General features: G+C 39.7%; 16 protein-coding genes and 1 long non-coding RNA gene across 32 annotated transcripts; 9 read left to right on the top strand and 8 right to left on the bottom strand.

The window, feature by feature from the left end:
• The first annotated feature begins 15,477 nt into the window (after positions 1-15,477).
• LOC139625930 (prostaglandin E2 receptor EP4 subtype-like) lies at positions 15,478-20,048 on the top strand. The gene is made up of 2 exons (XM_071486014.1): positions 15,478-16,735; positions 17,771-20,048. The coding sequence occupies exons 1-2, from the start codon at positions 15,605-15,607 to the stop codon at positions 18,101-18,103; spliced, it is 1,464 nt and encodes a 487-aa protein (XP_071342115.1). The 5' UTR covers positions 15,478-15,604; the 3' UTR covers positions 18,104-20,048.
• Positions 20,049-20,318: 270 nt separating this feature from the next.
• Positions 20,319-32,766, bottom strand: slc35e1 (solute carrier family 35 member E1). Its single transcript, XM_071486015.1, has 6 exons — positions 32,414-32,766; positions 31,092-31,162; positions 27,856-27,993; positions 26,623-26,748; positions 25,712-25,957; positions 20,319-24,844 (listed from the first exon to the last, which is right to left on the bottom strand). Exons 1-6 carry the CDS (start codon positions 32,739-32,741, stop codon positions 24,614-24,616), a joined length of 1,140 nt encoding a protein of 379 aa, XP_071342116.1. The 5' UTR covers positions 32,742-32,766; the 3' UTR covers positions 20,319-24,613.
• Positions 32,767-33,730: 964 nt separating this feature from the next.
• LOC139625928 (mediator of RNA polymerase II transcription subunit 26-like) lies at positions 33,731-38,843 on the bottom strand. 2 transcript variants are annotated; one of them, XM_071486013.1, is made up of 3 exons: positions 38,504-38,843; positions 36,835-36,909; positions 33,731-36,720 (listed from the first exon to the last, which is right to left on the bottom strand). In XM_071486013.1, the coding sequence occupies exons 1-3, from the start codon at positions 38,573-38,575 to the stop codon at positions 35,131-35,133; spliced, it is 1,737 nt and encodes a 578-aa protein (XP_071342114.1). In that variant the 5' UTR covers positions 38,576-38,843; the 3' UTR covers positions 33,731-35,130. The 2 variants fall into 2 exon arrangements, with proteins under 2 accessions (XP_071342114.1, XP_071342113.1); XM_071486012.1 differs by having other exon boundaries at positions 34,984-36,720; positions 36,835-36,912; positions 38,504-38,726.
• Positions 38,844-39,876: 1,033 nt separating this feature from the next.
• On the bottom strand, positions 39,877-42,656 carry smim7 (small integral membrane protein 7). The gene is made up of 5 exons (XM_071486016.1): positions 42,519-42,656; positions 42,257-42,298; positions 41,210-41,262; positions 41,015-41,105; positions 39,877-40,659 (listed from the first exon to the last, which is right to left on the bottom strand). The coding sequence occupies exons 1-5, from the start codon at positions 42,542-42,544 to the stop codon at positions 40,644-40,646; spliced, it is 228 nt and encodes a 75-aa protein (XP_071342117.1). The 5' UTR covers positions 42,545-42,656; the 3' UTR covers positions 39,877-40,643.
• Positions 42,657-44,630: 1,974 nt separating this feature from the next.
• tmem38a (transmembrane protein 38A) lies at positions 44,631-54,259 on the top strand. Its single transcript, XM_071486011.1, has 6 exons — positions 44,631-45,083; positions 49,497-49,653; positions 50,530-50,714; positions 51,977-52,064; positions 52,622-52,739; positions 53,523-54,259. Exons 1-6 carry the CDS (start codon positions 44,960-44,962, stop codon positions 53,724-53,726), a joined length of 876 nt encoding a protein of 291 aa, XP_071342112.1. The 5' UTR covers positions 44,631-44,959; the 3' UTR covers positions 53,727-54,259.
• A 3,210-nt stretch (positions 54,260-57,469) lies between these two features.
• Positions 57,470-69,427, top strand: comp (cartilage oligomeric matrix protein). Its single transcript, XM_071486010.1, has 19 exons — positions 57,470-57,643; positions 60,289-60,362; positions 60,764-60,815; positions 61,256-61,404; positions 61,717-61,854; positions 62,653-62,730; positions 63,105-63,257; positions 63,606-63,710; positions 64,168-64,275; positions 64,401-64,560; positions 64,826-64,944; positions 65,634-65,686; positions 65,792-65,985; positions 66,092-66,270; positions 66,376-66,424; positions 66,871-67,067; positions 67,904-68,076; positions 68,335-68,474; positions 68,975-69,427. Exons 1-19 carry the CDS (start codon positions 57,577-57,579, stop codon positions 69,031-69,033), a joined length of 2,247 nt encoding a protein of 748 aa, XP_071342111.1. The 5' UTR covers positions 57,470-57,576; the 3' UTR covers positions 69,034-69,427.
• Positions 69,428-75,146: 5,719 nt separating this feature from the next.
• Positions 75,147-88,558, bottom strand: crtc1b (CREB regulated transcription coactivator 1b). Of its 4 annotated transcripts, none has more exons than XM_071486003.1 (14): positions 88,374-88,558; positions 86,038-86,154; positions 85,373-85,498; positions 84,488-84,549; positions 84,142-84,236; positions 83,534-83,619; positions 83,396-83,439; positions 82,346-82,569; positions 80,924-81,075; positions 80,475-80,720; positions 79,807-79,893; positions 77,360-77,446; positions 77,083-77,257; positions 75,482-76,162 (listed from the first exon to the last, which is right to left on the bottom strand). In XM_071486003.1, the coding sequence occupies exons 1-14, from the start codon at positions 88,497-88,499 to the stop codon at positions 75,951-75,953; spliced, it is 1,839 nt and encodes a 612-aa protein (XP_071342104.1). In that variant the 5' UTR covers positions 88,500-88,558; the 3' UTR covers positions 75,482-75,950. The 4 variants fall into 4 exon arrangements, with proteins under 4 accessions (XP_071342106.1, XP_071342104.1, XP_071342107.1 ...); XM_071486004.1 differs by having other exon boundaries at positions 75,803-76,162; positions 83,534-83,604; XM_071486005.1 differs by lacking the exon at positions 79,807-79,893 and having other exon boundaries at positions 75,147-76,162; positions 88,374-88,556.
• A 3,435-nt stretch (positions 88,559-91,993) lies between these two features.
• On the bottom strand, positions 91,994-97,053 carry klhl26 (kelch-like family member 26). Of its 3 annotated transcripts, none has more exons than XM_071486007.1 (3): positions 96,794-97,053; positions 95,460-95,642; positions 91,994-94,916 (listed from the first exon to the last, which is right to left on the bottom strand). In XM_071486007.1, exons 1-3 carry the CDS (start codon positions 96,841-96,843, stop codon positions 93,335-93,337), a joined length of 1,815 nt encoding a protein of 604 aa, XP_071342108.1. In that variant the 5' UTR covers positions 96,844-97,053; the 3' UTR covers positions 91,994-93,334. The 3 variants fall into 3 exon arrangements, with proteins under 3 accessions (XP_071342108.1, XP_071342109.1, XP_071342110.1); XM_071486008.1 differs by lacking the exon at positions 96,794-97,053 and adding an exon at positions 96,513-96,649; XM_071486009.1 differs by lacking the exon at positions 95,460-95,642 and having other exon boundaries at positions 96,794-96,983.
• A 3,046-nt stretch (positions 97,054-100,099) lies between these two features.
• Positions 100,100-111,144, bottom strand: il12rb1 (interleukin 12 receptor subunit beta 1). 5 transcript variants are annotated; one of them, XM_071486002.1, is made up of 16 exons: positions 111,047-111,144; positions 109,227-109,350; positions 107,521-107,672; positions 107,219-107,364; positions 107,098-107,119; positions 106,759-106,821; positions 106,045-106,167; positions 105,408-105,484; positions 103,535-103,769; positions 103,290-103,433; positions 102,848-102,946; positions 102,117-102,272; positions 101,731-101,886; positions 101,524-101,593; positions 101,295-101,370; positions 100,100-100,609 (listed from the first exon to the last, which is right to left on the bottom strand). In XM_071486002.1, the coding sequence occupies exons 2-16, from the start codon at positions 109,268-109,270 to the stop codon at positions 100,289-100,291; spliced, it is 1,884 nt and encodes a 627-aa protein (XP_071342103.1). In that variant the 5' UTR covers positions 109,271-109,350; positions 111,047-111,144; the 3' UTR covers positions 100,100-100,288. The 5 variants fall into 5 exon arrangements, with proteins under 5 accessions (XP_071342103.1, XP_071342101.1, XP_071342099.1 ...); XM_071486000.1 differs by lacking the exon at positions 111,047-111,144 and adding an exon at positions 109,999-110,211 and having other exon boundaries at positions 103,326-103,433; XM_071485998.1 differs by lacking the exon at positions 111,047-111,144 and adding an exon at positions 109,999-110,210.
• Positions 111,145-111,362: 218 nt separating this feature from the next.
• On the top strand, positions 111,363-113,213 carry LOC139625922 (uncharacterized). The gene is made up of 3 exons (XR_011692044.1): positions 111,363-111,901; positions 112,154-112,224; positions 113,094-113,213. It is a non-coding gene; the product is annotated as an uncharacterized lncRNA (long non-coding RNA).
• A 9,654-nt stretch (positions 113,214-122,867) lies between these two features.
• On the bottom strand, positions 122,868-134,040 carry LOC139625919 (uncharacterized). Of its 3 annotated transcripts, XR_011692042.1 has the most exons (6): positions 133,610-134,040; positions 132,409-132,729; positions 130,840-130,926; positions 130,192-130,344; positions 128,729-128,775; positions 122,868-128,640 (listed from the first exon to the last, which is right to left on the bottom strand). XR_011692042.1 is itself a non-coding variant. In XM_071485997.1 (5 exons), the coding sequence occupies exons 1-5, from the start codon at positions 133,698-133,700 to the stop codon at positions 128,491-128,493; spliced, it is 663 nt and encodes a 220-aa protein (XP_071342098.1). In that variant the 5' UTR covers positions 133,701-134,024; the 3' UTR covers positions 122,869-128,490. The 3 variants fall into 3 exon arrangements, 2 of the variants coding, with proteins under 2 accessions (XP_071342098.1, XP_071342097.1); XM_071485997.1 differs by lacking the exon at positions 130,840-130,926 and having other exon boundaries at positions 122,869-128,640; positions 130,192-130,245; positions 133,610-134,024; XM_071485996.1 differs by lacking the exon at positions 130,840-130,926 and having other exon boundaries at positions 122,870-128,640; positions 133,610-134,016.
• Positions 134,041-139,676: 5,636 nt separating this feature from the next.
• mast3b (microtubule associated serine/threonine kinase 3b) lies at positions 139,677-175,487 on the top strand. Of its 2 annotated transcripts, XM_071485990.1 has the most exons (27): positions 139,677-140,003; positions 142,675-142,764; positions 150,871-150,959; positions 153,166-153,238; positions 155,738-155,816; positions 157,888-158,045; positions 159,663-159,738; positions 160,057-160,266; positions 162,020-162,121; positions 162,859-162,991; positions 163,923-163,990; positions 164,319-164,410; positions 164,637-164,845; positions 165,166-165,304; positions 165,602-165,734; positions 165,871-166,036; positions 166,322-166,423; positions 166,784-166,906; positions 167,281-167,393; positions 167,742-167,908; positions 168,207-168,328; positions 168,940-169,140; positions 169,425-169,651; positions 169,839-169,961; positions 170,063-170,199; positions 170,812-170,996; positions 171,174-175,487. In XM_071485990.1, the coding sequence occupies exons 1-27, from the start codon at positions 139,957-139,959 to the stop codon at positions 172,268-172,270; spliced, it is 4,461 nt and encodes a 1,486-aa protein (XP_071342091.1). In that variant the 5' UTR covers positions 139,677-139,956; the 3' UTR covers positions 172,271-175,487. The 2 variants fall into 2 exon arrangements, with proteins under 2 accessions (XP_071342091.1, XP_071342092.1); XM_071485991.1 differs by lacking the exons at positions 139,677-140,003; positions 142,675-142,764 and adding an exon at positions 146,703-147,598.
• Positions 175,488-175,978: 491 nt separating this feature from the next.
• Positions 175,979-178,091, top strand: ndufa7 (NADH:ubiquinone oxidoreductase subunit A7). The gene is made up of 4 exons (XM_071485995.1): positions 175,979-176,092; positions 176,329-176,378; positions 177,231-177,368; positions 177,871-178,091. The coding sequence occupies exons 1-4, from the start codon at positions 176,042-176,044 to the stop codon at positions 177,956-177,958; spliced, it is 327 nt and encodes a 108-aa protein (XP_071342096.1). The 5' UTR covers positions 175,979-176,041; the 3' UTR covers positions 177,959-178,091.
• Positions 178,092-179,316: 1,225 nt separating this feature from the next.
• On the top strand, positions 179,317-200,762 carry LOC139625917 (low-density lipoprotein receptor-like). 3 transcript variants are annotated; one of them, XM_071485994.1, is made up of 14 exons: positions 179,317-179,669; positions 180,028-180,103; positions 181,170-181,304; positions 183,553-183,930; positions 187,323-187,442; positions 187,688-187,813; positions 189,512-189,683; positions 190,552-190,767; positions 191,362-191,480; positions 191,725-191,864; positions 192,837-192,978; positions 193,139-193,336; positions 194,370-194,530; positions 199,750-200,762. In XM_071485994.1, exons 2-14 carry the CDS (start codon positions 180,088-180,090, stop codon positions 199,783-199,785), a joined length of 1,959 nt encoding a protein of 652 aa, XP_071342095.1. In that variant the 5' UTR covers positions 179,317-179,669; positions 180,028-180,087; the 3' UTR covers positions 199,786-200,762. The 3 variants fall into 3 exon arrangements, with proteins under 3 accessions (XP_071342095.1, XP_071342093.1, XP_071342094.1); XM_071485992.1 differs by having other exon boundaries at positions 180,028-180,148; XM_071485993.1 differs by lacking the exon at positions 179,317-179,669 and adding an exon at positions 179,752-179,923 and having other exon boundaries at positions 180,028-180,148.
• Positions 200,763-205,059: 4,297 nt separating this feature from the next.
• On the top strand, positions 205,060-208,739 carry LOC139625915 (potassium voltage-gated channel subfamily V member 2-like). Its single transcript, XM_071485989.1, has 2 exons — positions 205,060-206,699; positions 207,702-208,739. Exons 1-2 carry the CDS (start codon positions 205,437-205,439, stop codon positions 207,990-207,992), a joined length of 1,554 nt encoding a protein of 517 aa, XP_071342090.1. The 5' UTR covers positions 205,060-205,436; the 3' UTR covers positions 207,993-208,739.
• Positions 208,740-215,441: 6,702 nt separating this feature from the next.
• Positions 215,442-224,760, top strand: LOC139625912 (N-acetyllactosaminide beta-1,3-N-acetylglucosaminyltransferase 3-like). The gene is made up of 2 exons (XM_071485987.1): positions 215,442-215,747; positions 222,565-224,760. The coding sequence occupies exons 1-2, from the start codon at positions 215,578-215,580 to the stop codon at positions 223,694-223,696; spliced, it is 1,302 nt and encodes a 433-aa protein (XP_071342088.1). The 5' UTR covers positions 215,442-215,577; the 3' UTR covers positions 223,697-224,760.
• Positions 224,761-227,831: 3,071 nt separating this feature from the next.
• Positions 227,832-244,984, bottom strand: jak3 (Janus kinase 3 (a protein tyrosine kinase, leukocyte)). Its single transcript, XM_071485986.1, has 24 exons — positions 244,885-244,984; positions 242,845-243,069; positions 242,476-242,593; positions 241,595-241,712; positions 240,878-241,023; positions 240,396-240,699; positions 239,637-239,759; positions 239,342-239,499; positions 239,144-239,255; positions 238,597-238,777; positions 237,884-238,008; positions 237,537-237,668; positions 237,330-237,417; positions 236,775-236,899; positions 236,425-236,563; positions 235,918-236,069; positions 234,872-235,022; positions 233,927-234,051; positions 233,398-233,587; positions 232,376-232,500; positions 231,717-231,889; positions 230,967-231,084; positions 230,750-230,863; positions 227,832-229,454 (listed from the first exon to the last, which is right to left on the bottom strand). The coding sequence occupies exons 2-24, from the start codon at positions 243,041-243,043 to the stop codon at positions 229,335-229,337; spliced, it is 3,336 nt and encodes a 1,111-aa protein (XP_071342087.1). The 5' UTR covers positions 243,044-243,069; positions 244,885-244,984; the 3' UTR covers positions 227,832-229,334.
• Between the last annotated feature and the right edge of the window lie 4,204 nt (positions 244,985-249,188).

The raw sequence follows: 249,188 nt of genomic DNA, 5'->3' as shown, positions 1-249,188 counted from the left end.
AAAACCACGTACGTGAACCTCATGATGGCACAAGAGGAAAAGTCACCAAACACACAACATATCAATATTGTACTAAATAGTCATCAGTAAATGGAGATTTCGTACATTTTGGATGGTTAAAGTATTTTGGAAGTTAAATAGGAGACAGTAAATGTAGAAACACTATGTAGTGAATAGGAGTGGTTTCAGACACAACCCATATCTGGAGCTGGAGGGTGAGATAATCTTGGACATCACTATGACTTCATCAGGGTTGTTTTCCCAGACTTGAGACTAAGAGTCACACAAGACATTATGCAATTGTGTTCACAATCCAAGTAGTACTCCTTGTGATGACTAAACTAAACATGATGTGCAAAAATGTTTAGATTGACCCTTTAAAAACATGACCCCTGACTGTTCATGAATGACGATATATGTGTCATTTTAATGAATCACTTTAGTGAACCTGTAGGAAAGTAATCTAATCTGCTCACGTTGAAGGAAAATAATTACTTTTCTTTAAGCTATAATTCTTTTTTAATATGTGTGGGGACAAAGTTATTAGTCATTTCCAACAAAATGAACCACAGTTTATGTTCTTTTATTCAGGAATTTATAACCTCAGTTGTTTGAGCCTTTGAGTCCACTGAGTTGAGTTTGGTGAAGGAGCTGCCTTTCAGTTTATACTGTGGTCACCATATTCCTGGAAATTAAAGTAAAAGTATTTGTAAGATACTTCTTTGGTCTGTATCTTTGTCCCTGATGTTGAGGCACTCCACTGAGAATAGAATATACTGTATATAATACACTGGATCAAGTGCAATATCAGGAACATGCATCAAAAACATGTGGCAAAGAGAAAAAACATATTCAGATCAATATTTGGTGTGACCACCCTTTGCCCTTCTCCTAAATACAGTTTTTCAAGGTACTTGGCAGGTAGGTTCTTCCAAGCATTTTTTGTTCTTCTTTTTTCAACAGATTACTCATCTGTGAAGCACTTTGAACTGCATCAACCTGGATGAAAAGTGTCATACAAATAGTTTGATTGATCTTGCAGAACTTTCCACAGTTATTTTGTGGAGTCAGGCTGTCTCAGTTTCGTCTGTCTCTTCACCAGACTGACCGCATGATGTTGAGATCAGGCCTCTCTGGGGACCAGACCGTCTATTGCAGGACTCCTTGTTCTTCTTGTCCCTGAAGATAGTTCTGTATGACTCAGGCTGTACATTTGGGATGTTGTCATGCTGCACAATGAATAAGTTACAGATCACACGCTCCCTGATGACATTGTGTGATGGATAAAAAAGCACAAAGGACTGTATATAATAATTGTAGAAGGCAGCAAGTCCTCCAACCTTAAACACCCATATAGGTTTTTGTCTCTGCCTTCTGATACAGTGGCAGGTAAACTGAAAAAAATAAGAAATTTAAAGAAAAATTAAAAAAGAAAAAAAAAAAAAGGAAAAAAATCATGGTTTGAGTCACAATAAGTAGCCTACTTATCTGAGGTTAGAGGACCTTTGTTGTCATGGTTACAATGATAACTGATTAATAGATAAATAGATCATATTGTCATATATGTCATCATATTGAAGGTTAAAGAAACAAAGACTGTTGGTTTGAAACAGGAAACTAACAGTGGTGAAGTCCAGTGTTTTGTCAATCTGTTCACTTCAGCTTCCTGCTGATGTGAACCTTGTTGCTACATACGTCTGTTGACTTCCTTCTTTGCTCCCGTGTGCTTTGCCACTTTAATGTAAACATGACATTTTGTGGCATTTGCAAAGACTCAACCCTATAGGCTGTCTCACACGACCTCTTGTGGTCGTGTGAGACAGCCTATAGGGTCATTTTTCTAATGGGAGTACAGTCTCCTAACACAAGTACTTATACATTTACTTTTGGTACTTATGGTAGGCCACATTTTGCTAATAATTATTGTACTTCAGTAAAATTTTAAATGCAGAACATTTGCTTGTAAGAGCATAAAAGTCCTTGTGGTTTTGTTTTGTTAGGTTACTTTTACTTTTACTTTAGATATCCAGTCAGAAATGTTTCTGAGAAAGCTGAAAACTGTTTGAGATGACGCAGAGGAAGTCGCACTCTCTCTAACCGCCAGGACCCCTCTTGGTATACAGGTTCAAAATGCGAGCGATGCACTTTCTCAAATAAATATTTTCAAGCAGACCACTTTTGACATGATATTTAAGTTAGCAAAGAGGCTTTTTGTCAGCAGAAACATTTTCTCAGGATGCAAAAGCTAATTTGTTGAAAAACCCCCAGAAACAGGAAGAGTTTTATGTCAGATTAAGCACGGCTTTCCCAAAATCTCCTCTAAATGAGGGGGATTCTTTTAAAATCAAAATAATATGCAAACCCTGAATATTTAGGTCACAACAGCAAATTTGGCAGAATGGTACAGACTTTGGTAACCTGGGGCACATGAAGTACCAGATTTATTGCACTTTTCCAGTGAATCTGCAGGAAACACTAAAGACAGGAAAAGGTCATGTAGGTCACTGTCATCACGACACTGAGGAAGTTTCATGTTTCCTTTTTAATAAGAACTACAAGTTTGGGATAACAGTTACAGTAGCCTATCATTTCCTGACAGTGACAGTGAAGATAAAAGATATATGCACACACACACACACACACACACACACACACACACACACACACACGCACACACACACACACACAAGCTCTGGGAGGATCCAATGCCCTAATGGTTTGTTAAACTGTGTGTGTTGGCTGCTTCATCATCAGTCATGGGGTCTTCACAGTCACATGATCATATATGCACATACACATTCACGCCTGTTCAAAATACTTTTAACTTATTTAAACCTAATGGAGTTTTTCCATATTTTATCTATTCAGGTTCAGTTGTACTTTGTGCTAATTTTTTCCCAACATGAAAGTCTAAATGCAGTTTCAAAGCTTTTGTAATGCAACCAAAAATAACATTCTGGACGACAAACACTGAACTCTTCATATATTATTATTATTTATTATTACTATTATTATTATTTTGTATATCTAAAAAGTAGTAACATTAAAGATACAGTGAATTAAAAAATATACTGGCTTAGTTTATAACATACCCAGGATGCTAAAATCTATATTAAGAGAACAGAACTCATGCCAGGTCTGTGATGAACCAGAATAGTCAGACACTGGTCCAAAATGAACCTGAGTGCTGCTAACTGGAGCTGATTCTCAGCCTAAATTGGACTATGTACCAAAGTCCACAACCACAAAACCTAGAGCTGACTCCAGCAGCCATATATGGACCAAACTGGTGGACTTTCTACATTTCATTCTCTGGCACTGGCCCACAGCCAAGTGCATCATTTATTTGTTTTGAACACATTCCCTGACTTTTCAGACGTGTTTCCTTGGTTATGTTGCTTTTAATTGTAATTGTTATCTGACTCTTGGATGTCAGCTGAATGTCATTAATGTGACCTGTAATATTATGTGATGATTATCATTATAATAGTAAATGCAGTAACATTACTTCCCAGCTCACGAGATATGAATGATAACATCAAATGCATCAGCAGCTCTCTAATATGTTGATCTGAGCAAGTCTCAGTCAGATTACTCAAACTAATGCGGTCAAGTGTTTCCCACATTCACTTCATATAATGTGGGGCAGCAAATCTGCTGGTGTTGCGTGTTTCATTTTTAAACTTAAACTGAAGGATTTTATGTTCCACTGTGTGTTGTGGAAACTATGTGACCTCTTGAGCAGATCAGAGAGATTTCGAACCTCACTGGATAAACCAAAAAATATTTTGTACTTAAGCTAAACATCAGGCTGCTCCTGTGAGCTTCTGCAAAGTCAAAGTTTTGATGATTTAGGTTTAATCTAAAAAAAAAAACAAACAAAAAAAAAATTGTAGATGCTTGTCAGTTTGCTGGTGTTTAGATGTATGAATATCATTACAGTTACTTAATGAACAGACCAGAGGACAGCTGTTGCATTTATCTACGTGTGTGTTGGCTTTGAATGAACCCACATTAACTGTTCTTGATATGTCCCAGTACTAATTCCAGAGAGACACCTTGGTTTGCATTCATTGTCCTAGGTGACACTCAATATGATTTAAAGGGATTTAAAAAAAAAATTATTTCTGCTGATGTCTGCATGTATATGACATGTACAAACAGCTGACTGGCTTTCACTCATGTAAAAATACCTCAGAGAAGAAAGGTGGCTAGTAACAGGCTGAATGCCAAACTCCTGTGTGTCTTTACAACTGTAAACAGAGCCGTATATGGGGAGTGTCATGGTTCTCAGAAAAGGGACCTATGAGCACGACTCAAGAGGAAGACGTAAAAGTAAAGAGTCTTTACTTAGAGACAAAACTAAAAAAAATGAGGGAACAAAAATCCAAAGTAGGCAAACATAGTGCAAAGGGTCAGGCTGATGCAAAAAAAAAAAAAAAAAAAAAAAAAAAATTCCAAAACACAGGCAAGGTCCAAACATGATAAGGATCAAAACAGGCAGGCAAAGAACAGAATGCCTGAAAGCTAAGTAACATGGCACAAAGACAATCTCTTATGATGAAATGGGGATCAGGTGATCAGGTGAGCGGGGAGGGGGAGCAGTTCAGGTGATCCTACAGGTGGGAAAGGCAAACGACAGCAGGATTGGAGCATGTCTGCACAAACAACTGGATTGAACGAACAAATGAAAGGATGTATGCAATACTGAAAATCCCAGGAGATCAGCAGTTTCGGAAATACTCAAACCAGTCCAAATGGTAGGCTACCAACAATTATAGCTGCATAAATAAACAAGTGTTTCTAATAAAGTGCTCAGTGAGTGTAGACACAACTACATGATATAAAGTAATGTGAAAGTAAAATTTCAGTTGTTTAAGTTTAAAAATGGAGTAATGGGATGCATCATTCTCCTAAGATTTACAGTGGCAACAATACTCACATAGACAGACAAATATAATATCAATATTTTAGGGTCACAGCACTGACATGTTACAGTTTTTCAAAACTTTTTAAACACATTTTCTGAATCATGAATGAACAGTTGGAAGATTTCAGTCAAGGATAACAAAATTTCCTGGTTTATGTTTTTAAAAAAAATAGTATCCGGGTTTTCCTCTGAGGGAAGGGAGGGTGTGTTGTTGTCTGTGAATTATGACTGTTGCCTCTGAATGGAAATGATCTAATGTTGCCATTGTTCATCATTTGATTGAGTCATGTTGTCCAAAACTTTCTACATCTTTACTATGAATTGTGATATGTGGCTAATTTATTCATATTTATTGACATAATGTGCCCTCAGTATACTTAATTAGGTATATTTATTCCATATTTACTTTTTGTGGAACATTTATCTATTGTGAAATGAATCTTTTTGTAACTACCTACATGCTGGATCTGCTTCAAATGTCTCTGAAGGCCACAAGGAAAATGTTACAGTTTTGATTGTTGCCCCCAGTGGCCAAAGAAATGCAATGCATACACACCTGTTTTGGATCGCAGCTATAAATGACCTGTTTCCCCACACACGATGAAGGCTGTGAGCCCGTACAAATAAAAGGCTTTTTAACTTTTTGCCTGTATCTAGAATGGAGTATTTACTCTTCCAAGAGTACCAGTGGTTTCAGGGACACCAGCAGCGCTGCAGTTCACTTTTCCTTTTGCCACATTTCCTGAATCTGTGGTTTTTTTCATTTTCTCAAAACACGGAACTCTAGCAAAAGCAAACACTGCATTCAAAACAGTTTTCTCTTTCCAAAATGTTTTCTGCATCAAATTGACACACATGACATCACATGAACTCTTTCTACCAACCAATAACACACAAATGTGCTCAACACAAAACATTACTTCTGCCACTACTATCTTATGTAGGCAGGTGTGTTTTTCCAAATCATGTCCAGTCAACTGAATTTACGTCAGGCGGGAACCAATCAGGGAGCAGAAACTTTGCAACTATGATCAAGAGAAATTGGAGGCACCTGATCTAAATTTCAAGCGTCACAGGATCTGAATACTTAGGTCAGTGTGACGTTTCATTTTTTCCTTTTTATAAAATCGGCAAAAATTTCGAAAATTCCGTTTTCACTTTGACATTATGTGAAACTGAGTGTAGTTCGATGAAGGAAAAAAATTCATTTGTGTCTTCCACCATGGCCGTATCTCAGTTCTGCAGAAGATCCAGAAATATAATATGCATTTATTACAGTAAGCTAATATATATTCAAATATGAAATTAGATTTCTGTAACACTGGCCAGCACTCACTTAGTAACATGATGTAGATAGTAGGTAAATTACTGGTTCTCATTTCTGAATCTACGGATGACAAATGCAACAGTGTGGCTGCTCCGGTTTGGCTGAACTCTCTGCCCAGAATCCATCATACTCAAATTAGCCTCCCTCCCACTCAATCCATGGTTGAGCAAATGGTCAACAAATGTGGCCCTGCTGTCATCTGAGACAACTGCCCTTCCTCATCCTCATCATCCTCTCTACCTCTCACTCCCTGACCTCTAGGTCTTGCGTCAGCATTGACCTCCATTTTCCTGCATAACAGAAGAGCTCATCTGTGGCCTTGTTATATTATACACCTTTGTTGCCAGTTGGTAAATGAAGCTTGACATCATGATTAGCATTATTTTCCAAAGGAACACAAGAGATTTGAATTTTGAGTGTTGTGTCTGAAGTAGAGAACAGTGCGTAGGCTGATTTCAAATTGAAAACTGAGTGTCAAGCAAAAATTGTGCTTGCAATTTTGCAGCCTTGGTTTTCGGGATTTGGTACATGAGTTTCAAATTTCCATGATTGTGTTTGTTCTAATTTTAGAATGTAAGCAATTGTGAAAGACTCATTCATGATCGATCAGCAGTTTCTTGTTGACTATGACACAGAAAACGGACTACCAAGGCTTCAGGTTAAGTCCTGGTATCACTAAACTCCTACCTACTCACTGTGAATGATAACATAATCTAAACAACAGTTACAAAGGTTTATTTAACTTTAACGTTTATATTCACACTAAACCTAACTGGAGCCAGTAGGATAACTACTATAATATTATTTCTGCCTCCTCAGATGTTCACATAATAAACAGTAATGGCCTCCAAACACAGTAGATAGAGCAGATTATTCTCTGTGGATAAAAAAAACCCAGAAAAATATCAGCAGCTCCAGCATCTGTTCTCCAGATGGATCTGTATTGAAGTAAGTGAGCAAGTGTATGAGTATGTGTATTGCTCAAAAAGAGTAGCAAAGGGCTGGCGTGTTTCAAAATACTGAAGATTTACATGAAAATGATAACATGGGCTGAGATTTACCAGATAAACACAAATTTTGTGTAACTTTTATTCAAACAAGTACGTGGCTCTGCGGATGGCAACGATCTGTTCCACCACTTTTGTAGCTAATGGATGGGCACAAAATGTCGTACAAACCTCTGTTGGAATGAAATAAGGCTGTGTGGAAGAAGGTCAGGGGTGGGGCACCTGTGCAGCGTGAGTCAGAAAATAAGGGATTATTGGGAAGTGCAGAGAAATAACTAAGCAGAAACATGAGTCACACAAGTTTCCGAATGGTTCTTCAAATATGACTCCCTCCGGCTAAACATTTTTAAAATCAAGGTAATATTCCCTGGAGGTAGATGGATTACCAGAAGGCAATCAGGTCTGCTCTAATATGTTTTTACCGTGAACTACAACGCTTCTCTGCTTGTAAGTGCAGGAATCAGATCGACACGTATCCTCATTTCATCCTCCACGTTCAAAAATATTTCTTAACTCTCAGTCATGCTCTGGTTGCAACCAGCCAACAAAGATAAAGGAAGAAGGGTTATGTTACAGGTCCTCCTTTTTATCAAGTGAAATATCATATAGAGCCTACAAGGATTCAGAAGATGAAAGAAGCTGCTTTGAAGTTAGACAGGAGTTATCTTTCTGCAGCAGATCTCAGAAGAGGAGGAGTGACTGCATTTCTCAAAAGTTTAATGCTTCAGGATTTGGAAAAAGATGAGGAGATATTCCAATGAAACGATCACTGGCTTCCTGCGTTTTAACATTTTTCCATTTCAAGAAAGCATTTATTTACAGCATTTATTTGTTTTGGCACTCAATGAATATACAAGTTAATTTGAGTCTGATATGATAACAACACAGCTCCCTATTTGTGATCATAACAACACTGAGGTTCACATTGTTAGTGGTACAAGCAACCATTAAATTAAAATGAGCTTTTAAACCGCAAATAATTAACGATTCAAATCAAGCCTAAATGGTTTTGTTTACGATGGAATCAATGGACTAACGGTTAATAATATCACTGTTATAAAAAGAGAGCAGAAAATGTTTCAACCAGGAGTGACTCATTGCGAACAGGAGTAATAAAACTTTGACACATGGACCCCGACAGGAAGTTGATCGACATGGGAGGCAGTTCATAGGAATAAGATGCTTCCAATAAGGCCCTAAACAGCTGTGATGGTGTTGAAGACTGGAACTCGAGGAAGCATGATCTTCAGGAGAGGGTTTGATTGGAGATTCATATGAGAAGAACTGGGAAGATCAGTTAGAGACACATGGGAGGAGTTTTGTTTTTACTGATGTAATGATGTACTCTATTCCCCTCAGGGTCATAAAACTGTCAAGTACTGACAGTAAAATGTAACAATAGTCAATGGGAATCCTTTCCTCTGAACTAACTAAACTGATAACGCAACAATTTAAATCTACCCACATTAAATGTTGGACCACTGGCGTCTATGTGAAAGCACAACAACTAATTCTTCACTGAAAGCAGATGCACAGAAATCCATTCAGTTTTTATTTATTTTATTTTTTTAATTAGTGAAGTAATCAAAGAGTTGTTCAGTTTCTTATTTCTCCAACTGTATGAAATTGCTTAAAAGAGTCAAATCTGCAGGAAGTCTGGAGTTATCTTTCATGTAGATAAACACACTATAGGTTTTATATGTTTCAAATGTATCAATATTATTGACATCCCAGTTTTGCAAGTTGCAATTTTACTGTTATTATTCCACTGTCTTACTTATGACAACTATTGATCTTCATGAGGTTACTTCCTTTATTTCCTGCACTGCAGTTTTTTTTGGGGGGGTGGAGTTTTTCCACATTTGAAAATAGGGTCAAAGGACAGAGGGCTGTACAGATAGTAAGGCCTTTGAGGCAAATTACGTTTGACTTTGTGCAATAGAAATTAAATAGACAGAGGCAGGCATTCAGTTGGGTAAGAGTGAGTTAGCTAATTTACGTCTCATCGAAAGTGTTAACACGTTAAGTATCAATATCACTGATACTGAGGATCCATGATAGCATCAATAGGATTAATGTCAAGAAATAGACTGGGGACATTAACACTTTTTAATCTTTGCTTCTGTTCACACATCAAACATTTTTATAAAGTTAAAAATTGTCTTGTGTTTTAAGATGCGTCTTATGCCTGATTAACGGAGAGTCATAAAAATAAATAAATAAATAAAATAATAACATACCCTGATACTTTTGTGACTTTCCACATAAACTACGTTAATTAACAAAATTTCCTCATTATGTTAGGAAAAAACATAATCTGTTTGGCATTATGCTTCTTTGATGTTGAAAATGGTTTGTTTGCAAATGTGATTTCTAGGACACAGGGCCGGTCTGTGTTGGGCCACTTCCTGATATTGTTCCTCTTGGGAAGAGGCCGCCTGCACTCCATTTAAATGTGTAACAACACCGTACAGTGATGCACTGACACACTTGGTCACTGGCAATACACCACTGCAGTAAGGTTAGACAAACGACATTTTCAGCAGGCGTCTCTGTAATGTCGCTCAGGTGACTCACATAGCCTGTTTACCGACCGTGGTTCCCTGGATGAACACTCGAGGGCAGCTCCCTCATCACTGGTGTTTTTTAACTTATCTTTTTGTTTTTTTTGGCTCTGCACTGAGGGTTTGAGACTCTTGAGATGTTTAATTAGTTTTTAAATTGGTGACTCATCAACTCTAATCTGTTTTTCATCTGCTGATGATTGTAATTCCACTTAACTGATTCCTATGTGCTTTTTGAGGACCTAGGGGGTTTATTTCATCTCATTCCAGGGAAGGACTGAGTTCTGTTTCCCACCTACTTCAAAACGCCTAAAATCCTTTTCTACCACATGTTTACATCTGTGTGACAGCACAAAAATATTAGTAATTTTTCTGTTCACCAAGCAGCCTGACCACAGCTGCTCACATGTGGATTTATATTCTGTCTCAAGAGTGTCCCAAATGACCACCTGTGATTAGATTTCAATCCCCCTCTCAAAGCTGAAGGTTGCTGCACAGAACAGTAACACAAGAGGACTGCAATCCTGTTTTGGATATTAAACAAAGTCAAATGATCAACAGCTTTGATGTGTTATATAAACACTGCAGTGTTTAATAGCTGGTCCTTTAACGTGGGAGGAAAGTTTGTGCTCATGCTGCAGTGGTCACACATCATGCTCTCTCCCCATATTTTTGACATACCTGGGGGAATATGATAAAATCAGAATAATCACTTATTAATTCTCTCTCTTGTGATTCACTTAGGTTATACACGGTCAGATTAACACTCCGTTTTTCCACTTTGCTTGGCACTTTCATTGTTTTCTCAGACATAAGGAGAAACCAACCAGATCCAGTCAACTGATTATCTCAACTGAAGCTGAGATGCTCAGTTGATCAATAAGTTGCTTGTTTTTGCTGCTAATCTGCAGCACTTGTGAAAGTGTTTGGTTTCTTTATAGTTAATACTCAAGACAGAGATGTTGACATATCTGGTCCCTGTTTTTGAGTGCTCTGTCTGCTGGTATTTAAAGTATAGTTCAACATTTTGGGGAAATACGCTCACTCATTTTCTCACCAAGAGTTAGATGAGAGGCTTGACACCATTCTCAGATCTGTCTGTTAAATGTGTAGCTGTAGGCAGCAGCCAGTTATCTTAGCTTAGCATAAAGAGTGAAAACAGGGAGCAGTAAGCAAAAAAAAACTGTTATGGTCAGTGAGTGGCTTTTTATCTATTCAGCTTCAACTTACCCCCTGCTCAGGTAAGCACAGGGTGAGCTAACCAAATACAAACCATTGACCAATAAAATAATAAAGCATTCATTTGAGATGTCTCAGCCACCGCTAACATCACACACCCATGAGTGCACCAACTTAAGCAGAATCTCATCCATTGAAGAAAAACATTTCACCCATTCTTACACAACTTTGCTTGAGCTGCTCTAATAACTTCACAGCTGTTTTCACTTTGAGCAGTTGATTTTCACCAAGGCAGAAAAACAATACAATTATTCATAACATAATAGTAGGTTTGACCCATTTAACACGTCATACCTGTCAAAATTTAACAAAATAAATTAAATAAACCTGTGTTCTACATATTGTTTAAATAACACAACTGAAAAATTTGCAGATTAACTGAAACAACAATAACACAAAAAACACTTAATATTGAAAAAAAAGGAAGATAAAGCAGCCTTTTCAGTGTCACAACAACAACAACAACAACAACAACAACAACAACAACAACAACAACAACAACAACAGCTGAAAGGAGTGGTTGATAAAAGAGAAAGTAAAATTATTGATAATGTAGTTAAACCGTTTAAAGTGGCTATAATTGATTGTTACGACCCTCTTAAGAGAGTGTCCAAGGAAAGCAACATAATAAATAAATAAATAAATAAATAAATAAATAAATAAATGATGAACAAGTTCACACTGACAAACTACAACCAAGAGCATAGCAAGTTGAGTTAGTATTTGTTGCCCAAGCAACACAGGTAACAAAAACAACAACAACAACAACAACAACAAGACCAACACGGAGTTAGGGGAAGCAACAGAAGCATCAGGGTCTCCAAGCCGCCCCCCCCCCCACATGCTAGAAAATAAAGCTCAGGTGACTTACACAGGCAAACAAAAAACAAACTGACTGCCCACAAAACATGGGAAAAAATTAGTTAAAGGAAAAGGCAGAGAACCCCTACAAAAACTTCCACTACATCATTAACTTAACTTGCCAGAAATATACCAGGACATGGACAGAGCCCAGTTTACAGGAGCCAAAAGAGGGAAAAAAAAAAAACCCCACCACAACAGCAACAGGATAGCAAACAGCTTGGTGGCCAAAAGGGAAAAAAGAAGGGAAGAGCAGCCGTTCTGGCAGGCTGATAAGGACGTCCACTGATGAGGAAGCGACGAACAGCTGGCTGATCTGGCACAAGCTCCAGGTGAGCTGGTTCAGGCGGCAGACGAGGAACAGAGGAGGAGGACAGGACAAACCTGCAACACACTTGAAGACAATTGGAGAAACACATACACACTCACACACACTTTATGACATCAGTGGACGTAACATTGATATTTTTGTAAAAAAAAAAAAAATGTGTCAAATGACAATGTGACTATGTGAAAGGGGAGCAGTTCAGCTGAGCTTCACAAGGATTTAGAACCAGTTAGCTGTCCAGTCCATAAATTTACTGTTTTCATAGCATTGGTTTTCAGTAGCAACAGGCAGCTGTTTACAGTTAAAAACCTCTAAAAAGCCACTGTATGCTACCTGCTTACCACCAAACAGTGAACAAACACATCGTAGCATTTCGCAGCTAAAGAGCCAGAAACTTCCCCCAGGAGCTGGTGGAGACCAAATACTGAGCAGAGAGTGAATATTAGAGTCATCAGGTCAACAGAAACATGACCCAAATTAATGATGATGTTGCTTTGCAATGGTGGGTGTTTAAATTAGCAACTTTCGCTAACAAGTTCACCATATCATGTAAAATGTGATTACAAGATGATGTGTTCACCACTGTTTCTACCCCCGATGAGCTAAAAAACAGTTTTACGTAAATTTTACGGAGTAATGTGTGTTTAGAGTTTAACAGTAGAAAGCTGTTTTTAAATTCATCTGCTGAAAGTGGAAAGTTTGTCTGTGCTCACCTGAAATCTGAGTTTAAGGGGTGAACCAGCAGGCCTGATTTTTGATGTCACAACTAGTCTGGAAGCCAGTCATGGTTTAACTGGCAACTCACACAACCTGGGGAGTGTTGGGGTTGGGTCAGTGGGGGTCTGAACCTGATGGTGTCTGGCCAGTGAGCCCAGTCATGCACATCGCACACCGTCATGTGCACCCTGAATGACAGGCACACAGAGAGGGCCCATAAAGAGACTGACAAGGGTCCACCGAAGAAGATTTGTGCCGCAATGTCCAGTGACCAGCCCAACACTGCGTTCATGATGTCATTGTTGACCAAAACAAGCCAAACGCTGCTAAACTCCGACAGTGGCCTTTAAATAGCTTTAGGTTTTGAACTTTTGGTTGGCCAAAACGAGTAGTTTGAAGATGCCAGTTTGGGCTCTGGGAAATTATGATGGACATTCTTGACTATCTTTTGACATTAAGGAGACTAAATGATTCATCAATGATGAAAATAGTCCTTGGTTTTCTTGAGCAATGGATCACAGTCCACACCTCAATGGACATTTGGTTGGATTAACACATGTATTCAGAGCTGCACTGACGTCACACAACTGGGAACAGGGCTCAAGTAACCACTTAAAATATAGTGTTTTATGGGAAGTAAATGTTGTTATTGTTATAAAAATCTGATAAAAACAAAAAAATGTTGTAAATATTTTAAGCATTTATTATTTTGAAAATAGTTGGTGGAAAGGTCTTTTTCATCTGATTGTGACTTTAAGTGCTGATTCATGTGTTAAGATGAGGGTAGAGATAAGTTTATAGACAGAAAAATACCTTTTTATAATGGCCTTTTAAGGGTAAAGCGTAGTGTGTTCCGTTTTGCAGCTTAGTCATAAAGTACCTATGTACACTTTTATGGCCGCTGCCCACTGCAGAAACCACAGACATAGATAATACATTTTAAGTGCATTTGCAATAAATGAATTACCTTTATGACATTCAAGAAGCTATAAACCAATACAGGGACGTCTTGTACATTCCATGATTCACTTTAATGACATGTAGGAGTTTCCGAGCTTTGGCATCACGTAAGTGGTTTGTTTTTTTTAGACTCTGCCAGCTCTCCTTTGTCTGCAGCAGGGATGAGCAGCAGTGGTTTACCTCTCAGAGAGGTGTTGTGTTTTGTCTTTTAAGGTTGGCTGCAGACAGAGACCCCTCTCCGCTGCTCCTCACTGTAAACATAAGTCACGCTGTAATGAATGTGTGATGGCTGGAGAGTCGGAGCAGACTAAGTGCACTGACGTCCCCTGTGTTCCTGCTGTCCATCAGCCCTCTGTTGTTCCTCACAACCATTTACAGTCATCTCTGTTTGGGACAAAGCTGTGTGCTGCACTGGGGAAAATACCAACCACAGCAGCATGCTGGAACCCATCACAGACTCTTGTTTCATCCAACTGTACATTCACGTATTCAATTAGATATTCTGCAACTTCATTGAGATTTCAGTCTTAGAATCAAAACCAAACCAGAAGTAAACCAAAAGGATGAAGAGTGATGCAGTTCTGGAACTCATTTGTTGCCATGTTGTTTATTTGTTGCAGTCATCCCTGGTTTTATTACAGTACGTGAGACATGGGCCAACATTTCTGGCACAATCCTAACTTCTGCCCCCACAGACAAAGGAATGAATTAAACCATATGAAATACAGTGCGAGCCGAAAATTTGGTGGCGACAGAAATCCCTTTGCTTCAGATGCTGTGACGAGTTTTCAAAAAAACATATGAGAAACTTGCACAATAAAGGGGAAACATAATCGAATTTAACATTGATCTAAGTTTTCAGTTCAAGTGCACAAGCTCAATTTGATGGATGTGTGTTTGACAATGAGCTTGTCACAGGTCTGTTATAGATTAACATGACAATCCTGTTGATTCAGTGCTGCTGGTTTGTGTTATTATTGATGTTACACAGGGGGTGAAACCAATCATTCAATTATTTTTCAGAGAACTTTTGTGCATCATTGCAAGTTAAAGCTGATTGCAATCTTTAAAAATGACACAGCAGCAGTGAGAAGTGGAGGTGTACATATGTGCATGTAAACAACTCAAGCACTTCAGAGGAAGAGTTCTGGCTTAATGAAAACCGGACATGCTGCACAATTCACAAACATTAGGAGGAGACACATAAACAAGATCAACAGCTGCACAGCATTAAAGAGAGTTTAAAAGTTTAAAGCTAAGACTGTTGTTGAATGAAGGACGTTTATCCTCAAAACTAATCTTGTTTTTACTCTGATTTCATGTATAATTCTCTTTATTTATTGCGATTTGATTTTCATTCTTTATAAAGGGCTGATGATAGCTTTATTAATTGTTAAGAAACTATTACTTTTCCCACCTCTGCAGTGACCACGTCAGAGCTTTCTGAATGCAAACTGAGCGCGCTGAGCAGGACCAACTGCTGCATTTGCCACAAACCTCCACTTGCCTCTCAGCGCTCACATATGACTCATGCGTAACTGGGTGAGAAGAGTCTGCTGAAGTCTCCTCTGCATCTCTCTTTACTCACCAGCCCCTCAAGCTGACCTCCTTAAGGGCTGCCACAAACATTATGCAAAGACGCGATGACGCCAACTCAACTCAAGATGAGACATGAAGCGGAAATTGAAAGAAAGACTAGTCTATTTTCCCTTTCGTCTGTCGCTTTCGTCCCATCCATCCTGTCAGGCCGCCGGGTGTTTCCGTATATTTAGAGACATCCCACCACTCGTCTCACGGCTGCGCGCAACATCCTTCGTGGTTAACTGGCATCTGGTTTACTGGAAAGCTGAGGGGATGGGGCTACCAGAGAAAATACCCCTGCTGACTCCTTATCTTACATTGCAGGGGATTAAAGAGGAAATGGGCTCCCAAGTCCACAACATACCAAAGGAAATATCGCTAAGAAACGCCAGCCTGTGGGTGCATGTGGCGATGGAGAGCCCGAACTTTACGCACGGATCCGTCCCCGTTAATGGAACCATAGCTCTGCCTTCTCAAGCGGCCAGCGCCCAGACAGTCACTTTACCTATTCTTATGTTTGCTGGTGGCGCCATTGGGAATTTAATTGCAATAATCGTCCTTTCAGTATCAAGACAGGAGAGGAAATCTTCAGCTTTCTACACGCTGGTGTGCGGTCTGGCGGTGACGGACCTGCTGGGCACCTGCCTGGCCAGCCCGATCACCATAGCCAGCTACCTGGACCAGAAGGTGCTGAAAGACGAACATGTCTGCGAGTTTCAGTCCTTTTTGTTGCTGTTCTTCGGTTTAACAGGGCTGAGCATTATATGCGCCATGGCAGCAGAGCGGTACCTGGCAATATGCTGCCCCTACACCTACCAGCGGTGGGGGGTGGACAGACGCTTTGCGCAAAAGTTCCTCTTCTTCATCTACATCAGTCACATCTTCTTCTGCTGCCTCCCGATGATGGGCATGGCGAGGAGCCTGTTGCAGTCGTCCGGCACCTGGTGCTTCATCGACTGGAAGACACACGACCCGGTGGGCGCCGCTTACTCCGTCCTGTACGGCGTCGTCAGCCTGCTGCTCATCCTGGGCACCATCGTGCTGAACTTGGCGGTGTGCGGAGCGCTGCTGCTGATGCGGCAGAGGACGGTGCAGCGGCCCGTCACCAGAGCCAGCGTCCGGGAGAGGTGGCGGGCTCTGTCCTCGGCCGCAGAGACGCAGATGATGGCGGTGCTGGTGATGACCTCCGCGGTGGTTCTGGCCTGTTCAGCCCCGCTGGTGGTGAGTTAAGCAGGAATTTATGAAGCAGTGGCTGTTTGCATTAGCTGTTGCACATCTCATTGATAAAATGAAAAAAAATGAGAAAGCGCAGCAGCAGCAGCTAATAATGAAACACTAGGAACCGCCTGTTTGTAAATGTAAAGTAATAATAGGTAGGCCTAATATGTAATGCTATAAAATAGCAATAAAAAGCAAAACTCAAGTAAAGTACAACTATTGTGAATAAATACTTGAGTAAATGTATGCCTTCTCTCCACAACTGATGATTAGAAATCATTTTCTGTGGACTCACCTGCAGCCAACAAGGCATATTATCATCAGTAGGCATGTATTATTTATCATTAGTAGCCAACTGTATATCATTAACAGAAAAAAAGATTGGGATTACTTGCTTCATTACACCAATTTTACCTCCAGTCCATCAGAAAAATGTCCCACAAACTGTTTCCAAATAGAAAACATGAAACTAATGTAAAACCTATAACTATAAATAACTGATAAAATCTGTCCGAGCAGATTTATGACATTTTGTCTACACTGTGTGTCTGTGTGTGCCAACCTGAGTTGAAAGTTTTGACCTAGCTGTATTTTATAATATGCTCTCCATATGGTTGTGATACAGGGATTTAGTTTGCAGTCATTTTATTAAGTCCATTGGTTCCAAACTTGTAGGTCAGGGCCCCCCAAAGGGGCCTTGAAACAAATCTGAGGGGTCACAAGATGTTTAAAAGTATAGGAGAGAATTAAAAACACATTTCTTCAATTTTTCTGACTTTTGTCCCTTTTACCCCTTTTTCCTGATTAAAAAGGGACAAACAATTAACCAATTAATCAAGAAAATTGTTTGTAGATTAATTGACAGTGAAAACAAAGCCCTAATATAGTTCTTATGATAACCTTTATGTAATTTGGAAAACTTTTACATTGATGAATAAAAGGACACATTCCTGTATATATCTGATACATTACAGTAATTTAAGACTCTTATTTTCAGTCTGAAGATCTGAACTGCAGTAACATGTTTTTCTCCTTCAGGTTCGTGTGTTTGCCAACCGCTTCATGTTGAAAAATGACCCCAGAGCCGACCTAGCTGCCATCAGGATAGCGTCTGTTAACCCCATCCTCGACCCCTGGATCTACATCCTCCTCAGGAGGTCTCTCTTCCGACGGTTACTCAGTTTATCCAGACGAAGCAGCAGCACTCGCAGTAGTTCCTCCTCTACACCACAAAGGAATCTGTTTTATCCTGATATCATGAGGGACAGCCATGTGTTCACCCAGCTGATGTGCAGCGCAAACATCATTACTCAGCTTCCTGCTACTGTCAAATTCACTCCATGTGACACAGAGGGCTTCCACCAGACTTAAAACACTGCAGACTGACGACATGTTTGATGAGTGTTTGCTGCTTGATGCAGCCCCACAGACTCTGTTTTCGGAGCTGTCACCTATGAGATGGAAAGACAGTGACGAGTCTGTGGCTCACAGCTTGTCCGAGCTCTCGGAGGATTATTTACGGAATAAAAGAGGAGGCCTGCTCTGATTTCATGAATGTAGACACCTCCTGCAGCAACAAAGGACTGATTTGACTTGGGTGTTATAACAGAAGTGCAACAAAGACATGACTGAGCCTGTATTTTGTAACTTCGTCATCCACCCTCTCCTTGTCTAGTCAGTGCTCTGGCCTCCTCCTTACCACCACATCAATATAGTGCTCTTTTCCTCATTCTTTCTCCCCTCACTTCCAGCTCCTCTGTCCACCTCATCAGTTCGTCCACCGGTTTATGTGAATGAATCAGATGGATGCCAAAGGAATATCATACAGCTCCTGTAGGTCAATTGATATCTCATTTCATCTGGGGGCAGTTTTCAATTGACCTGCGAGTCGTGGGAGGTCCAGTGTTAAAAGTCAGGTCTTCATATGTAGCAGCGCGCAGACATCGCAAGAGAAACTGGGTGAGACCCATCATAGCTGTTTTTATGAGACATGGCTTTGGGAAACTCCTGGGGAGGTATTTTATCATTGGGTCAGAAATCTGAAACACTGAGCTAGATAAAGCACTATATGCTGCTGATGTCTGTTTGTATTAAAGATTATTGTTTGCAGTAAATCTCAGCCTGAGTTTGTTTTTAATTTCTATTACTTGGCAACCAAGTGAGCTGCTCTTGACCCTCTTTGGACCTGATAATAACTCTGGCTTTACTAAATAGTGTTTTTAAGATGCATCAACATCAACATCATAAGAAAATGTTTATTTCTTAATAATTTCTTGAAAGTTCCTAGGAAAGAACGATATATTTTGGTAATAATTACAAAGTCCTGAGAGTGTTTTTTAGTTAGATCTTAAAATCTTAACTCTTCATTTATTTGGAAATAAACTGGAATTCAGACCTGTAACACAGCGTAACAGAGCGTGGTCATGATCAAACTAATAAGGATCTCTACCGTCTACTGTCCAGTTTCTCTGTTTCGTCAGTGCCATTCAGTACCTGGCAGCTCTACGACAGATTTAACTCTGCTGTAGCTGTAGTTCTGCCCCCGGTTCAGGTTCCCACTGCATATTAAAAATAAAAAGTAATCACTCCATCTTTAGGAAGAAAGTTAAATAGGGGCTTATGGGAGTATGTTTATGATTACGGGATTTCATTTTCATATGTACGAGATTATATTTATTGAATGGATTTGATGGTAGCATAATGTGTATAAAAAAAAATCACTGGAAAACATTGGAGTGCCAGTGGTTCAGGAGGTGACAGCTGTGCAGGGGGAAAACATACGAGTAACCGAGACTGACATCTTTCCATCTGCAGGATTTCTTTTCCTGGATGTTTTCAGAATCCAGACTTTCTGCAGACCTGATTCTTTCCCCGAAAGATTCAACAACAGATGCACCACACTGAAAGCTACTGTTGATGAAAAGACCAGAACGAGAGGGTGATAAATTACTTGTAAACACAGCCTGTAAAACAAACATGATCAAGTGTGCATGAATTTTTTGACAACTCCAAAAAACATACTGGCTTTTACCACTCTGAGCTCTCCTGAAAAACAGCTGAAATTATGCTGCTTTAATCCATACTTGGCCATTAGGAGGCAGAAAACTCCCAAACTAACTCTTTACACATCCAGCAGACACAAATGTAGCATTTCATCATCCCTCTGCAATCCTGTCTCTGACAACCTGACGAATCTCAGTCCATTACTCACAGGACTTTAAACTTTCTTTTTTTCCTTCTTCACCCCCTGAGAAAAATATCTGGGCTTGTGCTTTTACGGTGTAAATTAATAAAAGCTGACACTCAGGCATCTCCATTTGTCCTTAAATCATTTGACAAGTTGTTTTTGTGATATTCAAATGTTTAAACTGAAACTTAGGGCTGGTACTAGCGAGAAAAGAAGAAAGCAACTTAAGTCTACAGGCTTCACATTTAAGACCCGTTGATACAGACTATGATACTAGTACAATATGAGATTTTAATTTTCCATTAGAAAAATAAGCAGTGAAGAGTAACCCAAAATAAAAATCTGTCACCACTGCCTACAGTATGGACACTCAAGTTGAGAGAAAAGACATTTAATATGTTGAGGATTCCATAATGCGTTTATTCCCCCCCCAAACATTTAAAAAATAGCCTTTACTAAACATAAACAGACAAGACTGTGCATAGCTGCACTTCTGTACAACAATTTTATACCTTGACACCATAAATAAAAATCTATAAACATCGGTTAAGTAAAAATTCTGTCTTGAGATCCATTAAAGACACACAAAAATAATAATTATACAATTACTCTTTCTCCACTCGTTAACATTTACATCCCAGTGAAAAGCTTTACAGCAAAGAGCCGACATCAAAATCAAGGGTTCTCTAAATTCAGAGTTAGCCCACTGTACAGAAACAATCAGCGTGACACTGAAAAACTTAATCAGGAGGAAATGTATAAATCACAACACGTGTCCTACGTGCTGTCATTTATAAATTTAACATCCTGTTGACCAGCAAACAAGGCCTCAATCCTGTAGAGCATCAGCTTCCAAAAGGTTACACTCCCGCTTTTGGCAACATGAGGAAGGATATGAACAGAAGAAGAAGAAACTCAAAATGTGTGATTAACCACTAAAGGTTCAAATGTAGTTTGTACTATTATTCCTTTCTCCCAATAGACTCTGGCAAAAAATGCATCCAAATATTTATAATAGCCCATTAGCTTTACTTATCTGCTACATCCAAAACTCTAAAATCAACATTTTGGGAAATGAGTGCAAGCTCTGATATGCAGATTACATATGAATATTAATTCCTAAACAGCAAAATTATAGTTTTATTTTGATTGAATTTTATTTGTCAATGCACAACTGCTATTTAATGTCTGATTTTAGTTGAATTAACTCACAGCTACACATTCTCCTGACATGAAAAGTTGAACCAAGTCACATTTCACCTGGTTTCATATGCAGATAGTAACAATATGAATCCGAGTTCAAATGTCTTAATTATAAGTCAATATAATCTTGACTTTAACTGTGTGTGTATTTCTAAAAGTAACAGACAATTTTGTCTCTGATCTTCATATGATAGTGGTAGAAACAAGAAACATGTTAAACAATAAATACTGGTATGTCTCTGGCCACCTGGCAAATGATTTCCATTTTTCTCTTATCAACTCTTCAGCTGCTCAATGCTCCACTGTTCTTCAGCCACTCAGTAAATTTGTCTGCTGTTTGGGTTTATCACAGCTAGACTCAACTATACAGTCAAACGTGATGATGAATGAGCTCAAGGAGACGGAAGCTCCGTTGAGCTGAAAAGTTGGGTGGTAATTCTCCGATAATGTAATGAATAGTATAAAAAAAACTGCACGGAAAACAAAAACACTGCAGAAGATAAATGCTGCATTTTGAAAATGTATTGTTTTAATTGATGCTGGTATCTTCTCAGATGCTTTGATTCAACTCCTTTCACATTTCTGAGGCTGTAATATGTGTACGTTGTATTGAACTGCATTATATTTCCAGGATATTTTTGCTTACATGTTTCAATTTAACACGGTCCAACAACCTCAAAGTGCACAACTGTCACCACATAAACAACTACAGCAGCAGTCTTAACAAAAAAAAAAAAAAAAAAAAAAAAAAAAATAGACATTTGAGTTAGGTAGTAATTGGTAATGGTCAATCAGTGTAATGACAGCCACATTTACATATTTTTTAAAAACAGGACTTCAAATTTGGTGACCTACCAAAGCACTTGTGGTTTCCATCCCAGCTGGAGAAAATCAGAGAAGCTTTGAGGTCCCAAGATCCTAGAAATGATATCAGCTACAAATTATTTCAGCAGAAAGAGCTCATTTTCTCCATGAATTCAAACAGGAGTAAACAATTAAAATAATGACTGATACTGATTTGTCTCAGGGAAGCCCAGAGCTCACTGATCCCACAGAGATCCATGCAGGATTATTTTGGGATTTTTCCCCAGACCAAATACTGTGACAGTGTTTTAAAATGATTAGAGAAAAGGCAAACACAGTACACTAAAAAAAAAAAGCCATAGCAATAGAATATAACTGCACAATTCCCTCACCCATGTCTTCCAGGAACTACAGCTGAAAAAACAAGCTCACAGGCTACAAATGGCACTTTTACAAAAATTAAATTAATGTTGTTTTGTCCCCCAAAAATATACAACAACAACAAAAACTTTATATTGCTGCAGTGAGATGCTCAGTGTGCATCAGAGATAACAGAAGCAGTCATGCTAGGAGAAAAACAAGTGATCGATGTTTCTGAAATGTAATAGTTCCTCAAGCAGTAAAAAAAAGGTTTTTCAGAAATAAACGATAATCAATATCAACATTGTATTCAATAATGATAATCAAGCCTCAGGTCCAACTGAAATTACAGCTGAATCTTTAATTGGACAACCAAAAGTCTGATTTCATGCATGTCTCCTTTTAAATCAAGTCTGTCCAGTGACTGTGACACCGATGTGACAAATATGCTTTAAATTAAACAGCAGGACAATAAAGTCACTTGACAGACAGTCACAATCTGCATAACACATTTAGTTGTTTCATGATGTTTCATGAACTCAACACAGGCCTCTGTTTAAAAAAAAAACAAACATGATAGAGCAGCTTTGGTTCAGGCTGAAAAATCGCCTGACAGGAGAGAAAATCTCACTCTGCCTGAAAAGCTTTGCAGATCAATAAATACAAATTATCAATTAAAAAAATAACCATCCTTTGTTTCAAATTGATTCTTCTGACCTCAAGCTATGACATCAAAATAATCTCTATAACATTTGACATGGTTAGACTCCCTACGGAAGATGAAACACAAGCATCCTTACAGTATACAGCTGTTGTGGGATGCCTTGTTTTGGTAAATCTAATTCTAAGCTAACTTTTTACATTAGTGCTCCACGATAACAAATGATAACTTCTTTGTTACCTTGGGGAACAGGACAGATCTGAGGGAGGTCATTGACTCTGAGTGACAGACCCAGTCTCGCTCTTGGTTTTCAGGAAAATTTGTCTCAATATTGAGACATGACCGCTTTGTGTGCGTCTTGTGAAGCCATCTTAGAAAAGCAAGTTTTCAACAGTGGCAGTTCAACACACTTCCTGACAACAAGCCTGAAAATGTACTTTTATCTATGTACAAGCGTTTATGTTTACAAGCATCAGCTTAGTACAGATACAACAAACTGGGTTTTTTTTTTTTCCATATTGAAATTTGGGCATTTTTCTTTGTCATGCACTTGCACTTTTGAGCCACCTTGTAAAGCCACTGCAGAATTGCAAATTAGCAAATATTGACATTTGCTAATCAGAATGAAACAAAGAGCTGAGGCTGATCGCAATGTCATTAGTTTTGCAGGATTTCAGACACAGAGAAAAGTATTGAAATTTTGAACTGATGGTTGCTACATGAAAAGTCAGTAGAGAATCAAAGTCAGCGGGATTCACCCTCTGAGGATCATAATGTCTGTACAAAATTTCACTGAAACTTATCCAATAGTTATTGAGATATTTCAGCCTGGACCAAAGTGCCAAACTGACTGACATTGCTCCATGAAGTATTCAAGGCTCAGAACGGCTCTGAAAGTCTGATCTAGTTATCGTACCATCAGACAAAATCTACAAAACCCCAAATTTCCCACCATTTTTTAAAGTGACTTGCCTGAAATCCTGTTCTGTCCACAAACAAATCCCCGCTGCCTCAAGCTTCTGAATAAGGGAAGATGATTTATTCACTGAGGACAATTTGAACAATTTCTCAGGAAGTGCCTCGGGAAGAAAAATAACAATCCTAAACATAAACTGTCTAAAACCAAAAATGTTCAGGACTTCCATTGTGTTTGTTACAAAATGTAACATGACAGACTCTTGTTTAGGTGCATGTTCCAAGTAAATAATTACAACTTTCTTCTGAGAGTGAACAAAATACAGAATAACGATGTATGGCTGGCTGTGAAAACAAAACCCAAACATTTCCAAACAGTGAGGTTTAAATCACTGTTCAACTACTGTTCACTTTCTCTCCCTGGATAACATGGCTTAATCCTTCACCAAAGTGTCTGAAAATGCCTGATATGAGTTTTGTTTTCTCTCAGACCATCCCAAACAGTTCGTACCCAAGTAATAAATAAGTAATGACATACAGCGAAGCTGTCAGAAAGTGAAGTTTAGACCGGGAGGAGTGTGGGAGAGGTCACGTCACCGGCCCATCATGACCACATTCTTCCTATCAGACCATACAGCACTTGCCTTCAGTCTCAAGTGTGAAGCGGGGCAGAGAAGACCCGCTATTGGGGGGAGCAGCTACACACAGTAATGTCTATGACAGCGACCAAGAGCGAGGACTGACTCCTCTTCTACACCACATACTGGTGGTTGCTGCTGTAGTTTGTCGTGTAGGCCTGCCGGCTGTACTGGAAGTGGTCGGTCAGCACGTTGTTCCAGCTGTTCTGCTTCTGCTCTGAACCGTGGGAGAAAGGCACTGACCCGTTGGCCTGGATCTTCTCCAGCGCTGGGTTGTCAAAGGACATCAGGTCCTGCTTGGAGATCGGTAGCAGCTTCTTCTGCTTGTTAGCGTCATACTTGGCCTGTTAGCAGAGGGGAAGGGCAAAAGGATTTGAAATGACTGGTTGTCTTAGGAGTTGGTCACTTGGCACTGCACTGCAGTGCCCACTGATCCTAAATAGCTTGGGTGGGTCAATGCAGAGGATGAATTTCCCCAAGAGGATAAATAATAATCTTCACTATTTGCTTTTAAGTCAAAGGTGAACAGCGACAAGTTGGAGAGGGTGTGACTGATATGGAAAGATACTTTTAGGCAGAGAGCCAGGCCGTAAATAGTTTAGGATATACAACAAGTGCACAGCAAAGTGCTGGTAAAGAAGCTGATCACAGTCATACAGACTCAGTAGGTTCCACAAATGTTTGTTAAATATCCAATTATACAGAACCACAATGACAATAACAAATATTAACATCTAGTCCTACATGACAGATCAGACATAGTGCTTTTATCCTTGACTGTTTTATTTTCTGTCAGGACTGGGTGACTGCAGTCCTGTAATTCCCTTTTTGTTGTCATATAAAGCTATATATCTATCTAATGATAGCTAGCTACTAGAGAAAATGCCTTATTGCAGCAACATCACTGCAGTAACACCTGTAGAAAAATCCTGAGTTGAAAACAGAGCCATAAGTTAGTCCGATATGATCAGCTGATATTATCTTGTCACATTCATATCGGTGCCACTGCAAAGTATACGTTGGCCCATATGCAGTCTGAAGAGTTTTCATCGAAGAGAACAACAGGTGATTACTTCCTTTCTCCTTCACCTTGTCCCCAACACTTCCCTGTGATACTCTCCCTCCATCTAAAGTCATGTTCTCCATCTCATCTGGACCTCTTCCTCCATCCCTGCCTGACCTCCTAACGGCCAATGGCTGGAAGGACTCACCTTGTTATAGAGGAAGACCCCAACTATGGCCGTCATCATACCCAAGACATTGGTGAGGGTGACTGGGTTGCGCAGCATTAGCAGTGAGATGCTGATGACCATGATCCTCTTGGTGGCATTGGCGACGGCGTAGCTGAGTGGGCTGACGAGGTTGAGCACACTGAAGGCGATGACGTTCTGGGCAAAGTTGCAGAAGCCACTGATGAGCAGGAGGATGAAGGTACCTGTCCACTCTGACATGTCTGACTGGGAAAAGAAAAAATAAAGCAAGGTCATGTGTTTTCTCAGGTAACGTTCATTGTTTTAAACTAAGCCAAATGCTGCTGAATTCTGACCCCGGTCTTTGAAAAAATCATTTGAGTATTGTTTGCTCGTCAGACGAAATGAATTTATTAAAGACACTGAGTTCTGGGAAATTTCGATGGACATTTTTCAGCTTTTTTGACATTTGCACTGTAAATGATTAACCTGAAAAAAAATTAACAGTTTAATTGTTTCAGCACAAACACAAACTATTAAGATCAACATTTGGTTCATTTAAAAAAAAAAAAACAATCCCAATAATTGTTGCAAGTCCTACAGTTTGATCCCTGTCCCTGTATTCTGTCAAATAACTGTAGCACAAAACTCTGAAGCTTTGAATAAGTAATGACTGTCTGAATCTGTCCGGTCACTACTGGAGCGCGACTGAAAATTACTATAGTTCGTCATGGAGTTTATTGTGTGAAGCACAAAGGAGTCACTTAAACTTTCAATTACATGTAATCAATAATGATGTTGTGTAAGTAAGTATGTAAGTAAGTAATTATTATTGCTGCTAAATTCTAAAGTGCATAATAAAACGTAATTTCTTGTCAAGAAACACACTTCTAAATGTCAGACTCCATTCAAGAGCTGTTACTGCAACTCACCAGGTCTCCATTCACGAGAAACACAGACAGATCCACCAGAACCCAGGTGGGCACCATGAAGATCACAGCATTAAAGCCCAGGATGTTGAGGAGCCTTAGGTGGTGGATCCGTGTGTCACGCAACACCTTTCAATTAAAAAAATGGATTAAAATAAGATAAGAGTCACAACTGCACTAGCACAGAAGATGTAAAGATGATGTACAGTCTTGGGTGTCTCCCTATTTTGAAACTTTCTGTTGTCCACGACACATTTAGCTTTAACAGCTCCACCTGCCCACAGACACAATCCAACTAAAAAGTCAGTTTAGCACCAGTAAAGTTATATTAAATCTGGACCTTTGACCTTGATGGTTGCGTTAAAATTTTGATCACATTGTTATAAAGTTGCAATGGCTGCAAAAAACCGGGATTGTCACTTTGATGCTCTCAGGAGAACATGATCATTGAACAACTTGGAGTTTTATCCGTTGGACGGAAGGATGGAAAAAAAACCCCAAAAAAACTCAATGAAATGCAGCCACCATCTTGTGGCAGAATAGAGTACAGCAGCAACCACCTGATTTCAGCATTTAGAGGTGAGATTCTCCCTCCAGCCCCCCTCAAGCATTATTCTTAAAATTCAAAAACAGTTTATCGGTATCTAAAATTGGTTGCTAATTGACCTTATTAACACCCAAGTCCCATTACTCAATTACCCACTGCCTGAAACACTGTGAGAGTAAGCATCCTGGCAGGCATGTCACTTATCTTATATGCCACATATAAGCCATGAAGATGTCTTAAAAATCTTGGGTCAGTCTTTAAGAATGGAAATGCCAATCAAATAAATGCAATACAAGTAAAAATGAGATCATTGATATTGGTGATTCTTGTGGATTGTGGAATTGAACAACAGAAAGTGACAAAAAGTATTGTTGAAGCAGCAAATAAACTTGATCTAAACCGACAGTTTCAAAATGCACATCAGAGGACATTTATTTACACTGAACAACACAATAAACAATCATGACAGGAACAACCTGGTACACAAGGTCAAAGGTGAAGAGAAAAAAAAAGCAATTATCCTTTGAAGCCCACTTTAGAGATTGCAGTAGACACACACACACCAGGATGTCAGTTCCAGGTGTTTCACATCAAACCGCCTCGAAAACATTTTTTTCCAATTATACTGTTCCCTCCACTCTCCCCAGTGCAGGGATAAAGTGGCACATACCAGCATGAGGATGATTTACCTTTTTGGAGAAGATGTTCTGCAGGGAGAAGCAGAGTGTAGCAGCCAGAGCGCTGATTAATCCGGAAACATCAAAGGACAGCTCAGTCACTGTGGCCAGCAGCACTCCACCAATGATGGGGATGAGCGATATGTACACCTACAACAGAGACCACACAGAGACAGAAGACAGTCAAGAGAGAAAATACAAACACTTCAGTAGTTTATATCTAGTGCAGTGGAGAATGAAAATATAATTTCCTGCTGTTTCCCATTGGTCAGTCGAGGACACAAAGTCGTTATACTAAATGCAACAATTGACTGAAAAAATAATTGGCAACTGTCTTGATGAGTATTTTTGTTTACATCATTTTTAAGCAGAAAACTGAAACATTCCCTGGTTATAGCTTCTTGTTATATAAGATTTGTTGCTTTTCTCTGTTTTATGTGACAGTAAACTGAACATCTTTGGACTTTGGAGAAACTAAGACAAAATACTTCAATCATCATTTTACACATGAAACAATTAAGAAAATAATGTGAGAAAAACACATGCAAATAAATCATTAATAAGCCTCAATATACTGAGTTTTTTGTCATATGTAATAAATAAGGCATGCAACCATTATATCTGAGAAGCTGGAACCAGTGAATGTTTGGTGATTTTGCTTGAGAAATTACTCAATTATAAAAATCAGTTGCTGATTATATTTCTATCAAATGATTAATTGTTGCAGCTATAATCAATACTGACAATATGTATTATATACTACTTTAGAGGCTGCAGGTGGAGCAACACCTCGGGGGATGGAACTATCGTAACATCTACAGCAACATGTATTTGCATATTGAAAATGTTGGACCATGAGAACCGACAGACATGCAGTTGTTGTGAAACCCACGTGTGCACCCACACACTCACCCTCTCAATCCCTCCATCAACCACTCAGAGAAACTGAGAAAAAAAACTGCACTGAACATCTACTGGCTACTATTTACACCAATGTACTGTCATCAGATGATCAAACTGCCCACAGACAAAAACAAAGATCTCAGTGGTAAAATAACAGTTGCTAGAACAAGCTGTAAAAGAGCAGGAACAACCAGGACCACAAATTATTTCTAATGAAAAAAAAAAAAAAAAAAAAATTTAGCCAATTCATTCAATTTATTATTTTTGTAGACAATCATGTGGACTTTACTGGCTCAAAGACAGAACTGTAGACGCCCCTTTAAAACAGCTGTCTTTTCTTGGTTGATGATTACACAGTCAAGTTGCACTACTAGGAAGCAGAGCAGGTAACAAGGTAATAAGTATTTGAACAAGACTCAGGCTGAAAAGTTAACAATATTATCATCTGTACACACACCAAACTGCAAGTGCCAATATAAATGTGCTTTTAACACTTCTACACTACTGGTAAGTGCTGGTTCTTTTTTGTAACTTCAACATCAAGAGGCATTGTCTATTTTGGCAGAGGCCTAGATTTATGTCCCATTTCAGGTGTCCTGAATTATTTTGAAAATCCATCCTGAAGTCAATTTGCACTCAATTCTTGTAAGACATACATCCAGTGTCCGTATTATCGCCCATACCTGTACATTCAAATGCAATGCCAGACAACTGGTCTGCCATAAAGGTGACTTTTATCATACCTGTAATGTTCAGTTATTGTTGACACTGTCATAGAGGTGTTAACTGAATTATGTTTTAGCACTTAAGTTGATTCAGCGCTAGTTGTGCTAACAGTAGCAGTAAAACGTCACCAACACCTACTTTCCCGGTCTGTGGACTCAGGCTGTCTGAACACTGAACTGTTGTTTGGAAAGTAAACATGACAAGCTGATGTTAGACTCAGCTAACCCTCATTCACATTTGGCCAACCCTGTCTGTGAAAGGTTTCACAGTTAGTTTGGAGAATGAGGCTGCATCCTAGGGATGTCAAAAACGCAACTTCAAGTAGAGGCAAGTAAGAGGCAGATAGTGGATCCTGATCTTAATATAGATAATAGAGCTTCACAAAAAATTCACCGAAGGTAAAACTACATTATCGCTAGTAGAGGCCAACACAGTTTAAGAGTTTGACAGTAGCTGTGCATGAAGAAAATACAGTCATACTTCCCCTTTAATGATATTTTGTACAGTGTTCTGTGGTGTTTTCTATAACATCTATGTCACATATCTTTGTCACATTCAGTTTTACGTTTTTAGTTAAGCAACAACGGACACTGATACCACACCCTGAGCCCAAGAAAATTCACTGACGACTGTGATAGTTGATCATTTGTTTAAGTTGTTTTCTAAATATTAATTTCTTCCATCCTCTTCATTATGAATATTTGTTTGTTTTCTTAGCCTCGATTGTATCCTGATACTTTTGGAGTGATGGTCTGACTAGACATGAAATCTGAAGACATTGCCCTCTGGAAAATTGTGATGCACATTTATCACAACAAAACAATCAATTAACTGAGAAAATGATCAGCAGATTAATTTATATTGACAATAAGTTTTACTTGGAGCTCTAGATAATTCATTGAGATAATTTTACTACTGTACTTTTGAGAAAATGTGTATATAATGGTATTATTGTGACACCATTTGACAAACTTTTGTCATCTCAAGCGTGACTGAAACAAAACTAAAGGGTTTTTTCATGGAGACGTTCTGCCTAATGCACTTCTAACATAGCCTCGCAGTGGCATACACTCCAAGATATACTTAATTACTTTGATTCAAGTTGATCTACCAGTCCATCGAGTGTAAATTCCTCCCACAGTTTTTCATAACACTCATGGGCTTATATCAAATTATATCAGGTGATTTGTCCTCCAAAATCATTACACAGCTGAGCAAAGACACGGAGATTACACTTCCTCTAGTTCCCATTAACTCTGCCCTCTGGTCTGGAAGTGTTAAACCACCTGCATGCTGCATACTATCATACTATGCATGAATGAAAACAGACATGCATAAAAACAGACCAAGTTGGCTCCTAATATAAAAAGCAAGTGAGTGAATTTGGGAATTTACCAGGTGAATGTGGCAGGCTTGTGGAAATAAAAGTCAGTTTCCCTCCCTGACCTCCACACTCCCACTGAGCGCCTCATCGGGTTCAGGGACAAAAGCCCCTGCAGATGGCCGTAATATGAGACGCAGTGCTGTGCCACATCACCAATGCTGAGTCTTGAACACATGAGAAACGGGCTGAAACAGAGCAGGCCTTGTGCCTTGTTTGCCGTGTCGAACCTACTCACCTTCGTGGTTTGCTTTTCTCTCATGATAATTCTTGACAACAGCACAACCCATATTGGCATTGTGGCTTTGACTGTGAAAGAAACAGATAAAAAAAATTGGATAATGTCAGTTTGTTTTCTTTTATTCTTGACAAACATTCAACAGCAACTAGAGCTCCAGACTGAAGTTTGGAGTGCAAAATGCTCATACGTCAGAGCCGGGCCCACACCTCTGTCAAACTTGTCTCACTCTGATCGTCACACGTCTCTGTTGCGTTGTGCCATTTATTCGCTGACATACTATTACACTGAGTTTACTCTGGTGTGTCATTAACAGTGACAGAGTCCTACTCAACAACACCCTGGTTATGTATTGAAATGGCAGACACACATTTTAAGACTTAAACTCTTAGAAGTTTAACTCTTTGCAAGTAGTAATGTTCAGTAATGTTGAAATTGCCATCCACAAGGACCCTTACAACCTTCAAGAAGTTAGGATCTATTGCAGGGCTCTTGTATTAGACTGGTAATTGCTTTCCAGCTTCAAAACCTGTTCAGGTTCTCCTGGAAACTGTCATCTTCAATGACAGAAGAGCAGTAATAGCTCTTAAATTGGGTTCAAAGACTACCACTGCTCCTTAAACTGGTCTAACTGGGGTCTAAACATGAGAGTGATATTTACTTCAAGTTTACTGACATGAACTGAAGTTAACTATTTTTCCAGGTTTCTCCAAGCTCTCAGTTACCAGTTTATTAGGTACACATAGTAACACGGTCTACCCTAATAGCCCTTAATTAAAATCCTACCGGTTGCTAAACCACCTTTGAAGTAGTTCAGAGGAGGTTGAGTCGGACTTAAATTTATCAGATGATTGAATTCCGCAGCAGGTAACCTAATATTTTTTCACGTGTTTTTTTTTAAAGGAGAAAAATCAATTAACATCAGGAGCTGATATTTTTCTCTGGTAGCCTGAGACGAAAGTTAGAGGGGCACCCTGCAACAACACAAACCAGGTTCAGTACCAGACCCTCCCCCCTCACGTACTATATTAGCGTTAATTACCTCGGCTAGCTAGCTCACAGCAGCCGGTCTGTTTAAAACGGACCGATTTGTAGCTAGCTAGGGGGGCAAGCGGTGAGATAATTAGTCTCCCTGCTCGCAGCTCATACGGTGTGAAAATAACCCGGAGCCCAAAAGCGAGTTAACTGTCGGAGCCGCCGAGCTGTGCGGCGTTAGCCACGAAGCTAACACCAGCTGACAGTGGACACATCACCGGGTTACCGCGGCGGACACGGTCCCGGTGGCCTCACTCAGGAAGCTAACACAAATCCGTTGTACTCACCCGTGTGCGCATATGAAACCGGAACTTTCCATATGCTGAAGTGAGCCGACACAGATGCAAAGTATTTTCCGAAAGCTAAAGGCAAGATGTACCAGCGGTAGTACCTGCCCGGCAGTTCTGTTTTGGGGACTCCCCATGCCCGTAACAGCGGCGGGAGGAAGACGACGATAGAGATAATGTGAAACAGAGACACGGTGACCGGGTACGGGAATCCGTTCAGGATGATTTTGTTGACGATGTTTCCCCCCGAGCTGACCGTGTACCAGCACACACACAGTGAAACTATCCGGATCCCTTCCCTGACCGGGGTCCGCTCCACCGCAGCCATCTTCCAGCGCGGAGTGACGAGTCACCGGTGTTGTATGTGTCAAGCCACCGTCAAGCTGTCGACGGTGAGGAAACGCTCCGCTTCCGGTCACTGGCTTTCAAAATAAAGGACACACCGGATATGCGTTTATAAAATGGAACTGTCTTAAAATGGTTGACTTTGGAATTTGAATTTCAAACCATCCCATAAAAATGCTCATCATATGACTAGATAGATCAAATAAGCTATTTAACAATGAAACTGTGAACCTAATACAACTCTAAGGTAATTATAGAGATACATATTGTATATAGAGTTTATGTCAGGTTTATTGCATACATTTTTATTATTATAATTATATTTTCTAATGGTGATATCTAATTTCATGACATGTTTTTGTCTGTCAGTGAGGACAAATGGGACAGAGGCAGCTGTGTGATTGGCTGCAGCTTCTGTCTGAAAGCTAAAATGGTGATTGAAAACTTTGGATTGTCACTTGTGCCCGGACCTTAGTACAGAATTTATGAACATTTCATACTTAAGGTAAGAAAACCCTTTAAGAATGCATTTAGGGCTTTAAATTACTTTTTATTTAAGTGAATTGTTTTGCATCTAAAATGCTCACAACAATTTCCTCAGTGTCATTTAAATTGCCCATTTTGTCAAATAAACAGTCCAAAACCTAAAAGGTATTCTGTTCATCACATAAGACAAAACAACAAACAAAACAGAAAACCTCATAACAGAAATTCTGACTGGGACATTTTTATCATTTTTCAAGGACAAATATTAACCTATTATTTTTCTATTGAACAAACTGATCAAATCAACACCAATTGCATCAAAAATTATGGGTATCCTTGGAATTAATTAAAATTCAGCTGAGTGTCATACATGCAGAGCACTGCGGGAATGGATTGGTCAGTTAGATTCATGAAAAGTGTAAAGAACCAGTAAGAAAATCTGTAGGAATTCCTTCCAAATGCCTAAAGAAAAGACAAACAATCACAGTTCCTTAATTTTTTTATTAACACATATCAACATGTCCACTTAAAGGACTAAGTAGCAAATATGTTATCTTCTGCATTCAACTGAACACAAAAGGCTAATTTCTGTACATTCACTAAGGCTCCGTCTTTAGGGAAAACACAGGTTTCCATAAGGCAAACAATATCTAAAGGAATGATATTAAGTACTTTATCCAGCATGTCAATTTATATTTCAGTTCTTCCTGACAGTACAAAGATGCAAGCTAGTAGCGTAATCTGCTTTGCCGTTTCAATTTATATTTTACAACCTAAATACACAGTAAAGGGAAAAGGCAAGTATAAAATAAGATTAGTTCACGTTATCAAAATGTTTCATTTTAGAGTGTTTTCCTGTGTAAGATAGGTTGGTGCATCAGCAGGGAGAAGTCTGGGCTAGCCCCGCTCTGTCACTGAACCAATTCTGAATAAAGAAAAAAAATGATTCAGTGTATTGTGAACATGTATATAAATCTTAAAATGAATATGTAAATAAATATCATACATGACAGCCACATTTCTTTATCAGCTTGTATTGTTCTAGCCCATTACAAGCCTCTCTTTTCTGCACAGTCACATCTGGCAGTTTTGTGTCACTTTATTTAACAACAACATTCAAACAACAACAACAAAAGAAAAAAAAAACTGAAATGATTTTAAACTGATTTGTCGATTATTCTTTCTACTAAAAGTCACCGCATAAGACAGTCGTGCTATGTGGGAACAGCGGTTCTAAAAAAGGTGCAATGAGAAATATTTTTCACAGCAACAACAGTTAATACCTATGGTAATGAGGATATCTATTTGAAGATAGCATTTATTTCAGCTTTAACAGCTAAAAAGCCTTGTTCAAGACGCATGAGCAAATGCCAACAAAAATGTAACTGGTAGATTTACCTCTTAAATGTATGTTCCAATCATGTATCTCACTAAGTCGCAGATTTTTTTTTTTTTTTTTAAACATAAAATTTAACTAAAATTAAAATGAAGAAATACTGCACTGTGAACTAAATGTGATAAGAGGGAAAAATTCTGTCACATTCCACAAGGTGTGTCAATAATATAAGATGAATAAAATTCAGCTGTGCAGTTTAATGTGATGTTCTTCTACAGTACAAAGAATGGCAGGTATTGGAATCTCAATCATTACAGTTACTGAACACCAACAACTAAATGGGCAGATAATGCATAGCCTTTTCCCCTCATGCTGTCCTGACACAATGTTCACAAACTTATAAAATCACTGATTAAACACCCTGTGCCCCATCACACACCCGAGCAGGCAGCATATTTATTCCATTTTCACCGATGGTGCAAAACAGCAGCTTACACTCTCAGACACATGTACGATGAAGGCAGCTCACACCTTCCAGTTCACCTCTGTTTCAGTCCAGACAGACATATGGCAGTATGTTCAACCTGCTCTCATCTCCGTGCGGGTCTAAGGAGATGCACTCCGTCCAGTCATACCAGTTACCCTTTGTGTCATAGCAGCCGTTGACCCCGGACCAGTGTTGTGCATGTAATCTGCTGAGGTCTTCGTTGTTGACCTCTCTGCTAACCCCAGGTAAATCCTTGGCTGGTTGTTCTGGTGCCAACACGTGTGTTTTCTTGGTGTCTTTACCTCGGTGTTCCTCTTTCTTCAAGAACTCTGTCATGAAAAAATGTGCACCGGGAGTGTGGGTGCCTGATGATGTCAGCACGTTGCTTTGCTGGCTAAGGTACGACTGGATGATTTCGCTCCTCGACAGCTCTTTCCAGTCTGTCTGCTGGAAGGGACTGGGAGGAACTGGTGGATTCTGCTTCGGCTGTTCTGACCTCTGAGGTTCAGGTCTGTGTCCCAGTCTGACCTCCCCCTCCTGGCAAGACTCCTTATGGAAGGAGGGTTTGATCTGCCCTGTTACGGGGTCAAATGTTAGTCTCCTATCTTTTAACCTGACTGGTTTAGTGCCGTCATCTACAGTCTGTCCATCTATATTTACCACATAGTCTTTAGGCCTGTATTTCTGTCTTTTCCTTTTCCCTGTATTGCTAATAGCACCATCATCTTCCAAACTGACCCCGTCACTACAGGACGAGGCAGATGAATTGTGAAGAGATGTATTGACTGGCCTGCTTTGAGAGTCTAAATCGGCAGACCACAAACCATCAGTCTGCAAACCCTGAACACAGACATTTAAAGCCTGAGGAGAAGGCCCCAGCCCAGAGGTGTCCACAGACCCAGGCCTCAGAGTGGGGCTAGAAAGACGAGGCTCACTCTGTGCTTGCGCTGCGGTTTGTTTGACAACAGCTTCCTGCTTTGGAGTTTGAGGACTGTGCAAGGAACAGCGGGGGCTTCTGGGTCGATACTGCCCCCCAGAGGCAGCTAGCTCCTGCCTGGCTTGCTGCTGCAGAACTGACGCTTTTAGCAAAGAAGAAGTGCTAAGAGGCTTGCTGTATCCTGGGGCACTTGGATGAGGTTTCACAGCATTGACAGGGATTTTATTGAGCCTGTCATTGTCCAAAGGCTCAGAAATCTCCCTGTCTGAAGGCTGATGTGCACGAGAATCTGTAAAAATTTCAGAGCTACTGCCAATTCCATTGGTTGGCAGCTGTTTTGAGTTTTGTATTTTATCATTGAGAGCTGTTTTGGATATCTTGGCTGGTAAGAGCTGTCCTTCCCTCTGGTCAGTCTTACGTTTCCTGTTGCCTGGTTTTTCCAACCTTGGGGAGTAGCAGTTGTTGAAGTCATTTCTGTTCTTCAACTCTGGACCTGTTTTACCTGATGGTGTGGTGGCAGCTGAAGTGGAGATGCAGGGATGAGCACCACCATTGGAAGACCATGATGCACCAGTGTGTCCTTTGGACAACACATCACCGTTCCCTGGCTCAATTAGCTTCTGCCAGTTTCGCAGAAGCTTCTTGGCTCTTTTTGCAAGGTCCTCATTCTTGGTTTTCTTCCGGACATCGTTGATGAGCTTGCCGAGACGGGTTTCCTTTAAGGAGACAAGGTTGGTGTTAAACAGTGGCCAAGACTTGATTTCTGAAAAGCTGAATTCGGCTGCATTTTATTTTTGAATGCACATATCGTATGTATGCGTGTAACCTACCTCCAGTGCCTCTTTGGTGATGGGATATTTCTCCAAAAAAGAGATAACCTCCAGAACTACCACCATGTTGCATATCTGCTGAAAAGACACATGCGTTTATACATCACAATCTGGTAACATTATAGTGTTGTCAGCGTTTACAACAATAGCGTCCAAGTACAACTATTTGTATGTTGATGTTACAGTTTGTGTTTCAGAGTCCTATAGGCCAAATATGCACATTTTACAGAAAAAGAAAGAGGGGCTATAAAAAGCCCGGGTCATAATTTGAATATACTTTCAAACTTGCACCTGTATGTCAAGAGATGAGGCACTCGTACTGGTTTCAGGCTCAGTATGACAAACTGAGACTGTATGCAAATGCAACCATTTAACCCACAAGAAGACCATGTCAGATCTGCAAGCAAGATAGAAGAAACGTACTATCCATGTTTGTCTGTTCACTTTAATCGGGGCAGGAAACCAACTATGCGCCAACTATGGTTTGGTAATACGACAATATATACACCATGAAATGATATAAATTTGCCCACCATTACAGATTTTGCCAGACCATTTACACTGTGGTAGCAACCCAATCAATATCTGTAGTTGCAATGGACCATTATAAGCAATGATGCACATCAAGAGAGGAACTTCCTAATGGCAGATTTAAAAAAAGAAAAGAAAAGAAAAAGGATAAATGTGCTGAACTACCTTGATTTATCAGATATTTAATTTAAGCCATTCTTGTGTAAATACTTCATCTGTTCAAAAAATAAATAAATAAATACAAATAAAATACACAATACTGTGAGATTGGCCTTACATTATAGTTTGGACTGTTGTTTGGACAAAATAAAAGCATTTGATGATGTTAGATTATGGTGTAGGATATTAGGCTTTTAGCAAATAATATAGAGAAAATGATTACTCAAGAATATAATTGTCAGATTAAGCAATAATGAAATTAATTAGGTTATACAGAAGACACCTAAAGGTGATGTGTTTAAAACACTATATATTGTACAGCAGCACAATATATATTGCATAGTTCATACTGTACAACTCCCCAAATTGGAAAAACTATCTCTAACTTGAGTCAATAATGCTGGTGAGACCACCATGGTGTTCTCACTGTACAAAAGAAATGGATTTATAAAATTCAGCTGTGCCATCCAGTTTTACAGGTTAATGTCATAGTGATGACAGGGTGTTGTCCAGTTTAACTGCACCAAGGATCTGGTCAATCTTTGAGAACATACTATGGCAATGTCATCAGCTGTGTAGGGTAAAGGTTGAGATGTTATTTCACTACAAAAAGCCTTGAGCTTACTGAAACCCACTAATCATCACCTCTGTTACTATCAGGACACTTACCTACAGATTTACACTTCCTCCCTGGTAGCTTACTTAAAGTTATAGCCCTGAAGCTCTGTGAATTTCAGTATAGACAAATGAGCCAACTTGTCTTCATCAACATTAGCCAGCAGTGGTGTATTAGCAAGGGTCCTGAATGCTGGTATTAATTACTGTCGCTAACAAGAGATGTTAGCCACCTAATTAGCAAGCAAATAACAACTCGCCCTACACCTCCACCGCATCTCCCCTCTGCAGCGTCCTGAAGTCGGGTTATTGTCCGCCCCTCTTCGCTCACTTCGTCCCCTGGAAACCAGGGGGACATACTCACATTGCTCTGGCCGTCGATGGCCTGTAGCAGCCGGTCTCTCATCACCTGCGGAGTGGCTGTAGCCGCTGTCATCGCCTGGCGGTGTCGTGGGTCGGTCAGGACGGACTCAAGACACCAGGATCCCCCGAGGAGGCGAGGCGGCGGTGGGAGACCTGCCGACACTCACAGGCCCGACGGAAGATCTTCTGTGGGAGTGGCCTTCATGTCTTATCATGCTTTAAGTTTTCATTTTGTTCGCCGTCCTCACGTATTCGATAATTCAGACAACGACGGCTGAAAATCCTCTCCGGGAATCGGCTACCCCCCCTTCGGCTGGTAGCCTCCTCCTCCTCGGCCTTCTCATCGGGGTTTTTTTTTTTTTTTTTTTTTGTGAAGAGCCCGCGAAAAGCACGACGGGAAAATTTTACGTAACACGCGTCATCTTGCGTCATATCGCGTCAATATTATTGTTCGCCTCGATGTGTTGGACAATAGAGTAGTCTGCTACTATAATAGAGGTTTATTTTATTATAGATTCATATCATGTATTTTTTTTTTTTTTTTACTTCAGAATCAGAATCGGCTTCATTTGCCGAGTACGTTTGTGCAGTTTATCAAAAACACAATAACAGCATCCAGGGAGAGACACAGACATACAGCAAAAACAAGGATAACAAAGCTCAACAAAGATAAATAAACACGACTATTAGCTATGTATAACTCAGTAGGTAAAAAACTAAATCAAAATAAGAGGTCACACACACGTATTATTATACATACGCCTATAAATACAGATGCAATCATGTAGCAACAGCAATGGACACAGCATACAATATCTATGTACAAGTCAACCATTTTTTGAAGTTGTAAACAAATGGTCTAAGTACTGGAATAAATATCAAATTAATAAAATGAGTAAATATTAAATGGATATAAGTAAAGAATTATCACTAGAGAAAATAAAAAGTCTGTGAGGAGGCACTTAGGCACAGCAGTGTGAGTTAGTTTAAGCTAAATGCAAGCTTCAACGCTAAAAAACACATCTGAATCAGCACTGGCAGACTACAGATTTATGAGTGTGGTTGTTCACAAACAGTGTTCTCCCACAAATACAGTTGCAGAAGGTCGACTGTGGCTGAAATGGAGATGACATTCACAAGAGCAAGCAATTTCAATGCTGGGAGAACATGTTGCTTATAAGTTTGTAAGGGGCACTCTTAAGTTGAAGTTTTGGTTTAATTGTGACATGAAACATACATAAGACAGTAAAGTATGTTGATTTCTTGCAAATTAACTGCAACTGCTTTTAGGAAATGCATTTAATTCATCGGTCATGTCATTGCAAGGCCAGTATAGACAGTCACAACCATTCAAGTCAATTAACAGACACTGGATAAGAAAACTGTATTTTTATTGTTAAGAATAAGGACACATTTACAGTGCATATACATTTACTTACAGCACATGTGCCCCAGAATATATATTTTTTTGAAATCTGACTGGCTGCACATCACACATATAACAACAGATAAGTAAAATTTCTAGATGTTTGAACCATTATCAGATCATAAAGTGACAGAGATCTTTTTGACTTGTCTGTTGGATCCAGCTGAACTCTGACAGCCATGCAAGTAAAACGAATAAAAGGATGTTTCAGCAAGATGATCCTGGAAAGTTAAAGTTACAGTTGCCATATGTGAGGTTTTGCGACAGAGCAGGATCCTTAAATGATGACAGACAACTAACAAGCCACCGAAAAAAAAACAATTTTCTAACCTCTTAGTGAAGACTGTCCATCATTTTCAACCCCAGTGTTTCTTTAATAAAGAAATCCACATGCTGAAGAAAACATCTCATATTCTACACTGAAGCACAACAGCACATTGACAACACATATCCAGCAGAAGGCAGGGGTGGTGGTAGAGTTACAGCTTAAACAACAAAATAAAAATGTAACAACTTCTATTAGACAAAATAAATACAGCGTTTCATAGATTCCTGTACAGCCAGAAGCAGATTTAGAATTTGAAGTGGTACAGAAAATGGAGCATAATTACAGTTAAAAGGGGCCAAAGGAACAGAAAAGTCCTATCAAGGAGAAGTTCAGAGCGTGCAGCTTGAAAAAGTGAAAAAGTGGGAGTCTGGTCACCGCGCATGTTGATCATGATCCAAACAATCTGTGAAGATTTAAGACATTCAGCCAGTTAGATGAGAAACAAGTTCACACATTTCTAGGACTTTTGTATAAATGATTAAATGATTGTATAAATGACATCCAGATACTGTAGTTTTTAGCAAATGTTACTCAAATAACAGTAAACAGTTAATTAGTTGGGGACTGCTTTCATCCATTAATAACATACATTCGGTGCTCTGGTGAGTGTAAATAGCACTAGGAAGGTGTATGTGGGATTGACTGAAAATAAAACAACACATCACCTAGTAAATGAAAGTGAGAGAGCACATTCACCACTACATCCTGTTACAACTATTTTAAGGTACATGACCAGCATTGAGCAGTGTCTTACTCACAGAATCATGCAGAACATGATGAAGATGTTCCACAGAGCGATGAAGATCCGAAAGTATCTCAGGCTGAGCAGGAACTCTCTGATGTTGTCACCTGAAAGATGGACTTATCATTTTTTGTGACCATGCTTTCAGATATCTGTGACATGCACATTTTCTTATTTCATATCCATCTCTCTCTTTAACACTCATACACACCTGTTGTTGGCCCCCTGGACTCATCTCCAAATCCCTGGGACTCCTTCCTTTTGCTGAAAAACACTCACAGTCAACCTCCTACTGTTTCATTTATTTATTTATTTTTTAACAATGTGATATGATCGCCTATAGTTCTGTCAGTGCTGCATGGCTTATCTGTTATGTGTCTAATATTACCATTCGAATAACTTGTGACTTCGTCTTTTAACATTTTGTCAAGATCAACACTATGGTTATCATATCTTATTTATGTCTTATTATTTCTGTTCTGTGCTTCATGTTGCTTGCATGGTTACATATTATTGTACTAATGTTTTACTGTTTCCTGTTTCTCTGTATGGTGTCTGCACTGTCTCGAGAAGGCTTATTTTGTTGTGATTGCCGTCTTTGTGGAGTCTTGTTGTCTTGTTTCTAAAGCTTTTAACCATCACTTCACTGTTTTCAGAACATGTCTCCAAAGAACTGCAACAAAATCAGCCAGCTCACCAACACTGGCACATTTACAGAAAGAAATTATGAATAAATAAATAAAATGAAGTTAAATTTTGATAGCCCTGTTGAACATGTAAACTGTAAAGCAGTGGAGGATACACCTCTGGAGTCAATGTTAAATACTCTAAGCATGTTGTATTTACAGAAACAGAAATCTATTCGTACATCATGTAGAGAGAGGCTGGCAACGTCAGTTGAAAATGCTGATGCTGGGTTTTCACATCGGCTCACCTCATTCATGTCATTAACTTAGGAAAACATACTTTCAATGTGCAAAATCAACTTGGGATCAATTCACAAACATATATAAGCTATAAGACTACATTATATATACACTATATATATTATAGTCTTATTTTTGATATTTTTATGCTGAATTTGCATGTTTCAATAGCAACAACCATTAACTGCTCTCTATTAGTATTCTCAGTATCACAAAATATTTGTGCATTTTTTTATGTGTTTTACTTTCAGTCTAGTTTCCTGACAACTTCATACTTTGTGTTTATTGACAAAATGATAAGTCAGACTTTTAACTGTGGCTGTAATACTCACAGCTTGAAATTCAGCACAGCTCCTGCATTCACCAGTAAGGTCCTGGAAAGCACAGAGAGACAAAAGTGTTTCTTTACAGGTGAGTTTATTTACCTGCGGAGCGGACGTTAGCTGCTGAGCTGGCATTAGCACGAAGCTAGCTAGCTTGTTACACAGCCATCTAACTGACGCCACCGTGTACAATCACCCACACAGAAAACATCTCAGTTAAATAAAAAAACGTTTCTCTGTGTAAAAACGTATCAGACGTTGAATAAATTACCCGAATATCAACAGATTTGCGATCATCTTGCTCTCATCACATCACAGAGACTCCTGACTTCCGCCTTCATCGACGCAATCAGGAATGTGACCAATGAAGTTTCAGCGCTCCGACGAGATTTCACTCGGGCTTTTAATACCCTGGTTTTGCCTGTCAGGCAGGTGTCTGTCTATCACTTCCTTACGATTTGATTCGGGAGCAATGCGTGGTAAAAATTGTGGTTAGGGATCATGGTAGGAAGGGGAGCGAAGGACACTGAATGGATGCTATGGAGCATCTTTGCAATAACTACTACGAAGTTATACCTGAAAGACTAAATTTGGGGAACAATCGCCCATAGACCTTTATTTCGATGGATTTAAACAGCATGGCCGACCTCTGCAGACCCTATACTTGGAACCGAGCGCCATCTACAGCCAAGAAAGGTAATAGCAGGGTCATTCCACGAAATCTGTGCATTTTTAACTAATTTAAAAGTCAAAATTAAAAATAACTTGAATTACCACTTTTTAAATAGCCTGGGAATAAAGATAGCTTAAAAGACAGAGAATTTGAATTTTGCTATAATTCAATATTTTATGGCTAATAATATAATAAATGTTTTGATAGTTTAGTCAACCCTGTTACATACAGAAGCATTGCTATACACTACAGGCCTATTTCTAAGTAGAAATGCTGATGTGTTGCAGTAAGCACATTGTCTGTTTCTGTTGTTTACAAGCTATTCAGATCTGCTAGTTTCTTTAGCTTAGCAGTTACCAATGGCTTCTCTCTCTCCCCTCCACTCTCTTGCTCTCTTTGCTCACTGTGTCTTATATTTTGCTGTTACTTTGCTTCCTTCAGTAAGATGGTGTAGGTAATGAATGTAGTTTATTTGCCGTAATGGAGGCGAGGCTTAGTGAACTGGAAACGTTACTCCACTTCCCTGCAGCTCCCAAACAGCTGGGAAAGCAGAGGGTGACTGCCCTTAGTAAGAGTATGGCCCTGAGCACATGGACGGCACCCATACATAGTCTAGTCATATGCCACTCCTTTAGATTTATACCTGGTCTTGTTTGAAAAAAAGTCTGTGGCAACAAATGTGCTAAGCTGGCAACACAGCAGAATGTAAACGTCTCCCTGATAGGCAGTAATTGCCAATGGGGAAACTCAGTCACATGGCATTCTGCTGACCACTGGAGAATTATGATCAGTTTGTCCGTCAGTCAGGTACAGTCGTGATTTTGGGCCTCACCTTGCCTTACCCCGCAGTTGCGATCCAAGCAAAAATGACAATTAATGATTACAAAGTGGATATAATGTCATAAAATGTTAATAAAAACTGTTATTAATATTAGCTATTAATTTGGTGATTAACAATCTAATGACAATAATATGAAATTGGAAAATATCAAAATAGCAGCTGCCAAGTTTGGCCATTGAACCACGAATTTATGCGTAAAAATGTAAACTATGATGTTACCTACTAAGTTTGACCTCCAACAATCTAACCTCAAGGGAAAAGGAAAAAGTGACAGTAACATTAGTTGCTAATTTGGGGCATCACAAATTCAGTATCGATTTGAACAGTCACAGTTAGGTTACCATGCAGCATTGCCTGATAAAAAGTTAGTAGTATGGTAAAATTAAAAATAAGGATGAGGAAAAGTCTTCGGATGCACCACACTGAGGAGTCCCACAGGCCATTTATTGACAGTTAAAACCTCTGGGTAAAAAGGGTGTAAAGGATCATTTAGATAGATGATAATACATTTCCTCCCATCTCAAAATCACTATATTTTTTGGTGACCCAAGGTTTTTCAGTGTCGCAGTTTTGGGGCCCCCTGGTGGTGGCAGGCGTTATTGCTCTGATTATTATTGTCCTCAAAAATTAAAAGAAAAAATTAAAATAAAATAAACAAATAAATAATAATAATATTAATATTAAATTGAATTGAATTTTTAAAAAAATGCATAAAATCGGGTTTATCTATGTAGGTTTATCACAGCTGCGCCTTTAATCACGGTTTTTCTGCATCATGTGGAAGAATGCAGCGGCGATATCACCAGATGCTGTCGAGCTGCTCGGGATTGGACTCGATCATCTGGCTGAGAGTCTGTGAACCGCTGAACACTGGACTCTCGGCGATGAAGAAGGGGACAAGCCTTTCATTTGTCATCGTAATTGTCAAGCAGCTGACACGTAAACCTCCCGCGGTCTGAGGATCGGAGCAGCTGGCACGGAGCGCACATGATGATGATGATGATGATGATGATGCTGAGGCTGTGGAGATGAGTGGTATTAATAGGAGCGCTTGAGTGTCACAGGCTTTCACTGTCCAGACTGGGGGGCTTGGTGGAGAGTCGGGCGACCGGGTTGGGGGGGCTTCCGATCCAGACTGCGCAGTTGGAATAAAAAAAAAAAAAAAAAAAAAACAGTCCCTGGTTGTCAGACACACAACATGGAGGTGCTGGCAGTTCTTAATTTGGGCGATTTCGCCCAAGCCTTCTCCAAAATGGGAATGTTTCCTGTGTTTGATCTCGCTTATTACATCGTATCCATCCTCTACCTCAAGTATGAGCCAGGTGAGTGTGTTTTACACTTTTCTGTTTGCTTTAGGTGAGCGTTTGTTTTTCAGATTAAGGGCATGCTTCATGACTACATAAACATGATAATCTGGAAACTATTCTGCGTAGTTTGGCAGGTGCATCTACTGTGCATGCTCCACACTCACCAGACCTGTTGTTGAAAATAAACACACATTTGAATATATGTACTATATAGAGCCTATATTTCTAAAATATAACCATAAACAACATATAAGTAATGACTGAGATGAAAAAGCCTGATATTTACATAACGTGTATTTAATGATAAGTGGTTTATTATTTATGAATTTATGGCATTTTTCTGTGCCATAACTACTCATTCCTCTTAAATCCCAATATGGACTTTCTGTTGCTGTTTTCTCTATAGCACCCTATCCTTATAAAGCATGACCTGTTATGTAAAGTGAAGCAGGAGCTTGGTGCGAGGGAATGTCTGCTGCAGCAGCCTGACCTCATTTACTCTGTGGGAAATCGCTGGAGTAGATTAAACCACTCAGCTTTGGGTCAAGCATGATATTTTCTAAGATTTAACTCCTTTGAGCAACAGATCCTCGCAATGAGGATGAAACCTGAGAGAGGGCCTGTGCATACCAGTGGCTTAGGCAATAAATAGAAGATCCTGAAATAGACAGTGTCAGTGGGCCTCTGAAGCCCCTCTCCTGCACACTTGTAGGCTGCATTTGGGTTGGGTGTGTTATTTACACTGAGTGTTAAACATGAAATAAGGTGTTGAGCAAGAAGCTCAGTATGACCTTGCTGTTCCTGGGAGTGTGCAGCCTTTGAAATACCTCATTGTTCACACCCCGAAAGAAAAAGTTTACTCTGGCGTAAAAGTTCAGTCAAGTGAAGATGGTGGGAGCACAAAATACATCTCAACCTCTTAAAAAAAATGAATTGAAATTGTTTCAAAGGAGTATAGGGTGCCCTCTACAACATGAGTCACATGCTTTGTACTAAGACAACTGTCATCTTTGTGTCATTATCTCTACAATAATGCTCCAGCCACTTGCAGTGAGGAAAGTAAAGGAGCTATTAGTCAGGTGGATAAACTTTTGTGCCCCTCAGCGTCTTTATTTGGCTTGTGGAAACTTGGATTATGCTACATGAGGTATTTGGAGAAAGTTAATGGTTATATGTTTTTAAAAAATGTATCTACAACTGGTTAATTAGGGTTAACTACAGTATGTTGTTGATTTCCCTGTTTTAAATTAAACCAAATAGAAAATGAATGACTGCTAATCTAGTTGACAGTGTGACCCTTCACCCTTCACCTTCAGAGTCACATCAACATATCAAAGTCAGTTTAAAAGGTCAGGGAGAATACAACTACATATGTGAGAAAAGTTGTATTTTATGGCCCCAGAGGAAATCTGATAATATGCCTCAAGTGATGTCACTTTGAGTCAGCGTTGGGTGGGTCTGAAGACTGCTGAAATGAAATGAAGTTACCTCTGTGGCTCGCTCTTCATCTCTGCTTGAGGCTAGGAGCTCGAGACTTAAACACAGCTGAAACTCTGATCTAAATGTCTGCTGTTGAGTTGCATTGTGGGTAATGTGGGTGCCAAGTTTTTACAAAGTAGATGAATGCATGGAGAAAAAAAGGACGATATCTCAGGTTGTGCCGCATTGATCTTGATCCTTCTTTTTAAGAGTCTGACAGTGTCATGGTGGCATGGCGCTAAATCGGGGGTGTGCTCAGTTAAAGTGTTGAGCCAGGTTAAAGCAATCAACAACACACGGCTGTTGTGCTGCTGCTGCATGCACAATATTTAAAGTGGACAATGCAAACTTCTACTGCGAGATGCAAATTTAGTTTTGAGAATAACTCAAGTGATGCTTTTAAATTGTGAGCAAGCGCAGCAACATGTCTGTGTCATTTAGATCTGAATCTTTGATCTTTTGCAGTTACTTTTAATGCAGCATTTCTGTTGTGACAGTTGCTAATATGAATGAACGGTTCAATGCGTGAACTTTGTTATTACTGCACTTTAAGTTCTACGGGTGTCAAAAAGCAGGTGCAACACCATGCTGCTGTTCACATTTCCCATAGTAGATGAGGTAAAGGGGACTGGCACGTTCTTCTTTTAACACATTGGTTGTATTTTGTATTAAATGAAATGAAGTAATTTAAATAGTCATAAAGTCAAAGGCATTGATGTGTGTTTGAGAGTTAAAATCCATTATATCATCAGGCCTCAGGCTAACTACAGCATGTGTCTACCAAAGCTGACTTCATGACTGTGTATGACTTTATCTCATTTCAATCTCAGAACATTTTACAGTCAAATGACTCGTGCTTCCAACATTTGCAAGATCACCTCATATTCACCATTGCCCACACGTGTCTGAGTAGAGAGCCCTAGTTCACACACCACATGTTAGAAGATCACATGAATGAGTTTTGGGGGTCGGTTCTGTAGGAGGGAAGAAAGACAAGTGTGGGGGTCAGAGGTTAAGACGGTCCCGACAAATGCAAGAGAGGGGAGAAGCAGTCAAGCAGAATATATTTATAGGGCGGCATTTCTGAGGATCAGATTGCTTTCAAACTGAGTGCCAGTCGCACCACGACACCCTCACCCACCTGTTGTTGGAGATTTGTGCTCACATCTCGATTTACTGTATGTTTCTATCAATGTTGTAACACAGGACGGTTTTTACTCATTTAAAAACATATATACTGTCTTTAAATCTTACAGTGCTTTGCATGTAAACATTTTGTGTTGGGTTTTCTAAATTTGTTGTTAGCGAGGTACATTTACTCAAGTACTGTTGCATACTAAAGCACACTTCTGAGGTACTTATACTTCACATTAGTATTTTCTTTTTCTTTTTTTCTATTCTCTTTCTTTTTCTTTTCTATTTCTATTTTATGCTATGGACATTATACTTCTTTTCTACTACATTTCAAAGTTTTACTCAACTTTTTTGCTTTTCATATTTTTGCACAACACATACAAAACATATTTATAAAATATAAATAGAAAAATGTATACAATTTGCTCAGTAGCTACCGTGGTCACACTAGACCCCTCAGTGTATTAAAGTGAGTAAAGATGTGTTTTAATGCTGATAAATCAAATCTTGTCATCCTGCATAATGAGTACTTTTACTTTTGATACTTTAATTTTGCTATAATATTTATGTAGTTTTGCTTTAATAAAAATTGTGAAAGCAGGAATTTTACATATAATGGAGAAGAACAACTTTTTTTCAGTTAGTTTTCTGTCAGTTTGACACACAGTTTGCTTTGTTTCACCAGTGGGCGTTCACAGTAACACAGGTACAAAGCATTGATATTTTTGCTATAGTTAACTGCAGTTTAACACATCTTACGTACTGATTTAGAAATGTAGTCAAACTGTTGCCTGGAGCTGTAAATGAAGTGTCCTGATAGACAGTTTCAGTGGATACCTGCCAACCAATCAGACACAAACAGTTTTCCAAGTCTGTGCTAAAACTGTTTGGCACATAATAAGTCAGTGTCACATACAGTATACTGAAAAATAATAATTATCATCTATAAAAAACAGTTTATAAATTATAGAAAGCTGTCTGCTCCGTTGAAGTCTGTATTCTTCAAAGCCTGAGGCATTGGTTAAGATAGCAAACTGTCAACTTGCGAATGACTGTAGAAGTCCTGAGTCAATATTAGGTTATGATAAAAAGACAGATTAACTGGGCGTGCACCAAAATGGTCGACTGGGTGTGGACAAAGATATAGCACATAGACACAAATGGGATCCACTGATAATGACTTTTGAAGATCGTCGCTAACAGTTTTGCACTGCAAGAACAAACAGAATATGTTTAATTTCGTTTCCACGGCAGTTATCAATCTGAACCTCGTGATTTCAAAAAAAGAACAGAGACTACCACAGAACTTTTATTGAGGTTGCAGTCAAGGTTGTGTACTTTTTTCAGTGATTATTATCCACAATTGATTTGTTACATTCACTCAAAAAAACATACTATGGACCTGAGGGTTTTTCGCACAAAATAAATTAAATGTGTTAACATTAATTAAATTTGTTCAATAATTTCCTATACAATCATTCAATTATAATCAAATGGAAAAAGCCTATACTATATTTCTCTCACATGACAGTCCAAAGCCATATATTAAGGCAACTTCATTCACTTTATTCACATCATTTAAAAAATAAATCATAAAAGTCATGAAGCTATCTAGCAGGGGATGAGATCAGATATTTAATGAAGCCAAATACATCTTAATCAACACAAACAGGACACTGAAGGCACATACGCACAGAACTCCACCACCTCCACCTACACCCCTAACCTAACCCACATGCTCACCGAAACAAATTCATATTGTACTTTCATTGGCACACCCTTTATTTTGTTGACAGCTCCTCCTCTGTGTTGCAGGCTCGGTGGAGGTGTCTCGCAGGAGTCCTGTGGCCTCCTGGCTCTGTGCCATGCTCTACTGCTTTGGTAGTTACATCCTTGCAGACATCATGCTTGGAAGCAGCCCCATCGACTATTTCCAACACAACAGCCACATCCTGCTGGCCTCAGCTGTCTGGTGAGAAAATACCACAACGACTTCACCCTTCATGGGGGAGGAGATTCTGTGTTAAGGTCACACATGATCACAAATCTGCTTTTTTTTTTCTTGATTCATGCTTTTCATCAAAAAATAATTTGGCTGGTAATTCATGTCATGTGACTGCTGATTTAGACCTGCGTTTGTGGCCAGAGGACAAATATTCAAATGTATTTTTCTGCTTTTGTAGGAAAAGAAACAAATCTTTAAAGGGTCAGTTCAAAAAGCATAAACATGTTCCCCATTTATAATCACCTGTATCTAACTATGCAGGTAGTTTTCTTTGTATGTTTTGGTTTTTTAAGGTTGGTTGGTTGGTTTGAGGGGCTCAAAACATCTAATTGGATTTTAACAAACTCACCATATCTTTTAAGAACCAACCACACAGATTTTTTTTTTTTCTATGCTCGATATATTTGAATTTTACTAATTTTGGGCCACAAAGATAAATGCTTGAACCAAAAAAGTAAATGGTTCAGTTTCAGTGACAGTGTGAAAAAGGCACTGAAACATAATTTAGGGGTTGACTTTGACTCAAGATGTCAGTTTTTCCTGAATCCTGATGACACCCCTGAACCTGGCTGTCAATTTTCAATAGGAACTTTTTTCTAGCAAAGATAAAAGTTATTATTGGGGTTGCAGCAGAAGTTTCAACAAAAGAAAAAAAACAAAACTATTTTCATGGTTAGACGCAGTGCTATTAGTTGTAAGTGGGAAAATATGAGTTTTTTGTGAACTGACCTTTTAACATTAAATACAAACTGCAACATTAAAGCTAAATATAAACTCCCCTTCCTTCACTCTGACATCTTAGTCTCTACCATGCTTCTCTCTCTATGTGCAATACAAACACAGGTACCTCATCTTCTACTGCCCACTGAACCTCTTCTATAAATGTGTGGCTTTCCTGCCTGTCAAACTCGTGTTGGTCGCCCTGAAGGAAGTAGTCCGCACCCGCAAGATCGCCGCCGGCGTTCACCACGCCCACCACGCCTACCACCATGGCTTCTTCATCATGGTCATCGTCGGATACGTCAAAGGTTGGTGTCTTGTGATTCCACATACAGTCGGACATGACAGGTAGTGTCACTACAATGTTGGCAATATTGGATGTTATATCTAAATGTATATTACAGTAACAAATTGTGGCACAAAAATTAGTCATATTACAGTTGGGCTTTTGAAGTCTCACAACTGAATTTTGTGCTTTATTCCACCTGGAGATAAGTGAGACAACAGTCGCCAATCAAGCAACTTTTTGTGGAAACATTAGTTTCACTTTTTCTTGAAGAAAATCGTAAACATTGCTTGGTTAATATGAAGTCTGTGCTGGCTGTGGTGAGTGACCGATTTGACAGTATCATCATTTCTCAACAGCCAGATTTAAACATGAGTGAAATGCACATGTGCACGCCTCCAAGGCAGGATTACCATCTATGCAACTGCCCCAGGACCAGAACTTCATGGGCCTCAAAAGCCTGTCTTCATGTCAACTGAAAGTATACTTAGGAATAAACACTACTGTGGGGCAACTGACACCTAATATTGAGGCCCTGTCTGTGCCCATAGGTGTGAGAGTGAGTGTGTGTGGTTGTTTGTCTCTATGCGTTGGTGATGTCATGGACAGGCGACCTCGGATTGGCTCCAATTGAATTACCACTCAGCCAACCAAAGGCCAAATAGCTTTCCAGGGTAGAAACACTGCACACAATTCATACAGAGTTGAGGGATTAGGGAAGTAATAGAGACCCATTCATACCTGTGTTCACAATACCTGTCCACAAGTAGGCAACAGTTAAAATGTTTGTTAAATTAGAGCGTAGATTTAGATGTGTAGTCGCTTCAGTAAAAGTTTTAGGTTTGTCAGTTCATCTTAGTTTGGCTTCAAAGCTTTGAAGAAAATGTCAAAATGCATCCATGAGCAAATAATGTTCAAAGTCTGATGTTTAAATTCAGAAACCAAGGGAAATGCTCATATGCACGTACCTGTGAGATCCTGTCGTCTAATTAAGTCTTATGTTGCACACGTATTGTAAACCACACTTCCCTTTACTTCTTCACTATGAAACTATCCCCTAAAATTAAAAAAAAAATATATATATATATATATCTCTATATATATATAGAGATATATATGAAGAGTCAACATACTCTAGTCTCCTACTAGTTCTGCTGCAGTGGTGAGGACCTGCAGGCAGCCATGCAGAAAATGGGGGAGAAAGGTGAAGCCAGATAAAAGCAGTGACACGAGACACAGACTTTTTTGTCCTCATTTTTCCACTGTCTATTTTTATCTTCCCAGGGTCTGGAGTGGCTCTCATTTCCAATTTTGAGCAGCTGCTGCGCGGTGTGTGGAGGCCCGAGACCAACGAGATCCTCAACATGTCATTGTAAGTTGTGCATGTAGGCTGTTTTAAATAAGTGTGTAACCAAACACAGACATAACTAGAACTTAAAAGTAACTGTGATCACAGTCAGACCCAAACTACAGTTAATCTGTTTGAAACACACAGCAAGTTTGTTGAAGCTACTTTATGTAGCTTGATAGCTTGATGTTGGTGCCCCCTAGTGGCAGCATCCATAAGAGACCCTGTCAGTGTCACTGTCAGATCAAAATGTCTTACCTCCCAAAAAGAAAGTCTTCATAGTTTTTATTATGGCAAAAATATAGAGGGGTTTTGATAAGCCTAAGAGAATTTGTTCAAGCCTCAGATGTAACAAAAAAGATTTTTCAATGAAAATGCAAAAAAAAAGAAAGAAAAGAAATGTATTTTCACACTTTGTGTCACAAGGTTTACTGTGTGTTGGTCTAGAGAAGTGGTGAAGTTCACTCCATAAGTAGAAATGTGCTTAAAACAAGTTTTCGAGCTCCATATCTGATTTCAGCGCTGCTAAACAATATGACAGACAGATGTTTTTGCTGACAGATTGTTTTTTATCTCTGCAGCCCGACCAAAGCCAGTCTGTACGGAGCTATCCTCTTCACCATGCAGGAGGCTCACTGGCTGCCAGTGTCCAAGGGCACCCTCATCCTCATCTTCACCCTCTTCATGGCCACAAGCAAGGTGCTGCTATATATATATCTGATTTGCCTGTTGTGCTGTATATAAGACAATGACTGTGACTACAGCAGAAATAAAACACTGCACTTACTTGTCATATGTAAAGATTAACTGGTGGCCAAGTTTAAACAAGAAAGAATTTGAGGTTAGGTTTATTTATTTTTTTTGTTAGTGCTATAATCTTTCCTCACAGTAAAAATTTCAAACAATCCACCTCTGCAAAATAATCGACACTGTTGCTGTTACAACATGACTACATTCAACACATTTGTTAGGCCTTAAAGATACAGACGCTTGGTAAGAAACACTGAATGTAAACAAATGATATTGTTCACAGGCAAAGCAAGTTTATTAGTACAGCATATTTTAAGAGCAAGGGAATTCAGAGTGCAATGTAAAAAGGCATTGAGACAAGATATAAAAGAAACACACGACAATGCTAGATAAAATTGAACATCAGGAGCATAAAAAAAATTACAATTCAGATATATATTGATAAACAGACACAAATTCAATTTAATAAATGGTAAAAAGCTGATGCAGCAGCAGATGAGTCAAGTTCCTAAAATTTTTGATCCTACAATTCCCATGATGCAACTCATGAGCATCTTTTGTTACTCCCTCCTTTCCTGGTAAATGCCCACATCTTTCAAACATCAGAGATCATCAGGGTTATTTGATCAAACGTTAGAAAGCTCCTCCAGAACCACAGAAGACATCATACAACTATTTTTAAATATCCTAAAATGAGGCTAATCTCTTCCAACCGTCACCATCTTCCTTCAGGTGGTGATGACCGCCAGACACTCTCACGGCTCCCCCTTCGCCCTCATTGAGTCCTGGGTTTGTCATCTGCTGTTCGGCTCCCCTCTGGGTGGCTCTGAGGAAGACCACCACCATCCCCCCGCTGCCACCCCGTCTTCACCTCTCAAATCCAAGGAGGAGCTGGGTGACGGCGCCCGCAAGAGGAAAGCCAAGAAAGCCGAGTAGGACGTCACGCTGCACTGATGAAACTGCATCTGACTCGCCCTCATGGCCTCCACATGATGGGACTTCCCATTCCTTTCTAGGGAAAGGGGCAGTTTGATGTTTTACCAAATGAGACCCTTTCTGTTAGAGCCAAATGGTGCTTTCTGCATTTTACATAGCATGAGGACTCTGTAAATACCACAGCAAATGTTTCACACTGCAACCCAACCTGGACATTTTAAACCTACAGTATTTATTTCTGTGTTTGTGAACAGCTGTGCTCAACACTGTGTGGTGATCCACGTTTGTAGGAGCTGCATGGTCGTTTTAGGATGGCCTTCGTCCTATATCAGTAGTTGTGTCACCAGGTGTCAGGGGTTTTCTTTTAATTCACCAAACCTTATTTTATTAAAGAAATAGAAAATACAAATTAATCTGACTCTCAATCAGAAATAAAAAATGTGAATAAAGCATTATGTGAAAGAACATTGCTGCTTTTTACATTGAGACGGAGACAAATTCATGTCTTTGAATAAAATCAAGAGAAACATTGAGTCCCGGTGGTTTTTAATGTCCTCTTCTTATTGACATTAATTTTTATGATCTCTGTCTGTTGGTTGTAAATGTTTAAAACCACTGTTCTTGATATAATTTCAACATCTTGACTCCACTTTAGGTCCAGTTTTAGATTGAGCAGGAAGTATTGTGTGTAAGTAATGGTATATTACAAAAGTGCCTCAACAGCTTGATTTTATAAAATCCTTGACACAAACAGTTTGAAATATTCCCATTTTTTTGATAAGAAGAATATAGTATATAGTATATATACTGTATATACCTGTAAGATTTACACCAAACATTTTATTCTGAACACCATCAGACACACTGGTCCAGGAGTCAGGTGGCAGTCAGGAGGATGTCTTTGTAAACTCTGTGTTATGTAACTGTGACGCTGTTGGGAGGTGGCAGGAAAGGTCAGAGGTCAGCCTCAGGTCACGTCCTGAGAAACTCGGAAGCCCCCTGCCGTGTTGACAAACTCTTGTAGTACAGGCAATAAAGCATCACTAATGAACTTTACAGGAGGTTGTTGCTGTTGACCTTTCACCTTAACATTCCTCACAGCAGCAGAGAAGCTCAGGGAGGTAAGAGATCTGTTCGCTGCATTTTGGGGGCACATTTGTAGCACTGGCGGCGCTCAGTTACAGACCTCTAGAGAAAAAATGTGGACTATAAACACACACACACACACACACACACACACAAAACAAACAAACAAAAAACAGTGCTACTGTGTATGCAGTCCAGAATAGAATAAAAGTTGTGGGATGAAAGCAAGAAAAACAACAGAGCAAAGAATAAAGACAAAATAAATGATAATCATAAATTATGCTAAGCAAGGAACTAAAAGGAACTTTAAAATGTATCAGAAGTAAGAGCATCTATTGCACATGGGACAAATGAAAACTTGAACCTGTTTCGTCTAATTTTTGGAAATCTGTATCTACTGTACTGTAGCAGTGGTGGAGGAAGTTTTAAGATCCTTCACTTCTGCAAAAGTACTATCACCACACTCCAGTGGTAGTAGAAATCTTGCATAGAAGTACATACGGTGAGTATTATCAGGGAAATGTTCTTAAAGCATGAAATGTCAAAGTACTCAAGGCAAGGGCCCTGTGAGTATGTATGGTATGGAATTAAATGATATAAAATACATCCATATTGCATAACATTATTATTATTGTCATATATATGTGTCTTTCTAAATCCACATGACTCTTCGTAGTAAGTAAAGCAAATTTTTCTTTGGATGAATCTGTTGATTATTTCCTTGATGAATCCATCAATTCTTTGGTTTGGAAAAATGTGAGAAACACCCATCACAATTACTCAAAGTTCAAAGTGATGTGATCAGATGTGTTGTTTTGTCCAACCAACAGTCTAAACCTCAAAATTATAAAATTAACTTTCACTTTAGACAAAGAAAAGCAGCAAATCGTTACATTTAAGAAGCTTAAAAACTCTAAAGCCAGAGGAGGAGGAAAGCTATTGTCGGTCCCTCCATCCATTGATAAAACACATTACTGAACCACTTGTTCCCTGTTGATAACAGTTTCAGGATGAGAAAGAAGATCTCAGAGATGTTACGCAATTTCTTCCACTCCACACAAAGTGCTCAAATCTCCAGTGTGATGGCAGAAATGAGATGCTGTGTTTGTTTTTCCAGCAAGGCCCAAAATGAGACTTCCCCGCTCCTTCGGGCAAGGCAGCGAGCAGGCGAGGATGGAGTGAGTGGAGGTGGTGAGAGCTTGTCAAAGTGATCTGGACCAAAACCCCAAAACCTTCACTGCGAGGAATGTAACCAACATCTGTTGATCCCATTACTCAAAAGTACACACACACACACACACATACACACACACACACACACACACTCCTATTTTACCAACCGTACCATTTTTTCTAATTACTTTGAAGACATGAAAAATACTAAATTTTTAATTTAAATGAATTCAATTCCCTTTTAAGATTGTTTAGAGGGGACTTGAAACCTTAATCAGTGTCCACCTACCAAAAAGGAGTCCTCAGTTTGGACAAACAGTCCTCAGATAACCAACCCTCATTTCCTCAAGTCTTTGGATTTTTACTTTGGGTGTTGGAATTCAAAATTCACTGAGCATCATAAATACTGAACTAACATTTTCAGAGCTTCCACGCAGTCGTCTAAAACATTAAGTTATTTGGTTAGAAACACTTGAGCTCTCTTTTTCAGGGTCCTTAAAACTTCTTAGTCCTTATTAAAACTTCAGAGCAAGCTTCTTACACCCTGAGTTATTTGGTCTGACATCTAAGAGTGAGCCGCGAGTCTACACTTTGGATGCCTCAGAAAATCAAGCATCAGAGCTAATATGCTGAGGTATTTATTAAAAGGATTGGTCCACTCCTTTTCTTAGAGCCAAGTCTCATAAAGAAAGAGTCAAAATGTCTAAGAGACACAGCTCAAGTGTCTCAACTCAAATATCTCTGGAAGTTGGGCTCTGCAGGTTTGAGGGCTTCAGTTTGAACCTCAGAATCTGTTGTGAATTTTGAAGCCCAGCACCCAAAGAAAACATGCAAAGTCTCATGGAAATAAGGATCATTTGTCTGACGAAAGAGCTCACAGTCAACAAACACTGCTTGGAAACTCTGAGGTTGATCTTTAGGAGGCTCTGTGAATGTTGAAGTCCAAAACCCAAAGTGAAGATTGAAAAGAGGAACTCCCAGTGTGAACAGGACTCACTGGTGCGGTGGGTTTGTTCACGATAAATCAGCCAGTGGTGCAGTGACTGGTTCGATTCCTGCCTGTTGTCAGTACCTGGCGCATCAAAACCAATCCTGCTGCAGAGGCCCAGCTGGACCTGCAGTCTGCTGCTTTTTTCCCCCCAGAAGGCCAGATTATCTAAAATACACTGAAAACCAACCAACCAACCAAAATCCAATTTCGATTTATACAGTGCAGACCTACCTAGCTGGAAATGAAGCATTACCGTTCCCTCCAATCAGGCCATTTTGGCATGACCTGAATTGAAAACACACAGAGATTGATTCTTCTGTTATATGTGAGGGTGTCTCGTGTTGTGCAATCAAAGCCCTATCCTCGTTTCTCGGACTTTCCAAGGAAGTGATTTGTAGGACTGGGGTTGGGGATGTAAGCCAGAGAGTGGGGGTGTGTGTCAAGGGTGGAGGGGTTGGTATAAAACCAAAGCAGGGGAGGAAAGACTAAAACTATGCTGGAAGCAGGTTTGCACAGGGTCCACTGATACTGAGCTCAAGGAAGGAGAGAGAGAGAGAAGAGACAAATCTGCTGTACCTGAGGAGTTGCAGAGATAAAACCATGCTGTGGTTTCTGGTGCTGACCTGTGCACTGTGCATGGGAAGACACGTTGCAGAGGGACAGAGAGGTGAGCCAAGCTCTTTCTACATTTTATAGTTATTATTTTTCATAGGTTTGGTAGTTCGGAACTTTACTGCCCTTGTTTCACCACACAGCGTAAGAATCATTAAAAAAACAATCAGAAAGTTAATGACTGCAAACAGTAGTAGCGCAGTATCAGTAAATAACATCACTTGAAAAATACAAACAAGCTGTGGGCCGGGAAACAATAAAATGAAAAGTGATTTTTCTCAATAGGAAACTGGTATAGCACAAAGGTCTGAAAACATCAACTCAAAATGAAGCTATATTTTTGTTTACAAAAAAAAAAAGGTATTTGCAAGTATTAGAATAATCTTTTTTTTTTTTTTAATTACTTGATTATGTGACTAAGTATTTGAACTATCGAGGAAACGCAAAATTGACTTGTCAAGGTAAAATAACTCCGAGGACTCTAAGGATTCCCTGCGAAGCTTTGAGCACATAAATTTATTTACACACAATGAGGAAAAACAATTACTGTGTAGACTGTGTGTACTACTGTTGTAGATGGAAAAAAATCCCACCAACCTTTCTATTAGCGGCGGGAGAGATTTATTTCCAGTATCTTTTCTCTCTGCTGTGGAATTCATTCAGTAAACAGAGTTGCTGCTAATGAGAAGAACACATTTCCTGCGTTTCACACTGGGGGGATTTCTGCCCCTGTACGGCTCCTCTGGGGGACGAGGTGGTGTCAGAAGTGACTGAAGGGGGGATGTTGGGGTCTTTGGGTCAATTAGTACAAGCAGTATGGTCCATCAGGATCTGACCATACCTGTGCACAAACAGCATCTCATCCTGGCTGGAGATTTATGAATCTGACATCCACAGGGTCTGTAAACTGAGAACCTCTGCAGTGTTTCTCCTCTTCAGTGGAATTTAGTGGAAGAGAAATTTCAAAGTGGGTATAATCAATATCTTTTTATAATAAAAATGTATCAATAATGTGACAACGAGATCATTGTTTGTCCCCTGAACTGGCTCGTAACTTGACCGTTATGTTTCACTCTCACTGCTCTCATAGCGTCATGTTTGGTCACAGCAGACAGGGGGTGTTTTTACCAAAAATGATATTGATGATATTTATAGTTTTGGTCAAAAGGCCACATTCACATTTTGAGGCTAAAGAGCTTTTTCTTCATCTCATATCTCAAAGCACTTTGTCACTTCTTCAAGACATTTTCACTGTTCAAATGGTGTCACTTCCTCCTGGACACATGAACCAAACTAAAGTGAGCCATTCAACATCCAGGTGAACTTCTCCTGGTGCAAATGTGCCTTTTGGTGACATTCACTACTCTCTTTATAACGGACAATATTTTACTCTTCACGCTACAGATGTCATCTTTTCGCAGTTTTTGACGGCACTATATTGTGGATAAATTTCACATTAAGAATTCAGACACTCAAATAAAACAGCAGACAGTAAATATAGTGCGTAACACAGTAAACTGTCACTCCAAATCTCCCTTCATTTTATATAATTTTCTGTTGAGTTGCTTGTTTTACTTTTGTGACAAAGCGGTTGAAATGTTTCTGTGACATGTTAAAAGGCAGTGTAACAGTAGCACAATTGGAGAGACTCATAAAATCAGCAAACTGACTCACTATTGTCAGCTGGGGTGACATTAGCTGTCATTTACCACCATGGTGGTTATACAAAGTAAAAAGTAAAGGCTGTAACAGGAAAACCTGTTTCTTTTTTTATGAGTTCAACTTTTGATTTCTAGGACAAGAATTATGTTCCTCTTTAGTTTCACGGTCTCTTCACAAGACTCTTTTCAGCCTTTCACTTTGTGAGATGGTTATTGTAAGACAGTTAACAGATGCTTTACATTTGAGAATCCGCATTGAAAATCCAGATCTTACTCTTACTAAATACCAGCCTCTTACTGTGACACACTTTAAAAGCACAAGGACGTCCACAGAGTTTAGTTCCTGCAGCTTGAGAAACTGACATAACTTACCGAAAATCTTGTATCTATACCTGGAAAATCTGTTTTCCATCTGCAATCAAAACATCTCTAACTCCAGTAAATGCTTTGGCTGCTGATACAAATGAGGTCAGTGGTGGCTGAGGAATGTCAGGTGTTACTATTACAGGCAGTGGATGATGATGTAGAGGAACACATGTACAATTATTTCTATATTAATGTAAACCTACTTAAATTAAAGCTGAGACTCGGAACTTTAATGAAGTATCCACTATTATATTTTGAATTAAAAGTGCTGAATCACAGAACCCGAACAACAAAAATATGTAAATGTCAATTACATACAGTCTGGACAGAATCTTTCCTTGTATCGTAGCTCCTGTCTCGATCCGTTTTATTTTTGTTCTGTTTGTAACGATGTTGGATATTCAGAACTTTTCGTGCCATTTTTAAACTGTATTCAGATTAGAACAGATTATTTTTCTGTTACAATTGTTGTTGATCATTTCTTAATTTGGCACAAAATAATTTATGTACAGTACTTGTTTTTTTGAACAATTTTTCAAATTTGAGCGGCTAGCTAAAACTGGCATAGGTAAATCAGCTGGTTACAATATAAATAGTGATGTAGTGTATCTCTTCTAATAGTTTTAAGTGCAATACATTGTTGAATTGTTTTGGTTTTATTTTCCAAATCCAGATGGAGAAATTATCAGTCAGATTAAAATGACAAACCTCGCACTGGCTGAGATCAAAGAGCTTCTGAAACAACAGGTAAAAACCACCTTCGCGAACATGCTCATCATCTGTCTCTACTTTCTTCAAAAATGACTGTTCTGGCCTCAAAAATGTTGCATTTTAATAGGGAAATATTATGATTATATCATGCTATTTCTAAGTTTTGCTATTGTCACAGCCAACATTAGCATTGGTGTTTGATAGGCTATCGAATCACTGTAGCATCCAGTCTGCCCTGAAGAAGTAGCTTTTCAATGGCTGAAGCTCTTGGCAAGACTGGTAAGTAAACAGCTGCTAATGCTAACATTGGCTAAGAAGCAATAGCAAAACTTTTCAGTTTGCTACTGTTGCTGTCATCAGCCTCTTGTGTTGAGGAATCATACAAACTGTATGTTTAAGCCAGAAAATGATGAATCTATTGATCTGTTATTTTTCAGATAAAGGAGATAGTATTCCTGAAGAACACAGTGATGGAGTGTGAAGCTTGTGGTGAGTTGACCTGCTAGGCACCCGTAGAGTTCTCAATATATTTCTGTTTATGTCTGAAAAGACACAATTTCCATGCTGAAATTACACCCCCGCTTACATTTCAAAAATGAAAATGAAAACTTTAGTTGTTGTCCAGACCAAAGTTAATGTCCACAACTTCAAACTGTTTTAATCAGTTTCTCAATTCTTCAAGACCTGAAACAAATAAAATGCTTTATCCATAGTTTTTTCAGATTTTACCCTAAACAAGGGTATTATCAGAATGCAATAATATTTTTCTGTGTTAATGGAAGTTCCATATGATCATATAAAGCTGATAAACCACAGAATTGGTCGGAGCAAATGACATGAATGATAGATATAACTAATCAGAACAAACTTAGATAAGCATTGTGTCAAACGACACGAAACAGAGGACACTTGAACTTCTCTCTCCTCAGGGATGGGAGGAATGCAGCCTCGTCCCTCCTGTGTGCCCAATCCGTGCCACCCGGGGGTCAAGTGTATGGAGACACCTCAGGGTGTAAAGTGTGGACCCTGTCCTGACGGTATGGAGGGTAACGGTACCCACTGCACTGATGTGGACGAGGTACACAGAGATATGATACAATGTGTTACAACATAATACAACATGATATGATAAGTTACATTAAAGTTCTGCACACACAGTAGCATGATGCAGGGCATGTAGACATAATGCAATGGGGCGTAAAAAAACAAGATATGATAAGATACAATGCATGATAATACACGACATGGATTAAATACAATTAAGATTGATGAACTTCCATATTTATTGACCTAAAGCTCAAAACAGTTGATCATCACCTGGGTTATCTGTCGTAGCAGATTCAGATATGGATCCGTGATGTGTGTTTTTCTGTATCTCTGTTGTTGGCAGTGTACAGTGATGCCGTGTCACATGGGTGTGCGCTGCATCAACACCTCCCCCGGTTTCCGCTGTGGTTCCTGTCCTGCTGGATACACCGGCCCCCAGGTCCAGGGCGTTGGCCTTGCCTATGCCACCGCCAACAAACAGGTCAGCAACGGTGAACACACAGATACAAACACTCACACACTGTTCAAACCATTAGATCCACCGTCACTATCACAATAAAAGAAGAAGAGAAAGTTTCGCATGCTAACAAATTACTGAGCATGGAGAGTTTTTGACCATATCACACAGCCTTCTTCAGTTATTTATAAAATTATTTATTTATTTTTATTTTATAAAATCTTGAGTTTAGTGTATTTTATAGACTAAATTAATGTGGTTATTTAAATTGCAGTGGTAGGAGTACTATTACTGGCATTGTTTAAACATTTAAATGTTAAAAACAACATCTTATCAATATTATATTAAAAAAAGGAAGACTTACTTTATGGGCAGGAGTAGATTAACAAGAAGCTCAAGACTGATTCAGTCACCTACAGTAATTGCTATGCAACCTATTTAGTTAGAGATTTAAAAAGAAAATTGTGAAAAATATTAAGATGATAAATTAAATAAAGGAATTTAACATTCAAAATATCTTCTCCCCTTTTATAATTCTGGAGGAAAGCATAAAGGAGGAGACATTTTTCCCTCTCTACCTCAACATGTTTGTCTTGTCCCTTTCACCAGCTCCTGACTACATCCATCAGCAACACCTCCTCACTCTGCTTTATAAATACACTGTGTCAAACAGGGTGCACTGGACTCTTTCAGCACCACCTTAATCCGAAATACAAGACTGCCTTCACTTCACTGCACTTCATTTCTGCCTCTTATTCTGATCTTGACATGGAAGCCTGTTCAAGTTATTGGATGTTCTTTCTCTCTGTTTGTCCTATCAAGGTGTGCAAGGACATCAATGAGTGTGAAGGCCCTAACAATGGCGGCTGTGTGGAAAACTCAGTCTGTATGAACACACCTGTGAGTATAAATACTGGGAACATGTCTTTCTTAAGGTAAATCTGCTGCTAATATAGTGCTCTATAGCCCATATATAAGTAAAGATGACATTCATATAGTGAGAAGTGAGAACTTGGTCCTTTTATGAACATCTATGTACAGATACAAAGCAGAAAACTGCATGAAAACTTAGGGCTCAAAGTTCCCACACTGTCTGTGAGTGTAAAATACAACTTTTGACCATGTCTTTACAACCTGAAGCTGATTGGACAGTTGACAGTTCAATCACCAGGTAGGGTCCAGTCAGAGCGCAGGTGGCTCTGCTGCCTTGGAAGGTGTAGGTGGGAACCTTAAGCCCTGACACTGATGGAGTCAGTACTTCTGTGTATCATCAGGGCTCGTTCAGGTGTGGTCCCTGTAAGACAGGCTACGTTGGTGATCAGCGACGTGGCTGCAAGCCTGAGAGAGCATGTGGGAATGGCCAACCCAACCCCTGCCACGCCAGCGCAGAGTGCATCGTTCATCGAGAGGGGGCACTCGAGTGTCAGGTGAACAAATTAAACCTTTAGACCTCAGGTCAGGTTTATTTCATTTTATTTTATTCTATTTTATTTTGTTCTATTTTATTTCATTTTATTTATTTTATTTTATATTGTAAATTGTTCTAGATGAGACAGTCAGGTAGTGTATTAAATATACGGCAGTAGTAGCGGAGTTTGTAACAAAGCTGCAAAACATATCATGAAACCGTTTAAACATTTTTGACCTAACTCTTTGAAATATAAAACTTCCCAGATATTGTGGAATCACAGGCCTGTTAAAAGACTTAGTGCAGTGTACAGCAGGGCCAATGAAAACAGTCTGTGCAGTTCATAAAACTATTTCCATCCACACAGTGTGGAGTTGGATGGGCTGGCAATGGCTACCTCTGTGGGCCTGACATTGACATTGATGGTTTCCCCGATGAGAAACTGGACTGTCCTGAGAGGAACTGCAACAAGGTGAGACTACTTTATGTCCATGATACAAAAAACAATGTAAATGATCACAATTTAGTCGTCTGCAAAGAATAACAAATGCACACATCTTATGTAGATGTGGTAATATGTATACTGCATGTTGTGGTACCTAGAAAGAGAAATTGTAGAGTATATAAAGTTAACTTTTGTTGACACTTTATCAGAAACTGAAAAGTCTTTGTTTAAGGCCAATATTTAGGGGTTGGATTGTGCATTAGCAGCAACAATTAGACAATCATAGGACAATAAAAGTCTTAACTAAAACTAACTATTTTAGTTTTAGCAGCTCCTGAATTGAAGGATGTTCTTCACAGAAGGAGGAACTGCGTATCAAACACTATACTGGTGCAGAGAAAGGGTTTTTATTTTCCCTTTTTTTCCTGCCATCTTCCTTTCTTGATTTTTATTGTACCTGATTTTCATTTTCCTGTCTTTTCAGGATAATTGTCTTACTGTTCCCAACTCTGGTCAAGAAGATGCAGACAAAGATGGAATTGGAGACGCCTGTGATGAGGATGCAGATGGAGATGGGATCCCCAACATGCAGGTTCAGACAGTGATGAAAACTGGAAATGATTTTTAAAGAGATATAAATAAGGAATAGCTTGTGTACATACTGTATATGGTTTTCATGTCACTTCACTTGCAGAAACTAAATCAGCTTCTTTACAGGACAACTGTGTGCTGGTGCCCAATGTGGACCAGAGGAACATTGATGAGGACGACTTTGGTGACGCCTGCGACAACTGCCGTGCTGTGAAAAACAACGACCAAAAAGACACAGATGTGGATCAGTTTGGTGATGAGTGTGATGAAGATATTGATGGGGATGGTTAGTATCCCATATGGGTCATTAAGGTATTTGGGTGATTCATGTTCTAAAAAATTTTTTTTTTATTTTCCTCAATATTTTAAGCACGGATATTTTGAGACATAAAAATTACACAACAGAAAATCAATTTCTAAACGGACTAAAAGTGAACATGAGTGTGTCATTTTTGAGATCTCATAGCAATATTTACAAACATTGATATGAAAGAGGCCTGTAATTTGAGGTATGACATGCAGCTATATATATTCAAACTCTTTAATCTCAGGAATCCCCAATCACCTGGATAACTGCAAAAGGGTTCCCAACACCGACCAGAAAGATCGAGATGGAGACAAAGTGGGAGACGCCTGTGACAGCTGTCCTTATGTTCCCAACCCCGACCAGGTCAGAAGAATGTCTTTCATGCTCTTCTGCTGCTCCCATGCCACTTATACACTGAAAGTCAACATGTGTCTTAAGTTTGTAAGTGTCATTTTAACTCAAAATGCCCCCTCTCAGTCAAGGGTGTATTAATTTGACTGGTCAGTCTGTCGAGCCAATAGTTAAGGCCAAGAAAACTCAAGTGAGAACTTTTTAAAATTGTTAGTATTTCTCTATGGCATAAATAAATCATGACTTAACACAATCAAAGTTAAAGTTTGGAAAAAAAACACACACACACAGACACACACAAAAAAACCCTCCAACTGTCAGGTTTAGTTTGGTCAGATTTGAATGACAGTGGCCTGTTGACATGAATAAACAGCTGTCATCAGATTTTGATCCAAATCTTTACAGCAAAAAATGTACATCACCTCCTCCAAACGAGCCCCATCAAAACACAGATACGGGAGTGTCACGTGTTCAGTAACCAAAACACGAACAGAGTTTCTATCACTGAGAGAAATGACAGATGACTTGCTGACCTCCTGCTAACAAGGTCAACCAACAGTCAGGTGATTAAAGATGTCAGCAGATGTCCCGGGTTCATTGCCTTGCTGCTTGCTGCTTGCTGCTCTGTTTTGACAAAGGTAACACAGCACGCACAACTTGTTCAGTTTCATCTTCACAATGACTCATGTTAACTTTCTCAGATGGATGCGGATAATGACTTGATTGGAGACCCCTGTGACACCAACAAGGACAGGTATTGTGTGACCTGATCAGTCACAGACAGTATTTCTCTGTGTAGTTGTTGTACTGCTGATGAAGATCTGCACACGCCAATGAAATCAAACTCTCCTCTATCCAGTGACGGTGATGGTCACCAAGACTCTCGGGACAACTGCCCAGCTGTCATCAACAGCTCTCAGCTCGATACCGACAAAGACGGCAAAGGAGACGAGTGTGATGATGATGACGACAATGACGGCATCCCGGACCTGCTGCCACCTGGTCCTGATAACTGCCGTCTGATCCCCAACCCTCTGCAGGAGGACTCTGATGGTGGGCAACACTCCTGACATATTGAAGTAGAATTGAAAGATGTTTTCTTCTCAAGGCAGTCAACACCTTTTTTTTTTTTTTTTTTTTTTTAAATCTATCTCCTCAGGCGATGGAGTAGGAAATGTATGTGAGACGGATTTTGACAACGACACTATCATCGACACCATTGATGTCTGTCCAGAAAATGCTGAAGTCACACTCACTGACTTCAGAGAGTACCAGACTGTCGTTTTAGATCCGGAGGGAGACGCACAGATTGACCCCAACTGGGTGGTGCTGAACCAGGTTAAGTCATTGTTTTTTTTATGTTATTGTATTTTTTGTGTCCTAAAACAATTCGTAATCTGATTAAATTGATCTTCAATCCATGTTTTTATTTTGTTTGTGCAGGGAAGAGAGATTGTCCAGACGATGAACAGTGACCCTGGGTTGGCTGTTGGTAAGTGCATCGTGTCTGCTGAGAATTACATGAGAAGACTGATACCACTGTGAATATGAAGCTACCACCAGCAGCTGGTTAAATTAGCTTAGCATAAAGACTGGTAAACAGAAAGCATAAAACATTGACTTGTGAGCTTTAGTAATGGCTAATTGCTTCATTCAGTGCTGATGGGCAGATTTTCTGCTAACATAGCATCTTATGTAAGCAAGTGGTTATTACACTATTTTGTGTTCAGAATATTGACAGGAAGTTGCTCCATATTTGCAATAAATTATTAACAAAATATATTTTTAGCTTAGTTAAGTCACAAATGCAGGAAAAAAAAGTGGTTTAGATCATGGGTAAAACTTCTTTGGAGATTAAAGTATCAATAAATTCTCCTTAGTTCTTGCAAATCTTGCAGATCCATGATGATACCACGTGTGTAACATTTTCTCCCACAGGTTACACTGCTTTCAGCGGTGTGGATTTTGAAGGGACGTTTCATGTAAATACGGTCACGGATGACGACTATGCAGGATTTATCTTCGGCTACCAGGACAGCTCCAGTTTCTACGTGGTGATGTGGAAGCAGGTGGAGCAGATCTACTGGCAGGCAAACCCATTCAGAGCTGTGGCAGAACCTGGCATTCAACTGAAGGTAGTGTGCTGCTCCATTGATAAGAAAATAAATAGTAAAGAAACGTTCACGTTTTAGATTTTTAAGAAGTTTCGTTATCAGAAATGCCAGAACCAGTGATCATCTTTTAAAAGGCTTTTTAGCTCTCATTAATGGCTTCATTAATGATTCACAAATTGTTTGTTAATGATCTATATAACAGTTAAAGGTCATTTGTTAGAGAGACTCCTCCAATGGGCCACTCACCTTCTAGAAAAGTGGGGCAAAAGTTAGTCAGTCACCTTCAATTATGAATGTTAATAAGTAAATAAAATGGATCTTCACTACAATCCATCAAGTCGTTCGTTGTAAAAGGTAATCGATAGCTCAAGTGTGACATCTTCAAATGTCAATAAGCAAAAATACTCATAGTTTAAAAGATGGACTCAACAAATGTGTGTTTTTTATTGTTTAAACAATGATTGAAACAATTAATGGATTAGCAAAATAGTTGCAAATTATTTTTCTGTTGATCGACTAATCAACTAATCGTTGCAGGTAATTCAGAAGTGGTCTTGTCTAATGGCTTATGAGTTATCTGTAAAACATTGTTAGACTTATTTATAAACCATGAGACTTACAGTTGATAAAGCCTTTATAAATGGTGCTGAAATACCAGTATTTCACAGAGACAGAGCCGTTGCAGAGGAATAACCTCTTTGTTTTGGGTAAAACTGACAATACTCCATTCTTCTTGAAGATATGAATAAATACACAAGAGCTGCCATGACAAGCTTAATGATCTGCTGCTGCAATCAAAAGGCCAAAAGATTGGTTAGTGCAGAGACTCAGACTTTGTCATCTGTGGTTTTGAAAAGGCCGTCAAGTCAAACACAGGTCCAGGTGAGAACCTGAGGAACGCCCTGTGGCACACCGGTGACACCAGTGAGCAGGTGAAACTCCTCTGGAAAGATGCTCGCAATGTTGGCTGGAAGGACAAGACTTCGTACCGCTGGTTCCTCCAACACCGGCCTGCTGACGGCTACATCAGGTACTCAGTTAAAGGATCACTCGGGACATTTGGGGAAATGTTCATTTGCAGGAAGTTAGATGGGATTGTTTTTTATCAGTTTAATCTCTGTGCGTTAAGTTTGGTCTATGACATCATGGTTAGCCTGGCTTAGCCCAAAGGCTGGGAGGTGAGAGTCACTCCAGCTAGCTACTACCAAAAGTGAAAAAAAATATTCTAGCTGTTTATAAATTGCTCTTTGCTGTGTTATGTTGTTACTTGCTCTTTGTTGGTGTGCAGAGTTCGTTTCTATGAGGGTCCTCAGATGGTGGCGGACACAGGTGTTATCATAGACGCCACGATGAGAGGAGGCCGACTGGGAGTCTTCTGCTTCTCCCAGGAGAACATCATCTGGGCCAACCTGCGGTATCGCTGCAACGGTGAGTGAAGTGTCACGGAGGTCTGAGCCCATAACCATGGGCTGTCCGAGGTTTGACGAGCTGCTCTTTCCTTCCCTTTTCTAAAGCTTTTTTTGTTTTGTTTCGTTACAGTGACTTTCTACAGCTACATATCATTGGTTGTTGTGTTTCTCAATAACCATATTATTAGTTTCTTTTAAGTTTTAAATAAAGCAAGGAGATTTTAAACTGAGCACTCACGTTTTTCAGCATTTTTAACAGGGCATCACCTTCATTTATTACAGAACTACATAGTTGTTAATTGCCTAATATGAAGTAAGAAGATTAAGGGAAGGCCTAAGAACACATCTGAACATTTTACTCCCTGGAACTGAAAGAGCATTATGATAAATTTGGGTGTGGGAAAAAAAACAAATGTAAATACAAAATATAGGTGTGACTGCAGCCGTACTGTAAATACCAGAACTAATTTTCCTTTTCCTTATGACTGTAATTTAACTTCATATTGTGTCTTGTTTCAGACACTCTTCCTGAGGACTTTGACACCTATAGAGCCCAGCAGGTCCAGCTGGTGGCCTGATGAAATGGGGACGAGCCCAGAAAATTCTGGGAATATTTTCCAACGCACAACTGTGTCTCAGAAAGAAAATCATTGTCATGCAAGGGCTTAATAAAAAGGTCCAACCGATGTCTCTGAAATAAGTTAAGTTTTAAGACGACAACAGATTGACTGCGCTCCAGACTCCTGACAGAGAAGAGGAAACTTCATGGCTGTAAAAAATCTTCAGAGGGAACTAGTGATATAAAATGAACAGATAAAAACAGTTTTCTAAAGAGATTTCTGTCCGAAATAATGTTGAAACAAAATATCATCGTCTATATTTTTTATAACTCTCAATGTATACTTTCTGAAGGAAGAACTATTGCAAAGACTAAACTGTCAACATTGAATAAATATGGATTTTGGTAAATTATGTGCAGCATCCAGAGGATTTTTCACTCCAACTTCTAAATGTGATGAGACAATGTATTATGGCTGTTGTGCATATTTAAATATAAAGATTATGATCTCTCTGACTAATAATCAGAGAATATCAGCACAAAAAGCAATTGTGAAATAATAGATTTCAGAGGTAACTAAACACACTCTATGAATGAAAGGTTTTATATGTTATTAAATGTAAATGAATCCCTAGCATATATTAGCTCTACCACCGAGGTCAAACATTTGACTTTAAGTAACAGACATGACTTTTTTCAAACTCAATAGCTTTTAGTGGAAATCAACATTCTGAACATTTCACAAGCATGCACATATCCAAAATAATCTTTTAAATTTTGCATTTTGAAATACAGATTACAAAATAGAAACGATAGCAAAGACAATATACAACAGGATCGAAACATCATGCATGTCCACAGCAACACGCTGTGATGTTGTAAAATGACACTGGACAGTTTTTCTTTTAAATCAGCATTTTTCTGCAAATCAAGACTATGTGCAGAGAAAAATCTGTCTTCCACATTCAATTTAATTGACATTTTTCTTTCATCTTATAAACAAATGGTCACATAAGGAGAATCACATGGCAACAAATAAATAACTACAGATCTTTTACTACGACTTACAGGACAACAGTGATATTATGCTATTCTCACTATAAGCTTTACATGGAACTTAAACTGTGTTTTTCCAGAGCCTTTTAGTCAATGTAGAAAAACCCCATATTATTAAAGGGACATTTCAGACCTAAAACTCTCTGGGAGCCAGCAGTAAAGGCCGAGCAGCAGCTCTTTCCTTTTGCTCTGGGACTGAGGATAAACCCTTAAACACAGGACGCCTGTTTGAGCTTCACTCATCTGCTTTTTCAGTTTGGTCCCAGATTTAGCTTCACTGCTTTTTAACGCAGCATAACCATGGGCTGTGCTGAGAAGTAATGCAAGTAAGGGGAGTCTGAAACTAAAACAAGCAGATGAGTCAAAATTAAACAGTTCATGAGACGTAATAAAATATCTTTTGAGGTCATCCTTCTATCTCATGTTGGGAAAACGGACCTCCAAGTTTTATTCATCGCCCTGAAAAGTAGTATTTTTTCTCCAATATTTTAGTGTTTTGCTTCAGACTCACCAAATTTTGTGAAATTAAATCACAGCCTCAAGATGCAAATTCATGCTCTACATATAAGAAGTAACCAGGACAGGACTGAGTAAAGACCTTCGGCTTCAGTTCTGTCGAGCAAAGGTTACATTAATTTTCCTTAGTTGCCTAATTTTGTTCTTTTACCAGCGTTACAGTTGCTGTTGACTTTTCATGACAAGTGAAAATGGCACCTACAGTAACAACCCTGTCACATATGTCATCACTTTGTCTTACTTTCTCATGTCTAGCATCTCTTCTCCAGCACATGCTTTATCGACCAGATGTTTGTGGCAGCTGGGAACATCTGGTAGAGCGCGATGTCCTGGAGAAGAACCGTGATTTGATGGCATCATCTTCTTCATGACCCAAACATGTAACCTGCATTTTAGAGTTGGGATAATTTCAAGACGTGAGATTGTGTTGCAGCATTGTACAGTACAGCGCTCTGTTGGTGGCAGTATGTGTGGCCAAAGTCAAGATGCAAACTGCAACTAGCTACTGCACTGAGGCCAATCTAGTGTCACTGCGTGAACCGTGACTTGCTCAGACTCCATGTGGTTTTCATGCAGGGGGGAGGGGGGATGACCAACAGAGGAGTACATTCGGAGCGCCGTTCTTTTCCAACACAAGAGCGCAAGCTGCACTGGAGTAAGCCCTTTCTAGTTTTGCATCTCCTAAAATCTTCACAGATTTAAAAAAAAAAAAAAAAAATCAAGACAAGCTAAAATATGATTTACAAAGGAAAATAGAGAAATCGTCTTTTCTTTGACATGAAAATATCTCCGGAGTATACATCTGGTGTGAAACAGTCAGCATTCACATCGGGCAGAACAGTCCCTGCTCAAAAGCCAGGAGGTCACAAGGTGCCAAGCAACTAGTGGACTTAACATTGCACAAAAAACATGAAAGAAAAAAACAAAAAACAAAACAGAATTACACTTTACCCAGTCCAGAACCTGACATGATAGGCAACAACAACATAAAACGATCATATCTGATGTCTTAAAACACACTCCACTTCAGCATAGCTAGAATAAAGTCCTGTACATAACATGGGATAAGAACCTGTTCAATGTGACTATCATGTCATGCAGCTGACTGCGTAATGCAGAAGTTCCACATATTGAAACGATCAGCGCCCCCTTTGCCAAATCTGCAATCTTTACGAGACAGAACCTCCTTCCGTTTGCTCGAGAAAGCCAAAAGGGTTGCGCTGACGGAGGGGAGGCGGCCGGATCGACAGTATGAGAATCGCCTGTTTACACTGACTCGTATGCAGTGACATGCTACAGTAGGAAGAGAGAGAGAGAGAGAGAGTGGAACAAGCAACAGTCTGGTTTTTCAGAGGAGGAAAGAGACAAGGGAAGAGCAGAGAGAGAGAGAGAGAGAGAAGTAGACTGAGACCAAAAACTCCAAACGTCAGGTCAATTGGCAACAGGCTAAAACTAGGACACTGCCACAGAAAATACATTCTTTTATCATTCGTGAAGTAGCATTATACAGAGATGGAGGTAACAGAGTCACTTAACAGGAGTTAGCTGTCGCACAGGAGAAACCCATACATGCATCCTTTTAGACTTGGTGACAGCTTTATGTTACACAAATCAAACCTGCGGAGCTATAGAAGGCCTTTTCTCATGTAGAGGTTTGGACTGTCAGTTTAGTCATGCATTTTGTTTCAGCTATAGTGTATGTACAAGGTCAGTGTGAATGACTGTTATTCAGCAGGATGAAAGAAAAGAACTGACAGGAAAGCTCAAATCACTGGCATTATTGGTAACGCAACAGTGACATTTGGCTCAAACACAATACTTCTTTTTTTTTTTTTTTTTTTTTTGAGGAATAGAAACCTTTGGAAATATGTCGAGAATGAGTTCTGTACATTTAGTGACTCTGAGGAAAAATCTAACTTTAGAGACATAAAATCAACTCCTGGTAAAGTGTTGTGCATTTCTGGGCCTTTTTTTTTTTGAGTGGTTTATTTTTCTTCCTCCTATGAGTACCTGGCCCATGAGAAATATTTTACTACAGTAAAAGGTTCCATTGATCTAAAACATTAAGATAGGTCAAGTTTGGCATCAGTTCCTTTAGGTTTCTTTCTGGAGCAGCGGTTTTGCACCAAATTTCAACAGTCACACAGGAAGAGATTCATAGAAGAGGCAGAGAGGAAGTATGCGTTAAGGTGGACGGGAATTGTGAAAAATGTAGGGATTATCAACAAATGATTAGAGAAAGAAAAGGCAGGGTGAGTGATCAACAAAAGAAGGGAATAAAAAAGAGAAAGACACTTCATTTCAAAGTAAAGCTGGATTTATGCTTCTCTGGCACGGAAATTAATTTAAAGTTCAGCGTACGATTTCACTCGTTGATTGTCATAGCACCACTGCAAAACTCCATGTCCTGCGCTCATTCTGCACTGCATTCTCCAACTAATCAAGTCAGCATCTTGTCTTTCATTTTCTGATTTAGGGCTACAAAGGAGACGCAGCTTAATCTCAAAAATACAAATTTGTCCAGCAGCTGAAAACAGATGATAACCGAGCTGTGCGTTCATTGTTTAGTGAAAGTCCTCGTTCCCACTTTTTCAGTTATTTTGTGACGGTCTACAGAGCCCTTGAAACCCTTATCGCTAACGCGTCTGCACTAGTTTGCGTATCTTGTGCACACAAGTTATAATTTAGATCACAAATTACCATCATTCAGGCTCCAGAATACTGTGCAATAATGGCGGAAGGAAAGTTGGCACTGGATATGGCTTCTGTAGAGCACAACAGAAATTCATGGAGTGATTTCGAAAAGAACTGAGCCTCTTTTTAAAATTTCACTATCAGCAACTTCTACCAGCATCTGCAACACGTCACTGAGAACACAGGCAGGCCAAACTGACCCATCTCATTTCTAGCTGTAGCTCCAGTGTGTAGTTACATTCTTGAGGAGGCCTCCATCACCACAGCATCTCCGAAGCATAAATCCAGCTTAACCCCTGGAACGTGTTACACAATAAAACATCAGGAGGTGGATTTTTTTCCTTTGAGGGTGATTTTTTTTTTTTTTGTCTCATTTGCATAGGAATCACAGATCTGATGAAGGCAAACAAAACCTCTGATGGAGGCGTACAGCAGACAAGAAACACGTCAACTGAAACAAACTGTACAACTGTAGAGGTGTGCAGTAAACCAAACGTGATTCCTTTTCGGGAAGGGGTGGGGTGGGGGTTGGGGGGTGGGGGGGTGGGGGGGTTGAGAACTCTTCCCAACAGCGCTTCAGGTGAGTAAATGATTAGCATGTCTGTACATGAACATTACAATATACCAAACATGATCCCACAGACCTACACACCACTCTCAGGGAAACTCTGACAAAATGCCGGGACAGACTGACTTCTGAAGTGACTTTTAAAATTTGACACAATTTGTTTGACACATTTTGACAAAAGAGAGTGTGTCATGGACGTAGTTAGACATGATATAAGTAAATATATATATATATTTTCAGATGCAACTTGTGTGAACACTTTTCGGTTGATAAGGTGGCGTCAACAATTTTAGACTCTGCTAGATCCCTGCTTGTTTTTGTAACCATTTTAGTTGTTCACAACACTGAATGGATCGGGGCCAATCTTGGTACTGGCCAAAAAAAATAAAAAAAATAAAAAAATAAAAAAAAATGCATAAAATACTTTCAATATATTATAATAATAAATACAATTATTCTTTAACAGAACCTTTATGTACTTCAGTTTACTGACTATAATAAAAATATCTATATATTCATAAACTCTGAGACTTCATCTTATGGATACAACCATTTGAAGGCTTTGATACTGTTACATATCCCCAATCAACCATTAAAATCTCTATATACTGTATGGTACTTTTGTTATTGATGACCCCTGTGGTAAAGGTCAGTAGCGTTTTTGTTAGAGCTTCCCTGTCAAGGAGCAAAAAGCCTCCCCATAATTGCACTACTTCTCAAATACTTTAAACCCATCCTTTAAATTTTTTTAGTTTAGCTTTTTTCTTTTTTTGCCCCACTTTAAAAAACATCAACAATTTGGCTATAAACTGTACCGCTACAAAATACAGTACATTGATTTGTCAAACCTTACACAACATAACCACAAGTACCACTGATCAAAAGTTAAGTTCCTCTCAAATACAAGAAAATGTTACAATAAGTTACGAAAATACGTTGTCACATCAGACACTTAAGTAGAACAGTAGAATACTCATGTAAGGCAAAATCAGGTGATTTCACAGTGAAAAAGATTTAAGATTTTAGTGTTCTCTGGTTTAAAAACAGACAGCTTCAGTCTGCATGTATATTGGCTTTTCACTGGCAGAAAATGAATTTGGACGTGTTTCTCTTGCTTTCTAGTTTAATAGAAATACCTGATGATTTTCTCAGAAAAGAATTAATTCAAGTGGCGTAAAACCCAACCCATTTCTGGAAACTATGACATTTTGATTTGACTGCTGGGCTGCAGCACGGCAACGTCTACCACGTCCCACATCAGAGAATGGCACATCGAACACCAAAGAGCAACTATGGGGAGGTTTTGCACTCCTTCATTAACCAAGTAGCTTAACAAACACATATATAAATATGTTAGTAATTAATAAATAGACACAAATTACATCAGTGCAATTTTACACTATGCCTACAGAGAGCATTTTGGCATCAAATTTAAATTATGAAATGGAATATAAAATCTTTAACCCAAATAAATAAATACAACATATAAATACATAAAGCATCAAAACATACAGTACATGATGAAAATAACATTTGGTTGTCAAAAATAAAGCTTTGAGTGTGAAATAGAAAGCCGTTACGGCATGATGGGAAAAACCGATTCACTTGATTGCCGGGTACAAGCAAAGCAAAGTTTTTTTTCTCTTTTTTTGTTTGGTTTTTGAACACAGCCGTTAGAACGGGAACGGTTTAGCCCAATGTCCTAGCAGCTTCCTGCTTCGAGCAAATATTAACAAAAACAAATATTAAAGTGGATATGAAAAGAAAAAAAAAAAAAAATTCAAATGTGCGTTTTTGGAATATATGTGGCATGTAATGGTACACTGTAAACACAGCAGGCTAGCGAAAGCGCTGAGCGACCAATCTCATTCAAAACGACAGCGAGGCCATTCCCCGGCAAGCCACTGGATGTCTTTTTCCCTGTTGTCTTTTGGTGGTGCATCGTTTCAAAGGGCTTCACGGAGTCGAGGGCGAGGTCGGACAGCTGGACAGCCATGCAACGAGGGAGAGGGGTCATCCTTGCCCTTTGCTTCTCTCCATTCACAAGTTAGTGTGTTTTTTTTTTTTCCCTTCTTGTTCTTGGCCACAGTCGGCCTCTAACGTTACAGCCTGTCCATCCTGAACGTGTCCTCGGTGGCGGGGTCGGCGAGCACCATGTCGGGGTCGTTGAGCATGTGCAGTCCGTCCAGGGTGAGTGGGTCGATCTTCAGCTCGTCCAGAGGAAACTGAGAGTCTGCGTCGAAGCTGACATCACCAACACCAACCAGGGAGTTGGTCAGCTCTTTGGAGAGGCTCGGAGGAGACTCACCTGTGACTGAAATATGAGACGACAGAGAAAGACGGTGATACTGAGGCCTCAGAAAGATGGGACAGGTTTGACAGATCATGTGTTAAGAGGTATCTGCAATTTTTAACTAGCAACAGTAACTACAAACTATTTCCTAGTATGCCACACTGGTACACACAATTACACAAAGATACTGTTACAAGTCTGCACATTTGTTCTGTTGCAGCATCAGACCTTTACAGAAAATGTGTTTATTACAACTTAACACTGTGCTACAGTTCTGTTGTTTATGACGATCCAGAGTCATTGTTGAGCTCTCTGAACACAGCGGCAGCACTAAAAATAGGTCCGATGGAGCAACAAACACAGGTGGACTGACAATCATGCAGGCTGTATAAAACAGATGATCTGAACCACTTTATTCAGAGGCAAAACCAAACATGAGCACCTTACTACTAATTCCCTTTTGTGCAGGACATTGCAAGTGCAATAGTCAGTCTGTAACCTGGAACAGGCGTTTACAACAGAAAGTTTGAATTGTGTTTTTACTAATCGCCTTTTCTCCTCCAAATAATATACATTTTTTTATCAATGTCACTGCATTTTGAGATCTGAACTTTCACTATGGCCAGTACAACATCACTGTTACGATACCCTGCATTTAACCATAAATAAATTCCTAGATGTCATCACTGTACATAAATCCTGCAAGAGAACATCACAGATGGCTTCGCTTGTGCTTGAGGAACAAGGTCATTTCATCCTGGGAGAGTAGTTAAACTCAGTACTACTCGACATTGATGCTGCAGCTAAAGTCAACTAAAGCCAATATATGGCTCTTTCACTACCCGGTAAAATGCATCCCGACTGCAGGGTAGCTATGGTCTTTCCTCGATGTTACCTGCTGCAACCAAAAGTGTATCTAATGGGCAGGCTGGTGTGGCTACCTGTTAGGATGATGTTTGGGATGTTGCCGTGGCTACTGTAGCCGAGCTGCTGAGAGTCCTGTAGGCTGCTCCCGGTGAGGCCCATCATGGCTGCCTGTGTGTAGTTGAGGGTGGAGCACTGGTTGTAAAGGCTGGTGGAGCTGATGGGGTTCTCAATCATGTTGAACTGCTCCAGCTAGAAACCACACAATTGAAACATGGCAGCGCTGAGTCAGTGACTATCTGATGAAAACATTTCTGTCACTTCCGCTTATTGTTTTTGTGCGTTCTGTGTCACCTGGTGAGAAAGTGCATTGGTCTGCCTCGACGCCAACTGCTGATCATAGAAGGAGTCGCCAAATATACTGCCCACCACGGGGATGTGCTGGAGGAAGAGGAGGAAGCCACAAAATTCAGAACAACGGATAAGAAAGCAGCTACAGTTAAAAACACACAAAAAAGAAAAAAATAGCCAGAGGGCAGGTTATCTGGGCCCACAAGCAGACATTTCAGCAAAGGAAGAAGAGAAAACACAAGCAAAACACAAAGTGGCGCAACTGTCAGACCGAGCAGTGATCAAAGCAAATGGTTTTCTGGACTAGAGCTGTCGTGGTCGAGAGACAAACAGAGGCGAACGAAACACTAGAAAAAATGTTAAATAAGGGATATTCTTTAAGTTAATATTCAAATTTAACAATAAATTTAAAATAATAATGTTAAATTGACAAACTAAGACTATGGAATGGGAGTGTGTATATGGTGTGGTTGTTTGTCCTGTCCCTGCAGACAGGGATACACAAACAGTGCAGTGATGCGTTGACCACGGCGGCCCTGTTCATGATGACACAAACACAAATCAACTTGTTAAAGGGAAACTCTGGCATCTGTCAACAAAAGAGTTATTCTCATATTTTAGTTCATAACGACTATAGATCATTCACCTCCTTTAGTTCTGCGGAAGAGATTTGGGAAACATGGACTCCAACAAGAACAAGAGCACAAGGATCCGACAGCCAAAAACTTCTGTTCAACAGAAACCATCTCTCTCTACGTTAAACAGGATTTCTGGGGATTTACTTTCTGCCGTTGCTCTTTCCCCCACTGGGTGTCATTCTTGCCAGAGCCCTTGTGTCCCACATTTCTATGATGATAGAGGTGAGTAAAATGTGAGAACACCTCCAGGTACACCAACACCAGGTTTTCCCTTTAAAATATTCTTGCAATGAGAGAAGCACCACTGAACACAGAGTCAACACTGTGTGATAGGCTTTCTTTTAGTGGTGGAGTCCCAGTCTAACCATTTCCAACATTAGCCTTTTAGTTACTGATGCAATCCAGGTGGCCTGTAGACATTTTCTAGTGTGTGAAAGTACAGAAAAAATGTACTTACTGCCTTTTCAAGTACCTCCTCCTCATATTTCCAAGTCAGCTTTCTCACATTAAGTAAAATACCTGTTATATTCATTTTCTTATCTTTCAGCTTTTGACAGAGCAATTGCTTTTCTTGATGTGGCCTTTAGCCATTAAGTAGCCACGCACCCTGGAAAACACTAAACAAATAGTGTTTATTATTAAAACACATGGAGCTGTCTTTTCCTTTCTGCCAAATGTTTTCCTGAAGATGGAATAAAGCTCCAATGACTCTTCCCCAAAAGAAGGCAGCGACATGTTGTGTTTGTGTGTATGTTAATAACAGATGTAAAGGGAGGCAAGGAGTTGTGCTCCAATGACCCAGAATACATGGGAGAATCACTCTGAAATAAAGCTGTTTGCGGGCAAGAACACACAACCTAGTAACTAAGAAATGTATTTCAACCTGTTTCAATTTTAAAGCATAAAACAGCTGATACATGACATTGGCCTGAATGTCAGAAGACATGTTTTTTTCTGGAAATTAGGTTGGGAAAAGGAGTTTTCTTATACTCAAAGACTAGACAATTACATGTTCATAAGGTCAGATATTCTTTTTGAATGGAGAGAGTACTGCTGTAACATGGTCTTCTACAGAGTGTTGCATTATGGGTCGTTCGTAGCCTAAATGTTGCTAGGCTAGTGCAGAAATGAACCAGGGAGAAAATCTGTCAAACAGCCAAGAATTACGGCCGTCATGGATGATAAGCTCAGAGAGACTCAAGACTGAAAAAATGCTTACTGCCAGAGAAAATGAATTTACCGCTCAAACTGTGAGTATGTGACTGATGGGAAGATACAAAAATGTGTGTTTTATGTATTACCGTTTTTCATGTCTCACTTCTACATGAGAAAAGGCTTCAAAGATGAGCACTCTCTTCTGGTATCTCAGGGAAACTTTCCCAACAGGATGAGTGCATCACAGATGTCCAATATTCGGGCCAATAGGCTACTTCATAATGTGGACCACTGTTTAGAATCATCACAAGTCTATTCACAGCGATCACAACAAGACCTCTCGTCTTCACACTGCAGCCCACCATGAGAGAACATAGGCTCAATCACGTGTAGCTCAAACTAAAACCTTTGAATTTAGTTGCGCAACAAACAAACAAATGGTCAGGGCCTCCATCAACAAACTATCGCCATGTTGTCATGCACACAGTGAACAGTGACAGTGATGATGAAGGAATGAGTTAAGCAGCTGTTGACACCATGGAGTGGTTAACTGCTGATACAGAGAATGAAAAGCAGTCTAACTCATCTACAATTAGCTTTCCCCCAGGCGCAAAGCCCTTCCCCAAACAGCAGCTAGCTCGGTGGGTGGGCCCTTACTTGAGGCGAGCCGCCGGGGGAGAAGCCTTGATTGGAGACTGGGGAGGTTGGAGACTGAGTGGCTGGTGAGCCAGTCTGATTGCGGTACTGTTGGAGGGAAGAGGGTTAGCTAGCACTAAGCTTCATGCCTGTCACACACAAATTTTCAAAGGACGGGCTGCGAGAGGGCATCAGCCAAGGATCGGCTCAGTGTGAATAGTGTTTACATGTAGGTGGGAAATATTACCAATCACCACCAGATGAACTGTGGCTGCACAATGTGACTGTGGAGTAGTAACATCTGTTAATCCTAGTCTGGTGAAATGGTATAGCTGAAGTGACTGTTGTGTTATAGAGAGTGGCCACAGGTGTACTTGTGTTTACTATGAGCTTTTATCAGCCAATTTCCTGCTTTAACAGTAGACACAAATTCATCCAACTATATCTGAAAATGCCTCAACCTACACAAAAGCTGAGAAAATTATAACTAATAAAATTATCTGGGAGTCAAGAGTAAATAAGGTGAGTTACTCTAAAAAATTTTTTATTAATGTAAAAGCGCTGTAGCATAAAAAGAACGCGAAGATATTTACTGGGATGTATTCTGGGTTGAACAATAGAGTGACAAAATGAATAGAAGCTTTAGAATCTCTGCTCCCAGTCTCTGATTAGACTTCCTGGCTTCTTACCGAGCTGATGCTGATGCTGGCGGTTGTCTGGCTCTGGCTGTCGGGGGAGGGGCTGCTCGCAGTAGCGGTGGCTGTACCGGTGGAGGCCGGAGTTGGCAAGGTGATGAGCTGGATGCCCTGCGGCAGGGCCTGCTGCTGCTTCTGCAGGTCGCTGAGCAGCTGGGCCTGGGCCTGAGCCGTCAGCTGGTTGAACAGGGGGTACTGGGCGAGCTGCTGCTCCAGGGTCAGCGACTCTGTTGGCACGACCTGAGGAAAGACGCATACACACTCTGTTTCGGATACTCCAGTGAAGTGTGTTATATTTTGAATTAACTGGGGGGGTTATTTGTGTGCATTGTCAGCTCTTTACTCCCCTAGAGCCAAAGTGCTTTATCTCTGGGTTTGACTATTGCACTGCTATAGAAACACCTGCCTGGACACAACTTTACATTGGCCCGGCAGATCCTTACCTGTGTGATGTTAACAGGTGAGGACAGGGTGGGTGAGAGCTGCTGTGGGGACTGTTGGAGATGGAGGTCAGAGGTGAGGGTGAGCGGCACCACGGGAGGTTGCCGGCGCTGTGCCGTTACAGTCATGGTGGGCTGAGAGGAGGTAGGGATCCCTGAGAAATACACAAGAATCCAACTCAACGCAGACCTATTGACTGATGTAAATTAAAAACAAACAGCAACAGTCAGCAATTTCAATACAAAGACACCAATGACTACATTCAAGGATGGAACCTCATTAAAGCTTAACATTGATTTCTGAACAAATGCATCAAAAAAAAAAAAAAAAAAAAAGAAGTTAAAGTTAAAATATAAATTTTGTTCCATGTCCTCAAACACGAAAAACAAGAGGCTAGAAGCTGCTAGATTATTATTAAAACTAGATCTGCAACTAACATCTGACTATTTTCATTATGATCATTATGATTAATCCCTCGATTATTTTCTCAATTAATCAACTGGTAGTTTGTTCTGAGAAAATTTCTAAAAACCCAATGTGACTTCCTGAAATGACTCATTTTATCCAATGAATGGTCCAAAGATATTCAGTTTACTGCTAACTATGAAAAGGAACTCATTAAATACTCACATTTGAGAGGTGAGACCAGAGAATATTGGCATTTTATTCTTAAAAATGCCTTTCTACGATTAACTGATTATCAAAATAGTCGCTCAAATAATTGAGTAATCATTGCAGTTCTTATCTAAATAAACAAAAACTGCATGAATGTGTGCACTCCAAAGGTATATTTAAGTGTGTGTGGGATACGTAACAGTCTGCCTTCAGAATCACATGTCACCAAGACGAGTCTATTGTACTTCTGAACAGCACTTACATGGTTTGGGTTTTTCCACAGAGTATTCACATACGTATGAGAGGCTGTGACTAATTGGTGCTGTTGAGCCAAACTGATCATCAGCTCAAAAAGGCCAAGTCATCGGAAATGATGAAGAGGCAGCCAACAGCCTGCTGATCCAGACTCAGCACTCGTGCCAACGCTGCATGTGCTTTCACTAGGTGGTAGATATGAGTGTAGAATAGCTTCCTGTTACTTTTTGGCATTTTGAGAACACTGGTGACATATTCTTGAGATTTGTTTCACAGATTGCTGTATAGTCAAAGGATTTAAATGGATGTAAACACAACCAATATAATAGTTTGGTTTGATATGTTCTACTTTTTTAATTTGTGGCTGTTTCAAACAAAAAATATTTCACAAACTATCCAGTCCCGCTGAAATTAAAACTAAAACTGATAGCTACAAAATGCTTTGTGTTCCAACAGTGTTCATATAAAAATCTTGTAAAGTACAAAGTATACAGCAGTTTTACCAGCATGTTTTTCTCCATCTCACATAATGAACATGAATTAACAGTAATTACCGTGGCTGGCAGCGCTGATGCCCAGGTGGGTGAGGTTGGTAGTCAGGCTGCCTGTGCTGTTGGACGAGCTGAGGGAGGGGAAGGCCACCGTGTCCTCGGGGTCCAGCGGGGTGGACAGTGGAGGAGGGAACTGGATGTTGGTCAGATCAGGCAGCGAACCGCCGGTGTTGTGTGCAGCTGGGAGCACGGATGGGTTCAATTCCTGGTCTGGTGATGGGAATATACTTTAAAAAAAAAAAAACAAAACAAACAAAAAAAAAAAACACAAGCTCCATCAGTCATGAGAACATTTTTTGGGTTTTTCTGTGACGCACAATGATCAATGGTGACTTTGACTAACTTCATGCTATAATTTAATATCTTTAAATCTAGCCATTTATGAACCACTAATGTTATTGTCATGATTTTCTTTGAGATTAAAAAGCACTTAAAATCGCATTTTAACAAAAGTAACAACTAAAGTCAGACTTATGTTTAGCGGGATTTTTATGTTACTACTTCATAGCAGGGAAAACTGAGATACACAAGGAACTAAAAGGTTCAGTCAATGAAATATAATATTGTAGAGTTTGACCGATAAAGAAACAAGAATTTTATGCTTCTTAAATGATCAGAATTGAAAATGCAGGCCCATGCTGACAAACATTACAGATGCAAGAGAAAACACTTTGCTGTTGTTTAGGATCAGGTCGTGTATGAAACTATACTTTAATTAATGTGGGAGCAACATTCCTGATTCCGGTACCCTGAATTTTAGCATTAGTGACCTATTAGTGACTTTTAACTGCATAAAATTATTTAGACCTCATTTTAAGTGGTACTGAAAAGGAACAACACATGACCAGCTGTGCTATACCGCCTATATAATCCAACATGATTAGACGCAACACGTTTAAGTGCCTTTCCAGCAGGTTTCCATTGTTAGTCAGTTACCTCGACCAGCTGTCTTTTATCGGTGTTCTCACAGCATTACTTATTTATGGCTGTGTAACTAACCGCAGTGGTGTCTGACTGTAAAGGATAATAACACAATATGTTTGAGCCACTCACTTGATTCCCGGGACATCACATGCGTTGGGCTTTGATGCATCATCCTGAGGAGAAAACGTAATCATGAGCCACAAATCTTATCACCATAATCACCATAACAAGTGTACACCTTGTAGCCCTTCCCTCTCCCATCAGTACCTTCTTATCATTCCACAACTGTTTCTGCGCATCCTTGTCTGCATTCGACTCTGAATTCTCCGTCCCAGGCACTGTTAGCAGCAGTACTAATTAGTGAAACAGCAAGACACAGTTGCTGGCCATGACAAAATATATAACAATTCAAATCAGTGCAAGAAATGAGTCATCAATATCCCACCCAGTCATGCAGAATATAGTGCTCTGCACTAGATTCCCGAGTCTCTAAAAATAGCAAGGTGACCACCAGACAGATTGCTATAATGAAGCCAAGATTGGCTGGCGTCCACAGAGCCTCACATGTAAAAAGACATAATCCATGGATAATCAGTGAATTATTGATCCTGCCCTCTAGATCAACCTGAGTCAGCCTCATTCAGAGATGTTACTTCCCTACAGCCACTACTACTGACTACTTTATGCTATACAACACGCTGAAGTAGTTCTTATCCAGAGATTGGTATCCATTTACTATATAAATAGTTCACTATGAGTCTCGAACAACTTCTTTGTTACATCAATCCTTTTGTGTCTTTTAAGGTTTGCCGCCTGCACCGGCACATTAATAAATAAAAGCGGCTCCGTGTCTTTGTAACTGGATCTTCCGTTACCTCGTTTAGGTTGCAGCTCCTGTGATCCCCCTGCAAACACCTCCTGGGGCTTTGGATTCATGGCGCTCTGGTGTAAGGCAGAGTCCGAATTTGTCCTGTATGTGTTAGAAAGATGAGATGTCAGCAAAATCACTGCCAAATCCCCGCTGAGGGTAATTCTACAGCATCATACCCATCAAGAATCACACACTGTTAGAAACACTTGTTTGCAAATGTGTGGTCAAGTTAGGAAATTTTGTATCAACACGGACGCACGGGTGTTATTGAATTAAATTCTTGAAATAGCTGTATCCACTTTTGTGCGTCAGTTATCATTTTGGCAAAATGACAAAGGGAGGTGGCTTACCTTCTCCAGCTAGTGTCTGGCGGTGGGGAGAGGTAAACTGAGCTGTAAGGACAGCTGTCAATGTGAATTCAGTTAAGGCTAATAAAGTAGACAGGATGAAAAATGGATCCAAGCTAATCCATACTTTTATGTCTCTTGGCTGATTCAACCTAATAGACCTGATACACACACAAGTGTTACTGGGATCCAATTACTTTGGAAAGGGCTTCAGTCAGCGTCTTCTTATCTAATGGTGGAACATATTTCTAAGAATAATCCTGTCAAGAGAAGTGTAACAACACTGTCTCGTATTTTATCATTCAATATCACTTTCTCAAACTCACCTCGCTCTCTGATCAAAATCTGTGACACTGCAGGAGTGTGTGAGGATACTGCCTAACATACATATACTGCAGAGAAATCTCTCTGAATGGATCAGGCAAATATCCGCTGCTTCACTCTGAGGTTTCAGATGATAACTGTTTGTATGCAATTTGTCTCCTTTAGTGTAATTCCAGTGTTATTTGTCTGACACATTGGAATTACACTCCTTACTTAGTTCTGTTAGTGGAACTATGTAATCACGTCTCATCTATCAGGCTACTGTGAATAAAAGGCCAGAGCTGGAAGATGCTCCCATACTGTTTACATCCCATCTCGTGTCAGATGAATTTTTAAAGTGTGTGACAAAAAATGTTCACAACTCAGATAATGTTATGTCTCTGGAACTGATAAAGTGTCCCTAAGTCACTCAAGTGTCTATTACTAAAGACAGGCCAAAACAGGACGAAGGTGTTAACCTTGAAGCGACAAAGCAGCCTCTGGATGCAGACTCAGATCAAAGCGGAGCAATTACAAACAAAGTCAAAACATACTCATCACCACGCCCTTTCAGATGAAGGATATTTGGCGTCCATGTTTGTCGACCGACAGTGGCCGACGGTGAGGAGATGTGATGCGGTTCCGTTCACGGTAAACCCGCTCCACCAGCCCGTGGTGCCTGGTTGTCCGACTGGTATCCAGCACCGAGTTCTAGAGCGAGCACACCAGGTGAATGAGGCCAGCAAAACCACTTACTAATACAACAGAACTATGTGTTTGGATAATGTCTTAGGATTAATGGTGCAAATGTGTTCATTTCAAAATGAGTCAAGCCATGGGCCCCCCATACTGATGCTCGAGTTGGCAAATGTATTTAAAGATGGAAAGCCATGACAAGCAATGATATACTTAAAAATTTAGGAACCAAATTACACTGCAGGGTAGAACTGGTATGCCTTGTAGTACACTTCTGGATTCCTTTCATTCCTGAAGCAAAATAAAACCCTGTCGGACCTTGCAACTTTGACCAGCAGGTAATTTCTGGAAACTTTACTACGGTCATAACCTAAGCTCAAGCCTGCAGACTTTCTTAAATTGCATAAAAGAATTCACTGTTTTGAGCCAATCTTTCACCAATACTACAGACAACTGCAACCTTTGTATGTCCAATATTTTTCGCCAACAGCTAAGACAGGTACACTGGTTGAGAACAAACCTTTGATTTACCAGCCAAGAGGCTAAGGGCTCACCTGAAAAGGCAGGTCAATGTTGCCATTTCCAATCTGATTGACATTGGGCAGTGAGCCTCCATAGTACTGTCCACGATTCTGCCCTAGTTGCAAATACTGGGTCTTCTGTAACTGCAACTGTGCAAAGTAAAATTGCATGAAAGCATGAGTGAATGATCGATCTGATTCATAAAAAAAGTGATGCTAAAAAAATGAATGGCACCTGCCAGTCCACAGTGGTGAAATGGACAATTAATGAATCCATTAACTGACAGATGAGACATGATGAGACAGGCAGATGTGGCTGTTTCATGAACAATCAAGAGGCAGACAACATCTTTCGTAGCAAATAAAAATCACATCAGTGTGAGTGCCACCTGACGGACAGCTGGTGTAATTACAGATCAGACTTTCCATGTAACACATCTGGCTGGCAGATCAGCCACACGTCTTAATACAAAAATCAGTCACAAAAGTCATGTATGTCATTACAAAAACACTGTGATGGAAGGCCTCCTCTACCAATAATGAACTGCAGAAAGATTGATCTGAACAAATGCAATGGATGGATGTGTGGATGGAAACACAAAGAAAAATCTGGCAGAGACCACAAATCTGAGAAGTTAATTCAATTCTACTCCATGCAGTAAATGACAGTACAGCTCAGGTTTACACTGATGCAGCGTGTGCTAAGTGGGCATCATTTCCAGCAACAGGCCCAACAATTAGCCCAAATGTTTCCTGGCAACAAGACGTTCCTTCTTTTGTGGTAAATTCAGCCAGAACAATTACTTGATTAATTGATTGACTGAAACTGGGGAAACTACTGATAATGGATGATTCATTTCAGCTACTTTTCAAGTTAGAAAGAAAACCCGAAACATTATCATGTTTCAGCTTCTGAAATATTGAGATTTGCTCCATCACTTTGTTTTATATGATTATTAACTGAATGTTATTGGACAATAATCTACTAAATCAACTTTTGCTTGAAGAAATTAAAATGAACCTTTTTTTTTTATATAATTTTTTGATACTTTATAGAGGAAAGTAGGGCTGCAACTAAATTATCTTAATTATCAATTAATCTGTAGGTTTTATTTTGGTTAATAAATCAGTTGTTTAGTCTATAAATTCTAAGAAAATAGTGAAAAAAATGTTATCACAATGTGTCTGAGTCCAATGAGACATCTTAAAATTGTTAAACTTACAATTATATAAAAAAAAATAATAAAAACAAAACCGCAAATCCTCACATTTAAGAAGCTGGAAGCAATGTCAACATGTTTGGCATTTTAGCATGAAATACAACTTGATTTACTTAATTAATGAGGAAAATCATGTATTTCATATCAATGGAATAATTGACTAATCATCCAGTTGTTTCAGCTCTAGACTAAACACTGCTTGGGATAATAATCTTCAGGTTAATTGATAATGGAGCTGGAGGATAAATCAACTGACAGCAATTTAATTGGCTATTTTGACAGCAGAATAACTTTCATTTCAGACATTCAAACACTTACTGGTTCCTGCTGCTATAACGTGAGACTCTTATGTTTTTTTTTTTTTATCTGTCACATAGTAACCTGAACATCTTTGGGTTTGGGGGCTGTTGGTGGGACAAAACAAGACATCTGAAGACATCGTGTGTCGTTTTCCTTAAACACTGCAACTAACATCTGGTACCACATCTGTTTACCATCGCTGCGAGAAAGTTGTCAAAGTTGTGCTGACTTAACGTTAATGCACACTGACTAAACTAAACTGATGGAGCTAGTACAAGAGACATATGGGTCCTTTCAGAGCTGACTTTGTTTTTCACAAGGCGGATGTTTGCTTGTTGTTAACAAATAGCTGCTGAGCTGGTACAGCGGGTAACGTGAAGCTAGTGGTGGATGGTTAATCGAAGAAGGAGAATCACTAGTTATGACATCTGATCCCTCACAGAAATGATGTTCCCAAATAGTTTCTATCAGCTGACTTTCCAAAGACGTTATTGTGCAGTGATTTACATGCCAGCCGATATGTTTGCTAATGAAATGTCAGCTGCTCAAGCCAGACAAGAGCACAGGTGCACATTATTCAGGCTAGATAAGCTGGTTAACGCTGGACATGCTATACCCTGAACAAGGCCACAGTGCTTTTTTTTTTTTTTTTTTTTTTTTTGCAGGAAGGGTGAAAAACGTGATTTTGTGTTGTTGCACCGGTGCAGAAAACATTAAGGACGTTGATATTAACTTTAGCTACTTTAGCATCCCAGTGTTCAGATTTATCTCCGCAGCGTTCGCTAGCTGCAAAAAACAGCGATGCAACAAAATGTAAACAGCCGGGGGGGGGGGAGGTGCGCGTCTTACCCGTGCAGCTCTGGTGATGTTCAAGTCTTTCATCACTTCTTCAAACGCAGCCGTCTCCTCCGCCTGTTTCTGATTATGCAAAGCGATTTTTTCGCTAAATTTGCGAGGATTGTTAGAGGACGCCATCTTTCCCTCTTCTTCTCAATGGAATGTTACGTTACGCACGACGCCGGGGCCTTGTGGTGTCGTCATGACGCAGTCAGCGTCGCTGTTGTTTCGCCTCTTGGCCCATGCAGCAGCTGTCGCCAGTAGCCCAGAGTTGGAAGTTGGATGAATGAAATGAAATAGGGCGAGCATGGTGATTTCCACAGACACGCAGGAACAAATAGCAGAAATTATTGGTTCATTTTGTTGGTTGACAGAACATTGAAAACAACTTTGGGAACTCGTTGGTCTTGTAAGTAATTTTTTTTTAGCAAAAAATGCTAAAAAAATTTACTGGTTTTGCCAGTTATCCGTTTTCTATTATAGTAATGTCAATATTTTTGGATTTTTGACTGTCAGAATAAAACAAAAATGAAACAATTATGGCCTAATATGTTAACTTGGGCTTGATGGAGTAATGGTTGATAATGACAATAATCGTTGGTTGCAAGCTTACAGCACACCTGTGATGGAATAATATGACCTTGCCCCAGGTTTTTTGTGTGATAATCTCTGGACACGCAGAAAAAAAAAAGTAATTTGATAAAACATCTTTACAACAAATTAGCAACAAATAAAACCTGAATGTCTTAAAAGTAGACTTGACGCAGGGTCCCTCAGCAAGACCAGGACCACAAGATGGAGGATGGAGAACCTGACATTTTATTACTGCAGTGGTGCAAACTTAGAACAAGTTTTAGATTTTTTTGATATGATATGTAGTGAACCTGGCTTTTTGGAGCTCCTGGGGGTCTGGGGGCCCTTGTTGGTCACTTGGCCTGGTTGCTAATCCAGCCTTGAAGATAAGATAGAACTTTATAAAAATTTAATGTGTTTGAATAAATGGGAAATGAACAGTGAAAACACTGTTTGAGCTGTATGAAGTTATGATCACACAGCAAGTAGGAAATGTAGAGAACGTCATATTATATTACATTTATTCATTTGGCAGACATCAGTAAAGCTTCATTGCAGTAGGAAACCTTGGCATAAGTATTAAGCCCTACACAGTGGTGTAGTCTACTTTGTTTTAGTGGGTATACTGTGGATTTGAAGTTGACGTAAGAACAAATCTTCTAAGCCACTGTAGCACAGTGTGTAGAAGGCAACCACTGACATATATTTTCAGGTAAGGATGTGCATTTCACAATAAAATCAGAGCGGAAACCAGATGCAGATCATGTTAACATTGATGACTGTGATTCGACCAAAAAAGATTGTCATACGACCCTTTTACGACCCCTCAGCGTTGACGCTTTAGTTAAAACACAGATATTGAGCATAACTTGGTTGATATTAATACATTTTATGTATAGGAGACATTTTGATTACTTTTACAGAAGAACCTGCATGGAGCCACCTCCCTGTGCACCCACCACCTGCAGGTGCGGGGATAGACACTTGGTCAGGTACAATGTAAGTCAGGTGGCAGGCTGGGTGGGGCGCCTACGCATGTCGATTGATGGCTATGTAGGAAGGTACTAAACTCTCCAGAACTTTCTGCAAAGTAAATGTGGGTCCGGTAAAACCCTGATGAGGGTCAGCAGGTCTACATTACAGCTGTGTTTTGCCTTGTTTCCCTCACAGTGAACTAAATATTACAAAGCTCAGCTTCTAATAGGACATCTTACTGTGATGAATCCTGAATCCATACTGACGTACATGAAGCATCCTTCACCTGAATGAGTCAGCATGTACATGTGCAGTAAGTTCTCCTATTCAGTGATGCTGCATTCATGATAGAGCAACCAATATACAGGATTATGCAAAACCATCATACTCTATACATGAAAAATTGTATTTAAATGAAACAAAATTTAAGACTCCAAGTGCCCTGGATGTTTTTAATTCCTGTTTACAATTGTCTATATTGACATTACACATCTTGTCAAACTTTGATGAAACCTTTGGCATTAAATTGTATGAGATCTCTCTGGATTGCTGCCATCACTGATTAATTATTGTTTATGTCTTAGTGCTTTGAGCCCATGAGCAAACCATGTTTCTTTGTGAAAGCCAGATTCAAAATGGCAGAGTTACTGGCTCTAGTCTGTCATATAATAGTCATTTGACTGAACAGGACATTGAGACAATATGGACATAATCTACTGTGGCAGTATCACTGTAACCTGCAGGGGTGATGAGTTGTGTGCCCCCAGGACATTAGCATACAACAGGTCCTTGTTCCCTTGTTCGTAATAAGGCCTCCTGCTCTTGCAGCCATGTTGGTGAACTAGATTTCTCCCTGTATCTCCTTGTGTTCCCTTGTGTGTCTCTGCCTCCTCTCTGTCTGTGTGTATGTCTGTGTTATAGTAGGCATGGCTGCCTTTCCCTGGCTGTCCATATCTTTTTGCAATCTACTCATCACCTACAGTTCAAGTCTTGGCCGCTCAGTATTAGTTTACTTGAGTTATTCCCTGTGTGCCTTGTTAACTTTGTTTTGTTTGTGTGTCTCCGTGTGCCCATGTGTGTGCGCAAGTCTAATTAGCTGATGTGAATTGGTTTTGTGTGCCCAGCTGCAGTTAATGGTTTCCAAACTGATGGTAACTGATTAGTTACACCAGGTTAAAAGGGAGTCAAAGAACATTAACTTCCATCACCTAAAACTTTATATTTTCTGAGAGAGGAGACTCTGCTGAACACAGTGATACAAAGTATTTGTTTGTGCTGTCAAATTTGGGAGGTGCAGCGATTTTAAAAGTGCCCCTTTCTCTGTTTTACTCCGTGTTTTCTGGTCTCAGTTAACATTGGAGCCAATGGGGCTGTTAGATGGTACTCCAGTATATCTGTTTACTAAGAGCCAGGATTTTAAATAAAGAAGTGTATCTGAAGTGCATAGTAAGTGCTAGATAGGCACATTAGGGAGTTTAGGAGAGGAGGTGCTCTCGGAAAGAGGTGAGTTTTCAAGAGATTCTTGAAGATAGAGAGGGACGCCCCTCAGTAGCAGGAGAACCAGCAGCAGGAATACAAACAGTGGTGTAAGACCAAGGTGTATGATGCAAATCCCTTAGCAGGGTTCACTATCAGTGTCATTTGTACAGACCTGTGGTCACTTAGAGGAATGATCTCCAGCAGCCATCAGAGGTGCACCTTGGTGGTATTAGCTTATTGTAGAGGATGCTGCTTTGTTCATGCAGAAAAGATGGAAAAGTGTCCATGTTGCTCAGTAGCTTGAGCACCATCTCTGGCATTTCCATCAGAGACTCAAATTCCACCTGAACAGGGTAGATCTGGGCGCCCACTGGTAGAACGCATATCATAAAGGCTTAGTCCTAACTGCAGCGGCCAAGGTTCGATTCTGACCCGTAGCCCTTTGCTGCATGTCATCCCCTCCTTCCCTGACTTTCCCGTCTCTCTCTCACTGTGGCTAACTGAATAAAGGCAAAAAATGACTTTCATAATGTGATGCAGTGCTTCAGTCGGCTTGCTGTGTGCATCATCTTATCATACTAGAAAAACAAAAAGCATGTGAAGGATATTTTTAAAACATGACACACCTTTAATAAAGGATGCACATAAACAGAAAACATTCCCCTTTGACTACAGTGCTTTCCTTTACATTGCACTTCAACAATATAATGTGCTTTTACAGGTTCAGGTAGAACAAGACAAAGAAACACTAAGGCAAACAGGAGACAGTTTTATAATGGACACTCCTCACCATCATACAGATGGTCACATTTAAAAGGAAATAAGATAATAAGCTTGTTTCTTCCTTATACACACAATTAGTACAGTTATAACTTCAGCAGCAGAATCAGATGTCTGATAAAATACTGCTTTGAAAAGTGCAGCAATACAGTTAAAGAAAAACACAAGCTGTTATCAGCCATGACAAATACTTTGAGCATGTTTTCCATGCAAGTTAGAGATTTGTGTGTTTGAGCAACAGCTCAGAAGTTAAACCTTTTAAAAGACAATTATTCCCTGCAACATTTAACATTACTGTGTTTCAGACAAAAGCATGTACTGAATGCAACATGAAACATTTGTATAAAGCAGCATACACTGACATTCAAATGGGCACAAATATCAATGATTTATGTTGCTGCGTTAAGAGGTCCACACTGGTTTGTTATGTTGATAGAGGGGAAAAAAAAACATAAAACCATAATGTGGAATAATTGAGTTGAGACACATGCAATGCTTGTGTTTGTGCAATCAGTTCTGTGCCATTATATGTGGTTTGTTGATTAGTAAATTTTAGGAGACGTATAAAAACAGTAAGATTTTCAGTTATCTGGGTTGGTTGAATAATAAAACAACAAATTAAAAAAATTACACCCGTACAATCAAAGTCCAACATTATAAAGGCTGAGTTTCTAAATACCTTTGCACAGCAAATTTTAACTCAACACCTTCACTCAAAAATGAGATCTCTAAATCACACCTACTCTGATAAAATGAGCCTATTTGTGCCATCTGAAACTCAAGCCCTTGATTGGTAAACACTGTTACACTTTCACAAAATTAATCATATATAGTTTGTAATAAAGTGTTGTAAATTTTGCTAATGCTAGTCTGGAAGAGATCCTATATCTTCAGTTAATTTGCCACTGATTTTAGTGTACAATAATAAAAGACTGATTATATGTTATAAAAAAGACTGATTACATACTATATTATGGCTGTCTGAAAAAAATCTGACTGGCTGCTTAGCATGTTTTCAGGTCATTCCCTCAAAATAAACACACACACATTCACACGAACACATACACACCTAACAACAGCTCACATTATGTTCACACCGTGTGTTTAGTCAATGGTCGGCAGAAAGAGCACATGGAATAAAATCTTCACAGTCGCAGGTCAGACAGTTAGCGCTGTGTGGTGTTTTGCGGAAGTATAATCGGCGTACAAGCGATGCCAGCAAAAGATTCCGGAAAGTGCAAATCCCTCTCCCACTCATCTGTCTCTGTGTTGTACACCTGCACAATGCTTGTGACGTTGTTCAGGTGCCAGTTATAGCCTCCAACGATGTAGATCTTCCTGTCCAGTAAGCAGCAGCCTGCCTCGGACTGGCCTGCTCGCATAGGACTGACAGTGGTCCACTGGTCGTTCTCAGGAACGTAGTATTCGACGGCCAGCACATCAAAACATCGGTCCACATGGTCCATGCGACCGCCCAGAGCATAGACCCGATCCCTAGTGCTGATCATGGCATGCAGCACTCTGGGTTCATTCATGGGAGCTCTGAAGTCCCACTGGTCCGATACCGGATCATAACAGTGAAGAGTTTTTTTGTCATCCAGGGAGACGCCGTAACCCCCTGAGATATAAAGCTTTTCCCCACAGGGAGTCCCTGCATGACCCCAAATCCTGCGTTTTAATGGTTCCACATAAGTCCACTCGTTCTTCTTTGGGCAGTAGCACTCCACAGATGACAGGCTGCCAGATCGATTGCGCCCTCCTGTGGCGTACAGCTGTCCGTGCAACACGTTGAGCTGAAACTGGATGCGAGCCTCCTGCAGGGGTTGGATGCGTAGCCACTGGCTCAGATGTGGGTCGTAACGGAAACAGCTTTCCACTGCACCCTCGCCGCTGCGGTACTGTAAGTGCTGTCCACCGACGACGTACACAAAGTTATCGAGTGCGGCGACACAAGCGTGGCTGCACCCAGCCTCCATCTCTGTCAGCTCTTTGAACTGGCGGGAAGTGATGTCGGGGAGATAGTACACCTTGGTGCTCACTGTGCGGTCGTTATCAGTGTAGGGCGTGCCACCGAAGGTGATGAGAGACATGACGTCAGAACGAATGAGTGTCCGCAAGGACTGCATCTCATGCTGTCGGAAAGGAAGGATCTGGTAATTGAAGGCCTCGAGGAGATACTGGCGGCACAGCACGTCCTCCACCATGATGTCCACCGTCTGAACACTGTCCACCAGCTCTGAGGAGCGCATGAGCGGGAAGCGGACATGGCAGAGGACGCTGCTGGCTTGAGCCCGCCGAGACTCGTCATACTGGAGCCACCTGATGGCGGCATGGAAGAGATCAATCTCGCTACAGTTTTTCAGTTTGTTGCTCTGCAGGAAGAAGACAAGGCGCTCCATGGGAATGTGCAGAAAATCCTCCTCCTCGGCAATTTGGAGGAAGTGACGAAAGGTGAAGGTATCCACCGACTCCTTCAGGGAAGACAGGCTGAAGGTGGTGGCCATCTGGCCGATGTGCAGGCAGGTCTCCACGCTCATCGCTGACTTGAGGAACTCTTCGCAGAGCTCCACGACTGGGACCATCTGAAGAAAGACGGCTGCTCCGAGGACATCCTGAATACAGTCCAAGTCTAATGTGACTTCTGCACTGTAGGCAAAGTCAATAATATGTTTCAGCCCACGGGCGGACAAACCCTTCAGCTCAATGGTATCTTGATTTGACTCCCTCATGCCTCCTGTAAACATTGCTCTGAAACACAAGAAAAAGTAAATAAAAAACATGACGTTTTTATAATTCCATCTGATCTAAATGTAGCGCACTAATTTCCATAACTAAGTAAGAGCATTTGTCTTTCTGGATTATTGCTTTGTTTAATATCTGGTGTCAATGGCAGATGAACCGAAAACTAATATGTAAATAAAAATTCGCAAAACAATATTTAAAGTAGATTTGGCTACATTTTTATGTGAACTATTTGTATCTAATTTACTCTAATTGAATAATTTATAACTCAAACTTAAAGTCTGAAATACATCATTCTACAATATCTAATTAGTAGGACTTATCTGCATATAAATTCTTTCAAGAATAATGGCTCATATCAAAAGACATCATGAAAGAAAACAAGCACAAGTGGATACGTAATTTGTAACTAAATCACTTTGAATATAACTGATCTGTGAACTGCAGCTTACTCTAACAGTACCCTCTGTATAAACTGCTCTGGGCAAAAGCATCAGCTAAGTGCTTCCAGTTTAAAATGTAAATGGGCAGTGAAGAGTCTTCACTAACCTGAAGTAATCACTACAGGCAGCCAGCACAGCTTTGTGGACCTGGAAGCGCTCCTCATTGATGGCCAGCACAACGTCAAGTAGTTGGCCCTGAGCTCGTAAGACCGACAATCCCTGAAGGAGGGTGGTGCTGTGGCTCGGGGCTGAGAAAGTACAGCGCAGGGTGCTATTCTTGTTAGCCATACTGGAAGAGAAAAAAAAGGCCATGTCACAAGGAGTGAATCAAGGGACCCTGCAATTTTTTCAAACTTTTCCAGTATTGAAATTCTCTGAAAATGTCAAAATAATATATTCTGCTATGAGCTATTATATGCTGTTTAGGTTTAGGGACAATTAACAAGGAGTTGTGTAACGCGTTGCTGCTGGCACAGAGAAACCAGCTGACCAGTGGTGGTAACATGATCACTCAGTCAGTCAGGGACAATCCAGATATAGGGCTGGGTGGGGTTCAGCTGTCATTAGTTTTACTAATTCCACCTGTGATTTTCCTACTCTGATGTGTGTCCCGTGGAAAAACAACCAAACTGAAGCGAAACAAAAAATGTTTCTGCTCTGCATTTATGTAAAAAAAAAAAAAGACTATCAACTGATAGATTGTCATCTTTTTTTGTAATTTTTAAACTCTTAAATATCCAAATATATAACCAAATATCTTTTGGTTGGGGCTTGAGGTATGACAAAATATGCAATTTTAAGACACTGTGAATAACTGTTTTTCACTATTTCTTGATATTTTATGGATTCATCCATTGATAGACAATGAGAGTTAGTTGGTTTGTTGTTGCAGTGAAGGCAAGCTAATCATGATAGTAACATTAAGGCAGAGTAGTTGCATCAAAGCACTGACTTAGCCATGATAATATTTATTAATTCATTTGTGCTTGCACAGTATACTACTACTAAAAAAGTACTACATATGTACAAAAGCAGTTCTACATACATATACTCAGACATAAGTGAAACCAAAGTAAGTTAGAGCTTGTACAGGAGAGGAAGAAAGCTAAACTACAAATCTACAAAGACTACAAATTAAAAGAATAACACTTCCGTTCACCTGTTACAGCACGGCAGATATGTCACCTCCTCTAAATGGACAACTGTCACATCCTTACTTTATTCCCCACATCTGGTTATCGATAGAAAACACAGGCGGAGTGAATGCCCGGAGGCCCGGACAGGTCCTCGGTGTTTCCTGGTGTCTCGACGCGGCGCCGGGACGCTTCAGCGACCACGGACTGGGCCGGATCCCCGAAGCCGCGGAGACTTCGAGCAAGGCAGCACCAAGAGACCAGCCCAACACTTCACACACACACACCATCTCCCCGCTTCACCCACCTGTTCTGCGGCTGTTTCGAAGCAAAATCCCCACCATCCGACTCCGCCATCTTCTAGCACAGGGCGACTCGCATAGGGCATTTTTAGGCCTGTTAACAGAAAGTCAGCGGCACGATCGGCCTGATCATGGTGTGTTAAACGATGTGGACACAGCCTGTTGTCCAGGCACGGACAGACAACAGTCCGCCTGCGCTGCTGCGGAGGGGACGGTGGTGACCTCTCTAACCGGCTGCTTGGTACCCGTCCTACCCCGCATTAACAGCTTCTGGCCACTGGGAGGCGCCATTGTCACAATGTCTTCATATACTGGTTCCTATTGGGGTGTGGGTGTGTGTGTGTGTGTGTGTGTGGGGGGGGGGGGGGGGGGGGCGTATTTAGATCTAGGGGTGCAAATGCCGATTATTTTCATTATCTATTGATGTACAAAATGTCAGAGAACTCTGAAAAACACCAGATGAAATCAATCAATCAATCAATCAATCAATCAATCAAAGTACTTTAATGATCCCAAACTGGGAAATTGTTGCGTTGCAGCAGCAGCATAACTTACAATGTGTACAAAATGATACAGAAAGTAACAAAAAAGAGTGTACAATATTTCAATAAGGGCACAATGAGGGCTGTGAGGGCTGAGAGTGTATTTACAGCTGTGCAGGGTGTTAAAGGGATATGAAATAAATAGCAAATGAACAACAATAATCAACAACTGTGCAGGGTGTAATGAGGTATATAAATAATAAATAAACAAGATTTATTGTCTAGCCTAGCACCAAACTGCACCTTAACTGTGTCAGACAGATTTAATGTATAGGGTGATGGCTTGTGGCAGGAATGATTTCCTGTATCTGTCCCTTCGACAGCGGAGCTGTAGCAGTCTGTTGGAGAAGGAGCTCCGCTGTCTGTCCAGTGTTTGGTGGAGAGGGTGGTCAGGGTTATCCATGATGGATAACAGTTTGAGAAATGCCCACAGCCCAGTGTGATGTTCTCTGATTGCTTGTTTTATTTGATAGAACCAAAATAAATTCAGTTTTTGATCATATACAACAAAGAAATGCATTAGGTCCTGACATTTGATAAGTTGGAAACAGATAATATTTGACATTTTTGCATACTGTATGCAAAACTGATACTAACATACTAAGTATGTTTTTATAATAACAATAGTTATTATTATTTTAAGTTATTATTCTTTCATTATTTTCCAGTCAACAGATTTACCCTTTAGTCATACAAGTGGTTAAGTAACACCATATCAGCATATCAAAAATAAAGCCTAAGATTATTGTGTCCCCCCAATAACTTTTTCTTTTAACAGAGTATTTCTACTGAAAAGTAAAAATGATTTTGATTTGTAATTGTTTTGAGCACGGGTCAATGTTGACATGATTGCATTACATCATTTCTGCAGATTTGTCAGCCGTACATTCATACTGCCATCTCCCCCTCTACCACATCCCAAAGGTGTTATACTGGATTCAGATCACGTGACTGGGACCGAACCCATTGTCATGTTCATGAAACCAGTTTGAGACAACTTTTGCTTTGTGACATGGTGCATTATAGTGCTGGAAATACTGATAGTGTAATTTTGTCTTGGGCCTGTGTTTAATATGTGTAGTACTTCTTGCATGGCACCAGGGGGTCTGGCAGATATGCAAGAAGATACTGCTTTACAGTAGTCAGAAGTTACTACGTATGATAAGCTATATTGTTAGAACACATGTTACAACCTACATAAGATCTGTGTTCAAGAGTTGCTCTTTGTCAATATCTCCTGAATGCATGCTCGCTTATTATTGACCTGTTGATCATCGGTAGTAAAATGTTCAACAGAGCTTCGACCTTCCAGTATCTACTATATTCTTCCAGAGCTGTCAAATTCTCCGGCCTCCAATAAGTTCTCCTCATCTCCTCAAGAAATCATCCTTACAGATACATATTCATCAGGTCACGCTATGTTTTTTACGAAACACTGTAGTATCCTTTGATAGTATTTTAACCATGATTATCAGATGATACTGTGGTCAGGACAAATGATTTTGATCTCCATGTGGTGAGAGATAAAATATGTAAGAAAACTTCGTGACATTTTTGCTGATTTCACTTCCCCCAGGTAAGCCACAACCAAACAATACAAGAACAAGGAAATTGACCATTTTTTTCTGCTGAAAAACTAAGAGTGCAGAGTGTGGTGGAAAATGCAGGAAGTCTGTCATCACTTCTAATAGATCAACGTGACATGTTCTCACGCACTTGTTTGAACAAGGTCAATTGAAAAGCCACAGAGGTCTCTTTGGTTATGACTTCACTAACGTTTCACCTTGCAGCAGCTACTTTATTTTAAAGGCCATTGTTTTTTGTTGTGACCACTTCCTGTCACATGTTCACCTCTTCACAGGCTCACACCTTTACTGCTCAGCCTTCACATCCTGTGCTTCTTTATTTCTGCAATCTCAGGTTTCATTTTACACTGACCAGCCGTGGGCCACAGTCTTCACAGTAAAGCTGTTTTCTTTTACTTCCACATTGATGTTGTTCCAGAACATGGTGTTAAAAAAACATACAACTAAATGGCAAATTATGTAAACTGCTATGCCGCAAATATAAATTCTACTCCGAAATAATTTGTCAAAGATACACCCTCTCTCTAGCTTAAAGTACAGTCCTTGGTTTTAATAGCAAATCCATATACTTCCAGTTATTACATGAAAAATTACTGGTTTTTCTTCTTCATGTTTTTATTTGTAATCATTTTAGGATGTTTGCTAACATGCAAAGTAGCATTAAAGTACAGCGGGGGCATTTATTTTATTTGTGTTTGGACATAAACAAAAGTTTAATTAGACACAAAATTTTTGACTCATTGATGGGGCTAAAACAAAAGGCAGAGGATCAACGAATTAATAAAATTCATCCTGTAAATTCATCCTGATGCAAACATGAATGTGTGTAGCGAACATCATGGCAATCCTCCAGATAACTACAGATATTTTGTTCAAAACCTCAAAGTCAGTAGTGTTCAGCCTCTGGGGATCATGAATGTCTGTACAAAGTGGTGGACTGACCGACACTACAATCCCAGAGCAGGCCTCTTGAACAAAACCTGTTCACAATTTTATAATCTGGAAAAACCTAAAAATATCAAAAATCATACAAGTCTGAACAAAGATTTACTATCCACAGTTTAGAAAAAAGGTTTGTCAACAACTTGCGTTAACTACGCCTGCGACTGGATAACCCTGCTTTCACATATACTTCCCTTTTTAACGTAAAACATCAGTGGCAAAATTCAAGAATACACATACGTCAAACAGGAAAGCAATGCATTTTTAATTACAGGATTGTTTTGCAGAAATGTTATTGTTATAAATAAAAAAACTTAAAACAAGAAAAATATTAATCCAGTCTTTAGTACAAAAAGGAACACATACAGCATGTCGACCCTTTGTGCGTTTTTGTGCTAGGAGGCAGTAAAAAAACACATTTACATCCATTTTAAGGTGAATCTGTCTTCACATCAAAGACCAAACCATTCCTGTAAATCAGCATAGCGATCTCATTGTCCACCTGTTCGAGCTCTGTTATTTCCCCTTCTCTGGAGCTCCTGAGTGCCTGATCCGTAGAGCCAGGGCTGTCGTCACTGGTTCCTCCTGACATCCTCGAATCGCGCCTCTCATTCTCAAAGTCCTCGTCACTTTCGCCGCCCCACTCTCCTCGGAGGGCGGTGGTCTCATCCTCAGGGACAGACTTCCCCTTTGGATGCAGTTGGAGCAGCATCAGGTCATTCACCTCCTCCTTCTCCTCCGGTGTCTCCTGCTGTAGGTTGCATTTAACACATGACAGTAAGATTCAAGATTCAGTATTTAAAAACGGAGAACAAACTGCACTGTTTTATGAAATCCTTAGCTTGCTTTTCTCTTTATAATAGAAATAATCTCTCCTGCCGTGAAATATAAGAGAAAATCAATATCACGCTCATGTCTCTATAATTACTCAAACAAAGCATAGCAAAATCAGTATGAAGGCAGGGAAATTACTTTGCTAAACATAAAAATGTTCACTGTTGCCACCATAAAGTGAGTACGAGGGCCAGCAGTGCTTGTCAAAATTGGTACATTTATGGTAGTTGAATAACAAAAGCTGTAATTGACCTAAAAAAATAAACTGTATTGCTTACACATCAACATTTAAGGAACTGAGAAAGACTTTTTCTCCTGTCAGTTACAGGGTTTTAGTCATCTAGTTCTTTGTTCGCCTTCGAACCACAGAAGAAGTAGAGTTACATGGTTGTCAATGGGGTGAGTTATTTTTATCACAAAACCAGTTGACACTTCCTTTTTAATGTAAATAGACTGCACTGATTTACTGTAGTTTCTGTTTACTATGTCTGAGGAAATGAGTTCTGCTGTCTGGTCAAATTATAATGTTAAGATGCAGCTGTCAGGGTTTCAGAAAGAGTAAATGCTTCCCACATGATAAAAAGTCTGTGCGTGAGATTTACCTGATTCTCTGGCTGAAAGATGGTGAAATCTGGAATAACAGGTTTCGGCACAGGAGGAAAGATCTTGCTTTTGATTCTAAATATTAGAACAGAGTAGAAATTGTTAAAAAAAAGATCCATCCATCCAGGACGAATATTGAAAATTGAATAAAGTCCATATTGTATTTTAAATGGTAATTAATACTTAAATCCCAAAGTATAGAATATTTAAAGTAGGGCGGTCACCTACCTCTTCAAGATAACGGTGCACATCGATGTGCCTAAAAAGAACACAGTCAGCAGGCCAAAACTCAACCACACTAATTTTGGGGGAGAAAAGGAAGAGAGGAAAATGAGTTAGCACATACATGTGGAACATTCTGCTCCACTGACTTTTATCGAACTTGTTGAAAAACTGCAACTCTGTTTCAACATTAGAGCTGATTTTATCTGGTACCATTCATTTGCTTCTCTGGCAGTGTGTTGATAGCTAATGTGGCTTTAGGTCCTTCTCCCTCTCGTGTCACCCCGGCCAGGGTGATGTTGTATTTTGCTCCCGGTGCCAAGTTTTCCAGGCGGTATTTGGTTAGCGAGGCTGATATAGTACGGCACTCTGATGAAATGAGACATGTCGTCACAGTAAAATTCATGTAGCTGTGTTGTTAGCAAGTTTCATTTTCTCACGTCATGCAAGTGAAAGTTGGTCCAATTCAAAAGTTAAAATGTAATTTAACAAATAACTACACATGAGGAAATGTATTTGTGTCCCTTCAGCTCTGCGAAACATTTGGCCTTGCAAGATAAACAGACCGTTTCAGAAGAATGAAAATGTGGCTTTCACACCTTCCAGCCCATCTTGTGAGCTGATTTTCACGCTGCACAGGTTGTAGTGTGTGAGAAAACCTCGCTGGTGCTCAGAGGAAATTGGTGTCCAGGACAGCATGGCAGAGTTGTGTGAGTCACTAAATGCAGTTAAGTCCTGTGGTTTTCTGCTTGGTGCTGCCAAGGAAAAGAAAAAAAAGGGGTAAAAACAAGATCCTCTTCCTCTTTCAGTATGTGGAGACAAACTTATGCACCAGTTTTCCCCGGATCAGTATCTGCACTTGAACACTTATCTGGCAAAATATGACACAGCCATATCATTTTCTTGATTAGCCTCTTGTTAACTATCTACACATAGAGTTATGTTCCCAGTCAGTTCCTTCCAGTGACATGAACAGATCTGAAAAGGAGATCCTTTTTTTCCAAGAGCTGAATTTCGGTGTTTGAACTTGTTGCAGCCCTTCCAGTTGGCAGGCTAAGGCCTCAGTTGTACTCACTTGCGAACGCGTACAAGGACAGCTGCAACACCACTGACGGGTAGGTGTTTGCTTGGTTGATGCATTCCATGCGCAGTGGATCGTTGTGTACAATCAGATGATAAAATTTACATCACACACACCCAAACGGACCGTCGCGCACTTGGGGTGCGAAAAGTCTTAACACTAGCTTAAGATGAGTTTCCAACGATTGTGCTGATTGCGTGCATCTCAGAGCACACAGCATGTGAAGAAATCTACTTTAAAGACACTTACCACCCTCTTTTTTGTAAAAGAGGCACATTTTAACTGTCCGTGGCTTCCCACTGTCACAAGTGTGTTCAAAGTGAAGGTAGCGAACGTAGTCTTGCATGGCTGCAACAGACACAGAAAGGACGTGAAACTTATTTATCGTGCAGAAAATATTTCCAGGGCAAGTGTTTCTCACCATTATATTAACAAGATAAAAGTTAATGTGGTTTTCTGCCAAACACACTGGAATTTCCTCTGTGTTTGGTTTTTGTTTGCATTGTGATCTATTTTACTATAATGTATATATTAAAAACATTTTGTTGAAACCACTTTGTGTGGGATTTGACAATGAAAACCAAACTGAACCCTCTAAACAATTTTACTTCTGTCTTTTTCATCGTCTCTTCCCTCCGTAGAGCAGAGATCATGAAGTTGTGTGGTTAAAAGAACTTTAAATACAACTTACTCTTTCTTACTTGCTTCCTTGCTTTTTTGTTCTTACTTGCTAAAGTTATGACATTTTCTGGCCTTGAATCTTGATCTTGAAGCTCATACCACTGCTTGCAAGTTTTCTTATTTAATTTTTCATCCAATGTCATGTTGCCACAGGCTGCCAGGAAGAAAAGAAAGAACAGCCTTTAAGGTCTGCTTAATGATAAATATACATGATATGTGACACAGCCAACATACTCACTCAAGACTTTGGCCTACATTTTAAATCTGTAGCAGGTTCAGCCGGTATTTGTATGAGTGCTGAAGGAGAATACCCCGCCATGTTTCTGGCAGTAACAGAGATGTTGACAGCAGAGTATGACACATAAGTAGTGTATATATTTTTGCTGATATGTGTCCTTCTCTCTGTCCCCTTACAAGGACATCCACGGGAAGACTGTGAGTCCTCCAGCCTGTAGGTCACTCCTCCGACTTCTGCTACATGTGGCATTGGCTGAAGAACAGACAAGCAAACCTCAGTTCAGACAAACACAAGAAATGGCATCGACTGAAAAAGGTAAGGGTTACGATATAATCAACAATGAATGTTACGACCCAGCCTGGGGGCAATAGGTAAATCAGTCAAATGAAATGTATGAAAGGCAAAACACAAAGTGGTAGAAACTGCAATTAAAATCATTTCTCATGAATGAACTGTAGAGGCAAAGAGAAAAATTTGCCCTCATTATTGTTGTTACTGTTACCACTATAGAAGTAGTGGTAGCAGAATTAGTACTAGTAGTTGTAGTAGTAGTAGCAGAACTGCAGTAGAAATAGTATTAATTAATATTTCTGCTGTGATAAATCATCATGTAAAAGTAAAATGTTTGGTAAAAACAAATAGAAAAACATTACTTTTCTCTTTAGGATATCTGTGCTTTTATCAAGAGCAGCTCAGAATATAAAGTGAAACAATGTCAGATGTTCTCTGATCGCAGCCACTCAAATGAGAGCATTTCCTGTTTTCATTTGTCACACAACATATGATTATAAACTAAACATATTTGGTTATTTGGACTTTTTTGCCAACAAAGCAAGACATTTGAAGACATAATGTTCAGTCGGCTCTACAAAGTTGTGATGGGCATTTTTTACAATTCTTTGATGTTTAATTGACTAAACGATTAATCAGTTAGTCAGAACAAGAACTGGCGGATGAATCAATAATGAAAATAATTGTTAGTTGCAGCCGTATAAAGTAGTTCCCTGATGTAACTGTTAAAAGAAAACATATTGAAAACAGTAAAAGACTCACACCTCTGACCTTTTTTTTACAATTTTTTTTTTGACAGTTTCAGGCTGGATCACAACAGATTGCCCAGCCTTATAAATGCAAATGTCCATGACTGACTGACTGAATGATAAAGTTTTCCAAAAAAAACACCTAGCAACTTTTTGCACAAAGCTTGATAACTTAAAAGAGAGTTGCCAGTAAAGCCCTCTATCATGTCTACTCTGGTTAATGAGTGGCAAGGAGGGGGAGCAGCAGTTTCCTCTGTTGCTTTCTCTCTGAGTGATCGTTTTACAAGTGAATAGCCGAAGTCACAGCACAGTCTTTGGCTTCAGTTTCTGTGTTTGGTGATTTTGTAAGACAGCATTGCAGTTATACAATCAGGATTTCAGCAGTGCAGAGCAGCAGCTTGGAAATGGCTTAGAAGTGACTGCTGGTTAACATGAAGTCTTCATGGGCCACATTTGTTCCACTGTCTGTCATTTACACAAGAAACATGTATATGACAATAATGTATATTTGAGCACAGAGAGTAGGATAGAAACAAAGAGATGGAGGATTGAAACCGGCTGACAGAGAGCAAATATGATACAATGATGTCAGTTGTTTACAGCGGTCCCACAAAAGTTTTCAACTATGTTGCCTTTGTTATTATATATTATCTACATAAACAATTGACATTTGCAAATGATAGAGACTGAAATAAAAATACTTTCCAGAAGTTTTATTGGACATTTTACATATCAAGTCATCAATCCATTTGTAATTTTCTGATGCTTGATTTTTGGAAAATTCACTCAGATCGGTGTTCTGTTTGGAACAAATTTGTCCTCCTTCCATGTTTTTCCTTCACTGGTTTACCTTCCAAGTTAGCGTCACTTCTCGAGTGCCATTTAAGACTTGTGTTGTGATGTTAACTTCAGGTTCATGTTCCAATTCTGCAGCAAAAACAAAATATTAGTGAGCCTTCCAATTTTTAAATATTTTAGTAATTTTTAGAGAACTTTTGCAGCAGGTTTGAGCCCTCTTTGTTCCACTTTTACAACTAAAACTTAACTTTTCTGCGGTGGGTGCTGGGGTGGGAGTGGTGGAAACACATATTTCTAGGATATATAGGATAGAGGATATATATTTAATGTTTCCATATGCATTTAAGGTATCCAGTGTGCACAGACCATTTCAGGCCAGTAGTCATACCTGAAACAACAGTTTAAAGAGGGGGGAATCTAGATTTACAGATATGAGTCAGTGGAGATATGATGCTCCTCCCTGTTAAAGTGTCCCTTTGTGATTCATGTATATGTGTATTCAGAGGACTTTTCTATTACGTCTACAGCAGCCTTTTGATAATTATACATTCATTTTTTGTGTTGGATGATGTGAATCATAAGACAAAAGATATTATTTCAAATCGGAATAATAATAAAGTTCAAAGTGCTTTCCAATAAAACCAAAGTTACAATCCATGCATTAATTTAGATAAGTAACATGAGTTCACCTGCAGGAACCATCACAACTGGAGACCACTCGCTCCACAGTGGATTTTGGGCCTGAATGGACCGCTGTTTGATCTGAACCTGGTAAGCTGAGTGTTTCAAGAGATTCACGATAAAGACCCGGTCTGTACAGATAAAAGGGAAAACAGAGATGTTTTATTCACTCGACATTTTAAATTCTGGTAATTACTTTTTCCTCTCAAGTCAAGTCAGGTCGAGCCAATTTTATTTATATAGCACCAAATCACAACAAGTTATGTCAGGGTACTTTTCAAATGGAGCAAATGGAGTCCATAGTCTTAATAACACTGATTACAGAGACCCAACAACTCTCAACATGAGCAAGTACTTGGCAACAATGGCAAAGAAAAACTTTTTAAGAGGCAGTCCTAATACCTAAATGACAAAACTGGGTGTTTGTCAGTGTTTTCAGAAAATGATGATTGCCTTTTCCAGTAGTGTAAGGGATTTGATTTTGAAATGTAGTAATTACTGTACAGTTACTAATACCATTAACGCTCAGTATCTTTGATATTTGGGGTCACCTTGTTCAAAGTCATACTGGGAATTTGATGGAGGATTGATATTAGTTTGGTCTCTGTGGTCAATGGGCAGATTGCTCCAGGACGTGGTTGAGGTGCTGGATAGATTGTAACCTCAAGCAAATTTTGTGTGTTCTTGACTAGCTTGCAAATGGTAGCCACGTGGGTACATACATTGATGTTTTTTTACAGGTTGACGGTGTGAGGTCGGTACCTCTGAGGAGCTGTGTGCAGTCACTGAAGAAAGGAGAAATAAGAAGAGTTTAGCGAGCAGTCAGTTAGTGGGTTAAAAGATACAAGACATGCAGCATTGTCCTTCAGTGTGTTTCAGGACTAAATCCACAAGATAGATAAATGGATAAGCGATGAATAAAATACTTTATTAATCCCTTGGGGAAATTCAGAAGCGCAGAAAGAAATACACAGAAAACTTGAAATAATGCTGAACAGTTTATGTGTGTATTTAATTTGAAAAACCTGGATTACAAGAATACAAGACATGGGAGTACTTACACACAGTGGCATATGTTGATCTCTGTATCAGCAATGCAGACATAAGGTTATTTAAAGTAGCAACAATATAAATTTGCTTCAGATGCAATATATTTTGTAACAAAACACCAATGTGCCTTACTTTTTCCCATGATTCTGTGGGGTGTCCATCTCGTTGAAACCAGACCTCGGCTAAAGCTTGATGGTTCTCTGCAGCCTTCCAGATTAAGCTGAGGTTGTTACTTAACCAGGACACTGAAATATTTTGTGGTGCTTCATACTTGACTGCTGAGGACAAGCAAAAACTTGTGTTTAATGTTGTTTTTTTTTTTTTTTTAAATTAAAACCACGACATAATTGTGTTCTCAGTTACTCAGTGCTTCAAAAAGGTCAGAATTTTGTTTTTATCTCCAATATTGTTGAAATCACAGAAGTATCCATTACCTATGTGCCCAAGTATAACGGACCTCCTGGGTGACGTGCATCTTAAGTTTCCTACATGCGCTTCCACCCAAACGTTAATAAGTCGATGTCGGATCAGAAGTTCCTCATTGATCTCATAGTGGGTTGTCTTTATGTTCCCGAATTTTGTTCGGCTAGAAATAAATATGTTGAGGTATGAGTGTAGTGAAAGTGGCAGAAAATGAAAGCATCCCAAAAAAAAAAAAAAAAAAAAATCACAAGACATTTATCCTGTACAATCCAGTTTTCCTCATGTGTTTCCATAAAATTGCTTTAAAATCGTTAAAGGGATAGTTCGACATTTTCAGAAATATGGGTTTTCATGGTCTTGCCAAGAGGATAAGGTTGGGACATGCTTAAGCAAAAGTAATTTGTACATTGTGTTGTCCAACCTTACATATGAAGGTGGAGTGAAAAACCAACTGTCTCACAGAGGGAGGAGATGCAGTATTTTTTAATGGATAACAATGCACACTTTCAGACGGTCTCTCCTTTAAGGCATTCATAATGTTGCACTTGGCTATTCACGTGAAAAGTGATGGAAATAGTGTGAAGAACCCTCCTCACCTCGTCTCATTTCTTACTTCTTCACAGCTGGCCAATCATAGCATGAATTAGGTGTGAATGTTGGATTGTCAGTTTTGGAAATTTACAAAAATGCAGCTCCAGACACCAGAAAGGTGTGGAGTGCCAATAGTTTGGTCCTGCTGCAGTTTCAGGACCACTGTCTAAGGACCCGTTTCTACAATGTTGCTGTTTTGCAACAGTGCCACCGAGCAAATTGTTTAGGATTAAGATCACAGGAAGGTTTAGTGTTCTTCTACGCACGTGTGTCGGACAAATTGGATTTCAGGTGCAGATCAGGCAATGACGCCACTCAAATAGGACTTTCTGCCTAACAACACAGGATCAACAAAGAGCCTACACCTTAGCCTAGGAAAGTGGCCTATTTCATTTGCAGCATTTATACTTGTGTGCTGGTGTCCGTGTTGTTTTGCAATTACACTACCGTAATGCTAGCTTGCCATGTAATCGGGGTTTCTATGTCACCGTGTTGAGTTTCTTTGTGTTCCTCAAACAATGGTGACTGAAACTGAGAAGAAGTGTGCCGAAGTATAAATTGTTATTTGAGGCTAGCTACTGAAAAAACAAGTGAAAGTGTTGTCTAAGGACTTGGGCTACATGGATGACAGCTCCATACACTTGTACGTAGTTTTTTTTTGGTTGAAAAATGAATAAAATTTCCTGAATTCTAATTCGGTTTTCAATTGTCTTAAAATACTTGCTTGACGTAAATGTCACATCACTCTAAGTTGTGTTCATGCTCCATTTGCACATCTAAACAGATTTGTCAGCATTTTTTCTTTGTAGTCTTATATTTATTTATAATATAATATAGCAGTATACCTACATACATATTCAAACAGCCCAGATTGTATTAAAAAATGACATGAGCGATTCAAAGCACCACTACACTGAAAAACTGGCGAAGATCCCATCAAGACAATCATTTTATTTGCACAGTGAGACGGCTAGTGGGAGTTTGTTGTGTTTAGTAGGCCCTATATGTTATAGCAGTACACATTCACAAAAAACTAAAAAAAAACAAAAGTGAAGATCACCATGGATGATTTATTGATTAATTAGAAGTTACCATTTTAAAATATTGTGGCTCAAACAATACTCACTCTAAGTAGAGGTCAAATGTCACATCGCTCTCAGTCGTGTTCATGCTCCATTCGCACAAGTAAACAGATTCCTCAGCATTTTCCCTGAAGCACTCAGGACTTGAAGGAGCCTCACATGCCGAACCTTTGGAGAAAAATACAATTCAAAATTATCTAACTTTTTAAAATCAGTTTTAACCTTCATTTTACCAGGCTGTTCCAGAAATAAACAAAAAAATCTCTTCTTTGAGATCACCAGCACACCCAATGCAGCCAAATTACAGTGATAGGAGAGGCAGCAGCTGCAGTTTCCTGCAGTTTTGTTATTTTAAGCATCTTTCTCATTGTTAATCCGCTTTTAAATTGATCTTTTCTTGTCATTGTCCCATTTTGCTGTGAGACACTTTGTAATGAACCATGCATCATAACAACCACAAGACCAAAACCAACCAAAAAAAAAAAAAAAAAAAAAAAAAAATCCTATATAGCTTTGTAAACAGATAACCTGCCAATGTGTAGAATCAGTTTACAAAAAGTTATAGACGCTGGAACACTAGTAGGGCTGCCCAGAGCAATGTAATGCGGATGTCACCAACCACATGATGCTGATAAGCTAACCAACATTTTGTGGCTGATGTTTTACTTTTACTGCACAGGCTTTCTTATTTCACACGTATGATTAGTATTATGCATTGTATTTCGATAAGATCTGGTGAATGAAAAGCTAGATTGAGGTTCCCAAAATAAAAAAAATTTAAAAAAAGGAAAATAAATGGTTTTTAAATTGTTTTACCTTTGTTGACTGTTGTAAGGAACATAAACATAACAAATCCATGTAGTGAAGTGCAGCATTTCAAAGTTTCCATCAGGTATAGTGGAAAGTCTCGAAAGGTGGTCATTCTTCAGTGTCAAGTCCATGTAGTCAACCTGGCTTCATGTAACTCAGTTTTCTTTCTCAGAAATGTCACAGCAGTTTCATGTCTCTTGTGTTATACAAGTTGCAACAAAACCACAGTGTCAGAGGCGGGGAAAGGGTGCGTTCAGTATACTGGCAGACACAACAGCCATTCTGAAAGTGACAACTCTTTGAAGTCATTTTGTTGAGTTGTTTTTTTTTTCTTAAATACATATTTCCCTTCAATTGCTTTTGTTTTTATCAGTCTGCCAGTCAAAGAAAAAAAAATGATGAAACTATACCAATGTCTCCCTTTAGTCAGTACTAAGTGAGCAGCATGCATATGATCATATTGGTGTCAGTCAGACGGTTTGGAGGAGGAGGAGGAGAAAAGTTGAATTTACAGTGGACCCAAAGTACTTAAACTTCAGTCTGGACTTTTCAGTATTTTTATGTATTGATTAGCAGAACCATCTGTTTGATCTCTGCACTTGACAGAACTGGAAGGACTCAATCGCACAGCACAGATTTAAATTGCAAAAACACAGTCACAGAGCAGGCAAGGTCCAAAAACAAGCAGCAGGTGAAAATAGGCTGGCAAAAACATGAAAGTGAAGCTAGAGTGCAGACGGAAATAGTCCAGTATATACAGTGCATCCGGAAAGTATTCACAGCGCTTCGCTTTTTCCACATTTTGTCATGTTACAGCCTTATTCCAAAATGGATTAAATTCATTTTTTACCTCAAAAATTATACACACAATACCCCATAATGACAAAGTGAAAAAAGTTTGCTTGAAACTTTTGCAAATTTATTAAAAATAAAAAACAAAAACATAACATGCACATAAGTATCCACAGCCTTTGCTCAATACTTTGTTGAAGCACCTTTGGCAGCAATTACAGCCTCAAGTCTTTTTGAGTATGATGCTAAAAGCTCGGCACACCTATTTCTGGGCAGTTTCTCCTATTCTTCTTTGCAGAACCTCTCAAGCTCCATCAGGTTGGATGGGGAGCGTCAGTGCACGGCCATTTTCAGATCTCTCCAGAGATGTTCAATCGGGTTCAAATCTGGGCTCTGGCTGGGCCACTCAAGGACATTCACAGAGTTGTCCTGAAGCCACTCCTTCGTTATCTTGGCTGTGTGCTAAGGGTCATTATCCTGTTGGGAGATGAATCTTCTCCCCAGCTTGGTTTGTGCTCTGACATGCACTGTCAACTATGGGACCTTATATAGACGGGTGTGTGCCTTTCCAAATTATGTCCAATCAACTGACTTTACCGCAGGTGGACTCCAATCAAGTTGTAGAAACATCTGAAGGATGATCAGTGGAAACAGGAAGCACCTGAGCTCAGTTTTGAGTGTCATGGCAAAGGCTGTGAATACTTATGTACATGTGATGTTTTTTATTTTGAATATATTTGCAAAAATTTCAAGCAAACTTTTTTCACTTTGTCATTATGGGGTATTGTGTGTAGAATTTTGAGGTAAAAAAATGAATTGAATCCATTTTGGAATAAGGCTGTAACATAACAAAATGTGGGAAAAGTGAAGTGCTGTGAATACTTTCCGGATGCACTGTACACACTAGGATGTAGTTAGGGAAAGTGAAACAGGTGAGGAGATTGGCGGGGAAGAGTTGTTTTTCCTCTGTTCATGGGATTTGTTGATGATAATGAAAATGTGAAAGTTGCCAGCCTTTTCTCTGCACATTTGTGTTGGACAGGGAGCTTTTAACTTAGCTAGAAGAAGTAGCTGAAAGAATAATATAGCAGGAATCTCCAGGTGGCTGGCGGAGCAGGTGGGTTCAGGTGTGGCAGAGGGGAGTTGGAGTTTCCAGGCGGACAGACTGAGCAGATGATAGATATTTGGATGATATTTTGTCTTTGTCCATTTTATGCTATTTTATCTACATTTTATTTGTCATTTTTATTTGCCTTTTTAATGATATTTTATCTGTAGCACTTAGAGATTTGTTTCAAATGTAAAGTGCGTTACAAATAAAATGTGTTATCATTATTATTATTTTTATTATTATTATTTTTATTCACAGGGAGACAAAGGTTACTCAGTGAAATAACAGTACTAATCAGGGTGGAGTCTTGATTAGACGATGAGCAGCAGGTGAGTAGATGGTCTTGGGGGGAACTCGAAAGCAGGTCAGCCATGCCCGGCCTGACAAGCACACACACACAAACACAGACAGAACTGGGACAGACGGACACAAGAGGAAACACAAGGCAGGGGAGCAGAATACTGCCTGACCATAACACGCAGCTGGGTGTTCGTTTTCAGTGAGTTTTAAAGTATAGTGGCCTTTTCAAATTACACATTTAATGCAATGAGTATGTAATAAATATGTCTCATTTGAAGCTATAAGATGAGCTAGTGATCCTGCTACACTTCAAGCTGTTAATTCAATTAATTCATATTCAGCATACTACCTCAGTATTCTGTTTGGGAAAATGAACTTTATCTTAGCCTTACCCTGAATCTAACCAAACGAAATTTAAAAACAAACAAAATCATATAACGTGAGTCACAGTTGATTTAAACTAAATACTCAGCAATCAGTTTTGGTCAAATAGATATTTTTTCAAGTAAAATATCAAGTTATAAAACTTTTTGTAAAGAGAATGATGGGAAAGAGAAGTACTTTGAAGGAAATAGATGCAGGGCTTTGTGCTGCTACTTCCTGTCTTTCCTCAGGTGATAATCCCATAATCTCAGATTTTGTGCCTGTACAGTAAACACTTTTAATTTGTCTAAACACACACCTTTTTGTGGAACCTAGACACATCGTCAGTGATGTAACCTGTGGTCATTGGGTGTTTTGGGTCTTTCAACATCAGAAACCCTTCTGCTAATCCACTGTACCTGACCTTGAAGGAGTCACATTGGGTCCTCCCTCCCCTGCTTCAATATTCACCTACTAGACCCTGATACTTGACCCTCTTCCTCTCAAACGCCTCCTCCATCCTCCTTCTTCCCAGGGAACAGTCAACTCCAGCAGGACTACTTGCCTTGTTACTGCAATCAACTCTGGGAATTTGAGCTGTCTCCCCAGATCGACCTTCAGCTCCCAGTCCCGAGTTGTTGCCAGAAGTCCCCCTGTGTGTTTTGGGCGATGCTGTGGCTTCTCCCTGATTTCAACAAAAGCGATGTAGTGTCTTGCTGGTTGTTGTTACCAAGTAAGAGAGATCGCACTGCTAATGACCTCAGCAGTCACCCTCAGGACCTGGTCGTGATGTGAAGAGTAGCACCCCTCAGCCAATGCTTTTTAGTAACAGCCGAAGGTGTGCTCCAGTGGTCCTCTTCTCTGGCACGGCGGGCATCCTGGGGATTCTGCCAGGCCCCAGCAGAAGAGGTTTGGCCTGGTCTGACCAACAGATCTTCTGGTCCACAGCCTGCTTCCATCAATGCTGCCTCATCCCTGCTATCCTGGTTGAGTGGTCTTCCTCAGACCCTGCTCAAACCTCTTCCTGGACCAGCTGGTGACTTTTCACGTCCATATTGGGATGTGAAAAAAAAGTTCACCTATTTAAAACTGTAATGTGTTGCGGTCATGGTTGATCGCTCTCCTGTAACACCCCCTCCTTATCTTACATCCTCTTTTTTTTTTTTAGCCTAGTTCCCATTTTTCAAGTCAAGGAGTTTCATACCAAATTACTTGTACTTTTATTTTGTAAAGGTGGCTCTTGTTTACATGTACAAGAAAATACATACTATAAAACTGACACAGAAAGATGGTCTTACATTGTCACTACATTGAAGCCTAGATTAACTTTAGTGTGTTCAAGTATTGATTTTAAGTGGTTATTTCTCCAGTGTCCTCCTGTCCGCTATGATCAGAGGTGTGATTTTTGTGAGACAGTGAGCGTAAAAATGAAATGCCAGTTTGCAGAATATATTTTTTCCAAGCAGTGTACTGTAAAAGTACAAGATATAAAAGTAAACTGGAAAACAAACAGTATACGGTTTATAAGCAGTGATTAATAATAAAAGATACAATTTTTTGCTCTTTTTAGGACTTTCGATTGTCTGAGCAGCCTGGAGAGATAATAAGTAACAGATTTATAGCAAATAAATGGCCAGGATACCCTGTGTAAATACAGAGGGCATAGTCCTTGTCATCCATGCTTTTGAAGCACTCAGAGACCAATACACTGTAGTTACATACATAAAATAGAGGAAAATAGACCTGAGACATATAAATATTACTTTGGGTCACATTCACAGTGTAAGCAAAACACGTTAATCTGTCACACATATCGACATACAACCATTCACACACGGGCAATTTACAGTGACAAATGAACCGAACATGCGCGTCTTCAGACACCCAGAGGAAAACCACACAGACGGGAAGTCATTGACAGGCACATACGAACTCCACACAGGAAGAGGAAGCCAGAAACTTCTTGCTGCTGTTGACAGTGCTAACCACTGCAACGTCATGCCATCTTCATGTAATTACATTTTTTATTTGATATTAAGTTAAAGAAAGCACTGAATGGGGCTGCAGTGCTTGAGAGGATGGGAGAGGAGGGATTTCTCCACATTAGTGGGATAGTAGCACAGAAGTTGGTCCAAAAGACACAGGGGTCTTGATCTTACCAAAGAGCTCTGCTATGGAGAAGCCTCCTTCATGCAGCACAAAGCCGATGAGGCGGAGCCAGATTTGAGGCACATCTACAGCAATGTAGGCCGCATCCTCCAAGATCTCCTGCAGTCCTCTAAAGTTCCTCTCCAGACATGTCTTAAACTATGTAAAAAAATACCCCACTGATGAATATTTTGTTCAACATGGTTTTCCCCACATAAAAATTGAAGAAAAAATAAAATTAAAAAACTGGGGCTGTAAGCACATATATGCTTACTTCCTCATTGAAGGATCTGGATCAGGCCTTATGCCATGCCCACCACTACTGCTTGCGTTAGGTTGACAGGTGAGACAGCAGTGCCTATCAATATGATGGACAGAGGAAACTTCTCATGTTTGAGCCTCAGTCAGACCCAGACTCAGACAGACAGGTTTTGGTGACTGGTGAAAGAGTAGCGCTTATCAAGATGGTTAGAGTTAGGGGAGACGTTGGAGAGACTCCTCTACATGTTTGTGCCTCAGTCAGACCTAGACTCAGATGAGGAGTGTGTTGTGCACCAAAATCACCTGAAGAACGCCTGTCGGCTTGTAAGCCACCTTTGGTTTTCCCACACACGCACAAATGTCTGCTCATCGAGAGAGTGGACAAGAGAGACAGGGATTGATTTATGTTTCAGCGCTAAAGTTATGACTCAACACCCTGGGGGGCACCTTGGTGGCTCACCAGGTAGAGTGCGTACCATTAAGGTTTAGTCCTAACGACAGCGGCTGGTCGTTTTAATCTGACCCACAGCCCTTTGCTGCTTGTCATCCCTTCTCTCTCCCCAACTTTCCTGTCTCTCTTTCACTACAACAACACTAAAGGCATGAACAGCCTGAAAAAATAACTTAAAAAAAAAAAAAAGTTGTGACACAACACCCTGATCAGCCTACTGCATGCATTTCAAAGACCAACCAACAGGTCCAAAAACGTTTAACAGGAGAAGTAGAAAGAGTGGGACTCTTTTCTTTCTCCTCTGCCCTTTTCACCGTCATCAAGCTGCTTGAGTTGAAGTGACAATCCTCCGAGTGCTGAAAAGGTTCTAACTTTTTATCCTCTAAAGGTTTAGGCTGGTCAGCAGAGCTGGAGGCTGCATCCTACAATAGCAGAGCAGGTTCTTCTTTAGAGAATGCAGATGGATAACCAGCTGCTGGTTGGCGCTCTTTTAGCAGCAAATACGACCACATTACAATAATTAATTATCTAATCATCACCACACAAAGTCTAAAGACAACAAAATAATGGAACACATGGACAATGGCCAATTTGCAGCTATAAGTTCACCCTAGCATTTTCCTTAGTTAAAAGATTAAAAATGACTTTCTTTTCCACAGGCTGGTGAGTGTTGATGAGAACCTTTTGCAGTGGGAATAGCTAAATATAGATTTTTTTTGTAGCAGAGAACTTGACTCTCCTACCTTACCTGTTTTCCTCATTACGTGGAAATAATTGAGTTCTGCTTGTTATCTAAAACCAAACGAGCTGAATGCATTACAGGGAATAACTGCTATATATACAATAAATGTGTCCCACACTAAAATTGTTGTTCCCCAGTCCTCATTTAAATGGATATATTTCAGAGGAGAAGTTGGCAGTTGGAACATTGAGACGATATTGATTAAATGTCAGCATTGAAATGCTGAAAATGAGACGCTATAATGTTGATTCAATGGTTTGTTGTTCAACACATAAATTGTGACTAGTGCGGAAATATTGATTTAAAGTTGAATATTCAACTTCAACCTTATGCTAACCTGTCTGACCATGACTTTATGTTGAATTAACCACTTTTATTTTGAGAGTCTATCTGTTATAGACACCTGTTACAGGCAACCACGTACACCACAAAGGAAATCCTGTGCGTATGAAACGTAAGACAAAGTTGTGGTTTAGAGGAATCCAAGTTGAGAGCTTCCAGTTGGAGACAGTGAAGATTCAGAAGCATATGAAAGCTAGTTTGGTGATGGCGCTGCACTCATTTGTTTTGTATACATTAAGCTGAGAGTATTTCATACAAAATCCCCCCCTAACATTGTAGCGTTACAGCATCATCAGTGTGAAGTGGAATTCCATGGTAAAGATGAGGCATATGGCGTAGTCACTTGCTGTCAAACGGTCACTCATCCTTATTCGTTCATGGCACAAACATGTGAATGTACACAGGGACATCTAGTGGTAGGACTGGTAACATTACAAGCAGACAGGAAACAGTTGAAACTGATACTGAAATTGAAACGGAATGGAATAAACAGTGTACCCTCATGATGAAGTTAACTACAGGCTTTAAAATGAGAAGCTCATATTAACTCTAATAGTTTGAGTTGTAACCTCCACAAATTATTTAACACTCGTATTAACCTAGAAAGGAACAACCTGTTGGCTGACGCTGGATAACACGTCAAAATGAGACATCTTTAAGTGTAGAAAATCTTTCTGGTAACACGTATTTTAAAGGTGTGTAAACATGAAACCTCACATGAAAAAGATGTTGTTTATGCAAAAGTGACAGATATAATTCACTTTTAGTGAATTATGTCAGATGAGAAATATATCAACACAATGAGAAAACGTCTTTAGTAGTGAAATTTGTGTGGACACAATGGCAGTGAATCAGATTGCACAGTAGTATTTTATACAATATAGAGTCATAAAGTAATACAGTTTTATTCACCATTGAAAAAAATGGCACTATCATTATTATATATGTGTGTGAGTGACACTTTCCACAGCCCATGTATACCTGGCTGACCATACCAGGTATCTACACTTTAGCAAATAAAACATGCTGTGTCCAAATGACCTGGTCAGTTGATGCTAGCTAAGACAATGTAATTATTTGCTGTCTGTTTTTTTTTCTCCAATAGATATGAAGTGATATGAAGTAGAAAAGTTGAGGTTTTGTACAAGCACGATAAGAAATGCTAATGTGTTAGAAGTGCGTTAAGAGTTGTGAGAATGACATGTATGATGTGTGAATTGCATCAAAGCGATTGAGAAAGCTTTAACACACTTCATACTTATACGGGTAAATAAACTACACAAAAAAATTGTTTTTCCACCTTTTTTAAAATCTAGTTTCCTGTCTTTAATACACTGTAATATTTCTATGGTTCACTTTGTTAGATGTTGTACCACAGGTGGTCCAACAGATGGTAGGCAGAGAACTGCCTGAAACTGTGAATCTTAACTTTAGAGTGTCTGAGTCAGAATTATCATGTCATAGCTTTTTAAAACTGGAACATTATCAGCTATAGGAATCTCACCTTGGATTTAAATCAGGTGGTTAGAAAAACATGCCCTATAGGCTAGCTATATACTCTTCTTTCTGACAGACATTAAACAGTGAACACTTTGATGCCAAAACCTCAACTTTTATACTTCATATCACTTCATATCTATTGGAGAAAAAAAAACAGAGACAGCAAATAATTACATTGTCTTCGCTCTTGGTTGGTGATACGCAGAAATCTAATAGAATAAAGTGTCATCAACTGACCAGGTCATTTGGACACAGCATGTTTTATGCTAAACTATAGATACCTGGTATGGTCAGCCAGGTATACATGGGCTGTGGAAAGTGTCACTCACACACAAATATTATAATGATAGTGCCATTTTTTTCAATGGTGAAATTATAAAACTGTATTACTTTATGACTCTATACTGTATAAAATACTACTGTGTAATCTGATTGTCTAGGCCACACGTTATTATGGCTACTTATCTTTTTCAGTAACCTCCACCTAATCCTACTACCGTATATTAATGCAGCATCCCTGTGTCTGTCTTGTGGTTTTCAAGATAAAAATGGCTTATATGGCAAGCGCATCCTTTAGAGTAAATAAAATGTGGCGTTTTTGAGTATTGCAACTCATTGCCACCAGAGGGCAGTCCCAGCAGCAGTTTTGGCCAAAGGAGGAAGGCACCTCTTTGACTTTTGACTTGAGCAGTGTGGCCGATTCACTAAATTACAAAAGACTCCTCCTCAGATATACCTAACATGAAAACCTTTAATATGGAGTAAAATATTCACAGTTTTTGAGAGATCCCTTGAAACTGACATGACGTGCACAGTCTCGAAAAATGTGTTCAAGATCACTTGCTCATCCATCAGGAAAGTTAGGGCAGTGGTGTCAGGGTATGGAGATTGACCACTGAGCAATGAGACGTGGAAAAGTGGCTGTGTAGAAATAAGTTAGCTGTATGTGGAGAATAGACTAAAATATGTGGAAATAAAAATGTCTTTTGCAGGTTAAATTGTCCCTGCCGAGATTACACAGACTGCTTAATATCGTTTGAAGCTGAAACCCTAAAATTGTAATTTATCATTCCAGTTGTGTCTGAGTATCCAATATGTGACAGTCTGAGGGTTTATAAGCAGACAGGGAGTTTTTGGGCAGTATGTTTCTAAGCATTTATTTCATAATGAAAACTGCAAGGAACTGGAGGGAGTTATTATTCGTGCGTGTGCCTCCAGTGGACTGACCTCCATCACAACCAGGCAGAGACAGGAAAGCATTGGGGCAGGGAGGATGAAAGTATAGAGCAGCAGCATTAAATAATCAGTATTTGCTTGCTAAATAGTGGTTGTTCTACAAAATGACTGGGGAGTTGGCCCTTTAAAAGGACTGTTTGAGATCTTGAAAGGTTAGCCTGATAATTAGATAGAATTTCCATGTTATTTTCTTGTAATGTTCTCTCTCTGTTTGAAAAAAAGTGCAGATGTGGGCTGTGATTCAGTGTTGTGAAACGAGATGAAGAGCCGAATAACTAATGCAGATATGAAAGGGAAATGTATGATCTGAAAGTCAAGACTTCTGAGTGAAAGTCAGGAAAAACACCTCATACTATTACAAGTATGAGGTGTTTGTTGTGCTTTGTTTGCATGGTAGAGATGTACAGTATATTATTTGAAACAAAATGCTTGTAGTTAATAATGTTCCTTGATATCATCAAGGAATATTTAATATTAATAAATCTCCAGTATCATGTATAATATATTTCACAAATATATAATATGAGCAGAAATCCAACAGAATCATCATGGTAACTACACACTTCAATAACAAAACTGGGTATTTCATATTTGGGGGTAGGGAAATTGTGGTTAAAGTTCAGGCTGGAACAAATAATAATAATAATAATAATGAAAAACATTAATCTCTTCTCTGAATCTCTTCTCTAAATCTCTTATGGTCATTTTGTGCTGTGGGACTATAAATAAATGTTCTTATTGCACAATAATGTTTTGCTTCGTTGTAATGCAGTGGGTCCCACATTGATTCCACATGACCAAGGGGAAAACATAGAGTGAAACTAAAGTAAAATAAAACTAGTTTACTCATCAAACTCAGGTTTGAGTAAATTACATTGTTAACAGCTGCATTGCATTGGTTACTCAAATACAGCCATCATTAGTGGTATTGTAATTCTGCCTGTGCTTTCCCTGCAATGACAGGTCAAAATGTCTGCTGTCTGAATATGGTTCATGTGGTAGGCAGAAAGGAATAAGAGCACTCTGGTAGCAAGGTTAACAAGCAAGCAAGATACTGAATATTCAGACAGAAAAAGCTAGAAGAAGCCGGACAGACTTTTGCCAGTAAGAACAGTAAAAGAGCTTGCAAGTTTACTGTCAGTGCAGCAGGAGAAATGTGACAGTGTGAGCAAAGTTTAACTTGTAGTTTTCATTTGCACAACAGTAATGACAGACATGCATGAAAAGAAACATGCAGGTTATTGATAATGTTATTAAAAAAATATAAAATTCTACTCGGCATATTTTATTACTAATTCCTACCGTGCTGTGGACAATTGATAAAATTAAAAATTTTTCAGTTTTCAAAGTGAGATGGTTAACCACTTGATAAAATAATGTAACTGAAACTGGTAGCTAATCAGATAGGTTGAAAAGTAGCCTATGTCTTGTATCATTTGTACTTTAGGTGTCCGTGTGAACACTGTCTTAAGATGAAATAATATAATTTAGGAACAATGAGGGGAAAATTTGCTCAAAACAAATTTATTTTTGCTGACTTCAGAAACCCTCCCATTTTTAGATTTAGACCACAGCTCGCTGCTCTTCCTGCTGATGTCAAGTGGAAAACAGGATCTACGCTAATCTCACACCTACAGATCAACGGCTCTGCATTAACTGATTATTTGTCTTACACGCAAAAAGGGATTATTTATGCAACACTGCAGGTTTCACCCGAATGTGGGCTGTTTCAGCTGTTAATTCAATGTCTCACTAACAATGTATCTTGTAATTATAGATCCACTGAATACAACAGTGTACCTTTGGTAAAACAGAATAATAGTTATGATAATAAGAAAGGAAACTAACTCATGCAAAGTAATAAGAGGTAAAAGAAAAGTTTACAAGGTCACTATTAAAATAAGTTTTCACAACATCAATAGGCAACCAAGTGAGGGCAAAGCAGTAAAGCAGATGTAAAGAGGTCCAAGGCAAAGGCAGGCAATGGGCCATAAAGCAGACAGGAGCATAACGCAAACAGGCTGGATTGCTATGACAGAGTTACACAATAAATCAGTTATTTCAGATCTGGGGGTCAGGGTCCCCCAAGGGTTGCACTGATAAACCTGAGGTTTCACAAGATGATCAAAGGGATAAAATGACGAGAGGATTTATAAAATACAACATATACATTTTGTTACTCAAATACTGAATGCTTTCATGACTTCTGGCATCTAAAAAATATTGTGAGAAGAAAAATCCCTATTTAACCGAACTACTCACAAGTCTGTGTTCATATTGGAGGTAGCATAATTGTGAGTTTTGTAAATAGCCTTGACATTAACTTCCAAGAATTCCAAACTTCCAAAACCAGGCAGTCTAGCACTCTCAACACCAAATGTAAACAATCAATGTGGCTTACCAAGAGAAATAATTTTTTAAAGGTGTCAGCTACCTATGGCTAGTAAGCTGGCTAGTTTCTCCATCCAGCTAGTTAACTAGCTTGAAACTAGCTCTTAACAGCATCTTTAGGTCAGGAAAATGACTATACTGTCTTAAGTTTACTACTTACATCACAGTGTTAATCTCTATGTTCACTTTTACAGATGGTGTGATACTGTGTGACTTCAGTGCAGTGGTGTGTCATCAGGGTAAGCAAGGCAGGGGCTTGCCCAGTTGAAGCTAAAAATAGACATCAATTAGAACAATACTGAAGCTGAAGTGATATCTCTCCTTACATCTGATCTCAGAACAGCTTTCTGTCCCACAAAGGATCTGATGTCTGTTTCCATTTATCATGTAATTTACTGCCCACCTGTGGTGATAGCAGGGTATTGTCCTTGCAAGCTAAGTTGTGCCTATTTTTTCTGTCAGTTTCGTGAGTGTGACCGTGTCCCGTTGACAAAGGCTGGAACTTGGCAAGCGGAGAAGACAACTGTTTAATTAGGAGGTTTGCGCGTGTGCATTGAGGATAATCAGGGATCTGTCACTAGTAGTTAGCTACAGCCAAAGTGTGCGAGACAAACTGTCCTTGACTCAGCTTTTACTGTACTGAGATCAGTTATGATATTGCAAACATCTTGCACATGTGTGTGTCGAATTGTGTATCATCTCTGTGCATCATGTGCAGTAAGTTTGAGAAGTTTGAGGCTGAATATTGTGACAGGAGTAATGCAGCTCCTCTTAGGAACTAGCTCAGTAAATAGGTTGTGTGCGTAGAAAGAGGGAGAGAGAGAGAGAAAGAGAGAGAGAGAGAGAGAAAGCAGTGAGGCTGGCAACCTGAGCAGAGAGTTAGCTAGTTAGTTAGCAGTGTAGTTGTGAATGTAGCAGTGTAATGTAAATGTCTGAGTGTCTGTAAATAAATGTTACACCTCCTCAAGACCGAAGTTTCCACGTCTCAGTGCTTCAACAACAGTCCAGACAATGAGCCAGGAGTGGTTAGGATTCTGCATTGTCACTGGAGTGTGTCACTGTCTGTTAATGGTAAATACTTTGAAGATTACCATCGAAGCAATTTTAGATATTTTCCCTCTGTACTACACAATTGATGCGTTTACTGTCAGTTCAGAAGAATAATCCTAAACCTTGTTCAGGCAGGAAGAACAAAGGTGAAGATGTCCAGGCAGAGAGCAGCAAGATGCAGTAGAGAGACTTTCGACACAGGAAAGACAGGCCTCACAAATCATGAGACAGGACAAGACCTGAATTTATGAGAGATTTTATTTGCTACAGTCATGAAAAGGTATGTTTTACTCAGTTACATGTTTTGTGGTTAATGTAGTACACAGCTGAATCACTGAGTTAGGATTAGTAACCGCATGCTACTGCTTCAGAGATTCTTCTTCTTGGTGATGTTGGCATGCATGAAATTGATTCATATTTCCCACTTTGTTCTCTAACTATAGAGAGCCATTCCATCAAACTTGGTCAAGTCGAGGTTTGCAAATTTTCAAATCCCGAGTTGTCTGGAATGCAGCATAAGGCCATAACCTACTGTACGTTGAGGGGTCTCAGGTACACATAGCTTCCTTTAGAGGGGTCACAAACCCAGAGGGCACTGGGGAAGCACTGCAGTACACAGCCTGGTGGTGAACTGGCTAAAGGGCTGGTATACTGGGGAGCCTATGATAGAACGAGGAGCAAATGTGTAGATGTGTGTGGAGGGCGTGTGATGATAAAAGGCATGAAAACACTTCACAACAGAACAAATGGTGTAAAATGTCATGAATAGTCTGTTGATGTGATTGAGGTGTCCTCTGTGATCGTTACAAGTGAGATACATACATCAGAGCCCTCCTGGTAATACAATAACAGTGATAATGTGGTGTCATTCAGGGGAAATAAACACACTACATTTACAGTTAAGCATATTAAAATGATGGTGCATATGCACAGATATATTATCATCTAAAAGACTTCACCTGACCAAGTCATCACCTGAATTGTTTGTCGTTGTCTACACTGAAATGTTGCTAGGTTAGAAGATGCAACAGCTCAACGTCATCAACGTTATGAAAAAGCGAGGTTTGTTTATGAGAAACCTCGGCACAAGGAGGTGGGTGTTATGTTGTGCAAAGTGCAGACACATTATTTGCTTTTGACACTGCAACATGTGGAGCACAGCAGCAAACATGCTCACGACTATCAAAAGACAATGAAGTCCATCTTTACCTCAAAGAAGTGAGAGGCAGCAACAGTTTCACTTCAATGATTATCTTTAGGGTTCAGTTGACGCCTTCACTCCCACATATACTGAGCTGATACTTTGCTCTGAAAAATTCCCCTTCTGCTCAAAATCGAGTTTTGCTTGTTACATCACTTGGATGTTTGACCACCACTGAGCAGAATGATGTACTGATGAGGCCATTTTGAAGCCAGTCAAAATCCAGAATGCAACTTAAACATGTGTGACATGGAAACCTGATACCAGCAGCAAACATCTTATGTCCAGAAGTTCACATCAGTATTATTTACATATCCATAAATTTAGGCAGAAGGAGAGGATGTAATTTTAAGAAGTTTTAACAACGCTATTAAACTTTTTGTTGAAAAAAATAATGTATTCATAATTAAAATAGACTTTATTAAGTCTTCAAAAATATGTGGAGGCGATCTTGGTTAGTTGTTGCAAACAGATGTGTTTTTAGTACCTTACGCCAAAAATGAGTGCATTCAGTGAACAGTATTAATACCTACTTTGTAGGTACCATGTTGCTTTTCAACACTCTTCCATTTTGTAAAGCATAACATGGGAGTTCAGTAGAAACGTCTGATCTTTTCTCATCAACATAACAGAAGTATATATATATATTGCGAATTTAGTTAATAGTCAGTTAATTCAATGTAAAGTTTTTATTTTCACACCACTTCAGATATTATAAACGTGAGTTTATGAGTTGAATGATTCTTGAGAGTTCATTCAAATCATTGAATTGAGCTCCTAAAGAAACAGGACGATTCCAGCAGATTTCATGTTATGTATTGTTTGAAAGTTAAAACTCTCTAGAGAGTTTTCAGAAAACAGACTTTAGAGAAATTTGCTGTGTGTCTTTAGTACGTACTTGGTAAATCATGATTGTTTCATTTAATAAAAGAGAAAACTAAGCGAGCCATGATGAAGGTCAGTATCAAATTCAGTCCCTATCCCCATACACTTATATCAAAAGTTCCTCCTTTTGTTCTTCATTTGAGATAAAGAACTTACAGATTAACCAAACTGAATGGAAAAAGACATCTGTCTGATTGTCAGTGTGACTGAACGGCTGTCAATTCAACTCAATATCTTGTTTTCTCAAGTTTAGTTGACATAACTCAAATGGTTTAACACAAGACAATGTTCTGTTAACCATCTGTTTTTTTTTACTGCATATGCCGTTTTTGATGATCATAAGGTATTTTGTTTCCATTGTGAAGTGACTCAAAAAATACTAAATTGAAAGAAACAGATGGCTTTTCAGGGGTTTACCCTCTTCTGGCCACTCATTCCACTCATTAGCATGTCCATTACCATGAAATGAAACTTATGACATTTTTTTAGCAGTACTGACTGAAAGTAAGAAAATTAATCTAGATCAATGTATACAAGCTACCAAGAGCCACACTACAACAGGGCCGCCTCCAGCCTTCTTGGGGGCATGTGGCAAAATTGAAAGTACTTACTGTGCAGACTTCACACTGTTCAGATCAAAGTGTCATGCCATGTCAAGCTGAATGCTGAATTAGCATTTGTGGCCTTGGAAAGACATCACATCACAAAGGGTACACATAAAAACAAATGGTGTGGTTATCAGCAATTCATATAAGCCAACTCCACTGATGCACTAAAATGAACTCTTGCATGAGAAGAACCCCTCATGTATGGTGTATCAGTGCTGCATGACTTAACGGTAATGAAGGTGCCTTGCCTAAACGTTTAAACAACTACTACATGGGAAAATAAAGAAAAGCAGAAACCCAGGTGCACACTGGCAAAGGCTAAAGTGATATATAATAGATTACCTTCAGGGAACAATCTTACCAATCTGAGCATGCAGCTATACTTTTTTACAACTAAAACACACTGTGACGCATGCGCAGTGCATGTTATCTCATCTGATATAATACCTTAAACATCCTCCGCCATTAGTTAGAGCACATGAACCAACACTGATGAACACACGATTATTTACACATAAAATAGTTTATTATTTTGACATTCTTCATATAATAACATGTGCTTTTCAGGGAGTAACTGTGCAGTAACGTGAAATAACAGCACCTGTCTGGACAAGAAACTAGGTAGCTTGGTGGATTTTTTCTATTTTACCACCAAGATTTTCAGAGCAGAGAATAACCGTCAGTCTTTGTTTGGTTGCATGCCATTGTGACCATCTATCTGAAAAAACACTGTCAAAATTTGCTGGCTTAGTCGTCCCCCCGAGTAATAACCAACATGCAAGATGAGTAAATAACCTGCTTTTCTGTCACAGGCAGATATGTTTCTATTTTTCAATTAATTTGTCTGACAAATCTATGAAATCATCACTAGTTTAAAAGAGAACTTCAGATGCCATGCAGTGGAAAATGGCACTGAGATAGTGTCAGATTGTTGTGTGTGTAAAACGAGTGAGTGGTTGGAAAAATCACATCTGTGATCTGTGAGTATACAGTACTGTTGAGCTAGCAACAGATCTTTATCTACAAACAACATTTCACCATGTCCCTGTTTCAGTTCACTGGTGATTCTTAGTTTTGTTTATTTTAAAAAACAAATAGGAAAGTTGATGAGTCAAAACTGTGATGAATGCATTGACAAAAAGCAAAATATTGAGAGAAGATTTGGGAAGATGCTACACCTCCTCACTAAACTCAGATATGTCACACCTAAATGTCAACACTGGGGTCAAAATTTAATCTCAGGAGGAAAGTTGACGCAAAAACCGATACATTTTCATTTCGGAAATAAATATCAATGAGATCTAAAGACTGAACACTTATCGGTCATCCTCGGTCATCCACAACCTCAGAAGTATAGATAAAAAAAAATTGTGACATTATCTACAGGCAACTTTAGATTTACTGTGGCTTAAAGGAGCTATTTGTAAATTTGGCTATTGCTACATAGCAACAGCTGTTTACCTACCAGTCTAGAGGAAAAGTTCACTCCTTTACTCGCCAAGATCTGTCCCCAGCAATGTAAAGCAACCCCCTTTTTGCTTCTATTTCTATCACTTCTTTTCTTTTACTTAAATTACCAAGCTAGCCAGCTAGCTCCGGCCCGGCCAACCCATCGCCTTACTTTCTGATTGTAGCCTCCAGGCTGCCCTGAGGAAGTAGCGCTGCTCAGAGAACTTATCATAACCACTTGCATTGGAAATACAACAATGGCTGAAGCTGTTGGCCAAACTGAGTAAGCAGCTGTTAATGCTAACATTAGCTATGTAGCAATATGTTAATATATAAATTGAAAGCAGCTAAAAGTATGTGCTTTCATTTTTGGAATATATATATCAGAAAGGCTAAGTAATTTTTTTTTAAACATAGCACCGTTGGTTTTAGGAACTGTTCCTCAAACAGGAATAAATAGTGCACTTTTGGGGGACTATTTTCATCATTATCAGTAAATGTGTGTTAATACACATTTGATGCGTATTCAAAGCAGCAGGATGGTGTATGTGGGATCATCTAAAATAAACTATAGTGCCCATTTCCATGGTAATGACTTAACATGTCGTGCCTAGCAGTCTCACATCAGTTCACATCCAGTTACACAAAATGTAATCTATTGATTTCCTTTACATGGACATCAGTCATTTTTTCCACACAATCAGATATTTTTGTGACAGAAAAATATCAGATTTTAGTGACTACAGCATTATTACACTTTGTAAAGGTTACACATGGTTAAGGTTAGGGAAAAGAAATGATCTGTTTTAAAACAGAAAAAGTTCACAGTGAATTTAGAGGCGATGTGTTTAATTATGATGAACCAAAACCACAATCTTTCGCTAACCTTAGCCAAAAGATCAAACTCTGGATGCGAATCCAGGCCTCTGGTGTGAAAGTTGTGCACTTTCTACACCCACCATTAACCCCTACCTGCTTCCTGTCCCCTTCTCAGACATTAATGAATGTAGTGCTTCATTCATTAAAAAAACATTGCTTCCATCTCTTTTCTGCCCCCCTCCCTCCTCCCTCCCTCTGTACCTGTTCCTGGGCATAAACTGATGTGAGACTGCACTGGACTGCAGTGTGGCACTGTGGCTCATTAATGTGTGTTTATTAGATTTTGGACAATAGAGCTCTACAGCACAGACGATATAAGACATCTGTTACATGGTAAATACCTGTTAGTAGGATCTGTTCGTTGGTGGTTTTGGTCTTTTTATGGCATTTGTTAACATTAACAAAACTTCCCTTGAAACAAATAAACTGCAAACGATACCAAACCAAATCAATCAATAGGTTTGTTACTGTGACACTGTGTGTGGTGGCTTGTGGTTTGCAACAGCAACTGTCAACATGCAACCTTGTGACCACCAAAAACAAAGTGAGACCGACATGCTTATGACCCATGCAGAAGACTGACACTCACATCAAGTGTTAAGTTTTCGTCCCCCTCGAAACTGTATTGTTTGTAATTTACTGCAGAAACTCACGGGCTGGGAGGGGTCATAACTCTATTACAAAAACAGTATTAATCACCAACAAGAAATATATTTTTAGATTATATATACAGTCTATAAGTCATCTGGAAAACCTTTACTCAAACCAAAAAAGACATTCAGCTATGGGTCACACTCTCTTCTCTGGTAGATAGTTGACAGCTGCGTACTCTGTATCATTTAGATTCATCTCCAGAACTGCAGAAGGTCTTTTAGGGAAGTCCAAGACGCTGTAAACCAATGAGGGAGGAGGCACCCTATTGGCTTCCTGAACTGTTTCCTGCAAAGACAGTTAGCATGAAGCTGAAGAATTTCTGCGGAAGTTTTAATATTTACTGATTTGCACTGAACGATGGGAGTGTTCTTACTTGTACTGTGGGATTAGAGTTTTCTTGCTGTGGTTGTCGTTGCTTATCTGTACAAAAAGAGAAACAGATGAAACATAGTCAGTCAGGCAAGTAATCAGTAATCATTATTGATGTAATTTCCGGAGTCTTGTCATCAGAGTGAGCGTGTATTCATGTACAAATACATCTGTTGATACCTACGGCTATCTGTTGACCTGTGACATAGCTGGAGATGCTGCACAGAAGCACTGGGTTAACAGTGCACTGTTGTTTGTCCAGCACATGAATAGTTGCAGCATGAAACTGCCAGGCTAGCTGTTTTCCCCAACTCAAGCTCCATTTGTAATGCACAGACATGAGTGTGGTAAAGATTGTCTTATCCCACTCTCAGCAAAAATGCAAACCAGCAAGTTTATTAGTACATTAGTCATTGCACAGTTAAAAGGCTTAATGGGCAAAACTGCAGAAGCTGAATGATAAACATTTTTGTGTTGAATTATACAGGTTTATCAGATTAAGATGGATTTTTTAAAAAAAACAAATAGTGGTTATTTTGAACCAGGCTGATTAATTCTACTATAGTTTAAGTCTGACTTTTCTTTTACTTTTAGGTCTGATCTGCATCACTTGCATAAGCTTGTAAAAAAAACTATCCTTTATCATGTGGCAGTACAAATACGATAGACATGATGCAGAAGAGTACAGATTATCTCCAGCATCTGTCGGTTTGCTGAGTTGTGATCTTTTCTCTGTTGAACCGTCATAGCCCTGTTTTGTGGACAACTTTGGACCAGGTTAGCGCAACGTGATACAGGAATGCACAGTCAGCAAAAGCCTGCATTTGTATACACGTACGGGAAATCATCAAAAGTGGTTTCTGAGGTTACAGGGGCTGTCAGATATTTCAGGGCGGCAATGTTCCTACACAAAGTAGGCCAGAGGGGTTTGTCTCTGAGTGAAAGCACACTCATAATAGTGAACAAATATTGCAAGCATTTTTTTTCCACACACCCCTAGTGATAGTAGGCGCATCTACATTTGTATGCTCTGAGGGAGGACTTCTTTTCAAAAGCAGTGAATCATCACATGTATCCCGAGGATGTGAAACTGCAATCTGGTTTGCATTTTTGAGCATCTAACCACACAACTGCACATTTTTTCCACAGAATAACAAAAAATCTTCTCATCTTCACTGTATTCACTTGAAAGAAATTTGTTGAAAATACAACTGGACTGTTGCTGGGTTTAGATACCTAACATATATCAAAGCTTGGATTTTATTTCGCTAGTTTATCAGGTCAAACATTAACATTATGTTTTTGATTTTAAGAAATCATCTAACACTTCTGTGCAGACTTAAATTACAAGCAACCAACCAGGAGTCAAGGGTCATAGCCTGATGAAAGTCAGAACACAATCTCACTAAATTATCAGTTGTAGCAGACAAGTAAAACAACACAAAACAGAAGATTAAGTTGCCCTACCTTTGGTTCTCATAAGACACCAGATCAAACAGAGAAGCGTTGCAGCCAGCAGCACTACAGGTAAAACCACAAGGACAATGACGATGTGAAAGGAAAAGAAACTGGAACTTCCACTGTATTCGTTTATTGTGATGTTAGTCGGCAATGGAGGAACTGTAGGAGTTAAAAGGAAAATATGAAAATATACAGTCATGTCTCGACAAAAAAATGCTATTTTTTTGTGCCTATAACAGGTGTCAAATGTTCAAATGAAACATTGTTGTGTGACTACATTCTTCCTGTCCAATTAGACTAACACAGTACAATGACTTTTTTTTTATTTGAATCAGATATAAAGCAGGCAGTAAAGTTGAGGCACAGACACTTTCTCTTTTTTGACAGACAACCTTTGAAGCAGACATGTGAGCCATTACCCATTACTGAAACTAACACTGTGGAGTGACAAACAGTATCTCAAACGTGCGTCAATGAGAGTCTGCAGCAGCGTTAAGTGCTCATTATTCTGTATTTTGATTATTGTCAACAAATTCCACGAAAAGCAAAGCCTCTCAGTACTTTCAGACTTTCCTTTCCCATTCCTTTCTCCTGAAGATGTAAATCATTAAAAAGGGTGACAAAAAATACACACTGTAGTCTTAGTTAGCTCACCTTCATTGGAATGAAGGAAGAGGTCGCCCAGTGCAACATTGTGTTACATTCTTGTGTTTTCAATAGTTTTTGGACACCAGTGGAAGTCTATGACATCAAGTGAGATTAACATCAGACTTCACCTTTAGTATTTCCTGTTATGATCATTTCACTGTTGTTTTTTTAATGGTATGAAAAATTTCTGCCTTACCCTTAACATTTTCTGGCAGACTCATGTTTCAAACAGGTATCTTATTTCAAAACCATAACCCACACTGTGGTTTTTGACCATGTCAGCAGCATAGATGGCAATGTTTGGTGGTCAGTCAGTCCACCAGTCACCCAGTCCAAACTGAAATATCTCAACGACTACTGGACAGATTGCCATATATAGATGGATATCCATGATGCAGAGAAACTGTCTCCTAATAACTCAGGAGGTTAACATTGATGGTTCTGAGTGAAAACCACAACATTCCCAATCTAGACATTCCCATCAGACTCAGCTGTAAATTTTATCATGTTAACACACTAAACTAAAATGATTAACATGACAAACATTATGCCTGCCTAAATTCAGGAACATATGTCGATGTTAGAATTTAACTCAAAGCACCACTCTAGTCTTCAAATATTACTCAAACAGGAGTGAACAACATTTCTTTGGAATTATTTAAACTAATCAATACATTATTGATGCTCTAGCTGCTAAAGAAACTATAGTTTCCACAAAGATATATACAATATGATATGAGGTAATTATACATTTGTCTACTGTCACAATCTTGCCATACACTTTATACTTTGATGTCTATCCTTTTAATATTTCTGGCAGACATTTATGGTCAATGTAGTAAATGCATTATTGAGTAGGACTCTTTAATTGCAATTTTTTTTCTATATACATTTTTGCATGAACGTAACGGCATACATTTGTCAAGTATTTAATTTGACCCATGAACTAAATAAAAATACATATAGTGTAAAAGTGGATTACATCCGTATCGCCAGTCCTTCGTGCCCAACAGTGTTGGTCATTGATGTGTTTTTTAATAGTGTCTGGACAACAATGGAGTTCTATGGCACAGAGAAATAAGCTATATCAGGCTTTTGTAATACAGGAAATAATACTTGGCGGGATCTATTTGTTGATGGTTTTGGTCTTTTTGTTGAATTTGCTGACAATAAAAATGAAAAATGATCAACCTTTAAAAGATACTGGCATAATCTGGTGATTCATCGCAGATTCGGTCAATATTTACTCGGTAAATGAAACAAACAATACACTGTTGAGAAGGGGCCATTTCTTTCTGTTTACATAAAAATTGGTGCATGAAGCCTAGTTGTGTAAACTGCAGTAAATGAGAACATGGTTGTTCATCTGAAATACTTAGAAAATTTAGTTAACATTTCATTTTTAATGCGTATCTACTGGCTATAATAAAAACGCAATGTTTATGGTTACAAAAGGTTAATCGTCTTACGCTGCACACTCCACAGACTAACAAAATGTCCTTCCTTCATATTTAGATATTTATACGGATGTCATTTCTTGTAAGTGTAGCCTATAATCATAAAGTCTGACTTTACCTGTGCTGCTTCTGTTCTCCTCTTGGACGATCAGCTGCACCTTATTACTTTCAGTGATGAATCCTGAGACGAACAAACTGGCCCAGTAAATTTCACTGTGATTTAGTCTGAGGTTTGTAATGTGGTATAGAACAGTATTCTTAGGGTAAATGTCCAAAACACCTTCTCCTGACCAAACTTTGTTATTTAACTCAGCAATCTTTCTTTGGCCTGTTATATAAATTGCAAAATGACTATCGGGATGAAGGACAGTGCCATTGAACCTAAATTTAAGGGTGACGTTGCTGCCGAGGGTCCCGGTGACCTCAGCTTGGCTGGAGCCTGTGTGAAGAAAAAACAATGTGCATGAATGGGCGGATGCAAGGATTACTATGTCATACATCCATACATTCCAGGGAATATGAACTATACATGATCAAAATTAAAGCTATTTTCTTAAACAACCCCTGGCAACCTGTGAAGCGTGTTCAAAGACACAACAAAACTTGGGCTCAACTTCACCGAGTAGCATCAATATGTTTTCACTGCATGTGAGTGTATATGTCGAGGACGTCAGCATCAGATTCTTTTTATTTTATGTGTAAGTAGTATGTCCACAAAACAAACAAACTCTTGGCTCAGAATAACACTGTGTGTACTGTGTATCACAATTGTTAGTAGTGCCACTAACTGAGTATCCTATCTGTCTTAAAAGCATACGTTTTATGATCCAGAAGTTGTTTGAAAACTTAAGGACATAATTTAAACTCTGAACATTTTTCCATGGAAAGCATTGGCATTTAAAAAAAATCAAAACTGGTGAATTTATTGTAATCAAACGATTTCACTCAAGATTAGAGTTGCCTTAAGGTATGCGATAGTTTTGTTAGGAACATGTCAGGCTACACATTACTTTACTAGCATTTGTCTTAAAATTTGTGCACAATGTGTTCATTTTAATAGCTATTTTTAGCAACAGCAAAACAACAACCACCAAAGTCAAACCAAGACGACAGTACATCAGAAACGAAAAGATTGTGGCACAGCAGCATAACTGTTTGGTATCATCAGCGGAATAATAAGACATGTTATGAAGACGGGCACCATGATTCAAAAACAATAAAGAAGACAAACAAAAATAAGGTTTAAAAAGAAGTTCAAATCGACGTCTTGTAGGTCAAAACTTCTCACAGATTTGTCAGTGATGATGAAGGCAGCTTACCTTTGAAAATCATGTGAGCTGCGGCAATCAAAATTAACCCAGCAGACTTTGTGCCGATGTTGTCAACCATGGTAGAAGAAATGTGTTGCATTCAGGCCTGGCGAGATGGCCCTTGAGTCTTTGATCTTGCTGGTTTTTATGAGCTGCCTTGTTGTGTTGGCTCCTCTAGTTTTATTTTTCTCGTCAAGTAGCAGTTTGTGTGCCTGCCAGGAGGAAACTGTAGACAGGAACTTGCACAAAGACCGATTTATCTACCTACAGTATCACAAGCGCCTCCTGTAACGGAAGACTTGAAAGAGGTTCATGGACATGTGGTGCAGACTCTGAGGAACTCAGCTGAAGAAGGTTGTCACTCACATGATGCAGGAAGAGCAAATACTTTCCTTCATATTTTGTGGAAGAATTTGCAGAAATGTTACCCACAGAAAACCACCCCTAAGCTTACTGTACAGTGGTCTTGGGATTGAATTTTTGCTGACAGTCAACTTTTGTAAATAGTTTTTGTTTTCCTAAAATAGAAGTTGCTGAGTTTGAGCTGCTCTTTAACCAGTAAACTGTAATGTACCAATACAGTTAATGGTTGTATCCTGTTATTTTCTCAAGGGTTTAGTTCACTTGAACTGCAAAAGAAAACCCACGCTTTTTTCTATTTTTGACATGTAAATAGTTTCACTTTTGTCTACTAAGGTTTTGAGATCTCAGTCTCTGGAGTTTTGCAAAGTGAACAGGCTTTTATTATTGCTCCTCAAGGTCAAGTCTGGTCTAACATAACATTAAAAAGCCATTAGAAAACTACTACTCAGCAACAGCTTGTCCTCTGAGAGAGTGTCCTTGTTACTATAGATAATCCACAGACATCAAATTAAACCAAAGAAATGGTCACAACGACAACTGTTGACAGCAACAGAGTTCATGTTTCAGTTGTTTTATTCATTTTCTTCAACTTGTTTCCTCACATTGACCTTCGTCTACAGTGTGACTCAAGTAGTCATTCTTAATATGAGCAAAACACAAATACACAAATTCTGAGACATTCCTGTTTTGTGTTAACCGTTACTGAAGCAAAAAAGGAGACAGTTGTCAAGATAGCTACTTCTGTCAGCTTCACTGTAGGTGTGACTGTGAGTGTGAATGACTGCCAGTGTCAGTCCTGTGATAGACTGGCAACCAGTCGAGTGTGAGCTGAAACGCTGGTGTAGATAATGGGAGAGCAACATAAGGTGGACACTGTTTATGCAGGTTGTTCCCTCTCAGATGCCAGAGGTCAGGCAGCATCATGTTATCAGATGTTATCTGATTTTTTTTTCTTTTGTTTTACATGTTTGCCATTGCAGACAAGTCCGTCAAGTCGGACATGGAAAGTGCATTTACAGAGAAATACTCAGCTGGGAATATGTTTCTGCCAGGAAATGGGAAGAAAAAAGGGGAAAGGGTGCAGATCAAATCCTCTTTTTTGTCAAACTGCATTTATATCTTTTAAAAGCTTATTTTGTTGATGCTGTTTTTTCAATATCAACTTTCGGTCATCTGTATTGTGGACAACTAAGTTCCTGAATTACGGAAAGCAAAACTGTTGACGGAGCAGAGAGCTTTGAGTATTCCAAATAGCTTACAGACAGATTTTTACATTTATTTTGTTAACTGTCTTATTTTCAACTGTCTTAAACAAAAACAAAAAGCAATCAGCCCAAAGTTTAGACTGTTAATATTACCTTCAGCTATTAATATGCTTTAGTCTAAATGGGTAGAGATCAGCCACACATACAGACACAGACAGCAACACTCTAACCACAGAAGAGGAAGTTGGGGGCTTTGAAGTAATGACTTGATTTTAAGGTAAAACACTGTCAGTTGTTGGTGGGATTGTTTAGTTTCAGTGGTTGATGGAGGTGGTCGTTTTCTTTTCGCTGCTGTTCTCAATCTTCCCATAGAATCACTGCTGTAAACTCAGCACTGTGCTGACGAAGACCCTGCGGCTTAAAACACAAAAGCTGATGACTCAGCTATAAGGGGCACAAGTTTTTAGGCAATGTAATGTACCCCTCTGTAAATCACAGCCATGTTGGAGGCCCGCGGAGCCTGTAAAGACTGTAAAACAGCTGGATTAGGTCAAAACCTACTCATGGCTGGACCACATATGGTCAATGTGTGAAAGTGAGAGCGTGGTTGAAAACTGTTGTGGAACCGCTGTAAACAACTGACATCATCACGTCCTGTTTGCATTCTGCATAATGACGGCGGGTTTCAGCCCTGATCTGTTTACTTCTCTCCTACTCTCTGTGCTCACATATATTATTATTTATTGAATTTCCAATAAAGCTGCTCTCAGTGACATGTTTGCACCGATTCATTTTGAAAGAGCAATGGCCAATAAAGTCCAACTCAGCCACGTGGCATTTGGCTGACAAATGGTTGAACCATGATCACCATGATGAGTGACAAACATATGTTCATTTTCATAAATCAGAATTCTTGGCGGTCGTTTACATAACTGGCTTCAAAATGACAACAACGGGACACAAAATGACCATAAAGAGACACAAATTGACAAACTGACGCAAAATGACTACAGAGATTAAAATGACCATACAGACAACTTCATAGGGACACAAAACCACTACAAACTGGCATAAAATGACCACAAAATCACACACAGTATCTGTTGTTTTGTGTCTCTTTCAGTCTGGGGCTTAGCTCCTCTCCTCCTCTATCAATTTGAGGTCATTAGCATGAGTAATCTGAGGGATATCCTTGGTTTTAATGAACAACTTCTCTATAATAACTCAACTGGGGGAGCGCTATCATGTATTGCTACAGAGGACCACAAAGTTCATTCCTGCATCCATTAGTGGCCAGTGTGTTTCCGCTTGCTCCTACATTATATTTAACGGGTGAGTTACTGTTGTTGTTGTATTTCTGCGCCATCTTGTGGACTGAAGTGTGTGAAGCAAGTCACTCGCAAATGTGATCACACACCTCCCTTTTTTCTCTCACATAAAAAACACGAATAAACACATACATACTCGCACTTTTTGCCACTGGCTTCCTCTGTGATGTTACTTCATTTCCTGCATCACATCTTAGTAAAATTATTTCCTCTGTGCATGGCTCAGGCCATATACTGCTGACATCTATGTTTTTATTACCCAGCAACAAAAGTACATCCTTTTTGTAATATCCCCTGAGTTTAGTTGCTGTGGTCAGTGTTATTCTCTCGCTCAGTGCTCAGTTTACAATACATTTTCTTTTTTTTTTTTTGCCTGTCATCATGCAATTTGTAATTATTTTCTTTTTATTAAATAGTGTCTGGGCAAGTCCTTTTCATCAGCTTTTAATCTTGCCATAGTTTTCTGATGCAACATTCATTTCTGTATATGTTTTATTAACTTGCAAGTAAATCAAATCATGGAACTCAGTTCACAGTGTGCTTGCCGCAAATACACAACCTATTGGATTTAAGTCGTTATGTAACAGTCAGTGAAGGAATAAATCAAGGCCTCAGGTTGTGCACCTCAAGTGCCTCCTTTTCACTGTCATCAGGGGAGACATTCATTTCACTGCGTAAGGGGAACATTGACAAATAAACCTGCGTGCACCTGCAGATTACTGGGTGTGTTACATAATCTGACTGATGACTGATGATTTCTGTTTCGTCTGTTATCATCCTTTGATTTGCATAAACTGTTTGCACATGGTTACCATTAATATGCCTATGAGTTATAAGTCACATATATAGTGTCCGTCTCCAGTGAAACAGCTTCCTCTTTTCCTCTCCTCCCATGCAGCAACGCTGACAGAAACAAGGCTTCACCTCACGTTTTCTAAGGATTTGGTGCACGGTGATTCCTGCCTGAGTCCTCTCGCTTGTTATTGAACCCTTCAGTATCTGTGGGTGAGGTTTTGGATGTGTGTGAGCCTCAATCTGCAACAGTTATTCAGAAACCTAGTCTCTGTGGAGAGACATTTTAATACGTGGTTTTCTCTTATTTCCTATGATGTAACATATGTACATTTTTACTACATTGCTCCATATTGGAACATGCTACATATTACAGTATGCAATATATAGTACTAATTTGCACTTTGCAACCATTTACTGTGATCTCCAGTTTGTATTATACTATAAGACAATTTACTCTTTATTTTTGCATGCAGCAGAGAAGACTGCTGACAAAACATGGTGTAACATTAAAAGCACTGGTGGTGGATTTAAGCATATCCAACCCTAAATCAGATTTGACTGAAACAGCGTTTAGCTAAGCTTCATCTCACACAGCAGAGATTGAAGGAAGCACACAGACTGATGGGAAAGCCCTTATTGCCATGGTAACTAAGATACCGACTTCTCCTATTAAATGCTGCTCTAGCAAAACAATTACCAAGCAATTGGGAATGGGAATCCCCCCCTCCCTCCCTCCCTCCCTTCCACCACTACTATACACCACCCACCATCTCTGCCTACCACCTAACACCACACACACACACACACACACACACACACACACCATGCTCTTTGTTCTGCTCATTAGGTTCAACAGGTGGGTTTAGACGCACAGGCAAAGCCGACCCACAATTTTCTCTTTGCGATCTGGCAACAATATTCTGTATCATATCCCTGATTCTTTGTGTTTGTTGGGGTGTGTGTGTGTCTGTGTGTGTGTGTGTGTGTGTGTGTGTGTGTGTGTGTGTGTGTGTGTGTGTGTGTGTGTGTGAACCTACTGGTTGATATCTGATAACTGACTGGTACTTGGATCAAGCTCTCATCCAAGCAACCAGACAAACCATCACCAGCTCCCTAGCAACCAGGAAGACACTGGTGCAGTCGCTGTCACTGGTTGCCATTGGAGATGCAGTCATTCCATAGAAACTAAGCTGAGATGCAAATAGTGATGACAACACACACACACACACACACACACACACAGACACACACACACACTCACTAAGTACAGATTGGATCTTTCCAAATTGACTTTCAAGTATGCCATTATCAGATATCTCTCTCTCTCTCTCTCTCTCTCTCTCACACACACACACACACACACACACATCTACAATGCTGCATAAGTACAAGAGAATTGACTTTCAAGCATGCACTTGCAAACACACATCCACCAACCAACACACGTCCACACACATAAACACACTCCTACACATGCATGGGAAATATGTACTTTCACGCATGCCGTGAAAAACGTGTCAAAACCACATGTATGCACGTGCTAGCATAGGAGGGCTGGTTGAACCGCAGATGCGTGGAAATGTGATTTGAAATTACACGTACACAGTGGATGCACACACACACACACACACACACACACACACACACACACACACACACAGAGAGAGAGAGAGAGAGAGAGACCGGCTCTGTAGGGAAATTGACTCTGTTTGCAATTAATGGCTTCCTACATCAGTCGGAAATAAGGGCTTGGCAGGTGCCTGCGCGCACACGCACACACACACACACACACACACGCGCGCGCGCAGTAGAGAGTGAGAAAAGCACCCTGTGTGGCAGCTGTCACGGTTTCCAGCGAAGGTATTCCCCAGCCTCATCACGACCAGCAGCCTGCCAGTGTTCACCGCTCTGCTGCTTCATTTTCTCTCCGTGTATAAATATATACAGAGATTTGATTTAACAAATGAAGCAATAATAAAAAATAATTAAAAAAAAAACACTGGTGAAAACCTCACTTTGTTTTGGCTGTTAGGCAGATAAACAGCTAGAAGAAGGAGCGGGAAAACATGAGATATAACCCTCTGATTATTATAGCCTGCGAAGGCACCAAACCTCATTGTGTTTTTCTTCTCTTTTATGAAAAAAAAATAACAAAAAACAGAATAATCAGGTTTGGGATTCACATCTCAGCCTTTACACCGACCCCCCCCCCCTCAACTCCCCCGTCCTCACCCAACCTCGCCTCTGTTCACTGTCACCCACCACCCAAACTGATTTAGCCACCCCTCTCCGGTAGACTCCCCCCCCCCCATCCCTCTCTCTCTCTCTCCCTCTCTTCCCACCAGTCACATGGAGGTTAGCGGTGGCCCGTCGCTGCCTCGGTTTCGTGGCAGTCGCTCTCCGGTGCGCCTTGGAGACGCCTCGGCGCCTCGTTTGTTTTTAGGTGTAACTGCGGTTTATTGATTGAACCGGTTCCCTGCAGGAGGAAAAAAAAAAAAAAAAAATCTCCCCGGAATCCGCTGAAGCTGCCGGTAAACGATACTCAGTTAAACGGGTTATTTTTAGTCAGCCACCGCAGCGATGAGTGGCTGGGAGCCGGCCGTGAGTCGGAGTGGTGCCGCGCTGCGCGTCAAGTGAAGCCCCCGCTCGGTGTTTCTCTGCAAGGATGAAGTCGAGACGCGACAAACTGAAGATCCCCTCCCTGACTCTGGAGTAAGTTCCGCTTTTTTTTTTTTTTTTTGGTTTTTTATCTTCTGGTGCAGATGTGAAACCGCAAGCTGCCATGTGAAACTGTTGTCTTTTAAAGTTGAAATAGGAGTGAGATGGGGGTATTTCTGTGGTCGTGTTGTCTTGATGATGCCTCACCAGACTTTTTTCCATATAAAGTGGCTGCTGGTTCAAACTCACTGTTATCTGCCCTGCTACCACCGAAGCTGTGAGATCAGACCTGGCAACTGAGCCTGATGGAAATGCAAATAACCCCTCATGTTTTCTCTCAGGTTGCTGACATTTGCTTGAGGCCCCATTATCTACTTTAACAGCGTCACTTTACTCTTGTGTTTTGTTATTTTGAAGAGAGTAAAAGAGAAGTTAAGTGTCTCATGATGAAATACATTGTGACTGTTCCTCAGTATTATAAAAACTGGCAGTTTTCCTGTCTGCCTGTTAATCTTTAATTTCCCCCCACTGAGTGTAGAGAATCCAGCTTTCCGGCCTTGAGCTGTAACTGTGTTTGACGATTTATGGCTGGTTATCCTCGTAAAGCCAAACTACTGAAACAACAGGAAACTGGTGAAGATGAGGAGTTATGTTGTTCAAAGTTGTAAATAATACTACTGCTTCCCTCAAGACTGTTATGGATCTTTAATTTGAATCAAAACAAATGCTTCACTTCATTTTGAGGGCACAGCTCATGCCTCAGTATGAATTCTGTCCTCATGATGTTTTTGCGTCTCTCAAGCTCTTTTGTCTCATTTTTCTTTTTAACCTGGCGTGAAGTCCTCACTCCAGGATTCCTGCATGAATCACATGCTCACCCTCGCCAAAACACACAAATGCCTTACAGCCTTTAGAAGAACAGATGTTTTATTTTCTTATAATTGCTAATATGTGATTCCTATCTCCTATATCCACCCACTCATCCCCTAGAGTGAATGTTTTTTTTTTTTGTGGGGACGGAGGGAGGGGAGGGCCTGCTGCCCACTAAATGCTGATCCATAAGGCGTAGGAGCTCCCTGCTCACATCCCCATTCTCTGATCCATCCATCTGCCTCCACCATGGATCATCTCAGCAGAGCACGCGCTGCTTTCGTTTCATTTTCATTTTTAGCCACCAGGTAGCTGAGATACAGAGGAGGTTTCAGACTCGGCTGGCAGGGAGGGGTCCAGGGTCTTACTGATGGCTGTTGACGGATGCATCAGTCCAGATGTTCATTTGTGTAAACCAAACCTGTGACAATGAGCGCTCTGGATTGGCTCTTTAAACACCAGCACTGAAAAAAATGACAAGCATGGCATAAAATTTTGGTTGTATTTTTTTTTTTTTTTTGCAGAGAATCATGTTGTGCAAGTTTTCAGGGACCCAACCTTCTATAAATAAAGTTTTTGTAAGATAATATGATATGTCGTAACATACTTCTTTTCATTTAATTTTGTGTTTTTTTTAAATTTTTTAATTTTATTTATATTACAATTATCTCCCAGTGAGGGAAAATAATGTGTCTAAAATATCTAGGAATAAGTCAATAATCAAGTAATTCTGATTAAAAAATAAATGTGTTTAACATGATCATTATTTTTGCAGTAAAGACAATCCTGCTGCCATAATGCTAATGAAGGGCTGTAGCTGCCACTGCACTTTGTGTCAGAGTCTCCGTAACCTGAACATCTGAGCAAATCAGAAATTCAGGGTGAATTCCACCACTGAGTCAGTGTGAGATTTTCTACTCAGTTTACACTCTGGACAGTAGTGCCAATGAAGTGCTGACAAATTATAAATTGCAAATTAGAAATGATGGTTGATTACTCGCTCCAGCATCACTGAGGGCTTTGGTTTAGGGGTCCGCAGGAGAAAATGTGTCGAGACAAAATTCAGCGCAATGAGTTGCATGTGTTGTGTAATTATGAGCCGACACTACAGAATGAGGAGTCTTTGTGCAAGGAGTTGTTTTTCCTACCATCCTCCCTGCATTACTATGACAACATGTTCATTAGTGCCGTGTTTAGCACTGAGAAGCCTCTGCATCACTGAGACAATAGCAGCACTGTGGTGCCCACAAGGCAGAGCTTACATTTGAGCAGGGAAATCAATAGAAAATAGCTTCAGTGCTGGGTCATCATCAGTGAGATATAGACCTTAGGCCATCTGAGCATTCATGTTTACATGCATAAATGGTACGTTAGGTTGTGAAATTGTGGACAGTATTTATTTTAAAAAGTACAGTTTCGGGATTTTGTGTGTAGGATAACCCAAAGTGTTCTGTCCTGGATTAACATTGTTGATTTTCATCTAAAGTCAAGCTTACGTGAGAGTCCCCAACAGTGTAAACGGTTGCAGTCACTATTAGATGTTCACTAAATGTGTGCTGGACAATGAAACTTCCTGTCTGGTGTGTTGACACCTAGCTGCCAACTTCCTGTGGCGAAGGAGCTCAAGAGAGTTTACATGTCTCATGTAAGAAACAATTCTAACGGAGCGGCAGCAGCATCACTCTGCAGACAGACGGTGAGTGTCCGTCACTATCAGCAGGTGAGGTCAGCCAATGAGAAGCAGGCATCAACCTCTAACCCACGACAAAAACTCTGCTACTGCCCTGACAGATGACAGGCGCGCTGAGGTAATGAGTCAGCGCACTAATCCATGCAAACATTTCTTGCCTTACAGTTTGTCACCCACTTGCCAGAGCCCCACCCTCCTGAGCCCATGCAGCCCATGCAGCCCCTGCAGCCCCTTACAAACCCTTCATCCCTGGAGGTAAGAGAGACAGGTTACACGCAGACTGTTTCCATGGACTGAACATGTTTTTAAAAAAAGTCAATGAGTCAGTTCACCACAAAACCAACAATTAGCTGATCCACCTAACAAGTATTGTTTGTGTAGTCAAAGCCTGATATAGTTTAAACCTCTTTGCCACAGAGCTCCATTGTCGTCCAAAAAAAACAGTGGACAGCATTGTGCACTGTGGTCATTACCATGATCACGGGCACTGTAGTTTATTTTGATTCAGTCCCATATGCACTGACCTGCTGGTGCAAATACTCACTAGAGCACCAAATATTAATCAATGACTGACAATAGTTCTGAAAAAAAATACAATATCTAAGTATTTTTTAAAAATGAAACTATATATTCAATTTGAAAGATTTACATCTTCATTAGTAACAAAAGGTCTTGGGGATCATTCCTGTTGGAAGCAGATAGCGAGGGAGATGCAATGACACAATATAGAGAAGTGATAAGACTTTTGTCGTCATAGATACAGTTTTAAAATATATGTTTAATTATTTGATTATTTGGTGAAAAGATATGAGATTCAAAGTTAATTCTTGACCTTTGAAAGAGTAGTCGACAATCTCACCAAAAGGTCCATGTAGTAGCTGTTCTGGCGTTTTCAATTGTATCACACAGTCTTCATGAATTTAAAATTCTACACTTCCTTCTGCTTTTAAACTCCGTCTGCTTTTAAACACATGCTACAAATTCACAAGAATAACATCACAGGTTGATGGGGAGGTTAAGTGAGGGTGGTGAGACTTTATATAGTAGACTGTTACAGGTTGGATCAGTGAGGCGTCAATAAGTGTTTTGTTTTAACCGTTTGGAAAAGCAGTAACCTACGTTTTTTTTTGTGGCTTTCCAATTACAGATTATTGTATCAAAAAGTGTGAAATATAAATGGAATAACAAAAAAAACGTGCACTAAGTATGAGTTGTGAGTTGCTTTTTTTGTATATTAAGGTGCTTCTGTTTTACCAGTGAAGACCTAGGGTATCATTTATTAGTTTTCTGTAAGTCTATGTGGGTTGCTTGGCAACGGTGCTGGGTGCTGTGGAGGAAGGCAACACTGCAAACAGAGGCGGCTACATCCAGCATGTTTCTGGATGTGTGAGCAGTGCTTGGCTGTGGTGTGACACGCTACACAGTAATGAAACCCATTTGCTCTGTTGATAAATGAGCAAATTTGACTGGGAATGCAAAAATCTCTCAGGTAGCCGTTATCTGATGGCACAATACGACAGGTTGCACATTTTTTTTGGCATCATTCCACAGCATTCTGCATTGGAGAACCCCCTTGTGTTTGTGTCACCACCCAGAAACATGTTCCTTCTCTTGCATCAGATCCTGTATTTGTATGCAAGTAAATTGCTTCCCATCATCGACCTTTGACTTTAATCGCCTGGTTCAGGATTCATATTAAGTGTATGGAGCAACATATATTTTGTCATGTTATAATTATGGCACCTTTACTGTATAAAGCAGCTGTCTAAAATTAAAATACAAAGCATGAATTACATTAAAACAACATGAAAATACAAATGACAAACAAAATACAAAACTTGAAAAACAACTTTATGAAGATTCCCACAGTTTATCAGCCACAATAAAAATGGTAAAATCACCTTTAGGCTAAAGCCACAGTTTAACACAGTGTAACTAATGAACCATGAGCTGATGACCTCAGTGGCCTCTTCATCATTAATGTGGCATTACCTGACTGTTCACATGTGAGGACAATTGTGAACTGATTTCTAAATTTGACAAAAAGTTATTGTTGTAAATTACAAGGGGGACTTAGAATAATCAGCGTGAGATCCAATGAACACATGACTATGACTCAGACTATGTGAGGCACAAAAAAGCCTTAGTATGGCGAGGATGGGTAAAAATCTTTCTAGTTGGGACTACAGTTTGTTTTTGTAAAGGGGAAAACAAAGAGACATCAGGAGATTGTTGATGGTGGAGACCACACAAGGATGAATAGATCCTAGAACATGTTCATACTGTGAATTCTGGGTCCAGAGGATGGATTCATACTGGTCAGGAAATCTGTGTGGACATTAGAAAAAAGGACTGTGGCAGGGCAGAGGATAGAAAGGGAAGTGAGGGGATGATATTTTCCCTGATTTGTCTATTTGAAAAAAAGTGAGGCGGTTGTTTTAGTGATCATTTGATAAAATGGAGACCAGTGACAATATTGGCAAATAAGGCTCATTTATTCCAAAACTGAACAAACCAGACGTGAAAATTATGGGACTTTTTCAACCATATCATTAAATGTTGATGGAAGGAATGGTACTGAACTGTGATAGTCGTACAAAGCACACATACAGTTCTCACACTGTAACCACATTAGCTTCACTACATATACTGTTTTTTTCAGCCATTCAAAGCTTTATTTATAGAAGGAAGGCCATTTAGAACAAGCTCACTTTTTCAAGGATGCCCTGAAACAAAATATACAATTTCAGAAACAATAATCCACTAATGTAAAGACAGTTTTGTTGTAGGTTTTCCCAATTTTGTAATATATCTACGTAAATTCCAAAAGTGAGCCTTGATTATAAGAAAACACTCTTTATAATTTTGAGGTATTGACACAAAAATACTGGATTTTAATAGATTTTTGCAAAGCAACCAATGATCTACATCACTTGGAATAACAGTGAACCCAAATGAATAAATTAACTTTTTGTTTGCTGTTACAGTTTCAGCGTTCCACCTATGGTACATTATTTTTTGTTTTTATTTTTTATTTTTTTGTTATGATATAAAATTTGATTAAAATATATACATACAGTACATGCTGGGTGTACATGCACTACATATACATATATAATATATATGCAGTGGAATGTACCACTTTTTAAAAGTTTGACTGGGGAGCTCCCTCCACCAGACTCTCAATGGTATTACCCAACAACATCTTATGCTGCTTTCAAGTTCTGTAGGAAATTACCGTTATAGTATGAATGCATCTAAGTGATCCTAGAGGTAAACCTGAGGAAAGTGTTTCTGTGGCAGTGGTACTGACAGTTATTACACTTTGACCAAATAGACTGCAGGTTTACACCACAACCAAACACTATATCAAGGTGTTGTACTATAAAACTGTTGCGATTTAAGTAAAAATTGCTCTCACCATTTTAAATGTAGTAATTGCTCTGAAAATGTTCTGTATGGTTCCTGAAAACATTTAATACAGTAAAAAATGAATTCAAAATTTCAAGTTCAAACTGTGAAATTAACATCAGCTGCTTAAAGCTGTCAAAAAGAGTGAAGGTGCAGTTCAGGATACAACTTGGTATCGTGGCTTCAGAACCTTTAATGTAGGTAGCTTTTACATGCCAGTACAGATTATAAATGTGACCTCATCCAACAGAGTTACTGCCTTTCAAAGACAATTTAGGCTGTAATACACCAGAAAAATAAAGCATTACAAATGGATAGTTACTCAGAATCCAGTGAATCAGTCCTAAAAGGAGAGTTGCAGGACGTTTATATTATCATGCTAGGACTGCATCACAATTTTAAGCTATTGATTTCTTTTCAAATTGTAAGATAAGCAGTTGTATAAATACACAGTTTCCATTGTACCCTAACAGAGGGGGATAACTGCACTAGTAACCCGTGGTGTGACCCTGCTGAAGAACACCAACAGAGTGATAACTATATCTTCGCCGCTCAGTTGTGTTTTCAAACTAATGTTGATAGTTTTGTAGAACTTTGTGTAACGTAGGAGTCAGTGTGGTGTGGAGCATGTTTCACTCCTACGCCTTCAGCAGCCTCCGTGTTTTGGTCTGACAAAGTGTTTTTGGCAAAATGAAAAATCTCTCATTGCTCATTTCAGAACAATGGGGCATGGAACTGAGTAGTGCTGAAACAATCAGTCAAATAATCAGTTGAGTGATGTTATTGTGGACATGGCAGGACCCCAATGAGTATTTCGAATGACATTTTTTTTAATGATTTATCAAAATATTAGCTGGTTCATGCTTTTCTGTTGCGTGGATTTGCTACCTTTCATGTTTTGTCAACTGAAAAGTCAGTGTCTTTGGGATTTATTATGTTTATGCTTACCAGCTGTTATGATTAGTCGATCTACAGAAAATTAATCAGCAACATTTTTGATAATCGAATAATTGTTTTAGTCTCCTTTTAAAGCAGAAATGCCAATATTTTGCAAATTATAGCTTTATGCTTTTGGCAAGACAAAACAAGACAGTTAACACCTTGGGGAATAACAATCGAGGAAAGTATGCAACAGTCATTCGTTGCAGCCCTTAAAACTACAGTAATGATGGTTAGCTGTTGCCTTAAACACGAGTGGATTCTTTTTGCAGCAGCAGCAGCGTAAAAACGGAGGTAGAAAGCAGCACTTGAAAGCAGCATCAGGCTCCAGCTTCCTCACAGGGACCCACACGCAGCCAGCAGTCTGTTTGTTCCGCCGATACACACCACACAAACCGACGTGGAGGCGATGTTTCGGGGATAGGAGTACAGCCAGACAGGTGCCCGGAGGATGTAACAGCAGCCCCGGAGGGGTCGGGACAGACTCGGTGTGAATACAAAAGGAACCGCCGAGAAGGAGAGACGATGGTGGGGAGAGCGGCGGCGGCGGCGGCGGCAGGAGGAGGAGGAGTGGGTTTCAAAAAGACCCCAGCTTCAGTTTTCTGAAATCAACATTAACTTTGCCACGGGTTTATTCAAGAAAAAAAAAAAAAAACAAACTAAAAAGCTCCAACATGTCGGATCCGAGTCAGAACAAGTCCCGTTTTGTTCCCGGGTCGTTGCTGAAGCGCTCGAAAAGGTAGTTATCAAGTGTCGGCGTGTGGACGCTGAGATAGTTTGACTGTTTATTTTTGGCTTCTGCTGTGTTAAAATCCAGTCACACAGCAGTTTGTCGCCCACAGCTTGTCTTCGTGTAACATGTGATGGTTATATTTGTGTTAAAACAAGCTAGCCGCTCCAGCGTTAATCCTGTGCGCCCAGAACAACGCAGGAGTTTGTGTGCGCAGCTTTTTGTTTAGAAAAATAACACAACTGAAAGCAGCTACTACGTTTTGCTGCAGTACTTTGATCCGAAAATGAATATTCTCAAATGAAATTCACCCAGTATCAGACGCTGGAGGTAACATGGTGCAGGTCACAGTTGGCACACAGAAGAAACTGGGGATCTCACAGCAGGGGCAGCTCAGTAGATACACACATGAGGTCTCTCATGTGGGGTCAAGCAGAATCCCTCTCCTCTGTTTATACTGGTGGCTGTTGGCTGTGTGTTGATGAAGACTGGCTGGAGGTCTGTCATGTTTACTGTCAGATGACTGGAGATGAAACTGCAGCTTCTGACTCTCTGATGCAGGCTGTGGCATTCAGCTCAACTGTGGCCTGTCCATTGTGGACTATGGCTGCAAGGAGCAGTTATTGCCAATATCCATCTTATCTGTCCGATAATCAATTTTCTTAAAAATGTCAGTCAGTAGTGAAAAATGCACAAGGTAATGTCTTTAGATTGCATGTACAAAACACAAATATATTCAACTTGCTCTCATATATAGCAGAGAAAAGCAGAAAATTCTCACTTTAAAGTGGCAGGAAGCAGCTGCAACCAATGATTTTTTAAAATCAATCAATCTATATTGATAATGTTCTTGATTAATCTTAAGGTCTCTAAGATGTCAGAAAAAAGTCGGTTATAATAATAATTTCCTAGACCCCAAGGTGGCGTCTTCGATAAGATATTCATGTGATATTCAAGAAAGAAGCAAATTATCACATTCGGGAACTTGGAAGCCAGTAAATGTTTTGCATTTTTGCCACTGTCAGAATAGATTAATTTGGGGTTGATAACTTCTCTAGGTGTTTGAGCTCCACTGTGAACTGTTCACCCTGGTGTCTCAGTAAAATCTGCTAATTTGAATGTCGTAGGCCAAAGTTTGCACCTTCTTTTTACACACACACACACACACACACACACACAGAGATGTGGACATCTGTAAGTCAAGCTGTGCTTGCTTTTGCACACAAACACTCCCTTCAGCCTTGAGTCTGTTGACAGGAAGCTTCCTCCTTGTTTTCTGGCCATCATCAGTTTTCCCTCTTCATCTGACATGGCCATGCTGGTGTGTCGTGCATTTGCCTGCAGATTAGAGTTGTAGTTACATAAGCATTTCTCAAGGCAGAGCTGCTCTGAAGGCGGAAATAATCTCATCGGTTGAGTTAAATCTCAGTGGGCAGAGACAATGAAATCTCACTTCTTCTGCTTAAGTGTTATAACCCACATCTCTACTAGACCATAAAGTGTGTATTTTCAGATTTTCAGAATGCCATTCTGTCAGCCGGAGACTCTTGCACACTGGCATTGTCAGCTAAAAACTGCATTATTGCCACCATAGATGTGAAGTATTAGTGTGTAGCTGTAAAATGTGATTACCAATGAGACGCATTCAGCGCACAATACCAATCGAAAGCTGTGTCAGTATAGCGGGGCCTATAGTATAGGCGAAGTTTATTTTGGTTTCTTTCACATGCGACAAAAAATAACAGACTGTCAAGTTGCTGCAGGGACATATTCTGATGCTGACTGAAAAAGACAAAGTCCCAGAGGGGCATAACTGATATAATGAAGCCTAGAACTCAGCTACAGACTGGAAAACCTTCCAGCATCACAAATTGAGTAGAGCTGAAATCATTTGTACAGTAATTGATCAACAGAGAATTAATCAGCAACTATTTTGATAATCAACTAAGGAAAAACTGTTTTCGCTTGGGCGAAAACTGTGAATAAAAGCTACACATTCTTTAGTACCAACTTCTTAGATGGCAGGTTTTGCTGCTATTCTTTGTCATATATAATAGTAAACTGAATATCCCTGGGTTCAGGACTTTTGGTCAGACAGAACCAGACATCCATTTGGTATTTTCTTCAGTATTTTTTGATCATTTATAGACCAAATGATTGCTCATATGAATCAATAGTGAAAATAATCATTAGTTGCAGCCCCTGAATTTATATAGAAACACACCTTTACATCTTGATACCTTCCTTCAAAATGATGAGCAACAACTATTACTAACAGAAATGGCTTTTAAGAAACTATTTTAATCATAATAAGTCAGGAAACATGAAAGCTAAAATAGAAATTGTAAATAGTGCAGAAAATATGCTGCAACTAGATACATTTAAATTATAATGAAATTATAAAAACGGAAAACACTTGAAGAGGTGTAAGCAAAAAGTAAAATAGTGAAAACAGTACTACACAGAAAACTGGGCATTGTTGCCTGTTTTCGTTCATTGTGTATACACAGCCTGCTTCCAGTTTGCACACAAGCACAGATGTGTTTTTGTGTTATTCCAACTTGTTCATTGAACTACGACAGTCAGAGCTTAATGGATCACAGTCTGCTACTTTAGAGGTCAAGTGTCTTCTTAATCTGTCCCGTGTCAGACTGTAATAAGTCTTTTGTGCCCTCGAGCTGCAGCTCAGTATGCATACAAACACACACTTACACATAAACACAACCTGAATGAGTCAGACATGTAATTGTAGGTGGATAAAACGAGGGGCAAAGTGATTACACTTGTCTTAAAGGGATACACCACATTGTTTTTTTTCTCCCCAGATTATCTTATTCTTCATATGAACTGTTTAGTGATGAAGAGAAACACCAGAGTTATGTATCCTAGCAGTCACTTCTGTGTAACAGCTTAAGGTTGCTTTCATCATTTTTAAAGTGAAAAAGAGAACTTGCAGCAGCAGCTGGAAACATAATGACAAATAAGGTAATGTGGGCAAGGAATGATGAGTGTAACTAAAAAAAAAAGGTGCAACTCATTTGGCAAAACAGTCTGACAAAAAGATTTTAAGATACCAATGGGATGCTCTTTCATCCTAAGTAAATCCAAATTAGCTGACCTAGAATACTACCACTGCTACTAACATAAATCTGTCTTTGTCTACTATCGACTGAGTTTCTTATATTTCAAATTTCAAAACCACACACAACCAAATAAATACCTCTAATAACCTTAAGACATTGATTTTTTTTCTTTTTTCTGCTTTCTTGTTTGTGCTCCAGCTGTCGCAGCAGCAACAGGAAGAGCCTTGGCGTCGGGACGCCATCACCCACGCTGTCCCGGCCACTTTCGCCGCTCTCTCTCCACACTGGTAAGACCCATTTGAATGTTTTATAACCTTTAGTTCCAGCAGGTTCCAACAGCAGCACTGCTACAAAATTTTTTAGCAAAAACCTGTTAGAATTGACAATCACTCAACTTTACCTGCATTATGCCATGATACCCAGCAGTGTACTGCATTGGCCAGGTGTAAGTGCACATAGCAACTAGAATTTGCCCATTTCACAGTCTCACCCTGCAAGCTTTGGCCTATATAACTTTCCAATGTTGTGCAATTCTGCCTAAAAAAAAAAATACAATCTGCAGGATTGCATTTTGGAATTTAATTAACCTTTTAAACTTGACTCTCTTGTTCATATTTTACCTCAGCCCTGTAGCAACATGTCCGCACCAACACAGCCCACTGCATTGTCATGTTGTGCTCCTGCTCTTGTCACACTGAATGAAGAGATGTTGGCAGTCAAACCAGTCTGATTCCATCTCGGGTAATTTAAGTTTAGCTGCACTGAAGCACTGACTCATTGGTGCTCGTCTGCATGTTTGTACTGATCAGCTAGAGAAATTTCTAAACTCAAGTATCAGTCCAGATGAGTCCAGATCAGTATTTGAAACAAACTCAAAACACTCTCAGCACAAGACCCTCTCAGAAATCACATTTCAACAGTTATTTAAATGTAGAATTAACCAGCATGAAAACATACAATTTCACTGTGTTTGATCAGTGACGTTTGATACAGTTGCAAATAAACACTGCTTCTTAAGTAGCGCGTTGCTCAAGTATCAGCTCGTCACATGTATTGTTTGTAAGCTGTAGGGCACCTTGCCTCCCTCCCATGCTCACTAATACAAGATTAATCTTGTTCAACTCTTAACTTGTAAGCCGCCCCGCAGCCAGTATGTGGTTGGCACCGCACAATACTTAGACGTGTTTAGGTGACCTGGAGGACACTGCTAACTATGGCCATTAACTAAATTCTCAACTGGTAGCGCGTGTACCATTAAGGCTTAGTCCTAACCGCAGCGACCCAGGGTTCGAATCTGAACCACGACCCTTCGCTGCGTGTCATCCCCTCTCTCTCCCCAACTTTCCTGTCTCTCTCTCACTGTACCTATAAATAAAGGCATAAAAAAGCCAGGAAAAAAAAAATTAAATTCTTGGTAAATCATTGAGCTCAATGACTGAAAGGAAATAGAGAATATAGCCCAACTGATACTGAATTTTAGATTTTTCAACCAACTGTCAACCAATTTTTTTTTTTTTTTTTGAAACAATAACACATAACATAAACACAGAACCTTGACATGAACCCCTCATGTTTGTGTTTTTTAAACAATTCTCATGAAGCTACAGGCTGGGACCTTTTTACAGTTGAGAAATCATCTTGTCGGGGCTTTCTGGTAAACAAACCATGTAATGGAGGAAGTGTTTCTAAATAACCTCAGACCTGGTTTGGCATTTCTATACTGCAGTCTCTTGTTACAGACAAATGTACAGCTACAGATCTCTCCAATAAGCCAGGTCCAGCCTCTGTATCTATACTTCTGTATGTATACCAAGCATTGGCACTACTTCATGTTTCTAAACTGTGTTTAAAACCTGAGATGCTCAGAATTAAATCAACTGTGATTGAAGACACACAAGTGCAGAAAGTGTGGAGATAATTGAAGGGCAGGAGATTTCTCAGTGGTTGGCGCCCTCCTCCTGCTTTTTGAATCAACAAGAGCACACACAGTGTAAGCCTCTTAATGCCATGAAGCAGCTGCACTCTATGAAAAGAGTTTTTGCTCAAGAGCTCCTCGTTCCAGCAGTATGTGGATGTGCTCCCTTTTGAACTCAATCAAGCTGAGGATTATCTAATCACAGAGAGCTATCAGGCTCTAATTGGGTACTCAACCACTTGGATGTAAACGAACCACAGTCTCTAGTGTATCCGGACCCACAGACTCTGGTGAGACCAAACTGCACGAGGCTTTCCTCTTAATTAAGAGTCTTAGTAGAAAGATGCTCTAATATTTAAAAATGTAATACCAAGATGATACACTGGACCTTTCTGAGGAGCTGGTTAATGCTTCTGGGTTTTGCAGTGATTGAGAGTTCCTGCATAGACATGATGTCATCCTTTTTGGAAATTTTCCATGTGTAAATGCAGCCATATGGTCATCTCTCTTCTGTTTTCATAAGTTTATTATTACAGTCGTGAATAGTATGGGGAGTAACTTTGTCTTCCCTCTTTCAGCTGCGAGCAGCCCTCTAGACAGCCCACGAAATGTGTCGACCAGTGCCTGCCTCAACTTTCCATTTGCCAGAAGGTATGTACACACTGCTCTTTTGAATCCTTTCTTCCTTTGAGTGATACATTTGTTTTCAGAATATGCTTTAGATGAAATGTTTATATACAACCTGCCTTGTATTCCATTTGAACAGAACATTTGCTTTCACTGAAAGTTCACTTTATATTCATATACTATTGAAAACTTGATTTTCTATATATGTTGAATTGTACGTTTGCCTACAGAGAGTCTTAATTCACTGGAAATGTATCTAATTTCTCTATAATTAAGTTCTGTTTTCCTTATAAATAAGATAAACTTCTTGGAAGTTATTTTTGAGAATTAAAGAATTCATTTGAGATTTTCTTATGCTGTTTTGTACATGAACAAAACATTTACACATTTACAACTGCTCTTCAGTGAGTGAGTATAGAGAGAATGAGGATATCATGAACAGGAAGTACTGGCTGCCATTTATTTATTTATTTGTTTGTTTGGCATCCCTGAGCAGGGCACTATATGAATATAAAAATGTTTATCAAATCCTGTAGAGGTTCCCAGAATGATTCAGGCCTTTCTTGTCATGATTAATTAAAATGACAGAAACTACACTCACTTTTGGTTTCTGAGTCTGTGTGACTGTTGTTTACATTCCCCCCACATTTATAATTTCACAGGGTGAACTCAGATTAACCCAAAAACAACAAACAAAAATATAATAAATAAATAAATAAATGAATATGAAAATAAAATAAATAAATCTAATGATCTGAGGGTTTTTCCTGTGAGACTCAGTGTGTGCTGGGACAGAGGCAGACAGTCTGGAAACTGAAGAGAAACACCAGCGAGGTGACTGAGGCTGATTCAACCCAGAACACACACACGCACACACACACACACACAACTCCCCCGCCAAGTCTTCTTACAGCCAACTCCTCCTCAGCAGGATGAGTGCAGTTAGGTAGAGGGTACCCCTGAAGCCCACTCACACATCATTCTGCCTACAAGTGAGGCGGCACCTTGAAGACACCCAAGAGCAGTCGTTAAAAACTCATGAGCAGTTCAGGTGCTTGGGAACAATGGGATAGGAACAAGAGAGAAAAATGACACCTGCTCCCAGAATGAATTAGTGCTGGCATCAGTGTAAAGCACACTGTAGCTCACTGTCAAGATTAAAGTTAATATATAAAGCTTTATTCCTTAAATATTCAAATGTTCTAGTTGGAGGCCATTGAAGAGTACGGCCCTTTAATTTCAATTTCATTTGAACTAAACATTCAGTGGCTCTCATCTCATCTTGATACACTGATGAATCAAGGTCTAATTCTGCAGGCAAACATATTACTACATGATCACCTATTACGCTGAGGAAGGTGATGAGTTCCCACACACAGCCACTTCCTCAGGCGTCCGTCCGCTGTTGTGCTGCAGTAATAAAGACTAAAAGCCTTGTTGAACAATCCGTGACCGTGTTCATTGCTGCTCGAAGCCCTGGTTTGCTCAATGAATTTTGTTCCAGTGTTTAATGAGACTGTTTGTTTAAAATTCATGACAAGTTTATTGGCAATAGAGAAGATGATTATTCTTGATATTAGTTGCTGATAAGAAGCTGCATCTTTTTCAGCCTTTTATTACGTGTTCTTCATTTATTTAACTCTTTTTTTTTTTGAGAACCTGTCGCAGTGACTCTTCCATTCAACCTGCGAGTTTCCTGTGGGGATTCTTTGTGTAAAATCCTATGTTTGTTTCCTTTGCTTGCAGACAACATGCCAAATGGTATAAAATCACTTAATCCTTATTTCTATTTGGTTATGAATTCAATTTCTTGCTGTCGCAAAATCCAAATTGCAGACACTAAAGTAACAAGATCCTTTTGGTGGACATGCTTTGAAATAAAGATTTGTTTGTTATGTAAACTGCATCCTCAAATTAATTTAGCTTGGTAGCCACTCCTTGTATCTGGACAAATGAAAACTGGCAAGGAAGGCAACATTGTCAGTACTAATCCCTCAGCTGAATGTCAGGGGTCACAGGATCACTTGCGCAAGATTCTCAAAACTCACTGAAACTCTTTCTTTGCTTCTCTCTTTCTCTCTGTTGCTGTCCTGATCTCAGTCACTTGGCTCGCGCCGACAGGTAGCTTCTTTTTATATTCTTGCTCCATTTCTTTTGGCTGTTTTTTTTATTTTTTATTTTTTAAATTTTAAATAATATACTACAAGCTTGTATTTGTGTTTGTTATATTCATTTTTCACAAAGAAAATTATCTTCCTGGAAAGAAGGTCTTGTTATGTGAAGGTACTGATTGATTTTCTGAAGCATAGCATGAAGGAAAATGCGAAAGAGCTGCTGTGAAAAAATATGACACAGAACCGTGTTGTGTATGATTTGGAGCCCTGGGGGGGGGGGGAATCATTGCATACTCTTGTAGACGCAGAACTCCTACGTCTTCTGTTATGTAAGGAGTTTCACATATGAAATGCTAACTAATGCCTATTTTGCTGAGGCTTATGTAACTTACATGTCTGTTTCTCTCAGAGCTGAGGGCCGGAGATGGTCCCTGGCATCGCTCCCCTCGTCTGGCTATGGCACCAATCCCCCAAGCTCCACTGTCTCGGTAAGTCACCCAAAAACACGACACTGCATCCCCCACCCCCCCCACCCCCCCAGAAAAGTGTCGGCCAAGCAATTCTAACACCTCAGTCAGCCCAAATAGCACATTGGTTTATGCAATAAGAGACAGCGAACGCCAAGACCAAGATGACAAACCACTAATTGTTTTCCTCCATCATCTGCTTGAATGAGTCATTCTCCCAGTCTGTGGAACTCAGTGTTAGAAGTAATACACACAGTCTGTGTGTATGCATGTTGATGAAGAGATCAAGTTAAGTCTGTGTGTGTGTGTGTGTGTGTGTTTTAGTTAAATACTTCAAGTGACATTATTTTATGACGGCCTTTCAACAAAGCATCACAACATCACATATTTGTCTTACTAACAATGTGCTGAGATCTTGTTGTTTTTTTTTGTTTTTTTTTTTAATTAACATCACAGTTAGTAATTATGTAAACTTGGTGATGTTTTTTTGTTTGGTGTTTGAAAAGCTGCCGGATTGATATACATGCATTCTTGGAGGAAAAATGTCAAAATATATCAAAATAAGACTTTTATATCAAAATCACTTCAAAGGAGCTTTGGATAACATTATTATAGAATACATAAAAAAAATCATACTTCAGACTATATCTGTAATTGTAATTGTTTACAGAATAATATAAGTACACAGCACTGTAATGAACTGTTTGCAGTGGGACGGCGGGGGGTGCTGAGTTTGTGAAGTCTGCCATGTGGAGCTATTGTAAGGGAGTTTATTGGGTAGACGTCGGCAAAGGCCCAGAGGTCGGCGGGGACAATAGGCCTCTTCAGCGGCTCTCACTGCCCTCTTTATACTGAGGCATTAGAAAGAGACTTTGCAGATGCTGTCCCTCTGGCTGTCTTCTGTTCAGGACACATGGGCCGCAAAATTAAACAGATCGCCGGCAACGTACACCGCGTCCTGTTCAGTCTGAAAAGAGTTCACTCAGCGCCTCAGTAGACATGGAAAATGGCTTATTTGTGCAAATAATGATGCCTCTGTGGGCTTCATTATTGTTTACACCATCACCTGAAAAACATCCACTCTAATGATTAGCTGGAGAGGTGTTAAGTCCTCGTTTGACTACTCTACAAACTTTAAACTCTAAATACACCAGCTAAACACGTGCCTGTGTGAAATCCTCCACAGGTGCGTTATCAGCTGGTCGCGCTTATGTTGACTTCTTGTCGGCACAGGCTGTACTACGCTGCTGCCGTCATGAGCTAGAAAGTAAATATGAATATGTCAGTTTAAAATTCCCAACAGCCAAATGCTTGTTAAAGGTGCTATGTGGAGTAATTCAGTACAAATAAACTGTTACCTTTACATTTAGTTGTTGAGAAAACTGACAGCTTCCTGAGTTCAGAGGCATCAGCTCAGATTTGACTCACAGTGCAGGAGCCTTTTCCTTGCCCTCTTTCAGCTTCAGGACTGCTTAGCTTGTCTGAACACATGCTTGTGGTCTCTTAAACAGGGTGATACCACTGAAAATTCAGGCCTGATGAGTAGCAATGTCCTCTTTGCAAAAGGAAGTAGCAGGGTTTAATGGGGCTGCAGACTTGTGTTTGACCAACTCAAAATGCTACATATGCTACATATAGCACCTTTTAAATCTTTCTTTGGCTTAACTTGGTCTCACTAATCAACCATTTTGGCAGCTGAGGCTGGATTAGCTCTGCTGGTCTTCAGTATGTTCTGACTTTTCTGTCTCTGCAAGGAGTTTTGAATCTTTTTTTAAGACCTCTATAAATAAATGTTCTTTGTCAATAGATACAAAATTAGTCATCAACTTTATGATATAAGGACATAGTAAAAACAGTCATTTTTGTTTTGGATTAATTAACATAAAAAGAATTGTAATAAATAAATCCTTCAGAATTCACCCAAACAATTTTCATTATTAGCAATTATCACTCAGTGTAATTATCAAAACAGTTATCAACATGCCAAACAGTATAACAACACAGTTTGGCTGTTTTGGCCGTCAGATAAATGTGAGGATTTGAATCTGGTGAATGTGGAAACAAACTGATGGATCCATCTTTGTGTCTGCAGTCCTCCTCGTCCTCCCAGGAGCGTCTTCACCAGCTTCCCTACCAGCCGACACAAGATGAGCTGCACTTCCTTTTCAAACACTTCCGTAGCACAGACAGCATGACCGACGAGGATGGACGTCCCTCGGCCGTCATACGACCTCGGTCTCGGAGCCTCAGGTACCTAATCCGGATCTCACATTGCATCTAAATGAGTCTTGTGGCAAATTATTGTTTTTCTGCTATAATTCTACATATTAATTTTAGAAAAAAAGGTTGATCTATGTAGCTAGTAATGATGTAGAAAGACATGGACTGCAGTTTAATATCATCTTCCACGACAATAATGTCACCTTGTTTTTAAGGCTTGGCATGGATCAAAGACTCTTGACTATCCACCTGCTTATAGTTTATACCCTCTGACAGTCTCTTATTCAAAAGTGACTTGCTTCAGGTTTACTTAGCCTTACCAGCCGTAAATCAAATGTGTCAATTTAAAGTGTCCCCCATAGGTCCACATTGAGATCGGAGAAGTGTGTTGGTGGATTACACTTGTATTTTCCCATCAAACCACTCGTTTTGCAACCCACTCTGAACCGAGTCTAAACATCTGTTTGATAGTGTTTCTTGGCCTGGCATCAAACTGGTTAAATTAATATTTTAGACAGATTAAATGCAGTAATCCTTCCTAAGGGATTAACTACCTCTTTGCTGGAGGAAACCACATTTTAGATTTGGACAGCATGTGGTGAGCTGTTCATGAGGTCCTTGGTGTCATTATGTACTGGTGGACTGTCTGATGTCAAGATGCCTGCACATCGGTATGACCAAGACAAATTCACAAGCAAACACAGCATTTGGCATCTCAAGCGCCTCTGATTGATTACACATGCCTGTTGGCCGGCAGGCAGGTGGAGATCTGACTGCAGAGCTGTGTGATTTTGACAACTTTTGTCTGTTGGCTCTGCTCGGCACTGTTTGTGCGATGCCGGAGTGCTCCGTGTTCTGGCACCATGGTGTGCCGTGTGTGGGCGTGCTAGCTAACAGAGCGCCTCAGGGATCTAGCTGCTGAACTGTATTCAAGGGTGGGGGTGGTTTGGGGTGGGGGTGAGGAGGGGGGCTTGATGCAGAGAGCCACGGTGCGCTGCAGCAGTGTGTTGGGCAGCAGCCATCCAGTCTAACAGAGGCGTCTTTCATGACAAAAAATGGCTTAGGGAGCCTGTTTGCATGTGATAGGTTTTCCCTCCATCTGTTCTGTTTGAAGCTTCATTAAGGAAGATTTATCTGTAAAGATACACTCGTCTCATCGGTCTAAACACCGGTGGTGGTGGTGCAGTAAATGACTAATTGGGTGATGTTGGTGATTCACACATTTTGGCCAGAAGAAACCTCTGCTGTCAGTACAGAAACACCTAAAAGAGAAACATCAAAACCTGACAGTGAAATCCTCCCTGACTGCAGCTCTAGCAGCTTAAGAGCTGCTGAAATTGAGTGCAGGCTCACAATATGGCTTTTGTTTGGTGAAGATCAAAAGTGTAAATATAGATATTGACCTCAAAAAACCTCTTTCAGTCAAACCCAAACTATGAGTCGAGAGTTGATGTGTGTATGCTTGGTTGGGATTAACCGAATCAACTGATGGTCATTTCTAGATAACTGTGACATAATCACTTTTCACTCTCCATCCTAACTTAATGGCTCAGAGGAGGGTTGAATTGGACTGAGTATTGATAACTGTCATAATGCAGTTGTTGATCAGTAAAAATATACTAATCTATTGTTTTGTTTCTGTTGCAGTCCCGGGCGATCGAGCGTTTCTTTCGATAACGAGATAGTGATGATGAACCACGTTTACAGAGAGCGTTTTCCAAAGGTACGTACTTGATATCTGTAAATTAGTTTTTCCATTGAAACACATATATTTATGTGCAGCAAACACACTGTGCATAAAACCAGAGTTTGGTTGTTAATCCACCTGAAAGCCAAAAACATAGTATCTCAAAACTCAAAACTGAGCAAACATCCCAGCAGGTGGCAAAGTAACTGCTGAATCACTGGTAATGATCAACAACCATATGAGTCCACCCACAGAAACGTTATGGGCATTTGGTGTTGTGGAGAGTAAAAATCATAATAACTGGACTTTTAAATGTCTCTAAACTGTGTGTTCTTGTTGGTGTCCTCCCTGCAGGCCACAGCCCAGATGGAGGAGCGCTTGTTGGAGATTGTCACCCACTACTCTCCAGACAGCTCTCTCCCGCTGGCTGACGGCGTTCTGGGCTTCATCCAGCACCAGTTGGTTGAGCTGGTCAGAGACTGTCTGGATAAATCCCAGAAAGGCCTGGTTACTTCCCGCTACTTTGCTGAGCTTCAGGAGAAGCTGGAGAAGCTGCTACATGAGGTGGGGAAACAGCCAGAGGATTTGGGTCCTGCAGGACTTTTGTGGAAAATAATAAAAAAAAAAAGATGAAACAATGAGCTTAACTGAATTGTATACTGCAGCTTTAACCATCAGCTGACGAGCTCCGACATGTGAACTCTTTAGCTGGTCACTTGGATATGATGAAGTTATGAAAGGGGATTGATCGAGGCAGGGTGAAATGTGCAATCGGGCTTGTTGCTCAATAACAGTCTGATAGCCAAAGGCACACACAATAGATCTGGTAGTGGAAATTGTCAGTGATGGTTAGAGGTACTTTTGTCACAGGTCTTATCTGTGTGCTGATAAAATGTTAGTTTCTATAGCAACCTCTTCCCCTGTTCCTCTGCATGCTGTCAGACAGAAGGCATGGCCGACTTGCTGTACCTCCAGCTGAACTGATAAGTCTGTTCCCATACAGTGGAACAAATGCTGTCATGCACACACAAAACTCACTCTGTGTGCCAAGGCCACTTTGTTAAAAAACTGTGACAGTTTTAGGAATAAAATGGCATTTTCAGACATCTAACTTCTATCTAACTTAAATGGGATTTAACGTATGTAGTGATATAAATTTCTCCCAGTTTGAAAAAGTGCATTGTGCACTCTTGTGCATTGTTTCCTGATCTTTGTTACAAGAGCAGCAGCTTTATAAGGAAAAACATTTTGACGGCATGCGCAGGCTTTTTATTTGTCGACCGTCAATCATTCTTGTAACAAGTCTGTCTCTCTCACATTGTAACATTCACATTGGATTATGGGTCTGACGTGACCAGCAGGTGAGAAGATAACCCACATAAACTTACTCCAGTTGAGAATGATTCTGTCTCTGGAGAAAATTTAAGGAATAGTTTGATACTGTAGAGGTTCTGGAGTCCTGGTAGTTGGATATTGTTACCATTTGACTGTACCAGGCTACCTGTTACCCCTGTTTACAGTCTTTATGCTAAGCTAAGCTAACCGGATGCAGGGTTGTAGCTTTATATGTACCCGACAGATGAGATGAGAGTAAATGAGAGTAGTATCGATCCTGTCATGGTCCAGGCTGTACATGGAAATGACTTGGACACAAATGCGTAGTATTCTACGCAGCCACTGTTTCACTAGTACAGACTGTCACTCCAGCCGTCTAGAAGAAAGGCCATGGATGACTCATTTAGACTCCACACACCCACCCAGTGATTATTCTAATAATTCCTCTTGGTTTAACGTGTTTTCTCTGACGCAGTTCTGTCAGGCAGCGTCTGTTTTCATATTTCTTTTAATGTCGTACCTATCTGCTTTGACTACCCTGTGTTTTATATACTTATATTTCCTGTTTCAGCACTAAGCCGTGCTTCTGCTAGAACCTTTTTCAGGTGTGGAGGAAGTGGCACTCCAGGCAGCAAAGCATGTCCCTTCACCTTTTGATCAATTATTGTTAATTGAAAAAAGATACATATACATGTTGTATATTTGAAAACACCGTGTAGACGTCAAACAAAATCTTCATTCATCTTAATTTTAAAAAAAAAAGTTTCCATTTTTCCATCTCTCAAAATGTGGCGTATTTAGAATTTTAAGCATGTTTAATATACGTCCACGCATCCATATACATCCATAGCGCACAGGGTATGCAAAATTTTACTGAGGTCCACATTTGGTCAGAAGTATCTTTTTCAATGTTACCTATTTCTTTATGTTTTTTATGTTTTTTTCTTTCTTTTTTTTCCCCTGCTCTCCTGCTGTTTTCTAGGCATTTGAGCGCTCTGAAAGCGAGGAGGTACCTGTCATAACCCAGCTGGTGAGGAAGATCCTCATCATTATCTCTCGGCCGGCTCGCCTCCTCGAGTGTTTGGTAAGCTGTGGAAGAGAAAATCTCTTCCTAATTGAAAATGAGATTACTTTGAAACGGGCAGAACTAAGTTCATGATAAAGTAAGACCGAAATAAGATTCTGACCTTTATTCTCTCATAGGAAACGCATGTATGTCACCAGAACATGAAGCAGATTTTGAGGGAAGAAATATCCAGACTCCACTATCACTATTCTCCCCCTTCAGTAGAGAGACAACAATAAAGACTGTTGTTGTCGTCAGTGAGGGCTATAAATCATTGTATAATTGGGATACTGTCTCTGCAAAAACATATTGTTGAGCTTTTAAATAATTTTTTTAATTGTTTGAGCATCACCAACAACTAGCAGACATCTCAGAACCTCAGCAGATAAAGCCAAGGGTATCTACATGGCTAGATAAGATTAGAGTCTAATGTTATTAATGTCTAATGTCTAATGTAATTGTAAATTTTTGTTATGACTTAAACTTAAAATTCTGTAATCATACGTCACCAACTGTGAATACAGCTCCGTTTAGGATTGTAATTCATCACCCAGCTAATGGGATAATGGTAGTAAATCAAAAGTAACTAGACTTGACACCTCTTGGACGAGAGGCCGAACATCTTTAAGACTGCAGTCCCCTTCGACTTAATACAGATTAAACACTTGCTGTTGCTGTTTCCTGCTCTGAGTTCAGTCTGTCAGCATGTTGGCCTCAGCCAGTTCATATTAATGAGACTTGGACGCTGTTGACAGGAGTTTGATCCGGAAGAGTTTTATCACCTGCTTGAGGCAGCAGAGGGTCACGCCAAAGTTGGCCAGGGAATCAAGACGGACATCCCGCGGTACATCATCAGCCAGCTTGGTCTTACAAGGGACCTGTTGGAAGGTAAAGGGACTCTGGAGTATACAGCTTTGATTCACAGCACATTCACAGTGAAACCCCAGGTGTTCCATTTCCCTTACATGTGGCTCAGATCTGATGGGTTTTTTTTATACTTGTAAGCATTCTGGACAGGAAAAAACTTAATGAGTCATTTATTTTACCATGGTGGACGTCATGGCTGTGTGGTATAAAACTGAATCAAGTTTTATTCACCATAATTGCAGCTTGTAATGAAACATTCAAATGACCGTGTCTTAGTATTGCCATGGCCATAAGAAAATCATAGATCGTTTGCTTGAGATAATTACAGCTCTGGTATGTGGAAGCTTGGATGACAGTGTCAGCATAGAGGACAGTGTGATTCAACATTGGGAACAAAGCCAAGTTGTTATGTGTTTTTCTTTTCCAGACATAACTGTAACAAAAATGTGTTTTAACCAGCTGGTTATATGTTTTATTATTGTCACATCGTGCATATGTCATTTGATGTCACTTCATATTGGATTTGGCTTATATCCTAGAACAGGCACTTATTAACCATCATTTAAAAAAAATAGAAAATAAAAAATAGTGTAGCAATTCAGGAAAGAGGAAAGAAGCCCTGTACTGTGGATGTAGCTTGCAATTCAGATTCAGACAGTCAGTACAAAACCTTTCTGAATTTCATAGTTTCACTGCCACATAAATCAGGCTGTAGGAACCAGTGATACCAGTGACAGCTGAATTAACATTAATGTTCACATGACAACCCTCAGATAAAGAACAATAAAGTTTTAACTATGTGTGAATACAGATTAATAGAGATGGAGAATGGGTTGATGAAGCTGAAGATAACCTGTCATAATGTTAATCTCTCTGTCTCTCTCTCTCTCTGTCTCTCTCTTTGTCTCTCTCTCTGTCTCTCTCTCTGTGTCTTTCTTTCTTTCTTTTCTAGACATGGTACAGCTTGAACAGTACGATCCGAGTCCCTCAGTGTCAGTGGAGCCAGATGCTAACGTGGAGGTGATTTTCAAAGTTTTTATTATTGATTGCGCCCTTTAAAAGACGAGATGTTCTGATAACACTTTGCATTTACTTTCTTCAAATGTATCACTTGTCTTTAAAATTGTGTTTGAGCCACCTCTGAGTGTTACCAAAATTCAAATATGTATTAAATGTGAACCCAATATGCCAGTTTGCCTCCATTATACTTAATGTAGTAGACTGCTGAACAGACCCTGAAGCATTAATTACATTCTAGTAATCGTACTGATTAATGTTTCTACTTTGTTTCCTTCTTAATTTGCCCATAAACAGCCACTGGCAACCTGTGTCTGCTTCCTCTCTGTAGAATAAGGCTCCACAGACGCTGACGCCAACTCGAAGGAAGCCTCTTGAAAGTGATTTTGAGACCATCAAACTCATCAGTAATGGAGCTTATGGGTAAGAATAATGCTCTATTGTATTAGCTTTCACTGTATTTTCAGATTGTTAGTCTGGCTGTCTGTCCCAATTTCAGACAATTTCCTCTCATCCTCTCTAATTATAATGATGATGTTGGCTGGACACAGCAAAAACAACACCATACAGAGACGTCTTATCAATGCAGTCATGAGTTGAACTAGAATGAGGAAAAGGAAAGGATAACAAGGCTCATGTTTTTTGACAGGGCTGTGTATCTGGTCCGCCACAAGGAGACCCGCCAACGGTTCGCCATGAAAAAGATAAATCGCCAGAACCTGGTCTTGAGGAACCAGATCCAGCAGGCATTTGTGGAGCGGGACATCCTAACCTTTGCTGAGAACCCATTCGTTGTCTCTATGTTCTGCTCCTTTGAGACACGACGTCACCTCTGCATGGTCATGGAGTATGTAGAAGGTAAAGTCAAGGGAGGCTGCTATGACTGATGGATTTTTCCATTTGAAACATTTAGTTTAGTCTGAAGAAGAGTGGTTTGTCTTGGCTGCTAATGCTAAACTGCCATGAATTGCTTGATTGTTTGAATTGCAAGCAGCTAATGCTGGCAGATCCAAGAGTCAAATTTGCAGTGTCCAATAATACATGACAAATACTTTGTGTTGCTCGAACAGTCATTTGGCCCCAGCAACTTGATAACAAATGCCTTTGAGAGAAGTGGTAAATAAAAATGAATGTATTGCCTAAGTTTTTAATGTTTTCTGTTTTTCTTCTCTGTTAAGGTGGCGATTGCGCCAACTTGCTCAAAAACATGGGCCCATTGCCTGTAGAGATGACAAGGATGTACTTTGCTGAAACAGTCCTGGCCCTGGAGTACCTTCACAACTATGGCATTGTGCATCGTGATCTCAAACCTGACAAGTGAGAACACAAACCAACTCCCACTTCACTGTTTAAGATTTTTGCATTTCAAATGTAGTATGACCAAGCTCTGAATCAGTGCTTGTGCTTTTCATTAGGGTTCATTAAGTTAAAAATCAATAAATTACTCAACATACATGGTCTGGTCTATGATTTGGCTCAGATTTTTTTCAGTCCTCCTCCTTTTCTATTTCAATCTGGCTCCTTGTATTTGCAACAGAATTTGGTGAATCTATCGACCATTAAAAAATGGTCCTTATGTTGATGATGACCTTCTTTTTTTCCCCCACTCAATAGTTTATTAATTACATCCATGGGCCACATCAAGCTGACGGACTTTGGCTTATCTAAAATTGGCTTGATGAACATGACCACCAACCTGTACGAGGGTCACATGGAGAAGGACACAAGAGAGTTTGTGGACAAACAGGTGAGACCGTTTCACATGTAAAAGACAAAACATCTTTATGCATGTAAGATGAATTACACTAATTTGCAACAGCCGTGACTATGGAAGCAGCTGTTTGGGCTTCCCCATACTCACTTGTGTTGCTTTGCATGTGCAGGTGTGCGGTACTCCAGAGTACATTGCCCCAGAGGTGATCCTCAGGCAGGGCTACGGAAAGCCTGTGGACTGGTGGGCGATGGGCATCATCCTCTATGAATTCCTGGTCGGCTGTGTCCCGTTCTTTGGAGACACTCCTGAAGAACTTTTCGGCCAAGTTGTCAGTGGTCAGTGCTGAAATGAGGAGAAGCCATCAAAAGAAAGAGATGCACCTCCTTTTTCAAAACACTAGTAAATAGTAGTGAGAATGAACTTGATATCAATGGTATGAATTGGGAAATGCAGGAAACAAAGAAATGTATTAGTGCCAGCAATATAGTATATGGATTTCCAAACCCTGCACGCTGCCATGCCAAACAGTATGCTTAGATGTGTTTTTAATCACTTTTATATGACTGAAGCTATGTTATTGTTATATACTGCTGACTGGCCTGTGTTTCTGTGATTTGCAGATGAAATCATTTGGCCCGAAGGAGATGATGCTTTACCTGCTGATGCACAGGATCTAATCACCCGCCTGCTGAGACAGAGTCCCCTAGACCGACTAGGAACTGGTACTGTTGAGTTTACTACAGATCAACACATGAAAAAACTGCAGCTGCTGTTTAAAATACAGATTAATTAAAAAAAAACAAGAAAAAAACGTGTTTCCCACCAAGACAAAAATCCAACACAAGCAGGAGGGAAATCAAAACAGTGACTTCCTCCTAAACATGGTTGTATTAAACTTTATAATGTACTTATAGAAGAGAACATTTTAAAAATGACACAAGCAAAATTGAAATTGAGAAGTAATGAAATTTGGTAAATAAAGTGAGGACACAAATAGGAAACACCTACAAGAGGAAATTTTTTGAAACTGCTCATCAGTGAACTTCAGTGTTGAACTGGCTGTGATAACTGTGTGGTTACAGGCGGAGCCTCAGAGGTCAAACAGCACCCGTTCTTCCTTGGTTTGGACTGGAATGGACTTCTGCGGCAGAAGGCTGAATTCATCCCTCAGCTGGAGGCGGAGGATGACACCAGCTACTTTGACAGTAGGTCACAGCTGAGATTAAATAAAATTGGACTCGGTTCTCTGTATTTTTACGCCTCCATGTCGGCAACAGCGAGGCCCAGAGGTATTGTGTTTTTGGGTTGTCCGTCCGTCCATCCATCCAATTCTTGTTAATGTGATATCTCAGTAACGCCTCAAGGGAACTTCTTCAAATTTGGCACATTCACTTGGACTCAAGGATGAACTGATTAATATTTGGTGGTTAAAGATCAAAGGTCAAATCAAATGTTTTCAGCCATAACTCACTAATCCATACACTTAATTATGACACAATTTGAGTTTAAAGGTAGAATTTTTTTTGTCTGAATATCTTCACATTTGATAGAAATGTTAATTTTCTGTTTCTGTCTCTAGCTCGATCAGAACGCTACCATCATTTGGCTTCTGATGAGGATGAAGAAACCAACGATGAAGAATCTTCCTTGGAAATCAGACAGTTTGCTTCCTGGTCACATCGCTTCAGCAAGGTAGGGACTGCATCCATTGAAAGACAAGAGCTTTGGAGGTTCGTAAAGTGCTCAGCCCGTGCAAAAGAAGCCTCAGCATTAATTCTATGGATATTTACAATGTTTACTTAAATATTCCAACATTCGTATTCAAAATAAATATGCTGTGACAGACTTAGGTAAAATGTGACAGTTATCAGGCTGTTCGTCTGGATCAGTGTAGAAGATGAAATGTCAAGTCAGTGCTGTTGGGATAACAAAGTAGAGCGGAGGATGTTATTCTTCTGACCATGCATAAGATCACCTGAAAGCTCTTTAATACTCAGGCCTCCTTTCTATGTCATAACCTCTTCCACTTTTCCATCTCAGGTTTACAGCAGCACAGAACATCTGGCAACACCGTCCAACCTGAGTTTCTCCTCCGACCGCAGCCACAGTGAGGACAAAGAAGACCGTGGGGACATGGGAGGACTTAATCTCTCCCCAAGCCCAGCAGAGGGCAGCGCGGAGCGCAGACACACTGGACGCATGGCCAGGTTGGCATAAGTCTAAAACATATCATATTGTATGTCATAACCTCCTTTCATTCCAGTTTTGTTCTTTTCTTTAGTTCTAGTTCATATTAAGGTTGTTGTTAATTTTTTTTTCCTTACTCGGCACTTGATGCAAGGTTACCTGTGAAATGCTGCCAAAAACAAAAGAGAAATTAATGGCGCACAAGTCCTTGGAAAATTGCTTTGTATCTTTATAAAAGCAGCAAGTGACATTGGTGTGATGACTTGTGCATTTGTACCGGTTGACTTACTTGTCCAACTGGTCTTTGTGCGTTTGTAGCCTTCGCCCTCGGGCCTCCTCCAGCTCCTCCCAGTCTGAGAGGAGTACCAGCCCTCTGGTGATGAGCAGCACCCACAGCCTAGAGACGATGCCCCGCTTCGCCCTCTCCACTGATGATGAAGGTGAATCCAGACTGCCAGGTTTTTTTATGCCTCTGTGGCAGTGACAGCCAGGCATGATTGGGTTCTCCATCCATACGTCCTGTCCCATCATATGTTCCGTTCTTGTGAATGCGATATCTCAGTAACACCTTAAGGAAATTTCTTCAAAATTGGTGCAAACATTCACTTGGACTCAAGGATGAATTCATTTAGATTTTGGTCCTCAAAGATCAAGGTCACAGGGGGCCTCATAAAACATGGTCCTGGCCTTGTAAATGCAACATCTTGGGAATTCCTTAAGGGAATCCCTTCATAATCTGTCACAAATGTCCACTTGGACTCAAGGATGAATGGATTAAAATTTGGTGGCCAAAAGTCAAGGTCACTATAACTTACAAATTCATACGCTAATTATGACACAATTTAACACAAATGTCTAATAGCATAAAATTAAGTGATGACATTGTATATCCAATACTTCCTACAACTTGTTTGTTGGTGGAGGCATACAACCATGAGGCGGTAATTAGAGCTTGCATTTCCGTTCACAGCGTGTGTCAGTGGTTCTGTTAGAGCCATGAACAGTGAGCATATTTATATGTTTACCTTTTTTTAACATGCGTCACCTGCAGCTGAGGTGGTTGTGTCAAACCTTCGGAGAATCCGAATTCGCAGCAACAGCACCGGAGCCAAGCACTCATCCCCCAAGGAACCAGCTGGCCCACGACGCTTCGGTAACCAGCTGGAGACACCAGACAGACAGAGGCTTCCCTGCGGAGGGAAGGTTCCCAAGTCAGCCTCCGTCTCAGCCCTGTCTCTCATCATCACTACAGGTAGGTTATCATCACCACCTCAAAGTCCAGCAAATGACAGAATGAATCATCATCAAAAATCTAAACACAGATGGGAAGCTGCTTAGAAAATAAAATGATAATCAGGTTTTTCCACACATGCACAAGTTGGTAAATGCTCATAGACTATATTTACTGTATTTCTTTACATTTAGAATAATAAAAATGGAGCTCATGAAACTGCCCGTTTATCTGTAAGTGTATGTGAACATGTCAACCTTATATGGTCAGAAAAATGAACCACAACGGTCCCGTGTTTGTTGTAGATGACTCACCCGGTGGACTCCAGCCCAGCCCCATCTCCCCACGCTCGCTGTCCTCCAACCCCTCATCTCGTGACTCCTCGCCAAGCAGGGACCTGTCGCTCTGCCCTGGCAGCCTGAGGCCACCCATCATCATCCACACCTCAGGGAAGAAGTACGGCTTCACCCTGCAGGCCATCCGGGTCTACATGGGCGACAGCGACGTGTACACAGTGCATCACATGGTGTCGGTGGGTGTAACCACAAGCTCTAAAACTTATCTGCCTTCAAGACCCATCCCTCTAACCAGTTCTTGTGTGTTTTGAATGCCATGTGTTTTGTTCTGATGATACTAAACCAGAGGAGGAAGGTATAAAAAGGTGGTTATGTAATGCTCAAATAAAACTCTTCTCACACTCTGTGTTGCTGTTTTAACAGAGTGTGGAGGAGGGCAGCCCGGCGCACCAGGCAGGTCTCAGCACTGGAGACCTCATCACCCACGTGAACGGAGAGTCTGTCCAAGGCCTGGTCCACCCTGAAATGATAGAACTGCTACTGAGGGTATAATCACTTACAAGGGTGTCACTTTAAGATTGAGTTTAATTTGCATTCTTTGTCCTTGGCTCAAATGAATCATTATGTCATTCCTTTGAAATGTGCAGAGCGGCAGCAAAGTGGCGCTTCAGACCATAGCACTTGAGAACACGTCAATCAAAGTCGGTCCTGCTCGAAAGACCAAACACAAAGGCAAGATGGCTCGTCGCAGCAAGAAGAGCAAGAGGAGAGACAATTATGACAGGTGAGAATCCAAAGTTTCCACTCACTCTCTGCAGCTCTGCAGTGTTACTCATCTCTTGTTTACTCTGTCAGGTTGGAAAGTGGTGAACGTCAGAAAAACTACCTCGCAAAACTGAGTCCTCTGTCACCCTCTAGTGTTACATGCTGTCAAGTGTAGTGTAGTAGAAACTTGGTATTACTTTAATTACATTCACTGTATCATTTGTTCTGTTGCAGTGGTGAATATTTTTCATCAACATTTATGTCAGTGCGGCTCTATGTACTTGTACGTACTCTATGTATCTTTATTATTATTATTAATAATAACATTTTTACAGAAGACCTGGACATAGGATGGCAAACATTGTATGTTCCACTCAAACACTTTCAGTAGTATGTTTTGTTTTTTTTTTTTAAATACAGAAACAATAAAATAAAAAAAGCACTTAATCATTTGAAAAAATTCAGATGCATGTATATGTGGTGATACCATCTAGATTCACGATGTCCTAAATACACAACAGTGCCATTAGAAGACACAGAATACACCCTAACCTCTTTGTCAGTGCCATTGTTTAACTGACTCAGCTATACAAGATCAGATCTCTGACTCTTCCTCTCCGTCTGCTCCAAGGCGACGAAGCATCTTGAAGAAGCTGTCGAAGCAGAGCACAGTGATGCACAGCAGTCGCAGCTTCTCTTCAGGTCTCCATCACTCGGTTTCCTCCAGTGAGAGTCTTCCAGGCTCCCCGACACACAGCCTGTCACCGGGCCCCTCCACACCCTGCCGGAGCCCTGCACCCGACCATCAGGCCTTTGGTGAGTTGAGCTTGGCTTCAGGTTTATTGATGCTGTGCAGTTGCACCACAATCTTGGAACAACCAACAGATGATGCTATTGTTATCTTCTGTATAGCACTGACTCTGTGCACATAATGGTAAAATATTGTGCAAGTTTTGATGTGCAGTATTTGAAACACTTTTTACTTCTTTCCAGAAAATAACTCCCCTCAGAGCACATCTCCATGCTCCAGCTCTCCCAGTTCTCCCGCCGCACACATCCGGCCCAGCTCGCTTCACGGCCTGGGCTCCAAGCTCAGCACGCAGCGCTACAACAAGGTGGGCCGCCGGAAGTCAACCAGCAACATCCCTCCCTCGCCTCTGGCCTGCAACTCCTCATCATCCTCCACCCAGCCCCTTTCTCCACAGCGCTCTCCCTCCCCGCTGCCGGGCTTCGCTAAAAACCTTCACGCTTATCATGGCAAAACCCTGTCACCACCCACCATTGTTAGACACATTGTCCGTCCCCGCAGCGCTGAGCCGCCACGATCCCCTCTGCTGAAGAGGGTGCAGTCAGCTGAGAAGCTGTCTGGAGTGTATCATGCAGATAAGAAGTCGTACGCCCCCCGCAGGCACACTCTTGAAGTGCCGTTTTATGGTGAGGGCGATCTGCTGGGTGACTCTGAGGCTGAAGGCGCCTGTGGAGGCTCCTACATTGGGGCCGATCACAGCAGGCTGGGGGGCTACATCGGCAGCCAGAGGATGCGGGACCCTGGGATTGAACGATCTGAGCAGCTGGTCGTGATGAGAAAGCTCAACCTGTCGGAGCGGCGAGACTCCTTTAAGAAGCAGGAGGCGGTGCAGGAGGTGAGCTTCGATGAGCCGGAGGAGAAAACCAGCACCACGGTGACAGTGACCACCACAGCAGCAGGAGCCCAGACACAACCTCAGCAGCTGCAACAGCACAGGACGGCCTGGATGGTCACTGGACCCCAGACAAGTGAGGAGGTGGAGCTGGAAGTGCCGGTGGTGAGGAGATTCACCCTGGTGCCCCAGATTGCTGTGCAGGGCTCGACAGAGAGCGAGGAGCAGGATGAGTGGGAGCCGTGTTCAGACAGTGAGGAAACCACTGAGAAACATGAGCTCGACATCAGTGTCACCTCATCTCAACAGCAGCGGGCAGGATGTCCTCTCACTGACAACAGCTGCAGACAGGCAGCAGGAAGCACTTCCACTGTTCCTCAAGTTGGACCATCCGCAGAGAAGAAAGAGTGCAGAGAGGAAGCTCCACAAAAAGGGAATCTGAGAAAGTGACAGCTCACCACTGCACTCGTTCCAGCTGCTCGTTTCGTTTCTTTCAAGTCTTTCAAGTGTAACTCTGAGGGAGAACTTCCAGGTGTTTTTTACTCTGAGCCAGATGAACTGGAAGCTGGAAACTCATTTCCAAACCTGTCTGGCTTAAAGAGAGTGGGAGACGATTTTACTTGAATTTTCTTTTTTGTAAGTACTTGCCTCAAGGATTTGCAGACGTTCTGGTCGTATTTATTACATTTGTAAACTATGATGAGTTAGTAATAGGGATAGAGGGAAGTTCTCATGGGTTGAGTAGCCAAAACTCAACATTTTTGTATTCATAAAATGTGGTTTTATGTCTTTTGAATGGATTTTTTTTTCTATAAATGTCTATTTTTTAAATAAATTGTTGTGGTACACAGTAGTCTGATAATGCTGGGCATAGCTGTTGCAGGACCAAAAGGTACGAGAAGTCATTTTAGAAACTGAAGTACTTGTGTTTTTTCCCCTCAGTGTCTGTTTAAGCTTGAACAGTGCAGCTTCCAGTAGTATAATACTGCTACTGTATGGTCTTGATCTTCATAAACCTAAGAATGAACTTTAGTTCACACTTTGAGCAATGTGTCATTTTCTGATCAGTTGGCCGCCAGACTCTGCAGTTCACAACTACAATACACATATTCTGCATAGATTTTGTGCTACTTCGCTTTGGCCGTCCACAGCACTACATCCTTCAGAACAAGGGTAAAGAAAAAAAACTATTAGGCTGCTGAGAAAAATAAAAATATTCAAGCTTGAAAGTTGTACAAAACTGTGAGGCTTTGCATAGCTGGAATTCTTCCATTTTTCACTTGTTGAATTGTCCACGTAACATCCTATTTGTAGGGAAAAGGAAGTGCCGAATTACGGTTGTCTAACAGAAGACGTTTCTCTGATGACCTTATCAAATTTGTAAGAAATAAAAGTAACCCCACTGACTTGTTCATCATGTTCATCATGGTTGCAGCAGTGTTTTGAGTGAATGTGGATCCAGTCAGGGCAGGGTAATATCACATACCACCTGGGTGTGACTTTAAAGCACAGTCTGTGCTTTAAAGGGCATTATGTGCCATGATGTTTGTGCAGTGTCCTCTAAGCCATATCTTTGAAAACAGAAATGTCAGTTTAAATCATTTGTGTCGCTTGTAATTTCAACCCAACATCAAGGCTTTTCTAAGCATCTTTTTTTTTTTTTCTCCTGCTGGTGTCACAGTCTCAACAGCGTCACTGTGAAGCTCTGGATGTTGTACACTCATGTTTGTGGCTGCTTGATGTAAAGTTAGTGTAATCCTGCCCAACAGCGGTATGACATATAGTTGTTTTTTTTTTTTTAAATTCCTGCTCACTTTTTTGACATCTGTAAACACAAATGCAGCACGGCTCTGCATCTTGCTTGTTCTACACAAAGCGTGCATCTCGCAGGAAAACAATAAAATAAACACTGAGCAGCCACATCGAGGTCTACGTCTTCTTCAGAGCTTGGAGGGAATCGCAGGAATATTTTTTGTTTGTAAAAAACATTTTGATATTTATTTTTTGAACTTAGGTAGAGTGACTACACATTTTGAACCTGGAAAGTGTTGCATCCTCGTGTATTTCCGGAGTATTTTTTTCCTTAAGCTGTAGTGTTATTCTTTTTTTTTTTTCTCATGAGCATGTGAGAGACACCATGCCTAAAAAGACCTGTTCCTACTTAATTTACTGTGTAGTGATGTTTACATTGGGGAAAAGTGCACTAAAGTATTTTGACATGGCTTTTGTAACTGAATGTTGAAGAGGGATACATCTACATTGAATCCAAACCCAGGGCTTCTTTCAACAAATGTTTTAAGTGTTTGTATTGTAGAAATATTGCTGTATATTTTGATAACAAGATGTGTTGAAGGATAAGATTATGCACAATGACAATGATAACTTGTTGCACCAGGATTTTGGGGAAGTCTGACTTGAGGGTATGGGCCGTTTTTTACCAAAAAAACACCCATGCGGGATGGGCGTCACATTTTTCCACTACAGAAATGGAGTCTTCGGTTGATTGTCTGATCTGTCAGTGGCAGTTGCTGGTTTTTGTACGGACTTTCTCTTAGGGCTTCTGTTTATATAGCATCAGATTTGTCGATGTGTTACTAAAGCCCCTCTTCCTCCTTAAAATAGTCCTTGAATCTCGTGATGACGACCTCACAATGTCCACAGGTGTGAGCCAACAGCACAGCCCTGAATGGTTCAGTTGTTTTTGCAGTCTGACAGAATTGTTTACAATGAACAAACATGCTATGTACTGTACAAACATTTTATATCCTGTGTCTGTATATGATGAAGCTACTTTCTTTGATGCCATGGAAGAAGTCTTTGAGAAGAAATTGTTCTTGAGGATTAATTTAGCACCAAGCTGAGACTCATTCAGTGAATTTACATGCACCTAAGTAACAGAGTTATTATCGGCTTTTTGAAGTTAATTAGAGAAAGAAACCATTTACTTAGCTGGGCAAAGGGATGAGGGTTATTTGTATATATGTAAACTGGTTTGTAATGTGGTTTTTACATGTACACGCCTGAATGAGAAAGACATCTTACAGGGAAAGTGCTGATGCAGGATGAATATAGAAATATCCAGAGGAGCATTCATGGAAAATAATTGGATACAAGTCAAACAAACTAAAACCACAGACTTAATACTATTGTACAGTTCATACAGACATAGTAAGGGACAGACTTACTAAAATGCTACATAGTTAAGGAATACACCAGTAGAACACGTAATACATCAGTATTACGTCTTAAATAATATTCCTGATTCATCCGACCACATGTAGACATCTTTTTGCTTTGTTTCATACCTGATTTCTCTGAATAACCTGGCTCCTCATGTGAATGTAAACGTAGCTGCTGCTCTGCTGATTTCTACTGGTTGAAAGTCTCATGTCACAGCACTGAGAGGTAGGAGCTTCAACCACTGGAGTTCAGCACAAACAACGCTCAGCTGGTGTTAAAGTTACTCCTTTTTTTTTCTTTTTTTTTAGAGCAAACTGGAAGGTCAGACTGCTGTACATGTGCATGTGTTCTCCTGTGGACTCTTCTGCTCAGTGCATGCTGCATGACACAAGCACACAACTGTAATACTTGATTGCATGGTATACCGGCGTTGTCGCCCTGTACTGTGTTTTCTTGTGCAACAAATAAACTTTGTACTTCTCTTTGACTCTTCTTTAGCTGGGCTTCTTTAGTCGGATGCTATAAATGCAACCAATTCAGCTGAGTCACTGCACAGCCCTGGTTTGGTGTGTTTCTTCAGTGATCCCCATAGACTGTGACTATGGGGATCACTGAACTGCTAAAGGCAAATATGCCTCGAAAATAAATGTACAGTTGTAATACAAAAGTTTGGGCACCTCCAGATAAATTGCATATTTTGTTCATTTGAAGTGAAAAGAAGTAACAAACAAACACATTAAAAATGATCCTGCCTTCAAATTATGACAAGTTGTTCTTTCCATCAAATGCTCCTTCACACCTCTGATGACTGTGGCCAAATAATTAAATTTTAACTTCATCTAGTTAATTAAATTTACAACCTGCTGTCCAGGGTGTAAACTTCCTGGTAACTGATTCGCTCACATTTTCCTAAACAACAGCAGAGTGAAGTGACTCCGTGATGCTGCAGTTTTCCTCCCCGGCCTCCAGGAGTCAGTCACACACCGGGAAACTCTGCTTCCACGTCGGAGAAGAAGCCCCGTGTCCTTCACAACAGCAAACATGGCGACTGCTACGAAAATCATCCAGAGGCTGCGCAACTTCTTAGCAGGGGTAAGCAACAAAACCGCGGACGGACTCTAAACTGGGGCCTGGACCAACTGTGAATATAACAAGTTCATATCGGGATGAAACTTTCGAGCAGGGCTCATTAAACGGGCAGACATTGCCAGTGTTAGTTAGCATGCGAGAGCTAGCCTGTCGGGCTAGCTGCGCGGTTGTGAGCTACGGACTGTTCATGCCATTGATCTGTTTTGACAAATTAGATAACGGGTTGGTTTCTTTTTCAGCGAGACCTGCAAACCAAACTCCAGCTGCGATATGAGGAGATTGCAAAGAGGTGAGACTTCAACCATCGGCTGTCCTCTTGGGTTTTGCTGTCACTTGTTAGTATCTTGAAGAAAAAAGACTCTGCTGCGCTGTCATTTGATTTGCAATCTGATTTTCCTGCACACACAAGGGCAGGGCCAGAGTTTGTGAGCTCCAAAGCTGCATTTGCTTTCATTATTGCTCAAAACTAGACCTGTTATGGTGCACAGTTGTAGGCACTGTCAGTAAAGATGCTTACAAAAATAATGCCATGAGAAGTAGTTTTTATTTATTAGTTAACTTCATACAAAGTCCAGTAAACATTAAAAAAAAAACAACTACATCAGATCAGTATTTGGTGTGACCACCTTTTGTCTGTAAAACAGGTAGGTCACTGCCTCAGTGTCTTCTTCATGTCATCCCAGACAGACTGAATGATGAGATGAGGGCTCTGTGGGGGCCCTCATCTCATTCGTTCTTTATGACTGTGGCTGTGTGTTCGGGGTCTTTGCAACATGAATCCAAGACCGATTAGATGTCTCCCTGATTGTGTTGTGTGTTGGACAAGAATTTAAACATCTGAAGTGCCTATAACTTTTACACAGCGCTTAGAAGGCACATATTAGTGGACCAAGCATAATCCCCATCAGACTTTTTGGCCTCCAGTAAGCCCCCTTAAAACACAGTCCCTTGTTTCTTTTTCCTTTTTGATAAGTTTAGGGTCTGACAATCCTAGCAAAGGTACAGAACATGTATGCAGCCTGACAGGAAATACTGGCACGGCTGAACCTTAACACTAAACTCCATTTTCGGTAAATTTATCATTTTATTTTTTTAAAGCAGACATGGAAATAAATTCTGTTTACAATGCTTTTTTCAATAGGACACAACCACCACCCAAGCTGCCAGTAGGCCCAAGCCACAAGTATGCCGGCAATTACTACTACACCAGAGACGGACGCAGAGAGTCAGTACCCGCCACAGTTGTCATGTCTTCACAAAAGGCTCTCGCTGCTGGCAGGTAAATGATTCTACCAAGACATTTTCATGCACAGTAAGAATTTGATTAGAACCAGATAAGGACATCACTCGGACTGTAACATACTGAATCTTTTTTACTTTAGATCGATTAAAGTAAAAAGCTGAGGAAACACACCTGATGAACATGGCTGGAAGACACTGAAAGATATCTTAATGTAGATTTAGACCAACTTCTGATCAGCTGCCAGTGTTAATAGTTGGAGTAAGCGGAGCTGTAGTAAGATATGTTGAGTACATCGGGGGAGTTTTAGCCATGCATTTATTTAAATCAGTCGATAGCTGAGTTTTCCCCACATTTTTTGTGACGTACACAATAATCCAGCTGTTCGATGACACTTGCAACACCAGTCTTTACATCCTGCTGCTTTGCAGTTTTATGAAATGATGAGAAACCACAGCACCTGTTTGTCTCTGACATTTAAAATGTATTAGTTGTTGTTTGTACCTAATTCTTTCAAGTATTTTCTTTTGGTCTTTTCTAGCCAAGTTGCTGGAGCCCCAAAGCCTCCAGTTACTCCAGGTGCTGTATATAAGCCGCCCCAACTCTCCACAGACCAGCCATACCTCTGAGCAGCAGGACCAACTGCTTTAGCATCAACAGCCTCATTTCTCCATCTCAAGCTGCTGTAGAGGCCTGACCACAGCAAATGTTGGCTGTATCCTGTACAATAGAAAGTGTGAATAAAATGTGTTATATGTTTAAGTTTTTTGTCCAACTGGTTATTCTGGTCACATGAAGAGCTGAACAAATCATCAGTGCCATCTGTGGGAATAGACTAGTGCAATGTAAAGGAAAGTTTTGAAATACTGTGTGCGAAGAGAGTGGGATAGCAGGGAGGACTTAGCAGACATGCACCAATTTATCAGTTTATTTGTCAACCCTATTGGGTTGTGGAGGATCCAGCTGGTGAGGACCTAAAGGCCTGGATGAACCTCCTGTTCCTCCCAGAACGAGACAGTCCAACCTCACAAGGTCCAAAACCACATATGTGTAGCCCACAGGTGAGCCATTCTGGAGACACACATTTTTCCAGTTTCATCACCAGAAAATTGCCTCTGATTGGTTGACAAAGTGTAAACACTAGTGGTAAATTCCTGTTACATAAAACAGAAAATTGTGGATATTTAGTCCATCATTCCTCTCATTTCATTTTCCTGTATTTGAAATGTTAAGTATCTTTGGAGACTTTGAAAATGCTTCTTGTCTTCTCTGAACTGTCCGTCTAAGCCTGGATTATGTTTCATGTAGTTAACTGAAAAGTTCAGGGACACTTGAAACTTCATACTTTAAAATTGAAAAAGAAAAACATTTGGGTGTTTCTCTTTTGGGTGGAGGTATTTTTCAATGAGGTAACAGTGGATACACCCCATACAGTTCCAGTGGGGAGTTTTGGCTTGTCCCAAATCAAACATCAATCTTTTTCTCAGCCCTGTGTGAACTCGGACAGACTGTTTGACTAACATCTCAGTGAGTCTCATGACTTATCCGCTTAGTTACCAGCTCATCTAGGAAGATTTGCAATAACCCAAATTACTACAGCCCTGCAAGACATTCTCCCTTCATGAAAGTCATAATGTTCAGTTTTTGTCAAAACTCTTGAAATCCATTGACCATTAAGTTGAATCAGGACCTCCTTCATGCAGGGAGGATTCATTTCAGGATCGGTGTTGCATTTAATGACTTTTAGCTAGTTGAATGTAATCCCTGTGAGCGTGGGCGTAGCGACATTGGCCCGATCTCAATGTTCACCCTCAAGGACTCTCTTTGAGGCGTGGTACATTCATGGGGCTGTCCCACTGTAAATCGTACAATGCGCACAAGGACTCCGTTGTGCACATTTCGCTAAAGCGAAGTCTGTGGGAATTACCCACAATTCCGTCGGGTCGTTAAACACAACACGGGGTTACCATGGTTACCCAGGGGACCAGAATAAGGAAGAGAGAAGAAGAAGAGCGGTCAATAAACAACCTAAATGTTGATGTGACAAGAACTAATAAGTTTATATGTAAATGTAAACACACAGCTCGCTGGTGATTCATACCCAGGGCTGTAGTTTGTCATAGCGCGGTGATAAATTCATCAGATCTTATCCAACATTACTATTGTGTGTACAAACAGGGAGCTGAGGGTGGAAATTAAAAAAAATAAAAATAAATTGGGCCAAAAGCAAAGAAAGAAAAAGCAAAGCTAACAGCCTGAGTCTAATCACTTGACTGGAAACACCTGTGTGGGTGCAGGGTACGTGAATACACTGTTAAGCTGTTTGACGGCGGAAGAAAGGTGAGCACTCAATATCATGTGTAATATAACGTAGTCTATAAGTACCAGACTAGAAAAGGTTCAACTTTAAGCAGCAGCATGTTCATGTTTTCATGTCATGTTGACCCATTGAACAGGAGTCACACCTGCCACAATTGCTTTTAAAAACCTATTTAGCATTTCTAAATTTCCCCTGGTTATACGCGGGTTACGTAAATAAATTAATAATTTAAAAAAACCCACCTCCTCCGAGAATAAATATATAAATAAATAAGGTAGTAACAAAATGACGTTTCATTCACAGATCTGTGCGTTGACAGATAATTGTACCCAGTTGGTTATGTATCTTACTTTAATGACACATCCATGTGGTTGACAGGAGCAACTCTTGCGTCATATTTCCGCGCCGCGTTGCTTGCAGTCGTGGAGGACATTGAGCATGGGACACCTTGGAGGTTTATTTCTTCTTATCTTCTCCGTTTCATGGCATCATTTTCTGGGTAAGATGCAGGAGAGACCTGTGCGTGTGTGTGAGATGAGCGATCTGCGTGTGGAAACGGATGGACGGACGGATTTATACAGTCGAGCAGACCGCCGCTGAGTTTGAATCAAGTCTGTTTACAGTGCAAACTGCAGTGAACTTGCTCGTTGACTTGTGTTTTCATTGTCTCACCCTAATATGTGTGCGAAACAAAATTAACCTTTTTTTTTCTTTTCTTTTTTTTTTTTTTTTTTTTTTAACCAAAAAACAAAAAAAATCTCCAGTATATAGATGTCATCTGACTCCTTTGCGGTGCTCTCTTACACGAGTATTTTAATGATAAGATAAAATAAGATAAGATCGCCTTTATTAGTCCCACAGTGGGGAAATTCACAGTGTTGCAGCAGCAAAGTGGCAGTGCAGAGAACAGGAAAGCTGATATTTACATATTTAATTTAAATCAATACTTGAATTCATTTTCCGCTGGTATCAAATTATTCTGGTGAGTCTGCCATCAGACAGAATCACCCATGGTAGTGGTGATTTCATGGCGACTGAAATGTACATCTATGCAGTTTTGATGTTTTTCTGACCTAAAATGTCATAGAACATGAGTGACGAGATCAAAACTGCACTGAAACAGTACATTTTATCCATTTACTGAATGACTTCAGTCTCATCTTACAGGTTTTATATCAACACATGACATTTATCATTTTAGTTTACAAACTAGAACAACTGAACATATGATTGTTTATTTTTGTTGTTTGGCAAATGTTTGTTTTTTTTTTCATGTTTTTCAAATTTCTTATAAAATGCAACATATCAGACTTTGTTGACAATATTTTACAATGTCTTGGATTTATTTCAAGGTGTTTACAAAGTCCAAAACTAGAGAGTTTAGTTGTAATGTGTAAGTTGTCATGCTTTTTCAAACTTTCATTCTTGCCCTGTTGTATAACAACTTTTTGGGCCTTTGTGATGCCTTTGATTATCGACTGACATCCTAACAGTGAAGTGTATGTTTGCACATGTTTCAGGTTCTGCAGGTCACTCCCTGCCGGCCTGCCACAAGCAGCTGGAGTTTAGGTGCAGTGATGGTTCGTGCATCTCGCAGCAGAAGTTGTGTGACAGACACAGAGACTGTGAGGATGGCTCAGATGAACAGCACTGCAGTAAGTACCATGTTGTCAACGCAATCCCATCCCATACATACATGCACATTGGTTTGGATTTCACAAGCTCATTTTATGCATACATAAATACTATTTAAAAACAGAAGTAAAAAATAAGCTAAATTAAACATTAAGCAGGAGAATAAAAATGACATTGACGTTTCAGTGCAGTGCAGGATCTGAAAGGATAGTCCCACATTTTATTGCATAAAAAGCAGTGGTTTTAAGTTGAGTTAAGTTGAAGCAAACCTCACAATTTCTGGGAGTTTGTTCCAGATATATGGTCGATTCATAATTACTGAAGTGATCGATTGACTGAAAGGACTTTTTAAGGAACTGCAGCACTTCCTCCTTCAGTTGGTAGAGACAGAGAAGGCTAGGGAGATGGATGGATAAATGGATAGACAATAATAAAGACAGACTGAAATCACAAATTCCTGACACACAGGTGAGATTGATGCCATGTGAAAGCAAAATCTGACACCAAGATGTCTCACAATGTGACCCTGCAGACTTCAAACAACAGTAGGTGCATTATCATAAGCTCAGCACCATTCCTTCATTTGTTATATTATTACCTATAACACACATGGTGCTATTGGGGCTACAAAAAACCCACACTGACTGTGGGCTCTACAGTCCAAAGGTGAGTTTATAGGATTTTCCCAGTTTCTGACCTGTCAATGGCATCATAATAACACAAATGGTGTCAAAGTCTAACAGGTTCAGACAATTACTGTGTCTAATTCTTGAGTTCATATGCCCTTTTACCTACAGTTGTTCAGCATACAGTATTGTTTAATGGAGTTTTAGCTGATTATATCTGCCTTAAAGCAGGAGGGGTGTTTAGCTCTGCTGAGTGGTTTTTCTATTTCAAAACAGAAAATCCTGAGTCCCAAATTTTGCCATATGTTTTGCCACAGACAGTTGATTTTTACACCACAGTGCATTTGAAATTTTTAGACCCCTTCAATTTTTTCACTCTTTTGTTATTTTAGCATAAAGCTACAACTTGACAAAAGTGACAAAATTGAAGAGGTCTGAGCAATTTGCAAATGCACTCTACATCATAATGTTCAGTGAATAATACAGCTCATTTTTATCTTATCTCCACAGTTTTGGCCATACAGGATATTGTCCTACTTATACTTATATATTTTTATATATATTTATAATTTCAAATTTCTATGCCACAAAGATATAGTCTTATTTCCTGCAAGTGGGTGGAAAAGTGCCATAGTAGAGTTCTGTTTTATAATCCAGTTGAAATCATTAGGGACTTTGATATTGAATTCCAGAGCGACTTAGTGATCAGCACAATCTATGAGCTGCATGTCTGCTAAGAAACCCTGCATGGGAAAATATTCTAAAAGGATTTACTGTGATTTGTGGGTTAACTATAAACATTGCTGATGCAAGTAATGGCAGCAGGTATGAATATTGGCAGGGCTGCTTAGACGTCAGAGACATGAGGCTTAGACCTGAAATTCCCTGGTCTGACTGTCTGCCAGGAAAATGCGCAACGTCAACAAGATTTACTTGCCTCTCTTCAAAAGTGCAGGACTCTGCAGCGGTCCACTGTGCTTATACTGGAGGTATACAGCCGCCAAAACCAAACTCACAAGACTTTTGGATTTTCAGGGTTGTAATTGTAATAACTGTTACGGTTTCAGAGCAATTCAAGCCAAAATGACTGCTTTTTTTTTACTGTTTGATCCCACCACTCACATGAGCAATTAAATCAAAAAAGTTAACAATTAATAAAAAATGTTATTACATTTGTTACAAGGAGTTGTCATGGTTACAGGTTTCTACTGCAGTCTAGTAAACAGCAGGTTGGAGTTCAGTCCTTGGTTAAGGCAAACACATGTTCCTGGCACCTCTGCTCAAATAATACAAGTCTCTCAACTGGGTAAAAGTTTCTGATTTCACATGTCTGTAGTTTATGGGCAGTTACACTTCTCCTTATGAAAACTAAGATGGCTTCTTCTAGGGGTTGTGATGGGTTGGTGGGTTGCACTACACAGTCATAAACAGAAGCTTTCTTCAGAAAAGACATTCTCTAGTTCATTTTTGTTGCTCTGTCTGTGTTTACTACAAAGTGAAATGCTCAATAGAAATCAGATAGATAAACTGGAGTTATCCCAGGGTGTTGGATACTCTAATGTTTCTGGTAGTGTTGTATACTGTAAACACAGTCATTCAGACTGTGCTGGTAGTGAAGCCTTTTGGGACTCACTCTTCACAGGTCATTTGAGGTGCAAGAAGGATGAATTTGCATGTCGCAGCAGACAGTGCATCGCTACACGGTTCTTATGCAACGGTGTCGACGACTGCGGTGATGGGAGTGACGAGGATACCTGCCAGAACTGCACCTCAGGCGTCTTCCCCTGCGGGCTGTCTGATGTTTGCCTGCCCACACATAAGCTGTGTGATGGATGGACGGACTGCAAGGATGGGCGGGATGAGAGCCAGGAATTGTGTGGGTTGGCCCAACCTCGCCCCCAGACCTCTCCCACATGTGCAGCCTCAGAGTTTCAGTGTGGAAATGGGAAGTGCATCCGCCATGTGTGGAGGTGTGACCACACACCAGATTGCTCTGATGGCAGCGATGAGGACAACTGTGGTAAGTGATGGGATTCGACTGTATGTACTTGGAAAAATGTTGACATTGCCAAAATGAAAGGAAATGTAGCATAAGAACAAGTCTTTAATTTCTTTACACTTAAAGGATCCAATTTAAATTTTTCCCATATATGTCGGGGGCAATTTGGGGTTCAGTGGCTCAAAGACCCTTAAACATTTGCACTAGAGGCATCAGTAACAGAACCAGCAATCCAATGATTAATAGCTGATCTGCTCTACCACCCAGGCTAAAGTGCAGGCAAACTGGCTTGTACTGTAATAAAGCATTTTTTTTGTATTTGCTGGTGAAATAGGGTGACCTAAAATGACAAACATATATGACATCTTAGACAGATGCTAACATGTAACACATGGATGACCTAGTGTGACTAAGGAATGAAAAGAGGAAAGAAAGAAAACATGTATGCATGTGGGGATGGGCAGACCAGGATCCTGCGTAGGATCGGTTTTTGGTTTGGTGTACCCTGGTGATTCAGTACAGTGTTTTCATGAAGTAGATAGCATCAGAAGCCAAAATATAGAGACTCTTAGTCTCTATTTTGGGTCACACATCAAAAAAACTGGATCCCATATTTTTCATGATGCAGTTAAAAACATCTGTCAGTCAGGTGCTCTGTCTGATAGACACACACATCTTTCAAACTCCACACATCTGGTTTGTAATGCAAGTAAATAAAAACCTGTAGTCTCCAAGCCCAACCAAGATAACCCTGATAAAATCATTATGATGTCATCTGGATCATTTTCTACCTCTAGCGCTGGAAGGATGAGGCAAAGGATGAGGCAAAAAAACCAAACTTTTTAGACAAGTGTTCCAACTTTGTGGCAACAGTTTGGGGAATCTCCTTTCCTGTTTCAACATGGCAATCCCCCCATGAAGAAACACTTTTCCCAGTTTGGTTTGCACAGAGCCCTGACCTAAACCCCATCCAGCAACTTTGGGTCGAGAAAAAAAACACTGTGAGCCAGGTCTTATAATGTCAGCGTCTGACCTAACTAAAAGTGTCGTCTGATCATGTCTGAAGGCAAAGGTGTTTACAGATGCTCTTGACAGCCACACTTGGAGGTAGGGTGACAAGTCTGCCCTCACTAAGCAGCGAGATGCGATAACTCCCTAAATAAGGACAGAGGAGCACACTTCTCCACAGTATCTCCTTGAAGCCATTCATTGTGCCGCACACTCAAAACATTACAAAAAACTGCATGAAGAATGGACAAGGAGAGCTTGAGAGACAGATGTTGAGACCCTGGTTACTTTCTTACCACACAGCTTGCCGCAACAGTGGGAACGCTTAGCAGTTTATAGGTTTTGAAACATTGCAAACATTTTTAAATGCAGCCCCTCTGAGTCCGACTTTGGAAAGGTGCGGTGAAAGGGGGTTTCAGAAGCTGTTCAACTATCTGACAAGATAGGTTCCAAAATAAAGTTGAAGCTGTTAAAGCAGAACAAATAATGTCTAAACACTGTTTTTAGACTCAGCAAACATACATGGGTCCAATATTCAATTGTCCACATACAGAACAGCCAGGGGAGGGCAGTATAGTATTGTTTCATAACACAGAGGATGGACTCCTAGTGTCTTGGTGCACAATCCTCCTAATGCTTCTCTGTTTTAAAAGGGTAACAGGGTCGTAAAGTAATCTGTGTCTTCTATCAGTAAACAGCAGGAAATGCAACAAAATGACATAAGTGAATCTTTAGCTTTTAAATCTTTTTGTCACAAAAATCCCCTGAGTTGTTCTTAAACAAAGGTTGAGCTTGAAAGTGAGTTATAACAGCTTAAGTCTTAACTGGCTGTCAAGGATATTTTATTCAATTAAGAATAAAAGACAAAAAATATAGACACAACAGTGGCCAGTGTCACAGATGTTTAGAAAAAGAACAGAAGTCAAACTTATAAGTGCATTTTTCAGTCCATGAAGCATGGTGGTCGTGGTGAAGCATGGTTTTCAGCAGCAGGCACGGGGGAGATTGGTCTGAGTTGAGGGAGAGCAAAGTACAAAGTAAAGAGAGATCCTTAATTAAAACAGAAGCTCAGGACCACGGCCTGGGCTGAAGATTCAGCTTCCATCAGGACACTGACCCTAATGACCCTCTCTGAACGCCCTCGCCGGATTCAGCCAAAGATGTGACTTGAACCCAATCTTCTCCCTATGCAAACTTGTTTGAATGAATGATACAGACAGTAAGAATGAGGAAATTAAGCACTAGGTAAGACAGACAGACAGAAAGAAAACCATCAGCAAGCATGGATAAAGAGGAAAAAATATATGACGATATAATAAATAAATAAATATATACACATATACTTTCTGATTAATATCTGAGCCAGGATCCGATATGGGAGCATCTCGTACAGTACATTCAACACAATTCATAAGGGCCTCAGTGTCATTGTTGTCAGTGCTTTTGTTTGTCTTGTTGAGTAACTGGTTGGTAGACATGACACAACTCGAGACAACACCAGTCTTTCAGATTACACTGGTGTTATGCAAGAACACAAGAATTACACACAGAATTACACAGGAAAAGACGCATCTGCTCATGTGAATTGAAAGTGTTTCCTCCAGATCCCATAACAACAAAGCAAAAAGAGAATTTTAGAAATTTTTGCAAGTTTATTAAAAAGGAGAAATTGAAATATCACATTGACATAGATATTAAGACCCTTTGCTGTATGACACTTATGCTAAGACAAATCTAGCTCAGGTGCTTCAGGTGGTGTTTCTAAACTTTGGTTGGAGTCTACCTGTGCTAAATTCAGCTGATTGGACATGATTTGGAAAGGCACACCTGTCTACATAAGGTCTCACAGCTAACAATGCATATCAGCGTGAAAACCAAGTCATGAGGGGGAAGGAACTGCCTGCAGAGCTCAGAGACAGGGTTGTGTTGAGCCACAGATCTGGGGAAGTACAAAAAACAATTCTGCTGCATTGAAGGTTCCCAAGAGCACGGTGGCCTCCATTATGCTTACGTGGAAGTTTTTGTTTCCTCAGCTGTTGTCCTTAGTTGAGAACCTCAACATCTTTTCCTCTCTAATCTCTAGTTAAACACTAACTTGTGTGGATACTTTTTAGTCGTGCTAGTGGCATGGCTCTAGAGATGCTGATGTCGGTCAGTTCACCATTTTAATCCAGACTGTAATGCCTCAGCAATCATAACAGAGATTTCTATGAATTAAGTATAGTTTCTCTGATATCACAATTGTTTCATGTCACAGAGAAATAATCTAACTCATATGCACACTGTTTGTCATTTTGCGCAACATGTTTGAAACCAAACGTGCCACATGAGCACGAACACTTTCATCATCGTGCAGGCTATGTCATTGTATGAAACCACTAATGACGTAACGTTTGCTCCTGCAGATCAGGACGAGTGTCAGGTCAATAATGGAGGCTGTTCTCATCATTGTAAGGACCAGCCGATGGGTTTCCATTGCCAGTGTCCTGACAACATGAGGCTTGTTGGGGACAGCCAGTGTGAGGGTAAGTGGCAGCTTGTTGGAGCATCTTGATTCCTACTGCTGAGCTGAGTTTAACATCACCTGATTTACGAAGATTTGTCCTGACCCAAAACACAGAACGTTTCTGAAGGTGAGCGTTGGAGTGTTATGTTTTATTTGTGTCACAACTTTGTGAAAGTATACATACTCTATACTTGCTATGAAGTAATAGTAGATGCACTTTCAGGTTCTTGAAACTGGTTTTCAAGTATTTGTTTTTCCACGTAGATGTTGACGTGTGCCTGGAGACAGATGTGTGTGATCAGCTATGTGTTCACGTGAACAGCAGCCTCACCTGTGATTGCCACGAGGGCTACAACATGAACACAACAACCAGACAGTGCAAGGCCAAAGGTGAGAAACAAATGGTGTGTGTAGCTGTTAACTAACCACTGACAACTTGCAAATTTACTTTAATTATTTCATGCTCAGTGTTTCACGGAGATCCTAGGTTTGATCCCAGCACTTTCTTATTTGTAGCCAACACATTTATCTTCAGTCCAAACTTATGTTAATAACCCGTTTGAGGGTTTCCACCTTTTCTAAATCGTTTATACAAACTGGCCAAGCAGCAGTGAGTTTTCACACCCCCGCTCCTCAGTCTCACTATCAACTACGTGACTGCCTACTACAGGACTGAAGCAAGTTAAGCATGATTTTATCTTAGCTAAGAACATTTTTCTGCAGTTAGAACAGGAGAACAAAGAAACCATGTAACTATGCAGTCCATGCAAAACTTTTCAAAAGCCATCAGTCACAGTCTGGATGGTGGCAGATGTCACTGATTGCTATGGAAATGAGATTCTATATTCAGCATGTGGCGAGTGTTGCTTACTTTTCAGGCTAAAAATAATTTGGTCTTTATTTTTGCGGAACTTTCTAACTACACTACACTACACTAAGAGCAAGGTTAAAACTGGTCTAACAATTGTTTCTGCACCCCTATGTCAACGTGGGAAGAACAGAAAAGTGAGATCCGTATTGTAGTGTTCTCATGCAGTAGGGTTGTCACGATACCGGAATTTCAGTAGTCGATACCAATACCTGTGATTTTCCACGATTCTCAATACTAATTCGATACCACAATAATAAAAAAAAAAAAAACAAATAGGGCGGCCCGATAGCGGAGTAGATAGGGCGCGTACCACATGAGCAGATGCTCTTAGCAGCTGAGCGCCGGTTCAACTCCCGACGGGCCCGACTCTTTCCTGCGTGTCATTCCCCCTCTCTCTGCCCCTTTCCTGTCACTCTCTACTGTCCTGTCAATAAAGGCAAAAAAAAAAAAGCCCCAAAAACAGAAACCCAAACAGAACCCATGTACTTTTAAATTCACTAATTTATTGAAAAGTGTTTTAAACTGTCAAGTATTTAATACCACTATAAAAACAAGCAATACTGTGCTTTATGGTAATAAATAACAACAATATTCAACTATTTACATTCAAAAAAGAACAGCAGTGGCATGGAGCCTTCAAGTATATAAAACAAACAATATTCTTCTTCTTATAAATATGCAAATAAATAACAAAAACAACAGCGGTGTGGCGCCTGATCTCACATAACTAAAACCTCTAATACCAGGCACTGTTTGCATGTCGGCTTGTTTGTGTCTACAATTGCTCCGTATTTATCCGCCTCCAATGCAAAATATTTCCACTTGACTCTTCGTACCTGTTTTGTCAACGAACTGACGTGTTGTGCTTCCACTCCCACTTGCTGACCTTGACCTTTTTACTTAAACTACAACTTAATTACACATTTATCATTTTTAACAGGGCAGCAGCACAAGTATAGTAATTCTGAAAATCCTCAAACTGCATGTCTCAGCTCTCCTATGTCTCCCAGGACTGTTTCCTGTCCATCTGGTTTGATAAGATTTCTGTTTGCTTGATGTCAATGATGGGTAGATACTAGAATGCCTGCCTTGACTTTTATCAGTGGTGTGTGTCAGGTTTGTTTAAGTTTGTGCCCTTATGTTTTGGTGAGAACTGTCACTCAAAACTTAACTGTTTCCCCCTTTGAATTACTTACTTACTTTCTATTTCCTTCCAGGAGATGAGGCTAGGCTGGTTTTCACCTCTTCTAAAGGAATGCAAAGGATAAGCATCACTGCTACAGAGTACAGGGATCTGGCCCCACATTTACCAGGACCAGGGCCTGTGGCAGCCTTGGTCTCAAATAGCACACTGTTCTGGGCCCGGCAAGGACGAGGCTCCATATACAGGTACCAGCGTGGAGATTTAGCTGCTGCTTCCACCTCTTCACACCTCTTCTTTTACCAAACCCAAGGGGGTGCTTGTGGGAGGTCAAAAACACAATCTGTGATTCCAAAGAAAACCAATTGGTAACCCAACCACCCACCCATCCACCCATCCTTTTTGAACACTTTTTAGATAAAAAATGTTGCCTTTCATGACTTGAAAAAAAGAAAACAAACTGACAAAAATTATAGGTGGTGACATTCAACACTTGCGCTCAATATAGCTTATGGGGAAGTGAAAATCATAGAGGAAGTCTCTTTATTTGACAGGTGAAAGAATGTTACTGTAGAAAATCCCTTTTCTGAGCACAGATGCTGGTAAATTGAAGAAAAAGGGATCCTGATAGATCTCATTTTTTTGTCTAAAATAAAAAGGTAATCAATCAAGTGAAAAAATATAAATGAGTAAACAGCCTCAGATCCTTTCCTGCCAACTGTCTGTGGCCTACTAGAATGTGTGTACCAAAATTTCATGTCAATCTATCCAGTGGTTTTTTTTCCATTTTATTTATTTATTCATGTATTTATTCATTTGTTTGTTTTGTTTGTTTTTTTGGAGATTTTTCACCAAAAACCAAAAATGTCAATGTACTTGTGGCACTAGAGGAAAGGAAAGGGGATCACAGACAGTATGATTAATCCTCTGGGGACCACGGGTGCCTGTGCACAGTTTCATTGAAATGCATCCGGTAATTGATGGTGGGTCGACTGACATCGCCATCCGTAGCGTCATGCCTCTAGGTCTTTGGTTGCATTTTACCTTTGAGTTTACAATCATGACGGGAAGATGATTGAACCTGATGTTATATCTTTTCACCCATGTGTTTCTCAGGGTCTCCATGGATGGAAAGCCACACGATGCCACGTTAGCGCTGAGGGTTAAAGGTTCAGTGTCTGGCCTGGCTGTGGACTGGATCCACCAGCTCCTCTACTGGACCAGCGTGGAGACTGGTTCTGTTGCCGTCAGCCTGCTGGATGGTTTGGCACAGCGTCAGCTCATTACGGGCCTGGACAAACCTTCTGCAGTGGCTGTGGATCCTCTCAAAGGGTAGGACGGCAGGATTATTAAAAGCTTTAGCTTTGATTACACACTATTCGCTGAAATTACAGATAATGTTTGTTTAAAGGCTTTTCCCAAGGTTTTTTAAACTAACACAACACAAGTTAGGAGGTGGGTAAACACAATAATGTATATACCCAGGGAGAGGCAATACAGCAGAAGACAATAGACACATTAAAGATGGCTGTGTTTGAAGTGCTGTTCATTCATCTCATGAGTCAATGTTAAGGCTGAGAGAGCTGCATTCTTTGGTTCATATACCACCAGCTATTTTGTTCTCAACTCGTATACAATTAGATCCAGCCAGGATGGGTTTAGGTAAGTTTTGATTTTAGCTCATTCATTTTTTTGTCTGTTTTTTTTTCTTTGTTATATGTTATATTTGTTTGCCAACATAGACAAAAAAGCACAGTGTGAATGGCTTTGCAATAATATTCTTGTCTGGTTTTCAATACAGTGTGTTTCACAAAAATGAAAAGTACACATAAAAAGGCACAATTAATGATGCACAATTTAAAAAAAATTGGATGAAGCAAGAATCTTATCACAAGGCTTTTGCATTAACTGCTTTTGTTTTCTCAGGTTGCTATTTTGGGCTCAAAGTGGCAGCTTCCCAAAGATTGAGAGGGCCGGCTTGGACGGCCAGGACAGAATGGCTGTGGTCACTTCCTCAATACGCCATCCTGTTGCCCTCTCTCTGGGTATGTTCTCATATATGCTTCAGTAACTTCTCTGTGGAACTTTCAGAAGGTTTTAAAATGTTCATTGTCAAATCTTCCTCTTTGAAACACAAACACTATATATGTATTTTTTCACTTGGGACAGAAGTTAAAGGGCTGACTGCCATCACAGTTAGGTTGACTGTATTTGCATATGTTTAAAGGTCCCTCAGTATTACTGTTCATTGTGCCCATTAATATGTTCATGTGTATTTATTTTACCTAGATATGCCTCGTCAGCTGCTGTACTGGGTTGATCAGGGAATGAGAAGCATCTCCAGAGTAAATCTAGTAGGCCGGGAACGTAAAACGGTGGTAGAATCAAATGGCTTTCTGGACCGTCCCTTCGGACTGGCTGTGTTTGAGGTAAGACAACATTACAGCCTTGTGATGGAATGGAGATTGGTGTACCCATGCCTTTCACCCAGTGAATCCTGGGACAGTCTTTTGCCACCCATGAGCTGAAAGAAAATTGGGTGAATGAGGTAGAATAAAAGTAAAAAGCAAACACCTCAACAACCATAATAACTGCTGACAAATGAGCCCGCTCCCAGTCCCAGTCCCAGCAAACACACGCAGCAGCCCTGTGTGCACTGAGGGGCAAGGAAGGGCTAAGCGAATCAGTGCACTGCACACAGCTCTACCAAGGAGCAACGACATAAATCACAAGGTTAGACATATTTTATGTTACATGATGAGAAGCATGGATAAATCTTCGATTTGTTTTGTAACTGTGGCGGACAGATTTAGTTGGTGGATGGGAAACACTGTGGAGGATTTACCAGGTAGTAAGTAAGAACGCTTTTCTGCAGAGCCTCATGTGTCATGGATGTGTCCCGGACATCGGCAACGTTGTGCAATGCACAATATGTCACGAAGAATGCTCTGACCCTCTGTAGGCTGTATTTTAATGTCCCACTTGACTTATCCCAACATCTGAAGTGCATTTTCAGCTCACACTGCTTGTGTGTACCAGTAGCACTATGGAGCAAAGGTTCTGATGATGGCGTCCACATTTTGTCTGTATCTTGTGCTTTACTAGAAACATCTAATATGGCCAGATGAATGGCTGGAAAAATTTACCAGCTGCTTGTTACACTAAAGGTCAGATTCACATTTATTTATAAAATTAATGAAATTGAGTAAAATAGCCAAAATATAAGATAAAAGCAAAATATGCCAATCTTTCATTAAGGAAGGAAATTGATTCAGCACTTTTGTTGGGCCTTAAGGACACAGATTTTGCATTTTGCAGAGAAACACTGAATATAAAGATATCGTTACTTCTCCCATTTTTGTTATGAAACAACTGCTAAGTCTCTCTCCATCTTGATTCAGGGTTTTGTATATTGGAGTGAAGAAGTTACACGGTCCATCTGCCGAGCAAACAAGCACAATGGCAGCCAACTTCAAGTACTGCTGGCAAATACTTCCTCACCAGGCGACGTGGTTGTTTTTCAGCCTGTTCTTCAACCAAATGGTACGACCAATCAAAAGCATGCACATGGTGTGCGTCAGACTCCATGGTTGTTTTGGAGTTTTGTGTTTAGGCACAAACTTCATGAAAGGTCAAGTAAATAAACAGAGCTGCCTCACAATCACCGATTCTTCTCAACTGACTATATTGTGCTGGTTCTTAGGGCCGTCTCCGTGTGGACGTACTGGGACATTGTGCCAGCACAAGTGTGTTGTCAACCTACTCTCCAAGATTCCAGAGTTCAGCTGCATTTCCCCAAAAACGGGGCAAAATACATCTCAAGAAATTCCTGCTGTCTCTCACACAGTGCATGCATCGACTATATCTGATCCTACATTTGCCGGAATCCTCTTCCTTGTTGGTAAGAGTCTAGTTACAGTATCAAATTCCTATCGAACTGATTAAAACCACCTCTGCATCTTTGTTCAATACTGACAACAGAACATGATAACTATCCTCCCACACGGGGCAGGTCAACATAAGTCTGTCATTAAAATGACATTGACAAATGAAGAGTAGTGGCACTTTGGCAATGAACTTTGTTACTTGCACAGTTTTGCTGTAGCAGTGACTTATAATTAAATGGTTATTATACATGATAAATACTGGTGTAATTTTTTCCCTCAGATGTGATTTAGTCACAGTTTCCCAGCTGCTTCCCAACTAGTTTTATTTAACTTACAGCTCTCTGCTGTATACACGGTGGGTATACATGTGATGTCACTGCACACTGATGTAGACATGGTCACTCCCTGCTGAGTCATAAACATGCAACATTCAGCATCATTGTGCTCTTGATTCCACACAGAGAAATTCAGGCAGACATTTATATGAGACCCTGTATGAAGCAATGCAAGCAAGCAAGCAATTTCCAGGTTGTCAACTTTAACACTGTAACTGCTAAATAAAACACATATTTTTACCATCCTGTCCGCCGACAACCAGAAAGTCTTTGTGGTTTTGAGACTCTTTTAAAATAGGACCAGTCTGTGTCTTCATGCTTTTTTAGTGTGTTTTCATATATATTTACTTCACTATATTGACCTAATTTATCATGTAAAGTGTCTTTGGTTATGTGGAGAAGTTCTACAAATAAAATGTATTAGTTATAGAAACATTTGAGTTACAGGAAGGTCTCTTTCAATTGTCCAGCACTTTGCATGAATCCTTGCTGGTTCTGATGGAACCAGATCAGATGGTTCTGATCTTTTTCAAGATCTTTTGATTTTCCCAGCAGTTTTTCAGCTTTATTCAGTCATAGTAGCCACCCATTTTATCCACTCAGAGGAGGTAAGGGTGGGGGTATTACATAGAAAGTTGTCGTCAGCATGTGAACATGCTGTCTGTTGGCTCTGCAGAAAGTGACTTAATGTCTGGGTGTGTGTATTTCCCAGTGTTCCTCAGTCTGCTGCTGGTGGGAATGGCTGTGTGGTGGTGGAGAGAAGAGCTCAGCCCGTCCAGGTCTCTCACTGTGCAGAGCTTCTCCCTCAAAGAGTCCCAGGACCCACTCATCATCCGGGGGCCACTTATGGGTCCAAACTCATGTCCCATCAAGGTGAGACAAGTTTGTCAACACACACAAACACAGGCACCTTCATTCACCTTTAGAGAGGAAATACCATTCATTCAGCTGCACCTGTGTACAGTTGAGATACATATAACTGTTCAGACTGAGGTTTTAATTTTCCCCTCCATGGTTATTTTGGTTAAGTGCACATCATGAGGTCTCTATAAAGTTTTTGGCTTTGCCTTTAAAGGCCCAGAAAACTCAGAAAACCCAGAAAAATTTGTACTATGTACTTTGTACTATGAGTGACTGGGTCACACAATTTTCTGCCAAAGTTGGAACAGTTTTGGTTATTTCACATTAGAGATCCCTATGTTTGTATTTTTGTCTCTGAGTTCCTCTCTCTGGTTTGAAGTGGGCAGGATTTAATTTGGCAAAACCCACATTTGAAATCTGATGACAGTTGTTAGGTTGTTTGACTTTGTGGTCAATCAAATCAGATCATACCCAATGATTTTGATTGATGCACAGTAATGAATGAATAGTCTTATCGAGAAATATGTACCATTTTATAATTAATTGTATTTCTAAAATGTTTTTGTTGGGCAGCTACCTAGTTGTGACCGTGCTGAGAATATGATGTCACATTTGTAGAACATGACAAGGAGATTATCAGATCACATTATAACATGAAATCCACATTTATACATATAGTTGATACACATGTTGTACTGTGCAGACCAATAAACACTCACTCAGATGCCATCATGGTGGAGTTACTTCTATAGATTCAAATAAAGTCCAAGGAAAACCACAATACAAATGACCTCAAGGCCCCAAACAAAAGTAAATCTATGTGGCTACAGTTCCTATGGCAATACACAAACCTAACTTAAACTGTGAGGGGAAACAAGAAATTCGACAAGCATATCACCGGCTGATTGTCTGAGCCACATAAGTTGTTATCAGAAATATCTTGAAAATACCACAGTATCATGGAAATACCATAGAGCAGCTTAACCACAATAAATCCATCGAGATGCCAAGTCGAAGGTTTTTGTTGGTCTGCTGGTTGTATTTATTTAAGAGCGTTTCACAAATGTAGTTTGTTTGCTCTTGTCTGAATGAGTTTTTGTTACAGTTTGTATGCTCTGCTGCATCCCAGCACGCAAAGCACACCAGGCTACACACCCTGTTTAGCTCAAACAGACAAGTGCAGCTACAAGTTGAGTGAGATCGAGGTTGGATCTTGTTCCCCCCGCAGACAAACTGCACCAGAGTTCGGACAGGGATGAGACCACATTCTTTAAAGGGTCTTGGTGCAGTTGTTTTGGTCCCACCCGAGTGTGATTATTGTCTTCACACCTGCTCAAAAGAATCCCACCAAAGAGGAAACTGAACCAAGTCCGATTAAACCAGACTAAAAGGTGCAGCTGTAAAAACACTCTTAGACTCAAAAATATAAGTAGCAATTGGCCTCAAAAATTCAATATCGGGCTTCTTTACTTTGTACTGTGAGTGACTGGGTCACACAATTTTCTGCCAAAGTTGGAACAGTTTTGGTTATTTCACATTAGAGATCCCTATGTTTGTATTTTTGTCTCTGAGTTCCTCTCTCTGGTTTGAAGTGGGCAGGATTTAATTTGGCAAAACCCACATTTGAAATCTGATGACAGTTGTTAGGTTGTTTGACTTTGTGGTCAATCAAATCAGATCATACCCAATGATTTTGATTGATGCACAGTAATGAATGAATAGTCTTATCGAGAAATATGTACCATTTTATAATTAATTGTATTTCTAAAATGTTTTTGTTGGGCAGCTACCTAGTTGTGACCGTGCTGAGAATATGATGTCACATTTGTAGAACATGACAAGGAGATTATCAGATCACATTATAACATGAAATCCACATTTATACATATAGTTGATACACATGTTGTACTGTGCAGACCAATAAACACTCACTCAGATGCCATCATGGTGGAGTTACTTCTATAGATTCAAATAAAGTCCAAGGAAAACCACAATACAAATGACCTCAAGGCCCCAAACAAAAGTAAATCTATGTGGCTACAGTTCCTATGGCAATACACAAACCTAACTTAAACTGTGAGGGGAAACAAGAAATTCGACAAGCATATCACCGGCTGATTGTCTGAGCCACATAAGTTGTTATCAGAAATATCTTGAAAATACCACAGTATCATGGAAATACCATAGAGCAGCTTAACCACAATAAATCCATCGAGATGCCAAGTCGAAGGTTTTTGTTGGTCTGCTGGTTGTATTTATTTAAGAGCGTTTCACAAATGTAGTTTGTTTGCTCTTGTCTGAATGAGTTTTTGTTACAGTTTGTATGCTCTGCTGCATCCCAGCACGCAAAGCACACCAGGCTACACACCCTGTTTAGCTCAAACAGACAAGTGCAGCTACAAGTTGAGTGAGATCGAGGTTGGATCTTGTTCCCCCCGCAGACAAACTGCACCAGAGTTCGGACAGGGATGAGACCACATTCTTTAAAGGGTCTTGGTGCAGTTGTTTTGGTCCCACCCGAGTGTGATTATTGTCTTCACACCTGCTCAAAAGAATCCCACCAAAGAGGAAACTGAACCAAGTCCGATTAAACCAGACTAAAAGGTGCAGCTGTAAAAACACTCTTAGACTCAAAAATATAAGTAGCAATTGGCCTCAAAAATTCAATATCGGGCTTCTTTACTTTGTACTGTGAGTGACTGGGTCACACAATTTTCTGCCAAAGTTGGAACAGTTTTGGTTATTTCACATTAGAGATCCCTATGTTTGTATTTTTGTCTCTGAGTTCCTCTCTCTGGTTTGAAGTGGGCAGGATTTAATTTGGCAAAACCCACATTTGAAATCTGATGACAGTTGTTAGGTTGTTTGACTTTGTGGTCAATCAAATCAGATCATACCCAATGATTTTGATTGATGCACAGTAATGAATGAATAGTCTTATCGAGAAATATGTACCATTTTATAATTAATTGTATTTCTAAAATGTTTTTGTTGGGCAGCTACCTAGTTGTGACCGTGCTGAGAATATGATGTCACATTTGTAGAACATGACAAGGAGATTATCAGATCACATTATAACATGAAATCCACATTTATACATATAGTTGATACACATGTTGTACTGTGCAGACCAATAAACACTCACTCAGATGCCATCATGGTGGAGTTACTTCTATAGATTCAAATAAAGTCCAAGGAAAACCACAATACAAATGACCTCAAGGCCCCAAACAAAAGTAAATCTATGTGGCTACAGTTCCTATGGCAATACACAAACCTAACTTAAACTGTGAGGGGAAACAAGAAATTCGACAAGCATATCACCGGCTGATTGTCTGAGCCACATAAGTTGTTATCAGAAATATCTTGAAAATACCACAGTATCATGGAAATACCATAGAGCAGCTTAACCACAATAAATCCATCGAGATGCCAAGTCGAAGGTTTTTGTTGGTCTGCTGGTTGTATTTATTTAAGAGCGTTTCACAAATGTAGTTTGTTTGCTCTTGTCTGAATGAGTTTTTGTTACAGTTTGTATGCTCTGCTGCATCCCAGCACGCAAAGCACACCAGGCTACACACCCTGTTTAGCTCAAACAGACAAGTGCAGCTACAAGTTGAGTGAGATCGAGGTTGGATCTTGTTCCCCCCGCAGACAAACTGCACCAGAGTTCGGACAGGGATGAGACCACATTCTTTAAAGGGTCTTGGTGCAGTTGTTTTGGTCCCACCCGAGTGTGATTATTGTCTTCACACCTGCTCAAAAGAATCCCACCAAAGAGGAAACTGAACCAAGTCCGATTAAACCAGACTAAAAGGTGCAGCTGTAAAAACACTCTTAGACTCAAAAATATAAGTAGCAATTGGCCTCAAAAATTCAATATCGGGCTTCTTTACTTTGTACTGTGAGTGACTGGGTCACACAATTTTCTGCCAAAGTTGGAACAGTTTTGGTTATTTCACATTAGAGATCCCTATGTTTGTATTTTTGTCTCTGAGTTCCTCTCTCTGGTTTGAAGTGGGCAGGATTTAATTTGGCAAAACCCACATTTGAAATCTGATGACAGTTGTTAGGTTGTTTGACTTTGTGGTCAATCAAATCAGATCATACCCAATGATTTTGATTGATGCACAGTAATGAATGAATAGTCTTATCGAGAAATATGTACCATTTTATAATTAATTGTATTTCTAAAATGTTTTTGTTGGGCAGCTACCTAGTTGTGACCGTGCTGAGAATATGATGTCACATTTGTAGAACATGACAAGGAGATTATCAGATCACATTATAACATGAAATCCACATTTATACATATAGTTGATACACATGTTGTACTGTGCAGACCAATAAACACTCACTCAGATGCCATCATGGTGGAGTTACTTCTATAGATTCAAATAAAGTCCAAGGAAAACCACAATACAAATGACCTCAAGGCCCCAAACAAAAGTAAATCTATGTGGCTACAGTTCCTATGGCAATACACAAACCTAACTTAAACTGTGAGGGGAAACAAGAAATTCGACAAGCATATCACCGGCTGATTGTCTGAGCCACATAAGTTGTTATCAGAAATATCTTGAAAATACCACAGTATCATGGAAATACCATAGAGCAGCTTAACCACAATAAATCCATCGAGATGCCAAGTCGAAGGTTTTTGTTGGTCTGCTGGTTGTATTTATTTAAGAGCGTTTCACAAATGTAGTTTGTTTGCTCTTGTCTGAATGAGTTTTTGTTACAGTTTGTATGCTCTGCTGCATCCCAGCACGCAAAGCACACCAGGCTACACACCCTGTTTAGCTCAAACAGACAAGTGCAGCTACAAGTTGAGTGAGATCGAGGTTGGATCTTGTTCCCCCCGCAGACAAACTGCACCAGAGTTCGGACAGGGATGAGACCACATTCTTTAAAGGGTCTTGGTGCAGTTGTTTTGGTCCCACCCGAGTGTGATTATTGTCTTCACACCTGCTCAAAAGAATCCCACCAAAGAGGAAACTGAACCAAGTCCGATTAAACCAGACTAAAAGGTGCAGCTGTAAAAACACTCTTAGACTCAAAAATATAAGTAGCAATTGGCCTCAAAAATTCAATATCGGGCTTCTTTATTTGTTTCTTTGGGTTCCTTGATTTGAAATGTGTGGCAGCTTGACTTCTTTGACCAGCTGTCTTCAGGTCAAGGGCTTACAACATGCAGTGTGTCAACTAAGCTGTGTTTTCTTCATTGCCAGGAAACTCTGCTTAAGCTGGACTTGGACGGAGAATGAAGAAAGTGTGACACAGTTAGTCATCTGACTGGGTTTCACCTGGTGCAATCTCAGCCCCCGCACAGGACAACAAGACAACAAACCCAGCGGATCTCCTGTCGTGTCCTGACTCCCTGTTGAGGTTGAATCTCTGAGGAAATGAATCAGTGTAAATATCTGGGATCAGAGCGGGGAAAAGGCCTTTGAACAGTCACTTCTGTTGTAACATCAGCTCTGACAGAATATTTCTTTCAGCCCTGGTGGTTCTGCAGTAAATTACTTCCTGTTTCACCCTGAACACTGTGAGCAGCAGTGAACAAGCATACATCTATTTTTTTGTGCTTTAAATGCGAATACAATGTTGCCTTAACAGGTTGCCAGCTGTGTTACAGCCAGAAGGTCTTCAAGACAGTCAGTGGAACGGTTATGGTTGGACATGAAACAATTAGTTGATTAATTAGTTAACCTTGACAGTAAAATAAACATTTATTTGAGTTTCGTACTGTTGATGAGACAAAACAAGTAACTGGATGACTCTGCAAAGTGGTGATGAATATATTTCACTATTATCTGAGATTTTATAGACAAAATGATCAATCGATTAATTGAGAAAATGATTCCTTGCAGTGCTAGTGTAGACTACCTCAACAATTGCACTTCCTCAGCAGTGTTTGAAATGTTTATTTACATTTATTGCAATTCCCAAAGCTTTACTTTTGCAGCATTATGAATGGATCAAATAGGGGTTTTGTGAATGACAATTTTCTTACACTTGTGCTCCACTGGTTTGGTCTTGACCTTCAGGATTTTCACATTCTAGTCAGTCAAAGAGATGCATTATTGCATTGGAAATGTATTCTGCCTTTTGCCCAGTGAATACTTCTAGGTGTGTTGGACTGAAATTTGGGTGCCTTTTTTTCAGTTCACTAACATTTTTGGAGTCGTTTATTTATTTATCCTGCATCTGGCCTAAATATTCGACAGGATGTGCACATAAATACCTGTCTACAACATGTAATGAACTAGCAAAAATCTATCAGAAGTTGTCTGCAATGATTAATGCAACAGTGATGCAAAAGTTCATTTAAAGTGGCCTTACAAAGTTAAAAGATCAGAGCATTAGGTTTGATTCTCAGAGGGGACATCTGCAATAACATCATCGTCGTGTATGGAATAGTGGTAACATCCTTTTGAAAAATTCATCTGTCAAAGAGGATATTGATAGAGCTGTACTAATAGTTAAAGTCCAGTACTTATTAAACTACTGCTGGTTTTTGACTCCATCACCCAAAGAAAAAAATCTGGATTCATCCTTATTTTTTTTTGTCTTTGAATGTTGGAAGAAATGATCAGGTAGCAGAGCATAATTCTCTATTCTCTATTGGATATAATACGAATAGAAATACACTGTATTGTAAATGTGAAACTCGAGTCAGCAAATGGTTATCTTAGCTTAGCATAAGCACTGGAAACAGGGAAACGGTTTGCCTTACTCAGTCCAAAAGTACAAAAAGCCACCTCTAAAGCCTGTGCAAGGTTTAAGTTCTAAAGCTGCCAAAATAAGAGTGGTTTTTCCCCAAATTATCTTTTTTTTTTTTTTTTTTTTTTTTACAAGATCTTTGTGGGTTCTAATGCTATACAAAAAATGGAGAACTTAAGCCTAGCTTGTTGAATGGCAATAATACTGTACATGTAGTTTGTGTAAGCAGTGTGAGTAAAGAGGATTTCTTTGGTTTTTGGTTTGGCGCTGGTGCTACAATGGGAACAAATATGTGTTTTGTGGAGTTAAATGTAAACCCTGGTTAGTGTTGGTGTGAATGTTTGACTAATTGACTTGCCTGGTTTGAATCCAGTCTTTGTGTTAATTTTTTGATGTGTTAAACTGATAAAAATCTATTAGCACTAGTTGGGAGATTTGTAGATAAAAAGTGTGCTCAAGCTTTTGAATTTAGTGGTTGATATTTATGTTTAAGAGGTTTTATTTATTTTGGGTAGCTTTAAAGTCATTGTACAACTGTGTTTGTGCCATGGATAAATCTGTTAAGTACTGTAAATAAATTAAATATATGAATATTTTATGTTTTTTCCTATATATTTATGTGTCAACTATCTGTAGTCACACTATGAAACCTCAAGCATGTCACATTTACAGAAACAGAAGTCTGTAGTTTATTCACCACTGTTAATGATTATCCAATTATCATTTGAAAGTGTGTGAGACAAAGCAAACATGTTACATCATGTGCCTCAGCACCGGGGAAATTATCTGGATCTTTATCAGTTGAACTTTCAGGACTAAAATTTGATACTGCAGAGGATTGTCTTTGATTATTCACTGTGACCATTTTGACATCATCAGGGAGGATTTGATAAAAAGAGTTAATAATCATACTTTTTAGTTTTCTGTTTTCTGCTGTTGAAGAATAAGAACTTGACAGACCAAAGCAACCTGTGTCGGTGCGACGTGCACCACTATTGCAGTTTAACCTATGCAAATCTGAGAAACTGTCTTGAAAAATGATCCATGAACCCAACCTCCACTTACTGCATTTTTACCTGCTACTGTATATACAGGAGAAGAAACGGGCTCTTTGCAACAGGAATACCATTAACTTTTTCCTCACTATTGGTTGTCTCACCTAGTGGCATTAGCAGATAATTAAGTTGTTTGATTTCCAAATGTATTGATTGCATTTATTTTATGTATCATAGTACTAATGATGGAACAAATGGCAACTGTTTACTTTTACTGTATTTAGCATTTATGAGCAGTACATAGACATTTAACACATTTAAAACACACAATACTGTAGATGTAACAAGATATACTGTATGTGTTTGTTTTAATTGTTCACGTTGGATATTTCGATTGATGAGGCCAAAATTACAAAATAAGCGTTTACAGCCATGCCAGCTGGCCAGCAAGGCTGCAGTTTGGCAAAGGGGTGTGTTGAGCTAAATGTCAACACATTTTATTATGGTGTTAGAACGCTAATATTTATACTTAGCTGAAGCTGTTGTGTTTAGCCATAAACCAAAGGGACAAATTTTGACCCGATGATGACACTAGACTGACAATCCAATAGTTGTGACATTTCACTGAAAACCACAAATGTCAGCTCCACAGTGGGACAGGAAAAGTTGGAGGATCACCAGAGATTCATCGTCTGGGCACCATGACTATATGTCCATTGCATGATAAACTGTACAATAGTTGTGAAAATATTTCATTCTGGACCAAGGTTGTGGACCAACAGATTGACATTACCATCAGGAGAGCTAGCATGGCAAAAATAAATCACAGTCAGGAAGCCTGGAGGAGATAAAAGCATGACTAACCTCTCCAGGTTATCAAAACTTGAACTTCTCTGGCATTAAAGTCAATGTATTAATGATGCTGCTGTTGCTGCAATGTTTTCTGGTAAAAACTGTAAAGTGAGCACATCACAACTGTGGAGGTAGTTCTGTGACACTCAACATTTTGTTGCAGCCTTATTTGTAGCATATTTATTTAAATCATGTTTATTTTTACTACAAACTTTAAAGCCTTTTGTTTCCAGCAGCAGCTTGGTCACAAAGTCTATCAAAAACTGAGACAGACTTTGGACTCAAGGATTACAGTATTGTGCATTACATAAAAATACATGTATGATGCGGAGAATGTAGTTGTTGTTTAGTTGTAGTTGGTTTCCTTTTTTCCATTTTTGTGAGTCAAGATTCATGTAGACTAAAATGTAACAGAGGAACATCTTTGACTTAATGGAACATTAAGGCCTTTTAAGCCTCTGGCAGGCTGTGGCACATTTGACAGCTGTCTAAAGAGGTCAGTGTTACTTCCCTAATGTTGATGACACCTTTACTGGTTTTTAACATGAAAGTTTAGATGAGTGTCTGACTCAGTTTAAACTGTTAATGTGTGCAGTCTGCATATGTGTTTACAGCTTTACAATAAGTCTGGCCAGTCTCTGTCCCTGGCAGGTGTAGTCTGATGGTCAGTTGTAAGCTGGACAAGTAGGTTAGCAGGAGATCCCAAGCAGTCAGTTAGGGTGAGTCACCTCCAAATGACTTGTCTCAGTAGAGAGTCAGATTACTCCTTGTCTAGTCTGAGCAGCATCTGGTAGTGTCCAAGAATAAACAAGTTTTAGCTTTTGTGATTGTACGTCTTTATTTGTGAGCAGTGATATTTTAAGTGAAATGTTTCACCTCTGCGTTGTTCATTTGTTTAACAGACAATGGCTCAATTTGTAGCCATAGTGACATGGCTCATCTGTTGGTCTACTGCTGTCGTCCAGACAGAAATATCTCAACAACCACTGGGTGGACTGCAATGAAATTTAGTATAGATATTGATGGTCCCCAGAAGATTAATCTTGCTAATTTCCTGATCACTTGACCTTTTGTGTGGCGCCACCAGTAGGTTGACAGTTTGGGCTTTCAGTGAAATATCTCCAAAATGAATAAATGGATTTCCATTAAATTTGGTACAGATATCCAAGGGGCCCAGAGAATGAGCCCTATTGATCTTGGTGATCCTGTAATTCTTCTCCTAGTGCTACGTTGAGGTTTACCCCTGAGGTTTTGGGTTGAATATCTCACCAACAGCTGGATCAGTTGTCATGAAATTTAACACAGACATCTATGTTCTGCTCAGAATGAATTGCAGTCACTTTTCTCTGACAGCTAACACCATCAATGGCAAAAATTTCTGTTTGTCCAACACTTTGATTTGCGACTAAATACCTGCCAAACTAATTACATCCCCATCAGCCTTATCTGTATGTTAAGTACTAACTCAAATGTTAGCCTGCTAACTCACCAGATTAAGATGGTGCTTATAATCAGCATGTTAACATACTGACAGTAGCATTTAGCTCAAAGCACCACCGCCCCTACAGCCTCACATGCCACTAGCATGACTGTTGATTTTGTCTTATAGCTGAGGTAACAGTTACAATATCACGAAGAAGGCCTCTGTGTCCGTGTGAGCAAAACCTCAAATATCCTGTCTCATAGTGTAGAAAATACTTGTGTGTATATTTGTCATTCTTCTCAAGCGGTTCATGCTTCCCCTTTAACAAGACTGAAAGTATTCATTTTTAATTTTTTTTTTTTTCTCACAGTGGTAATGAGAACAGTATGAGGAAATGAAAGCTGACAAGAAGGTAGAAAGTAACATTTAAAAGAGGAACAAGACGTAAATGTATAACATAAGGACTCAGATGTCCCTTGGTCCTGTCACCTCAGAAATCCTTAAATCAACTTTGCGTCCTAATGCAGCCACCGCCACCACCCTCCCCCCTATATTTACAACTGCTTAAGGAAACTTGGAAGGACACCAGTGAGATTAAATGGATCAAATCCCTGCTAAACCTTACTCTTCTAGTCTGATGAGGCAAATGCCTTTGCTTTGTCTTTGTAGAAACAGTCAGAGAGGAGAGTCTTTTCCTCTCTCCCTTACTCTCTTAACCACAGTCTCAGCCATAACTGAGTCAGCAAAACAGGAATCGCTGTTTTTCTCTGTTCTCCGTTGCTGCAGGACAAGATTCTTTTTTTTCTGTTGATTCAGCAACATATTATGTGTTGCTAGAAGGCATTTCCTGGAGTGTTTCCTGCTTTTGCTTTCTTTCTTTTTGTTCAGTTTCCTTGGCTTTGTGTCTTGAACTACAGTTCCCATGGCTTCAGAGCAAATTCAGCTTCAAAGAAGTTTACAAAATCGCCGCTCTACTATCAACTGTCTGTCTAAGGGTGGGGAGGACAAAAAAACATTCCCATTTTCCCAGGAGAAAGCAGTGAAAGCATGGAGCTCTCTGGAGAATCTCGACAGTCCTGACATCAAAGCAGAGTGCCCTAAAGCTGAAAAAAGACCTAAACAGCGGCAGAACATCAAAGTTAATGTTGGAGGCAAAGTGTTTCATATCCCATCGCAGTGTGCTATTAAATATCCTAACACCCGGATAGGCTTCTTGGCTCTCTGCAGGGACAGAGAAAAACTCCTCACAGTATGCGATGACTACTCGGTGCGTAAGAACGAGTTCTTTTTTGACCGTGACCCTGCCTTCTTCCACTACATCTACCATTTCTACACAAGTGGAGTGTTGTGGGTCATACGGGAAATGTGCCCCATCAGCTTCGAGGAGGAAATTGCATACTGGGGTCTGAGCCTGAAGGACACTCAGCGCTGCTGCTGGATAGTGTTTGAGGAGAGGGTGGATGAGATAAAAGAAGACCTGAAGGTGGACAGGGAGCTCATGGCTGAGATCGAGGTGAAGTATGATGATGACTGCTTCAAGGACATGATCTTTGGGAATGTGAGGAAGAGTCTGTGGAACGTTGTGGAGAATCCCTACTCTTCAACTCTGGCAAAGGCTTTCACTGTGTTCTCCAACCTTTTTGTGCTTTTCTCCATCATGGCAATGACTCTAAACACTGTGGAGGAGCTTCAGATATATAGAATTAATGGAAAAACGTACATGGAATGGGTGGAGATCATCACCATTGTGTTCTTCACTCTTGAATATTTAATTCGCCTCGTCACCACTCCCAACATCATAATCTTTCTGATGAGTGGACTCAACTTTGTGGACATGGTGGCGGTCATGCCTTATTTCTTTCAGATCATCTTTGAAGCCTTTGCTGACACCGATGATGTGAACGCACAGGAAGACCTCAAGGCCATGGCTCGGGTCAGCAAGCTCAGTCATGTCCTCAAAGTGGTCAAGCTACTGAGGGTCTTTCGGATTTTGAAGCTGGCTCGACACTCAACCGGCATGAGAGCATTTGGGTTCACTCTGCGGCAGTGTTACCAGCAGGCCTCTTGCATTTTCCTTTTTATTATCATGGGAATCTTCACTTTCTCTGCTCTCCTGCATTCAGCCGAGAGGAAAACTGAGGGATCTCCCATCAGCAGTATCCCATGTGCCTGGTGGTGGGCTGCAGTGAGTATCAGTACCTGAGTAACTCAATGCATTTTTTTGTCTGTTTTGAAGGGCTGCAACTGATTTCCCCTTCATGCTCTGCTCTTATTAATGAGAGAAAAAACAGAGAGAGACATGTATTTAATGTGTACATCTGTGTGCAGGCTAGCGTGGGGCAGCGCTTTGGATTGTCAGATCCAGACCAGATATCTTAAAACAACACAGCCCCAATCTGTTTGCCAACTCCCCATGTGACAGTAAAGTATATCTCCCAAAATATACTGTCACCTGCTCCTGTGAAGGCCAATGAAGGCCAATGGTACTGCACTAGATTAACTACTACAAAATTAAGACTATACAGGAAGCAAGGAAATGTAATCACCGCTATAAACCAAGCCTAAAACAAACATGTCCTCCATCTTAAACAGCCACATAAGTCATTGGCCCTACCCACAGATATAAACCATAGGAGCGTACCAGTGGCAGGCATACCGGACCTTTGTTGTCGTGTCACTAAAACTACTCAGTTATATTTAGACCCTAATCGTGATTTGGGTTAAAAATCTGCTTCCCTAAGGTTTGATGATGCTCTTCGCAAAGGTTACAATAATATGCATGCAGTTAAGGTTATGGAACTGTTATAGATAAAGAAACAACTTTGACTATTGGTTTCAAATGAGAAACGATCAATGGTCTGCTGTGGGAAAATCCTGTGTTTTGTAGACCCATCAATCCACTCCACAGCCTCCTCTTCCCTCACCCGGCTCCCTTCTTCGCTCCTTTCATAATCGGTACAGCCACTAGAGGCTGCCTGATAAAACGTAACTGTGGGTTTTAATAAGCTGCTTGCACAGAGAACTAATGGGCAAATTTATTTACAGAACAGTCTCCAAAAAAGACTCTGTATTACCTCAATCTGAACTTTTAGCTCATTCTTTCTGGTCATTATGAAGAATGCCATTGTAGAAAAGAAAATATTAATGGAAACTTATTAATATGGGACTGTTCACTCCTCTCTCTTAGGTCAGTATCTCTACTGTGGGCTATGGGGATGTGGTTCCTGTAACTATCCTGGGACGTGTTGTGGCCTTTGGCTGCATCTCATTTGGTATCATCCTGAATGGCATGCCGATCTCCTTCCTCTTTAACAAGTTCTCTGATTATTATGCCAAGCTAAAGTCCCAGGAGTACAACACTGCCTCAGTGAAGCGGCGCTTCCTGCTTAAGAGTCGTTTCCAACGCAGAATGGACATGTGTTTCCATCCGTCAGAGGAAGACAATAGTGCAGACGGCCACTGTGAGTGCCCACAATGAGTGACTTTTAAAATGATGTGACCTTTAAAATGATGATAAGTTATATGGGTGTCTTCACACATGACCTATTAATTCTGTTATCTGTACCTGTATTAAAAACAGATGACAGAATCTGCCTATGCATAAAAGTACAAAGAAGATATTAGTGACAAGTAGGACAGCAGGAAGTTGAGATTTGCATAGATGTAGTGTGTGAATGAGACACAGACACTCAGGCAGTAAAACTTCATTGAGATTCACTAAGCACTGAATAATCATGAGCAAATCAGTGTATAAAACATTCAGTGAGCATCCTATAAAGCCTACAACATTGTGGACTGTGAAAGTCACATTAAATAAGCAGTTTAATGTGTCGTAACTGTCGCTGGCAGGCATTGCACTGCAAGCTGCTCTTTATCATGTGTGGCAACACTTCTATCAGTGTTTGGAAACTCTTCATTATGACTATACTCCAAAATCGGTTATTACAACAATACAGACACAAGGTTTCCTTCAAATCTAAATTAATGTTTAGGCGTGGCTTAATAATTTGAGGATACAGGAGGATAGCTTGAGACAGTAACATGGAACACCACTTTGCATTGTTGTCATTTACATATGGATTTTTAATGTTTTTCTTTTGGGTTGAACTGTTTTTTCTTTTATGACTTATTGGGATTTGTTGGCCTCACCTGTCTTTTTAATATTAAATTTTGTAAATATTTTGTCATGTTTTTCTACAGTAAGTAATTAAACATGAAAACTGGACACCTGACTGCTGGTTTGTCATGATATGGCAGAAACCACTTAGCTCCTGTCTTCTCACTGGCTGTAAACAGCTTTGCATTATGGGATCTGAGATAAGACTGATAATATTTGGAGCTGAGACATGACATATCTCAGACAGTCTTCAGACCCTTAATTCAGTACTCTGTTGCAGCCCCTGCAATTGGTTTCAAGTCTTCTTCAGTAAGTCGTTATAAGCTTTGCACACCTGGATCTTATCCCAGTCTTCCTGGCTGATCTCAAACTGTGTCTTATCAGGTGGAAAGCATCCGTGAACTGCCATCTTCAAAGATGTTCTATTGGGCGAAGCGAGCATCATGAACCATCACTCCTGTCTCAGGTTGAGTGTACCCTGGAGTGGGTATTCTTCAAGGACCTCTCTGTATTCATCTGTCTCTCATTTCTGGTCTGTCTCCCTGTCCCTTATTTATAGGCTATTGAGTGTATATTGATGGACAAAAAGGACAAAGTCAGAAGCTTCGTTAACATTCATATCCAATATCCGATTAGAGAAAAATGTGATCTCAGTGATTTTGACAGTGGAAAGATTGTTGGTGCCTTGGCTCGTTTGAGTGGACCCAGCCCACCATGTGTCAACAATCCAGGCGGGTGGGTAATGGTGGGGGGGGTGTTTTCTTGTCACACCTAAGGCCTCTTAATACCAATCAATCATTGTTTGAATGCCACCACCTTAAGTAAGGTCGAAGAAATGTGTGGGGCCATACATATTCTCTCAGTTGGTCTGTATGGACGCAATGCCACGTAGTGTTCTCTCGTTATCATCTGAGGAACAATGGGTGGGGGAGAAAGAAGATGTCAATTATTCTCCGAAACACAATTTATTAAATATATATACAGTTTTGAGAATGACACAAATATTAATTTTCACAAAGTCTGCTGCTTCAGTTTTTATAATGGCAATTTGCATATACTCCAGAATGTTATGAGGAGTGATCACCTCAATTGCAATTAATTGCAAAGTCCCTCTTTGCCTTGAAAATGAACTTTATCCCCAAAAAAACATTTCCACTGCATTTCAGCCCTGCCACAAAAGGACCAGCTAACATCATTTCAATGATTCCTCCGTTAACACAGGTGTGGGTGTTGATGAGGACAAGGCTGGAGATCAATCTCTCATGATTGAGTTAGAATAACAGACTGGACACTTTAAAAGGAGGATGGTGCTTGACATCATTGTTCCTCTTCTGTTAACCATGGTTACCTGCAAGGAAACACGTGCAGTCATCATTGCGTTGCACAAAAAGGGCCTAACAGGGAAGTTTATAGCAGCTAGTAAGATTGCACATCAGTCAACCATCTATCGGATTATCAAGAACTTCAAGGAGAGAGGTTCAATTGTTGCCAAACAGGCTCCAGGGCGCCCAAGAAAGTCCAGCAAGCGCCAGGACCGTCTCCTAAAGTTGTTTCAGCTGCAGGATCGGGCCACCACCAGTGCAGAGCTTGCTCAGGAATGGCAGCAGGCAGGTGTGAGTGCATCTGCACGCACAGTGAGGCGAAGACTTTTGGAGGAAGGCCTTGTGTCAAGAAGAGCAGCAAAGAAGCCACTTCTCTCCAGAAAAAACATCAGGGACAGACAGCAAAAGGTACAGGGATTGGACTGCTGAGGACTGGGGTAAAGTCATTTTCTCTGATGAATCCCATTTCCGATTGTTTAGAGCATCTGGAAAAAAAGCTTGTTCGGAGAAGACAAGGTGAGCGCTACCATCAGTCCTGTCTCATGCCAACAGTAAAGCATCCTGAGACCATTCATGTGTGGGGTTGCTTCTCAGTCGAGGGAGTGGGCTCTCTTACAATCTTGCCTAAAAACACAGCCATGAATAAAGAATGGTACCAGAACGTCTTCCGAGAGCAACTTCTCCCAACCATCCAAGAGCAGTTTGGTGATGAACATTGCCTTTTCCAGCATGATGGAGCACCTTGCCATAAAGCAAAAGTAATAACTAAATGGCTCGGGGAACAAAACATAAAGATTTTGGGTCCATGGCCAGGAAACTCCCCAGATCTTAATCCCATTGAGAACTTGTGGTCAATCCTCAAGAGGCGGGTGGACAAACACAAACCCACAAACTCCAAGCATTGATTATGCAAGAATGGACTGCCATCAGTCAGGATTTGGTCCAGAAGTTGATTGACAGCACGCCAGGGAGAATTGCAGAGGTCTTGAAAAAGAAGGGTCAACACTGCAAATATTGACTTGTTGCATGAACTCAGTGTAATTGTCAATAAAAGCTTTTGATACTTATGAAATGCTTGTAATTATATTTCAGTATACCATAGAAACATCTGACACAAACACCTAAAAACCCTAAAGCACCAGACCCTGTGAAAATGTAATATTTGTGTCATTGTCAAAACTTTTGGCCACGACTGTATATATGGTCTACAGTGAAATGGCTTGTCTTGCAAATGTTTCAACATTGCTTGAATATTTATTCATGACAAAACAAATAACTCAAGTTAAGATTGAAAGTTCCTTCCTGACTGTGAAAACAGTGGTTGAGCAAATAAAAAAAGTCTCACTTAAAGGCCAAGAAAGAGCTTTATGGGCGTTTTCACACCTTTCCCCTTGGTTTGCTTTGCTTTTAGATAGAGGAAAAATACAAGTGAACTAAAACACATCTCTACAAACCACATCAGAACATTCACTCTGCACTTATTGGTCAGATTGTCTGGCAAAAGGAGGATCGTACACACAAGAAGGCGGCATTATGCAACGTCGATCAGCATCAGAAATGGTATTTCTTCATACCTCTAATTTGTACGCCAAATTTGCCTTGGTGCGTTGTCACAATGCTGAACAGATTCTGACTCAGCCAAGACGCACTGCCGTAAGACGTTTGAAAAGAATGTAGTTAATATTGAGGATGTACAATGACATGCCAAACATCACGTCTAACCATTCACCTGCTAGTGGGATCGGATTGTGTTCCGAACTGAGACCGCCTCCTCGAAAGGGTCTTGGTAAGATTGTTTTGGTCTGTGTTTCAGTGCGATCAGTGTTCTCACACCTGCCCAAAGAATCGCACCAAGGGTGAAAATGAACCAGGGTTCAATCCAGGTTTAACCCGACTAAAAAGCAATGGTGTGTAAGCGCCCTTAATACTTTTTAAGTCAACATTGACAAGAAGTCCATAAATGAGAACTCCACCTGTTTACCATTATGGTCCTACAACACTGTCAGACATATAATGGACAACTAAAAACGGATCAATATCAATGCAGCAGATTTACCAGGATTGTATTTTCCAGCTAATTTCCTGTAAACTTTCCTCATAAATTCCCAAAAATTAGCTGGTATTTAGCTGTAAATTACTAGGGTATTATCGAGAAAGGCCTCCACAATCTGCTTGTATATTTGAGTTTGTTTTTTTAAAAAAAAATGAAATTATGTAATCGGTGAGAGAAAAATTGCTCATAAATGGAGTTCAGTATCTACTGGGATTTCCTAGAAAGGATGACGAAAATTTGTAATTTCCATTCTTTATGACTTTGAATTGCCATAAATCGTAGATCTGCGTGATAATTACCAAGAGACTTTTGTCAATTAAAATCCCAGGCTTCAGCTTCATTATCATTAGACATGGGCAGAGTGCACTATAAAAAGTGGCTGTCAGCCGCCCATGCCAAACATTTTACGGAAACTATTAGTGAGGTTTTCAGCCCCAAGAACAGCTTCTGTGCTCATTTCTTTGGAAGGATAAATACCATTCTTCCACATTATATCCTTTCCATTTAGTGTTTTGATGATGGTGGTGGAGAGCGCTGTCTCACACATAGCTCCAAAATCTCACATAGGTGTTCAGTTGGGTTGAGATCAGGTGACGGTGAAGGCCATAGCATATGATTCACATCATTTTCACACTCCTCAAACAATCCACTGCCCTCTCATACCCTGTTTGGAAGCATCGGTATTCTGTTTTTTCAGGTTTGTAAAAAAAAATCAGTTGATCATCACTGTCTTGTAAATACATCTGAACAACAATGCAAAGTGAATTGCTTAATCTTTTGTCATTGTGTTCAACACATACTTGTTGAATCTTGACATATTCCTGAACAATAACAAAATGTGCAGGATTGTATCTCATTAGCCCTTTAACAATGACCTGATGAACCTGCTCTGCTGCTTAACCCGAGGCCACATGGACGAAAAAAAGAAAACCAAGAAGAACAGAGCCAAGTCAGATTCCTTTATATAATCCTGATTGCATGCAACACAGAGTCTCAAAGTGTGTTGCCTCAGTTGAACCAGACCCAAATCAAGCTCTCTGCCTTGCTGTCCTCAAGTGAGCTTGGAGCGAGTCCCCCCCCATCCCAAACATGTATTTTGTATTGTATTGGTGTACTACATTATTATATATTGTAGATTAGAGCTGGCAATCGATTAAAATTTAAATTCATTTAGTCTGTGTCCAGTAGAAAGGCCAAGAGGAAGCTGTTATCAAACTTTGTGTAGCCAATAGAAGATCAGATGACATAATATCTTCCTGACAATACACACAAAGTATATATTTGTCTTATTGAGCAAGGCCAGGGGAGGTGGCAGTTCACATCAGGGCACATGGATGCAGCAGTTATTGTTAAAGTGAAACTGCTCTGAATATAGTGCATGTTGTATTATACTATCCTTAAAATTTGGAGCCCCAAAGTAGATTTGCAAGACTTTTTTTTTTTTTTAATAGCTTACATTACAGTACATTACAACAGATTTGAAAATACTTATACCTACTTGGATGTATACAGTACCAGTCAAAAGTTTGGACACACTTTCTCATTCAAGTCAAGGGGAAAGTGTGTCCAAACTTTTGACTGGTACTATATATATATATATATAATGTTACAGCCTGGCTGGCTCTTTCTTCTATGTCTCCTCCCCACTGTGTTCGGGGCGTGGTGCAGCACTGGCAACCTGACCCACCTGAAATATCACCCACTCTCTGCCAGATTGTTCCACTTGCTTTTTCTTTCACTTGCTTGTCTGTGTCTGAATCTGCTCTGTGGTCCAATCCTGACAAAAAGTACGAGCCATTACTACACACACACACACACACACACACACACACACACACACAACTATTGGCCCTACCCAAGAAATATGTATGCACAGGCCTAGCCTTGGTTGGTGTTCTGACATTTGTCCAGTAAAAGAGAGTAAATAGAGGTTCGTCCAGCAGGTGCGTACATTTTGTCAATACCCACTAACCAGGGTTCACAGGAGAGCTCAACACTTTACTCTTAACTTAATTCATTTTATGATACGCAAATTTTGCTTTTTAAAGCATAGAGAGCAAAGTATTATTTACACTGAGAAGCAAGGTAAAGCCACTGTTAAATATTTATATTTATAAATGTCTTTTATTGGATTTATAGCAGGCTTCAAAAGACAGATTTTATCTTCCTGTTAAATGTGTCCATAAACAAGTCAAATTAATTTCTGTTTAACACTGAAGACACAATGCTTACAGCCATTCCACCCTGAACCCGCCCGATCTCGTCCGATCTCAGAAGATGACACAATTTGCACTCTCTACCTTGTGCCTGACTTGCTTGGTCTTCACCAATTCTGGTACAAACAGAAAAGTACTAAACAGGGGCAGCAGTGTGTTTTGGATTTAATACTTTGAATTAAGTAAGAACTGTAATGTTAGGGAGATGATAGTTATAATATTTACACCTTCTATTTGTTACAATTAGTGCATTCATGAGTTCATACTAACATCCACAATGTAGATTCTGAGACAGTCTATTTTAGTGTTTAGGTTATGTTACAGCCTTATTCAAAAATGGATTAAATTCATTTTTTACCTCAAAATTAGACACACAATACCCCATAATGACAAAGTGAAAAAAAGTGTCCTTAAAATTTTTGCAAATATATTAAAAATAAAAAACATCACATGTACATAAGTATGTGCATGTGGGAGCACAAACCAAGCTGGGGTGAAAGGTTCATCTTCCAACAGGATAATGACCCTTAGCACACAGCCAAGATAACAAAGGAGTGGCTTCAGGACAACTCTGTGAATGTCCTTGAGTGGCCCAGCCAGAGCCCAGACTTGAACCTGATTGAACATCTCTGGAGAGATCTGACAACGGCCGTGCACCGACGCTCCCCATCCAACCTGATGGAGCTTGAGAGGTTCTGCAAAGAAGAATAGGAGAAACTGCCCAAAAAACAGGTGTGCCGAGCTTTTAGCATCATACTCAAAAAGACTTGAGGCTGTAATTGCTGCCAAAGGTGCTTCAACAAAGCATTGAGCAAAAGCTTTGAATACTTATGTACATGTGATTTTTTTTCGTTTTTTATTTTGAATATATTTGCAAAATATTTTTCCACTTTGTCATTATGGGGTATTGTGTGTATAAATTTGAGGTAAAAAAAAAAAAAGAATTTAATCCATTTTGGAATAAGGCTGTAACATGACAAAATGTGGAAAAAGCGAAGCGCTGTGAATACTTTCCGGATGCACCGTATATCAGATTAAAATAATTAAGCATTATCATACAGTATAGTATAGGAATATAGTAGGCAGCACTATAATGTTATATCTGCTTGTGACGGAGTTTCAAGGATGGGATCATTTCAACTATTTCATGTAGGCCAACTATTTGGTATTTACTGGATCAGGATTAATCCTAATTTTCATGTTCATTACAGGTATTTGAAATTGTGCAGTGATCGTCGACACTGTCTACGACAGGTACCTCAAAATTGTGCTTGAATGCAAAACTCGAGCAAACGCGCCCTGCGTGATTACCGTCCACCTCGCGTACACGCGGCTCCCTGCAGACGGATGGGCAGATGCCTCCTATTGTAACGGTGTCAGCGGCAGCTACAGGAACCGCCCAGCAGTCTCAGGCTGCGGGCATCATAACCGGAGCGCAGACGCTGCTGTGTGACACAGAATTTATCAAAAACATTTTTTTGTCGCTACGGATGAAACAGATGGAAAAACCGTGCTCCTTTTTCCGGTGAGTACACATGGTCAGCTAGAACATAAAACTGCATATCACGCTTTTTATTAGGCAGCTTCTCAATTAAAAGTTTATGTTTACTTAGCGGAAGTGATTCTCCATTATAGAGTCTGCTACTTTAGGGGAAATATTTCAGATTAGTAGTAGATCTGAACATTAATCGATACATAATGCAATTTAATCCCACTTGACAGATGGCATATAAACCATCAGGTCATAGAAAAAGGCGTCAGACATTAATAGAGGAATTGTTTTACCCCCCCCCCCCCCCCTTTGTCTTCCCTTTTTTAATGAAAACGTTTATTTTATTCTCTTGTCGCAGTCCTCTCTTGAGAAGTCTATAATAGCAACGCGTAGGTCCTGACTCGTCCCGAGAGATTTTTTTTGTTTTCCCCTCTCTAATGCTATCTCTCAAATCCTGCTCTCTGAATCAAACGCAGAGGGATTCGCAGGAAAGGAAACTGATAGTGAAGTCTTTACACGACATTACTGGTAAAATAAATAAATAAATATCCCAGGTAATTTAGAAATATAATAACAGAAACAGATCTAAAGCAACGAATCACAGTTATAGTTTCTCAGCCAGTGTAAATGATCAAGGAATGAAAGTGAAATGAAGTTGGGCTGAAGGGAAATGAAGGGAATATAGAATTACAACATCAATGCATAAAGCCATGATAGGCTCCAGTAGATGAAGTTCACTTTAATTGTATGAACATTTCAGATTTCAGAGTGATGATTTTCTGTGCATACTGAAGCTCAGATCATAATGCTGCAGAGAATAGATTTCAATAGATGTATTCAACAGTCAGTGACTCAGCATGGTGTAGACCTGTAAACTGTACAGGGAAGTTCTACAATAATCACATTTGTCCAGCTGCATGAAGTATTTAAAGGCTCAGTAAACAATCCATTACAAGCAAAATATTAGGCTACTTCGTGTTAAAAAAAGACGTCTCTTAATTTTTTCTTAACTGGTGTACAACTTTAGGACATTTTTGTCCTTTTAATTTGATAACACTCAGGACCATAAGGACAAAACTGTGTGTGTGTGTGTGCTTGTGTATGGTTAGAGAGATAAATTGTATTGTACTACTGATTACAATGCCCAAAAACTACAGTAACATAACATAACATTTTTTTAGCAGTTTTTTTTTTTTTTTTTGAGCAGACACATTTTGTCCTCTGAGGACCTCGGTGTATGTTTTTTGTAAAAGGATGGATGAGGGTAAAAGTTCAGTATTACAATGAATATCTGCTTAAAGTATCACCCCTGTCAACGTCAATCTGTATCAGTGTATCATATTTATAAACTGATCATATTTTTGAGACTACTAACTTCTACTGAGACAACTAACAATAACTGTCACTGGCTGATTATTTTCTGACTAAATAGATTAATCATTTAGTCTATAAGATGTTAGAAAATAGACTGATACACATCTACACATTTTTATATGACACTAATAATATATATATATATATATATATATATATATATATATATATATATATATATATATATATGTGACACTATTGCAAGCTTTATTATATGGACATTCATCCCTGGACCCATAGTCCGGAATAACTTCTTTCAGTTAATGTCTTCAAGTGCCTTTGTCCAACCAATGGCGTAAAACTCAAAAGATATTCAGTTTACAATCAAATTTGACAAAGAGATGCCTCAAATCATCACATCTGAGAAGCAGAGATCAGCAAATTCTGATATGTTTTGTTTAAAAATGACTAAAACTGCTATTCAATTGTTAAAATAGTGGCTGATTAACTCTCTGTCAAATAATAAATTAATCAACTTAACGTTGTAGTGCTAATAGTTTGTAAAATTTGAATCAGCAAAGTGACTAGTAATTATAGATGTCAGATAAATGTTACAATTATATTTTAGGATAAGTAGAGTGAGACAACTGAAAGTATCATGAAAATATGATTATATATATATATATATATATATATATATATATATGACTAATACTATAAACATGAGGAAGAATCATTGTAAATGACTCATCTCATACAACATTAAGATGTATGCCAAGCGTGACAAAAGCCAACCAATTTACTTTGATATGCAAGGTTGGTATGAAAGAACAGGCACTCCCTTTTTTTTAGCGTCTGTTAAGCTGGTTATGGCAGTAAGTTGTGTGGTTTTGCAGCATAATGTCCTCCTATGTTACAGGGTGAGGCTTGTGTTTGGAAAAGTCCTTTTTCTGTGATTTTACAGTAATTATTAAACTTGAGTTGGGAGACTCTCTTTATTCACATTTCACTGAATGAGTATGATAATGACTTCATGCCTGACATCACTTTTGTTATGTTACAGCCTTATTCCAAAATGGATTATATTCTTTTTCTACCTCAAAATTCTACACACAATGTCCCATAATGACAAAGTGAAAAAAGTTTGCTTGAAACTTTTGCAAATATATTAAAAATAAAAAACAAAAAACATCACAGTATTCACAGCCTTTTTATCAATACTCTGTTGAAGCGCCTTTGGCAGCAATTACAGCCTCAAGTCTTTTTGAGTATAATTCTACAGACCCCTATTTCTGGGAGGCTTCTCCTATTCTTCTTTGCAGAACCACTCAAGCTCCATCAGGTTGGATGGAGAGCGTCGGTGCACGGCCATTTTCAGATCTCTCCAGAGATGTTCAATCGGGTTCAAGTCTGGGCTCTGGCTGGGCCACTCAAGGACATTCACAAGAGTTGTCCCGAAACCACTCCTTCGTTATCTTGGCTGTGTGCTTAGGGTCATTATCCTGTTGGAAGATGAACCTTTGATCCCTGTACAGATGTCTCTGTACATTGCTGCATTCATCTTTCCCTCGAGCCTGACTAGTCTCCCAGTTCCTGCTGCCGAAAAACATCCCCACAGCTTGATGCTGCCACCACCATGCCTCACTGTAGAGATGGTACTGGCCAGGTGATGAGCGGTGCCTGGTTTCCTCCAGACATGACGCTTGGCATTCAGGCCAAAGAGTTCATCTTTGTTTCATCAGACCAGAGAATTTTGTTTCTCGTGGTCTGAGAGTCCTTCAGGTGCCTTTTGGCAAACCCCAGGCGGGCTGTCATGTGCCTTTTACTGAGGAGTGGCTCCGTCTGGCCACTCTACCATACAGGCCTGATTGGCGGAGTGCTGCAGAAATGGTTGTCCTTCTGGAAGGTTCTCCTCTCTCCACAGAGCAATGCTGGAGCACTGTCAGAGTGGCCATCAGGTTCTTGGTCACCTCCCTGACTAAGGCCCTTCTGCCCCAATCACTCAGATTGGCCGGGCGGCCAGCTCTAGGAAGAGTCCTGGTGGTTCCAAACTTCTTCCATTTACGGATGATGGAGGCCACTGTGCTCATTGGGACCTTCAATGCTACAGAAACTTTTCTGTACTCTTCCCCAGATCTGTGCCTCGATACAATCCTTTCTCAGAGTTCTACAGACAATTCCTTGGACCTCATGGCTTGGTTTGTGCTCTGACATGCACTGTCAACTATGGGACCTTATATAGACGGGTGTGTGCCTTTCCAAATCATGTCCAATCAACTGACTTTACCGCAGGTGGACTCCAATCAAGTTGTAGAAACATCTGAAGGATGATCAGTGGAAACAGGAAGCACCTGAGCTCAATTTTGAGTGTCATGGCAGAGGCTGTGAATACTTATGTACATGTGATGTTTTTTATTTTGAATATATTTGCAAAAATTTCAAGCAAACGTTTTTCACTTTGTCATTATGGGGTATTGTGTGTAGAATTTTGAGGTAAAAAAATGAATTGAATCCATTTTGGAATAAGGCTGTAACATAACAAAATGTGGAAAAAGTGAAGTGTTGTGAATACTTTCCGGATGCACTGTATTTCACCCATGATGGGGACAGGAGAGATGACAACATTTGGTTTATTGCCACCCCACACCCCATTTAACAGTAGAGCATGTGAGGACAGATGCCAAGCTACCTCATGTCTGCTGTGACGCTCAGTCTGCTCACTCCCGTTTGCCTCTGCTTGCTGTTCGGAGCAGTAATGTCACAGTGCCAGTAGGCCTCAGAGAGAGTTTATATTGGCACTACTGCTTACATCCTGATGAGAGATTTTTTTTTTTGTTTTCCCTCTCTTCAGGTATCTCTCATAGCTCTCTCATAAAAAAAATATATATGGCACTATTGCAAGCTTTATTATATGGACATTCACCCCTGGACCCATAGTCCAGAATAACCTATTTCAGTTCTGAGACATTGAACTCCACCATTGTTGGCAGAGGCAGGGGTCTCTTCATGTTATTCTGTATTTTTCATTGATGCATTAATTTTCAGAGAAATCAGCTTCATGCAATCAGTTTCATATTGTAGATGTGCAACATGACGAGGGTTAACTATTAATAATGGTTTGAAAAACATACAAACACGAATAGAAAATTTATAGTTAACACTATTAATAATGTTATGTTAGCCCATATTTAGTCACAAGTCTCGTGGTAAGTATCGCTCATTTTCATTTACTTAAAGCAACATGAGACGTTGTGAAAGAGGATGGTAGTAATGCTGAACCTACAGGGGGACCTTCACCTGAATCTGTAGCCTCCCTGGCTTTTAAACCATGCACTGATAACAAGCTGGATGGTCCCTCTCTTCTTTAGCCTGAATGATGCAGCGTCCAATTTCCAAAAAATAATTTGAAATTTTGATTCAGCAGACCACAGGACAAGTTTCCATTTCACCTCAGACAGATGTACTGCGTTCGGCTTGTGCCAATCCTGCATGCAGATCCTGTCTGTCTTCATTTTTTGTTGAGGTAGTTCAGAATTTTTCCTTTCAGTGATTTGGTCAGGTCATTTATATGTCACTAACTTTTATTAGTGACATATAAATGTGTAGATCAGTTTCCTTTCATGAGAATCACACTGCACTTGAGTCAGAGAGTAGGCTATGAGAGATACTGTGAAATCACGGAGGGCAGTAGTTTTCTCAGTTTGCCGTCTATAGAGAGACCCTTACTTTGAGTAAGGCACTGTTTGTTTTGTTGTGTGTTTGTAAAGCAATTTTTCTAACTTTTGTTATCTTCTGGGTTGGAACAATGCTTTAATGTCCAAATCAAGCTAGGAAGAGGCTTAAATATTAGTAAAGAATTAATGTTTTGTTTTCCAGTTTGTCATCACTGAATTTGATAGACTTTTATTATATTAGACCAATAAACAGTAGATTACTTTTTAAAGTGAATTAATAATGTTTAGAATAAAATTTAAAAAAAAAAATCTCAGACAGTAATGAAATCAACCAAATCAAGGTGAAGTCTATGTCCAAAACATTGGATCCTAGTCCACTGATCAAGCTCCACCGCCTGAACAATATTAGTCATACAGCTCAGGGATAGCAATTTGCAAGATGGTAGCTGGTACCTCTTGTCCAAAGTGGGAATCATTTTCTGAAATTCCTGTTTGCTAATGGTGTAAATGGGCAACAAGTCTTTTGCCAGGCAGTACGTTATGGAGTCAGTGATTTCTTTAGAATTTTGTGAGGACTTGTCTTATGGCGTGACACTTCAAAAAACACATCAGTAATTTTGCTGTTTTGTTTGGCTTACGTGCTGGCCTTTGGTTGTGTCTTTACTAGTCATGGCCTTCAGGGCTGTGCATTCATCATACCTCTCTCTGTGCTGTTTCAGATGTTGATATAAATTTGTTGTGCTGCCATGTGAGGTAGCGATTTTCATTTGGCGTGTTTTACAGAGTACCTCTTTCTGCTCAATATCACTGCGCTTAAATCCAAAATATCGCCAAATGACAGACACATTGTTTTTCTTGGCCACCAGTTCAATGTCAACCTGCTCGTTAACATCCATCTTCCACCACCAGGTCTACACAACAAGTAGTCATGTGATCACACTGCACGCTTTACTGCCTAAACAGATCACGGCCATCTAATACTGGTTCTCGGCCTTGTCCCTTGCACACAGAGATTTCTCCAGATTCTCTGAATCTTTTAATGATATTATGAACAGTAGATGCTGAAATTCCCAAATTCTTTGCAATCTTATGTTGAGGAACATTATTCTTAAATTGCTGCACTATTTGCAGGTGAACCTCTCCCCATCTTCACTGCACAGAGACTCTGCCTCTCTGGGACGCTCTTTTTATACCCAAGAATCTTACTGACCTGTTGCATATTAACCTTATTAGCTGTGAGATATTCAACCAGGTGTTTTTTTTTTTTTTTAGCATTACACAACTTTTCCAGTCTTTTGTTGCCCCTGTCCCAACTTTTTTGAAACGTGTTGCTGGCATCAAATTCAAATTGCATTTATCATAAAACAATAAAATTTCTTCATTTCAACATTTGGTATGTTGTCTTTTTTCTATTTTCAATTAAACATGGGTTTGCATGATTTGCACATCATCGCCTTCTATTTTTATTTACATTTTACACAGTGTCCCAACTTTTTTGGGAATGGGGTTGCGCATCATCTTTTCAACTTCTGACTAATCTGCAAGCCAACAAATGCCTCCAACAATAAGCACAAACAGAGTGTATTTGCATAGTTTATCTGTCAAACAAAAGTCCAGTACTCAGTCATCTTTTGGTTTTTGTTTGGTATTATGTTTCTTCTCCAGTCACTTGTTTACTTTGCACTGAGATTGTGGCTTCCCACATTTCTTTCTGTTAAACTGAACTAGTGTGACAGTGGCTGGAATGCATGCTGATATCCTAATCTATTTGAGCAACCACTTTCTGATTAGTCATATCAAATGTTTCATGTCTGACTGAGAAGTGTTAATAACAAAACTGACTTTTGTTTTTTTCACTGCAGAGTTTCAAGGATGAGATGCGGAGGAAAAACTTTCTTGCTGGCTGGAGCACTTGGTTTGTTGGTCCTCCATCTCTGTAAAGATTTTATTAACAACAAACCCGTCCCCCTCCACACAGATATGATAGAGAAGGGAAGTCAAACAAGGCAACACACCACAAAGAACTCCTATCTGTACTCCTGGCCAAGATGTCAACAAAATATATCTGCTGCCAACATCACAGGCTTCAGCTCGCTTCCTGGCAATATAAAAGATTTTCTCTACTACCGTCACTGTCGTCATTTTCCCATGCTACTGGATATTCCTGACAAGTGTGGAGGTGTTGATAAGTCTGCAGAAGTCTTCCTTCTTCTGGTCATTAAAAGCTCCCCCGTGAATTACGAACGCCGAGAGGTGCTGCGCAAAACCTGGGCTAAAGAGAGGATACACAATGGTGTGTGGATCCGGAGGATCTTCATCTCAGGAACGATGGATTCTGGTTTTGAGAAAGAAAGGCTGAACAAACTACTTGAACTGGAGCAACAGGAGTACAATGACATCCTCCAATGGGACTTTAGTGACACATTCTACAACCTTACCCTGAAGCAGATACTCTTCCTGGAATGGATGGAAAGAAACTGTCCGAAGGCTCGCTTCCTGCTAAATGGTGATGATGATGTTTTGGCCAACACAGGCAACATGGTCGAGTATCTCCAAAGCCTCAAGGACAATGATGGAAACAAGCACCTCTTTGCCGGCCATTTGATCCAGAATGTGGGGCCCATTAGATCACCAGGGAGCAAGTATTTTATCCCTTTACAGGTACAGGAGTCAGAGTCATACCCCTCCTACTGTGGTGGTGGGGGCTTCCTATTGTCTGGCTATACAGCTTTGGTCATATACAATATGTCCCAGACCATTGTCATTCTTCCCATTGATGATGTTTATTTGGGGATGTGTCTGGCTAAAGCAGGACTAAGTCCTGTTTCCCATATGGGTGTGAAGACTGCAGGACTGCACATTCCCTCCAGCAAACTAGATGGATATGACCCTTGCTTTTATAAAGATGTTTTATTAGTCCACAGATTCCTTCCATCTTCTATGTATCTTATGTGGAAGAGAATGCATGATCCCAATCTGAAATGTAATCACTAATAGAAATTACTGTAGGAGAACCAAACTGTAGCTTAATTATGGTTAAAGTGATTGATAAAGTGATTGTTGACACTTTGCTTCTTGCATCTGCAATTAGGCTGTTAGTGCAGTTACGGCCTTCTTATTTGTGTCACATCTAAAGGGCTGAGCTTACCAGCTCTACCAGTTTGCAGGACCGGTTTCTATTTCTGTGCAAGTATCATGCAGCTGCTTTGACAGACCGAAGAATGTAAAACGCAACAGCAACAATAATTAACATCTAAACAAGGGCTGGGCTGACAGTGACTTAACCTTTTGAGGAAACTCTGAACAATTCTGAGAAATTTCTGAACAGCAGTTGTCTGTAGCTTAGCAACCACAGCAGTCACAGCAGTGGGGTTGAATTAAGAGCAATACCTAGTAGGTAAAATATTTGGAGGCAAGAATGAAAATGTTACATATGTAGTAACACTAACTTGGCAGGGCTTAGCTAACATATAAGCAAATATAGCTTACTGGTGAATATTCAGTGGTTTTCCCATTAGTAATGAGTAAGTAATAAGTAACCAGAAATTAAGAGTTTCAACATTTGATTTAAATATTTCTGTTAAATATTTCTGTTAACTTGTTTAAGTTGTCCCACCCTGACTGCAAAGAGTCTGGAAGATCCAGAAGATGTCTAATCATCCAAAATACATATATAACACTGTGGAGTACCATGGGTGTGTAGGCCCTGTTCAGTTAATTTGCTATTATTTAACTTGTCTGTAGACACAGTCCAGTCACAGCATTTGTACAAACCGGTTTCTGGCACAGCATTTGTTGAAAGTTTCAGTTTGTGTCAGGGTATCTGTGGGTGGACTTTCTTTTGATGATGATTACATGTGGGAGAGTGTGTTTTGGTTTTTGCATACTTATGTAATTTGTGTTAGCTTTATGGTGTGATTGTGTAGGGCTGAGTGTTGATCCATAATTCTGGCTATTAACCGAGACATGTCTGTAGCATTGTCCCAAAAAAACCACAAACAACCAAAAGTTAACACCAAATACCTCTTAGTCATTTTTGCTTTCTGATTTGACTTAAATTATTATTTGGTGAGATATATAAAATCATATCTTATCTTAATGTTTATATTGTGTCAATATTTTGAACAGTGTCTAGATTTAGATATGACAAGTGCGCAGCTATAAGGTATAAGGTGGGGCTTAAACTTGGCGTGGATCCTAACATTATACATTTTATTTATTTTATTTTTTTTAAATGTTTGTCAATGTCTCAGGGAATAATGTATGGATTTTGATGTAAAAAATCATACATATTAATATGTTGATATCTGAATTTGGTGCAGAGCCAGATAATAAACCGGATCTGGGGGAAGCAAATGTTTGGACTTGGTGGAGATACGCGTGCTACTCAGTGCCATTCTAGTTCCTCAGGGTTTCATAAGACTAATATGTAATGTTACTTAATCATCTGCTTGAGATCACATGTATGCAGTTTTAAGAACAACATGGTGAGAAAGACATTAATGTTTTTGTGCCTTAGCTCAGAGCCTCTTAACCAGAACCACTGTTAAAATCGCAAAAAGATGTTTTTCACGATTGAAAGAATTAATGCACTGTCAAGTACAGCAATCCTAATCCTGGGGGAGTCCCATCATTTTTTAAATACATTGTTTCCTGCGTATAACAAAAAATAAAAAAAATAATATAAACAAAAAATATTGGTGTCTGTATAGTGTTCTCTGACCTTTTTCAGATCACCCCTAATGGAGATAGTTTTTTCTGAATGTTTTTCAAAAGATCAACAAATAGAGCACATCCACAGCACTGCATATGAACCAGAGATGCCTTTTCAGAGTCCATTCATTCACTATGTGATTCATATCAACTGACATACATCTGCATATGCTATTAGTCAAAAGTTTTAGAACACCTCTATTTTTCCAGCTGCTCAGTGTTTCTGAAATTAGAGCACAGAACAAATCAAAAATTTTGACTCATCCAGTATTGTGATGTTCTTTCTACATTGGAAATCAGCGTTCAGACAGTTTGGCCCAACACTGTTGCAGAAGTTCCTACAAATATATTGCACTTGGAGGTTTCTTTGCTTTCAGCTTCTGTCCCAAACCAGCTCCACGGGGCTTAAGTCTGGAGACTGTGCTGGTCTTCCGCGATGTGAAGCTACCGTCTACTCCTAAGGCGACAGCACTGTGCACAGCTGTATACATTCCAACACCATTAGGCTAATTTTTGGAAGTGACCTCAAATGAAAGCAAATGAGTGAGCAGTACAGATTAAGAACACAGGGCCCCTTTGTCATAACACTACTAGCGTGTAGGAAATTCATGCTGTTTGACAGCAGCTATCAGCCAGAGAGAAGTCACCTCGGTTACTGTGCACAAGCATCCACCATGTTTTCAAAACCCAATGTTCTGACCAGCCCATTAGGTGCATGTAGCTAATTACAATAGGCTACTATACGTTCTTGACACATCACGTTTCATTCATGCAGTTTAGGAATCAGTATCTCCTTCTCATGTTGCTCTTCCAATAGCCTCTGTTACTCTGTTGTGTTTCATTGCCTCGTGTCTGCACATGCATCAGAAGATGACATAAGGCCTCGCTTTTACTTCTGAGTTGCTGACAATGATCATTTTCATGTATATTTACTCATTTGGCAGATCTATGTATCTTAAACTAACCTATAGTGTTATTTGACAGTGTTTTGTTCAGGCCTCAGGATGTGTCCCCCATGCAAGAATGAACACATTTCCTGATGGGATGTTGAAAGTCACCATGAAAGGGTAATATTTCACAAGCATTTGTTCATGTGAGACCTTCCTACTTGAGGCAACACGAGAGAAATATTATCTAATGGCTCAATGTTTTTATTTCCTCTTCTGAAAACGGACTCATTGGAAAGCTTGAAACTGAAACTATCCAGTACTTTAATTTATTTTGTTAGTAGTTTGTACTGTGAATGTTAAATGCAAAGTGAAGGGAAATTTACAAGTGCTAAATGCAGCCTACGGGTTGTGTCCACTCAGCTGCAATAGACACATGTAGTGACAGCTGAAATGAGGAAAACCTACATGCTATTCACCTTTTGTGACACCTTGCTTTCTCAGGAAATATAGGGGCCATGGACCTGTCTAATATATCTCCCCTTTTTAAAATGGACATATTGGAGGTAGCAATGTAATGTGACATGTTATTTATTACATGTTTCCTAGTAGTGTTTCCTTGTAGTTTGGTGAATGTGATAACCCCTTACTATTTCTGTATAGATTTGAAGAATTTGACTCAAGAGAGTTATAAAAATTGAGTTGTTGGGGGTAAAACAGCAACAATAGTAGGGATGTGTGTAAAATGGGTATACATATAGAAAAACCCAGACACATAACACTTATATGTTATACCTTTACCACTGTACCTTGATAAAATCAGTAGAAATACAAAAGTAAAAACACTAAGGAAAGATTTCAGGTACAAACCTGCCAATGCTTTGGTTGGTTTTAAACAGGTCCTTTAAAGTTTAGTTCACAGTCATGCACAGATGAAAATTAGTTGGTGTCGACATTCTGCAGATAAACTCATACAGTGTTTGATATCTCAAGATTTTAATCCCATGTCTTCAGATCCAGTTGTTTCCAGTGGTTCTCATTAAGATTTATGGATAAATAAAGAGTACACAGTAATAAAATAAAATAAAAAAACAAAATAAAAACCTGTCCAAGTTGCTCAGTCTTTGTGGGTTTCAGCTAGTTTCAAGGTTTGTCCAAGCTTTACACGACACATGCCACAACAGAGAAGAGATAAAAGACTTTTTGCCACCAGTGCATGAAAGGGGGTGTGTGGTGGCAACTCATTTTGTTGAGACTAAAACAACCTGAGATATTTTGGTCAACCTGAAGTTATATCTTCTCAAACAATACTGAGCATAAGGTCCCTGTGATTAGTGTTAATTAATTGCCCTAGTGACTCACGTTGATTCTTGGTATGTTGACTATTGGTATGTTGCTGGTGTGCGCCACATGAAAACAATATGTCACGGTCATGTAGAATGAAGCTTTGGCAGCTGTTTGTGCTGAAGAACTGAATTTTAGTTATGTCAGTAATTATTAAAAACAAAAAAAGAAAAGAAAAAAAAAACTACTGGAACCACATCACTTTATTTCAAACATGGTAAAGGATGCAAATATGAATACAAAATCCAACACATTTTTCACTGCAACACAGCTCTACCACACTATAATTGCAGAAAAGCAAAATATTAGATGCAAATACATTTTGATTTATACATTTCTAACACAAAGCTTAAAATCCTTTTTCAGTTTCTTTGATTCTCGGAACCTTTTTGATACAGCTACAGTATAAAAGTCATATAAGTTGTCCCTAATACAAAAGCTTCACAGTGCCCACCTCAGAGTACCTTGAATTTACTGAATTAACCAGTATTTTATTTTGACATAATTCTGGCATGAGGAAGAGTCCTAGTTGAAATGTTACTCAAAGAAATTTTTTGTACTAAATGTAGTAACGTGAGTCTGAAGCGGTGATGCAGTATTGAGCTTGCTTATTGTGTGTGAATAGTTTTCTTAATTTGACTTTGACCCTTTAATAGCCTACACATGTACTCAAAGAACTGGAGTTACATCTGGGAAACTATTGTTTTCATATGCCATTAGTCATGGGCAAAGGTTTGCATGTAAAAGGTAGGGATATTTCCATACCAATATTTTGGTGAACTCATTCGCAAGGGCGGGGGCTATCTGGAGGCTTGTGGCTTGTACAAATATCGCACTTACTGTAGACACAGAGGAGGTGACAGTGTGTCAGTCAGTGTCAGTCCAGAACACAAGCATGGGTGAAAGTTCAGTATTTCAGATGACTCACTGATCTCTATTGTCTTAACTGCAGCGCAAATAACTCAATGTTGTTCATGCCAACAGGTGTTGTACTTTGTAAATATTGTGCAACCAAAAAAGAGACATCAGGAGCTTTTTCACCACCCAGAGCCTCAGTAATAGGTTAGAAACTAACCAGCCAGCAGCCACAATGATTTAAAATGAAAATCTGCTATCACCAGCCTTACATTAATAGATTGATGCATCACTGGATTAGCAGGTCAAAGTGGAGCTAGTTTTAAATCTGATATCAAGGAGAAAATGGGAACCGCAGCACTGGTAGGACTACTGAATATAAAAATGTTGATGTTGAATGCTTTTTTTTCTCTTTTCCGTTAACAAGTAATTTTCTTAAGTTTACTTTCTTTCAGTCTTTGGTCTGTTACTATATCTAGTTTTTATTTTAATGTAAATACAGATCAAATATGCCAATAAACCATTCGGTTGAGAGCCTGAAAAGCCTCTTTGTTTTGCAGGGATGGAGGGGTTGTTGTGTCCCCACCAATGTTGTGTGATGCATCAGAGTGATGATGTCTTCCCTGAGCTTGCTTGAGGTCGTGTCTGTTCACGTGATAGGACTGGGAAAGGGGCGTTAAGCGAGCTTTATCTGAGAGTTTAGGAAGTAGCTTACCAGAAACTTATGAGTGCCCAAAACTGCTGTGTGTCTTATACCTGAGTAAACTGAATTTCCACTGGGACAGAGAATGAAATGAAATGAGTTCAGCTGTGAGGCGCAGCAAGACTCCTTGTCAGCCTTTAGGGTTCTCTCTGTCGTCCTGCATGATTATTTCAATTTGGTTCCCCAGGCTGGAGAAGCACGGCCGCTCGTCGAAGTTGTACGCCCAGCACTGCATCATCAAACTGTACACCTGGTGTTACAATGAGAAAAATATAAAATGTGATTGTTGCTGAGGATAGGAAATGGTTGACATTTGTGTGGTGTGGGATGACACAGATGAAGAATACTATTTTTTTTTTTATTATAATGGAATGAAAAGACAAAAAAAAAAAAAAAAATCTAAGTATGGAAAATAAGAACAAAGGATTTTTTTGGGAAAGCGGCGAATGTGGTTCTTATTTTAAGGAACAGTTGCACTGTTATCATACCTTTTATCATACCTTCACAGCATATCGTTATAGATATGTGAATGTAGAAAAATGACAAATAAACACCTTTAATCTAATTATGAACAAGATGAGATGAAGTGTTTATGTTAGCCATTCTGCCCCCGCCATGTTCCACTCCAAACAGACGTCCTCCTGTTCCCAGTTTCATCTGTTCACCTGTTTGTCATTCCCAATCACTGGAACCTCCCTGCCTACACACACACCAGTCTCTCATTTCCCTCATTTGCTGCCCTGTATTTATATGGGGCTACAACAGTGACATTACATTTTGGCATTGAAAACAAAACCTGAACTGAAAAAGGAAACATTGGTGTAGCCAATAACAGTTAATGCAAGTCAGTTAGCTAAACTGTGGTTAACGGTTGCTGAGTCTCCTGCCATGATGTTTTTCGTCCAGTGGGACATGAATTCAGTGCAGTCACATGAGCAGCGGAATTGGCTCAAGCCCCAAAACAAATAGTGCAGGAGGAGATGTCAAGGTTTTGAACCACAGGTTAGCTGACTTGTATTAGCTAATGTTAGCACTTGTTCCAGTGACCTCTGCCAAAACAGCATAATGACTGTTAAAGGCTCATTTTAATTCAGTGCGGTCCTGTCTGAGAAAACAGACGATTGAAGAAGACTGACATTGAAAACCACATCAAATGCAAGAAATATCAAAATTAAATAAGACTGTATTTTCTGTAATGTCTGGGTTTTATTTTTCAGTTGAACCTTTTTCAGTGCCAATACTTTGTTCAGTGCCAATACAACCTTTCAATTTTTTTTTACGCCACACATATTATACGCCCAATTTCACCATTTTACCATTTAGTTGCCAGCTTGTTTTGCAAGATAATTGTCTCTGTGTGGATCCCTTCATGCTGTAGGCATTTATCTTGTGATCTTACCTGTTACCAGTTGTCTGGTACCTGCCTGCCTGGCTGTCTGTCTGCCTGTAAGCCTGGCCTTCATCTTTTGTTCTATTAAAATAACTTCACAGCACCAGCCTGCATATGTGTCAGCACATGGGATGAACCATACGGACTGGACATACCTTTGGTGGGCAGTGTGGGGGAGCCGACAACCTCCAGTTAGTCTTTAGAATATTTGCAAGATGCATTGAAATGGATGGACCCTGCACGTGGTGCCCAATCTCCTGCATGTACAGCTACAACAGTGACACAAATATTAAAAAGTGAGGTTGATAAAACAGGTGTTGATGATTAAAACAATTGAAATATAAAAATAATATAATATAATATTCCTCTTACTCTTTTTGGGTTGCAGTTCATGTCGCAGTAGGAGAAGAGCTCATGAAGAACCACACCAAAACTCCAGACATCTGACTTGTGGGAGAATCTGGACTCACTGATGGACTCAGGGGCGTACCTGCATTAGATCAGCAATGTATGGCCATTAGACGTCCGCGAACTTAATGTAAAATAATCTTTTGAAAGACGGCTACTTGTGAGAGCAAAACTTCAGGGTAATCTTCTTTAATGCCTGACCTACTTTAGTCTCAAGTCAGAAGTGAAGTTATGTTTAGTTGCTATTTTTAAGTTGGGACGACTTCATAAAATGAAGTAAACGCAACTCAATTTTAAGTAAACTCAACAAGTGGACTAGTGGATATAAAGTCAATATTTTGCCAAGGCAATTGGTTTCCTAGATTTTTTTTTTTTAAGCAAGATCAACTTGTCAGATTTAGGGTGTGTAGGGTGGCTTTCATGAGGATGATCCATAATATATATGTATTTTTTTAAGCAAGCAAAATGTTTTTGTTTTGTTGTATTTTCGTACTCAGTTATTGATCCTCTCTCGTGTCTCAAGACTACAGCCAGCAGCCACTTACCTTATCTTTGCACAAAGACTGGAAACAGGGGGACTCAGCTATCCAAGTTTTGCATTATCTAATTCAAACACAAGCAGGCTTCCACAAAACCTCCCACAATACTGTTGATATTTCACAGCAGGCGTTGCCATTAACGAATATTAGAGATTTCAGACATGAGAGAACCTACCAGAAGATGGGGCTCTCGCCGGGCTGTGTGACTCGGTAGTACTCCTTGTCAAGAGGAATAATCTTGGTCAGCCCAAAATCAGCGATTTTCACCAGCGACTCACTGGCCACAAGAATATTTCTGGCTGCGAGGTCTCGGTGCACATAACGCAGGCTCTGTAGGTACTCCATCCCCTGGGAAAATTAAACACAGAAGAAAAAGAAATAACTTTCTCTTTTTGTCCCTGTGTTCTTGTTTTGTGCAGTTGGTTTAACAGTTTAATTTCTTACTATGGGTTTAATTGTGATGTTGGTAATGCATGATAATTGGATCAGATCCCTTTCAAGAGTAACGTGATCCAGAAATTCCCAAAGTAATATTATTCCCGGAAGAAGGGCCTTTATATTTTTCATAATGATTCCAGTTGGATGTTTCAGTGATGGACAAATAAGCAATGCTGTTTTTTTTTTTTTTTTTTTGAGATGATTAAGAAGACACCGAAATTACATCCAATAGGTCTATATGTGTTTAGGAAAAAACTCTAAGTCACAGAACTTGAAGTTAATGACCAGTGTAAAAAATTGAGAATTTGTGAAACACTATTAAATTACAGTTCACTCAAACCTCTTATTCTAAACGTTGGTAATGACAGCAGTGATGCTCTTATCTCTGACTCTTACCTTACAGATCTGAGAAGCAAAGAGCAGCATCCGCCTGGTGTTGACATTTTGCCGGTTATTCTCCAAGTAGCCAATAAGGCTGCCATAGGGCAGGTACTCCATCACCAAGCTCATACTTAGGCGGCCTGCGTACAGGAAAACATTTAACATCACAATCAACCAGCACAGGGAAAATTTACTTCGACAGTTTGACTTAAATCCTCTAAGGTAAACCTAGCTGAGGCAGCTTCACTTGACCAAACAAGTTAATCCAAAAAAAGTTTGATTATTTATTATTATTTGATTTGATTTGATTATTATTTTTTATTAAGTTGCTAGGCTTGTTTTCAAAAAAGCTATTTCAAGTCTAGACCCTTGCAGAAATCCCACATGTAAACGTTACACATGCTGTCAGAAGAGAGAAACTGTGTGACTCCTTTGAGACACGTATAAAAAATCATAACAAGCCTCCACCATGTTTTTCAAATTACACAGAGAAGAACTGCCTTCTGGTGAATTTTAATCTACATACAGAAAGCTAAGCAGTATGCTAATAAGCTAAAACTGACTTCAGTTAATGCGTTAGACATGGTGGATGACATTTAGTCATCCTGTCTTTTAAGTTAGACTGAACTCGAATGCATCTGAATATAATAACTCTGAATTCTAACTTGACCTGACCTGAAACTGACTTTATTGATAATTATAAAGATGATGAGAAGATTGATTTACATGGATTATGAGATTTTACACTGTGCGCATTCTCAGCGTTGGGGGTGAGTGGCTCAAAGCATTGCTAGTTAAATACCCAACCAATCAACAATACTATATGAGGGACAGTTATAGCTAATGTGTTTACTTAGGGAAACACAAGTTACACACATATTAATGAATAATTATCAAAAAACTGCCAAGCAGAAGACATTTCATCAAAAAATCGACATTTGAAACTGAGCAGCCTGGCCATCCTGGCCATGTTCTTTTGCTGTAGTTGATTACATTGATCCACCATGGGCTGTGTTTACAGTGAGCGTTTGTATTACCCATGCTGTAGCAGACTCCTCTGTATTTGACAATGTAGTCGCAGTGCAAAACGCTGAGGGTGTTGACTTCCTTCTGGAAGTCTTCCTGGGTCGACTGCTTGTTGGGCTGCAGCTTCTTCACAGCGACTAGCTCACCGGTGTTATCACCCAGGGGGTCATAACGACAAAGTTCGACACTGCCAAAGTTTCCCTGAAAATAGTTTGAGTCATTCGCTTGTGAGTCACAGCCAAAAATTTTGAAATCAACCTTACCATTTTAGCATGTGTGTGCCATTGCAGAACACAATATATTAAAAGACTGGTGAGCCATGCAGCTGCTCTGGTCTGTTTATCATCATTGTTTCCCATACACAATATCACTGATGATCTCATGATGAAACTTTGATATGAGTCGCTGCTAGATTTTGACATTTATTAAGTTGAGAATAGACTGTGTCATTTTAATTTTAATCTTAATTTTAATTGCAAATGAGTGGTTTACAGAGGAAGGCTATGAACATTGTGGTCCTCTGCCTGTTCTCAAACTTACTTTCCCCAGAGGAGTGATGTAGCGAAGGTGTCTCTCCTCAAACAGTGTCTGGTCATGTTGAGGGCTGAGGGCTCTCCACACAGGGCTCTGTGTGACAGGCTCAGTTGCATGCAGTATTACATAGTCTGCCATGAAACAAAAAAAACTTATCTACCTGATATTTTGATTCCCTAACCGTAACCATGTAAAAAGAACAAAAAAATGCATACATTTATATTTAAGTTGTGCAAATGATGGATTTTAGATTTTAAAACAAACCAGGCTGTCAGTAAACTGTCAGCACACACTTGCACATTATAAATCTAAACACCATATTCAGTAGCTAGGACAGGGAACATTTTGTTGCCATTTCCCTGACATTTTAATAAATGTTCTAGTATTTCATTCTGTTCGTTTACAATTAGGTCCTGTTGGCCCTGTTGTCCTTGTGTTCTCTGCTCTTATGTCTTGGTTTGTTTCCAGTCGATCTCAAAGTCTGTTTGTGCAGCTGGGTGTGACTTCTTGAATTTCCTGCTCTCCCCAATCTCCTTCCACATCTTCTTCTTGTCAGTTAACATCACACCGCTCTTTGTGAGACAGTTCTGTCACCCACATCAGTATTGTTCTATAGTCCGCTCCTGTTTTTCGAAACTCACCCTTTTGTGTTAGCAATAAATAACTTATTTCACTTGGCTTGTGTCTGCATTCCAGTGTCTTGTATCACAGAACCTTCACACACTAACTAACAACAGCATGTATTCATAGAGCCTAACATTGTTGATATTTGTGCCTGCTTATTTCTAATCCTGCTTTTTTTTTTTTTTTTCTTCTGTTTCACATTCACAGAGAACAAAACTGATTGGAAAAATTTGTGCGGACCAGCATCAAATTTCTCATTTAACTGAACTGAAGTGAAGGAAACATGAACTTGACATTTTAGGTGGTGGTGTTAATACATATCATTACCTGAAGTGATCAGACTATTGAGCTGGCGGATGATACTGCGACAAGAAGGTCTGAAGGCTGCCTGGTAGTCCATACACTGACTGATCAGATCGGCCAGCTCCGTCCACTGGGAGGCAGGCAGCTGCTGGAACCGCTCATAAAACACCCGCTTCTACAGAAAACACAAGAGTAACACACATTACAAACTGCAACAGAGCTTAATTCTAACCCCTGGTGTATTTGCTTTGCTGCACTTTGTTGTTCATGTACTTTTTCTCAGGTTCACAGGAATCTTTTCAGTTTTTTTCTTTCTTTTTCTTTCTTTTAAGTTTAAGTTTTGTTTTTCCATGAGATCTTTTTCTATATGTCATTGCTGAAGTTGAAAAGTCTGATACCACTGAGTTTATTCTGTTAATTTAGCTGTTGAGACATGGTGTAAAATAATTACTTCTACTGTGTTTCATTTCAGATGCTCTACAGTCAGGACAGAGTCAGGCAAACATGCTTTGCCGCTTCTTCCTCCTGCAACATTCAGTGGATGTTGTTTATACCTTTTCTTATTGTGTGCAACAGTTGTCTTAGTCTGGTTATGCTATCAGATCTCTCTCTTTTCATTCAGACTTTTACCTGATAAAAACGCTGGATCTACCAAAGGACACATGAAGCAGGGTTGTTTGGAAGACCAGTAGTGAGACAGTCTAATCTCACAGGACCCAAAACTAATGATGAAATAGGACAACACTCATTTGCTCATAAAGGCAAATATTCCCAATTTTATCATCAGGGTGTTCCCTAGAACTCTTGTCAAACATTTGCAAACATGTAATGTCCTAATGCTTTCATTACTGTACTGTCCAAACTGGATGTTTGCAACTAAGATGAACGTGAATATTTTCATTTCATTTTGATTTCATATATGTAATTCATTACTTCAGATTGTATTTTTTCTGACCTACAGCAGTCACCAGCAGGTTGTTGAACGCGTGTTACTTGAACAACATGCTATCTTGCCAGATAAGTGTTCTGTGTTCAGTATCTTTGACTTTACCAGAGAGAAGTGGGAGTACCTGTTTCAGGTCCCAGCCTCGCAGAGGAGCATCACCATTATTGAAGATTTCCCACACAGTGGCACCAAAGCTCCACTTATCACACTCCAGATTCAGCTTGTCTGGGACCTCCAGCACCTCAGGGGCCACCCAGGGGATTCTGTCCAGGATAACTTGATGAACACACACAGAGATCCACATCAATGCATTAATGCAAAAGCACTATGAATATGAGAGAAGAGAAACTTATTCATTCTTATTTATGTAGTAAAATCTTAAAGTCATAACTAAATATCATACATGGATTAATAATACTGTCAACATTCTGCACCATACGCAGTTTATTTCACTGTAGTGTACTATGTGGAAAGATGTGGATATCTAAAGGTGTCATGGTACCATCAGTTTGAAAACACATTTATTTTGTCAGTCTATTCGGTTTTATTTGAGTGTACTGGATGGATTTAAATGGACTTGTATGATGTCAGATGTGGTTACAGGGAGATTAGAAAACGGTCTTTGCTTTACCATCCTTGCCCAGCATGGCCACGCTGATGCCCGGGTCACTCAGCTTGATGAAAGGAGAGCTGCCCTGCGACGGGTCACCTTCCCTGGCCAGCAGCAGATTCTTGGCACAGATATTTCCATGAACAATGTTTTTCTCTTCCTGCATTTTCAAACATGGAGGTAAATTTTTGGTTCATTTTTGGTTTCATATCGTGCACGCACACACACACACACGCACACACACACACACAAACACGCAGGAAACTAAATGTACATTTGATATGTAAAGTGAATAAAGTTTGACCAGCCAATCCTGCTGTCAACTGTGTTGCCGTCATTACTTTTGTGAGATCAGTTGCCGCCTGTCTTACCAGAAAGTTGAGAGCAGATGCAAGCTGTTTGGTTACATCAAGTTTCCAGCTCACTGACACAGATCTCCCTCTCTTCAAGTAAAGGTCGAGGGCCCCGTACTTGACAAACTCCTGCACCATGATGTCTGTAAGGCACAGTGAGGATTGTTTCAACAGCTGTACTTCAAACCAGACACAGAGTCAGAAATGCTCCCCCACATAACACTGGCTGAGCTGAGGTCACATGAGGATTTCATGGTAACATTGTTATTTTGTTCAATTTGAAGAGAACAAATTCATGTATTAATTTACTCATTACTTCATTCAAATTTTTTTTTTTAATACACAGACTATACAAGCCCAGAGCACATAAATGACGTGTAATACAATCAGATTTTCATCTCTACGATACCTCCACTGCTTATATCAAGCTAAATATTTACATTTATGCAACACACATTATTCACAGTATATTTGCACATCTTCCAACATAAAGCACTTAAGCTTCATCAAGCGAATAGCAAACAATCAGCAAATAAAGTGACAAGAAGAACCTGCAGTTTGGTTTGAACTTACTTTTCACTCCTTCAACACTAATACCATAAACAAGGAGGAGGTGTTTGTGTGAAATCTGACTCATCAAGCTGGCAGCCTCAAAGAATGACTGAGAGAGAGAAAGGACAAGAAAACAATGTGCTTGTTTGTTTGCTTGTTTTTTTAAATCTATGAATAACCAACAAAACAATTCAGATTTCATATGTATTTTCATCTGAAGAAACAAACCTCCCAGCAATTCTTATGAGCAACATCTAGCTCTTTCAGTAGGACTTCTGTCACGTGTTTCTCCCCGTCATGAATGTCTGTTTTGTAGCCTTTAAAAATTCGTGTGAAGGATCCCTGTCCAAGGCTTTCCTCCTGAGAGGAAAAATACATACAGAAACTACTATTAACTTTCCTCCTTCATAAAGAGCACAATACCTTTCATGAATCATTATCATTTTAGTTTGACTACAGTGTCGCAGCGCTAGTAGCTGTAATAGCTGCATTTGTCGCAATGATTGTTGGTAACAATAGAAATTTTAATAGTAGCTGTAATAGTGAGTACAGCTGGAGTCATGTTACACACTCACCCATTTCAGGTCTTTATATTTGATCATGTTGAACTGGATATGACTGAATTTGTTCCTCTCAAGTGTTGGGGATCCATGAGTGCCTACAGTGTTGTTGTTGCGGATGATGATGAGGTTTGTGAGCTCTGTGGGGACAGAAAAACAACGTTTACTGTAACTCAGTCTACACAGGTTGAAAATATAAAGGCACATATCTCAATCTGAGCAAGAAATTGAGGGGTTGAGTTTATTATTATTATTACTGTATCCTTGATATGACTCTTCTCTCTCTCTATATATATATTACTTCAACAATTCAACAATTGCAACAGTATGTTGGCTTCTTTTGAAATAACATAGCTAGTATATACAGACCATAGATCACAGACATCTTATCTGTGATTGTAGTGTGCATGTCAATATACTTAAAGTTCTGTTAACATGAGTAGATTTGGGTTTTGTCTTTGTTCTGTATGTAAGATTTTGACTTAAAGTCAAGTTTCCTGTTTAAATCTATAAAATTAACAAGCATATGTGCTGTATTTTGACAATGGGTATGAAAGACATGCAGTCCATACAAATATGCCACAGCATGGCAGTACATCAGTGTTGGACAAACACATGTGAGCAGACTCTTTCTTCTTCTACATACATGAGAATACAAAAAACAAAGCAGAACACCAATTCATGAAGTTATGAGTTAATGTGTAGTAGTATATATTCAATAATCAAACCTTCGGGTCTGGGTGGACAGCAGCGACCCAACATGACCGGAACTTCAGCCAGCAGCAGCTTGGTGTGTTGGTAATAGCTGGTGAGCTTTCTCAAGCTGGAAAATGATTTCTGGACACCAGGAAGACTGTAGTGCTCATTCTTAATGATGAGGCAGTCTTTATAATCAAGTCCAAGTGGGGTCTGTGGAAATATAAATGTTGCATGACATAGCAATTGAACAATATTTTGATGTAGGAATGATTTTTGCAAACATCTAAGTGTGAAAATGTTTCTGTCATGATGACTTTTTTTTCCTCCAGCCCCTGAACTTTTATTAAGCAGTGATGTTTCCATTGGTTTCAATTCAGAAAGTGATCAAGTTCAAAGATAAGCCCATCTGCAGAGATATAGACTTCTAGACAGTGGCCTGTAATTTTACTCTTTAGCACTTTAAATACAGGAGAGCAACTAAGCTGGAATGTGAGCTGCAAATGACATCAAGAATATCTTCATGAAATACAAAAACAAACAAAGAAAAACCTAGTGAATTGTGACCAAAACCTTTACCTGAACACACACAGTGAGGAAGAAGCTGTCATAGTTCTTTGGACTTTGCCGGACGAGGAACGTACCACCTTTAAATCCTGATTTTTTCAATTTGTGGACTGCAAACTCAGATCTGATTAAACAAGACGCAAAATAAATATCTAAAAACAGATGCATGCAAAAGTTTTCTTCGGATTCAGTATTTATCAGAGGACTCACGTGATTGGGCCGTGGCAATGGTTTTTTATACCCTCCAGAATACTTGGAGGTGCAATGTCCTGGCAAAAGTAGTGGCTAGAGTCTGTGGTCAGTCTGAAGTAGCCATCAACAAGTGACACAAATGAAAGGGCTTCTTTGAGACCCTGGAACATGGCTTCCTGTAGTGCAAATCAGGGCAAATAGGCATTCGTGTTTTATCAAATCAAAACTGTAAAATCGGAACAAAATAAATAACATTGTGACTTAACACAAAATATCAACCGGGGAAGTGTTGAATGTAAAATATGTCCATTACCAAGCATCTGTCATCTTTGCGGGTTATTGTCACCATCCTGCTGTCTTGGGGAACCTGCTCATGACAGATTCTCTTTATACTGATATCAATGATTTCCTGAAAATCACAGAAAGTCTGCCACTCCTAAAAAGAAAGAAGACAGGCTGATTACTTAAAAACAACTTGTAACTTGGGGATGGGCAATATGACTCCTGGGGCATTTAGGGTTATATTTTGCATTTGGACATGTAAAGTCAATTAAAGGTATCACAAATGGAAGGCCAAACTGTTTCACAAGGACAAAGTGATCTAGATCTAACTAAACAACACTAAATCTCAAAACAGAACAGTGCAATTCAGTCAACAAGCAATTGTGGCTACTAGGTCCTTAGTGAAGGTGAGTCAGCAGCCTCCTTAAAGGTCTTCTTTTGGAAAAAAATGGATTTGCCAAGAAAAACACTATAATAGGAAGTTATTTCAGTATAGTGTGGACCATTTAAAAACAGAAAGGGACTTGGCCGAGCAACGTCTATCATTTTCCAACCCAGTCTAGATTAAACCACACCGACTTCCATGTGCCGAAAGCCTTGACAGAACAATTGTAATCCTATCCCTAACCCTAACCAATCTGGAAGTGGTTGTGTTTTAATCTAAACTGGATTGAAAAAAAAATACAAGTGGCTGACCAATCTTTTGTTGAAGCTTAAATTCAGGTCATTTCATAGAAGGAAGGAAAGGCAATCTAACTATTACTCAAACTGAACTTTATCTTGTTCTTACCAGGGAACTTTCAGGATTGCTACCTCCACTGATTTGAATTCCAGTTTCCCCAGTCACCCGAATGAGACTGAAAGCTGATTTTGAATTGGAGTCCAGAGGATCCACTTTGAAGGTTTCACTTCCCAGAGAAGGCTCGATGCCAGCCAGTTCAATCAGGTACTTTAGTTTCAAGCTGCACTCATCCACAGAGGAGTTTCCAAGCTTTTTTAAGAAACGCTTCAGTGTATTTCGGATTCGAAAACGATCCAGGCGGTTTCGCTTCTGGATGTCATGGCGATGTGACTTAGGTAGGCAGGATTTGTAGCTGAAGAGGAAGAATACATGGTTTTGTGTAATGATCACAATAAGAACTTCCCATTTGAAAAATGCTGAAATATTAATATCTTTTACTGTGAATCTAAAATTCCCACAATGAAGTAAAACAACTTCACTGGCTCATATTACAGCCAAAAACGAAATGTTACCTACAAAAATATAGATACCTGACCGTCTTGCAGAGCTCCCTAACACTCTGATGGCGCTCTTTAGCCATTCTCCACAAGTCCAGTACTGCAAGGCCGAGGCATTCCTCTTGAGTGCTCAAAGGTGGAGAAACTCCTGCCTCACTAGCAATGAAGTCACTTCGCAACTGGGAGCCAAAAGAAATCAGTCACTGACATAGTCTTTAATGTATGGACAATGTATGCAGTTTTTTCCGTGCAACAATTAGCAATATTTAAGCCTTACATTTTCACGATAAAAACATTTTGAAAAAAATGGTATAAATAAAAAACATACAGGGGTGAAACGAAATGTCAAATTTCAACAGGACTAACATTAGCTTCATTCGCACTGAGGATAAGACAGCTTTGATGATCCTTTATGTGTTAAAGGAGTTCAATAGATGTCCTGAACATTACATTGCTGTTTCAAATTTAATAAGATAAAGGTTTATTAAACCATCTTCGGGATAAAAGTCATTTGCTGATGGGATGAATTGAAGAGCTTCAATTAAAAATGTGTGATCCCCCTGGAAGTCAGAGGTGTGACTTATTCCTTACTTCACTCAATGAGTCATGAGAATATTTACAGTATTGCTTTAGCATTATCAATCATAACCACAAAATTGCAGTATGCCGTGCATTACTCCACTGAAATAAAATGTAAAACAGTGAGAGAATGAATTTCACGTATGACAAATAACATATTTTGTACTTTACCTGAGCAAAGAGATAATCAATGACACTGCAGTCCAGCACTGAACAGACTCTGTCTCTGGTCAGACTGTAGCGGTGCGATGTCCTCAGTCCTTGTCCAAACCAGTTTGCAAAGAAAAACCTGCATCCCAAAAGAAATCCATTACTCACAATCGCATGTCACTAACCTGGACATCTGGTTTGAACATTATACTTTGGAAACAAAATGTGTCATTTTAAGTCAGGGTTAGGGTTATGTTATGTCTGACCTAAATGTTGAAGTAGTTTTGTATGAGTAATAAGTGTAAGGAACAAGTATAATGCCTGATTTTGGCTTTGATTTAATTTACCGTATATACCAACTTTCTATAGATGATGTAGAAGATTTTTACATTAATTAGTGGCTTCTTAGCTTTCGTTGCAAGCTGCTCTTAGTTATATTCTCACATGTACTTTGTTGGCGTAAATAACATGTAGAAAACATATTTTATAGGTCTGACAATCAATTTTTAATGATTGAGGAGATAACATTCTTTATCTCGGGCTAAATGTTTTTCTTGTTTTCAGTTTAGCCTATGCCTAAATCAGAGTTACATCCCATTCCATAAAATAAGTTGACATTACATTACAGTTCCATTTACTCCTTTGGCAGAGGCTTTTATCCAAAGTGACTTACAAGTGAGGGACATCACTAAAGCTTCAGTGCAGGAGGAGACTTTGGCGTAAGTACTAGGTCTGTTTAATAAGTGCAAGGGGATCAAGTACTGAAAGTGCATCGTAAGTGCGAGTTAGGCATGTTAGGGTGTTAGGAAAGGAGGTGCTCGCGGAGTCTTCAAGAGGTTAATGTAAAATACTTTCTGAAGTTAACGGGTAAATGTATGTCTCTTCAGTGAATTTCCACCTACCTGACTCTAAAGTGGACTTGTAAGTTTTCATCTGTGTTGAACACGTGCGATGGAGGATACCAAAATGAGAGATCAGAAGATGCCAGTCCAAAAAGACTTAAGTACACTGGTAAGATTCCTAGGGAAAAACATCAGAAAAATCATCCTAATCACTTAACTTGTATTGGTAACTTGCTCCTAATATTAGAAAAAGAAACCAAAACTTTCCCAGCAACTAGCCATTTGCTAACTAATGAGAACAAATGTACAAATTTAGAAGAGAACTGCAGTATAAAATACATAATATAATACATCTTATTTTACACAAAAACTTTGGTATAAGCCATCAAAGGGTTTAGTCAGAATCATAATTTGCAACTATACTCTTACCACATTTTTTTCCTGCTTGGATGCAGACGTTTTCAGCCGAGATTTGGCCAGAAGATATGTATATTGTTGTTTCCTCCTTTGTCGTAGGGAAGAAGTAGATGTGTACTTGTAAACTGGGACCAGTGCTTGAACTGGACCTTTGACTGCCTCCCCGGTCTCTGATCACCAGAGGGGCCGACTCCTCCTCACTGAGATCCATGGGTACTCCTGAGGGTGACTCAACAACTACGACAGGAGAATGATCAAATGTTTCTGATCCTGGTAGTAGGGTGACATCATTTCAGCAGTATCAAATGCAAATTCAGTCGGAAAATCTGCACAAATGGTGTAGGCCAACCCCATATTCTAAGATTATGATTCTTGATATCCATTGCTGTATATTAATTAACATAAATAGGAATATTTAAGTCTGTGAAAATACACTGGAAAATCACCTCCACCAGCAGGAATGGTGGTAACACTATAAAAGAGGGAAAAGCAGATGAAATAGCAGTGAGTGCTTTACAGACTCATCACAGGTTCATATTTTCCCTTTCTGCCCCTTTCATATGAACAAGCTGCTTTAATAAACATATATGCATGTGGTGTGAAGCCTCCAGTTCTTTATCATTAATCACCACCGTGGCCTGTTTTCCTCCTCTTCACACTTTCCTTTGGGCTCAGATTTAAGATAGTAAAACATTTCTGAACTATCCCAAAGTACTCTCTGTAAGATGTTTTACAAATATTAAACTCAGTCATCGGCATATTTTTAAATATGCTACAATCATATTAGAATCACACACATAGGGACTATTTTTAATCAACTACAACTCTAACAACTCCACAGTAAACAATGGCAAGATAGTTCCTATTTGATAAAAAATACAGTGCATATTTTATAAACTGTAAAAAAGTAGAAACTATAGCTGTTAAATAAGTGTATTGGGGTAAAAAGTAGCCTACAATTGCAGTACTCAAGTAAGTAAATGTGCTTTATTACATTCCACCATTGCCAAATTTATATAATTTATATACAATTTCTTTCTAAATGTAAAGGTCCAGTGTGTTATTCGCATTCTGCAACTATGTGAAACTCAACTGGGGGCTTCTGGTAAGTTATATTTTTTTCAACATTGCTTCTCCACTAATGAAAATTCATATAGGCCTTGTTGTAAGACTTGCCCACAGGCATGTCAGCTTTACTTTTAGTCAGCTGTAATTTTATTAGATAAGTGAAGTGACTCAGAGTGATGATATCCACCCAGACTTGATGACAAACAGCAAAAACACAGCCAAGACTCAGAAGCAGTAAAGTGTAAAAGTATCATAAAGTTAATGTACAAGCACTTACAAATTGTACTTAAGAGAATCTACTTAACTACCTTCCACCTCTGCCAGATGTACTCATTAAGTTATTATTCTTTAGTGTGGCATTAGCATTCTGAAGAGTCAAATTCAGGCTGATACTGTTCACAGTATAAAGCTATCGTGTTGTAAAGAGCTCATGTTTGGTAAAGTTTGTGTGAGAACAGTACTCCCACCATAACTCTACACGATGTTTTGAGATGTCAAATGTAGATTTGTGGGGAGTCCGGTTACATCACACGGAACCTCTCACCATATTCTGCTGTAGCTAAGCTAAGTCAGGAACAAAGTATGTACAATACATAATACATAACATCGTCCCACATTTCCATAATTCATATACTCTATTTTGTTTACTTTGATTACCACAATGTTTACTTTCACTTTGAAAATCATTTACATAAACCAAACTGATTTAAGAACAAGAACTACAAAATATTCTGCTTTTAAATAACATATATTTACATACATATATCCAGACTTTGTCAAAGCCAGTACTTGGTGAATAGAGGTTGAAAATTAGCTACAACACTGAACACCACATTGTCCACACTGAATTGTGGATCTTGTGGGTCGATATAAAGTGAAACTCTGACATTTCATAACACTTAACATCTAAAAACGGCTTTACACTTACAGATTTTAGAACTAAAGATCAATATTATATGTTATTAAAAGCACTTGTACTGTTACCTTGACATTAGTACGGCAGAAGTCCTTATATCGATCATTTGCTCTCGTAAAGCAGGCCTTTATTCTTTGACTTCTGGGTTTATGCTGTGTGTGTGTGTGTGTGTTGACAGGAAGTTCAATTTCCTGATTTAGAGAGCAGATGCTACAAAAACCAACAGCATCAGTTTTCATCCCACAGACTGCACAGGCAGTGCACAGTACAGAGAACAAGCCTATTGAGAACTGACATTTAAAAAAAAAAAAAAAAATTCACTTCGAATAACTGTCTTCTAACTGTCAGGGTTTATACCAGGGGTGAACGCAGTACCAGGAAGAGGGGGAGCGGCTGAATTCAGAACCGGTCACGGCCGCACTTTAGGCCAGATAATGGCTCTGCTAGCAATATGCAGTCTTGAACATCACTTTGTCTGTTTATATATTGCCTTTAATTTCCGAGTTGCTTCTGAACCGTCCGTGCTGTGTTTTGGTCCATGTTGGACCGAGCCTTGTCCGGACATCTCCCTCTCTCCCTCAGGGCCCCTGCCCAGCTTCTCTCCCCCTCCCCCGGGAGAGACTCCGGCGGTCTCCTGTGCAACACTACGTCTAATGTCATTCCATTCATTGCAAAAAGTCCCAAATGAAATCAATAGCAGAATAAGCAGTTGTGTTTCACGTTATTTCGTTCAATTTCAACAACACAGAGAATTTAACACATTATTCACTTCTTTTTATAACATGAAGGGCTACATTACACAATGCTGCACGTAAACTTTGAGAATATATTACTGGACATATTGAACATTTAAATGGAAATAAATAAAAAGATAAATAAAGAAATGACTCAGTGAATGAATTCATATGGACTCATATATTCATGTATTACATGAATGTTATTATATTATTAATGAATATGATAACTGTATATTAATTCATTATTATATAGTTATAATAATATTGTTAATAATTAATTTATTAATGAATTAATATATGCTCTTCTCAGGTTCAAAGATTCTCTGTTATTCCCCTGTTTTTTTATTTGTAACTCTTTCTAGCCGCTTCAATATGAAAACTCTATTCAAACTTCTATTCAAACTGCTCAATTAGGGCATCATCAGATGTATGCTTTCCAAAATATTCAATATTTTTCTTCAATTTTTTCCCATTAAAATGAATTGACGGGATGTTCAAAATCTCCAGTTTTCCAAGTGACAAGTGACATGTTTGACTGGTGACCTGCCTTGATGACAGGACTGACAGAGTGCATTTTCAATTTTGACCCCAAAAGCGCGGAGCGACATGTAAATGTAAATGAATGCAGTGAGGGCGCTGTTTGCTTATTGTATTTGAATACTGTCCACTGTAGAGCAGGTGAAGCCTTTGAAGATGCAACGTTGTGTGTGAAAATGAAAATGTAAATTGGTTTACTGCATTTTGTTTCCTGAAATAGCGCATACTGTGGGAAGTGGCGTCACATGACTGCCGGGCTGAAGAGCAGCAGGAGGCAGGCACAGGTGTGCTGACTGGGCAGCTCACACAGGCGTCTTGAATGTTCTTACTCTGTGTCCGGAGCTCATTCTTTGTTTGCCCTTCAGCTGAGTTGCTTCCCTCCATCATTTCACCTTCGTTCCTGAGTACTTTGAGTGAGTAGCTTATTTCATTATATTTCCTCAAGTCGTGTTTGTTTTGTTGTTAAATCAGACCGAATTTCCTTGGTTTGTTCTCACATGACTATATATTATTTATAAGTCATAATGTATTGATTAGATACTTTCAATTGAGCTTTGCTCATATTCATAAAATCCAGTGTAATCCTATATATATATCCTATATATATACATATGTAGGCTTCTATAATGACTTCAACATTTATAATTTTAGTCTGTTATCTTTCTGCATCAGATGCTTTGAGGATGGAAACACTGTATTATAATCATGGACTGTGCATTTAAAGGTGAGCCCAGCCCTTTATAAGAGTTCATATTTCTTATTCATGTGCCCTGGAGCAGCTTGGTCAATATTTGTGAACATGCAGCTCTATCCTCTAAAGTTAGAAACCAGAGGGAGAACCTGAAAATGTGTGGTGCTCTATAACAATGAATGGGGCTCTGATGTTGTGAGGCCATAAATATTTGGGTAATTTCTTACAGCAAAATGAGTCCTCTAAATCATCCAATTCAAAATCTGGATGAAACCTTCTAGCTCCAGTTGTTAAAGAGGTTGCACCTGAAGCTGGACTCAAAGCTACATGTGCCAGTTCTTTAATACGAAAAGTGTGTGCTTGTTACAGTGGCCTCTGTGCAGTATATTGTGCCACTTGTCAACGCTGTGGAATCTGATTGAGCTAATAGTTATCTTAGACAATATAGGCTCTGCATAACTGTATTCCACCAATTTTCTACTTTGAGTTTCGACTTTGGCTGTCATACCAGTTTCTGGTTATGTTTTCACCCGTCTGTTTGTCAACAGGATTAAACTGAACCGATTCGCACCAAACTTTGTGGAGGGATGGGGCATGGGCCAGGGTGGAACCCACTGAAGTTTTGCTTGTTTTTTTTGTTTTTTTATCACTTTCCTCAACATTGCATATAGGTGATTAGAGAGCCTGCTAGGTTTAGTCTAGAAATTAGGTCTAGTCAGGAAAATTCTCAGAGAGCAGACTATCACACTATCACTAGCCAGACTGACAACATCGAGACTCCCTCCTCCGCTGCATTACTCACAAGTTTCCTAAACATGCAACTCACCATGCTTTTATCACCATTCCCACCACTAGTAGGAGTGTCTTACAAAGTCTTACAAAGCAGCTGATGCATTTCCTCAGAACAGAATCACAGTTGTGTCTCCACATCATCTCATTCTCAGGCCTTTTTCCACTAAAAATATAAAATAACTTATCCATAGCAATACTTCATCTACAAGTAGCAGACCAGTTACAGAACAGCCCCCTACTGACAACTCCAGCCTCAACAAGTCCCTCAACTTTGGATTTATAAACATCAGAATATTATCTACTAAAGCATTACTGATAAATGACTCGATTCTTCAGCATAATCGAGACATGATTGGTCCATGTGAAACATGGCTTTCACCAAATATCATCTTACCACTTAATGAACCTTCCCCACCTGATGACACTAATGCTGGATTAACTGAGCAAGGTGGGGGTGTGGCATTGACCACTGCATCACTCGAAGTCTGTTCATTTCCTCAAGCACATGACCAGGCTGTCTTGCTCTCTCTCTCTCTCTCTCTCTCTCTCCCCCCCCCCCCCCCCCCTCCCCCTCCTCTGGTCTTCTCTCTCTCTCTCTTCTCTTTCTTTAGTTTTGTGCTTTCTCGTCTCTCTCCTCTCTCCTGCTGTTACTTTCTGCAGGTATTTTTGCTGGAACTGTAGAGACTGGATGTGTGATTGCAAACTACCTACTGCTCCTGATCCTACAACTTTTTTAGTTTCATCATGACCATCTATGATGCACATTAAAGTTGTTCTCTAGAAAAAGCAAATGTGGTTCTGTGCAGAAATCAACTCATCTCACATTACAGGAAAAGAGAACCAGCTGACAGCTGTGGTTTCCCTGTTCAGCAGCAGGGTTTTTATCAGTTTCCTCTTAAAGCTGTAAGTAAACCACCTGGTTTAAACTGCATTATATGTTCCTGAAATTGCTAATACTCTGTTGTAATCCATGTTAGCCTACTATTTAGTTCTTACCAATTCTTACCATGTTTCTGTTTTTCTTCTTTTTCTTTTTTTCTTTTGGGTAAGCATATTAAAGTGACACCACCCCACAGTCATTCTCTAGAGGTGGCTGTTGTAGTTGTAGTTCAGGTAAAATATGTAGAGAAAACAGATACAACAAAATAAGACAAAACAAAACTAGCTGACTAAGTAACCACCTAAAACAGCCATACAAACCCATCTTCTCCTGCATTAGCCACTACTCACTGGCCATCTGTATGCTCTGCACTGTCCTACTTGCAATGCAACCACCGCTTGTCCAGTTAAAGCTAAAAATCGACATAGAATGATCCCGAAGTTGATGCAAAGGAGAAACCTTTGCATTCATAATGTGATCTACTGCCAACTTGTTGCTAAAGGTAACAGTGACACAGTGAAATATGATCCAGGATGCTTGGTGCTTTGATCTAAATGGGAATGTTGGCATAGTAATGCTAACAAGCTGATGTTTGGCAGGTGTAATTTTTACCATGTTCACCACCTTGATTTAGCACGTTGAACATGTTAACATTCGATAATTAGCACCAAACACAATGTACAGCTGATGTGAATGTTGTTAGTTTTGCTGATATTTATTCATAAACCAAATTAA

Source organism: Trachinotus anak, unplaced genomic scaffold (assembly GCF_046630095.1).
Source record: "Trachinotus anak isolate AG129_WGS33_773 ecotype Australia unplaced genomic scaffold, CSIRO_AGI_Tana_v1 ptg000010l, whole genome shotgun sequence".
NCBI classification, from domain to species: domain Eukaryota; kingdom Metazoa; phylum Chordata; class Actinopteri; order Carangiformes; family Carangidae; genus Trachinotus; species Trachinotus anak.
The sequence above is the reverse complement of the archived record's forward strand: the minus strand, read 5'-3'. Positions and strand labels throughout refer to the sequence as shown.

Excerpts from the sequence above, each read along its gene's own strand:
- jak3 (XM_071485986.1), bottom strand. The coding sequence starts at position 243,043 with ATGGATCTCAGTGAGGAGGAGTCGGCCCCTCTGGTGATCAGAGACCGG. Across the intron at positions 242,594-242,844 it reads CCAAGCAGGAAAAAAATGTG|GAATCTTACCAGTGTACTTA; the intron begins GTAAGAGTATAG and ends GTTTTTCCCTAG. Across the intron at positions 238,778-239,143 it reads TCCTCACTGTGTGTGTTCAG|ACCCCACTTGGACTTGATTA; the intron begins GTAAAGGTTTTG and ends ATATTTCCACAG.
- il12rb1 (XM_071485998.1), bottom strand. The coding sequence starts at position 110,104 with ATGACCACCTTTCGAGACTTTCCACTATACCTGATGGAAACTTTGAAA. Across the intron at positions 107,673-109,226 it reads ACATTTGACCTCTACTTAGA|CCGAACAAAATTCGGGAACA; the intron begins GTGAGTATTGTT and ends ATTTATTTCTAG. Across the intron at positions 103,770-105,407 it reads AAGTGACGCTAACTTGGAAG|CCAATGCCACATGTAGCAGA; the intron begins GTAAACCAGTGA and ends TCTGTTCTTCAG.
- klhl26 (XM_071486007.1), bottom strand. The coding sequence starts at position 96,843 with ATGGCGGAGTCGGATGGTGGGGATTTTGCTTCGAAACAGCCGCAGAAC. Across the intron at positions 95,643-96,793 it reads TCGAAACAGCCGCAGAACAG|TATGGCTAACAAGAATAGCA; the intron begins GTGGGTGAAGCG and ends TTTCTCTTCCAG. Across the intron at positions 94,917-95,459 it reads GCCTGTAGTGATTACTTCAG|AGCAATGTTTACAGGAGGCA; the intron begins GTTAGTGAAGAC and ends CTTGTGTTTCAG.
- LOC139625912 (XM_071485987.1), top strand. The coding sequence starts at position 215,578 with ATGCCTCCTATTGTAACGGTGTCAGCGGCAGCTACAGGAACCGCCCAG. Across the intron at positions 215,748-222,564 it reads AAACCGTGCTCCTTTTTCCG|AGTTTCAAGGATGAGATGCG; the intron begins GTGAGTACACAT and ends TTTTCACTGCAG.
- tmem38a (XM_071486011.1), top strand. The coding sequence starts at position 44,960 with ATGGAGGTGCTGGCAGTTCTTAATTTGGGCGATTTCGCCCAAGCCTTC. Across the intron at positions 49,654-50,529 it reads CTGCTGGCCTCAGCTGTCTG|GTACCTCATCTTCTACTGCC; the intron begins GTGAGAAAATAC and ends ATACAAACACAG. Across the intron at positions 50,715-51,976 it reads CATCGTCGGATACGTCAAAG|GGTCTGGAGTGGCTCTCATT; the intron begins GTTGGTGTCTTG and ends TTATCTTCCCAG.
- crtc1b (XM_071486003.1), bottom strand. The coding sequence starts at position 88,499 with ATGGCGTCCTCTAACAATCCTCGCAAATTTAGCGAAAAAATCGCTTTG. Across the intron at positions 86,155-88,373 it reads ACATCACCAGAGCTGCACGG|TTGCAGTTACAGAAGACCCA; the intron begins GTAAGACGCGCA and ends TACTTTGCACAG. Across the intron at positions 77,258-77,359 it reads CCAATGCACTTTCTCACCAG|CTGGAGCAGTTCAACATGAT; the intron begins GTGACACAGAAC and ends TGTGGTTTCTAG.
- mast3b (XM_071485990.1), top strand. The coding sequence starts at position 139,957 with ATGAAGTCGAGACGCGACAAACTGAAGATCCCCTCCCTGACTCTGGA. Across the intron at positions 142,765-150,870 it reads CAAACCCTTCATCCCTGGAG|CTGTCGCAGCAGCAACAGGA; the intron begins GTAAGAGAGACA and ends TTTGTGCTCCAG. Across the intron at positions 170,997-171,173 it reads ACCCGACCATCAGGCCTTTG|AAAATAACTCCCCTCAGAGC; the intron begins GTGAGTTGAGCT and ends ACTTCTTTCCAG.
- slc35e1 (XM_071486015.1), bottom strand. The coding sequence starts at position 32,741 with ATGGCTGCGGTGGAGCGGACCCCGGTCAGGGAAGGGATCCGGATAGTT. Across the intron at positions 27,994-31,091 it reads GAGAAAAGCAAACCACGAAG|GTGTACATATCGCTCATCCC; the intron begins GTGAGTAGGTTC and ends TCTCTGTTGTAG. Across the intron at positions 24,845-25,711 it reads GGGTCTTCCTCTATAACAAG|GCCAAGTATGACGCTAACAA; the intron begins GTGAGTCCTTCC and ends CTCTGCTAACAG.
- LOC139625930 (XM_071486014.1), top strand. The coding sequence starts at position 15,605 with ATGAAGCGGAAATTGAAAGAAAGACTAGTCTATTTTCCCTTTCGTCTG. Across the intron at positions 16,736-17,770 it reads CCTGTTCAGCCCCGCTGGTG|GTTCGTGTGTTTGCCAACCG; the intron begins GTGAGTTAAGCA and ends TTTCTCCTTCAG.
- LOC139625915 (XM_071485989.1), top strand. The coding sequence starts at position 205,437 with ATGGCTTCAGAGCAAATTCAGCTTCAAAGAAGTTTACAAAATCGCCGC. Across the intron at positions 206,700-207,701 it reads GTGCCTGGTGGTGGGCTGCA|GTCAGTATCTCTACTGTGGG; the intron begins GTGAGTATCAGT and ends CCTCTCTCTTAG.
- smim7 (XM_071486016.1), bottom strand. The coding sequence starts at position 42,544 with ATGATCGCAAATCTGTTGATATTCGG. Across the intron at positions 42,299-42,518 it reads GCAAATCTGTTGATATTCGG|GACCTTACTGGTGAATGCAG; the intron begins GTAATTTATTCA and ends TGTGCTTTCCAG. Across the intron at positions 41,106-41,209 it reads GTCCAGGGGGCCAACAACAG|GTGACAACATCAGAGAGTTC; the intron begins GTGTGTATGAGT and ends TCCATCTTTCAG.
- LOC139625917 (XM_071485992.1), top strand. The coding sequence starts at position 180,088 with ATGGGACACCTTGGAGGTTTATTTCTTCTTATCTTCTCCGTTTCATGG. Across the intron at positions 191,481-191,724 it reads TCCTGTTGCCCTCTCTCTGG|ATATGCCTCGTCAGCTGCTG; the intron begins GTATGTTCTCAT and ends TATTTTACCTAG. Across the intron at positions 193,337-194,369 it reads CGGAATCCTCTTCCTTGTTG|TGTTCCTCAGTCTGCTGCTG; the intron begins GTAAGAGTCTAG and ends TGTATTTCCCAG.
- comp (XM_071486010.1), top strand. The coding sequence starts at position 57,577 with ATGCTGTGGTTTCTGGTGCTGACCTGTGCACTGTGCATGGGAAGACAC. Across the intron at positions 62,731-63,104 it reads CAGTCTGTATGAACACACCT|GGCTCGTTCAGGTGTGGTCC; the intron begins GTGAGTATAAAT and ends GTGTATCATCAG. Across the intron at positions 64,561-64,825 it reads TGAAGATATTGATGGGGATG|GAATCCCCAATCACCTGGAT; the intron begins GTTAGTATCCCA and ends CTTTAATCTCAG.
- LOC139625928 (XM_071486012.1), bottom strand. The coding sequence starts at position 38,575 with ATGACAGCGGCTACAGCCACTCCGCAGGTGATGAGAGACCGGCTGCTA. Across the intron at positions 36,913-38,503 it reads CCATCGACGGCCAGAGCAAT|CAGATATGCAACATGGTGGT; the intron begins GTGAGTATGTCC and ends GTGTCTTTTCAG. Across the intron at positions 36,721-36,834 it reads TCACCAAAGAGGCACTGGAG|GAAACCCGTCTCGGCAAGCT; the intron begins GTAGGTTACACG and ends GTCTCCTTAAAG.
- ndufa7 (XM_071485995.1), top strand. The coding sequence starts at position 176,042 with ATGGCGACTGCTACGAAAATCATCCAGAGGCTGCGCAACTTCTTAGCA. Across the intron at positions 176,093-176,328 it reads TGCGCAACTTCTTAGCAGGG|CGAGACCTGCAAACCAAACT; the intron begins GTAAGCAACAAA and ends TTTCTTTTTCAG. Across the intron at positions 176,379-177,230 it reads TATGAGGAGATTGCAAAGAG|GACACAACCACCACCCAAGC; the intron begins GTGAGACTTCAA and ends TTTTTTCAATAG.
- LOC139625919 (XM_071485996.1), bottom strand. The coding sequence starts at position 133,700 with ATGCAACACATTTCTTCTACCATGGTTGACAACATCGGCACAAAGTCT. Across the intron at positions 132,730-133,609 it reads AGCTCACATGATTTTCAAAG|GCTCCAGCCAAGCTGAGGTC; the intron begins GTAAGCTGCCTT and ends TTCTTCACACAG. Across the intron at positions 128,776-130,191 it reads GTGTCTTATGAGAACCAAAG|ATAAGCAACGACAACCACAG; the intron begins GTAGGGCAACTT and ends CTTTTTGTACAG.